Source organism: Caretta caretta, chromosome 1 (assembly GCF_965140235.1).
Source record: "Caretta caretta isolate rCarCar2 chromosome 1, rCarCar1.hap1, whole genome shotgun sequence".
NCBI classification, from domain to species: Eukaryota; Metazoa; Chordata; order Testudines; family Cheloniidae; genus Caretta; species Caretta caretta.
The window spans coordinates 286,999,393-287,287,750 of NC_134206.1; the positions used below are offsets into that span (position 1 = coordinate 286,999,393).

The window sequence follows — 288,358 nt, forward strand, 5'->3', positions numbered from 1 at the left end:
TTTCATTTTTCAGTTCGGCCAAAACTTGAAGTTTTGGGTTGACTGAAACTGAAGTTTTGGGCAGCTAAATTATTTGCCAATAATAATAATAATAATTGATAATCACCCAGAACTGTTCCTAATCACTAGTGTGTGTCCCAGTGCTGGCACGTCTTCTGGGGTCCTCCTCAATCAGCCTGACAATGAATTCAGACTTGCTCTCTATACTGGGCTATGATTCCCTGCCACTGTCTCCCTCTTATTCAGTCATCCGGGCTTTAACCAGCAGTGTAACCTGGGCTGCTCAAACCTATGTTTTGTTATTGAAATGTGGGGGTGGGGGGGGTGGGGTGTGTGTGGGGGGGGTACAGAATAGCTTTGAGCTGTCCCATGCAAAATAGAGAAGAGAATGTAGATACAAGATAGTCAGGGTAAAAGATTCCTGGCTTCAGACTGATAGATAAGGGAAAATATTAGGTAAAGAGGCTTGGTCTGTGTTGAAATAAAATACTATTCTAGATTTGTGGTGCTCTCCTGGACCCCTAACAGGATAGAAATCACCTATAATGTAAGCTCTGGTTAGAACCTCAGGGTATGTCTACGCTGCAGTTTTATAGCCCGAGCCCCACAAGCCTGAGACAGTTGACATAGGCCAGCTACGGGAGTTTTATTGCAGTGTAGACATACCTCAGAGATCTTATTCTGGTGAACTAGACCCTGATGAAATGCCTTTTTCTGTTTAGTCACAAATTTTATTACAAATTACATATATTGGAACAACCGATAGAAAAGAAAGTACATAATCTATTTACAATCGCTACACATTTACATATAATATATACAGATGGTGAATTTAGTAAAATATATGAGCAGACAATAGAAAATATAGCAAATATCAGTATGAAACTGTACATGGCTTTTTCTCATGCCCTTTAGTGTGGTTGTATTTTATTGTAGCAATAAATACAGTTCTATATTTACAATTTAAAAAAAACAAACAAACGAATTTTAACAATTTCAAGTTAAAATATCTGATCAAAATATTTTAAAAATCACTTATAAAAATAAAAGACCCATAGTAGCCTTTTGTTTTGGACTTTCTGCAAGCTATGAAAGTTCTGATAAAAGTAACTTTCTTTAACTATTCTTTAAACTTATAACATTATTTTGCTTCTCAAATCATTTTACCAACTTTTTAAACATTGCAAACCAAGGAGAAATTTCACCGACATTAAACAGTGCAGCACAGATGGACCCCAGTTAAAATAAAGCTAAATAAACATGATAATAAGTATTGTGCAGTGGTTGACTGATACTCCGTTTAATCCAAAGTGGTTTCGGGAATCATCCTCCAGCTGTATACTGTGCTGCTTTGAAAGCCCCAAGAGATAGAGGGTTAAGATAACCATGCAGCCAGCTTTACCAGACATAATTTCTGCATTTGTTCATTTTTTCCCAGGATGCACATGTCCGCCAAAGTCAGCTGATGCCATCTGTAGCTTCAAAACTAAACAATATTTTTTCTTCATTCACATTGGCATTTCTCGGTGTGTCCACAGCTTGCAACAGATTTTCATCATGAAAATCTATCCTTCGGGTGCCAGGAAGTTACATATGTAACATATGAAAATCAGAGACCATCTGTAATAGATCATCTTAATTATTTGGACTCAGCTAAGCTAGGTATTGTTGTCCAAATGCAGTTTTATCCACCTGGAGAGTGGAGTGGCCTTTAATCTAAGAAGCAGGTACTGGACCATTAAACGTTGTTGCTCAGGGAACATTTTTTAAAAAATAAAACAAAATCTGAATCCATGCATAGGACATTGCTATTTGATCAGCTCATGAAAGGAAAGGTGACATCTATGAGAAAATGAGATTGAAAGAACTCCCAAATATAGTTTAGTCAAGGTAAGTGCTAGTGTCAGAAGGAAACAATGGGAGCCATTGCCTGGAACTCTTTAAAATAGAAAGGGCAAAGTACCAGGGGGCTTTCCTCTCTAATTGTGATGGTTCTGAGATACACAACTTCATAGGCCTTGATTCAGCAAGGGATTCATAGATTCATAGAACTTAAGATCAGAAGGGACCATTGTGATCATCTTGTCTGACCTCCTCTGTAGCACAGGCCACAAAACCTCCTGAATTAATTCCTCCTTCAAGTCCAATAATTGTAATTGAACTCAACCATCTCTTGTAGAAAATCATCCAATCTTAATTTAATGATTTCCATTGATGGAGAATCCACCACAACCCTTGGTAAATTTTCAACACCCTTTTTGAACTGGACACAGTATTCCAGTATTGGTCACATCAGTGCCAAATACAGAGGTAAGATAACCTCTCTACTCCTACTTGATACTCTCTTACTTATACATCCAAGGATTGCATTACCCTTTTGGCCATAGATATTTTTTAAGGTTCTAGTTTCATAATCAAAATGTTGTGTAGTACCAAGTCAAATGCCTTACAAGAGTAAGTATATTACATCAACACTATTATCTTTATCAACCAAACTTGCAAACTCATCAAAAATGATATCAAGTTACTTTGACAAGATCTATTTTCCATAAACTTTGTTGGACTTCAATGGGATTGCTCATGTGCTTGAAGTCAGGCACATGCTTAAATACCTTGCTGAATCAAAGCCATAGACAGGTATTTTTAAAAAACAATCATATCATTAAAAAAGCACTGAGGGAACTTGACCTACCCCATCTGGGGAGCAATCTGTTCCTAACATTTTAAATTCTGTACCTCAACACGCTCAGTTAATTAAAACAATGGCAATGCCTCCAAGAAAATTCACCTCTTCAATATATTATTTTTGCTCTTGACTGTCAGATGCCTTTTCTGACTGGCATCTCTCTAAGAGAAAAACCGAACCAACTGTATACATGCTAGCAGCTTTCAGGCTTCCTCTTCATCCCAAACAAGATTGGTTTTGAGATTTCCTAAGCAGGCTGACAAGATTCATGTGTTAGGATTTCAGCCTGCTGCTTGTTTTCTTTGTTATTAACTGGTTTGTTTAGTTGCATGCAACTGTAATCAAGAGCACCTTTGACACCACCCTTCAGCACGTGTACACACACCCACTCTTACATTTGGGCTTGAAAAATGTGTAAACACACATACTTTTGTTTTTGCCCCTGAAACTAGTGACATGGAACGAATGCTACTGATGAAAGATTACAGCTTTCTGTCGTTTGATAAGATGATGGCATTAGTGAGTTGCTGGTAGGCACGTCATATGATATGCTGGCACTTGCAAAGGTTACCAGGGCTTGTGTTGAGTCACAGGACTGTTTCTCTACATCTTCTGAATTAACAGAGATCAGACTTGTATGTTTTGATCTGCTCCATAACAAAGTTTGCTTTCTGAGACTTCCCAGATCTTCCTTAAAATGTGGATTGAAAAGGATATAAAGAAGTGGGTTTAGACATGCGGGCAGTGGGACAATCACTAGAAGTATTGATTTAATCACTTCTGGGCTAATAAAAGTGAGGTTTAGTAAAGAGGAAAAAGATAAAAAGGCCACAGGGCAATAAAGAATGCAATTAGTAAAAAGTAATAATGCTATGTGCTTGATCATAGAACAGTCCCAAATATTGTCTAGTTCTCCCTTCTCCAAACTACAGTACAGTTTTGTATAGGCAACAGTCATTACCAGAAAGCACAGAGAGTTTAACAAGACCAGTGCTACCATGAAGCCCATCGAGCTGGGTTCCCCAAATGGCAAAGGTAAACAGAGCGGAGACACCCCATATTGACTCTCACTGAGAAGTGGTACCACTGCAATTATCAGTGCCAACATAAAGCAAAAGAAAATGGCTATTTTCACACTAGCAAGAGAGGATTTTGTTTCAAACTTTGTAGCATACTTTATGGAGAACCCACGTTCGAGTGCTGCCAGGGTAAGGAGGAAAATGGAAGTCTCTGAAGCAAAAATGGACAGAAGGCCAGTGACTTGGCAACCAACTCCACTTTCCCACCAAGCACCATATTGAGCAAAGCTGCCAAAGGTTAATGCATCCATGCTGGCCAATACACCACTGGACAGACCCATTAGTATGTTTACAATGGCTATCAGTCCAATTAAAAGTTTTATAGAGGAAATATACAATGGAGATTTGAAGACTGTTGCAGTTAACAGTGCATTGCAAATAAATGCCAAACCTACTATGGTCCACACTCCAATTCTGATTAGCCAACTACCAAACAGATGGTCACATGGTTTGAAGGGGCCTGCAAGGACAAGAAAGAGAAATGGGAAGAGGAAATATGTGAGAGTGAAGGATTAATTTGCAACATTTGAAACCCTGCCTAATTTTCATGTCTCTTCTAACCACAGGGAGAAGAAATATGCACTTTCTCCAGCACCCACTGCTATGCAGTGGCTTCCAACCTTCTTTTGTTGGTGCTTCCCAGAAAGACTGGAGGATGGGCATTTCCTGTCTCCTCAGTCCGTCATGACCCAGAACAGGTACCTCTCCGTCCCTTTTTACTATCCATTCTCTCTCTCTCTTCCCTGAGCTGGGTGTTCTGAGAGTAGCTAGGCTCTGAGAGAAGATAAGCCTGGGGTGGTACATGGGCCTTTCATGTACAGGGAAGCTATGTCCATGGCCAGATACATTGGGGGGCTGGCACTGGAGCAGGGAGAGACTTTCCAGGAGACACCTGCTGCTTTCCTTGTAGCAAAGGAAGCATTTAGGGGAAGTGGCATCATACAATTTTTTTCTGTTTCCACTTCTCCCATCTACAACACCTCAGGTTGGGAAACACTGTTCTAGAGAGGCAATGCTAATATTGAGGAATCATTTGGTAGAGAATGTCTGTTCAGGGCAATATAAGTGATATTTGCCTCTGACCCAGACATTAGACCAAACTGCACTATTACAGTAGTGTAAAACTGGAGTCACTCAACTGGCTTCAACGGAATTATTCCAGATTTACACTAGAGTGCCTAAGCACAGAATCTGGTCTATCATCATCTTTTTCTTGATGGACAGAGAAACTAATGACTTGAGATCACAGATCTGTTATGCCAAAGGGAGGGATAAGACCTATCTAAGGATACAGAGAGAAATTCTTGGTTTAGCAGTCACAGAAGCCAATGTATAGTAGAGATACACTGTTATTGTAGTTAAAAAGTTTCATGGGCTTCAATCTTATATTGTGGGCTAATACAATTCGGTCCCACCAAAATTACTGCAAAATATGGTGCAATTTCATTGAAATGGATCAGAAGTTACTTCTAGGGACAGCTTAGCAGTTCTTTGTTTCAGACATCAAGGGAAACTTTGTCAGGTCTCTTATTTGCCTGGCAGTTCCATACCTGGAGAAGGTGAGCATTGCACCAAATGATGGACTTTCAAATCTTCTTCAAAGTCAAGCAGAAAATCCTCAAAGTCACGTTCATCTGCGGGAGAAAATCCCTGACGCTTTAGATTGAGACTAAGTTCCTTAGTGTGAATATAGGGAAATGGCTGTGATAAGTTACTTTAAGGCCTGGTCTTGCTCTCTCTTTGCCTGCAAATTTCCAAGCAATAGTAGACACTGGTCCCATTTGATTTTATATTACTTGGGGTGGATAGATCAAATCACCACTTCTTTGAAAATAATTACAGTTAAAAAGGCATCCCCCTAATTACCTAATTTGCACTATGAGGATTGCCTGGAAGAGTGTTAAATATCAGCTCCAGAGTTGTGCCAATTCACCGACAAATAACCCTGGATGTTGTGATCACCCGAACATGTGTCCACACTGTGCCAGCTTCTGGCTCCATTCTTGTCAGTTTCAGTTCCTGCTGGCCCTAATCCCTGGGCCTTTGATGAAAAAAGATCTTGTTAGATTTGAGCCTTTTGCTGGCTCACAAGAATAGAGATGGGATGGACATCAGCAGGAGGGTGTAATGTGCACATGTGTCTCTGCAGTAACAAACCCAGTGCTGCAGGAGAAGAGGGTACTGTGAGTCTCTAACCCCTCCAGCCACTGGAGGTCAGAATCTCTCCCTGGCACCTAGGGAGAGCTAGGAGAAGCCACAGGCTTTCATGCCATGTAGCTCACCACATTTTACAATCCCAATGGGCTATGTGTCTTCTATCCCACTCTAGGGTTGCCAGGTGTCCAGTTTTCGACCGGAATGCCCGGTCGCAAAGGAGCCCTGGTGGCTCTGGTCAGCAGTGCTGACCGGGCCATTAAAAGTCTGACAGGCTCTCTACCTGGCTCCGCACGGCATCCAGAAGCGGCTGGCATGTGTTGTCGTCCCCCTCCCCAGCTCTTAGGTGCAGGGGCGGCCAGGGGGGCTCTGCGTGCTGCCCCTGCCCCAAGTGCCCCCTCCCGCACTCTTGAACCCTTCATTTCTGGCCCCACCCAGGAGTCCGCACCCCCAGGTGGAGCCCTCAGCTCCTCCCACACCCCAAACCCTTGCCTCAGCCCAGTGAAAATGAGGGAGTGAGGGTGGGGGAGAGCGAGTGACAGAGGGAGGGGAGATCGAGTGAATGGGGGCAGGGCCTCAGAAGGGGCAGGGCAGAGGTGGGGCGGGGCAGGAAGCGGGGCAAGGGCTTTTGGTTTTGTGAAATTAGAAAGTTGGCAATGGCAACCCTATCCCACTCCCAAGCTTGTACCGCTGCTATGAGCAGCGCTTGCTAGCCCAGAACACATGGTGCTACTGTTAAGATCAGCAGCAACTTGTGACAGTCCAGCTCTGAACTATCTTTCTTTGCAAATGCAGGTTATCTATTGTGTAGGATGACAGACCAGCACCATGTCACCCACTCTGAATTAAGAGGATGATTTTTGCCTCCAGTGTGAGGATCCATCTTGAAAAAGTCCCTTTAAAAGGATATTATAAATAAACTCTTGTTTAGACTTTGAAAGCTACATCTCACTACCATAAAACTCAATAGAGCAAACAATTCCTATACAACCTCTAAATAGCAATCTGGGGAGGTGGCCATTTACAAAGCAATCAGCCCAAATCATAGGGCCTAATGCCAATCAGAGCTAAACTTGCACTCTAGCCAAAGGCTTGGTGAAAAGGGGGGACAAAATTCTCATCGATATAAGGAGGGTGTCCTGGGCCATAAAGTAGGTTCCAAAGCCAAAGAGTGACATTAAGCTACTTACCTTGAATGTGTAACATTCCAGAATCTTTCTTATGAAAATCATCAGCACTGCTGTTCTCATCTTTGTTCCACTGGCTGGAGATTTTGTAGTGGCTTTCACAAGTTCCAAATGCACAGCACTGGTAAGCATAAGGCATTTCTATGATCCTGCACATTAACAAACAAAATATGCAGTTACACTTGTTACAGTACTTAATGTATTATACCTCATCACTATGTTAATATAGAGAAAAATGAACTCCAATTAAATAACTAACTGAAAGTGAAAATAGCCACACATTTTTGAAAAAAACCTTGTTAATGCAGAGTTTGGGATGCACAGTTAAATTTACAAAAAGTTAGAAAATGCAAATGGTTCCAAGACCAAATTTAATTCAGACACATTGCACACATTCTATATATTTTGTTATGGAGATTTTATAACATATTTAGTAATATATTAAGCTGTAGATTTAATAAAGCAGGAACAGACGTTCAATGCAGTTGAGTGAATGTTGCTGTCAGAACCATATTTTAATTTTCTGACTTTCAGTAATTTTAACTGTTTTAACTCACTGAGTTTTCTCCATGTAATTTTCTTAGTTTTTTCTTTTAGAAAGAGATCCAAATATCCTAGCTGAATCCTACCTGCATAACAGGTAAAACTCATATCTCAGTGCACAACCCCCACAAATTTGCGGGAAGTTAAGAGACTGAATTTTGGATCCAGATTCAAACTTCTCCCATCTCCACTGTAAAATGAAGGGGGTTCATCTCTGAGCGGAGAACAGGAATGGAGAATTCTAAACTGAATGGTTAATGATTTGGAAAGTTAAGAACATGTGAAAATAGGTCGTTACAATGGAAACTGTTTTGCTACCTTAATTATCATGTGTACATCTGTCAAGGGGCACTGGCATCCTTAACACCTTTCAGAGCACTGGTATTCCTGACGCTTAACCAGGTTTTAGTCAATGGGTTTTTCATTCTTTTTACTGTTATACAAATTCCAGGTCTCTTGTACATTTTGAATTCTATTTTGTTTGGACATAGGGCAAATTCTGAAAGGGGTTGAGAAAAACTGTAGGTACTTATACTGTATGGCCCACAAGTAGATGGATTATCTCTGCTAATTACACTGTTACCTCTGATAAATAAATATTTGATCCAACACAGTTTTCCAGTTGTAACTGTTAATTAGTGCCTAACAGTAACTAAAAACAATAAAAAACGCATTGCTAAAATTACTCTAATTAAACATAACACAAATGGAAATAAAATGGGTTCATATCAAATTATCAGGTAAATCTTCTTATCAGATTAATCAAACTCAATAGAGCAAACAATTCCTATACAACCTCTAAATAGCAATCTGGGGAGGTGGCCATTTACAAAGCAATCAGCCCAAATCATAGGGCCTAATGCCAATCAGAGCTAAACTTGCACTCTAGCCAAAGGCTTGGCAAACGGGGAGGGACAAACCAAACCCCAAGCTAAAGCTAATGTTTAAATTACAATTTAAATGCCAACTAATGAGCTACTTGTTCAGATTTCCATGGTGAGGTGGAAGCAATAGCAATCCTTAAGCCTGTCCCCAATATAAACATTTGCATAAGATATTTTAAAACATTCCAATAAAGTTCAGGATAATAAAGTTTTAATTGAGAACTTTATGTGAAGATAATGATTTCCTACGACTTAAACATAAAATCCCAACCCCATGAAATTTCCAAGTATGTGATCTTTTAAAAAAGTGAGATTATCCAGTTAAGGCTGTCATTAAATGTTTCAGAAATGACTTCCTTAGGTGCTGTCCTCAACTAAACTCTGTGGGTTTTAACCAGAGATACTTCTGCGTGGGCTCATGCCTGGGTGCATGCATGCACACATGCTCTTTCACTCACAATCAGTCACCTACAGGGTTAAAAAAAATGCAAGTCTATTGAGTCAGCCCAGAAGTGTCCCTCTGCTGACAAAAAATAGATACATAAAATAAAAAGTCCATCCTTTTGCAAGATGGCTGTTGGGATTCTTGTGGCTTTGTGCAGCTTTGGAAGAGGTTGAGCCTGTTACCAAAGGATCAGCAGGTGGGTTTCTCAGCTCCGCTGATTAATCGTAATGGACTCAATAGCTGACTAGGACACTTCCTTTATATGCTTGGTGGTGACAAGTCTTCAGATGTTGCCGGATTCCTGCCCCTCTGATGGCCAGTCATGGGAGAAGACATGTGGGCCTCAAGCACTGCAATGGTTCATGGCTTCTAGATAATGTGGCCAGGTGCCCAAGCCTTCTCAGTTACCACTCTTTAAAGGGCATGGCTTCTGTTTCTCATGCCCTTTGTAGGTCCTCCCAGAATCCCTTTGACAAACCTAAACAAGGCCCTATTTTCCAGAGTTACAATGGGTTTAAATTAAATAATCTCAAAAAATGAAGATCTTCCTCTTGCAATAAATGTTAGTCTGGAAAATCCTGTCCATTAAGCAATTTAGAAAGTATATGGCCAGACGGTCAATTAGTAGATCCAAAAATAGTTTGTAACACAGCCAGGATCAATTTCTCCTGAGCTGATAGACATCAGCTTCTTCTGGTCACAAAGGAACCTCTTTCTTATCACCTTCTAATGAACCTTCTTGCAAAAACTGTCTAAAAAAATTCAAAGATAACTAAAAAATGCAAAACTAACATAAAAATTGGAACTGACCCACATCACATCACACCAGAGATTCAACTTTATGCTTCAAAACAAACACCTGGACCCATTCCTTTTACTTTAAAGGCAGAATGACTGACTGCTACTTGCTGGAGAACATAAATCTCTTTTACATCTTTGGGGTTTAGCTGCTGCTGGCAGTTTAACTTTAAACAGATAAAAAGCTGGGTGAAGAGTAGATTTTAACTGTCAAAATAAAATATTTGACTCTTAAAAATTCACAATTTTAGGTAGAATTCATATACTGGGCCTCTTCTGCTTACTGGGTTCATGCCCATGGTAAGCCTCCTTTCTTCTATGTGAATGATTTAAGGAGCAGAGAGTCCTTGCAGGGAGAATTCTAGCTTTTCACACTATAAGGTGGGAGATGGTCAGTGAATGGGAATGGTAATTTGTGAGTAGTCCAGGGGAGATGGCCAGTGAGTTGTGAGTAATGCCAAACCACTGAACCAAACCCCACAGCGACAGAGGGAAGGAGAAGTGGCCAACGTTTGTTCTTTCTCCATGCTATAGTGAACTTGGCTAGGTGATAATTGTTGTGCCATTACTGGAAGTGGAGCTAAGGATTCCACCTCTCAGCCCCAAGATGTTTCTCTGTATTCGTGAGCAAATGGGCCATTTAGCTGAGTTGGGAGCTCTTTCCACGAATTTGGTCCTTAGCTTTGCAAATGATGTCTAACACCGCCATTCAGGAAACTTTGTGCTCGTTCTCTGTTCATGTTCAGTGCTTTGAATAGTCACTTTAAAGTTCTCCGGTGAAATCCTGGCCCCACTGAAGTCAATGGCAAAACTCCAATGGATTTGAATGGAGCCAGCATTTCACCTCTGTTCTTTACTGGCTGCATGCACCCAACTCTTGTTAGATATGTTCCTTGAAGGAAGAATAGACCCTTTTGGCACTGTTTTTGCAAAAAATGTAAGGATTACTTGGCACTTCCTTGTCAATTTATTTAATTTTCATAGATAATTTAGTTGTATTTTCAGCAAAGTACTTGATTTTCATTTAGGAGGAGTGCATCGTTTCTAAAACCATATTTAAAATAGAATTAAGTACAATTATGATTTCATCAGTCCAGCAATCAGCTACACTAGAAACATTCCATGTCCTCTTTCTTATACTGGCATGTCATGGCATATGCTGCATTTTCATAATAATCACAGGGTAATTTTGAATTAATACTTTTATTATATTTAAAATATTTTTCAGAAGTTGGTCCGATCATTTTAGAGGGCTTACCGGTCCCTACATGGAGAAAGACAGAGAGAGAATAAACACAAGGAGAGACGTGCATACACAGCACCAACAGGAGTCAGACTGTGGGCCTGCCCCTGCAAGATGCTGAGCACCTCTGTTGAGTTGAGAATAGTCCTGCAAGATGCAGACCCCCTCTAGTGGGTGTTGAGAGCACTCAGCATCTTTTTAGACCTCCACAGATTTTACAGCCACAAGGGACGATTAGATCATCTAGTCTGACCACGGCATAGAATTTCACCCAGTTATCCCTGCATTGAGCCTAATAACTTGTCTTTGACTAAATCATCTCTTCCACAAAGACATCCAGTCTTGATTTGAAGACTTCAGGAGATGGGGAATCCATCATTTCTCTTGGTAGTTTATTCCAATAGTTAAACAGGCCTCATTGATAAAATTGAGCCTAATTTGAAATTTGAATTTCTCTGTTTTCAGCTTCCAGCCATTGGTTCTTGGTATGCCTTTCTCCCTTAGATTAAAAAGCCTTTTAGTACTCCATATTTTCTTCACTTACATATTGTAATCGAGTCACATTTCCATTTTCTTTTTGATAAAATGAAGAGATTTAGTTCTTTAAGTCTTCCTCTGTAAGGCATTTTCTCTACCCCTTGGATCATTTTTGTGTTTCTCTTCTGCTTCCTCTTCAATTTTTAAACAATTTTTAAAATAAGGACACCAGAACTGTACACAGAATTCCAGTATCAGTCTCACCAATGCTGTATACAGAGGTAAAATCACCTCCTTACTCCTACTCTCTTGTTTATATATTTCTAAGGATTACATTAGCCCTTTTTGCTACAGCATCATGCTGGAAGCCCATTTTGATCTGCTCATCCACCATGACCCCTAAATCCTTTCCAGAGTCCCTGCTTTCCAGGATATAGTCCCCCTCCTGTAGGATGAATATTTTTGGAGGATGAATATAGTGATGACCTAACAACATACATGCTATTCAATCATTCATAAAAGAAGAAATGGGACTCTGTATTGCAAATATTTACAGGTGTATAAAATAATAATAATAATAAATTTATACTTAGCACCTTTTTGCTGAGGATGTCAAAAAACTTGAACATGAAGCAATTAGGCCTCACTGCTGCCAATACTTACACACATGATTACATTTATTAAGTTAAGTTTATTAAGTTAATTGAATAGTCCCAAATATGAGTACCCATGGTAGTAAAGTTAAGCATGTGTGTAAGTTTTCACAGGATTGGGCCATTGGCTTACAACATCCCTGTCTATACAATAATTACTACAGATGGGTAAACTGAGGCACAGAATGAGTTAGGGCCCAATCCTAATCAAAATGAAGTCAGTGGCAAAACTCCCAATAACTTCAAAGGTTGTATGTGACTTACCCATGGTCATCCAGAGCTGTGAATAATCACTAAAAACCACTTCCTTCCTATATCACACAATGTCCAGTCGAAAACATTCTACAGAATTAAGGGGCTGAGTAATAACAACAACAAACTACTTATTTGAACTTTAAGATTTAACCAAATGATCTGAGAGAAAACTGTTTATTGCTGCTTTAAATGAGTATTGTCAAGTATTTTGGTACATTAAAAAGCATATTTTCTCCTCAGTATCTACTTAGTTCCCATTAAATTTAATGGGAGTTATGTAACTGCAGTCAGTGGAAGACGAGCATTAAACTGCTAGCAATATAATTTTAACAGCTTTTGAAATGTATCGCCAGGAAGCAGATGTGGATCATACTAAGCAGCTACTGGGGTTAATATTTCAAAGCCCATTGTAGTTTCTTCAGTTAAAAGTGAGTATAATAAAAGTAGTCTATCATATTTTTATCATATTTGTTTTAGTTTTAATACTGCAGATCAAAGCCTTCCAGTATGAAGCAATGTACATTACACAGTGACACACCTTATATTGCACATGAACACAAATGTGGTTTATTAGTCTTAATGACATACTCACTTGAGTTCTGGAAAATTTTCAGATGATATCAAACTTTGTAGGTCATGATTTCCTGTTAATTTTAAATGAGTTAAACCATGTAGCCCAGTCACAGGAAAAGAGGACAAAAGGTTGGATGACAGATCCCTGCATAATAGCAAATAAAAATCAGCTTACATGGGTTTTTTTCAGCACTAAAAATGTTTTTCTAAATAAATTAATTTAACCTCACCAAATATTATTAAACTAACTAAGGCCCCCAGTCAGCAGAGAAGATCTGCAGCATTCTTCACAAATATACACCCATTTTCCCAGCAGAATATGGGGCTAGACCACGGTAGCATTTTGCTCAGTAGTACCTGCTGTGGGTTAATTATTACCAAGACCTGACTCTGTGCACTCATGGCACCAGTTTTAGAGAACAGGTAATCAATTAAAAATGAATTGACTTTTCTCTGAAACTGTACATTGCCAAGTGAGAGCTCGTTCCCAACTAGAACCAAAGGGAACATTTTTTTAACCCCTTTGAGAAGGACTGGCTGGTTACTAGGGATTATGAGAACACATGTACTTTTTCTTTAAAACCAAGCCAAGCCATAGGAGATTCTAGGCAGACTCTCCACATGAAGCAGAGAGTGAGTATGAGCTTTAGCAAGAACACTATTTTCTTTCTTCTAATAAAGTACCTTATTCTGTGTTAGAAAGTGGACCTGTGATTATTTACCATTGTCACATGAAAGAAGCTGTCTGGCAGCGATGCTATAGACACGGGGCAGTACAGCCATGTGATAGTGCTACGCAAGGTGCAGTACCGGCTGGTGCCACGGGGGAGCTCTTGGTGTGGCTGGAGGACTCAGTGGTTGTAGTACACCTGCTGGCCTGGGGAGGTGGCTGTCAGCAAGGCTTCAGGCTGCAGAAAGGAGCCCATCAGTGTAGGGATTTCAACAGCTAATTCAGGTTATCCCCACAGAGGCAAGTTCTGTGGCTTTCAGCACCTATACCAGCCACAGTCTGTCCCTTCTGCCTCTGCCCCTGCTTCTCCAGATCTAGCAATACATAGGGATGGGTTTTGAGCGACACTAAGTGGGATGGGTTAGGTTCTGAGACAAGTGAGATGGAGAGTGGTCTCTGTGGAGCTGGGGTGTATATGTCTGTTGAGTCTGAGGCAAGTCAGGTGGGTGGGGGACGGGTTTAGAGCTACAGTGGGGAGTTCTGAGAGAGTGGTGCGCGAGGGGGAGGGGGATGAGACCTGCTGGAGGTCTGAGTTGTGGGAAAGTTGGGTAGAACAGTATGTGAATGTGGGGGATTCTCAGCCGAGTGGGGTTAGGTGAGAGGATGGTGGAAGGGGGCTTCCGGGATGAGTGGGCGGGGTTAGAGGAAGAAACTGTGGGGCCTTGAAGAGAGGGGGTCTGAACTGAAGGGGGATGATTGGGGTTGGTAGAGTTGACTGTGGGTGAGTGAAGTAATGGGGGTGTGAGTGAATGAGGGTGAGTGGCCTGGGTAAGAAAATAGGGAGAGATAAGAGCTGAAGTCAAAGAAGAGGCTGTGACTGCCATTTACGGTACTGTATCACAGATCTTCCTTTTTCTTCCCATTTCTCCACCATCCTCATTCCTTCCCCCACAAATGTCCCTGGTTTTTTATTTGATCAACAGGCAGGAAGGAGAGTGGTGGGTCAGAAGCTCATGTAACTGCCGCTGCTTTCAAGGATACACAGAATTGGTACTATCCAGGTGGCTGCTTACTGGAATGTTAGTGGAAATGAGTGGCTCATATGGAAGTACTAGGTACAGGTTTAGCAATATGGGAGATGCCAGCAGCAGCATAATTAAATACCGGGGAGTGAAATCCTGGTCTTAGTCAAGTGAATGGCAAAACTTTCATTGACTTCAGTAGGGTCAGGAATTCACTCCTAGTCTTCTGCTACTATTGGACCTCCATCTGACTGTGTTAAAAGACATTTTTCTGTAAGCCTCTCTGATTGTTTGGCAATGTACTGGCTAAAATTACTCAGTGGGATCCCTGATCCATTTCTCAGGCCTCGCTCACTCTCTCCTGATTGGGAAACCCTTAATTGCCGGTGAAAGAGATATATGTGGGATTCTCCTTCCAGAGATTTGCCTCTCAGTCATTCCATTGGGAAAGGAAGCTTTTCCCACTCACAGAGAAAGATGGCGGGGATTGCCTGTAAAAGCAGTGGATCCTGGGAAAAACACATGAGGCAGCCTTACGGAGGTGCAAGCACTTTGTCCCCAGTGCCCCTCATTATCCGGGCTCCTGGACAGTGTGGCTCCAATGTGGCCATACTACTAGCACTTCCCCAGCGACCCATTGCCCTAGGGAGTCTCCTTAAAGAGGTATTCCAGGTGCAGTGGAAGGCAGGAGAAAGTTAATGAAGACCTGGAACTAATTGTGAGTGAGGACTGCAAAACTGGGCATCTGATGCTTACACCACTATGCTATTAGTGGTGACAGTTACTAATAAAGCATACTTTTGCATCACATTAATATTGCTGAAACAAAGTTAGAACAATTAATAAGACAGTGCCCTGTTTAACTGTGATTCAAATTCCTTATTCCTGATGCTGCAAATATTCTAAAAATAACTGGAAACACTGCTGGTCTCAGCTACAAGGGATAAAACCGCTAGCACACTAAAAAAAAGAAAAGTGGGGCACACTGACACGCTCCAAACACCCAGCATCATTAGGGTTACATAGTTTTCATATACAGTCATGAGTGGAAATTATTTCCTGTAAGATTGTGTGAATGGGGGAGATGTGAAAAAGCAAAAATCCAGAGAGTGTTCAATAGCCCAGAAGGATTAGGCATAGAGTCACAATCTGCAGAACCAGAATTTCTGCTGACCAGGCCCCCAAATTATAAATAGTGCATGCCTTAGCAACAAAAAGTATGAAAAAAATGACTTAAATAAGTAAATACTCACAGTTTGATCAGGGATGGTAAAGAGGAGAATGCGTTGGGGTGAATAACTGCAATTTTGTTCCAAGCTAAATCCCTATAAGAAAAGTGAGTAGAGAATTACATACCCGCTGAATGTATTTGGAAGACTTTGGGCGCTTGATTAGGATGCCTAAATATCCAAAAGGTATGTGTTACATCCAAATACTTTCAATAGGCTATATTTATTGGAATCACGTATATCTTATAATGAAATATCTTTCATCCTGTTTTAAATGTGTTAGAGTCAATTAATTATGAAAATGACATCAGTTTCAAAATGGGCTCCTTGCAATCTGTGTTATAAAACAATCTATGGGCTTGGTCCTGCAAACATTTACATGAGTGATCTGTGCTCAGAACACCACTCCTAGATCTGGTCTACACTGGGGAGGGGAGGGGTAGAATCAACTCCGCCTGCGCCTCTCGCTCCAGTGGAGTACTGAAGTTGATGGGAGAGCGCTTGGCGGTCAACTTATCGCATCTAGACTAGACGCGATAAATTGACCCCCGCTGGATCGATCGCTGCCTGTCGACCCAGCGGGTAATGTGGACAAGCCCCTAATGACTTCAGTGGGAGTGCCCATGTGAGGAAGGACTACTTATGTGAGTGAGAATTTGCAGGATTGGGCTCCATTTTTTAATACTGTCTTCCAAAGGAAAAAAACCACACAGCTTTCTACAGTTGACTATCATGTATACATGCAAATAGGTACTAGGGCTGACTCAGTACTTTCCCACATCTTCAGAAATGTTTAAGAGCAGCAGCTATTACAGCTATACAGTTACAGCTGTGAATTCATTGCTGGAAATGCTCAACTTCAAAATGTTTATTTTGCTTTGGCAAATATAACTTAGTGAGCTGAATGATCAAAGTGGAACAATGGAAACAAATGTTTAGGGGCAGGTACTGTGAAAGTGCAAGCTCCCATGTTTCTGAGAACGAAGGTAAATAGCTATTATGGCTATACTCACAGAGAACGCAGGGCAACCAGCTGCTGAAATGTGTCGGCCTTGATTTCATAGATTTCATTATGATGTAAGTCACTACAATGGAAATAAGACTCTCATTGGCTTCAAAGAGCATAACATTTGGAGAATTTTAGACAGTGTTTATGTGTGTTATGGATCCAGATTTTAAATCAGAAGACACACATGTTGAGGCTACGTCAGACATCACCAAATGTGTCAGCAGTAACCGAATTAATGACCTCCAAGCTACTTTGTGTATTTAGATTTACCTTTATAGGCACTTTATGGTTGTTCACATACTTACATTTTCTGAAGTTTTTTGCAAGCAGTAAAACAGGGTAAATCTTCTAGCAGATTGTAAGACAGATCCCTGCAATAGAGAGGGTATTAAAGAGGTAAAGTTTTATGGTGTTGTGATAAAAAATTAGCATTTTTGTTTCCTGTTTGCTGTATTTGAGGATTCCCTGGCCCAAACGTAGACTTCTGACTCTGTCAGAGTAGAGATATTGGAAGTACATTTATCTGTGTTACTGGATTTAGATCACAGACATAAATGTTCACCAAAATTTAACTGTTATACTTATTTTAATTACTTAAAATAATCTACTAAATGAGACTATTTAGACTTTGACAGAGAAGACCCTAACCTTTCTAGTTATAATCATACTGAAATTTAATCAGCTTTCCAGACTACATTTTAAATTAAATAATCTTGCCCGTGACCCTTAGAGTTGCTATATCTTTAGCTGAGGGAAGTGGTTTAAAAAAAAAAAAAAAAAAAAAAAAAGAACTAACTTTGAAATCAATCACTACAAAGGAAAAAAAAAGCTGAAAAAACTTGAGCCAAAACTCAACAAATTACAGAATAACTGAAACATCTGGACTGATTTATAGTATAGTATAACTAATCAAAAACAAGCCAGGGTAATTTGCAGAAATTGTAAAAAGAAGAAAGAAACAGAGTAATAGAGCCCCATCCTGTATTCCTTTGCTCAGGGAAAAACACATCAACCTCAGTAGCCGTTCTGCCTGTGTAAAGAGAATGGGACTGGACCTATAGGTAGATACACTGTCTCTGTTTTCTAACCCTAACAATTAATGGAGTAATACATTTTCATGTCTGAGTCTAATTTTTAAAAATTGGCCCATCTCTATGCAATTGCAAATCTGTTTTGCTCTCTTAAAAGACATTTTAATTCTGTTTGCATTTGTTTTGAAGATGGCATTTCAACTATTCATTCTATGCTTGCTTTGTAAAAACAAGTTAAGTATATGACAGCATACTTTTGGTTTAGTATCCTACTCTTTTACTTTGTGCAGAGGCTACCATAAATGTATGCATTCTGTTCTCCCAGGGAAGACAGCCTGAACATGTCCTGTTAACAGATCCTTTATTGTGCTAGTCACATATGCCAGAGGATGATTCAGGTGGGTTGAAGGCTTCTAAACTAATGTGAAGAACAAATGTTGGTATGGAAAAATATTCTGTGCTTATATATGTAAACATTATGCCTATGCTACCATATATTAACTTCAGTTTTCTCCTCTTAAAAGGACACTCGTCAACTTGAATTTTTTTTAAAAATGAAAATATTCTAGTTTTGGATGGAGCACGTTTCTTAAAAGTCTTTTAAAATATTTATAAGGGTTTTTCTGTTCCTTTGCTGATATTTATAAGGACCTTTTCAGCAAGGGAGAAACTGATTAAGGTCATGATCCTGCACAGGCTTAGGTATATGTTTAATTTTCTGCACTGTGATTAGTCCTGTTGAGGCCAATCGTCTCAGTGTGGTAAGTTAAAGACATGCATATGTCTTTGCAGGATCAGGGCCTGATTATACAGCAAAAACAATGAAACTGACTACACACAAATTGCTGTTGAATGCAAAGTAAACAAAGGAAAAGGGAGTTCCCTCTTACCCCCCCAACACCTTTCAGTTATAGTAATCTAAGGCAGTGGTTCTCAAACTAGGGCCACCGCTTGTTCAGGGAAAGCCCCTGGCGGGCGTGGCCGGTTTGTTTGCCTGCTGCGTCTGCAGGTTTGGGCGATTGTGGCTCCCACTGGCTGCGGTTCGCTGCTCCAGGCCAATGGGGGCTGCGGGAAGTGGCGCGAGCCGAGGGATGTGCTGGCCGCCCTTCTGCAGCCCCCACTGGCCTGGAGCGGTGAACCGCGGCCAGTTGGAGCCGCGATCGGCCGAACCTGCAGACGCGGCAGGTAAACAAACTGGCCCGGCCCGCCAGGGGCTTTCCCTGAACAAGTGGCGCCTCTAGTTTGAGAACCACTGATCTAAGGTAATACTTCTAACTATAAAAGCCATACAATTTTCAGACAGAAATTTTTAAGCATTTTTTCAATGTTTATCTATTTAAATATCACAGTTGCATGAAATTTTGGGTTTTAAGTTTTTTTTTTTAATGTTTATCTATTTAAATTTTCATAGTTTCAGGAAATTATGGGAATCTTAGACAATAATTATTTAATGACAGCCTCTAATAAGTTCGCAAGCAACATTTTTCTTACTTTGCCTTTCTGTAAATTTTGATTATCAATGGAAATATTTTTTTTCAGTTGCATGGCGAAATTGATTTTTCCTGACACTTACTGATAAAAATTGAATCCTTCCAAGCTTATTTATAGGTTAGTATGAGCCATACATTGACCACAATCAATATGCAAAATTCTCATTGTCATCAGTGCAAGCTCTGTAATTGGGCCTTAATGTTCTAGAAATGAATTTTATAGTCCATTAGCTGAATGTAATTTTTCTGGTGCTCAAATAATGTGTTATAATTAGTGCTATTTCACTGTTGGCCAAAAGAACTAATACCAAATACATTCATAGTGATGTAATACTTAAAGTGCTGTTTTCCAATTCACAAAGAAGTAGACAGATTGATTACTTTTGTTAGAGATTAAGCTTACTCTGTGGTATACTTGCATGATAAAATAACATATTGGTTTATTAGTATAAAAATTACACCCCCACATAGCCTAGGAACAGACTGCTTCAAATTTCAGTCAAATACATATGCCTGGTAGAGAACTAAACTAAAGAGATGTACATAATAAAGACGCATATCTGCAGTCCTTACTCATGTATATCTCCCTTTCACTTCAGTGGGATATCTGCTTGAGTAATGAATCCAAGATTGGACCATTCTAAAGGAAACTACCATAGAAGAGATAATAAATGCAAATCAAGTCTCAAATCTGTCCTGGATGTCCCTTCTTTTGATGTTTTTAAGGAGTATCATGAGTTGTTTTATGCTTTCCTAAAAATGTATGATATAAAATATGTTTGTCTCCTTCCTTCATGTAAGGGAAATCCTGATTGACATGTAGATTGCGGGTTCTCTGGGGAAGAGACTGTCATCTTTTTACATGTCTGTAGATTAGCTAGCACAATGCTACCAGTGGTACTATACAACTGCTAGTTAATCATAAGTGGATTGTTCCAATATCACAAATCACTTAGTTCAGCCCTTACACTCCTGCATTAACATGGTGTTATCACCGTTACTGAAACATACAGCACTTGAAGATTAGGTAGCTGATCACAAGCTACTGTGGGAAGAGAGGTGACCTGTGCTCCTGTAAGTGTCCTGTAAAAGTAAACAATACAAAGATTATTTTATTTTATTTAAATCTTACAAAATAAATGCTTAGCATAAGGATAGATCCTTAAAACAAGTCAAGATCTAAAAAATATTATTGGGTTGAGTGGGGTATTTGTCTAACACTTACAAACTTTCCAGACTTGTAGTTCCAGTCAAATCAGGAAACTCAGTTATTTGTGAAGCACCATTTAAAGTCCTAAAGTTAAAGACACAGTATCATTATTGAAAGGAAAGTACAGGACAATCTTAGAAGTGCAATGGTTATTCAGAGACAAAGAGGTTTTAAAGAAGTAAAACATACAGGGTTCTGAGTTCTGGTAAGTGTTGAAAAGCTGACTGTCCCACAAGCTGGATAGGGTTGTCATAGAAATGACTGCAAAAAGAGGAAAAACAGGCATTTTAATATGCAAGATAATACTCTGACTAATTATAAATAGGCAAAGCACACTACACATGTGGTGGTGAGATCCATGTGATAAATTGTATATTTCCTTTAGCTTTGAACATCTCATTTTCATTCTGCCCATTCTTGATGTCCGTTTTCATCAAGACTATGCTCCAACTACCTTCTAGCAGCCACCATTGTCTTAGTTTTAAAACAAAAGTGTGTCCTTCTTTATCCCAAATGTAGCATTTGCCTCACAAATTTACACTGGCATGAGGTTATGGACCATTGATAGATTCCTAGAAAAGGGAATTTCATAGAATCATAGAAATGCAGGGCTGGAAGGGACCTCAAGATGCCATCTAGTCCTTCTCCCATGCTGAGGTAGGACCAAGTATATCGAGACCAGGGGTGGGCAAACTTTTTGGCCCAAGGGCCACATCTGGGTATGGAAATTATATGGCGGGCCATGAATGCTCATAAAATTGGGGGTTGGGGTGTGGCAGGGGGTGAGTGCTCTGGCTGGGGGCGTGGGCTCTGGGATGGGGTTGGGGATGAGGGATTGGGGGTGCAGGAGGGTGTTCCAGGCTGGGACCGATGGGTTAGGAGAGCAGGAGGGGGATCAGGGCTGGGGCAGGGGGCTGGGATGCAGAGGTGCAGGCTCCCGGCGGCGCTTATCCCAGAACCAGCCACATGTCCCCCCTTCGGCTCCTAAACGGAGGCGTGGCCAGGCAATGCGTGCAGCCCCATCACTTGAGGTGGAGGCAGTGTGCGGAGCCCCCTGGCTGCCCCTACGCATAGGAGCCGGAGCGGGGACAGGCCGCTGCTTCCAGGAGTTGGCAAGCCCCCGACCCTGCTCCCCGGCGGGAGCTCAAGGGCCAGTTTAAAATAGCTGGGGGGCCAGATGCAGCCCCCAGGCCGTAGTTTGCCCATCCCTGATCTAGACCATTCCCGACAGGCGTATGTCTAACCTGTTCTTAAAAACATGCAATGATAAGATCTATAGGTGCTGGAACTAGGGGTGCTGCTGCACCCCCTGGTTTGAAGTTGTTTCCATCATATACAAAGTTTACAGTTTGGTTCAATGACTCTCAGCATCCCACTGTACAAATTGTTCCAGCACTCCTAACAGGGACTCAGCAATCTCCCTTGGTAACCTGTTACAGGACTTAAGTATCCTTACAGTTAGACAGTTTTTCCCAATATCTAACCTAAATCTCCTTTGCTGCATATTAAGCCCATTACTTCTTGTCCTACCTTCAGTGGACTTGGAGAACAATTGATCATCGTCCTCTGTAAAACAACCCTTAACACATTTGAAGACTGTTGTCAGGTTCCCCCTCTCTCTTCTTTTCTCAAGACTAAACATGCCCAGTTTTTTTAACCTGTCCTCATAGGTCAGGGTTTCCAAACTTTTTATCATGTTTGTTACTCCCGTCTGGACTCTCTCCAATTTGTCTACATCTTTCTTAAGGTGCTAAGCCCAAAACTGGATACAGTACTCCAACTGAGGCCTCACCAATACCGACTACAGCAGAACAATTACCCACCGTCTTATGTACAAAACTCCTGGTACTACACCCCAGAATGATAGCAGCCTTTTTTGCAGCTGCATCACACTGGGGCTTATATTAAATATGTGATCCACTATAACCTCCAGATCCTCTTCAGCAGTACTACCTCCTAGCCAGTTCCCCATTTTATTCCCCATTTTGTAGTTGTGCACTTGATTTTTCCTTCCTAACTGTACTACTTTGCACTTGCCTTTGCTGAATTTCATCTTGTTGATTTCAGACCAATTCTCCAGTTTATCAAGGTCTTTTTGAATTCTGATCCTGTGCCCCCAGGTGCTTGCACTCCCCCCCAGCTTGGTGTCATCCACACATTTTGTAAATTGGAGAATTGGTAACTATACGGATAGGTAAGCTCTGGAAAAGGCTTCCAAGGAAGGCTGTGGAATCCCTTTCATTGGGGGTTTTTCAGAACAGGTTGTACAAACACTTGTCAGGCTTGCTCTATGGTCCTGCCTCAGGGGAAGGGACTAGAGTTGATGACTTCAAGGTCCCTTCCAGCCCTACATTTCTATGATTCTATGACATTAGAGGTTTTACAAATATACAGATGATAGTTTTACTTTCTTTTGTGATCTGTGCCGTTGGACTCCTGATGCTAAGGGAGCCTGACTCTGCAAGTGGAGATATGATAGACCAATAGCCGGTCTTCTCTGGTAGGGCAATGAATAGGTTTCCATATCTTTCAATTTCAGAAGTTATGAACTGAAAGAATAACATTCACCCTCTTCTTGTGTTTGATCTGTGATGGATGGCTCATAGCTTATACATCTGAACACAGCTAATATGACCTTCAACTATTCCAGATATATTTCATTTTTTAAAAATGTACAAATGATCTCAAAAGCTCTGTCCAATAACTTACAAACAAAAGGCATCTCTTAACAATGAGGAAGAAGGAAGTGTTTCTAGTAACAGTGACTTAAATGAGCTTCGGGGCAAATGCAGATAGGTTTTTTTTCTAGCTTGGTTTTGGAAATGATGTAGGACAAGCACAGGGTGAGACTTCCTATAAATAAGGAAGTGTTTTTGTAAACAAATACAGAGATCCGGGACTTAAAAAGACAGACTACAGGGCTTTGTGACACTTTTCTGGTACTCTGAGCTGTCAGACTGAGAGGATTCTTTCTGCAATACTATAATCAGTATTCTTCTGGTCCTGATAGCAGAGCTTTCCTTAGTATCCATCAAGGTGAGTAGCTATTTTACTTTTTATTTCACAATTTCTTCTCACTCTTTCTACAGTTGCTAATAAAATCAGTTTTTATTTATTTATCTTGGGTCTCCAGTAACTCCACAGAAGCTTGTCCTATAGTCCGTCACAGTTCATTAACAAAATATAGTGCAAATAATCCCTAACCAAAGTCCCCACACATAGTCCATATCAACCCCTTGTTCTCACCATACCCCTGTGTCTTCCATTACAGCTAAGCGCCTTATCTGTCTTCTTCCATCCCTCTGCCAGGAACAGCCATCCCAGCCCTTCTTTCAGGGCAGCAGCACTGCTCATCCCACCAAGAATTTGCATGGCCTCTCTGCTGTGAATATCCTGGCCAGGGGACTACCCCTCACTCCCCTGGGCTCTCTCATTCCCCCCCGCCCTTTCCTTCAGGTTCAGTGCTCCAGCGATGAGACATCAGCGGGTAAGCCCCTCTGCTGCTCCCATTTCCTTCAGCATCCCCTGGCCCTTGGCTCCAGCTTAGAGCCAGCAGACATCCTCCTCTTCTGCCCCTCCTGCCTTCAGTCCTCCAGCCCCTCAGCGATGCTAGCCAACAAATCCCTCTTGCTGCTGCTTCAGCTTTCTCCCAGGAAACATCTTCTGTCTCTGGCAGTTCTCATCTCCTGCCGTTCCCGACTGACTGACACACAAGGTCTCTTCTAACCAGGCCTCTTATAGTGCCCAGATGCTGCCCGACCCTCCTAACTGGCCAGCTGGAAACACCTGTACTGGAACAGGAGACCTGATCCCAGTTTCTGTTATAAGAAATAGCAGCCTGAGTAAAAGGTCAAGAACTATGGAAAATTATGATCTCTCTCTCCAAGTAATGTGTGAGTATTAAGAGAACTGAATGACCTGAAAGGTGACCTAGTCCACTCACATTATGCTCCTATACATTATACATGTAAAATAAGAATGACAGAAGAGTTAGAAAACCACACAGAAATATTATATTTAATTCCACATTTGATATAAAAATACCAAAGTAAACTGCTGCCACTTACATTGTTATAAGTGACGGATTGCCCACAAATGCGTGCTCAGGTATTGATTTGATGTTATTACTATGAAATCCCCTGGAAAAAAACAATATTTTATACAGTAACAAAAAGTGTGAATGTAAGACCTGTGATACATTACGTAGAACTATTACAATTAATCAAAAACCTCTGTAGCTGCAAGCAACGGTGTCTTCAGCTTTCTAGTCAATGTGGACATCACAATTAGTTGGATTAAGACTGAAAATGGAAAACATTTTTTTCCAATACTTGTCCCGTACCATCCCTGTTTCTGGGATGATTTAGATTTATGTGAATTTAAAGTATATATGAATTTACAAGTTGTGTCATGACATACCATGCATTGAACCTCCCACACTCCTTTCTTTATTTAAGTATTTTAAGTATTAGAAGAATAAACTGTACAATGTACTTACTGCCTTCTAGGAAGGAGACAAATTCTTTGTCTCATAATTAATTACTACATTGTTCTCATGTGAGTAACTCTGCCATTGTTAAAAGCAAAGGAAACTAAGGTTTCAAAATGAACAATGATGATTTGTGCGAGAAACTTTTGTTAGTTCAATCATGAACTATGAAAAAGGTTTCTCAGATTAAATTAAAACATTTAGAAAGCCTTGAATTGTTCACGGATGCAAGCACCGTCAATCATTACTTGTACCAATACCAGATGATCAGTTTCACTGAACTAATGGTCTTGCCTGTGTAACTGGGCTAGAAAATCAAGGCTCTGAATTTATACTCCTTTCTATATACTACGTACAATCAAAAATATGTGCCTATACACAGTTGGGCTCTAAACAACAAAACAAAAGACTATTTAATTCAAAACCAATATACAGATTGGCTGAGTGGCCTAGACTCTACCAAGCAGGATTCCCCAGATCAATCCTTTGCTCCCTGCATAGCAGAAGTAGCTGAGGAAATGGCATTACTAGCTCCCAGGGAAAATACTAGTCCCTCATCAATATACAGGTATACTTGTGTCATTACCTTAACTCGCAGAGAGAACTACAAGGCAACTTTTGAAGCCCCAGTCCTGCAAACACTTAGGTAAGGGCTTAACTTTTCTCCTGTGAGTGGTCCCTTTGATGTCAATGGGGCTACTCATGTGCTTAAGGTTAAGCATGTGCATAAGTGTTTGCAGGATTGAGGCCTCATTGTTTGATCCTGTGAGGTGCTGAGCACCTTCTATGAGGTACTGAGTACCCTCAGCTCCCATTTCAATCAATGGGAGTTGAGGGTACTCAATAACCCCTCGGGGATGCTCTATCCTATACACTGCTGAGCTCTTGGGTCCCAATCCAGCAAAGCACTCAAACACATGCTTAAAGTGTATCAGAGCCTTGGTGCTGTACAATTTCATGCTCCAAACAGGCAGAGACTGAATTTAGGGGACTAAAAGGGGGAGACATTGGCTGAAGCCACACAGTCTGATATTAGGAGATCTGATGCTAAAGAGGCCAAAAATCTGAAGCAAAAAGATGCTACACAACACACATACAGTAGAACCTGCCAAGAGCAACCACTCATGGGAGTTAGCAAAAGTGGTCTCTTAGCAGAGGTGGTCTCTATTTAAAGGTTTGCACACCAGATAGTGGCGGTGTTCCGTGGCCTCTGTAAGTAGGCACTTGTGACAGGTGGACTCAGAGGTGGTCATTAAGGCAGATTTTACTGAAGTTTGTTTCAAATACTTTCTAAGAAATTTACCATTTCAACTTTTCGATGTACATTTTTATGCCCAGAGAATAATATATTAAAGGGACACCTTGATCATAAAAACTGTTCCCCAGACTCACAGGGCCAGCCAGGATTTGTTCAATGCACATCTGGGTATCACCGTTGTGGCTACCCCATCGTAAGGTCAGCAGATGCCACCTCCTCAGAGCTATTGTATTTTATGTCAAGGGGCCATTATGGCAGCTGGGAATAAGGTAGATTAGTAGCTCATGGCCACAATGCCTTCTCTCTGGCCATGCTCCCTATGCCAGAACTGGAATGTTGACATAGGAGCTCCAGTGCTGACCCTACATTGCCTGGGGATTCTGAAGGATTTTCCAAGCGCAGACTGCGTAGACTGTCGGTCCTTCATCAGTTGAGACTGAGCCGGTCACAACACGTCTTCCAATCTTCTCTCGCTCTGGCCATCCTTCGCCATGCTTGTCCATATCTCTTTGTTAGGAAATCATCCCACCTCTTTGGAGGCCGACCGCGTGGCCATTTCTGTTCTTGCGGATACCACTCGGATATAGCTGCGATCCATCTGTTGTCGCTGAGTCAGGCCACATGTCCTGCCCACCGCATTTTGCTGACCCTGCTTTCAACAACATCTCGCACTCCAGGCTGCTGCCTAATTATTTTGTTGGGGATGTGATCGCGGAGCGAAATGCCCAAAAATGTTCGTTCCACCGCCCTCTGTTTGACAGACAGTTGATGTTCTTCAATCTTTGTCAGCGACCATGTTTCGTTGCCATATAACATCGCTGGAAGCACGGTTGAGTTACAAACATTCGCACGAGTTGTTTTGCTGATCTTTCCTTGGAGGATGTCCTTGATGTTATTGAATGCGCACCATCCAGCTTTTTTTCTGCGCGACAGTTTGCCTTTCTGATCGTGGCGCATATTGACTTCCTGGCCCAAATAAACATATTTATCAACCTCTTGGATCTGCTCTCCTCCAAGAGTTATTTGGGTTCTTGGCAGAACATCTGATCTCATGTATTTCCTTTTCAACTGGTTCATTTTTAATCCAACTTGACTACTTTTCGCGTTCAGTTCTTTAAGCATTCTCTCAAGCTGGGCTGTATTTTCGGCTATCAGCACTATATCATCTGCAAACCTGAGATAGTTTAGCCACTCGCCATTGATATTAACCCCACCTTTCAAGTCTGCTCATCAGAAAACCAATTCAAGACAGGCTGTGAATTATTTTGGTGAAGCTGTATCTCATTGTTTCACACCTTTCTCAATGGGGATTTGGAGGGGAGTATTGAACAGCGATATGTCTGTGCTGCAGCCAGAGTTTGCTTCCTTTAGTAATGTGATATATTTTGCGCTGATGCCTTGTTCTGAAAGAGCTTTAAGAACGGTGTTAGTCTCTACACTGTCAAACACCTTCTCGTAGTCCACGAAGGCAATGCACAAAGGGAACTTATATTCCCTTGAACGCTCTAGTAGTTGGTTTAGAATGAAGATGTGGTCTATCGTGCTGTAATTCCTTCGAAAGCTGGCCTGCTCTCTAGGTTGCTGTTCATCCAGGTTTCGTGAAGTCGATTTGTTATTATTTTAGTGAACAATTTATAGTTATGCGAAAGCAAGCAGATCGGATGATAGTTCTTTAGATTTTCTTGGTCGCCTTTCTCATGCAGCAACGTGGTATTGGACTCTTTCCAACTGGACGGTATCTTCTGGATTTCCAGGTTGCAGCTGAACCTTTGGGCAAGAGCTTTCCAAAGTTCCTGACCTCCCGCCTTAAGCACTTCTGCTGTCAAACTGTCCTTGCCTGGAGCCTTCCTGTCTTTCATTTGATGGACTGCGTGACGGACTTTGCTGATGAGAACTGAGCGTATGTGTTCATCGGTTTGTTGAAGTAATGGCATTGGGATGTCTATACGGGATACAAACAGCTGGGTATAGATATCCCTGCAGATTGCCTCCATCTCTGTTCGATCAGTTATTGATTCTCCATACCTGTTCTTCAAAGCCGATAATGATGACCTGTACAACGCCAATTCTCGTTTGCATTTTTTGAGACTTTTACGATCTTCAGCAGCCTTTAGGAGCTTTTCGGTTTGAAATTTCTCAAAGTCTTCCTTCAACGTCATTCGTATGAGCTTGCAGAGAATGGAGTATTCAAGCCTGTCACTGCCATTCTTTTCATTTTCCTCCTCTTCTCCAATAAAGTCTTTGTATTCTCCGAGATTCTTCTGCAAGCATCTTGTTAAATTGACTTTATATCTGCTTTGTATGGCAACAGCAGCACGAAGCACTCTAAGGGTATGTCTACACTGCAATTAGACACCTGTGGCTGGCCTGTGCCAGCTGACTTGGGCGAAGTGATTGGGCACAGGGGCTGTTCCATTGTGGTGTACATGTTAGGGCTCAGGCTGGAGTCTGGGCTCTAGGACCCTGCGAGGTGGAAGGGTCCTAGAATACAGGCTCCAGCCGGAGCCAGAATGTCTACACCGCAGTTAAACAGCCCCTTAGCCCATGCCCTGTGAGCCTCAATCAGCTGGCACATGCAAGCTGAGGGTTTTTAATTGCAGTGTAGACATACCCTTAATGGTCCAGTGGATCTGTGATCATCTATGTTTTAAAAAATGCCTGCTGGTGCTATCTTTAACACCATAGATTATTCAAACAAAGAATTTAAGAAATCTAACTGACTGGTAACTTTCTAGCTGTTTGCTTATTTTGCAATTCAGCTAGCTTGCACAATTAATCTAGGCTGGTCAGTTTCACCTTTGATTTTAGTCTGCTTTACAAACCATGTCTATGCTTCCAGAAATTTTCTGGTTTACAGCACTGCACGTGAATACTTACACTGAAAAAACCCTGTTTAAAATAAGGTTAAAAATGACCCCCCTATTTCCCCAAAATGCCTATGAGTGAACAGGAATTCTTGCTTCTTTTTCCTAGCCCAGGCATTGTGCCTTTTCAAAAAAGTTTCACATTTGAAGCTGAAACAAAACTGATAATGTCCTTTTATTATTACGATATACTGCATTTCAAGGATAAAGTTCCAGAAAAGAATACTCTCTCAAAAATTCTTTTCAGTACAAAAGAGCATTTGTAACAAGTAAAAGTTATCAAAGTTAAATGTTCTAAATGAAATGCTGAAAATTTCCTTTTATATATGTTGGCATGTTTGCTAACTTTTCCAGGATATAGAAAGTTTTAAAGAGCACTGATAGAAATCATCACCTTTTCCCAAATAAATAAAAACATTGTCCAAGGCATCCTCTCTATATGGTAGAATTCAATACTTACAGTTCTTTTAAGTTTGTGAGTGTCCTGATAGCAGTGGGGAACTCATCCAGACTGTTGTAATTTAAATCTCTGCATAAAATAGATCACATAATTTAGGTTATACACTGTTTAAGGGATGATATAGAATTTGTTGGGATTTGTAAGGAAGTATCATCTTTCATGCATTAAATAAAGAAATAGGTCCAAAGGCTAGGGAATCCTCAAAACGTGACGTTTTCTAATAAACGCCACCCAATGCAGATCATCAGTTTTATTTTTGATCACAGTGCTATTTTTAATTAAGTATTACCAATTTGGAAATGAGAAAATATGGACATTTACAAATGCTAATAAGCCACCTGCTATTTTGTGATCTCCCCTCCCCACCACTCATTTGTAAGCATGAAAGGAAAATCTATCCTTACCTATGGACAATTTTGCAACTTTTACATAGAAATATTTTGGGAATTTTTCATCTTAAAACTGATTTTTTAAATAAATGCCTGTGCTTTGTACAGTGAATTGAATCTTACATGGTTCATATGTCACATTATTGAGGTTCAGTTTGCCTCTTTTCTATAAACGCCCATGTTTATCATGTTTTAATTTTCTTTTCTGACCTGTTTCTTGGCACAGTATGTGAGAATAAGAAAGATAAATATTCAGGAATAGCAAAGGAGAAATATCAATGGAAAAACAGTTATTGGGTGAAATCCCAGCCCCAATGAAGTTAATGGGAAAACTTCTATTGATTTCAATGGGCCGAGGATTTCACCTATTCTGAGGTTTTAAGATTGCAGTAAGGTTGACAATATCAATACGGAGTAAAGGAGAAAGAACAACTCCTCACCACACACAAGTCGTAAAAATAACATTTTATTTAGGTTAGCGACCTGGTATTCCATTTTAAGAACGGCTAGTTAGTGAGACATTTCCTCATTCCAGCACGTTCACTAGCCACCTGCTAATTCCTGGCCTGAGAAACCCATATACATAATCTGAGAGAAGAATTTGGCCTAAGTGTGCAGTTGAAACTAAATAGAAGAAAGGTCTGTTTTGTTAAACTTTGCAGCTTCATGGAGCACCTTAGAAGCTTCTGCTTCATAGAGAATATATTTTTCACAATTTAAATAAGAGATAATTTGACTAAATTAAATAGAAACAATGATTCACATTGGACTTCAACAAAATATCATCATCCTTCATAACACAGGCAGGAAACTGCTGTCAGTAGTCAACAGGGCTTTTTTTCCTGTTTGTAAATCTCTTCAGGTCCTATGCTTTGATTACACAGATAATGAGAATTTGTAATTTGGTTTGGCCCTCTAGCTGAGCTGGACTTGCCTAGACTGAGAAGAGAAGGATAACCCTGTGACTAGGGTGACCAGATAGCAAAAATTGGGACGGGGGTGGGGGGGTAATAGGAGCCCATATAACCCCCCACCCCCCAAATATCGGGACTGTCCCTATAAAATCAGGACATCTGGTCACCCTACCTGTGACACCCAATGCAGCCAGGTGATTGGCTATCTTGATGCTAGATTCCAAAACAGCCTCCCCACTGATGGTAATGCCAACCAGTGCAATAATAAACATGACTGTGGCAGGTACCATATTCTCCAAGTTCTCCTCCCTCCTTTCCAGGGTCAAGGTTGTCATCTATATCTTCTTCCCTTTCACACCAGCTATCCAGGGCTGGGAGAATAACTACAATAACTGCTCCCCACCCCCATTTCAGGACAGTTGCCTACTGTTGTGTATGTCTCATTAAAGAACAATCACATTTTCCCTCTTCTGCTCTGTTTTTTTATTGAGGGACTTTCTCTCTATGCACAGGGTAAAAGTGAAAGCTGTAACATTGCAGGGTGCTCTTGACAACGGAAGACTCAAGTTCTAGTAGAGAGGATTAGTTTAGGTATTCAAAATTAAAACCCCGGATCCTAGGGCAACTGGAAAGTGAGCGCTGCATAGTTTTGTGGATTAGAAAGCAAACCAACCACTAGGTTCTGATGATGTTTGTATGACATTTGGTTTATTCACTCTCTGCCTGTGGCACATAAAAGTTTAATCTCCTATAGGCTGGAATGCTTTGGTCCAATTTCAGTTGTTGGGTTTAGTGTACTGGTGCTATGCGCTGGTGGTGGCTTGTGATATACACCAGGTCAGATTAGATGATCTATTGGTTCCTTCTGACCTGAAACTCTATGACTTGTGCATCAGCACCAAAGCCGTTGGGCCTCTTTAAGTGCCTTGGTTGGGTAAAGTTGGTTATGATCTGTGGAGAGGATTCACTTGGTTGTGCTATAGGACAGGGAGGGGAATAGATATGCAAGGATTATTGTCCCTCAGGCACTAGTGGGTCAGGGCTCCAATACCAAACAGAGGTGGTGATATCTTTCTTTGTGTATGTATGGAGCAAATTACTTTCCTTTAAACTTTGGAGTTGTTTTCCTGTTTAGTCTTCTTTTCTCAGAATTCTTTTTTTTTATGCTATTCAGTGAAGCCTTACTTTTACTGTGTTCACCTCCTGCACTTGACTGAACTATTGCAGGTGCTAAGGTGACTTTATCCCTTTGCCACAGAAACTTTTCAAGCAAATCCTTTAAAGATTAACAATTGGAGCAATTTTTTACAAAGAAGAACATGTTTGTAATTGATGCTACCTGGAGCTTTTCCTTTGTTCAATAGGTCAAAGTATCTGACTGATTCTGCAACCACACTATGTGGCAAGATGCAATCTGCGAATTTAAAAGCTATTTGGTTACAATGAATTTTTCCTTAACCTCTACGTCAATTAGCTTTGCTGACTAAAGATAAACAGACAAATAAATAGCACTATCAAAGCAAGAATAACTATCCCTGAATAGTCATTTGTCATTTTGTGCTTGGTACAGTTTTAAAATGTCATTAAATAATTTATTAATATATGCTGCCTACAAAAAAAGCAGTGTAGTTTTATAGTTGAGAAATAGGATCATTCTACACAATCACTGTGTATTGCAGTCATTGTAAACAATCATCCACAGTCTGTAGCAATTAAGCAAGCCAAAAAGCATGTTTGGCTTTTAGCAATTAAGCAAGCCAAAAAAGCATGTTTGGTATTTTTATTCTTTCAGAATATTAATGAAAACACTGAAAAAAAAAGGGGGGGAAACAAATAAGAGGTCAACTCACAAAGTCTCTAGGCTGTGGAGCCCATCAAAGCATTTCTTTCCCAGGGAGTAGATTCTATTGTTATGGAGATGTCTGCAGGGGAACATTAAGAGCACAGTCAGGAAAGCACATTGCACACAGTGGAGTTAAGCAAAACATGTTGATGGTTAAACCAAAAGAAATTCATTTCCAGGCATGTACTGATTATATGCAAGTCATGCTTTTTGCAAGAGCATGTATAGGAGGGCATTTCCCCCACCTCTACCTCCCACCTCTCATCCACCCACCCAGGCTTTGATTTGGTTCCACAGAAAGGTTTTGTTTTTAAACTGCAGAGATTGTGATTCTTTCATTTAATGTATTGTTTTCTTTCTTTATATTTATTTTTAAAGTGTCTATCCTGACATTCTAATTTTAGACATGAGGGGATTTCCTATTAAGTGTTCTGAAACTTTAAAAATAGGGTCACTGGTGATTTAAAAATATATATTTAAATTAGATAGAAGGACTTAAAAAGTGTTGTGTTGGGGTTTTTTTGTTGTGTATGGGGAGTGGGCAGGATAGGAAGCAGGGAAGTGACAAAATGTACATGAGGCCTGAGGAAGTGTAGCAAGAAACTTGATCAAAAATCAGAATTTCAGTGTGAGTTAGTAAATATAACTGACCTCACTGATGCTATAACTTGACTTCCTCCCTGTTAAACTAGAATAATCAACAATTAATTTCCAATGGTATGTTATGTAATTTATAGGATTTTCAGTTTGACATTTTAGTAGTGATTGGCTGGAAACAAACGTGCAGATCTGAAAGTTTGGGAGATTCAAAATTTGGCTTAGAATTTTGCTGCTTATGCCTATTTCTAAATTTTTAGATCTTAATAGAGAAATTGCTCTGTGTAGCTTATTAACATGGATGTTAACTTGGTGTAATTTCAATGCCTTTTTTTTTTTAAGAGAACGCTTTTCCAGCTGACTTCTCTCTCATATTTTACCTTTCTCACTCCTCCCTCATGGTATGAGAGAAACTGAGGGAGTTGCACATAAAAGAAGAGAAGGTCTGTGAATGTGAGAGTCAGATACTATTCTCATCCATGTCTTTGCTTTACACAAAAGTATTTTAGTTATCAGAAGCTCTCGATAAATTTTTCAGAACCTACAAAAACTGTATTCAGCTATTTATTAACTGACTCTAAAAGATAGAGATTCTGATGTTGTACCAAAAAATGTCCCATCCCCCCCCCCCAACCGCCCAGGAACAAACCTCAATCATTTTGATCCCAAATACTATATTGACCTTTTAGGCTATAGCAGTATGAAGAATTTGCCCCAAAACTCAAATTAGTTTTGCATCTTTAATGACCACAGGTCCAATCCTGCTCCCATTGAAGCCAATGTGAGTTCTCCCACTGACTTAAGATTTGCAGAACTGGAGATAGGGTAGCAAAACATGTGGACAGAACCACACTAAGTGATTTGGAGAGACTGGAACAATGGGTGCTGCAGATAGTTAGGGATGATTAAAATATGAATAACTCTATAAAGTCTTATACCCAGAAACAGGAGATAAACAGCAGATGCAAAATGAGGGGACCTAGCCAAGCAGCAGCACCTACTGCATCAAGTGAAGCTTATTTTCATCTTGTCTTCTTAATTGTCCTAATGTTACTGAAGTTTCAGCAGGGAAGGTGGGGAGACGAGACTGGGAGAAGAGCTGGGGCATGAAAGGATCTCTACCTTAACAAGTGGTTGACAACATGATGAAAAATAATTGAGGGATCTGGAAGCTCAGCCAAAGGATACATACCCATTCTTCTAAAGGTTAAAATCTCATACTGAAACTCAATCTGTACCTACACAGGCAGAGAGCAAAGACTGTCCACAAGGTGGTAGATGGAATTCCTTCTGCTTAACCTATATGGCTTGTACCTTATACAACTGTATTGCTCACATTCTGCACTTGCTAGAGGTGATGGATCAGCTTTTATGGTTGTGACACTCTGCACTCCATATTTATCATAGTGGTAAGATGATATGATATGATTATGACATAATAATGATGCACCTTGTTCAAAATGTGTCATGTGAGGTGTCAATGGAAAATTATAGTTTACTGAATATGATTACCTTATTTGTATGAATGTATCATTTTTGTATTTGGAGTTATGAATATTGACTGTATCTGTATTTCAAATCTGCTTGCACCTGGGTAACACCCACAAAACTTTACATACAATCTAGCAAGCACTTTATGAATGGCCTATTCAAGTTGAATAGCCCATCGAAAAAGACAATGGGACATGGAAAAGGCTTATCCTCATCTGGGGATGCTTCTGTCAGCCTATGGATAATGGCTGCCATGACTCATTGGCGCATGCAAGAACTTGTGACTAGATCACAAGATACTGAACTCCATTTTGGTATCTGTATTTTTCCACAAACTGGGCTGGGAACTTGGCTTGGAACAAAATGGTTCCCGCCATATAGAATAAGCTATAAAAGGGGAAAATGACATCAGCAGGGAGCTTCACTCCTCACACAGCTGAACACCTGGAAACACAGACTGAACTGGGGGAAGTGTTGTTCCCAGGCGGGAAAGAAGGAATCCTGTCTTTGCATGGAAGCTTGATGAACTGTTTGTACTATCTAACAGGGTGAGACATTGCTTGATTCAAATCCTAACTAGTGTATAACACTTAGCTTGCATTTTTGTTTAATTTCTTAGGTAATCTACTTTGATCTTATGCTCAATACTTATAATCGGTTAAAAACTACCTTTCTGTATTTAATAAATCTGTTTTATATTTTTACCTAAAACAGTGTGGTTTCCTTGAAGTGTGTGGGGAATCCACTCAGGAACAGAGGCTGGGACATTGTCTTCTCCACATTGATGGGGGGCGGACTGGATAATAAATTTATACTGGTCAGACTTTTGACCAGGGAAAGATGGTACAGCTCTGGGGTCCTAATCTGTGGAGCTGGAGGGTGAGGGAGTTCACTGGAGTTGTTCCATTGTCATTTTATGAGTGGGCTGAGGAGAAACCTTCATGTAACTGCAAAAAGAAAAGGAGGACTTGTGGCACCTTAGAGACTAACAAATTTATTTGAGCATAAACTTTTGTGAGCTACAGCTCACTTCATCGGATGCATCCGATGAAGTGAGCTGTAGATCACGAAAGCTCATGCTCAAATAAATTTGTTAGTCTCTAAGGTGCCACAAGTCCTCCTTTTCTTCATGTAACTGCAGCTGGGTGTGTCAGTGTGAGTACAAGTCCTGGAGAGGACTGTAGCTTGTCACAGCATCATGGGGTGAGAGGGAACCCAGGCTGGTGGGACAGAGGGCTCAGTGATACCCCAGTTCCAGGTTGCACCCTGCCGGGGGGGGGGGGGAGACAAGGGGAGGTTGGGAAGAAACCCATCACAATGGTAGCCTATAATACAGTGCACTGAAATAATTCAGTCATACTGTCCTAAAGGCTTGCACCATGGCTATCAGATCAGCATGTTAGAGTATGTTAAAATATATTTAACATCTTACGTGCAATGGTTTTGTGCTGCCTACAAACCACAAATGTCTTTAATAATGACCATGTTTCAGTATATCCTGAAATAATTCCTGCATAATTTTTCTAATAATAGAGCAGAAGTTTTTTCAGTTTGGGATAGTTCCAGAAGATCTGAAGATGATTCCTCAGAAACTGGAATTCCTTCCAGGAGTTTCTGTGAATTTTGCATCTGTTTTGTTTAGTAATACTGATAGGTGAACATATCTACTGTTATGTAGATATCTACACACACTGTCTGTGAAGGGAACTTTCTCAGCTCGTATTTGTTAGCATTCTATCCTTCTAATCCTTTATGAGATTTTAGTTAATTTCCTTTTCCTACCCTAGCCTCATGTTGTCAATATTGCCCTATAGTCTTAAGTAAAAATATGTACATATTTAAACAGCCTTCCAGTACTATGATTTTATAAATAATATCTAAGATACAAAAGTCCATTTTTTTCAACTTATCTCTTCACTGACATTCTGAAGAGAAGTTTATTTGCCATTAATTCTCTGCATCATTATAAATAAACATATCTGCAAGTCAAATCTTTACATTATGTGGAGTAGAAAGGTCACTTAATAAGGTTGCAAAAGTTATAGCTTTAAACACAGTGCAAGAATAAAGGGCAAACTTGGTTTATGGCCCAAAAAGATCAATTTAATGCTAAAATTATAACATAAAACAGTAGCCCATATTAACCAACCGCAAGGTTTACAGATCATTTCACATTTTTGGGTAGTCTACTTTTAAACTATCTCTTACAAAGCTTAATTTAGACATTGCATCTTGAAATAATTTATTACAAAGAGGCCAAGGTCTAGCAAAAATTGTTTTTAAAAAAAAAACTATAAAACTTACAGAACTACCAAACTGGAGAGGTTTCCAAAAGCATAGTCTGGTATGTGATATATTTTGTTCAATGCTAGTGTCATTGCCTGAAGTGCTGGTAAACTCCTAAAAGCATGCACAGGAATTTCTGTCAAAGAGTTGTCATCCAGCCACAAGTGTCTAAGAGAGATCAAGCCACTGAAGCAGTTGGGTGGCACATAGTTGATGTGGTTGGCATCCAGACGTCTAAAAAAACAGAAATTTAGAACATTGACTTTGAGAAAAATGTAATGAATCAACACAACAGACCTAAAAGGATATTGTCAAGTACAGTGTGCTCCAAAGGGGAGGGTTGGGGGAAGGGTCATCAAGCACCCTGTTGGTGCTCTGGAGATACCCACATTTTCTTCTACTTTACATTCTGATCCTTGAGGCCCCACACCATGGTCAACATTCTTCTAGTCAGTATCTAAACCAGACTCACTTTGGAGCCATCAGTGTGACTGTTTTACGGACTGAGGGGGTAACTTTTGAATGGCGCAGGGCACTCCTCCATGGGCTGAGCAATGAGTTTATTTCCCCTTCTGAGCTCTCAGTCACCTTAAGGGATTAAAAACTTGGTAAGAAATTCACTCAGAGACTCTCTCATTATTTTTATGTCTCTGGGTCATGGGATTGCTTCTGTGTAACTGAAAGAAGCGTTTGGCTCTCCATAGTTTTCAGCACCATCTTAGAAGCCTGAAAAGAAAATTTATTTCTGACTAATTGTATCTATTACATTTTGTGAAATATTGGTTGTTCCTGTGTTTCTAATGAAGGCTGCAGTTAATGTATCATTTGCGGGGCAGCGACGATTTCTTTTTATTTTGCATCAGCATTACCAATGAGCTGGTTTCATCTGTAGGAAAAACTAAAGCCGTTTGGTTGCTGCAGAACCAACACAGTGAGAACAACTGCACAATAGACTATTTGTTTTTCTCTAGATTCTACGGGCCACATTGTGATCTCACACTGGTGTAAATCAGAAATAATCAATGCAGTTTCAAGGGCATAACCAGCTCTGAGATAAGAATCAGGCTCTATATGATCAATGGTTTAAAATTATTTTTATTTTGTGCCCCTGGTAGAGTACAATTGAAAGAACACATCAATTTTCTGAAATGTCGGGGAACATATATATGACCTATATGCTTATCATAACTCGTCTATGCTTCTACTTATTTCTAATCTGCTTTAATGACTTTGCACACTTGTTTGCACTACAAAAGTAAGTAATTAGCACTTTTGTTCAGGCTGCCAGTTTACAGGATGTTATTAAAAGGAAGCAGTAGTGAATTTTCAAAAGCATGTTTGAAAACATTACAGAACAAACAGATGCACCCGGAGCGTAAGGAGGTAATCCTTCGCAACCTGAACTGGGTCCATTTGAGAGAGGGGGAATGAATACTCTATGTGGCAGGCATACTAATCTCTTTATTTAAAGCTGCTTCCTCATTTACAGTCATGTAAAATGTCGGGTCCATTCTGTCTCCTAGTCCACACCACTTCTACCTACTGCATGAGAAACAATAATGAATTCTAAGGCTCCGTGCCAGACTGGCAAATAACTGAGACAAGGTCAGTTGGAACAAATTTATAAAGTTCAGTGTCAAAGCCCTTGTACAATTAAATTTTCACTACAATAACTGACACGGCAAGCAGCAGAGACCGAGCTTCCAAAATAACTCAAGGGTCTGTCAACAATGGGTGAGGCTGGAAATGTTTAGAAATACCCATGCTGTACCTCCCCCACTTCCCAGGCAACAACATACTTTGCCTGTGTTTTCAAATAAGGTATAATTTGAGTGAATAGATGGCATTTCTTTGTGTTTGGTTAGAAGTAAATTTCTTGTCTGTGTGATGTCTGTATGTAAACTAAGGAGTTATAGTTGCACTAGTTTGACAGTTACACTGATTAAAGAATGGAGGCTTTATTCAATTTAAATGTGTTACTGTATTACAATTAACATCTTGTCTCATGTGGGGTCTCAGCCTGTAGCCCCTATTCACGCCCCTATTGACTCCAAAGAGGCTACACACAGAAGGGTTGCAGGATAGGGCAAATTGTTTCAGATACAGAAGTTGTTAGGTATAGTCAGTTGTTTTAGACGATACAGAAACTATGGCTGAAATCCTGGCACTGAAGTTAATGGCAATATGATCAGGATTTCATCCGCCACATATCTAACAGAAAATTTAGAAATTGAGTGAGCTGAAAGTGTAAATTCCCAAATTTAAATGGTATTGTCCCCTGTATGTGTGTGTATGCAGTCTTATTTAATTGTGATTCAAAGCTAGGTGAATTATTGTTTCAATATAATTTTATGGCAAAGCAAGAAGCTAGTATGGCTTATACTATAGAGTATGTAATGTAGTTGCAGGACTTACAAGTGCTCTTAAAATGTATGACCAACAAATGTTTCTTTGTTATCTAATCTTTTTTCAAAAAAAAATTCCTGAGTACCATTTTGCGACTTGCAGATAATAAAACATTTCATTAGTGGTTATGTTTCCTGGCATAATACAAATAATCTATACTGATGTATAAAACATTGAGCAAAATCATAGTTTTCAGCCAATTTTTTTTACTCATGTTGATCAAAGTTTTGGCACTTTCAAAACTAAACCATTAACTCATAAACATGACCTTACTTATAATTTAAAATATATAGTTAACATGTGGGCAGTTTAAAAGTTCTATTATATTCCAAAGAAAGCCAATTTAGAGAATCAAAAATATTTGATCTCCTCTATTAGGCAGCTATAAAATGACATCCAGCATGATATTTGTCATGAGCCCACTTAAAATGTCCAAAGTGAATGCTTAAATTATGCAGAATGTAGTCCACTGTAATTGTTTGACCATGTATACTCTGATCATATGTTTTGTAGCTCATGTAAAGATATTACTCATGCAGAATTCTAAAAGTGGATAAAGTAAAAGGGCTGACTCTCATATTTAAGAATAAAACACTAATTCCTTCCATAACTGCTACTAGTATTCTGGACTATAGTCAGCGTATACAGGATCTGGGCTTAGGCATAGTTTGACTGCTGTATTTTGGAGGGGAAGCTCCAGTCAGGCCAATGGGGTCATGCATGGAGAGGGGGGGAATTCCGTACCTGCCCAAGGACTGCTGTTGGGGCAGGGAGGCAATGCCTCCCTGGTCCCCTCAAACTATGCCCAAGGATATGGGACAAGTTTATAGTGGTGCTGGACCACCACTATAGTTAAGGTTGTGTCACAACTTCTGTTTAAAGGTTCACCTTTCTAAGTCCTCTAAAATAAACATGCTTAGTTGGATTCCTTTGAAATTTGGTATGCCTCAGAAGAATGCAATTGAGGGGTAATGACCCAAATTTGGAGTCATTTCAGCAAGGGGTTGTGGAGATACAAGCCCCCCACAAAGTAGCCATTTTTCAAAAAGTTTCTGGGTGGTTTTTATTTTGTTTTGTTTTTGAACAGAGCTAGAGCTCACACTATTGACGTGATGTGGATCAAAATGGTCTAATTCTGTCAAATTTTACCCAAGATAATGCATGGGACCCATAAATATTTGGGGGACTGAAATTGAGAACAGCATTTAAGAAAATGTACAGTTTTTACAATGCACATGTGCCAATATAGACAAATGGCTAGAGCAGTGTTTCTCAAACTTGGGTCCGCGGATCCCTGGGGGTCCACAAGTCCCACTGATTAACTCATTGAAAATGGTATCTAAGAACACATTCACTTCTTCACTTGCATAGATGTAGGGTCTGGAAGGATCACCATCCACCCGAGGAGGTTGCTCTGCAGTGAGAGAGAGAGAGAGAGAGAGAGAGAGAGAGAGAGAGAGAGAGAGAGAGAGAGAGTGTGTGTGAAAGAGAGAGAGAGAGAGAGAAATCTGTATTTTATTAGCCTGTGGGGGAAGTAAGTGGCTACTTCTGGATCTCAGGGAAGATTAATAGTGGTATTTCCAAAGACATACAGCATGGAGGTTTGGAATTGACAGTACACATGCCTTGATCACGGAGGGAAAATAAATATTTGTGATGTCAGGATTGCCAATGTGTGGACTGTGGGTGATTCTTGGATCACGAGGTTGCAGAAGTTTGTGGGAGAACAAGGGGCAAACCATGACATGGGGATTGCTGACTACAGACTGATTTGGGTGGAGATAGGTGGCCTGTGTTGGCATCTGGTTTTGTCCACTCTGCTACATCTAACCAGGGACTTAAGAGGCTGTGATCTGCCAGTCATTATCGAGATTCACTTGGACGGAACTGATCTGGGCCTTAGGCCTTGTCATAAATATAAAGGGAAGGGTAAACCCCTTTGAAATCCCTCCTGGCCAGGGGAAAGCTCCTCTCACCTGTAAAGGGTTAAGAAGCTAAAGGTAACCTCGCTGGCACCTGACCAAAATGACCAATGAGGAGACAAGATACTTTCAAAAGCTGGGAGGAGGGAGAGAAACAAAGGGTCTGTGTGTCTGTCTATATGCTGGTCTTTACCGGGGATAGACCAGGAATGGAGTCTTAGAACTTTTAGTAAGTAATCTAGCTAGGTATGTGTTAGGTTATGATTTCTTTAAATGGCTGAGAAAAGAATTGTGCTGAATAGAATAACTATTTCTGTCTGTGTATCTTTTTTGTAACTTAAGGTTTTGCCTAGAGGGGTTCTCTATGTTTTTGAATCTAATTACCCTGCAAGATATCTACCATCCTGATTTTACAGGGGGGATTTCTTTATTTCTATTTACTTCTATTTTTATTAAAAGTCTTCTTGTAAGAAAACTGAATGCTTTTTCATTGTTCTCAGATCCAAGGATTTGGGTCTGTGGTCACCTATGCAAATTGGTGAGGCTTTGTATCCAACATTTCCCAGGAAAGGGGGGGTGCAAGTGTTGGGAGGATTGTTCATTGTTCTTAAGATCCAAGGGTCTGGGTCTGTAGTCACCTAGGCAAATTGGTGAGGCTTTTTACCAAACCTTGTCCAGGAAGTGGGGTGCAAGGTTTTGGGAAGTATTTTGGGGGGAAAGACGCGTCCAAACAGCTCTTCCCCAGTAACCAGTATTAGTTTGGTGGTGGTAGCGGCCAGTCCAAGGACAACGGGTGGAATATTTTGTACCTTGGGGAAGTTTTGACCTAAGCTGGTAAAGATAAGCTTAGGAGGTTTTTCATGCAGGTCCCCACATCTGTACCCTAGAGTTCAGAGTGGGGGAGGAACCTTGACAGGCCTAGAGCGCGGCTTATACAATGTACGAGAGCAGATCTGGACCACGTCAAAAGATTTGTGTCTAGGAGCTGTGATAGTTTTCTCTTCTTTGGCTGAGTGTCCAAAGAATTGCTATAGTGACAATATGAAAATGATTAATAAGTTTTGGAAGAACATAAATTGGGAAATTGGAAGGTTCATGGCTGATCAGAAAATGTGTACTGTATGGCATAGAAACATGACAGGCTGTTCTCAGGGGTACAGCTATTGGACCAGGGTCAGAGGATCTTTCTCTTAAACATAAAACTGTCATTATTGTGGAACAAAAACCCTGTCTGTGATTTTTCTTACTGGCTGTACCACAAACTCCACCCTCCATGTACCCACTAAAGGGACCAACAAAATCAGTTGCTTAATGGAGATGGTTTTCCACAAAGGTGAAGCAGAACTACATTCAATGTGCCTGGATCTCTGATGCAATGCCATGCAGACTGTTTGCACCGCATTGCTAGCCTAATCTGGTCCTACAGATGGCTGAACCTGCCAGGGAGCATCTTCCAGAGTAGCAGTGATCTTCCTGTGGCATGAGCCAGCCTAAGGGTGCTCACATCAGTCTCCCTCCCTTCTGCTAGTGTATCAAAGAAAGGAGGGCTGGTTGGGATGGCCCTGTGCTAAGCGGATCCTTGTTTGATTCCAACCTCTTGTGACTGTGTCCACAGTCCAGTGTAAGACAGAGTGATCCTTAGGCTGCTCTAACATTGCACGGGGGACCAACCCAGCACAGACATGTGACAGAATGAGGGGAATGCAAAAGTGAACTTTAATGTACACAGCTTTGCATGTACACAGATAACCTTCACCTGCACTCTGTTCAATTCAGCTGCATCCCAGGATCAGGCTCAATGTGAATGTAGACAACTTTTCAGACTGCATGTTTCCTAGGAAGGATGATTACTTTACAGGTTTCACTGATTATTATATAATGATAATGTGTCATGGTATGATGAGGAATAAAGTTTTAATCATCATGAGATTGGGATCCCTCCTGAGTGGCAACAACATGGGTAAAGCTTTTTGCATGAAAATTTTTCTTGTAGGAAAATGTGGTTTCATACAGCTTCACAAGAAAATGTTGATTTTTTACTAAATTTTTCGTTTTTCCATTTGAAGGAATAAAAAATTGAGTTGACATTTCTAAACAAAATTTCATTTTTTCCCATTTCAAAATGCCAATTCAAACCTCTTTCAATTTTTTCCTTCTTTAAAATATTTCATTTTTTTGTTCCAGTTCAGAATGGAAACTAATTCTGAAATGTCAAATTTCTTGGAGGATGAAAATTCCATTTCCCATCCAATGCTAGCCACAAATGAATTATAGAGAAAATCCCAGATAATTTCCACTTAAACCTTTATGTGACATCAAACCTGATAATCATGTACCCTGTATATACTGTGACGGGGCAAGGCCAGATGGCTATAGAAAAGTAGTGGGAGATAGATATATTAGCTCCAGGCTAAACAAATCCCTGGTACCAGGATAAGTGAAATGGCAGTTGCTCCAGGTCAATTAAGACACCTGGGGCCAATTAAGAACTTTCCAGAAGGCAGGGAGAATGTTAGGTTGATTGGGACACCTGAAGCCAATCAGGGGCTGGCTGAAACTAGTTAAAAGCCTCCCAGTTCGTCAGGTGGGTGTGCATGTCAGGAGCTGTGGGAGGAAGTTGTGCTGTTGGAGAGGCTGAGTAGTACACACCATATCCAGCACAAGGAAGGAGGCCCTGAGGTAAGGGTGAAGTGGAGCTTGAGGAAGTGAGGGCTGCTGTGGGGGAAGTAGCCCAGGGAATTGTACATGTCATGTTTCTAAAAGGTCAGCTACCATAGCTGATACTATTAGGGTCCCTGGGCTGGAGCCTGGAGTAGAGGGTGGGCTTGGGCTCTTTCCCCCCCCACACCTTTGCCCCCTGATTAATCACTGAGACTGGGAGACAACAGAGACTGTGCAAGGAAGGATAACTTCTCCTCACCTCCCTCACTGGCTTATGATGAAAATGGCTCAGTAGACTGTGACCCTTGTCTCTAGAAAGAGAAGGGTTATGTGAAGGGTCACAGTGAGCCTCTGAAGCTAGCAAAAAGAAAAGGAGTGAAACGCGGGACCCACGGAGGAAAGGACAGAGCTTTGTCACAATACCAAATAAATAAAAGACAAATAAAAACTATTTAAGAAATGCTTTGGGCAACTTAAAAACATCTTACTGAAACCTTACTGGTACTATTTTCATATCCTGCCTCCTGTAAAATCAGGATGACTTACAACAATAAATTCAGGAGAGAAGTTTGTCCTGTTTAGTATAGGAATTATCTTTTTATCTTGATCCTCCTCCCACTGAAGACCATAGAAAAACTCCCATTGAATTTTAGGGGAGCAGGAGAAAATTATCCATATTACTGGGAATGTGTTTCTTTGCTTGTTAATGTCCTTTATGAATAGTGAGTTATGGGCAAGAAAGCACTGCCTAGTATGTCATTGATTTTTGGCTATTTCCATGTTGGCTGAGCAACCGTAAAGTTACTCATTAACAATGGTATATAAACATGAGAATAAACAGAGTAAAGTTTCATCAAAGTTTCAGAACTTTGTATACAATGCTAAAATAATCAAAATTTAAGAATGGCGAAAAGGTTCTTCATTATGAATGTAAGATTTTCTTTCCTTTTAATTAATAACATTCATATAAGGAGGTCTGCAAATTCTTTAGTTGTATGGTAAACGTGTATATTATTTCTTGCATTAACATTTGCAGAAGCAAATTTTTTCTATTAAAATTTTCCACATCTAAAAACCTCTGGGGCATTAGAACATATATGCTCATTCAACCCTGTTGAATACCTTCTTGACATCAAGGCAGAGGGCAAGAATGGGGATGCCAGAGTTCTGAGCAGTATGCAAACAACTAAGAGCACCAGCTGATGCTCTGTTCTAAAGAAACTTCAGGGTGAATAAGATAAGTGACACTAGCAAACACTATGGACAAATATCTTAGTCCTGGCAAATCAGTGATAATGGTAGTTACATTTAGCTATGATACTTAAAAACAGATTTTCCTTTCTTGGGTGTAACAGGTATGAATGGCAATCTTATTGTTGGGATTAGTATTTCACATTATTTCCCTTCACTTCGTACTTCAGAGGAAAATTACAGTATGCTATAAGGCATGATTCTGTAGAACTCCGATGTGAATCCATTATGATTTAGGCACTTCCAAAATGAAAGCACTCTGATTAGTTCCTTCAAACCCTCATGTGATACAGGAATACTGAGTTTCACGTAATCATTTGGCTTTTACCTAGGTAGTCGATGCCTTTAAGAATTGTTGAACTAGTACATCCTCATTGTTGACAGGGGAGCTAGAGACCCTTGTAAAATTGAAGAGGATTTTAATATCCTGAGTTTTAAGGATTGTTTCATTTTTAGCTTTAATTAAAAAAATAAGGTATGCATTCTCCATTTGCTTCAAATGACGGGTTAACAGTCTCACATTTTTCTCCCCAGATTAAGGTGAAATAATGCATACCCTACTTTTCCAGTATGTACAAACGCTTTTGTGCGCTGCTATGTCAAAACCTTATTTTCTAGGATTTTGTATTTTGTAAATATCTTGATGATGCCTGCAACAGCTGTTTTTTTTTAAGTATAGCATAGCATTTGGAAAAGGTGAACCTTAACGAAGTATGTGAATATTTGTAACTCAAATTTCAAAAGAACTAAGGCTTCTTCCAGTAAGAGTGAGGCCAAGTAAGAGAGCAGAGCTATGACTCAGAACTGAATTGAAACCTCAGTGAAATTACAGGAAAACCTTAGTACTGGTTTGGGATATTCACAGTTTAGATGCTCTGCAGGGACAGCCTTCTGTGCTTCAACGGAACCTCACTGATTCTAGTGAGGCAGCCCATGAGCACAGGACTCTGCCTCACGGAGCAGAACTTTTTCCAGCAAAGTAAGTCATAATTAGGTAAAGAATGAATTCATACAGTATGCAAGTAATGTGCACTGTACATTTTTAATCACCTCACTAAATAAAAATCTATGGTAACGGAAAGATAAAGTGCCACCACCAGCAGGAAAGAAGCTCTGCAGAAGGCAACCGAGGCAATTCAGAGTTTAAACAGCAACAAACCGCCAGTACCATCAGAAGTTGGATGAAAGCGTGGAAGAAATTGTTGCTTGATTCTCCAATATTGTCATTCAATTTTGGGGATTAAAACATATCCATACACCAGAGGATGGAGGAAAAGCCTGTCCTATAATGTATATTTTTATGCATAAATAAAACAATTGCTATTAAACTAGTGCTATGAGTGAGTAGGGAAAAGTTGTAGCTTTTTGTATTAATAAAATGAATGTAGCATTGTCACATGATCAGCTATGCATCCTTTAAGGCAGCAATAGAATTAGCTTGGCTACCCACCCTAAACATGATAATATTTTTAGGGTTAAAAAAAAAAAAAGGATGAGAGAGTTAGCACCAACATTCAGCAGTTCACAACTACTCTAGCCTGAGGACTGGGTTAATGAGGCTCACACAAATCATGCCAGACTATAAAGTTAAACATAAATAAATACTAAACCTGGCTATCCTAAAGAAAACTTTGCTTTGGTAAAAAGTTTCTAAGAGCTTTTAACCTTTTAATTACTCTTTTGATGGAACTTCTGTTATTTCAAGGGTTTCAGAAAGTAATTCCTATTGTAAATCAGAAACCAAAGTAAGAGTCACCTTCTGAACAGGAAATTACCACACTGTATGAAACAAGAAACTGAATCTCTTCACACCTTTATCTGACAGGCACAACCCAGTTGGAACAAACAAAAGAATCATGGTTTTCTTTTCCTCAAAGAGTTCACTTTTGCCAATGATCTTCTTTCAGCTGATAGTAGCTTTTCTGTACAAGCCCTTATCACTCCATCTTCTGTCTGCTACACAGCTGTTTAAAGTTCCTACTGGCCTCTGTCATTCTTTTTTTATTTTAATTCTGTCACCAGATACCAGTCTTTTATACAGACCACATAACCCTATGGTTTTCTTCTTCAGCTTCTTCTTCCCCACCTCAGGGAAAGAGATTCTCAACAAAGAATGAGAGATACTGTCGTTTTATTTAGAAACCGTGCTGAAAATTTCAGTTTCTCTCAAAGCAACAAAAAACCCCTTGTTTGCCTGCCTTGTCACATTTTAGCCCAGAATACCTATAGAATAATGAGATTTAGCAAGATACTTTTTATGTTTAGAAGGGGGAAAAATTTAATGTAGTCATTAGACCAGAGTTTTCTCATGACTTTTACGAAGATCAAAAGAAAGAAGAATAACCTTAAAAGCATATGTTTGAGATATTTTACGCTGTCTCTGGTCAATAAAGAAAAAGGTCACTGAAGGAGGTAACAATTATTAAATAACCAATTCTTAAGATTGCTTTACACTAGCATCTGTAATAAACTTTTTGAAAACACAGAATCCAAATGTTGTCCAAGACAGACATAAAAATGCATGGGCAATAATATTGCCCAGCATTATGTATATATAATTGAAACTCAGAGAGATGTCATTTTATGTTGGAAATCATTAAAAAAAAATCAGTTTTTTAAATTTTTTGTCGGAATTTAGTGTATGCAAAAGATATTGAGTTAACTACACTGGAGGCTTCTTTTTATACACAGAACAGGGCTATAGCATAACCTGAGACAGTTGAAGTTTTTCCACAATACCCCCTCTCAATATATCTCAACTCTGACCTAAGCCAGTCTATAGCACAGTCTATATGTCCTCTGAGTCCTCATCCTCTCTGCAGACTCCCAATGAGGTTGCTAATTAGTGCAAACTGTGGTAATGGTTTTTGTGATACTAAATATTTGAATTTTTCTAGTGCCTTCCACACAAAGGACTTCAAAAATGTACAAAGATTAATTATGCTTCCAACACCTTGGTGAAGAGGATGGGCTTTACACCAATTTTTCAGATGGGAAAAACTGAAGCACCGAGAAGTTGCAGTCTGAGTTTTCACATGTCCCCAGACGTAAGGCACCTAAGATGTTGAGTGCCCAGCCCCGGCTATCTTGATGTCTTAAGTTCAGCGCCCAAAATTAGTCAATGCTTTTGAAACTTTAGACTTCAGTTTCTTGTCCAGGTCACAATGGATGTTTGTTTCTAATCTGGAAATAGAATCTTTATCTACTGACCCCCACTCCTGTGTTACCACCAAGACTATCCTTTCTTACTTGTCTACTGGGAACTACCGTAAGACGACTCATAGCACTTCACACAAGTCACTAAACAGCCAGCTAATGGTAACTTTTGGTCTTTGGACCTGGGCATTAGTTCTGATAAAATGGAGGCTCAGAGACAAGGCTAATATGGTACAGCCAAGTCATATAAGTGTGGGGACCTGTTTGCCTCGTGTGATTCAAGTACATTACACAAAAGGGAATTAAAGATGAATTAATAGTGTTTTCAGTGTTGTAAACAAAAATTAATTATAATGTCACTTAGAGATTTAAAAAATATATTAAAGGTGTTCTTCAGGAAACCTTAATGATGAGAAATATCAGCAGTGTTCAAGAAAGCAATTTCTATTTCCAATTTTCCTTGACCGAACAGTAAGTATCACAGTGCAGTGAATCTTTGCTCAGACTTTGAACCAGCTTAAAGTACTGTAAAGCAATTGTCACATGAAGTCACTTCTGATGTTTAATTGAAGACTATAGTATTGTAGTTAAATGAATTCAGAGGGAGTTGGGAAGAAAAAGTTGACCAAATATACTATTTGATAACAACATTATCTTATAAATTAGTTACATTAAAAACATAATATAGTGTAGTATATCAAGTATACTTACAGAGACTGAAGACTGCGCAAGTTCTGGAGTGCTTCAGTGGGAACCTGCTCTAACTGATTATTCTGCAGCATTCTACATTAAAATCCAGAAACAATGTAAGAAAAGGAAATGTTTTTACTTTACAGACTTTAGGCCAAAATTTTGCTCTCTGACATTCATGAAACTCCAGGAATGGGACTGTATGGGTATTATGGGGAGCAGATTCTGACTTTAACAAATTAAGATATAATTTACAGAGATATCTAAAAATTACTAAACCACATTTAAAACCCACATTTTGCATTCTTTCATTAGTCGATTTGTCTTCTCAAGGTGAGCAAATACCTGCAGCATGAACTAGCTGTATTAATAGTAGCATGCTAGCTAAGGGATGGATTTTCAAAAGCATCTGAGGCAGTTCAGAGAACAAAGTCCCCCTGGCTTTCAATGCGACTTGTGCTCCTAACTCTTTTCAGGTGCTTATAAACCTGGCTCCCCCTCAGAAACTCCCTTCTCGTTTCTTACTCCAGCACAATTTCAAAGGCAATGGACCACCTCCTGAGAGTCGTACTCAAGAAAATGGCTATTACAGCTAATTGGAATTTTTCTCAGTAAAGACTTTAAAATTTGACCCATGTAGAGTTTTGCCTGAGTAAAGATTATAGAATTTGGTTTGGTGAGATTAGTTTTTTTTCAAGTCTACAGAGGAAGTTGCTCCTTGTCGCACAAAAAAAGGCAATGACCCGAAAAACAATCCCTTCTATATCTGTCACGCTCTTGTGCTGCCTTCTTTTCAGGGGCTGAGATGCGCTTTTCATTTCTTTTGAATTTGATGAAACATTTGGGTGGAGGGCAGGAACAGATGACTTCCAGAAAAACCCAAGAAGTGCCAAAGCCAGAGGTCCAGGCCTGGGTAAACCCCCACTGTGCAAAAGGGCTTTGCCTGAGTAAAAATGGAGGACTCTATTGTGCTGTTCAGGCCTAGCCAACCAATAAGGGAAAGTACGGAGGGAAGTGTGACCAGCTCTCCTCTATGTCCAGCCAGAAGACGAGCTGGTCATTGGGTAGTATTTGGCCCTGCTCCTTCTCGGTCCCCATTAGAGGAGGTATTTCTGACAGTAGCAATATCCCTTGGTAGCCCCAGAGCTCCCTGAGCCAAAGACTGCCATTGTGTCAACTCCTGAGTGGACAGGGGCGAGAGCCCTTGTTACCTTCTCCCCACTTACCCGTCTTCCAGTGGCTGGGCATAATCTTGAAGTGAATAGGATCTCTGGATTGGGCTGATACTGAATAGGTGTTTGGCATTTCATTGAAAAAGGGGAAAATTTTGACATCCTTACCGAGGCAAAACTTCCCCTGAAGTTGAGTTAAGTAAATAGAGTGGGATTTGGCCCATAATCCTATTTTTTACAACTTTTATTATGTGCAGTATTATACTTCTCAAATGCACAAGTTTTTAATCAAAAATAAACACAAAAAAGGCAGAGAATATCCTTTAACTGTTTTTTTTATAACCCGAGCTTATCCTGAACTGATTACACCCATGAGGATACAAGATTTAGATATGAACGTAGAGCTGTATTTAAATTATGCCTCGTTTACAGTAATTAATCTATCCAGTCTGCCCCTCAAAAAGCTAAAAGAAAAATTATCCTCAGTTTTATCCAACCATTAAAAACGCCTCTGAAGCTTTTAGACTTGAATTCAGAACTTTTGTGGACAGTTAAAGAAACTATTAACAGGAACAATTTTTGTCTTTTATATTGCACGGTGTCATTTAGTCGATGAGCAAGCTGTTTTAGAACCATTTGTGTTTAGGACATTTTCCATATGATAAAGCAAAGATATACAAATGGTAATATGTATCTTCATTCCATCTGAATCGCTCACAATGAACTGATCAAAATATACAATTTACTTGATCAAATCTTTACGTTAATTAGTTCCCTGGAGCATTTAGGAAATCAGAAATATATCAAACAACACACAGTTTACTTACAGCACTTTAAGACTGAAAAGGCCGGCAAATGCTCCCCTGGGAATGTATGTCAAGCCATTTCCTGCAAGACGTCTGCAGGGTTTAAAAAAAAAAAAAAAAAAAGGTAAATACATTTCTCTTCATGTGGAATTAATTTGCTCGTTAAAAAGCAACATGAGTATGTTTGAACCACTGATGCCAAAGGCAGTTGTTTAGGAGCCTTGTTTTGTCATCATTAATATACTGTTAAAAAAAATTCTGTAACTGTGTAGTCAACTTACTGGCAGCTGTGCTGCAGAGACAAATGCACTTTCACTATAAATCAAGTTTATGGTTTACAATGCACATCTAATTGTTCATACTGTTCTTTTTAAAGAGTAAACAATGTCTAATACTAAAATATAATAGACTGTCTACCAGTGGTATTATGGAACATTCTGGCTCATATTTTTAGAACTGTGCATGCATAATGTGTGCTCATTTTAATGCAATTGTGCACACAATCACAGTACATGCACAGATTAATGACCATAGCTCATTTACCATGACTGCACATGAAGTAATGGGACATGCATCTTTTCCCCAGGCACACATTTATAAAAATCATTTCTATAGCACCTTCCCTTTTCGAGGGGACTGGGGGGGCTGATGTCTTACAAACTTAAATAAATAAACATCACAAATGCATTTGTGAGGTCTTCTATTTTTCCAAAAGGAAATACATTCTTCAGAAAGTGTGTAGAATAAAGAAATCCCATATTTGATGTGAAATAATGGATCTATCGTTCATATATGCCCCCCTGCAATATGGTATCTGAGTATCTCATAATTTTTGAAGTATTTATCCCCACAACATCCCTGAGAGGTAAAAAGTACAGATGGGCAACTGAGCCTTAAGACAGGCTAAGTATCTTGTCCAGTATCACACACTTGAATTTGTGGGGGTGCAGGCATTTGAACACAGCTCTTCAAAGACTCAAGCTAGAGCCCTAACCCACTGGACCACCCTTCCCTCAACAGAGCAGGTAAAAGAGAACACTGTAACAAGGACTTAACCAATGTTGCAATATGAGTCAGTACCAAAGACTCCCATCCAAATAGGCTCTCCTGAGGTTCATACTTTCTGCGTGAAGTGAAATATTCCCTGTGGTAAAGCTTTAAGTGGAAAACCACACCTGTTTAACAGCTCCTGAATAAAGAGATTCCAGCTGTTCAGAGGAGGGAGGGGACTGTGAAAGATGGACCATGCCTATTTCATTGGAACACTATGCACCTTTACAGTTGCGTTTCAGTAGGTAGTACTTATTTTTCCAGTTTCAGACCCTCATTAGACCTTTTGGTGCCGAATTGTACATTTAGTATCTTGTACTATTTTGAAGTGCAGTAGCTTAAAACAATTTTTTGAAACAAACAAATGAAAAAGTTTAGGAGGATAACTCTATTAATATACATTCTGTGCCTATTTGGAGGAAATTAAGGGTGAGTTTAGTTGCTTTTTGGAACATATTTGAGTTGATTATAATTGGCCCAAGATTTTCTCGGTCAAAGTTTTTTTTTGCAGAATTCTCTCTAGGAGAAAATGTACCAGAGTAATTTGTCATTTTTCATACAAAGATTTCATGGCCAGCAGGGTGAATATTTTAGTCTAATCTGACTTCTTAGGCCAAAGAACTTCACCTTCTGCATCAGGACCATGACTTTTAGAAAAACATCTAGCCCTGACTTAAAAACAGCAAGGGAGAAAGAATCTACCATATCCCTAGGTAATTTTTTTCAATGATTAATTATCCGCACTATTAAAAATGTGTACCTGTTTCTAGTCTGAATTTGTCTAACTTCAGCTGCCAACCACTACATCACATTATACTTTTGTTCTTCTAGATCTGTGGTAGGCAACCTGTAGCCCGCACACAGCACGCGAGGGTAATCTACTGGCGGGCCGCGAGACAGTTTGTTTACATTGACTGTCCGCAGGCACGGCTGCCTGCAGCTCCCACTGGCCGCGATTCGCTGTTCGCCACCCCTGCGCCACTTCCCGCAGCTCCCATTGGCGGGAACACGGCCACTGGGAGCTGCGTGCGGCCGTGCCTGCGGACAGTCAATGTAAACAAACTGTCTCATGGCCCACCAGCGGATTACCCTGACAAGCCGGGTGCAGCCCGTGGGGCACAGGTTGCCCACCCCTGTTCTAGATTAAAGAGCCCTCACGATCAGAAATATCTTCCTCATAAAGGTCCTTGTAAAACCTGATCAAGTCACCTCTTAACCTTCTCTTGATAAATTAAATAGATTGGGCTTCTTTAGGCTCTCACTGTACAGCAGAAAGAAAAGGAGTACTTGTGGCACCTTAGAGACTAACCAATTTATTTGAGCATGAGCTTTCGTGAGCTACAGCTCACTTCATCGGCTGTTACTCTGAAAACTGTACAGCAGGTTTTCCAAACCTCAAATAATTTTTGTAGCCTCTTCTGAACCATTTCCAGTTTGTCAACTTCCTTTCTGAAGTGTGGACACCAGAAGTGGACTCAGGATTGTATTAATGATCTCACTAATGCTGTATACAGATATAATACCACTTCCCTATTCCACCCCTGCTTCTGCAGCCAAGGATCACATTCATCCTATTCGCTACCACATCAGACAGGGAGCTCATGTTCAACTGGTTATCTACTATGACCCCTAAATATTTTTCAAAGTCACTGCTTTCCAGAGGAGGTACAGTCCTTCCTCTTATAATTGTGGTCTACATTCTATGTTCCTAAATGTATATCCTTGCATTTGGCGGTGTTAAAATACATGTTTGTTCAAATGAGTACACCTTTCCAAGCAATCCAGGTCAGTTTGCATAATTGTCCCCATCATTATTTACCATTCCACTAATTTTTGTGTCTTTTGCAAACTTTACCAGCAATTATTTTATATTTTCTTCCAGATTATTGTTACAGACATAGAAAACATTGGGCTAAGAACAGATCCCTCCAGGATCCCACTAGAAAGATCCCCCATTGCATGAGGATTCCCCATTTAGAATCACTTTTTGAGATCTATCAGTTAACCAGTTTTAATCCATTTGATATGGGATACATTGATTAAGTATAGTGCTAATTTTTAATCAGAATGTCACGTGGGACCAATAGAAGTGTTAAGTATATTATGTCAACACGGTTACTTTATCAAGCAAACCTGTGATCACAGCAGAAATACAATATCAAGGTTGTTGGACAATACTTATTTTTCATAAAAAGATGTTGAGTAGAATTAATTATATTACCATCTTCTAATTTTTTACTGATTGTGTCTATACCAGCCTTTCCATGATTTTGCCAGGGATTGATGTCAGGCTAACCGACCTACAGTTTCCCAGGTCATCCCATTTATCCTTTTTAAATACTGGCAAAACATTAGCTTTTTTCCAGTCCTCTGGAACTTTCCCAAAGTTCCAAGATTTGTTTAAAATCAACAATACTGGTTTAGCGAGATCCTTGGCCAATTCTTTTAACACTCTTGGGTGAAAATTATCTGGTCAGTTCTGTAGGACATGCTGCAAATTTGGTTGCTCTATTCTTGACAGGTTTTTTAATGCTTTTCCACTTGCTATTTCTATCCTACCCCAATCTGGGCACTAAAGGGAAATCAATTCTTTTGTTGATATCACTGGTAGCTAATCTGTAGGATATTGGGTTTATTCTTCTCTCAGATGTCGTTCATGTGGTCTATGTTTAAATTTGTACGGTTGTATGGTTTTTGAAAGATGCATGCATATTTTGCAATTTTAAATAACATATGACTGCATTTGCACACTTATGGTATGTTTTCTCAGAGAGTCCACAATGAATTTCCATGTGTAGTTAGAATTTTTGTATGTTTCAGCACTGAAGCCAGTGAGTGTATTGTTTCTGGGTTTTGTTTCCCATTACATTAAGTCATTCAAGGGAAGCTTTACATCAGTTGGACTTTGGATGGACTTTGATTAATGATCTGAAACTGAATGGGTAAATCATAGAATCATAGACTTTAAGGTCAGAAAGGACCATTATGATTGTCTAGCCCGACCTCCTGCACAACGCAGACCACAGAATCTCACCCCCACACTCCTGTAACAAACCCCTAACCTATGTCTGAGCTATTGAAGTTCTCAAATCGTGGTTTAAAGACTTTAAATACCTCCCTCCCCTACAGAGCTGAGGATGGATTGATTGTCTGCCTCCATGGTGGTGCATTTAGTTAATGATTTCTGAAAGGGGGAATGAGTTTGTTCATAGTCCTTACATAACCAAAGATCTGGCCTCCGTTGTTTGTATGTTTTAAATTTAAATTTCAGAAAAATTGAATTTTGTTTTAGTTCCCACAGTTCCATGATTTATTGTTTCAGAAATATTACACTAAACAAAAAGACTGAAATATATGACTTCTCCATAATAAAAAGGCAATTAAAAGGAAAGAAGTTACTGCATTTATTTATTTTTGGAGGCTATTGGTTTAGAATCCCATTTCAGAATCTTACAAATAAAGAACCAGTACTACAATAACTTACACCTCTGTGGCATAATTTTACTCACATGACTAGTCTCACACATCTCAATGGGGCTACTCACACAAGTAACCTTCTGCACATGTGTACCTGTAACCTTCTGCTTAAGTAACCTTCTGCTTAAATTTTTGTAGAAGTATGGGTTGAGCTTGTACACTCTGTATATGTCTACAGTGCAACCCCAGGTAGAAATGCCCACACTAGCATGGCAAAATATAGCAGTGTAGATGTGGTGGCAGAGGCTTCATTGCAGGTTGTACAAGCACACTGGGGATCTACTCGTATTGCTGGAACTTGTGTGTTGACTGTGCACTGCTATTTTTAGTCATGCTAGTGCAGGTATGTCTATCCAAGCTGCAGTCACACCTCAGATTGCAGTGTATATATACCCTAAAATGCTGATTTAAAAAAAAAAATCCGTAGAAAACACTAACCTGATTGAAATGTACATTCCTGCAATTCTGTACTGTTTCAATACAGTTCTGCAAAACTAGCAATCTCCGCTCAGGAAAGGAGTTACAGTGGAATAGGTGAGATAACAGCAGGTGAGGTTTAAGGTCTATTGTCAGAGCTAGATAAAAAGATTTGATTGGTATCTGCTTGGACTATTCCTTGTACATTTATCCTTTTGTACACTTTACTCTTTCTGCAGGGACACAGCCATGGGAGATGGTGGTTACTGATGCTGGAGTGAGAACATTCCAGGTTCTGAAAAGTGGGTCTTTTGCTTTTGTTTAATTGGTAAAACATCTTTGGAAACTTCAGTAAACAAATAGAAACTTCTGCAGTTTTATTCCTGTCTGTCACAGATGATTAATGCTACCACTTTATTAAAAGCAAACAAAATTCAGTGTAATTACGCTACTATTGCCAATATTTTGGCATAAAGTGGGGCCCTTTTATAGTTGAAGAATTTTGGTCTCCCAGCACAAAAACTTGCAGCATTCTGAGCAACCTTATGTTCACTCCTAGCAGATTGCAGCTTCTAGTAAAAACAGCTCCTCTTCACTCTCCACTGTGAGCGCTGCAGCAGGACCATCCCAGGTCCTCATAACTTCCTGCTGGGAGTAGTAGAATCGAGGTCAAAAGACAGCAAGCCATCCCTTTATGGGGATTGTGGCAGATTTCCTTCTCTTCTCAGGTAAGGCCCAGCCCTGCAAAATTTTGAGCCCTTTTGAGAAGTGCTGAGGATCCTCAACTCCCTTTAGAAACAATGGAAGTTGAGGATGCTCATCACTTCTTGGAAGAGCTCAGCACCATGCAGGACCAAGCCTTTGGAGCAGAAGTAGAAGGGAAGACTTCGTAAAGGAGCATTTACCCAACACTAATCTGATAGATGATAACTGTGTATTTTGATAGGATTAGCATAGTGGAATCTTCTTGTATTGGAATGAACAAAGAGGTTCTGAAGGTGCTGAAATCACTAGGAGTTAAGGGCACTTAGCATTTTGCTGGAGGAGCTCAACACACTGCAGGATCAAGCATTGTAGAAATTGTCACTATTAAAGGAGTGAAAGTCCACTGAAATGCACGGAAGTAATTCTGGACTTTCAACTTGCCTCAGTGGAAGTGGAGGTCATTATAATCCTGTTGTATTATTAGTTGGCTGTTAAAATATAAGAGCAACAGACAGACTGGATGTGTCTGTTCACAGAAATGCCAGTGCATGTTCTTTTGTACAGACCAGGTTCCAGCTATTTTCATGAAAGATTTCCAATAGCTTTCTTTGTACTGTATTTATTCACTCCAGATTGTATTTGCATACACCATATTGCAACATACTGCAGTATGCAAGCATGTTTGCAACTTGCAATCCTTCTTTGGCTGTCCAAATATAGTAGGGGATGGCTATAAATGTGTTCCTTGAACTACTAGCACTGCCTTTAGCTCTTTCCGTCCCTGAATTTTAAATTCCATCTGCTAACTGATTTACTGACATCATCCAGGGGATAAGAGAGTAGGGAAGAACATGTGCAAGGCTACTGCGATCATGGAATAGGCCATATTTTTCTTTAAAAAAAGGAAGAAGATGAACAGGTTACCAGAATTAATGTCTTAGCTGAATCAGTTTTGAAAGCTATCCATTTTCTCTTGAGAAGGGTGGTCTGACTCCTTTAATGCTAAATTACATACTGTAACTAATGGAATCTCCCAGATTGGTAACTGAGAGGAAATAGTAGAGAAGAACCTTAGGCTATGGCAAAAAGATTTTTGGTTCTGTAAACAAAAAAGTATTAAGGGCCCTGATTCGGCAAGGTATTTAAAACATGAACCTAACTTTAAGCATTGGAGCTGTCTCATGGATATCAGGTACTGGCATTCCTAAGTATCTTGCTGAATAGGGCGTAAAACATTAACAGTTATTCTAATTAATGGTAATTCCTTGCTGTACACAAATATAAAATCTACAAAACTTTACTAAAGCATTGATAATCAGCATATTGGTCTGTGTCTCTGGTGTTTGGGACCGGAGGTAATGGAGAGTGTCTAGGTAATTCAGTTTTGTTGTTTTATTTGCAAGCTTCTGATCCCCCTGTCCATCTATCAAAATTGTTTAGACTACTTAATAAAGGTTCAGAGTGAAATTCTGGCCCCACTGAATTCAGTGAAAAAACTCCAATTGACTTCAATAGGGCAGGATTTTATTTTCCTTATTTAAATCAATCAATTAATTCTCTCTTCTATTGATACCAACACTGAAACATTTATATTCTCTTGTAGTACAAAACAGATGTTACAGTGGGTCTGGCGGAAAAAAGTGTAAATATTAGGTATTACAGCAAACTTGAGATTTCTAATTTGTTTTCTAAAATGACTGATTCTAGATGTAAAAAAAAATTGTTCATACTTCAGGCAGAATTTGCTGATCTTGTTTTTTCTGCTTCTGTCTTGTTTCCTGCAAACTTTAGGGTAATTAATCACCAAAGGCATTATATTTCATTATATTTTAACTATTGATGATGCAAAACCTTTTCTTGCTTCTCAAAGTAAGAAAGATAGCTTTGTCAATATGGATAACCAGTCTGATATTAATCCGACAGACTATTAGATTGAGACAGCTGCCTGTAATTTAATATCTATTTAATGATTATTCCTAGGCCAATATCAGTAACAATATTTAATGTGTGAGATTAAAACCATATGGCTGATATTTTCTCTAAATTTGCTTTCCTTCAAGATGTTTTTGAAGATTTATCTTTCTAGACAAAAGTTATGAACTGTTGATAATGATTATCATCATCTCTCTTTTTATTTCATTTTGTCTCATTATGAATTAATCACATAATTATTATGAAGTGATAGATAACATAAGAAAGGACAGTAACGTGGCCTGAAATTCTATGTCATCAAGAAGCTGATTTACACTGAGCTCCTGGAACCTAATGTTTAAAACATGCTCCTTCCTTGCAAAAAAAAAAAAAAAAAGAAAAAGAAAAAAAAGAAAAAGGGGGGGTGGGGCAAGAGTTAGTTGTGTTGCACACATATTCATAGCTACTGTGTTCTTTACTCCACTTACATTTGAGTTGAAAATTCAAATACAGCATGTTTCACTGGGGCTTAAGGCCCCAAAATGGCTTTTAAAATACACGTGCCAAATTCAAAGCTGGTGTAATTGGAGAAGGTCCATTGACTTCGAGCTGTAGGGATGGGAGGAATATATGATCAGAACACTACACCATGTTTGATCTTGATCTGGCCTTGATCATTGATGTCTGCCGGTTAAGGAACTGGCTCAAAATGTACTATTACTCCCTCCTTCTACAGAGGGGAGGGAATTTCTCTGCACCTGCATTGATAAGACCACTGAAGATAATGGTCTCATGTTTTCCTAAGCTGACCAAGGCCAGTACTGAGGACAAACTCTGTTTTGCTTTTAACACTATAGAGCCCTGTTCTTTTCAGATGGTTCTAACTCTGGAACTCTGCTAGAACAGAAGCCATGTAGCTTCCTCCAAAGCAGACAGCAACACCAATTGTGAGGAGTACCTGAGTACTCTCAAGTAAACATAATTTTTTCTACCCCAAGCTCTAAACTCATCTTCTACTCATCTCGCACAGACCTAGGAAACAAGAGATTCAAGTTTACTTTTATATTTGGACAGTATTATTACTAACCCCCCAGGCCAGCCAATAATCTCAGAATTGCTGGAACTTCTTATTCTAAGTTTAACATTTCAATGAAACTGGAACAATAAATGCTAAATCAGATTGATCCAAATCCTGAGTTTTGGTTCTAATTTGTTGGGCTAGCCCTACAAAGGTGTACTTCAGATTTCTGAGCACCTATGGTTTTCATCCCTTGTGGCAGTATCACCAGTAAGGGAATAATGTATAATGTTAACAGTAGCATAAGTACATTGAAATGTGGTGTACTGTTATGAAGATAATTGGACAGAAAAGCGTGGCAATTGTTTTTGACATTTCTGTGCTATGCGCTAAACGTGGAGACTGTGTAGGGCCAAGATTGTAGTTGTTATTGCACACTGATGAGTGGCAAAATGAAGCCACAGTGAGGGCATATAAGAGATCTTACCACTGGCACTGCCTCCAGCAGGAATGGTGTGTATGCACTTGTGTTCTGAAGTTCAAAAAAACCCCAAGCTTGTGAAATGACGCTTTTTGGATGCCTTTTGCCAAATTTCCAGGCTTGTGAATGTGTGAGATGTAAACATGACTTTGGCTGAATTAACAGATAATTGTTTGACAACTACAAGAACGTGGAAAACTGCACTATTTAAGTATAAAAAATATTCACCTGCCACTGTGCATCCTAATCAGACAACAATCCTGCCGTCCACATACTATATACACTCCCACTGACATAGAAGGAAGTTAGATCTGTGAACACACTGCAGTACTGGGTCCAGGGCTGGCCCACAACATTTTGGCACCTGACGTGGGGAGCTCAAATGACGCCCCCATTCCTCTCGCTTGGGCCAAAACTTTGAAAGGTCTCAGTTCTGCCTTCTTCCTGTTCTACCCTCTCATGGTACTGCTCGGCTACCTACCCCAATAATGGAGAACTAATAACTTAAAATGCCTTGTTCAAAAATTTTAAGTAACACTTAACTTTCAAATGTCTGAACAGCACATGTAACTTTTCTTGTCTGCATAGGAAACACTGGCATTTTTATCTGTTTGAATAATCAAAGTGGTGCTTTCCGTGCCTTCTTGGTTGCAAAGGTTTGAACTGCTTCCTGAAGGTCCACAGTCTGGGCCAGCTCATGCTCTATTGAGATGGTTGCAATACAATACATTTCATCTGATCTCCGTATCCCTTCCTTACAGGGTACCTACACTAGAAACCCAACTCATGATCACATAATGAGGTGCAACCTCATAGCCTAACTCTGCTTTCATATTTGTGTTAACTAAGCCACAACCTGCTGTGGGGAAGGCAACTCCCACCCCCCCCTTTTGGCCATTCTGGTGGTGGGGGGAAAAATTGCTTTCTAGCCCCCTGAGAAAGTAGAAATTAGCATAATGCCGACAGCAGAGCATGTCATAACTTGGTATTTAACTATGTCCATGGGGGGCAGGGTGGGTGTTCTTTTACCTGGACCAGGTAGAACAATGCTTTTCCTGCACCTGCATGGGCCTAAATAGTCTCCCTTCTCTTCTGGTCACTTGGGGCGGGGGGGGGGGGGGGGGCAGAGTACAGCGATGGGTCAGTGTTTCTCTCTGGGTGTCTAGGCCTTAAAGGGGCCACACCCCTTTTTCTAAAAGCCAGACAATGCATCTCACCTCTTAAAGTACAGTGAGGTCATGATCTCTGTTGGTTGCAACAACTAAAAAGCCTTCCTTGTGGCTAATTATAGCCTCTATCTCTTAGTTGCTATTGCAATCCACTTCTTTGAGACAATTTCTAGGTAACTGAAGCTGTCAAAGAAATCACATGTTCTAGATATTAGTACTAACCGGATACCCAAAGTCTGACCAATAGTAAAAGCTTCTACAGCCATATAAATAAGAAAACAAAGAAAGAAGAAGTGGGACTGCTGAACACTGAGGATGGAGTGGAGGTCAAGGATAATCTAGGCATGGCCCAATTTCTAAACAAATACTTTGCCTCAGTCTTGAATAAGCTAAAGAGGATCTTAGAAATAATGGTAGCAAGACAAATGGGAATGAGGATATGGAGGTAGATATTACCATATCTGAGGTAGAAGCGAAACTCAAACAGCTTAATGGGACTAAATCGGGGGGTCTAGATAATCTTCATCCAAGAATATTAAAGGAATTGGCACATCAAATTGCAAGCCCATTAGCAAGAATTTTTAATGAATCTGTAAACTCAGGGGTTGTACTGTATGATTAGAGAATTGCTAACACAGTTCCTATTTTTAAGAAAGGAAAAAAAAGTGATCCATGCAACTACAGGCCTGTTAGTTTGATATCTGTAGCATGCAAGGTCTTGGAAAAAATTTTGAAGGAGAAAGTAGTTAAGGACATTGAGGTCAATGGTAAATGGGACAAAATACAACATGGTTTTACAAAAGGTAGATAGTGCGAAATCAACTTGAGTTCCTTCTTTGAGAAAGTAACAGATTTTTTAGACAAAGGAAACGCAGTGGATCTAATTTACCTAGATTTCAGTAAGGCATTTGATACCGTGCCACATGGGGAATTGTTAGTTAAATTGGAAAAGATGGGGATCAATATGAAAATTGAAAGATGGATAAGGAATTGGTTAACAGGGAGACTACAGCGGGTCCTACTGAAAGGTAAACTGTCAGGCTGGAGGGAGGTTACCAGTGGAGTTCCTCAGGGATCAGTTTTGGGACCAATCTTATTTAATCTTTTTATTACTGACCTCGGCACAAAAAGTGGGAGTGTGCTAATAAAGTTTGCGGATGATACAAAGCTGGGAGGTATTGCCAATTTAGAGAAGGATCGGGAAATCATACAGGAAGATTTGGATGACCTTGTAAACTGGAGTAATAGTAATAGGATGAAATTTAATAGTGAGAAGTGTAAGGTCATGCATTTAGGGATTAATAACAAGAATTTTAGTTATAAGCTGGGGACGCATCAATTAGAAGTAACGGAGGAGGAGAAGGACCTTGGAGTATTGGTTGATCATAGGATGACTATGAGCCGACAATGTGATATCGCCGTGAAAAAAGCTAATGCGGTCTTGGGATGCATCAGGCGAGCTATGTCCAGTAGAGATAAGGAGGTTTTAGTACCGTTATACAAGGCACTGGTGAGACCTCACCTGGAATACAGTGTGCAGTTCTGGTCTCCCATGTTTAAGAAGGATGAATTCAAACTGGAACAGGTACAGAGAAGGGCTACTAGGATGATCCGAGGAATGGAAAACTTGTCTTATGAAAGGAGACTCAAGGAGCTTGGCTTGTTTAGCCTAACCAAAAGAAGGTTGAGGGGAGATATGTTTGCTCTCTATAAATACATCAGAGGGATAAATACCGGGGAGGGAGAGGAATTATTTAAGCTCAATACCAATGTGGACACAAGAACAAATGGATATAAACTGGTCATTGGGAAGTTTAGACTTGAAATTAGACAAAGGAAGCAGTGGGGGCAAAAGACCTATCTGGCTTTAAGATTAAACTCGATACGTTTATGGAGGAGATGGTATGATGGGATAACATGATTTTGGCAATTAAGTGATCTTTAAATATTTATGGTAAATAGGCCCAATGGCCTGTGATGGGACGTTAGATGGGGTGGGATCTGAGTTACTACAGAGAATTCTTTCCTGGGTATCTGGCTGGTGAATCTTGCCCATATGCTCAGGGTTTAGCTGATCACCATATTTGGGGTCGGGAAGGAATTTTCCTCCAGGGCAGATTGGAAGAGGCCCTGGAGGTTTTTCACCTTCCTCTGTAGCATGGGGCACGGGTCACGTGCTGGAGGATTCTCTGCTCCTTGAAGTCTTTAAACCACAATTTGAGGACTTCAGTAGCTCAGACATAGGTGAGAGCTTTTTCGCAGGAGTGGGTGGGTGATTCTGTGGCCTGCGTTGTGCAGGAGGTCGGACTAGATGATCATAATGGTCCCTTGTGACCTTGGTATCTATGAATCTGTGACCCCTGCCAGAAAATCAAGGTGGGCCATTTCCAGCACAAATCCAGGTTTTCTAACCCCCACCCCCCCCAAAACACACTCACTCTGCTGCTGGTAATAGCTTATCCAAAGTGACCACTCTCCCTACAATGTGCATGATAATCAAGGTGGATTTGTGCTGGAAATGGCCCACCTTGATTTTCATACATATTGTAAGGAGAGTGGTCACTTTGGATAAGCTATTACCAGCAGGAGAGTGAGTTTGTGTGTGTGGGGGCGGAGGGTGAGAAAACCTGGATTTGTGCTGAAATGGCCCAACTTGATTATCATACACATTGTAAGGAGAGTGATCACTTTAGATAAGCTTTTACCAGCAGGAGAGTGGGGTGGGAGGAGGTATTGTTTCATGGTCTCTGTGTATATAATGTCTTCTGCAGTTTCCACAGTATGCATCCGATGAAGTGAGCTGTAGCTCACGAAAGCTCATGCTCAAATAAATTGGTTAGTCTCTAAGGTGCCACAAGTACTCCTTTTCTTTTTGCGAATACAGACTAACACGGCTGTTACTCTGAAACCATTCCAACAACAGTGGCTTGTCAGTGTAGACTACTCCTGGAACAGTATGAGCCATTCTATTTTAGTCAGGCACTCGCTCCATTGTTTCTCTTTTTGTTCCCCGCCTAGTCGTTGTCAATAGAATAGCCAAAGGGGCAGTTCTGGAGGGTGCCAATCTGGCATGTCTATATGGAAGAATTTCTTTTTTATTGTTAAATTTTCGTGGTGTCATAGTGACACAAATATTTATTTAGTGTGTGCATCTTCAGTGGCATGATGCAGTTCTTCTAGGCCACCGTTGAACCTAGTCAGCCGGCATTTCTCGACAATATGCGTCATCGTCTGTGTTGCGCCACAGCTGCACAAAGGGAGTCATGAAGGCCCCAGCGATACTGGTTTGCTGTGCAGAGACCTTGCCCGGTCTGGAACCTGTTCAACAGGGACCACTGGTGACAGGCCAGGTCAAAACCGGGAAGGCAGATTGTGGGGTCGGTGACGAGGGACTGGTTGGGGATCACAGCAGACATCCATTCCTCTCAAAATGTTTCGGCCCTAACATCCTGGCGTGGCAGATGAGACCATAATGGGCGATGTGATGGCAAAAGTGCAGCTGGTGGTTTAAAAAGGTCATTGTGCAGTGGCAGGCTTGGGTTGGCACGTACTTTCTCCAATAACTTGTCAGTGGCAACCTCTCGTCTGATATGAGGAGGAGCAATATTGCTTAGAACTGGAAGCCATGGGAGAGGAGTTGGACATAGGGTGCAGGAGAGGATACGGATGGTGGCATGTAACTGCATATCCATCTTACATCAGCTAATTTTGCCATGTCCCAGTTTAAAGTGGCATCAAGCTCGTGAAATGTCCATGACAGTGGAAAATTACAACAATAGTAGGTTAGTTCTAGAATCATTAGGCCAGCTGGATAGATGATTTGAATTGGAGTTAATATTTGCTTTTGTAACTTTCATAATTATACTTCGATTGCTTGATGTGAATCTTCATCTTATAGTTCATTATGAATAATGACTAGCACATTCATTTCTAGTGAGTCAGATTCAATGTATGCATAAAAACTACAAAAAAAGAAAATCTACCTCAATTTCTGCCAAATAGTCCACATTATTATTTGAGCCAATACCTCTCTACTACTTTTATTGAAGTATGGTTAATTTAAAAATGACTGTTGTGCTCTCCTGGGCAAGGACTTTTAGTGCCTCTTTGTCTGTATTAAAACAAGGTTGTGGAGACATTGCCCTACGTTGTCAACAAAGTCTGTCTTATGGAGTTTACGATGTGTCATTGGCTGTTTGCCTGCCTGGTGGCAGATATGTCTCATCAATAAACATTACAAATTAAACACAACAGTATATTCTAAACTGTTCACATCTTTCTATGTAGGGTTATTAAAAGTGAAATCAAATTCCCAGACTACAAGGAGTAGAACATGTGATCATACATGCAGTGTTACAACTGTATATGAGAGACAATAAGTTATTTGCAATGAAAATTACTGAGAAACATACAGGCTGATAGAAATTACTTATGCTGCTGTAAAGCAGGAGTAAGTCCATTGAAATCAGTGTTGTAAAAGCTGTAAAACTGACACATATGGTAGATCAGAACCAGAACTATATGGTTAGAGACCTGTAGACTGTATTTGTTCATTTTTTCCTCTTTTTGCTTGGCATATTGATTGCAGTTTTCTTTGTTTGTTTGTTTTTTTAAAAACACACATGCCTTAAGTGTTTCTAAGTCTTCACATTTTCATATTGTGGGAAAGGTCTTTGGCATTTAGGGGCTTGTCCAAAGCTCACTGAAGTAAATGAAAAATAAACAGGGGTTACCTGTACTGTACTTTTATCTGCCGGGTAGTCCCAGACATCTAATAATAAAGTCCTTCTTTTGGTATAGCTGGACAATGACTGCCCTGCATTGAAAGCAGAGGAGCTGTTGTCCAGGCTTGCCGGAGGAAGGCAGTAGTGCTTTATGCCAGGGGGGAGGAGGACAAGGTCAGAAACTGCTGCAAAAAGATGGTGTTGGTCAGCTTTGCAGCACTGACTCAGCCTCTTGGAATTAAGGACAGAAGGCTTAAAGGTGAAAGCTCTGGCTTTGGAAACCCCATTCTCCACGCAGCAGGCAAGGTGGCATCCACTCTCTCTCCCCTTGAGGTGTGATTAGCAGGTGGGGTTTGAACCTGCTGTGGGCATTGTGCTAGTCACTCCATTTTAGAGTGGCTAGGAAGGAATTTTTTCCCTCACCACCATATTGGCTTCAGTGGAGTGTTTTTTCCCTCCACCTTCCCCACAGTGGGTGTTAGGGAACACCTATTACAGTGAGCACAAAAGGTGTGGTAGGTTATATGTCACAACTTATTTGGGAAGTGTGGGGCAGATGCCTCCATAGGGAAGGCATCTAGTGACCAGATAAGTGGTCTGGTAAAGGACTTAAAAAGGAGGTGCTGATTAAAGGAATGGAATGGTGTGGGGTTTGGGGCTCCTATGGTTGGAACAGCAGGGAGCCAACCCCCCTTTCTTATAGCCCACTTTACCCCTCCTACAACGGACGGTGGATGCTAAGGTCCTGGCAATGGATTTGCTGCAGGAACCTGGATGGAAAAAGCGGGGGAGCGGATAAAAGCCTCCTGGGTAATTACAGAATAAACATGGGGTTACCTGCACTGTACACTTTTATCTGCCGGGTAGTCCCAGACATCTAATAATAAAGTTGTGCCCTGATTAAATCCACATCAAGTGTCTCCTGTCCTTCTTTCAGTATAGCGGGACAATCATGCTTTCCATGCAATCAGTTACTTAAATACAAGTAATTCTCAGTAGTGCCCACAATGGGCTTGGTGCTCTAACAGCAAGGGAGGGAAGCAGCATGGTGTGGTACAGCAGGCCCTACGCTGGTAGTTAGGAGACCTGGGTTCTGTTCCTGGATCTGCCAGTAAGTTTTTTTTCTTCTGAGAAGGATGTTAATAAATTGGAGAGAGTTCTCTGGAGAGCCATAAGAATGATTAAAGAGTTAGGAAACTTGCCTCATAATGATAGATTCAAGGAACTCAGTCTATTTAGTTTAACAAAGAGAAGGTTAAGGGGTGACTTGATTGCAGTCTATAAGTGCCTACATGGAGAACAAATATTTAATAATGGGCTTTTCAATCTACCAGAGAAGGTTATAACACAATCCAATGGCTGAAAGTTGAAGCTATACAAATTCAGACTGGAAATAAGGCGTACATTTTTAATGGTGAGTAATTAAACACTGGAACAATTTACTAAGGGTCATGGTGGGTTCTCCATCACTGACAATTTTAAAGTCAAGATTGGATATTTTTCTAAAAGATCCGCTCTTGGAATTATCTTGGGGAAGTTCTATGGCCTGTGCTATGCAGGAGGTCAGACTAGACGATCACAGTAGTCTCTTCTCGTCATGGAATCTATGAATTTATGAAAATTAAGCATGTCTGTCCCTGCCCCAAAGAGTTTCTAATCCAGATTTTCAAAGGTATAAGTGTCAGTTAGGTGCACAACTCCCACTCAAAGTCAATGGGAATTGGGCATCTAACTCCCATTTACACCTTTGAAGATCTCTCCCCCAAAAGACAAAACAAATAGAATGAGAGAAGAGAGGAAAGGGGAACAATAAACAAGATGAACAAGTGGTGATTGGTCATGTCCTGATAATTTAGGGTGTAATTTTCTTTAACACAAAGGTCCCTTTGTACTACTCCAGCAGTGTGAAGGGGCCTTAAAGTAAATGAGAATCAGGGTCCACATACGTTCCTGATTTTGTTTTGAATTTGTGTAATTTTGTATTTCATTACAATAATAAAATATATTTTTAAAGGCATTTGTGCCTGAAATCTTATGCTTTTCATTGTACATTTTGAATATCATGAAGACAAAATGTCTCAAAGCACACAGAAGTCACACACTAAATTCTTCAATAACTGTGATAATACAGTGGGCAGCCTGAAAAACTTCTGAGATGATGGTAAGCCTCTTCAAGTTTTTTTTTTAAAGTAATACAGGCTTCAATAAATTGCTTTGCACCTGCATGCAGGTTAGAATTAAATTTAAGGTACCTTTGTATTGTTATTTTGCAAATGGATGTCATTTGAAACTGTCTTACTCTGAAATCATTTTGGAAAAAAAAAAAGTAATAGAACATCCCTTGGGGTTTGTATCCCCCACCCCTCAGCCTGTTTTGCTAAAAGCACCTGCCTTAAGTTGCTGAATAATAGCAGTGTACTAAAAATCACTTGGACCTTTGCCTGTCTGCAGCCTACTTTGTTTAGGAAGAACAATTTTTTCAGTATATGAAAGGAAACTAGATATGTCTCATTCAACAGTGTTCTAACTAGTTCTGGCATCACTACAGGCTTTCTTCCTTAGTCTTTATAGAGACATTCATTCAGTAAATAAAACAGTTTCAGGCAGTATTTTGAAGTTTTGCTCACAATGTCCATATTTACATACAGTTGTCCATCTTATCCTTTTAAGACACCAGCCTAGGTAATGATGCACCAAAAAATTTCATTTTTAGCCTAGCAACAGATATAACATTCAGACCTTTCTTACATCTTAAGGTAATGTATTGCTACATTAATACTAAGAGACATTCTGGAACAATTTTACCTCAGTTTACATCCTGCGCAACCCCACTGAGATCAGTAAGTGGGCCTCAGGCTACGTCTATGCTACAGGTTTGAGGTGTGATTCCCAGTTTGCATACACATACTTGTGGTAACTTGATAAGAGTGTGTGCAAATATAAACAGTAGCATAGTACCAGTAGCACGAGCAGCAATGGTACAGCTTAGCTGTGCCGAGTACATACCCAGGTAATTTGGGTGGGTTTGTGCTTGGTATGGCTAAGCTGTGCGGCTGCTGCCTGTGCTACTGTGGCTACGCTACTATTTGTACTCACACTAGTTCTCATTGATTCGAGTTACCATGAGTCTCGTCTACACAAGCAGGGAATCACCCTCCCCCAGGCCATAGTGTAGATGTAGCCTCAGTTCTATAGGTGTAAAGCCACAGTGTTATTCTGAATTTACACTGGTGTATTGGACATCAGAATCTTGCACATACTTAGGTTGCAAATGGTGTAAATCAGTGGAGAATAGCCCTCTGATAATAAGGCAGCTGACGAAACCAATGGGGCAAACTTACTTTAGTGACAGCTCCCCCTCAGACATTTAAGCAAAAAATTAGGCCCAAAACAATTAGAGAAAAACAATGCTTACAAACATTTTGGGGCACATTTCCCCTCCAGAACACAGATTAATCTCAAATTTTCATGCTTTAGTTAATCAAAACTTTAGGTTAATAAAAGAACCAATTATGTCCCTCATGGCTACACTGAGAGAAGATCTGCTCCTGCGGAGTTTCTAAGGGCTTGTCTACACTTACTGGGGGATCGATGAGCGGCGATCAATGCACCGGCGGTCTATTTAGCCAGTCTAGTGAAGACTTGCTAAATCAATGGCAGAACACTCTCCTGGTGACTCCTGTACTCCTCTGGCGCAAGAAGAGTAGGGGGAGTTGATGGCAGAGCGTCTCCTGTTGGCATCACGTAGTGTGGACCCTGCGGGAAGTAGATCTAAACCATGTTGATTTGAGTTGTGCTATTCACGTAACTCAAATTGCGTAACTTAGATCAAATTTCCTCTGTAGTGTAGACAGGGCCTAAGCTCTGCTTTAGTGGAGAGTCAGGATCCAGCCCTGAGGCACAAGATGAATAACTAATAATAGAATGTACATTCAATCATAGGTCTTTGTTTTGGTTCTAATACAGTTGGTTTAATTTCCTTATTGAACAAAATCTCAACATATTTTGGGTGGTGATGTGTGACGCAGGATTTCTCAGAACAAGAAACATTGCAGAGTGATATGTTGGGTACGCGACACATACACCCTCCCTGCCACAACCTTAGCATGTTGCATCTCCTTTCCCTCCTCTTATCCAACAGCACACAGCAGGCTCCTCCTCTGCTGCATCCCCTGTCAAACACACAGGTGCGTGCGCACACCCCCACCCCTCTGACACCTACAAAATGCTACTGATACTTTCCCTACATTCTCATCTCTTTTTCTGCTTCCTGCCAATACACGACAGGCTCCATATTTTTTCTCCTTCTGTGTCCCTTCTCTTATGCAGATTACTGCAATCCCAACACACTGTAACTTTCCTACCCAGCCAATGTCCCTTGCAGAGATCCATACTGACACTTAAATAAAAGATCTCATTTGCTATCCCAAGCTGCAGATAAGAACTGCTTCTTTTTAATGCTATAAGGTCTACAGTAGCAGATACCTCTACTTTCTGCATCACTTCCTATGTGATGGGCAGCAGGGCTCTGTGAACATTCTTAGCTCTGTTTACAGGTTTGTCTAAAAGGACTCTTGTACTTAATTTACTGAACAGTTGAAAGTGTTGAAAAGAACACTTTTTAAGCATAGTGACTTCCTCTACATAGTGTCTAATCCAAAGCCTGCTGAAGCCAATGGAAAGACACCTACTGACTTCAATGAGCTTTGAATCAGGCTCATAATGAGGTATCCAGTATGAACGTTTTCAGTGCCAAACAAATAATAAGTAAATACATTTGATGACCTCAGTGCCACAATTGTAGGGTTTCAAAGAGAGTGTGGGGCCGTTATTGGGATATATTTGAATATAAATATTTAACTTTTTATAGCTTGGCTAAGAGAATCAGAAAATGATAATAGTATAAATAGCTGAACAGTGTTAGCAGTGAGGAGGCAGTAGAATTATTTAGTTTGGGACAAAGGGTAATGGTAAGAAAGAAATTAAGAAGGAAAATGTTGGAAAAGTCTTCTGTCAGTGAGTGAAATGCACTAATATTGCAGAATAATCTCCCAAAGAGTAATGGAAGCCCCAGTGTTCAGAGCATTGAAATTCAGACTGGAGTGGGAATAATCCTGTATTAGTAAGGATCTAAACTAGATGAGCTAATATGCCATTTACATGTCTAACTTCTTTGATACAATAATCCTTCATGCTGAATTGTCTTCTTAACCAGATATATTACAAGATGTTATTTATTTTTATAACATGTTACTGTAAGACTCATGCAGGAGACTAGTTTTGCAAAGGATCCTTGAGAATTTTGATGTCCCAATGCTAATGAAAACTAGGGATATCTCAGAGGCAGCATGCTTGGCCTCAGAGAAAAGGGTAACAACCAGGCCTCATATGTCCCTCCTACCTAACACTGGGATAGGTAGCAATTACAACAGCAATTGGTAGAAAGAGAGAATGTATCAACATGGGAAAAAGAAAGGGTCCCAAAGGAAAAAAATAATAATAAAGAGAATGGGAACTTTTCCACTGGAGCCATATTCCTTGGTCTGTGATGGTATAAGCCAGTGAACACCCTAACCTACTACATCGAGAGAATCAGCTTCTGTGTTTACAGGGAAAAATAAAACATTTATTTCTGAGGTGTCTGGAAAAAAGGAAAGAGTTTGGGGCTTGGAAAGGGGGAGGGATAACTCAGTGGTTTGAGCATTGGCCTGCTAAACCCAGGGTTGTGAGTTCAATCCTTGAGGGGGCCATTTGGGGCAAAAATTGGGGATTGGTCCTGCTTTGAGAAGGGGGTTGGAGTAGATGACCTTCTGAGGTCCCTTCCAACCCTGATATTCTATGATTCTATGAAACCATTAGGAGGGTTATGACCGTTTAGAGGAAGTTGGAAGTTTAGAAGTAACTAAAACACAAAATCTAGAAACAGAGCTTTGGTGGCACAACCCACTTTATATGTATTTGATATCATAATACTTTGTAGTGGCCACATTATAGTATCACAGTTGGGCAATAAGTAGAAGGAGCAGACGAAGCTTAAAAGATATACTTTGTTTCCATGCAAATGTTCGTAGTAATAAAACAAGAAAGACAGAGGAGGAAAAAAAGAAAACTGTTTGTAAATGGAATAGTTTTCAAAGTGATTTACGAGGCGTCAGCTGCTCTTCTGAGCTTTCAGAGGGCAATTCCATTGACTATTAACATGCACATTGTTTTGCTTTTTGAAATGCCAGTCTGAAGGATGAGGTGGCAACATATAACTGGCCATTAGTGAGGACACTAAAGTTCTGAAGTAATAGTCTAGCTTAATGGAGTCTGAAAACAGGGTTACTACTGTACATTTCCTTTACCTTTAAAATGAATTTTTTGTGTGGAGGTACCATCATAACTTCCCATGTGGATTTTGTGGTGTACTAGCAGTTAAAAATCAGAAAAAGATGGAGCCCTGGCTTTAGGGGCTAATAAAGGAAGACGTCAGGGTAGTTAAGCACTGGAACAAATTACCTAGACAAGTTGTGGAATCTCCATCATTGGAGGTTTTTAAGACGTAATATGCTTAGTCTTGCCTCAGTGCAGGGGATTGGACTAGATGGCCTATCAAAGTCCCTTCAACGCCTACATTTCTATGATTCATCAGGGGCCGATGCCTAAATAGTTCTTTTAATCAACTTTTTAGAGAGTTTCCGTAACTGCAAGTGTCAGCCTCTTCCTACGAGGTATATGGGTCATTAGCCATTGATTCTCCATCACACTATGGAGTGAGAGCTTGAAGATGACTTTTAAGCCTAGATCATAATAACTAAGGACACTGCCACATCCAGGTCTCCTGCACACAGAGTGCCTTTCACTTATGGTTAGTCACCATCACTTCCAATCCCAGTCCTCTTTTGAAGCTGTGTTTCATTAGCTAGTTTTTGCATTGTACATTGTTTTTTCTTTTGCAGTACTGGATGGCATAGCTCTAAGATCTTTGTAGGATTTGGTGTTTTACAGTCAGCCTTGAGGGATGCTAAATTTAAGAGTAAGGAAACAGTAATTAAAAGTGATTAGGACAAGAAGCCTTGATGCTATGAAATGTGGACTCAATTGTCCTTGACATAGGCAGAACCAGGCAGCAGGTTTTGATTATAGCTTTACTTGCTATTTTAATAAACATGAGCCAGTATTCAAACTTTTAATATCCTGCTGCTTAACTATTTCCAAAAAGCTATCCAGCTCTTTTACACAGCCCTTGTTTAAAATTTTTAATTTGTTTGGCTCTGTCTCTGCCTAGAGAAGTTGTAGCCTCATGGTAACTCTTTTACAAGTGCATTTCCAGAATCACAAGCAATTGGTTTTTTCAACTAAGTGTTTCCGCATGTGCCCAAAGTGTCAGAGCTGACAGCTTTCCTGCACTGTTTTATCTGGTTCCCACAGTACGTATGAGAGACAAACACAGGAATGTGTCTGGTGCTGACTATGCCCCTCAAGGATACAATGATACTTACAGCTCTTCCAGGAAGCGGAGATTGTGCAGGGGGTTCGAGGGCAGCTTAGTGATGTTGTTCATACTGAGATCACTGTAGGGGAAAACAGACAGAGCCTTAGTATGGCATGCCACAAGTGTGGTATCCAGCTGCTCATTCCACACATTTTTAAGTAGTACATTAACAAAAATTAGTTCCTCTGCCATGACTGATGAATCATTATCTAGTTAGCATTTTAAACATTTTTCTTTCTTAAGAAGACAGCTTTGTCAAACAAAATATATGCTGTAGCACATCCACTTTCCAAAGATTCAGGAGTGTTTTATCATGCTCTATAAATATGCTGGTGTGCTAAACAATCTTTTTAGTTGAAGTTACTTTAATAAACCACTATACCATATTACCATTTATTTGGAGAAATAAAAGGAAAGGAAATACGTTTGTTGTTTTAAGACTGTAGCATATTCTTGGGTTACTAAAAGTAGAAAAACTAAGCTGTACAAAAATAAGAAATTTGCATTTTTATTGACATTTCATGAATATGGAATATACTGCTTTTATAGTATAACCTGATGTACAATGCTATTGATTTTGTCCTAAGTTACTTTAGGTATCTTGTAAAAATAAATATTTTGATTAAAAGAAATGGAGTAAAAATACATTCCTCTTTTTAACATGCTCCTTTTACAGGTTCTCAGATTGCATTAAATAAGTGAAATGAACCATAAAACAAGGGTGTAATGTGATCCTGCTATGTAGCACACTTCCTGGTGGGGTTCCACAGTAGTTCCTGGCACAGGAAACCACTAGCCTTCTAAGCTCTGGTCAGAACTCAATCAATTTCTGTTTTAGGCTAAGTTCCATGTAATTAAATTTTATTCTGTTTTTCTTTGTATAGTTTTTATCAGTCTTTCCCATACTTCTACAGTATCATCAGAGTTGGCTTACCACAAAAGTAAATGTAGAAAAAGAGATTGCATAATAAAATAATGTAGACAAGATATGATGACATCCTAAAATAGGAACAGCATGGTTAAAATCAAAACATATTTCAGACCTGTATATTAGATGTAAGTATTTATGCTACCTATTAACCTCACATTTTTAATAAGTTATTTAAAAGTGCCCCTAATAGTATCAAGTTATTTTATATTATTTTTCAATGACTGACTTTACTTTTCCATCATCTGGGAGATCATGAGATAAGCAAATGATCTGAATTTATGTATGTGAACATTTAAAATTCACATTAATCACACCCTGTTTCACAGTATAGAATAAATGTTTTCAGCCATCAATCTTTTAAATTCAGTATATTTGATCTTCTACTGTATTGATGTTTCCCTGAAAATGTACGATTGAAAAAAACAGTTGGAGTACAGAATCTAAAATAACAGGGAACCATGTTAATATTTCACAACCATTATCAAATCACTCATAGAAGTAGGCCTCTGTACCTTCACTTTAAAATCAAAGTGATCAATCAGGGAGCAGTGTAGTTATTAATTCACATTTTTACTGTAATATTTCATCAACTAATTCTTTCATGCCATTGGTAGGGGACTACCCTTTCATTTTGGCAAAGGAATAAAAGATTTATTTTGGCAAAGGAACAAAAATATAGATGCTGAAATCCCATCAGTCAAGTGAATTATAGATTAACAAATAAGAAGGTACAAAGCATTATGTTAAGCAAAATCAGTTGGTGCATGCATTTTCTACATAGGTCTTAATGGGATTTTGTAAATAAATATTGTGATAAAGTTCCTCCTCTGCCTTGGTGGGTCCTGCGATTTTTTGGAGCATTTGCTCACTCAGAGGTTCACAGCAGCCCTCAGTTTGGCCGCTTCTGCTAGAGGCTCAAACCTGCCGTTCACTCAGCTAACCTCATCACCGGCCAGCATGGGGGAAATGGAGAACGATCTCTACAGTCTCTGTTGTCCCTCCAAGTGGGTCGGGGACAGGCCAGATCCCTTTCCAAATTAAACCTTCCCTTCTGGTGTTCCTCACAGACCAGGTCAACTCCTCCTGTGTCCAACCAGGAGTTGAGGGAATGAGGGGGAACCCGGGCACGCCCTCTACACCGGGTTCCAGCCCAGGGCCCTGTAGATAGCAGCTGTCTACATCTTCTGTATCAGCTGCATGACAGCTACAACTCCAACTCCCTGGGCTACTTCCCCCTGGCCTCCCCCCAGCACCTTCTTTATCCTCACTGCAGGATCTTCCTTCTGAGGCCTGATCACGCTTGTACTCCTCAGTTCTCCAGCAGCACGCCTTCTCACTCCCTGCTCCTTGCACACCCTCCACTAACTGATGGGAGGTCCTTTTTAAACCAGGCGTCCTGATTAGTCTGCCTGCCATAACTGATTCTAGTAAGTTCTTAATTGGCTCCAGGTGTCTTAATTAGCTTGTCTGTCTCAATTGGTTCTAGCAGGTTCCTGATTGCTTTAGCGCAGCCCCTGCTCTGGTCACTTAGGGAACAGAAAACTTCATCCAGTATATTTGCCTTCTACCAGATTCATGTACCCCACTGGTCTGGGTCTGTCACAATATACTTGCTCATATTTTATATTTTAAAGGCCAAATGCTAAGGACACCTGAAAACAGGAGTAATGCATCCGGAAACAGGTGCGTATATTGGGTATACTCCAAAAACAGCTTTAATGTGAGCTCTGGCCAACACAGACCAAACCTAGCTCTCTTGACTAACTGATTCCTCTTAATAGCAGGATTAATCTGCACAGCAGGGATGATACACGTATAACCCCGATGACCTCACCTATCTTAACTCCTAGGGCGCAGCTGATACCTGTCACAAGCACCCTACAGACTGGCTTGTCTGCATCGTCTTAGAGATGGTCAGAATATGGGCAAACAGCTTTCATTCCTTGCTCCTGCTGTGGACATGCATCAGAACAGTACCAGTCACTCCCAATATACACAAACTTTTAGAAATTTCTTTAAAACTACTAGTTAAATAAACATTTTCTCTGTGTGTGTGTGTGTGTATGTATATACACACCACACTGCCTCTTCTGCCTTTTCTTGGCTTCTTTGTTTTTACAACAGAACACAAAACAAGAAGATATTTATCTGCAACAGGACCACAAAATATTATCAATGAAATATGTTTACCCATAGTTAACAGAACAACAGAAATGCATACCTCATGGAAGCACATTACTTACATACTTGCCCAATAAAGCCTTACGTGATCCATTTTTCAATAGAATGGAAGCCCTGGTGCACACCTAAGTTTGGGCCTCTACTGCCATATGCAATTACCCATTTGCACAGGCAGTTGTATTTAGAAGCAGGTTACTCCTTTGGGCCACTTATATCACTTGTCCAGCCATGCTGGAAGTCAGACAGAAAGAGTGGCAATGGATATGGTTTAATTAGGCCACAACTTTATTCACTTAAAATATCTGGGAGCATCTGGTAACAAATTGTACCATGCAGGTCATCATCATTTCCTTAATCATTTCCATACTATCTCCAGTCTGGTCCCTGCCAACCCATTCCTGCAATCCCTACTGTCCTGCCCTTGTATGAGGCGAAAGGGGGCTCCTCTCCCCACTGCTCCAGATGTAGGAGTCCCAAGACCCCCTTTCTTAGCTCCTTTTAAAAGGCTTAAAAAAATTAAAAAATAAAATAAAAATAAAAAACCCTCCTCTTATTCAACTTCCTTACAGGATGCTTTTCTTCAAACCCTTTTCTAATTCATTTTATCGGATAACCATATCCCTTCCATACCGAGTACCCACACTGGACATCCACCACAAGTTTCACATACTAAGTTGAGATATTATAACCTAACCCCCCTGCCCACCCCACTGGGTCCCAGACCTACTGTGAAAAAAATCCACCCTGCCCAACCCAGCTATTATGGAAAAATTCCTTCCCAGTCTCCAGGAAAAAAGGGCAACTACCATAATGCCCACAGTTGGTCATGAGGTAACCTAGTCCTTTTGCAAAAAGAAAAGGAGTACTTGTGGCACCTTAGAGACTAACCAATTTATTTGACCATAAGCTTTCGTGAGCTACAGCTCACTTCATCGGATGCATACTGTGGACAGTATGCATCCGATGAAGTGAGCTGTAGCTCACGAAAGCTTATGCTCAAATAAATTGGTTAGTCTCTAAGGTGCATCCGATGAAGTGAGCTGTAGCTCACGAAAGTTTATGCTCAAATAAATTGGTTAGTCTCTAAGGTGCCACAAGTACTCCTTTTCTTTTTGCGAATACAGACTAACATGGCTGCTACTCTGAAACTAGTCCTTTTGCAAATTCATGGGTGGGTGGGTGTTGCCAACCCAATCCTGGTAAAAAGAGGGATTCTCTCGGGTTGCATGGGGTATAAATGCTCCCTCACTCTTCTAGTCAGCAGGAAGGGCAGTGATCCTCCCCTAAATTTGGGCCCAGCTGTTTCCTGCCTGTCCTATCCATCCCTTTACACTTCCCCCTCATCCCCCTGTTGTAAGGGGTGGTCCTTAAAGGAAAAAACAACCCTTTTCCTCCAGCTAGCCAGACAAGCACCTCCATACATGGAGGCTGTGGGGAGCACATTTTGTGCATGCACCAGAGCCTCTACACACTAAAAATGTCCTCTATAAAGTCCAATTAGCCTGTCTGCCATTTGGGCTAATTCCTGCCACTGTGTGTAGTGATTCGGCAAGACTGCACAACCCTTACTCTTACTGGTGAGCACCTATGCATGAGAGAAATCCCAGTGAAGTCGACGGGACTACTTATGTGAGTATCAGTTCCACAATTGGGCCTGTCGAGTTAACGTAGGCAGCCACAGAAGGTCATACCAGCAATTCAGGAAACTCGTAGAGTTTGGGCAGCCAAACACAAATTCTTGATAGTGCCCAAAGGGACCAATAAAGGAGGCTCCCAGTTAACCTGCCAGGGTTCGGATCATGTTCCCAGAGGGCATAGATTTCAGGACAAGGAACATGTCTATCGGTTGAGATAGGGAGCATGAATGCCGTTATCAGCACTAAGAGCTAGCTGGTGAACAGTGGTCCTATGCATTGCTCCTATTGAGAAAAGTAGTAAAGAGTGCTTTGGATTGTCTTATGGAACTCTGGTCTGTACCAGCAGGGTTCTTTTTTCAAAGTATGCATTTTCTGGGTCCCCTGGGCCCCCCCCTCCCCGCTCGATCGCCATGCTAGCTTGTCAGCAACAGGGCAGGTCTGGCTCTTGCTTGAAGAGAAGAGAGAATGGTGGGTGCTTGTAAAATAGTATTTTCAATGTCATGATGAAACAGAACTTCAAATTAAAGGACCAAATCCTCAACTGACTTCAACAAAGCTATGGATCTGGCCCAAAATCTATACATTTTCAAATTCATACACTTGAAACAAAATAACTAAAGCCACAAGCATTTATGTTCAAATTTGACAGGCTCTTGCTTGCTACAACGATAAAGAAAACATACAAAATATAGTTAAACTTACAATTATTAGAATCCCACAATCCTTTTAACATATTTTTTACAATAGGGAAACATAATGCCCTGTATTACCATTAAAATACATGTGCAACTCCCTCTGACATCCATGGGAATTCTGCCATGAGAATAAATGCTGAAGGCAGTATTTGGCCCATAATGTGAAGAACATCGGACAGAAACATTTTTAAATTAATGCACCACTAAATTAGGCTAGAGTACCTCAAATGGCAAGAGCTAATTTGAGAGAGAGTGAGGAACAAAAACAGCAGCAGCCCATCAGTCTGAATTCTCAAACCAGTTATCCAGGAGTTGTCTAGGAATAGTGACATGTCAGGGAACAAACCATGTCTTTGCAGAAAATACAAAGATTTGCATGAATAATTGCAGAGGCAACAGTACTCGTTGCAGTGATATCTTTCTTAATCATACCCTGTGCCAGTCTGCCACCAGTGTAGTAATTAAATTACTTCCAAACACATCTGAATTGCTAGGAGTCCCTATAGGCATTGAGTAACATTTTCTGTAGGAAATCCTTCTGAATATCAAGGGCTAAATTTTCAGAAGGATAGCACTAGAAACCAAAATTGGGGTGCAAGTTTGGGTATTTGAGCCTATAACTACCTGACTTACACACGCAACCTGGTAGCTGAAAGGCACATGTGCTCAGATATGAACTCATTTTGCACCTGCAAAGAGGGAGACTGAGCCTTAGCTCAGCTCAAAATAGACTGTGGAGGATCCCCAGGAATGGTAGTCACATCTCAATCTAATTAATCTAAATTCAAGGGTTTCTTTCCCAGCAGGTGCACCTAAGGTATGAATAGATTTTCCTCTTTGCTGATTTACAATGTCAAGGGCTAAATTTTTGAAGACTGTCAACATTCAAAATGAGCACCAAATTTTCACATGCAATTCCTGTCATTGAACACTATCAAACTAGGTAACTGCATGCTCAGTCAGGATTATTTTGCATGCATTTTGTAATTCAACTGCACAAATAAACCCTTTAAAAGTTTAGTCACAAGTCTGTGATCGCCTTCAATGGCCAACTCCTTCACTGTCACTTCTTTCCAAATTTATGAATTTCCCCTCACTTTTAAAACCTTTTCAGCATTCTCCATATAGCCATCCAAGTGTTTGAGACAAAGGGAAATCCAGGTCCTTCCTTCTAATGGTCAGGATATATCTATACTTTTGAGCTGGGGGTGTAATCCCTAGCTCAAGGAAATATACTTGTGCTAGCTCTCATTGAGCTAGTGAACTAGAGCATAGCTACAGCAATGCAAGTGATGGGAGGGACTAGGTGCCCCAAGTGCATGCCTGTCCAAGACTCTAGGCATGTACTTGGGGCAGCTAGCTCATCCCACCACGTGTGCTGCCGCAGCGAGAGTCTTTTTTAGCATGCCAGCTTGATGAGAGCTAGTATGAGTACATCTACTCAAGCTGGAAATTACACCTTCCATCTTGAAGTGTAGGCATATCCTCTGTGTGTGAGTGTGCATCCACACACACGTAATATAGACCAGTGGTTCCCAAACTTGTTCCGCTGCTTGTGCAGGGAAAGCCCCTGGCAGGCTGCACCGGTTTGTTTACCTGCCGTGTCCGCAGGTTCGGACAATCGCGGCTCCCAGTGGCCGCGGTTCGCTGCTCCAGGCCAATGGGAGCTGCTGGAAGCGGCGCGGGACAAGGGACGTACTGGCTGCCGCTTCCAGCAGCTCCCATTGGCACTGGAGCACCGAACTGCGGCGCGGCCACTGGGAGCCGCCGTCGGCCGAACCTGCAGACGCGGCAGGTAAACAAACTGGTGCGGCCTGCCAGGGGCTTTCCCTGCACAAGTGGTGGAACAAGTCTGGGAACCACTGATCTAGACTATACAATGCACGATGTGGTAAAAAGGTTTCATTAGCATAAGTTTGGGATGGGCACACTACTCACAAGTAGTGAAGCCGTAAGTGAGTTATGAAAGTCACTCAAAATGAATGTGGTTAGAATGTTCTAGTCTACCACACCATCACATTATTGTACATAGGCCACATACTTTACAGGAAAGTTATTCAAGGACTATTTCTTGTGTCCTTCTAAATCCAAGTGTCTTAGCCATTATTACTAGGTATTTGTAATTACAGTAGAGTCTAGAGGGCCCAGTCAAAAACAGAGTACCGTTGTGCTAGGCACTGTAGAAACACAGACACATTCCTTGAGTTCAGCTGAATGGTTCAGAAGCTGAGGAAAATCTACTATACATTTAAAACATCTCAAACCACCATTTTTCTAGATATAAAAATGTCTCCAATTTATTGCCACTTTCAAAGATAGAAGCAAGTGCCATGTATCTCACAAGGAAGTTGAGAACCCCCATATTCTATTGCTATAAATTTCCCATTTCTAGCAGTGAAAGGCCCAGAGTTGTCATATGTTAGGCCGGTCACTGCTCCAGCACTGAATACATAGGTGCTGGAACTAGCGGTGTGGGAAGTGCTGCAGCATCTCCTGGCTTGAAGTGGTTTCCATTATACACAGGGTTTACATTTTGGTTCAATGGCTCTCAGCACCCACACTATACAAATTGTTCCAGTGCCCCTGACTGAATATTACCTATTCTGCATTTCTGGCTAGTAATTAGGGCTGCAGGGAGAGGAATTCCCTTTGTGGAAAGCAGGAGACATTTTTGTGGAAAGTTGTTTTTGAAAAACGATAGGTATTTCAAACTGCACCATAGAAATGGTCAACTTGTCTGTTTAAAGATTCCAGCAGATCTTGAGTGTTCACCAAATGGTGCCAAACCTGCAAACATTGCAAGAAGAGGTATGGTCCAGGAGCATGAATAAAAATAAAAGATATTTTTTCCAGATTTCTTTATTTATTGTCTTCCTTTAGGCATAATGAAGAATCTTCAGTTACCAATTACCATACTTAAAACAAGCTGTACAAGATAATTTAACTTGTTTTGCTGGAGTCTGGGAGTTTAACTAGCTTTCAACATATGCTAGAGAAGGCTTTAGTTGGAGGCCAAGCTACTAGTCTATTATTAGCTGATATTACTGGAGACAATTCATCTCTGAAGATTGATTTTCTAAAATGCATTTACGTCTATTAAACGAGGGCAAAAATCTATCCTGGGATACATGCATGGCTTCCAATGACTTTTGGAAAACTGTTCATCTGCCATTAGAATATATTTTTAAAAACAGAACATTACAAACTCTTTTTATCCATCACCAGACTAGTCTAGCGAAACTCAGTATTACAGAGAAAATGCATTTTGCAACTTACCAATTTTTTACATTTATATCCTCACAAACTTTTAACAAGTTAAGCTGAAGCATAATTTGTATAAATAGTCAAGAGGAAATACTGTTATTGCTGTTAATTTTTTCGCCTTGGGCTTTCATTAGCCTAATATAATGTACTAATGATTATTTTTATGGAAGTCTTTGAAAAATAAAACAGCCTCAGGTCAAAACACTGACAAGATGATACAACCCATTCTCAGTGACTAGGAACAGCTACCCAAGCAATCCACTCTCAATTAAATTGGATATTGCCTTATACATGGTAATGATGTTTCCAAGATATTCCCACCTTTTGAACACAGTATTGCTGTACTTTTACTATGGGCAGACTACTTTAACAGCTACCTAATACTATGATGGAGTACTTTAACTTCTCAAAATATGCCGGTCTTTAATGCAAATCCATCATCACAGATATTAAAAGTAAGATTAAACATTATTGTTGTCCAAAGTATTTATATTTGGTTTGCCAACACTATGGCAATAATACTTAGCTCTTACACAGCACTGGGGAAACTGAGGCACACTGGCAACATGACTTGCCCAAGATCATTTGGCAGGTTAAAGGCAGGGTAAGAACAAAATACAAGTCTTTGTCACTGAATCCACTGGAGCACATTGCCTACTCTATAATACTATTGCCAACAGGCATCTAGAATACAACCTCCCATCATAGATGATGATAGATAATTCATTAGAGTCTATCGACATAAAGCTAGCATAACTTTTATTTTAATTACCTCTTTACAGTGTCTTCCAAAATGAATATGCAAATAAGCAGTGATATTACATTGCCAAATATCTAAGTTCATAACCCCACAGAAGCAAGTCTGATCATATAAATAAGTGCTGTAAGAACTTCCTGACAATTAAATTATAGTATTTATTCTCAGAGCTGACTTCACACTACATCTGCAATTTTTACTGGGATTCCATTGAAAATCTATGGTAAAAATGTGTTTTTCCACCAAAGGATTCAACCTTAGTATTTGGGAAAATCTTGTTCTAGAATTTAGCAGTTTTGCAGGGAGAAATATTTAAGATAGAGATGCAGTACACATCTTGAATACACTGTCTACAGAGATTTTTAGAATAACTAAAAAATGGAAATAGCATGACTACTTCTGCCTTTCTGTACACTGGTAACAGAAACAATCTAAACAAAAAGCTAAATATTTAAAAATTCAGCCACACTTGCAGTAACATTTTAGAATAACCAAAGATCGATAACTGAGCCCATTATGTAAGTTTTTTTAATCAACAGCAGGAAGGATAGGTAGCATAAGAAGTTGATTTTTTACAGAAGGCTGTCGTTATTCAAGTATTTAAAATGTAGAGTTTGCACAAAGAGAGTTTGCATTAAAATGTATGCTAAAAAGGTAAATGAGACTCGGTTGTTGCATTAGGAGAGCTCTCATAATGAGGGATATGTGTGTGCTCCTGACTAACAGGTGAGGGGGAAATCTCAGCTTTTCATAGATTTATAGATTCCAAGGCCAGAAGGGGACTATTGTGATCAAACATTCTGACCTCCTGTATAACATAGGCCATAGAACGTCCCCAAAATAATTCCTAGAGCATCTCTTTTAGAAAAACACCGAATGTTGATTTAAAAATTGCCACTGACCACAACTCTTGGTAAATTGTTCCAATGGTTAATACCCCACTGTTAAAAAATGATGCCTTATTTCTGGTCTGAATTTACCTAGCTTCAACTTCCAGCTTTTGGATCATTTTATACTTTTCTCTGCTAGATTGAAGAGCCTATTATCAATTTTTTGTTTCCCAGGTAGGTACTTATAAACTGTGATCAAGTCACTCCTCGTTTTCCAATCCTTTAATCATTATCATGACTTTTCTCTGGACGCTCTCCAGTTAATCAACATCCTTCTTGAACTGTGGACACCAGAACTGGACACAGTATTCCAACAGCAGTTGCACCAGTGCCAAATACAGAGGTAAAATAACTTCTCTGCTCCTACTCGAGATCAGCCTGTTTATGCATCCAAGGATCACACTAGCTCTTCTTACAACACTGTTGCACACGGGGAGCTCATGTTTAGCTGATTATCTGCCATGACCTCTAAATATTTTTCAGAATTGCTGCTTACCATTCTGTCAGTACAGCCCACAATCTTTGTTCCTAGATGTATACATATACATTTATCCATATTAAAATGAACAGTGTTTGCTTGTTCCCCGCTTACTAGATGATCCAGATCACTAAGTATCAGAGCCTTGTCCTCTTCATTATGTACCACTCCCCTAATTTTTGTGTCATCTGCAAACTTAATTAGTGGTGATTTTATGTTTGCTTCCAGACCATTAGAAATATGTTAAATACCATAGGGCCAAGAACTGACCCCTGAGGGGACCCCATTGGAAACATATCTGCTCAATGATGATTCTCCATTTACAATTCTATTTGAGACCTATCGGTTTGCCAGCTTTTAATCCATTTAATGAGTGTCAGGTTAATTTTATATTGTTCTAATTTTTTAAGCAAAACGTTGTGTGGTATCAAATGAAATGCCCTACAGAAGTCTAAATATATTACATCAACATTATTACTTTTATCAACAATTTTTTTAATCTTATCAGGACAAGAGATCAAGTTAGTTTGACAGGATCTATTTTCCATAACCTCACTGATTTGCATGAATTATATTACCTTCCTTTCAACCTTCATTAATAGAGGCCTGTATCAGTCATTCCATTATTATTCCTGGGATCAGTGTCAGACTGACAAGCCTGTAATTACCTGGATTTTCCATTTATAGTGTTCCAAAACTTATTGAAAATCAGCATTAATGATCCTGCGAGCTCCTCAGCCAGCTCTTTTAATAACTCTTGGGTGCAGGTTATTTGGACTTGCTGATTTATAAATGTCTAACTTTAGTAGCTGCTGATTAACACCATCCTTGGAAAGCAGCATGTATTTCCCCCCTACCTGTCCCTGTTCCCTCCAGAGATGCTAGTTCCAGCAACATCACTTTCCTGGAGGAGGCCATGGGCCACATCCTCAGGTGGTGTAAATCATTGTAGCTCCACTGAAGCCAATGAGGAGGATCTGGCCCATTGTGGAGATTCCTGGAGAGAGGGGAAGCTACATGAGAAATGCTCTTTACACCCTTTCCCTTGCTTTGTGCCCTCACAAAGGGCTAGACATAGTTGAACCCATCATGTGAATACCACATAACTGACCCAGATAAACCATTCCTATCAAATCAGGACTGAATTTAACACAAACGAAAACAGAGATAACAACAAGGAGTTCTTGTGGCACCTTAGAGATGAACAAATGTATTTGGGCATAAGCTTTCCTGGGCTAAAACCCACTTCATCAGATGCACGGCGTGAAAAATACAGTCAGCAGTATATATATTACAGCACATGAAAAGATGGGAGTTGCCTTACCAAGTGAGGGGTCAGTGCTAATGAGGCCAATTCAATCAAGGTGGAAGCGGCCTATTGAATTGAATTGGCCTCGTTAGCACTGACCCCCCACTTGGTAAGGCAACTCCCATCTCCCATCTTTTCATGTGCTGTAATATATATACTGCTGACTGTATTTTTCATGCCATGCATCTGATGAAGTGGGTTTTAGCCCATGAAAGCTTATGCCCAAATACATTTGTTAGTCTCTAAGGTGCCATGAAGACTCCTCGTTGTTTTTGCTGATACAGACTAACATGGCTACCACTCTAAAAACAGAGATATTATAAAACACTTTGATTCAAATTCTGCTTTTCATTACACCTGTCAATAGAGTTGCTCAGGTACATCCAAGAGCAAACTCTTATTGCAGAAGCTTTGCAATATAGTCATTTTAAACAGCACATATTCTTGTACATTGTAGGCCCTTTTCTGATATAAATGGGTATCAAAGGCTTACTTAAATCTGGACTGTGGAACATTTGTAAAGCAAACACTTCATGCATGATTAATCTTTTCAGGAAACAATTTTGCCATTCAGTTTAGCCAAGACTCCAGCAGAGGGAGCAGAGCAGAACAAATAATTAGCGTAAAAAAGAAAGTAAAGATCAAAGATCAGATAAAACACACAGAGTTCTGAATTAATCTGACAGGTACCTGACATTTTATTTTAGGTGCCAAGATTTTAGCACTCTGCTTTTTCTAAGTATCAAATGCATGATGCTTACTGTCATAAAATCATCCATTTCCGTTCAGATCTGCTACATGGCTGTTCACTTGAAGTTGATAACTCAACATGGTAGGCAATAATTATCAGGGTATGTTACAAAAATACCCTGGGGTGTCAATCATTTATTGTACTTAGCTAATATATTACAAGGCTTAAATAGTGGAATATTGTAACACACAGTAGCAGGCAGAGCCGATTAAGTGAGAAAAGAATGAGATTTGTTCCTCAAGTAGTATTTAGTATTATTTTTTAAAATAGTATTTATATAATTTGTATTTCTGCCTTTCTAAATAAAATATACTTCTCAAGCAGCACAGAATCCCTATTTCTCCTGTTCAAATGTATAGAGTGACCTCTAAGAGCATAAGAGCAGCCATACTGGATCAGACCAAAGGTCCATCTAGCCCAGTGTCCTGTCTTCCGACAGTGGCCAATGCCCGGTGCCCCAGAGGGAATAAACAGAACAGGTAATCTTCAAGTGATCCATTCCTGTCGCCCATTCCCAGCTTCTGGCAAACAGAGGTTAGGGACACCATCCCTGCCCATCCTGGCTAATAGCCATTGATGGACCTATACTCCATGAATTTATCTAGTTCTTTTTAAACCCTGTTATAGACTTGACCTTCACAACATCCTCTGGCAAGGAGTTCCACAGGTTGACTGTGCACTGTGTGAAAAAATACTTCCTTCTGTTTGTTTTAAACCTGCTGCCTATTAATTTCATTTGGTGGACCCTAGTTCTTGTGTTATGTGAAGGAGCAAACAACACTACCTTATTTACTTTCTCCACACCAGTCATGATTTTATAGACCTCTAACATATTCCCCCTTAGCCGTCTCTTTTCCAAGATGAAAAGTCTCAGTCTTATTAATCTCTCCTCATATGGAAGCTGTTCCATACTCCTAATAAATTTTGAGATGGGGCAACCATATCTGCATGCAGTATTCAAGATGTGGGCGTACCGTGGATTTTTATAGAGGCAGTATGATATTTTCTGTCTTATTATCTATACCTTTCTTAATGATTCCCAACATTCTGTTTGCTCTTTTGACTGCTGCTGTACATTGAGTGGATGTTTCCAGAGAACTATCCACAATGACTCCAAGATCTCTTTCTTGAGTGGTAACAGCTAATTTGGACCCCATCATTTTATATGTATAGTTGGGATTATGTTTTCCAATGTGCATTACTTTGCATTTATCGAGATAGAGTTTCATCTGACATTTTGTTGCCCAGTCACTCTGTTTTGAGAGATCCTTTTGTAGCTCTTTGCAGTCTGCCTGGGTCTTAACTATCTTAAGTAGTTTTCAGAGTAATAGCCGTGTTAGTCTGTCTTTGCAAAAAGAAAAGGAGTACTTGTGGCACCTTAGAGACTAACCAATTTATTTGAGCATGAGCTTTTGTGAGCTACAGCATCCGATGAAGTGAGCTGTAGCTCACAAAAGCTCATGCTCAAATAAATTGGTTAGTCTCTAAGGTGCCACAAGTACTCCTTTTCTTTAAGTAGTTTTGTATCATCTGCTACTTTTGCCACCTCACTGTTTACCCCTTTTTTCAGATCATTTATGAATATGGTGAATAGGACTGGGCACAGTACAGACCTCTGGGGGACACCACTATTTACCTCTCTCCATTCTGAAAACTGACCATTTATTCCTACCCTTTGTTTCCTATCTTTTAGCCAGTTACCAATCCATGAGAGAACCTTCCCTCTTATCCCATGACTGCTTACTTTGCTTGAGAGCCTTTGGTGAGGGACCTTGTCAAAGGCTTTCTGAAAATCTAAGTATACTATATCCACTGGATCCCCCTTGTCCCCATGCTTGTTGACCCTCTCAAAGAATTCTAGTAGATTGGTGAGGCATAATTTCCCTTTACTATAGCCATGTTGACTCTTCCCCCAACAAATTATGTTCATCTACGTGTCTGATAATTTTGTTCTTATAGTTTCAACCAGTTTGCCCAGTACTGAAGTCAGACTTACCGGCCTGTAATTGCTGGGGTCACCTATGGAGTCCTTTTTAAAAATTGGCGTCACATTAGCTATCCTCCAGCCGTTTGATACAGAAGCTGATTTAAATGATAGGTTACAGACGACAGTTAGTAGTTCTGCAATTTCACTTTTGAGTTCCTTCAGAACTCTTGGGTGAATACATCTGGTCCTGGTGACTTATTACTGTTTGGTTTATCAATTTGTTCCAAAACCACCTCTAATGACACCTCAATCTGGGACAGTTCCTCAGATTTGTCACCTAAAAAGAATGGCTCAGGTTTGGGAATCTTCCTCACATCCTCAACTATGAAGACCGATGCAAAGAATTCATTTAGTTTCTCCACAATGGCCTTATCATCCTTAAGTGCGTCTTTAGCATCTCGATTGTCCAGCAGCCCCACTGGCTGTTTAGCAGGCTTTCTGCTTCTGATGAATGTAAAAAAATTTTTGCTATTAGTTTCTGGCTAGCTGTTCTTCAAATTCTTTTTTGGCCTTCCTAATTATATTTTTACACTTCATTTGCCAGAGTTTATGCTCCTATCTATTTTCCTCATTAGAATGTAACCTCCCTTTTGAAAGGATGCCTTTTTGCCTCTCACTGCTTCTTTTACTTTATTGTTTAGCCAGGGTAGCTCTTTTTTTGGTTCTCTTACTATATTTTTTAATTTGGTGTATACATTTAAGTTGAGCCTCTATTATGGTGTCTTTAAAAAGTTTCCATGTGGCTTGCAGGGTTTTTACTTTTGGTGCTGTACCTTTTAATTTCGGTTTAGCTAACCTCTTAATTTTTGTGTAGTTTCCCTTTCTGAAATTAAATGCTAGTGTTGGTCCGGTATAGTGTCTTCCCCGCCACAGGAAGATTAAATTTAATTATGTTATGGTGACTATTAGCAAGCAGGAAAACAAGTACCCTTTATTATGAGGTATACAGAAGGCTTGAATATTTTTGTTTGTTTGTGTTTTGTGGCTGTTTTTGACATTAAAATATCAGGTCTTGTATAGTCTGTTTTTGCCAGAGGTCTGGAGAAACAGTAGGCATTCATAAGTGATGAGACAGAGTAAAAATTTATAGATTCTAAAGCCACAAGGATTACGGTGATGATCTAGTCTGACCTCCTGCATGATACAGGACATAGAATTTTCACAAAATAATTCCTGTTTGAACTGAAGCATAGGTTTTAGAGAAACATCAAATCTTGATTTACAAATTGCCAGTGATGGAGAATCCAGCCACAGCCCTCTGTAAATTGTCTGAAGGTTAATTACCCTCACTATTAAAAAAAGTATGCATTATTTCCATTCTGAATTTGTCCAGCTTAAACTTCCAGCCATTGTATTGTCTTATACCTTTGTCTGCTAGACTGAAGAGCCCATTATTAAATATTTGTTCATCATGTATGCACTTATAAACAGTGACCAAGGCACCTCTTAACCTTCTCTTTATTAAGCTAAATAAACAGTCTCTCACTGTAAGACATGTTTTCCATTCCTTTCACCATTCTCATAGCTCTTCTCTGAATCCTCTCCAAGTTGTCAATATCTTCTTGAATTGTGAGCACCAGAACTGGACACACTCTTTCTGAAGCAGTTGCACCAGTGCCAAACACAGAGATAATATTCCCTCCCTACTCCTACTTGAGTCAGCTAAAATTCCTTCTGCTCACAATTTCTCAGGTTTCAGAAAGTATAAAACTCTTCGTGTTTTGGTTGTTTTTGTTAACATCCATTTCACTCAAGCTCCTGGCAAAGATTTAGGGGAAAAAATTATTGTGAAAGAACCAACACCTTTGTCCACTTTAGAATTTTTGGGCCCAACTCTTGTCTCACACCAAGTTTACAGCAGGTTGAGTCCAGTGAATTAATTGAAGCTACTCTTAGTTTCTGTTGCTTTAAATGAGGAGAGAATCCAGTAAGGGAAGAATATCTCAGAGAATACAAACACTATGAGCTACCCAGAAGAGAATCCAAGATTTGTCTGCAAATACTGGAAGGATTAAAACAAAGATCTAAAAGTTGTAAATAGCTTGTTTCCTAAATTGCACATTATAGGCCAAATTAACTCTGTCTTCAGTTACACTGGTGACTGGGCTAATTATGCACAACACAACTGCATAGTATGAGCCAGATTTTGGCTTCAGTTACACCCATACATGCCCAATAACTTCATTGTGGTTGCATGGGTGTAACTGAGTGTGGAATTTGTTCAAATTCAAAATTAAATTAAACCTGTGCACCTTATTCTACCTATCTGGCTTTCATGTTGCTATTGCAGCACAATTTGGAAAGCTAAAAAGGGAAATAATTTGGATGGCATTCACTATAGACAAACTCAAAAAAGTGACATTATCAGGTTACAACCTTTCCCCACTTTAGATCAGGAATTCTAAGTTGGGTGAAATCCTGGTCCTTTTGAAGGCAATGGAAAAACTCTCATTGACTTCAATAGGATCAAGATTTCACACCTTACATCAGAGGTGGGCAAACTATGGCCCACGGGCCACATCTGCCCGGCCCCTGAGCTCCTGGCCTGGGAGGCTAGTCCCTGGCCCCTCCCCCGCAGTCTCAGCTCACTACGCTGCTGGCGCAATGCTCTGGGCGGCGAGCTCTTGACAGGCAGCGCAGCTCTTGACAGGCGGCGAGCTCTTGACAGACAGCGCAGCCAGGCGGCGCGGCTGTCTGTCCTGGTGCAGCTGCGCCTCCAGCCACCGGTGCTCCAGAAAGCGCGGTAAGGGGGCAGGGAGGGTTGGATAGGGGTTGGGGTGGTCAGAGGGTGGGGAACAGGGGGGTTGAATGGGGGCAGGGGTCCCTGGGGGGCAGTCAGGAAGGGGGGGGTTGGATGAGGGAGCGGGGGGTCCAAGGATGGTCAGGGAGGGATGGATGGATGGATGGAGCAGGGGTTCCAGGGGGGCTGTGAGGGGGAAAGAAGCAGGGGGGGCACATCTGGCTGTTTGGGGAGGCACAGCCTCCCCTAACCAGCCCTCCATACAATTTCAGAAACCCGATGTGGCTCTCAGGCCAAAAAAAGTTTGCCCGCCCCTGCCTTACATACATAATTCCTATTTTTCTATTTCAAAGGTGCTTTCAATATGATCTTGACTAGTCTCATTTATATCCTTCCATTTACCATACTTTCCTTTTTCTCTTATATTGAAACTTCTTGATGGGTTTTATTTAATTTTTAAGAGCAGTTTCTTACTATGATTTTATTGTATTTTATCGTATTTTATTATATTGTACAGTATCCTGTGAGTTTCGGCAGGGGGTCGGATGCTTTATATTGCAAACATTATCCTTATAGTCAGGGTTATTCAGTTGGCCATCTTTGCATAATGGCTTTGCTGGACTAATTCTTTACACATTCTTCTCTTTATTTTGTGGTCAACTGAACATTTGAAACTTGTCTTCAGACTTATGGAGGCCCAATCTTGCCATCACGCTGCCTGAACAATTTCCACTGATGTCAGCGGATGCTTGTTCTGCTCAAAATATGGTAGGCTGTAAAGATCTTCTAGTCTCATGCTGTCCAACAGCCTATTCAAGCACTTTATATACAGGTCTTAATATACACCAGAACCACATTCTTAATCTTACACTGAAAACATTTTAGGCATTTTCTGCACAGTTTTTGTACCAGTATAACTATATCAGTTAGGGAGATGAATTTTTTTTTTAACCAATATAGTGGTACCAGATACTAGTATGGATGTAGTCATTCCAGTATAGAAACCTTGATATCGACAAAGCTTATTCCCCTCCTCGTATGGCAATAAGCTATACAGGTATAGTTGAAATGATAAAACTTTTGAGCGCAACAAAATACTCCTTAAGTATTCCTATTGAGATCAACAGCCTTGTGAAGTAAGCTACTCTTCAGTGTGAGTGACGGTGGCAGAATCGGACTCTCAGGGTATATGTACATAGCAAAGAAAAACCAGCGGCTGGCCTGTGCCAGCCAACTTGGGCTCGCGGGGCTCAGGCTGCAGGGCTGTTACACGGCTGGGTAGACTTCTGGGCTCAGGGTGAAGCCTGGGCTCTAGGACCCTGCTGGGTCGGAGGGTCCCTGAGCTTGGGTTCCAGCCCAAGCCCGAAAGTCTGCAGGGCAGTGAAACAGGCCCGCAAGCCTGAGTCAGCAGGCACCAGGCAGCTGCTGGTTTTTTCTTTGCTGTGTAGACATACCGCCTATGTCAATAGTCTGTGTTTGTCTTCTCTTATGCACAAAGTTTATTTAACCCACTTTTTATCAACCTCATTCCTGTGGATGGTAAGCCACCGCTTTTTCTGTGGTTCTTTAAATGATCAAAAGGAAAATCTTTCCAGACAGGTAATTAAATTCAGCTGTTCAGTCAAATCCAAGACTATGTCTTCGCTTCAGGTCTTAAATATCAGTGTTGTGTCTTGCTGGAGATAATGTACTGTAATATTACAAGACACTAATAGTTTGGTATTTAAGACAAACAAAAATATTTTGCACATTAAAGCTGTCACTGCCAAATTGCCTTTATACATTTACTACATCACCTCTATGCATAAACTTCTCTTCCCTACTGCACCTGTCTGTTCCATTTTCTTGAACAAATAGTAAAATGAAATTTCCAAGGCTCCTCTTCTTCACTTTAGCTGTTCAAAGTGCTTTAAAAATGCAGGTCAATATCAAAAGCCCCATTCTTTTGATGAGGAAACTAATGCACAGAAACTTGCAACTTGTCACACAAGTAGTCACTGTCAGAGCTAGGAATAGAATGGAGGATGAAATCCTGGCTCCTTTGAAGTCAATGGTAGAACTCCCATTGACTGCATTCGGGCCAAGATTTCACCTCAGGCGTCTTGACTCTCCATGCCATGCTCTATCTGCTGGTCTATATTTCTTCATGCTAGAATAGCAGTTTATAATCTGAGAATTTGTGTCCTCATACTTAAAAAGAACGGGAGTACTTGTGGCACCTTAGAGACTAACAAATTTATTACAGCATAAGCTTTCACTACTATATGTTCCATTCTATGCATTCGATGAAGTGGGCTGTAGCCCACGAAAGCTTATGCTCTAATAAATTTGTTAGTCTCTAAGGTGCCACAAGTACTCCTGTTCTTTTTGCAGATACAGACTAACACGGCTGCTACTCTAAAACCTGTCCTATTACTTGTGTGCATCTGCAAATAACACTGTGTGACCTACTTAATGTAGCCTTGTAGAAGTTTGTGGAGCCATTTTTTGGCACATAATGGCAGCCCTTGTTGTTGTTTTAAATCACTGAGTTAAAGAAGGAATTCAGTTTCATTTTGGTCAGCTGGGGAATGGAAGTTAGGTGGAGCTGAAAACATCAACTATATGAAACTGAAGGCTAAATTCTGGCATGATTTGTGCCACACTGGTAACTAATAAAAGGCTTACCTAGCCTGCGGAAGGGCAGGTAGCACAAATGTGTGCACTAACACCTGACACAAATGCTGCTGACCTCAAAATTACCCAAGTTAAACTTCTTTAACCAAAAGACAAAGTGATATTTAGTCCAGAAAATCTTTGTCTGAAACTTTTTCTAATTTAATCTGATAACAGCCATTTTTGAAAGAAGGTTCTGGGGTTCGATGGTGAAATTCAATAAATCAGAGAAAGAGTCAGGGCATAAAAAAGTGTTTTAAAATGGGATGTGGAAAGAAGGAGACAGAATTATTTTTAATTAAAAAAAATCAATTTTCAGGTGTTTCTTTTTCACACAACATAACATACCAGATAAGCAACCTTTTCACAGAAGCCAAAGTAAAAGAAGATGGATGCTGGCAGTACAAGCAAATGGTAAACAAGTTAAGGAATATTTTCTGGTCAATTTTCCAAATTCAATAAAATCTTCAACAAACTTTTATTTTGCCATTTCCAGCTCCCATATTAAAAATCTATTAGGAGAAAGTCTACTGAAAGGCTGACCATGAGCAAAAAAGCTTTTTCTGGAAACAGTTCTGTTCAGTTCTCATGGCTGAACAAAAGCAGATTGGCACATTCAGTTTCATACAAAATGTCTTTTAAAGGGGCCTTACCCTACCCTTTTCCATAGCCACGCGTTTCAGGGTCCTATGGGCTGAAGAGAGCCAGTGAAAGATTTGAAGGGGGTAAAAAAAAAAAAAACAACACAACACAACAAAAAAAAAAAACCCACCACCACCACAACAGAGGCTACCATGGAGATCCTTCAAAGAGTTCTTCTATAGTGGGAGGATTTCCCTTTAAATCCTTTTCAATAGCATATTGATGGTTTGAAAGCTTAAATGGCATTTGTCAACCAACAGTAAATCTTTAAAACTGTTTCTGCAAATAGCCCAACTCTGAGTCTCAGCTTTTCCCATTAATCTGTACGTAAGGCCACTGAAGACTTTTTCAGAGCTTAGATAATGCCTGGATTAAAAGGTCCATTCAGAAGGGAAAGCTTTAGCATTCACCTTGTGTACATAGCCATTTCACCAGTAGTATTCATGGGTTGTTATTTCAACTCTGCATTTGTCCTGCAAACAAGACATTTTGCCACAAAGGCTTGGTAGAGACATTCTTTAGTGAATTACTGAAACCTAGCTCCTCTATTTGTCATGGCTTGTTATTTTTATCAAGTGCAATCAGTTCAAATAGGAACCCTAGATTGACAACTTTACAATTATGTTATTAGAAAAGAGAAAAGTACGTTTCTTTTACTTCAACAATGATGCTGATTAAAGTACAACTTGATTGTTTTACATAATGAAACACTATCTTACATTCCCCTTAATCAGATGCCAGTGAACTGTTCTGTTAGTTTTATATTGAATGTAATTTAAAAACTTTTACAATAATCATCATTTATCCACATTTTCTCTTCTTGGCTTCTTATTAAAAGGTGAAAGTCCATAGTATAGTTTAGACATTTACCAGACTTAATATTTTATAACAGGTTGCATCATTTTTATATTTTCCAATTTTTACACATCAGAGAAATATATTTTTCTTAAATTCCCCCAATCCAAATAAACAGACAAGCAACCCCTCCTCCCCCTCCACACACACATTTGCACCTATTAGGGTTGTTCTTACATCTCTTTAATGTTTGTGTTCTCTCCCTTCTCCCTTTCAGGAATTCAGGCTTGGATTCTCCTTCACCATATCTGAGTTGTACCAAAATATTGTCCAGCCAAAGTCCAAAGGATAGTCCTTCTGTTTATTCTGGGGATCTCCATTCTTCTCCTACTCTGTGAACCCGTTCTCATCTACAGGCAGCCTTGGTCACAGCACTCTGCCTTCACTGCAAGGGAGGGTGCACAAGTCCACTCCCCTTGCCCACAGAGGACACTGGATTTTCAGGCAGGAGGCAATCATATGAAAAAAGTAGCTCTGAAGTCAGAGATCTGAGCTATCCCACTGGGAACCTAACATTTTATTAAGTTATTATTATTAATTATTAGATACAATATTGTATTAGAAATTTTCTCATATGAATAAATGAGAGAAAAGAGGATGAGAAAAGGAGGAAAAGAAAATCTGATAGAGAAAACTTTATACAAATTTACAATGGCTTTCTGTGGAGAACAGTACTAAAATATTTTGCATATTAAGAGCAATTGCACTACCTGTAAAAATAAAAAAATATAACATTCAAACCAAAATCCAAATATCTTCAGGTCTTATTGTTCATTGAGTCTCCCCTAGTAGACTATTTTCTCCACGCTCCTCAGTTCATGAAGATTGACATAAAAACACCACAGGAAACAGACTGGTGAGATTTTCAGCGCATCCTTCTTTCATGCTATACAGAACCTCTCCTTCCCCATAATACAGCCAAAAAGAGACAAGTCTTGTAGTGGATTTATATTTACACCTGGAATCATGTAAATTCTAGTCCACAATCCTTTCCTGCTCCCTACTCAACAGAAAAAAACCCCTCCTATTGACTTCAACAGTAGAGGATCACACCCAGATAGGACATAATTGCATCTGCTCTTTTTGCCTCTATGTTATTGTCAACATGTACCCAATTTGCGCTCTGCTGTTACTGCAAGGCCTTATTATGCTTTAAAAAGTGTTAGTTTCATACTAGAAAACTCTCCATGATTTGGATCCAGATTCTTTCAGAGACCTCCCTCCTCCTCATACTTTTGACAATTGATCCTCAGGGGCGCTGCAGCTGACTGCATTGCCAATGGCATTACATGGCACGTTTGCTAGACTGGGCTCTATATTAGTAAGGCTTGGGGTGGGAAAGGAGGCAGATGGTTTCAATGGAGACCAATGGAGGAAGAAACTTCTTCCTTCCTTCCCCTCATCACTCTAGTCTGAGTAATGGCATTTAGAGCACATTGCAAAGCCTAGTTATTTATTCAGGCCTTTCCTTGGGTGAGGGAAGTTATCTTCCTTTCTGTGGGACAGTGGGAAGGTCTCTTCATGTCAACAAGTCAGTTCACTTTATTTGTGGTTTGTATTAAGGTTTATTTGATGTAAGTTATCTTAGAGACACAGAATAGGCAGTAAGGGCAACATTTTCAAAGGTTCTTAAAATCCCATTGAAAATTAATGGGACGTACGCATCTAAATCATTTAGACACTTTTTGAAAAATTTTCCCTCTGTACACTGGAAAAATATAAGAGTCTCCTTTGCTGCAGATTATTTTCTAACATGCAACTGTCATTGTCATTAATCCCATTTTGTTGTCAGAAACATGACTGAATGGTTAGTGGAAGTCCTGAGTCTTAGATTCTATTCCCAACTCAGACACACACACACATCCTGGGTTTGCCTACTCGGCAAGCAGAAACCTGCAGCCAAGTGTGTCAAAGCGTGGACCCACAGACTCAGGAACATGGGGCTCATGGTATGGTGATAAAAATAGCTGTGTAAATGTTTGGGCTTGGACTGGAGCTTGGGCTTTGGACCGGAGCTCTAGCTGCCATGTAGATGTACCCATGGTGTCTTTCTTTACCCATCAAATCAATAACACTGGTCTAGTAATATGTATTTCTCAGTGGTGTTGGGAGACTTAATTACTCAGATGTGTGTCAAACACTCTGAGATCCACAATGGAATAGCACAATAGAAGTACAAAGTGCCATTACTAAGGCTGCATTATTGCACAGCTATTACAGGACATGGATTGCTGGATTGACATGAGAGTGTTTTCCTTTCTTTTATATATCCATGGACATTTAACATTTTGGGATTTTTCTTTGTGGGTAGGTGATAGCAGCAGCTGAACCAGTTTTGCTGAGAAACTTGAGAGCTGCTTGGTTAAAACTTGGGGCTGGATGGAAGGAGGCTAAGCGTAAATAGGAACTCTCATAATTAGGGTGAGTGTTTTGTTGTTGGGATAGTTACAAATCCTGTAATTTCTCTGTTTTCTAGAAGAAAAATCCTGGGTATAGAAAGCTGGTTTAAAAGGGGTCCATACCAAGCTGAAGGAGAGACAACTGAAGCGCTCTCCCTTCCCTCTTGGATTTGAGTATCCACAGTTGTGGAGAGCCAGGCCAGATCCTTGTCCTATCTTCCAGTGCTATGGTGAACAGGGTGAAAAGTTAATTTAGCTCAAAGCTGCAGCATAGATCAGCTGTATCTTCCACAAGGAATATCGGGGGACAATCCTGCACGCCCACAATGGAACAATTTGGCAGGAAACTCTGTTAGGGGAAACTTGTGGAACCTTCCTCCCTTCCCATAGCTGGAGCTTTTGATCTGGCACAAAGTAATTATGCTCAAATCAACTCTTCTTTAATAATAATCAAAATCATATTTTGCTCTTATATAGTGCTTTTTGTCCATAGATCTCAAAACACTTTTCAAAAGGAGGTAAGTATCATTATATAGATGGCAAAACAGAGGCAAAGTGACTTGCCCAAGGACACCTAGCAGAGCAGTGGCAGAGCTGGGAACACAATCCAGGTCTCCTGAGTCCCAGTCCAATGTGCTACCCACTAGGTTATGCTTATTTATGATTAATGCAAATGATAAGTAAACCCAGGTTTAAACACAGATCACTGTGGCATCCTAGTGGAGACTTTACCTTTCTTTTATAGCTTTTCAGTCAGCTTCCACCACCTGTGACCATACTCTCACATTGAAGCTAATGTAGTTTTGGCAGCTAATATAATGTGTGTATATATTAGGGCTGTCAATTAATCACAATTAACTCACGCAATTAACTCAAAAAATTAATCGTGATTAAAAAAATTAATCGCAGTTTTAATCGCACTGTTAAGTGATAGAATATCAAGTGAAATGTATTCGATATTTTTGGATGTTTTTCTACATTTTCAAATATATTGATTTCAATGACAACATAGAATACAAAGTATACAGTGCTCACTTAATTATTACAATTTTTGATTATCATTTTTAGAGTGCAAATATTAGTAAACAAAAGAAATAGTATTTTTCAATTTACCTCATACAAGTACTGTAGTGCAATCTCTTTATCGTGAAAAGTGCAATTAAAATGTGATTTTTTTTGCTACATAACTGCACTCAAAAACAAAACAATGTAAAACTTTAGAACCTACAAGTCCACTCAGTGCTACTTCTTGTTCAGCCAATCGTGAAGACAAACAAGTTTGTTTACATTTATGGGACATAATGCTGCCTGCTTATTATTTACAATGTAACCTGAAAGTGAGAACAGGCTTTCACATGGCACTTTTGTAGCTGGCATTAACAGGCCAGATATGCTAAACTTTCGTATGCCCCTTCATGCTTCGGCCATCATTCCAGAGGACACGCTTCCATCCAACGCTCATTAAAAAAATAATGCGTTAATTAGATTAGTGACTGAACTCTTTGGGGGAGAACTGTACGTCTCCTTCTCTGTTTTACCCACATTCTGCCATATATTTCACGTTATAGCAGTCTCGGATGATGACCAGCACATGTTGTCTGTTTTAAGAACACTTTCACTGCAGATTTGATAAAACTCAAAGAATGTACCAATGTGAGATTTCTAAAGATAGCTATGGCACTCTACCCAAGGTTTAAGAATCTGAAGTGCCTTTCAAAATCTGAGAAGGATGAGGCGTGCAGCATGCTTTCAGAAGTCCTAAAAGAGCAACACTCCATTTTGCGGAAACTACAGAACTCGAACCACCATAAAAGAAAATCAACCTTTTGCTGGTGGCATCTATCTCAGATGATGAAAATGAACATGTGTCGGTTCGCATTGCTTTGGACCGTTATTGAGCAGAACCTGTCATCAGCATGGATGCATATCCTTTGGAATGGTGGTTGAAGCATGAAGGGACATAAGAATCTTTAGGGCATTTGGCATGTAAATATTTTGTGACGCTGCTACAACAGTGCCACAGGAATGCCTATTCTCACTTTCAGGTGACATTGTAAACAAGAAGCAGGCAGCATTATCTCCTGCAAATGTAAAAAACTTGTTTGTCTGAGCGATTGTAATAAAAATAAATATATATTGCACACTGTACACTTTGTGTTCTGTGTTGTAATTGAAATCAATATATTTGAAAATGTAGAAAACATCAAAAATATTTAAATAAATGTTTATTCTATTCTTATTTAACAGCGCAATTAATCGTGATTTTTAATTGCTTGACAAACTCTGTGTGTGTGTGTGTGTGTGTATAAACAAACAAATGTTAAAATCTCAAATTTCCATATTTTAGGAGGTAGAAACAAGGCTGGAGAACCTGTTATCTCATAGTCTCAGAGATTTCAAAAAGTCAGACCATCATGATCATCTAGTCTGACCTCCTGCACCTTACAGGCCACAGAACCTCTCACAACCATTCCTGTAAAAGACCCCTAACTGACCTCTGGCTGAGTTACTGAAGTCCTCCAGTTTAAGGAGGATATCGTACTGGAACATATTTCTCCACTAAAAATACTGTCCAATATGTCTTGCTAGCAGGGGAAATTTATTCTGCAAACTCTGTCAGTGCTTGGAAGTTTTTATTTTTGAAGAGCAATGTTTGTGATATAGAGCATATGCCCCTTTCTATGCATCCACACCATAAAATATTTTCCCACCTATCTATAATGACTGCTTTTTTTCCCCAGAGGGGGCTTCTCTGTCTAGTCTCTCTCTGGATTTTAACAGTTCTTACCACAAGGTAACCCCAATCCTGATTAGAGCTCCCCGCTACAATATAACCACAATACAAATAATGAATACAGCCCTTAGTTATCTGATTTTTAAATATGATCTTTTCATTACAAAACTTGCCTAACATCTATCCGCTTTTTAGGACAATTCAGGAAGTCAAGAAAAATACCATATCCAGCCACAGAGCATTTTTAGTAGGTAGAATAGAATTAGCCAAACTGAAATGCTCTGCAGGACACAGGCTTAACATCCCTATTCTTTTCATAAAGGTCATGAGAACTTTGAACAAAAGTTACATCCCCTCTGAATCCCAGGTGAATTCCAAAATAACCTCAGGTAGGAAATGGTGACAGAAAATCTTCTCTGGGGCAGTAAAGTGCTATTGGAGGAACTGTTGGTTTAGTGTCTCTGAGATTTCATTCATTTTATTTATTAGTAAATCAGTTTTTAAAGTGCTTTGGGATTCTTCTGGATGAGAGGTACTATCTAAAGCATAGTTTAAACTGGACATTGATCCCTGATTCAAATGTATACATTAATTTACTAAGTATAGTGAGAATAAAGGTTTGTGGAGTAGGGAAGTTACCCTTGTTAAACATTTACCATTCAATTTCAAGTCTTGATTGCATATTAGTAGTAGTATCACATGAATACCTAAAAGTCCCCACTGATATCAGTACTGGATTACTATACTCTATTATCAGTACTAATTATTGTACAAAACAGTAAAAGACAGACCCTGCTCCAAAGAGCTTACTAGCTAAGTAGACACACAAAGAGAAGGGAAGTCATTCAGCAAATCAATGGCATGGCTGAGATTCGAACCAAGGTCTCCTGAGTCCCAATCTAGTGCACCATCAACTAAAGGACAGTACCTCACCTTTGAGATACCCTCTCTACTATGGGCCTTCATAAATCATGTTGAAGGAAATGATGGTTAAAAGCTATACCAACCAATACAGGAATTTCCACTAAAAGTACAATTCAGAGACTGCTTGTCTTTGATAATAGCTGTACAATCAGTGACAAAGCAAATGTTCAACATATCATTGACAGAGTACTAGTCAACTGTGACCAAACATCAAAAATGACATGACTAAATATCTATTAAAGGCAAAATGTAAAAGCTATTTAATTTTAAACTATTTAAGATGGCAAATAAATAATTGCAAATTCATTTAAAACATAAATGTAAGACTTAAAAAAAAATAGGGCCTGATCCTGCATCCTTTACTCATGCTAGTTATGGGATTTATGTGGGAATTATTTGCATACTTACGGGTTGCAGAATTGTGTCCTAGCAGTTTATCATATATCAACAATTTAATGAGTTTATAGTGAAATAAAATCTTGTACTTTAAAACTTCTCACCCAAAGCTCATGGCTAAAGAGGGAGTTGGAGGGGTCAAGGAGAAAAGAAATTACTGCTCCCAAAGGGCATACTTAAGGCTTCATCCTATAGTGCAAACATTAGAGTGTTTAAAGTCAGATGTCTACTCAGATAGTTCATTATACAGCTTTTACACTATAGAGCAACAAATTAATAGCATCCAACAATGATGGCCATATACACTTACAACCTATGTATGTATGACTTACTGGCAGATTCCAATTAACAAACTAATTATCCAAAAGAAACTTATGATGAACAACATTAAACTACCATTAGGAAAATTAAACATAAAAAATACCTCTCCATGTTATGTTATGTAAAGCTAAAGTATGGTATCTCCATAAACAAGAACAGAACCTGAATACACTAAAACAGATGATAAATTACTCTTCAGAAACTTTGTTTTATTTGCACAGTATTATAGATCAAGCTTTACAATAGCAGCCCAACACATGGAACTACCTTTAGTCAGGGCCTCTCTTCTATGCCACCATCCTATTTTCAACTAACAAGCACGCAGATGAGCCAAAAACATGTACTTTGCTCCCACCATTACAATTCCTGCTCTCCTTTTCTTTACCCTTTTCAAAAACATAAAAGCATTGGATTGCTAATTACTTTTATCCAGCCCATAGGAAAATTAGTTTATCTTCCTGATCAAAGCAAATTAGGCAGATCATGGCTGATGAGAATGCAACAGTAAAATCTCCACACTTTCTATTCCACCCCCTTTTCTCTCAGAAATAGGGCCTGTGTCAAATATGTAGGTATTTCCCACGGCCAGTCTGGACTCTGTTTCCAACAGGCACTGGGGCTGGGACAATGGTTCCTACACAGACACTAAAGTTCTTTAGTTCAGTCATTGTGCAAGAAAAGAACTGGTAACCCCTTAGCTAGCATTTGATGAAACATCTAGATTTACATATTTTCCTAATTGCATTTTTTGAACGTGAGTGAGATTTATCTCACCAGAGTTAAATGCCTCCTTTATTCCACTATCCAAGGCAAAATACAAGTCCACGCTCTGGGGGGAAAAAAATGCATGCAGAATTTTATTCAGCCTGATCTCAGCATTACAGTTTTGGTTTTCAATAATGTGGGGGAGTAGAGAAGTTAGAGTAGTGAAAGGTGGGAATATATACCTTCACTTCTCAAAGCATAAACATTGTTTTCTAAAGAATGACTTGCTTAGCTGATTTTAAAGCTGAAAACTGCTCCTTGTCATTAAGTCTATAATCAACATTTTCTATTACCAAAGTGCTGCAAAATTAGTTCCTTGTCCCTCATAATTCATTTCCCCTAAAATTTGTGTCCTATGGCTATAACAGATTAAAGCTAGGCCGTCCTACTACTTTATTTATAATCAATTACTATAAATTAACAGTAAATCTTACATTTAGCTCCATTTAAACATCAGTATGCAGCTGCCCATTTGAAAATAAAATGGTTGCCTTCTTTCACTTCAGTGGGCACAATACAAAACATCCATTGAGCTTTTCCTTTATTGCAGCTGCCAGTGCCCAGCCAGCTTTTAACAAACCAACCAAGCGGAATAACAATGCAGCTGCAACATTTTATGGCATTTCTGTTAGTTCTCTTTTGAGACTGAAGGTGTTAATTAGGAATCAAAGAATACAACCCTGCCAGCTTTCTTTCACAAACTATACACTGGCCACTGCAGTTTTCAGAAAAAAAAAATCTAATAAAGGGACAAAAATGTTGTTTGTCACACCAGTAACATGTACTTAAGATCCTTTGATCATGAGCTTTTTATGTAGTCTTGTCAGACAGGCTGAAAATATTTTTTCCTCCCATTTCTCCTTTCTGAATACTGATTCTAAGGCTGTCTGAAAAGGTGAAAAACCCAATAGCAAGTGAAATACTTTACAGGTGAAAAATAGCCTTCCTCAGCAACCCAGTTGTGTTAAAATCATATCAATAGTCTACATTTTCCATTAAAACATAAGATACTCTGAAATACTTTGCATGTGTCTTTACTATATGATTTAATATTCCAAATACTTAAAACATTTGCAGGTATTTCAATATAAAGTATTATTTAAACTACAAAGCTGCTCATTATTGTGTGGAATCATATTTTGCATGAATGTAAAAATAATAATCCAGAATGATGTTGGAGTTTACTTTACGTTGTATAATATTAATTACATATTCATAGTTACATGTATACTATCCAAAGTATATTTGCTATTTTTATATATATTTATTAAGCATGACCGTATTAGAGTGCCATATATTCAAGGGTAACAGCATGAAGTCATTACCTTTAATCTTCAGTCAAAGTTAAAAGCTTAAAATAAGTTTATGAAGTTAGCACTGCTGGGAATTAGTCAAGCTTGCTAGCTTTCCCAGCAAGAGCTTTTACTGCTAGATGCACAAATCATGCCAAAATCCATTAATCCTGCCATAGAAAGGCAGAAAGAAGCTCTGGTTGTTGATTTAATGTTAATGAATTGAATGGCCTTCTAAGGCTACCTGCAGAGTTTTCTAAACTGTAAAACAAATAAAGTCATTTTAAGTAACAGTACAGAAACATAAATAACTCTATTCATCTTTAAAAGAGTATACGAACTATGAAGTTATGAGATATACTGGTAACCACTCCACTTACCTTATAATACTTTATAAGTAAAACCTAATTATATAATATAAAAAAATTATGAAAATAATGGTACTTATAGTGGGGTTCAGTTATTCGGGAGCCCAGGTGCAGTAGACTTGATATTCAAGAGAATGTTAAAACACAGATCTTTGTGATAAGACTAGATTTTAATCAGCATTGACATTACGCACAGCACTCTGTCTCATGAACAGTGAAATCTATCATTGGCTTTTATAGCATATATAAGCACAACAAAATGGTTCACAGGAAAGGGTTCTATTTATACTTCTAACAACACCATGAATTTTCCCCCTGAATGCCTTAGGTCTATTAGTAGCATAAATTCATACACTACTAAAAATGATGGAGAAATGCTTAAACTTAAAAATCACATCAAACTTTTATGCACAGCGTTAAATTCTCAAAGTATTTTCTGGAGCCCTGGGGGAGGTGGGGAGAGGGGAAGGGCAGGACTTCTGCCCCACAGGTTTGAAAATATTCACCAGAACTCTGCTCCAGACAGCTCTGGATGAATTTAAGTCCTGTTTATGGATACTTGTTATTTTTAGTGAAATTTAAATGTTTTATTATTATAAAGCTACTAAAGTATATTTTGGCCGGTTTCCCTTTTTTTGGTTATCTTCTATAAGAAATCTTAGGACAAAACTCTGCCTTTTTATACATTTGCATGGTTCTCTGTGACTTCACTGTGAGCTGGGCATGCATGTCAAAGATCAGAATTTGGTTTGATAAAAAAAAAAAAGAAACAATTTTACAGGGATGTTATCTCTGTAGATTAAGCCTTTTTTATACATGGAATAAGGTTAAAACAGCAAATACACTTTAAATTGGCTGCTGTAGTTACTTGCCATAACTTTTATTGTTATAACATCATTTTGGTGTTACAATGTCAAAAATAAATGAAAATATACCTATGAAGAAGGCAAATGTATAAAGAATTAATTACTGTATTAACACATTCATAAAGTACATTTAATTCAAGTCTTGGAGATGAAAATTTGTTGTCCTTTTATTTAGGAGTATATATATATGCAGTCATGTTAGTAATTCCATAACTAGCTGAATGATCTTTTCCATTATAAGCGCAAATTTGATGGAGCTCTCTTAAAAATGCTCTTGTGGATAGGCAGAGGATAAATTAAATTTTGTGGAAGTTCGGCATTAAATGGACAAAGTATTTTTTACATGTGATGCATTAAGGGGAGGGAGAGGTGTTTTTCCTTTTTTTGGAAAATACTTTTTAATCATAGTTCAAAAATGGCTTGATGTATAAAGTCAACGTTTCTTTGATTCACAAGTCTAAGAAGAACTAATTAGTGGGAGCTAGACAGATTCATTGGGAGCTAGACAGATTCATGGAAGATAGCCATTGAGGGATCTATTAGCCAGGATGGGCAGGAATGGTGTCCCTAGCCTGTTTGCCAGAAGCTGGGATTGGGTGACAGGGCATGGATCACTTGATGATAACCTGTCTGTTCATTCCCTTTGGGGCACCTGCCATTGGCCACTGTCAGAGGACAGGATACTGGACTTGATGGACCTTTGGTCTGACCCACAATGGCCATTTTTACGTTCTTATGATTATTTTTATAGCCATGGGTGGAAATCTTGCATTTACTGGTTATGAAACCTTGAACTCCCAAAAGTTGGTAGAATTTCTAAACTCCACGGTCACAGACTGTGAAATTTATATGTAAGCACCTATGATGGGATTTTTAAAAATGGTCAGTGGTGACCTAACTCTGCTCCCAAAGAATCAATGGGAGTTTTACCATTGCCTTCAACAGAAGCGGAGTTAAGCCAAAGTAGAGTGCTTTTGAAAATCCCACCTCCTCAACTTAAGGATCTCCAAAATTATGTCTACGCTGAAATCAAACACACACGGCGTGCCCGTGTAATCTGACTTGGGCTCATGAGGCTTGGGCTACAAGGCTGTTAAACTGCAGTGTTGATATTTGGGCTTGGCCTAGAGCACAAGCTGTGGGACCCCACAAGTAAGCGTGACCTCTACACCACAATTTTATGCATTCTGAGCCCAAGTCAGCTGACACGGGCCAGTCGCAGGTGTTTAATTGCAGTGTGGACATATCCCAAAGTTCCACCTAAACTCCTGAGTGAATCTAAATGTTCTGAGAGCCAGGTAGTTCCAGTTCAGCGGAATTAGAAGCTCTGCTGGCAAAGAGAACCCAAATAGCTCCTGCTCACAGAATTTAGCTACATGAAACACTATCACTCTCCCTGTGTTGCGCCTTGGCAGTTGAAATCAGTGGATGCGCTTGAGCCAAAACATATGGTGGAGTCTATCGTGGTACTTTCAATGGAGAGCCATTGCTTCTAAATTCTTTCTCCCCTTTGGTGTAGCAGGTTCCATATCTGTTTACTTTCAGTACAGGGTTTAAATGCCATTTGGTTTTGCAGGTTTTTGTCTGAGAACACAAAGTCAGATACTATGTTGATGGGGACAATACAAGAACCTGTACAGATAGAACAGTGTTAGTGCAAAAGCTGTCTCCAATTTTGGGGACTGTATTTATTTTTATTTAATGTTGAGTAAACAATTTTGTAGAGTTTTTTTTAAATGTATGTGCTTCAGAGACAATAATGATGGGCACAGTTTTACAAGTCAGAACTAAATATACAGATCAGACTTGTCTCTCCCTTGACTAATTTTCTCACTAGGTTAACAGCTCACAATATTTCATGTCTTATCCTCCACATATAATCCACAAACACCCCGAAAACCAGAGCCCAATATGAGCCAGCCACCCTCATTCTGCTGCTCTTTCAATCACATACATCATTATAAAGTTTCTGCAGACCAAATTAGGCTATCAGTAACACCTGTGCCACCCCACTGTGTTAAGCTTATGCCCTCAGTGATGCCCATGCAACTCCATTGACTTGAAGGATGTGCTCAGGTGCAATTGTACTTTAAGAAACAATTCCACTGATGGAATGGTATCTGTCTCTCATTCAAGTTTCCCTGTATTGTCTCTGTGAAAGTAACAGAAGAAAAAAAAACAGTAAAAAAACCAACAACAACATTTTTTGTCACTGTCATCAGCATATATAAATGAATGCACACAGGCAACAGGTTTGGGACTAAAATATGACACTGTGTCAGCATGGCACATACAGCACATCATACTATTTTTGTAGCTGCTGAGCAATAATTATATCTACTTTCATTCTTTACAGAATCCTTTCAGATAACTATTATTGCTGCAAAGTTATAGGAAGTATTGTACACAAGTCTTTATAAACCAAGAGTTAATATGTTGCATCTCCATTCTTAGCAAGAGAATCAGATATATTTGAAGCAGTGAGGAGACAGATTCTACAACAAACAAAGAAAAACCCCTTACCGTTAAACTTATCGAACTTCTTTTGCAGAACTAGTTTCCATATGAAGCTACACTACAAGCTGTTTTTTATCTCTCTCTCTTCCTTCTCAAAGAGCAATCAACATCTTACCCATGCACTTATTTACAGAAGACTAATGGGGCTATCATCTTAATGGGAAAGTATGCATGTATAGTTCCAAAATATATTGTTCTTTTCAACAAAATGTTAAAGATGAACATTTCACCTAAAACAGGTGAGCATATTTAAAATCTATATAGTCTCTTGAACAATGATCTTATTACAGTGAAATTATTATTAGAAACAAAGCAGGTAAGATATTTCTCATTTTGACTATATACATGAAACCCATCTCATATATATTACAGGTAATTAGTTCAATAAAAATGTACAACTATTCATTGAGACTTTTGGGAGGATCGCTAATAACTGCTACGCTCTTTAGATCTGATGACACTTAGAAGATCTGGTAATTTAAGAATAGCAACAGGAATACAACCATTTTCAGGAATACCTGTATCCATTAAATTCTGCTCTCAGTTACCCTGGTAGTAAATCTATTGCTCTGAATTTATACCTCTGTAAAGGAGAACAGAATTTGGCCCTGTAATGTTGTTTCAGGAAATTTAGTTTCCAGTTACATGGATGCTTTAACATCTTAGAATCATAGAATCATAGAATATCAGGGTTGGAAGGGACCTCAGGAGGTCATCTAGTCCAACCCCCTGCTCAAAGCAGGACCAATCCCCAATTAAATCATCCCAGCCAGGGCTTTGTCAAGCCTGACCTTAAAAACTTCTAAGGAAGGAGATTCTACCACCTCCCTAGGTAACGCATTCCAGTGTTTCACCACCCTCCTAGTGAAAAAGTTTTTCTAATATCCAACCTAAACCTTCCCCACTGCAACTTGAGACCATTACTCCTTGTCCTGTCATCTTCTACCATTGAGAATAGTCTAGAACCATCCTCTTTGGAACCACCTCTCAGGTAGTTGAAAAGCAGCTATCAAATCCCCCTTCATTCTTCTCTTCTGCAGACTAAACAATCCCAGTTCCCTCAGCCTCTCCTCATAAGTCATGTGTTCCAGACCCCTAATCAGTTTTGTTGCCCTTCGCTGGACTCTCTCCAATTTTTCCACATCCTTCTTGTAGTGTGGGGCCCAACCACTGGACACAGTACTCCAGATGAGGCCTCACCAATGTCGACTAGAGGGGAACGATCACGTCCCTCGATCTGCTGGCTATGCCCCTACATATACAGCCCAAAATGCCATTGGCCTTCTTGGCAACAAGGGCACACTGTTGACTCATATCCAGCCTCTCGTCCACTATAACCCCTAGGTCCTTTTCCGCAGAACTGCTGCCTAGCCATTCGGTCCCTAGTATGTAGCGGTGCATTGGATTCTTCCGTCCTAAGTGCAGGACCCTGCACTTATCCTTGTTGAACCTCATCAGATTTCTTTTGGCCCAATCCTCCAATTTGTCTAGGTCCCTCTGTATCCTATCCCTACCTGCCACCGTATCTACCACTCCTCCTAGTTTAGTATCATCCGCAAATTTGCTGAGAGTGCAATCCACAGCATCCTCCAGATCGTTTATGAAGATATTGAACAAAACCGGCCCCAGGACCGACCCTTGGGGCACTCCACTTGATACCGGCTGCCATCTAGACATGGAGCCATTGATCACTACCCGTTGAGCCCGACAATCTAGCCAACTTTCTACCCACCTTATAGTGCATTCATCCAGCCCATACTTCTTTAACCTGCTGACAAGAATACTGTGGGAGACCGCGTCAAAAGCTTTGCTAAAGTCAAGAAACAATACATCCACTGCTTTCCCTTCATCCACAGAACCGGTAATCTCATCATAGAAGGCGATTAGATTAGTCAGGCATGACCTTCCCTTGGTGAATCCATGCTGACTGTTCCTGATCACTTTTCTCTCGTGTAAGTGCTTCAGGATTGATTCCTTGAGGACCTGCTCTATGATTTTTCCGGGGACTGAGGTGAGGCTGACTGGCCTGTAGTTCCCAGGATCCTCCTTCTTCCCTTTTTTAAAGATGGGCACTACATTAGCCTTTTTCCAGTCATCCGGGACTTCCCCCAATCACCATGAGTTTTCAAAGATAATGGCCAATGGCTCTGCAATCACAGCCGCCAACTCCTTTAGCACTCTCGGATGCAACGCATCTGGCCGAATGGACTTGTGCATGTCCAGCTTTTCTAAATAATCCCTAACCACTTCTTTCTCCACAGAGGGCTGGCCACCTACTCCCCATGCTGTGTTGCCCAGCGCAGCAGTCTGGGAGCTGACCTTGTTCGTGAAGACAGAGGCGGAAAAACAATGAGTACATTAGCTTTTTCCACATCTTCTGTCACTAGGTTGCCTCCCTCATTCAGTAAGGGACCCACTTTCCTTGGCTTTCTTCTTGTTGCCAACATACCTGAAGAAACCCTTCTTGTTACTCTTAACATCTCTTGCTAGCTGCAGCTCCAGGTGCGATTTGGCCCTCCTGATTTCATTCCTACATGCCCGAGCAACATTTTTATACTCTTCCCTGGTAATTTGTCCAATCTTCCACTTCTTGTAAGCTTCTTTTTTTATGTTTAAGATCTGCAAGGATTTCACTGTTAAGCCAAGCTGGTCGCCTGCCATGTTTACTATTCTTTCGACACATCGAGATGGTTTGTCCCTGTAACCTCAATAGGGATTCTTTGAAATACAGCCAGCTCTCCTGGATTCCTTTCCCCCTCATGTTATTCCCCCAGGGGATCCTACCCATCAGTTCCCTGAGGGAGTCAAAGTCTGCTTTCCTGAAGTCCAGGGTCCGTATTCTGCTGCTAACCTTTCTTCCCTGTGTCAGGATCCTGAACTTGACCAACTCATGGTCACTGCCTCCCAGATTCCCATCCACTTTTGCTTCCCCTAATAATTCTTCCCGGTTTGTGAGTTTGTTGAATTAGGAACACTATTGTAGAACCAGTCAGTGTTTTGAAGTAGATGTTAAGAAATGTAGTCAGTCAGCTGGTATCACCAGATATTACCATGTCTTTGCACCATCTGGGAACTTGCAGTCCTAACCCCAGTCTTTCAATCTTTGCAGTTATGTAGGTTTTCTGATTTCAAAAGTGACTGTCAATCACAATTTTATTTGATGTGCTTAAAAACAAAAAAGAAAAAAGAAAAAGAAAAATTGTTCATAGGGTCAGGCAACTTCAGAATCTTTTCCCCATCTTGCAATTATATTTTCTGTATCTCACAGATTGTGACTTGCATAGGAAATGATCTTCTGATCTCCATTCTTCATCTCATCTCTTAAAATGGTACCGAAGCTAACCAGACTACATAATGATTTTGGAGTAGGGCATTAGAGCATAATATGAGATAGTGGAAGAGTCTTCTAATTCAGATTTGAGGTCTTGAAAAAGTCTTCTGAAAGACACATATCCAAATACATTTAGCACCTTGTCTTGTCAATGCCTGTAAAGATTTACTTAAACTTGAAAACTCCTTTTTAAGTCTGGAATGATAACTTGCCATGCCTAGAAAACTATTCAGTTTCCCAACATAACTTTTCTATTTGCTACTTTAACTGCTTGGACAGAATAAGTATGATGAGCCATATTTGTATAGGTATTTAGGTGCCCAAAGATGCAGATAGGTGCTTTTGAAAATCCCACTAGGCACCTAGATGTCCAACTCCCTTTGAATGCAGGCATCTAAATAGATTTAAAAATCTGGGTTGAACAGTTTCTGAAGAAAAAAATATATCCATAAACATACTTATAAGATTTACTTTTATAAAGTCATATTGAAAAATTCAGACACTAAAAAATAATAATAAAAAATCCTTCATTACTTTTGCTCTTTTCAAATTTCATAATTTTAATAATTATAACTACAATATAAATAATATATATGACCATCACTACAGTTTAAATAATTGGCTCTTATCAGTTCTTACATTGAAAGACCTCAGCTGTTGAGCTTCCAAGAGTCTTTTATGTCTTCAACTGTCATGTGGAGGCGGTCTCTCCATGCATCTGGAAGCTTCATCTAGTTCAAGTTGATGGTCCCTTTGTTTAAATCCTACTTTGAAACTGCCATTTAAGAAGGAGCAGGGTCAGTGTACTTGTGCCACATCAGCTGTCCCTCATGAGCTTTAAAAGACGGTACCTTGGCCTAGAGAAGGAGACACCCGGAGTCCCCTCAAAGGGGAGTCAGTGACAGCCTGAGAAGTGAGGGTATAAAATTCCCTGGGGATTATAGTTTAGGGTGAGCTGAAGAAATGTTGTTTGTTTTACCTCTGCTGAAAAATAAAAGTGCCTAAAAGAATTTGTTGGCATGACAGAGGGGCTTCTGTAGGCTGGGGAGAAGCCCTGCCATGTTACATTGTGTTTATCAGATGTATCATGCCATCTATGGTCAAGGCCGCTTTGGTGCTGCAACAGACTAGAAATTCTGCAGCAGCTTCAGGTATATTCAAGAACTGAGGTTTTTACTGAATATGAAAATAAATATTGTCATATTAAATTAATTTTACTCTGCCCCTGAATTTTTGTACTACTCAGGCCAGCATGGTGTGACACTCTGTCTCCATCTGGCGGTGGCTACGCCACATAGAGGTTTATGAGCCTGCTACAGCCTTGGGTGAAAGAGGTAGGTCTTTTTGCTCAGGAAGTAGAGGTTCGTGCATTAAAATCCATTGGTCCCTATATATCACATTTTTGGATTGACAATATAAAATTGCATCAGGAAAGTTAACAGGGGAAGCTGGAGTTTTGGCAGCTGGGCAGAAAACATTTGGGACTTTCATCACTTGGAAAGACTTTGGACACATTTTGGGATTGTGGGATAAACATATTAACTGGATGGTTCTGTTCAAAAGATAAATGTACACTGCCAGGCCTGTAGTAGTAGTAGGAGTACCGGCTGCACCTGGTTAACAGATACAGTATTTAGATATTATGGGGATGGGTGTGACAGTAACCCAAAGATAAATAACAGTGTATGGAGACCCCATCTTAACAAGCTTTCCTCGGAGTTTGTCGTGGCATTATGTCTTGCAAAAGCCTCCAATGAATGAGCGGTTCTCCACCGCCCTTTGAACAGTGTACCCTCTCCTCCCCAGGGCTGCTCAGCCTACACAAGGGCACAGCTGACACTGTGGCCCAGATTCTGGGTCCTATATGCCACTCTTGTGGTTTCAAGGGGTCATAAAGAGGTTGGAATGACATTCCCTCCCTCCTGAATGGCTAGAGTGTGCTCTGCTCGATGGTTCTGAGCAGTGGAACAGCCCACAGGAAACCATGGGGAGGCCCAGTGGCTGCTTTGACTTTCTCAGGTCCTGTTCTGGCTTGTGAAGCAGCCCAGAATCTGGTAGTTTCAAAGACACCTTTGCCCTCCTGATGCCCTAACTTGCACGTTAGGCACTGCACAGAATTTGGCCCCATGTTCCTTTGGGAATTGTTGCTTTTGATTGTGTATCTTTTAACTTAGTTACACATATGGTTTTTTTCATACCAATTTCCTTTCCTCCAAAGTGTTCTTTGGATATTTCACAATCTCATACCAATTTCAGAATATCAAGCAGTTTCATCTAAGACCTCGCAGATAGTCATCTCAAAATTTGTGCATACAGTAGATGAATTTTGTTTCATCATCATTCTTGTGAAAATTGCAGGTCCATGTCACTCAGCCTTTTCAGATATTATGCTGTACTCTCACGGATGTTTTTTTTGTCTATCCTGAATTTAATTCTATTATTTTTTGGTTTCAAACTAAAATATTATGTCACTGCAGCTTGGTGCATCCCTGGTCCTTACAGTTTTGGACAACGTAATTCAGTACTATCAGATCCATATTCCATTTACCTGGTTTGATAATTAGATGCTACGGTTTTCAGATCTTGCAAGAACAAAGTTATGCACCATTATTAGATTTAGTGCAGTCTGAAACAGGTGCAGACTGCAACCTATATAGTTTATTAGTTATCAGAAATAAAAACCCTGATTTTATTTGTGTTGTTGCATTAACTAATCGGATGCATTTTATGTTGTACACCAAGGCAAGACTGGAAAAAGTACTTAGTGAATGTTGTATTTTTTCCTCCAATGTTCGCATCTCCATGCTGAGATCAATCTTGGAATATAATCAAAAAATTAATTGGTGCCTTCCTTAGTATCTGAATGGCTATGCTATAAAATGTTGTAAATTTCAGGTTTTTTTAAACTAAAAGAGAAAAGCACGTTTATTATATTACACAGTTAAAACATTTATTCAAGAATATCATGGTCTGATCAACACTGCAAAACCATTTTAGCAGTGTGAAATGCCAAAGTCTCTCTCTGTAACTCTCTTGAGAAACTCCACCTCACATTCATCTTCATCAGTAACGATGCCATGGAGCATAAGAGAGAATTTCCTGGACCCTTTGTTCCATGTCATCCTCCACACCTGGTGCTGCCTTGAGCTGTTTCTTTCAGGTCAGCTTACATGATCTTGAGCCATGTATTCCTGGGGTGCACTCCAGGTAATTTCCAGCCCATGGACAGTAGCAATGTGTCTGCTCTAATTGCATGTGAATGGATGGATTCAGGAGTTTGGCTGTCATACTGTTTGAAGAACTTAGTTTGACTAATAGGCTGGCAGCTGCTCACTGAGTTAGACAGTATACAAGTATAGGGAGTTACTTTGTCAGACCATTCTGTTCTAAGGATTCATATTAAACAGCATTGGTTGAAGGCATGTAGGCATCTATTGTTATCATTCCCTGTGATAGTCTTGCTGACATAGAGGAGCACTAAGGTCAGCAGTTCGGTCTGGAAACAAATGTTAATTTGACAAATGCAGCTAGTGGAATCCCACACAATACCACATTATGCTATCCTCAAAGGAGGGGTAGATGGATGAGGCATATTCTGTACATAATTGTAACTTGGTTTCACTCTGTTATAGCTAAAAGATATATTCCATGTAACTGATGTAAAGAGTGCTCTTATAAGATGAAGGAATGGAGACATGATGCTTTGCTGGGAAAGAGGTTTTTTCCTCTATGAGCCCTTGTTATTATTCTCTTGTGTTTTCCACATATAACAGATACCTCATTTATCAAAATCCTATTGTCACCTGACAATACACAGAATGTTTACTTTAACTGGTTTAATCTATATTAACTTATGTTTTGTACACACACACCTCTTAATGCCGTCGTTTAAAACTCTGAACACTTTTAATGCAGGAGCTGTATATTCTGAAATAGTCAAAACTGCTAATGAATATTATTTATAATTACTGTCATCATGTACTTAAGCAATTACTCATTTACCAGGTCTGTTTGTGTACGCAGCAGATGGTGTTGTTTGGATAAAGAATGAATCATTTCCCCTAGAATAGGCACACAATGGCCCAACAACAACCTTTGCAATAAAACTAATTGTGATGTATCAAGAGTCTGACCCTCCATGAATAAAGTCAATGGAGTTTTGCTCTTCATTTCACTGGAAGCTAAACTGGCTCTTAATCAGTTATCATAGTTTAATCTGTTCTGATAAAAGCAACAGCATGTTAAGAGCATGAAGTGTTGTACTATCTGTTTTGTTTCTCATGTAGAGATACGACATTGTGCATAATACCAACCAGTGAATCTCAATATTACAAAATCCTTGTGAAATTTGATGCTCTTGTAGCAGTACCCTATGGCCAGACATGCAGAGACACAGAAAAACATGACCATAAGATGCTATATTGTCGATCAACAATAAATGGAGAAAACAGACTACATATAACTCCAAGCTTACATGATTTGACACAGATTTTCTATAGACTGCCATGCAAGGCAAGACAGGTGAGCCACTAATGTGTGAAGAAATGTGATTCTGATAATTCTATTGGGCTCAATACATCAGTTTATGATACTATCACAAGGGCATTTAAGTGTCATCCATAAAAACCTGCTGAATTTTTTGTTAACGCCACCAAGAAAAAGTCACTATCAAATACAAAACCAAGTCCCATCTGCCTTCAGTTACCTAATTATCTGCATAGATGTCCACAAACATTTGTGGTGATACAGCACAACTGTTTTTAGGCAGAAGTCTGCATCCTGACACAAACAGCCTAAGGACAGAAGACTGATACTTGGCTGTATGTTTAAGATCTTCTCAAGAATGAATCTGACTTTTGTCTTGCCTCAGAAAACCATATACTCTGCACAGGAACAACAGATAAGTAACTTATTCCCTCTTTAATGGCACATTTTACTCTATAAAGTAGCAAAAGTACTAACTTAATTTTTTATATTGTGTTTTAAAGTTTTTCTGTCATTCAATATTCCAGGGCTGTACATAGACTGTACTTATTGTTGTGAGCTTTTTTGTCTTTATTTTTTAGCAATACCAATTTTGCACACAAAGTTAGTTCCTTTAGTAGAAGCATAGAACAAAGGAAAAAAGTCTGACCTGGTATAACTCCACTGAATTCCATGGAATTACACACAGGAATGAATCTGGCTCTAGGAAAGATAGGAATAATAGTAAGAGGCAAATATGGCTCCACTGGGAGCTCTTTAATAACCTGAAAATCAAAAAGGAATCCTACAAAAAATGGAAGTATGGAGCACAAAAGAATAGCATAAGCATGTAGGAACAAAATCAGACAGACTAAGGTGCAAAATCAGTTACACCTAGTGAGGAAAATAAAAGGCAATAAGAAGAGGTTCTTAAATGCATTAGGAACAAAAGAAAGATGAAGAAAAGTGTAGGTCCCCTACTTAGCAGGGGACAAAAGCTAATAACTGATGACATCAAGAAAGCTGAGGTGTTTAATGCCTATTTTGCTTCACTTTTTACTAAAAAGGTTAATGCTAGCCAGATACTCAGCATAGTCAATATTAACAAGAAGGGGGAAGGAATGCAAACCAAAATAGGGAAAGTACAAATTAAAGAATATTTAGACAAGTTAGATGTATTCAAGTTGGCAGGGCCTGATGAAATTCATCCTAGGGTACTTAAGGAACAAGCTGAAGCAATCTTGGAACTGTTAGCAATTATCTTTAAGAACTCTTGGAGGATGGGTGAGGTTCCAGACGACAAGAGAAGGGCAAACATGCCATTTATCTTTAAAAAGGGGAACAAATAAGATGTAGGGAATTATAGACCAGTCAGCTTAACTTTGATTCCTGGAAAGATAAGGAACATAATCAATATGTAAGCACTCAGTGGATAATGGGGTTATAAGGAAGAGTCAGCATGGATTTGTCAAAAGGCTAACCTCATTCTGGGGTGTAGTGACAGGAGTGTTGTATGTAAGACATGGGGTGGGGGTAATTGTCCCATTCTACTCGGCACGGGTGAGGCATCAGATGGAGTTCCGTATCCAGTTCTGGGCACCACATTTTAGGAAAGATGTGGACGAACTGGATACTGTCCAGAGGAAAGCAAAAAAATTATAAAAGGTTTAGAAAATATGACTTATAAGGAAAGGTTAAAAACTCTGGGCATGTTTAGTCTTGAGAAAATAAGATTGAGGGGGGACCTGATAGGTCTTCAGATATGTTAAGGGGCTGTTAAAAAGAGGATGGTGATCAATTGTTCTCCATGTCCATTGAAGGTAGGACAAGAAGTAATGGGCTTAATCTGCAGCAAGGGAGATTTAGGTTAGATATGAGGTAAAACTTTCTAACTATAATGGTAGTTAAGCTCTGGAACTGGCGTCCAAGGGAGATTATGGTATCCCCATCACTGGAGGTTTTTAAGGACAGCCTAGACAAACACCTATCAGGGATCACCTAGGTTTATTTTGTCCTGCCACAGTGCAGAGGGCTGGACTTGATGACTTCTCGAGGTCCCTTTCAGCTTTACATTTCTAAGATATGATGTCTTTTTTATCCACTCCCTCTAAAGATTTACTTTAAATATTTCATCCAAACAAACTGTCATAAATATAAAGGGAAGGGTAACCACCTTTCTGTATACAGTGCTACAAAATCCCTCCTTCCCAGAGGCAACATCCTATTACCTGTAAAGGGTTAAGAAGCTCAGCTAACCTGGCTGGCACCTGACCCAAAGGACCAATAAGGGAACAAGATACTTTCAAATGGGGGGGAGGGGCTTTTGTTTGTGCTCTTTGTTTACGTGTTTGATCTCTCTTGGGACTGAGAGAGGCCAGACAGAAATCCGTCCTCTCCAACCCATCCTAATCCAAGTCTCCAATATTGCAACTAGTACAGGTAAGCCAGGCAAGGCGGCTTAGTTTATCTTTTGTTTTATGTGAATTTTCCCTGTGTTAAGAGGGAGTTTTATTCCTGTTTTCTGTAACTTTAAGGTTTTGCCCCCAGATCCTCTGTGTTTTGAATCTGAATACCCTGTAAAGTATTTTCCATCCTGATTTTACAGAGGTGATTCTTTTACCTTTTCTTTAATTAAAATTATTCTTTTAAGAACCTGATTGATTTTTCATTGTTCTTAAGAGCCAAGGGTTTGGGTCTGTACAAATTGGTGAGGATTGGATTATCAAGCCTTCCCCAGGAAAGGGGGTGTAGGGTTTGAGGGGATATTTTGGGGAAAGACATCTCCAAGTGGGCTCTTTCCCTGTTCTATGTTTAAAACGCTTGGTGGTGGCAGCATACTTTTCAAGGACAAGGCAAAGTTTGTACCTTGGGGAAGTTTTTAACCTAAGCTGGTAAGAATAAACATAGGGGGTCTTTCATGCGGGTCCCACATCTGTACCCTAGAGTTCAGAGTGGGGAAGGAACCCTGACATAAACCATGAAATTTTTCCAGTTACAAAATTTTAAACACACACTTAGTCCTCATATTAGCGTTCTCTAGCCAATTAAAAATTCTTTACTCAACTTTTGAATTCAAACAAGTTTTAATCTTGTTCTAAAAATGACTATGCCTGCCCCTGTTCTTCTTTACGAGAAATGTTTTATGTTTCTTCAAGAATTTATTCAGTTAGGGTCCAGTTTTTCCTCTGGCTTGTGCCCAGGATGGAGGGTGCAAGTATATCCCATGCACTGGCCAGAGACAACAGAAATCCTTGCATTCAGGGATGCATATTACTCCAAAAAGGGCACAGATGAGGTAAGGCCATGCACCCTGAGGTGCTCACAATCCCTTCACATACTACTCTTGGGGTGATGTAGTTTTGCATTAGCCTCTATTCAGGGCTGGGCCTAAAATGATACAATTTGAGCCCTGTGTATTGATCAAAATTTCCCTTTTCATAGTCCTTCCTGCCTCATTCATAAACAACCAACAGCAATACTGCAAATGTCCACTCTTCCCTCTTCCACAAAATGCAGGCCTTGTCTACACTGGGGCCTACCAGCCAGCAAGGGAGCCATACTGATGTTACTGTTGAGGCTACACCAACATCACTGTATGCCAACACCATGCACTGTAGACACACAGAACTAATGGCATAAAAAACTATGATTTGCATCACTGCTTACCCTAAGAATTTGAAGCCAGGGTAAGCTACACCACTGCAAGCCAGTTTACTCCAGTGCAGCACCATATAGTCCTCCTTCCAAGACACATGTCTTTTCTCTCCCCATAACACACTTTTGATTTCTCTGTTGACCTTTGTGTAACCACATATGCTTATTCTAGGTGAAATTCAGAGTAATTGGGCGGCATGTGGGGAACTCTCCAGGTGTCGGAATTCACAAGTTTCTTGGTTTAATGCTGGAACTGAGGCCACATCCCTCAGTACCCCCTACAAAGGCATTCCCAGCCACTGGATCTGCACCCCTCCATTGGTCTGCTCCCAAATCCTCCTGCTGCTGCAACTGTTTCAGAGCCAGTGCAACAGGTGCCTCCACGATGCACAAGGGGTGTGGTGTCACAACCAGGACGAAGTTGGTCAGACCTAGCGGCTGGAGCAGGAGTTGGGAGTCAGCCGAGTCTAAGGCAGGTCAGAGGGTGAACCAAGAGTCAGGTGTCAATCAGGTTACTAGGAGATGAGGGTTGTGCACCAGGTTACAGAGAGCAATTGAATAGCAAAGTCAAGGATAAACCAGGGTCAGAAGCCAGAGTCTAGGCTCTCTCACAAGTAGGATCTGAAGCAGAGGAAGGCAGGCCAGGTTATTGCTCAGACAGCTCTCCTTCATGGCTTCCTAGTTTAAGTACTGGTATTGCCCAATCATCAGGTTGTCAGGTTCTGCCACTCAGGTCCTGCTGGGTGGTACTTCTGGCCTATCTCCATGCCCCTCCCACTTCCGAAATGCTCCCTGCGCCAGGGACTGCAGGGAGAGAGGTGTAAGAGCTAGTTATGCTGATTCTAAATCCACTGGCTACTTGAGGGTGGTTTCAAACTCCTTTGCAGTGTCTGAACAGCACAAAGGGAGCAGAGACAGGTGGTGCCGCAGTCTGCTCCAATACTCATTAAGGGATTAAATAGTAGGGGCCAAAGTTTAGACCCTGATTCCTCCATAATGCGGAACCATCAGGAGTTTCATGGCCCACTTGCTTGCAGAAGTTATACAAATGTTATACAGAAGTTATACAACTTTCTCATGATGTAGAAGGTTCCCTTCTGAGGTGGCTTTATAATGGATGTAAGTGGAAGCCAGGCCCTAGGGGTGACATTCAGAGAGGTGCTACAAATGCTCAGTGTTCCCTTACTGCTTTCTCCTCCAGTCCAGTGCTAGTGTTCCTCTCTGACAATTATCCAAGGGGGATTTCAGAGAGGTCATGCAGGCCAAGAAAGGATCTCTTGGTTAACAGCAGAACTAAGAGTGGTCCTCCCAGGCAAACATGGCAGGAGGGTGAGAGAGAGAGCAGGGTGGTGGGGGAAAGCAATTGGGAGATTTGGAGGCAATTATACCCACCCTCTGATAGAGGGTTTGCCAGCCATTTGTTACTCAGAGTTGCAATTTAAGAGCAGTGAGACTACTTAGTTTTCAGTATGACCCTTTCATTTCTAAGTGGTGTGTAGCCAGGAGATTGAAAATTTTCTTTACAATATGGAACACAGTGCTCTGATATTTGCCTTTGTCATCTCACAATTAGATTACCATAACATACTATATCTGGGGCTTCTTCTTAAATTAATTTGGAAGCTGATGCAGAAGGTGCCAAATCACTTCTTAAATGAGTATCTAACTGTGTGCATATTATACCAATACTCTGTGATCTGTATTGGCTGCCTGTTCATCTCTGGGTGGAGTTCCAGGTGACAGTTTTGACCTACAAAGCTCTAACTGGCCTAGGACCTGACTGCTTGAGAGATTGCCCCTCTCTCTGTGCCAGACGGTCACTGCTGCAACCAGTGGATGTGCTCAAGCTGAAGCTTTCTTAATATAAAAGGAAAGGGGATTGTGGCAGGGCATTTTCCATGAGAGCCCCATTGCTTTGGAAATCGTTCCTTGCTCTCTGGTCCAAAATAGTCCAGGTTTGTTGCCCTTCTTTTTATTGGGCTTTTGGGAAGGGAGATGTTGCTTGAGAGTGGTATTTAAGGAAGGTGGGGTATTTTTCTTTATTTTTTTCCTTTGCTGGGAGCTCTAATTAGCTACTGTCACATATGTGGAAGTTGCTGCTGGTTTTGTCTTTCTTTGGTTGAGTTTAAAAATAATTGTCAAGGAAAAACAGAGACTAGGATAGGTGTCTTTTGTCTGTGGTTATCATCCTGATTCATAAATAATGTTAGGCCCCTTTGACAAAGGGTGCATTTATTTCTGTTCTAAACCCTACGGGCCTTATCCTCCTACTGCCTGCCTAGTGGAACTGCACAGAGGTTACTCCTGCCTTGTACGTAAACTGTACAGAACATTTAATGTTAATCCTCTAAGAGGGGATAAGAATGTTTTGAAGATGTCCCTTCATTTGGAAGGAGCTAGAGTATTTCTTCTATAGTTGAAGGCTATGATTAATCAATTTGATATGCCTAAAACATTGCACCAAATTCTGCTCTCAGTTACATTAGTCTGAGCCAAAGGAGCAACTCCATATTTGCAGTAATGTAACTGAGAAGAATCTGACCCACTGGAAGGAAACAAACAACCTTAAGTTGTATGTAAATGATCTGTAAAGAATTCAGAAAGCAGTGCATGTGAATGAAGAATTCTTTTTGGAGAATAGACAAGTAAAAAAGAAAGCATTTTGGCTGCAAAATTGGGTAGTGGTTTTAAGCATTTGAAAGACAAATGACATTAGAGAAAAGACTGGGTTAACAAGGGAACACTTGAAGAAAGTCTAATCTTATCTGGCATGCTGACTAGGAAGGTCAGCCCAGTGCACGCGTTCTCAGCTGGAGTCGGGCTCCCTCTGCCAGGCCAATTGTCCTCTGCACTTCAGATACCAAACCAAACTGAAGGTGCCTTCACCCTGCCAGCTCCTTATATTCCAGCATCTTAAAGAGAGTTTCCTTTTTCCTGTCAACTTATGTATAATTTCCTTATGCTACAAAGAAGGGAGGTTGTGTGTGTGAGTGCCTTTTTTTTCCTCTCAGAGTAGCACAAGGCTCTTTAGAAAGCAGTGTAAAGACTCATTCTTTAGTACTGTGTTCCCAGCCAGTAAGAGTGAGTCACTTTTTAAAAGAAGCTTTAATTTGTATTTTATTGATTTTCATACTCATCCTTCTGTAAACATGAAGAATGCAATTATGATCTACCTGTTTATATTTTAATACTAAAAAAATTCCTATTAAGAAATATAAAACATTTGTGATTTAAAATACACTGTGAAAAATTCCAGTTTGTACACACTTCTAGTTTATATATATGTACATATAAATGTCATGAGCAAAATTTACATAGGGGAAAAGAATCTGAACAATTTTCTTTTCAGAGTAGGTATTTAGGGCTAGATTCTAATCCTGATTTCACTGCTGTAAATCCAGAGTAACTCTAGAATCTGGTCCTCAGTCTATTGAAACAGTGAAATTATATTAGCCACCTTTCTGGGCCAACTTTCCAATTGTCAGTTTAAATCATATAGTAGCCATTTATTTTATTTCAGTTCGAGGACAGCAAGAATTGTTTAGCATGTTTGAAATCTGTAAACAAGTATTTCCTGAAGATAAGCAGGTATTTTACTAGCCGCACCACACCTGCACATTGTCAACTGATCTGGAGGTTGCAAGAAGACTTATAAAGGCTTGCTCTTGCCTGAGACGCTAGTCTGCTATTTGATCTCCTTGATATCCTGGAAGTGATTTCAATTTATCTCAGACCATGAGGCACACAGGACTGAGTTTGTATCATAGGGTGGGGAAAAAAGATAAACAGAAAAATGTGTAAGCTTATTCAAGGATCATAGTGGGAGGAAGGGGTTTTAGGTTTTGTGTATTCTTTTAATAAATATTACCATAGCCCTTTTTTGTAAATGTCTCAGCAGTTCAGTTTGTTTCTGGGAACATAATTCTACTACTTTTTAAAGATTTCAGTATTTTTAAACTTCAAAATATTCCAAATTCAGTCCTTGGAAATTTTCCATGTCCTTAATAGCACATATTGAATATATTGTTGTGGGAAATGAAAGAAGGATATCAGAATTTGTTTAAATGAGAATGTTGTAACCACTGAAAAGATTTTTTGATCTGTTTTTCATCTATTTTACCAGCACAAATAATTTTTTTCTTAATTTCAAAACTAGTTTGCCTTAATGTCAGACGGCACTTCTGTGAAACACTAGGCAAATCAAACTTCTAATTGACATATGCCTAGACAAATTTATAATGTACGCAGAGTTAAATCTTAATTTGATGCAAATAAAACTTAATAAATGAATTTATGAAGCAAATCATAAAGGAACAAAAGCAAATTATCATACTATCTATATCTAAAATACAAGATTATGAAAACAGTAAAAGGCCTGTGCCTGCATTTCTCTTGCACTCACACCTCTCCACTGAATTGACTGACAGTTTAGGTGTGCAAGAAATGCAGGATTTGTGCTCCTTGGGTAGAATTGCCATTTGTAATAATTTTACCTTTCCCGCTGTGGAGATAGATTACCAAGAACATATAAACTTCTTATAGTTATAACTTAAAATTGTATCACATAAGTTTAAAAAGCAGTTCTTCAGTTAGCGTGTTAATAAACCAATTCTTAAACTTTGAAGTTGGCCAGATTTTATTTTTTAGATTATCAGTTATTTTGGAGATGATGGGTGGTTGCATGATTAAAACATAGAATTGGGAATCGGGAGTTCTGGCTTCAGTTCTTGGCTCTTTCACAAACTTTCATCGTGACGTTGGGCAAACCACTTTCTGCCTTGGCTTTCCTTTTCATTGCAAAAATTCGGGATAATACTTCACTAGCTCACAGTAATGGTATGAGGCTTAATGGGAGTTCCACGTGTGAAGGACTTACAGATCCTGGCTCTTAGTGTTCGCTGTAGTACAGTATACTACAGTGTTCGCTGTAGTGTGTTTGCTTTAGTGTTCACTGTAGTACATTGATAAGAAAGTGACATATTCTTAACTTGCAACTGAAGTCCCTATGCTGCCCTCTATCAACACATGGAATTCACATTAACATCAATAGGAATTGTGTACATGCATTTAGCAGATTATGTAGGTTTAAGTATGAAAAATATAAGTTGAACTTAAAAAAATCAAATAGCATGTGATATAAAATATACAACTTTGAACAACATCAAAAAGATTATTTTTATAAGGGAGGGGAGAATTGCTATGTAAGTGGGAAATGTTGAATTCTGTAGCTGGGTCCTTCTGTAGACTTCATTAGCTATACAGCAATAGCACCATAGCACAGTGTGCACGGCTTTCAGTCACGACAACAAACTCATCTCCTGTATCTCAAAATACAAAGTTCAGGATACCTGAACAACCTCTTTCTGTCCATTTTTAATTTCCATTTTCCAATTTCTGATTCTCATCAGGAAGTCACTATCTCTTTTTCTTCATCTGGTAAACTATTCAGATAAGATAAGGGGGTGGAAATATGACAAAATAAAAACTTACAGTGGATAGTACTCCTGATTATGTCTATTACCAGGTCAAATATGTATAGGAAAGGATCTAATAATAACACAGGTTTCATAGGAGGGGAGTTAGTGTAAGGGTTTGGACTCAAGCAATCAGCATGTTTTGGGGGAAGAATTATTGTAATTAGTGAGAGTAAACATCTCTGTTTTTCAGCAAAAGAACTATGAAACATAAAATCTGGCTGGCAACTATCAAATGAAAAACACTTTTGTAGCAAATATGCATGTTTTAAAATTTGTCATTGCTTATCCACATAAAGAAAATGAGACATGACAGTTCTTTGTTTACACAGGGCCGGAGGTACTCCACTGCATAATTAGGCAATGTTTTATCAATCAAATGATGACAGTCCTGAACAAATGGTAAGGACTAGTGTCACACTTTTTAAACAGTCTCATTAATGACTTTCTACAGGACTACTGGAATAATGCATATAGATTGTCTTGGTCCTTTAAAATTCCTCCTTTCCTGCACGGTATTTTCTACCCTTCAGGACGTATTCCATTAAATAACAGTGAATTAATGAAAAAACCCTAGGAGACCCTTCCTGCAAGACACGAGGAATTTTAGAGGGGTAGCACCATTCTTCGAGAAACAGATCAGTAGAAGGTTTCAGAGTAACAGCCGTGTTAGTCTGTATTCGCAAAAAGAAAAGGAGTACTTGTGGCACCTTAGAGACTAACCAATTTATTTGAGCATAAGCTTTCGTGAGCTACAGCTCACTTCATTGGATGCATACTGTGGAAAGTGTAGAAGATCTTTTTATACACACAAAGCATGAGAAGGATTTTTTTTTTTTTAAAACAGCAGCAGTCCACAGTACCAGCATTAACATCATCATGCTCAGCTATGCTTTCCTTTTTCACAAATTAGTTAAGAAACAGGCCCTCAAGAAATGGGACACTTTTCCCAGTTTTAGCATTTATCCCATCAAGCTAAGTATTTTATTTCTGTCTTTACTACATTCAGAATAGTTACTCCAATTATGACTCTTCAAAGCACACAGTAAGCATCAAAAGCTGTTTCTCTCTTATACTTCGAGCCCCAGCCTGCTCCTTTTGAAGTCAATGGCAAAATTCCATTTGGCTTCAAGACTATACCCTTATTCAATATTGTATTGTGTATATGAAAAGTTCTGTTTTATTATAGAGTATAAACTGTCATTCATTAACAATTATCCTTGCTTCTTAAAATATGGCAATTCACTCTGAAAAGTCTAAATTTACTCTAAATAGTACAATAAACTAAAATGAAATGGTCATAATAAGTAATGATCTTAATAAATAAGAATCTTAATATGAGGCAACTTAACTGATGTAGTGAACAACACTCTAGTAGGCTAACAAGCCTCAGCTGGTAGAAAATAGTAATGTTCACATTTTTAAATTATTTCAATGTCAGAGCAATTTTAAAAACTTGTGTATTCCTGTCAAGTTAAATTTCGGAAACACAATAATTGAACAAAATCTGTTTTACCATTACTTGAGACTACATCACCAAATTTAAACTATAGCCAGAGCTCTGCACAACATACATTTAATATGCATATGCATATTCTTCTTTTCAAACAAACCATTTTGTTTCTTTTATCAAAGCTTTATTTTCACTCAATTTAGCTCCCTCTCAATATATGTTTATTATTCACACAGCATCTCTTACCTTGTTTGTGTTACCAAGTTTCACCGCCCATAGGTGAAGGGGAAAATTAATTCAGAATGGTTCCTCCCCCCCCCCCCCACCACTTGAAGTTTGGATTGGTAATCCCATCAAAGCATCTTTATGGTAAGGAGTATGTCAACAGGAATAAAAAAAGTATGGATAAACACATTCAGCATCAGATATACTGTATCCAGATGCAGAGAACTTGGACTCCTCTGTAAAAGTACATACTCAGAAATGAAGACAATTTATAGTCAGTAAAATTAGTGCCTTGTACTAATCGATTCAAAACACAAAAATCAAGACAAGCAAATCGTTCAAAAATTTCCCCTTGTACCAACTCCTATCCTCAAGCCCAACACAACTCAACACATACAATAGCAAGTGTACAGTCTTTGATTTATCTGCAAGCAGGTAAATAGAGACTCAGTTGAAATGTTCAAATCAGGCGAGTATCTCTTGTCATAAAGACCAGGGCAGGGCTAGAGGATCTGACATAAAGTAATAAGTATCTGACATATGAACAGCTCTTGTACTTCCAACCACCTGTTTCAGCACAGGGCTAGTTGGATCAGGAACACGTTTAAACTACTGTTTCCTCCGCATGTTCTGGGTGACGGATTTATTTGTTCTGAATGACAGAAAACAGCAGCGCTGTATTTGAATGTTAGCGCTGCATTTTACCCGCTCTCGCTGCTTTATTTTATTACCTTTCAAAACCCTCGACAGATCAGTTAAAGATTAAATCGGCAGCACTTCAAAGCCTTGTCCCGGGAAGGCAAAGGTAAAGTTAACGTCCGTGTAGCTCTAATCCAGGTTTTGCTGTTGCCTCACTTTTAATTACCCAATAAATGGCACATCATATAGCAATCCTGTAAGTAAATCAGCCCGTCTGGTTTGGGTAACGCTAGGGCAGACCGACGTCTCTAAACGCTTTATAACCAATTTCTTGATTAAAAGGCGATTAGGAACGAACTGAAGTGGTGGCTGTGGAAATGGATTCCAACTGGTCAGCCCTGGAGCAAGACAGTGATCGGGAGCATCGCCTCTGGAGGCGGCTGTCAGCAGGCTCGGGTCAGCGCAGAGAGGGCAGGCACAGCTGGGCTTTCACAGCGCTCTCCTGAGGGAGCCGCTGGAGCGGAGCCGCTCTCCGCCGCCTCCCCAGGTGCGCCATCGGCCTCCGCTAGGCTGAGCGCCCACCTCGCAGGCAGCTCCCCGGCGGTGCCTCGCTCCCCACCCTTGCAGCCAGGGGCCGAGCGCCAGCTGCCGGTCCCCACCCCCCGCGGTCCCCACAGCGGGGGCGGCCACTTACAGGTAGGAGGTGAAGAGGCTGAGGTTGGTGGGCACCGCTGTGAGCCCCCGGTCGGAGCAGTCCGCCCTGAGGAGCATCCCGTCCTGCTCACACTGGCACAGAGCCGGGCAGCCCCTCTGCCGCCTCCCGGCGGGGCTCGCCAACCCCCCGCTGCTAGCCCCAGGCAGCCCGAGCAAGCAGAGCAGGAGCAGCGCGCTGGGCGGGCAGGAGGTGTCCATGGTGCCAGCGGGCGGTGGCGCTGGTAGCCGCTGGGCTCTGCACCGCTGTCCTGTAGGGCGCTGTTTTCACCCCGCGGCTCAACCGGAGCCTGGGAAAGAAGCTGCCGCAGCCCCAGCTGCCGCTGCCGCTGCAAGGAAGGCGCCTGCCCTGGCGCGGGGAGCTGCTGCTGCTGCTGCTCTTGCAGCCGGAGCCTGGCCTGGAGCGCGAGCTGCTGGAGCCCGAGCTGCCGCCGGCGCGCTGCGCTCTGGAGCAGCATCTCAGTTTACACGCTGTTTTAAAGAGCCGCAGCCTGCCCCGCGCGCCCACTGACGCCGCCCAAGCTTTGCCCGCGGCCGCGCTCCTGGGTCCTGCCAGCGCCTCTGGGAGTTCAGGAGGGGGAGGGGGGCGTTCTTGGCCTCTACCTGCCGCGCGTGCTGCCTGCGGAGCGCGGCAGGCGGTGCACAGAGCAGGGCCAGTCCTGGGGAGCGGCGGTGGCGGGCTGGGCCTTGGAGCGCCAAGGCGTGCGGGGCAGCCCCTGCCGGCGCAGCCCCAAGGCGAGAAAAAGGAGAAGGGCAGGGAGCTGCTTGCAAACCAGGCAGTGCCGCCAGGTTCCTCCTGGCTGCCACGTGCCGCCTGTGCGGCGAGCTCCCCCAGCCTTAGCTGGGAGGCACTGGCTGAGAGCAAAGGGGTAGTATTGGGAGACCATGTTCCCGAAGTGACTAAGCCTTTTTGGCTCCTTTGAGTTTTTACCCTTAGGTCTTATCCAGTATTTAGAGGAGATCACACAAGGGAGGCTTCTTGGGAAGTTTAATTTCACATGTAGTTGGCCTTGCAGTAAAAAGCACATTCTGAGGACAAAAAGAAAAGGAGTACTTGTAGCACCTTAGGGTAGACTGAATGCATCCGATGAAGTGAGCTGTAGCTCACGAAAGCTCATGCTCAAATAAATTGGTTAGTCTCTAAGGTGCCACAAGTACTCCTTTTCTTTATGCGAATACAGACTAACACGGCTGCTACTCTGAAACCTGTCGTTTTGAGGACAGTTTGACTGGCCTCTGAAATGATTTCAAGTCAAATGCCACCACATGGCTCCAGCTTCTGACAGCGCATGGGACCCTCCTCCTCCGAAGTCAGACAATCCCACAAAATTGGGGACAAGCAGCCTGTATGTGTTGTTATTATTATTTATTGACTGATACTTCGGCTTCATGGGTTAGCACTGCAGAGATAAGTAATTTTCAAAGGTAAAAATGATATAGGGTCTGGGCTGTGTAGAAATGTGGCACATATTGGGCTTGAAATGAAAGACATTCCTCATTCTGGGGGACAGTTTAGTGGCATGTCTGACCTGATCAGACCAGCTGAAGTAACACTATACTTACAGACAGAGCAGGCAGTTGTCTAGGGCACTTTAGTATCTGATTAATTTGAGTGGCTACAGGCTTTGAGGGGTGTCCATTTACCAGTTGTCATAGGACAGGAAAGCTTGTTGCACCAGTCTGTAAACTAGCATCACCTTTACTCCAGTAAAATGCAACACCAAAGCTCATTCTTTGCAAGAGTAGAAAATTCCTGTAACATTTGCTGATTTCACATTTTGAAAAACAAGCTCTAACATGATATGCATAGTGATTTTGTACTATCACACAGCTATACAGTATTTATTTTATTTATTTAGGGTTAGAGCAATATAAAAAGTGATCATCCTTTTAAAATACATTTCAAAAGCTGAAAGCTAAATTAGGGGCAAACTTCTATTGTCTTTCTATGAGAACTGGTTGCGTAACTCCCATGTGCGCCTTTAGAGATCTCTCCCTAAGTTAATAAGGTTTGGATTTGCAGCGGTGTAAATTGGTGTAGTTCCATTGACTTCAGTGAGGTGGTGCCAATTTATACCAGCTGTGAATCTGTTCCTAAATTTCTATTCATCTTAATAGCTCTGTAGGGGTGAGACTTTTATTTCTCAAACTCAATTAGACATGAGTTTAGGTAGTAAATGTGTCCTTATGGTACATTAAGCCATATCTATTGGCATAAAGCAAGTCAAAATTACATTTTCAGTTTTATGGGGCCAATCCTAAATTTTGATTGATGGTCAGGGAGTCTTGTCATGAACAAGGAGAACCTTGCCCATGGTAGCAATCCCCAGCCTTTTTCTGCACCTTAGATGGAACAAAAGATGGATTTTGGCTGTGGGAGGCATACAGGCAACCTTGTAAGACAGAAGATGCATCAGATCCCACATGTATCAAAATACATTTTGCACCAGTCACGAGCCCCAGATTTGTGTCTGGTTACCAGTTTACTAATCCAAGCCCCACTCCTGTCCCCACTGAAGTCAGTAGCAAAACTGCATTTACTACAATGGGAGTAGGATTGTGCTATTTGTGACTAACTGGTAGATCAGACTACCTGGGTATTGGAGAGCATTCATGAAAGGATTATGGCCCTGATGAATCCAGAGGATAGTCCAAAATAATGGCCTAATGAGAAGTCCAGGAAGATAGCATATAAATGGATATATCTAGTTTGTAATTCTTGTTCCCCACTGCACCATCATTTGATGTAATATGAGATGCATTGGTAGCCTTACGCTGGAGCAGAAATGCTTTATTTAAAATAAATAAAAATAGCTTCTATTCTTCTGTCATGTAAATCCATGTCCACCAGAGCACTGAGAGACTCTCCTTTGCAAACACCCTTTCATGTGCTCATGATAACAATGTCTGGAAGTACAAGGGACATGTAAGGCATGAATGGATGGGGAGAAAAACTGTGCAGGATACAGTGTTTACTCTGTGCAACCACTGAGACACCTTGGCACCTGCCTCAGAGAGCAGTTTCCCTATTTGACCGCTTTGAGTGCTGCTTGCCGCTCTGCAGGATAAATACCTTTGTTTTTGAATTACATGATTTCAGAGTAATCCCTCACTGAATACCATTGAATAGGTTCATGCTTGTGGGCTTGTTAAATGACAGATATCTGAATACTTTACTTTCATCTATGTCAAAATGGCAATTTCAAAAACATGCATTGCATGCCACTAGAATGTTTAATATACTTTGCCAAAAGATGCCAGAATAACTTTAGTTAATAAGTAAATATTTTTTCATAAGTACAGTGAAATCATATTTACACAACTTGGTGGGCTATTATAGACATATATAATTTGTTCTAAAAGGTAGAGTCCATTGTTTACCCTGCTCATTTCATGTTGAGGATATAATCAGTAGTATGCTGGATATCTACTTCCTTCAGATAAACATAGTTTAATTAATTAGGAGGGGCAGAGAAAGGTTTAACTATATATTTAATTTAGGTATTATTTATTTTGCATGAATACTTTTGTTCAGCTAATATATGACTTTGAAATATTAAAAAATAAAACATACCTTTATTTAATTATACCTAATATAAGCATTAACTTTTAAAAGAAGACTGTTTTAAAAAACTCATTAAAAGCAGGATGTGGTGGGACGGGGCACTCTGTATGACTAAATTTAAGTCAGACCATTACAGTTATTTTGTTTTAGTATTTCTTATATGTAAAGTCCCTTGTTTCCCCATAAGGAAGAAAGAAAAACAAAATTTGTCATTTGAGATAATGCATGAGTAGGGCTCTACCAAATTCATGGCCATGAAAAACACATCACAGACCATGAAATCTGGTCTTTTTTTGTGCTTGTCCCCCCATACTATACAGATTTCACAGAGGAGACTAGCATTTCTTAAATTGGGGGTCTTGATCCAAAAGAGAGTTGCAGGGGAGTTGCAAGGTTACTTCTGCGTTGCCTTTAGAGCTGGGCGGCTGAAGAGTGGTGGCTGTTGGCTGGGTGCTCAGCTCTGAAGGCAGTGCCCTGCCAGAAGCAGCACAGATGTAAGGGTGGCAATACCATACCATACCACTCTTACGTCTGCGCTGCTGCCTTCAGAGCTGGGCAGCTGGAAACTGGCAGCTGCTGACTGAGGGTCCAGCTTTGCAGGCAGCAGCTCTGCCTTCAGAGCTGGGCTCCCAGCCAGCAGCTGCTGCTCTCCAGCTGCCCAACTCTGAAGGCAGCGTTGCTGCCAGCAGCAGCATAGAAATAACCATGAGACCCCCTCCACCCCAGCTCCTTTTTGTGTCAGGACTCCTACAATTACAACACTGTGAAATTTCAGATTTAAGTAGCTGAAATCATTAAATTTATGATTTTTAAAACTCCATGACCATGAAATTGACCAAAATTAATTTGGTAGGGCCCTATGCATTAGTTGCTGTTATTGGTCCAAAAGGATATAAGTGGTACGCTCACAGTTCCTCAGAGGAGCTTACAGTTTCTTTGGGAATGATCCTTCAGAGCAAATATGTTTCTAACATCTAAGCATATTCTACTGTCACTACAATCCTGGCCCCATTGTTATCAATGGCAAAGTTCCTATTGACTCCAGTGGAGCCAGAAATGGACCCTTGTTTCATAGCTGATAAACACAGCTGATAATTGTCTAAGCTGCATTATCTGTAAGGTATTTTACTACACTGGGGAGTCTTTAATGTGATCTGCAAGTATAAAAGACTTTCAGCTCATTTAAAAATGATACATAAAATAATGTACCTGTATTTATGGTTTATTGGTACAGTACACCATGTTGATGGAATTTTGTGTATTTACAGTATTAAATGCAATATTATATACATGTTGTAAGTGCACACACAAAAATGTAACAATTCTTAATTTAAGAATATAATAATATTCTATATTCTATATATTCTATATATATAATATAAATTTAAGTAATTTATTAAATCTGGATATTTCAGACATATCATGGATTAACAGCCTGCAAAATTAGAGGCTTACACAGAAGCTGCTTTTTAAAATACAGGAGTATAAAAGAACATTGGGAAGCACCAAACTTCTAATATTATTTCTCTTCTACAGCTTAGAATGATTGAAAAGATTTTTAAAACTGTGGCTAAAAACATCTCCCAGGATGAGAATATAAATTTCAGCCGTATAAAATTCTAACACCACCATCTCGTAACAGTTGCCACAGCCAAAATAGGGTTTAAAACAGAAGTGTCAACAGAGTACAGCAGCCACTGCTTAAATATTAAAGAATTTTCAATTCAGTGACAAACTAAAAAAATATGATAGCAAAGGAGGAGGTAGAATTTCAGATGCTGGGTGTGCAGTAGCTTTGCCAACCCTCCAGGATTGTCCTGGAGTCTCCAGGAATTAAAGATTAATCTTTAATTAAAGAATATGTCATGTGATGAAACCTCCAGGAATTCATCCATCAGAACTGGCGACCCTAGTATACAGTTTAACTGTATTAAGAGAAAACTTCACTTCTTCCCTCCTCGTCCAGACATGTTGAGCACCCTGAATACAACAAAACTGGGTGGTTAAACTGCAGGGGGCCTGCATCCTTTGCCCACTGTGGAGCTGAGCTCTGCATGATTCTTCCAAGTCATCGCATGGTTTAATCAGAGAGAGGATTCAGTGAGGCTGTGCAGTTCCATTAATACTTGGACTGCCTAGCGGCTGCAGAGCAATACTGCTACAATCCTGTGACCCGAGGAGGAAGATTTCTTTCCCTCTGATCCCTGCAGAACATCTCTAACCTGCCAGAGTTCTCTGAGATGGCCTCAGCAACACTATTTGCCTTTTATTTTTATCTTGATTTAGGATTTTTGTCTATACCTGAGAAAGTCAAATATGTATTACACAAATCTCTCTCTCTCCACTCACTGGCTGTATATAGTATCTTTCATTCCAGGATCTCAAACCACTGTACAAACATCAATTTATTTAGCTACACAACACACCTATGACCTAGGTAAGTAACCGATTACATGTAAACCCTGGTGCCCGAAGTCTGAGAGAGAAGAGAGCTCAGTGCTGTCTCCTGTTGGTGAAATGAGAGAGGAGCAGCCCAGAGCTGCTTAAGAACTGCACATGAGTGGAGTTCCACTAGCGAGGAAGCTCTCTACTGGCATCTGTTGGGGAGCAAGGAGAGTTAACCAAATGGGCCAGGACGTATTTACATTTTAGTTACATGATGGCTTGGGGCATTTGGGTTAAAGTACAATTATATGTTGAGTTTGGGGTCCATAAAGTGCAATTGACCTTGCTGAAGGATACAAGGACAAGACATCAACATTGAATGTGTTTGGGGTCCCCTTGACTGAGACTGCTATCAGTTGGGTAAAGGAGCTTGGATCAAGCTAGAAAAGGGAAAGAGATGAGGGAAAAAACTCTTCTGTTTATTGCAGACAATGTGTTTTTCTGGTGTCTCTGTGTGTGTGTATGTGTGTGAGGAATATCAAGGGTTCTAGATACTACTGATCTCTTTCCAAAACTGAGCTGAGATTGCTGAACAGGGGGCAGTACAGAGTGATGGCAGATGGTACAGAAAAGCAGCAGCTCCAAGGTGATGGATGGCACAGAGTGGGGGCTGTAACAGCTGCAGCTTCTATACAGTTACGGATAGGGTGACCAGATGTCCTGATTTTATAGGGACAGTCCTGATTTTTGGGTCTTTTTCTTATATAGGCTCCTATTACCCCCCCCCCCACACACACACACACTCCCTGTCCCGATTTTTCACATTTGTTGTCTGGTCACCCTAATTATGGATGGCACAGTGGTGGTGGCACCTTGAAGATGATGGACTGCACAGAGTGGTAGCAGATCAAGGCAGCTTGAGCTGAAGCCATGGAGAGAGTGGCAGCCTAACCCAGGCATTCTGGTACAGGCCTGCTTACCCAGCAATTAAAGCTGAAATCACTCTAGCTAGGTTAGGTAGAAGTACATAGTAGAAGTGGATGAGATATTTGGTGGAAAAAATCAGGTTTACACGTGCCTGTTCTAATAGTTAGTCATGAGGGAGGGGAGAACAGGAGGAAGGGAGGGAGAGCCAGGAAAATTCAAAATGTATCAAATACGGTTTTATTGCACATTATTTATTTGTGAGAGAGGTAGGTCCTGTGAGAGAATGTGTGTGGAGAAGCTAATCTCCAGAACAGTTGGTCTGTTTCTAATAGAGACCCTGTATTAGAATGAATACAGTCTATTTGAGCATGAAGATGTAGAAACAAGCTATTCAGGAAGAACTTCCTAATACAGTAAAAGCTTTATTGTCCGGCATGTTATCCAGCATTGCCTCAAGGTCATCATTATTAAAATCAATTATCATTGTAGACATAGAAGGTGTAGGAGATTGGGCTGAATCTGTAATGACCCTATGATACACCCTGGAAGCTGCTTTTCTGAATAAATCCCTGATGTCAGCTTGCTTACTTGTCTTCTGCCTCTTTTGCATAAAAGTAGAGTGCAGAATGTGCAATTGCATAACCTCCTAGGCAATATACTAGTCCCAGTTACTAGACTGAAGATTTGTATTGGGAGAAATCAGAAATGCTGGTTAATAGAGCTTTCCAGGTGATAAAGTTCCGGATAACACACCTTTTACTGTAGTAAATTGTGGTGAAAGTGACATCATTTAGGATATTTAAAATGAGACTAGACAAAGCTCTAGTAAATGTACAATATGCCTTGGACTAGCATAGAGATTAACTATGCGTTTTAATTAGTCTTTTCTATCTTTAGGTCTTACTATTATCTGATCCATCTTAGATCTAAACACCCATCATCGTGTGCTCTAATGCACAAAGGACCAGGGGCAAGAACAAGAATGTGGATAGGGAAGAGGTGGCAAAGGTGTACAAAGGACAATGAGGTAGATCAAAATGCTTTCCTGTCACACTATCTGAAAGTCTTTGTCTAGGTATTTATGTTGTGTTTTTCACTGCATTTTAGGGATAATGGTAGCATGACAAATGGCAATGAGGATATGGAGGTAGATATTACCATATCTGAGGTAGAAGCGAAACTCAGACAGCTTAATGGGACTAAATCGGGGGGCCTGGATAATCTTCATCCAAGAATATTAAAGGAATTGGCACATGAAATTGCAAACCCATTAGCAAGAATTTTTAATGAATCTGTAAACTCAGGGATTGTACCATATGCCTGGAGAATTGCTAACATAGTTCCTATTTTTAAGAAAGGAAAAAAAAGTGATCCACGCAACTACAGGCCTGTTAGTTTAACATCTGTAGTATGCAAGGTCTTGGAAAAAATTTTGAAGGAGAAAGTAGTTAAGAAAATTGAGGCCAATGGTAAATGGGACAAAATATAACATGGTTTTACGAAAGGTAGATCGTGCCAAACCAAACTGATCTCCTTCTTGAAGAAAGTAACAGATTTTTTAGACAAAGGAAACACAGTGGATCTAATTTACCTAGATTTCAGTGAGGTGTTTGATATGTTGCCACATGGGGAATTATTAGTTAAATTGGAAAAGATGGGGATCAATATGAAAAGTGAAAGGTGGATAAGGAATTGGTTAAAGAGGAGACTACAGTGGGTCCTACTGAAAGGTGAACTGTCAGGCTGGAGGGAGGTTACCAGTGGAGTTCCTCAGGGATCGGTTTTGGGACCAATCTTATTTAATCTTTTTATTACTGACTTTGGAGCAAAAAGTGGGAGTGTGCTAATAAAGTTTGCGGATGATACAAAGCTGGGAGGTATTGCCAACTTAGAGAAAGACCGGGATATCCTACAGGAGGATCTGGATGACCTTGTAAATTGGAGTAATAGTAATAGGATGAAATTTAATAGTGAGAAGTGTAAGGTCATGCATTTAGGGATTAATAACAAGAATTTTAGTTATAAGCTGGGGACTCATCAATTAGAAGTAACAGAGGAGAAGAAGAACCTTGGAGCATTGGTTGACCACAGGATGACTATGAGCTGCCAATGTGATGTGGCCATGAGAAAAGCTAATGCGGTCTTGGGATGCATCAGGCGAGGTATTTCCAGTAGAGATAAGGAGGTGTTAGTACCATTATACAAGGCACTGGTGAGACCTCATCTGGAATACTGTGTGCAGTTCTGGTCTCCCATGTTTAAGAAGGATGAATTCAAACTGGAACAGGTACAGAGAAGGTCTACTAGGATGATCCGAGGAATGGAAAACTTGTCTTATGAAAGGAGACTCAAGTAGCTTGGCTTGTTTAGCCTAACCAAAAGAAGGTTGAGGGGAGATATGTTTGCTCTCTATAAATATATCAGAGGGATAAATACTGGGGAGGGAGAGGAATTATTTAAGCTCAGTAGCAATGTGGACACAAGAACAGATGGATATAAACTGGCCATTGGGAAGTTTAGAATTGAAATTAGATGAAGGTTTCTAACCATCAGAGGAGTGAAGTTCTGGAACAGCCTTCCAAGGGAAGCAGTGGGGGCAAAAGACCTATCTGGCTTCAGGATTAAACTCGATAAGTTTATGGAGGAGATGGTATGATGGGATAACATGATTTTGGCAATTAATTGATCTTTAACTATTCATGGTAAATAGGCCCAATGGCCTGTGATGGGACGTTAGATGGGGTGGGATCTGAGTTACTACATAGAATTCTTTTCTGGGTATCTTGCCCACATGCTCAGGGTTCAGCTGATCGCCATATTTGGGGTTGGGAAGGAATTTTCCTCCAGGGCAGATTGGAAGAGGCCCTGGAGGTTTTTTGCCTTCCTCTGTAGCTTGGGGCCTGGGTCTCTGCACCTTGATATCTTTAAACCATGATTTGAGGACTTCAATAGCTCAGACATAGGTGAGAGATTTACTGCAGGAGTGGGTGGGTGAGATTCTGTGGCCTGCATTGTGCAGGAGGTCAGACTAGATGATCATAATGATCCTTTATGACCTTATTATCTATGAATCTATGAAACGCAGAATGACGGTGACAAAATTAGGGCTGGGTGAGTTAATTTTGCTAGTTTGGAAATATACATAAACATCCTGGATTCATAGATTTCAAGGCCAGAAAGAATCATCATGCTCATCTAGAGTGACCTTCTGTAATTCAGGCCTTCATTAGCTCTTTTGGCCATAGCATTGACTGGGAGCTCATGTGCAGACAATTATCCATCATGACCCCCAAATCTTTGGTTTGATAGTTTTCTTGAACTCAGTAGTTACTTGGTTCAAATTCTGCTTAGAGGTGACTAAAAAAATGGATCTAAGAAGGGTCTGAATTTTGGAGGTCTGTACAAAAGTGAAGCACTTGGGCCATTTCAGGACTTGCCGTATGGAACTGGGGCACAGGTAGTCTGGCCTAGCCATCACAGCTAGGCTGAGGTTGCCCACCAGGGACAGTAGTTGCTGGGCAGGACTTGGAGGAATTGCAAAGCCAGGTTCTGTAAGCAAGAGTCAAGGTCAGAGTCAGCCTGGAGTCGAAGATCAAGTAAAGTCTGGCATTGCAGCAGGTCAAAGTCTGTTGTGATTGCCCAGACACCTTCCTCTGGCAAATCTTAGGGTTATATAGGGTGCTTGGCCAATCAGAGGGCTCCAGGGTACCATCACTCTGGACTTCTTAGTCGATAGGTCCTCTGGCATCTTCTCTTCACAGTGCACCCTGGCTGTGTGCCTGTGTGGCCTCCCAGTGGGAATACCAGCAGTCTAAGGCTCAGCAGACCTGTGTTCTAGTCCCCAGCTCTTTACACCTATACAGTCTGTGTATTGTTCTTCCTTACAGGTATTAATGGGCAATAGTTCTGTGTAGTTGCAGATGAATGAGCCTTGCTCTTAAAATTGCATGTTGGAGCCTCCATGATGCTGAGCTCTGTGGTGTATAGGGGGCATGACCCCTACAGAGGCTTTCAAAACATTATTCACCTCATGCTGCAGCAGTGCTAACAGGTCCACTAAAAGCAGAGCCCTCCACTTCTGTGACGGAAATTGCTCCAGAGTCCCCACAAGTCTCTTATATTGCATAGCCCCTTTTAAGCCTTCATAATTAAGGGCTTGAGAAGAATAGAGGGGTCTCGTGTGGACCCTCTGTGCTACGATGAATTTCACCCTTTCTGAGATGGGGAGAGGATTTGGGACATAGGACAGGTATGAATAAAAAAACTATTACTTTTAGCAGCCTGTTAGGAATTCTATCCTATTACTTCCTTCCTTCCTTCTCATCCTTTTTCCCTGTGACAAACACATTGGGCTTACCGCAGTTTGTGGTGTGTGTGCATGGCTTTTTATAGGTTTCAGAGTAACAGCCGTGTTAGTCTGTATTCGCAAAAAGAAAAGGAGTACTTGTGGCACCTTAGAGACTAACCAATTTATTTGAGCATAAGCTTTCGTGAGCTACAGCTCACTTCATCGGATGCATACTGTGGAAAGTTTAGAAGATCTTATTATATACACACAAAGCATGAAAAAACTGAGGCGGTTCTGAGGGGGCTTAGTAGTGGCTATTTTTTTAGTGCAGATGTAATAGGAGAAGATCTTGTTTTAGCAATTTTGGAATCAGTTAGTGTATGAGAGGAAGAGGTGTATGATAAGCTAGCAGAAGAAAAGAAAAGAATTGTGACAGGCATCATAATTTAAATAATGTAACATCAGTTTTCCTTTAAACCCCGTTATATATAACAAAATTTCTGTTGTTCTAGCATCAAAAAAAAAAAAAGATTTCTGTTGTCTTGAAAGTATGGAAGTCAAGAGCCTTTCTTGGTTGAATTAGGCCCTAAAAAGTTGCTAACATCTCTACATAGTAGGGATATTTTTCTTCTATTATGAGTGCTTTTGCTCTTCTTGACCAGGATATTAGAACAATCAAAGAAGAGAATGCCTTATGGTGACAGAGTAGGTTTTACACTGAACCTAGTGTGTATGGTGAAGGACTTTGGAAGTTTATTTGGGGGTTTTGGGATAGCCATACGGGGTAAGTGTGATCAATTTAGCTCATAGTTAGCTACCTAACTATTGTCTCTCAGAATTTGGTGCAGTGTCTTCTGTCCCTGTGGCTCATCTACTAGGACTGGTGACCCATACGTTGTCCTCAGCGTGTGCTGTTGCACTGTGCTTTCAGTAAACACCCTTTACTGTTGCTGCTGCTCATCTAAATGCCTGTAGAATCAAGTCCATGTCTACTTCTGCAAGACACCCCAAGTGGATGGGGAGGAAAAGGCATGACCGTGGATTTCAACACACACACACACATGCATACTGGTCATTGGAGCTGACCTGGGACACAGTAGGAATGCACAGAAACTTCTGAATGGATGCACACATGTATTTCTCTTGCATGCTGGAGAATTCCAGGAGGAAATTCTCTTCTGATGCTTCCTTGGAACAATGGAGGTCCACATTACCCCTAGTGTGGGACTATGCTTTAATGATGCCATTGAGCTGTACTGGATTTGCATGCTTTCAAAGGGCATGATACCCTTCTCCCCCTCTTATATATCCTTTTCATGTGGTGTTTACTATTGTGCACTTTTTTGTGCAACTGGGGATAATGCGGCCCTTTGGCTTTAACTTTCTACCCTTTCAGTTCACCTACAAGCATATTTTCAAAATCCAGCAACGTACTGCACTGTGCAGTATTAACAGTATTCTGCTCAGACAACTTGTTATGTAAGATAACTGAATTTGTACTTAACAATCAAGTACACCCTGGGTGAAATCCTGGCCCTATTGAAGTCAATGAGAAGTTTCCAATTGACTTCACTGGGGCTTGGATTTCACCCCATCGCTTTAAAACTGCCATCTGATATTGTACGTGCTCCACCATGCACAAATACTGCTCCCTTAGGGCTTGATATTGATATGAAATAAACTGATATGTAAGAATCAACATTTGTATGAAATGCTTTTGAAAGATACAAAATAGCACACACCTTCAGATCTGATATATGAAGCAGGCTCTTAAAAAAGTGCCTAGATTAATTAGGTTATGCTAACTCCATGAAACATTTCTGTGGCATCACATATCTCATTCCCCTCCAGTTTTAGAGAGGTGGCAGAACTATTCTAGGGAGTATCTGCCTCAAATGCCAGCAATTCATTAAAAAGTTTTGTAATGATAAACCACAGTCGAGTGCTTTTTTGAACATATAATAATATTTTTATAACTCATAATGTTTGCTTGCTTGAGAGAAGACCAGTCATTAGCACTAATGTATTTCCAAAGATGTAGCTGTCATAGAACCTGTTTTTAAAAACAAAATCAAAGAGATATGAAGGTTTATAGTTTATAGGCCAGATTCTAATTTTAGTTAAACAGCTGTAAATCCAGATTAGGTTAATATATATTTACATTTAACAGATCAGAAGGCCTGATTCTCAATTGGTGTACATCAGAATAGTTCCATGGAAGCCAATGGAGCTACACTAATTTATACCACTTAAGAATTTGGTCCTCTGAGAAGTTGGCTACATTTCTTTAATAAATAATATGTATCTACTATAGCTACATGAATTAGCTCACCGCATAAAATAACTATTGGATATAAAGTATAATACTTTGCACTACTGTTTGAGTAGAGCTACTCTTTGAGAGCTAGAAGGCAAACAAGGACTAATCTGAAAACCGTAGGTTTATGTCTGTGTTTACATATGGGGTCTGCATGTGGCTCATCTTGCTTAAAGATGAGTTTATATGAGCTCTTGAGCTACATGAAAAAGAGGAAATCACCAGGAAATCATCACTGGTTTAGTGCCACTTGGAATCTGTCAGAAGAAGCAGCCATAATATTGGAATAAGCACTTGGTTAGGCTGAATTTTTCTGTGAAATATTTATGTGATTTAGGCTAATAACAGCTGAGTGTTAGAATATGTTGAAAAGAGAAAGGTGGCAAAAGAAGAAAGTGATGTTTTTATTTATTAGGAAAATAGCTAAAGTCATGGTAGTTTCAGATACTTGGGTGGGGCGCTAAACAGAGAACTTGCCCCTGAGTGAACAGCAGGCTCTTCCTGTTTATTTTCAGCTTACTATAGATTGTAAACTCTTCTTTGCAAGGAATCCATCACTATCTGTATAGTAAAGTGCCATGTGTATTTAAGGTACTATAATACATAATAATCATATACATTTTCATAATTCAAGTTATTGTGGAAAGAGATTAGAAGTTTTGAGTTTCTCAGATCATGAGAATATTGGAATATTAATCATAAAAGTGTATCTCATTTGGATAGGTAATTCAGCACAGCTAAGATTGATTTTAGCTATAGAAGAGTATTTTTTTTGGCTGTTGTCACTGAACATGTGGCTTGCAATATGGAATTCAGATGTTCAAGGGGCTTCATGTTTTGGCTCCTCATTGAGCTCCACTTCAACTCACTTTTGTGACTCAGAGTGTAATCTGCCCCTCTCCGGGTAATGTTGTCTTAGACATTTATACTGGATGTTAAGGTGGTGAACTATACTCACCCTTTCACTTAATGAGAATCTCACCCAGGGCTGAATTTAATTCAGTATATTAAAGCAAAGTTTCCTCTGTATTAAAGTTAATTTTACCCAGAAAGCCTCAAAACTAGATATTTGCACTAATTTGCAGCCAAATTTTCAAAATAGCCATTGATCCTAGACACCCTAGTTTTTGAGATCCCAATTTGAGACATGTTAAGATATTTCAAGATGCGCACCCAAAATAAGTAACGACGTTTGAAAACCTTGGCCATAATACTGTATTATCATGGTGATTGGATGCTTCATAAAAAGGAGTAAGATATACCTAATCTAATCTTTAATGCTTGGGTTTCACTTCAGTTTTGCAGCTCCCCAGCAGTATGTTGCAGAGAGCAGAGGTTCACTTTTTTTCCAATGAGTTTCTTCAGAAAGACTCCTATTGAAGTAGGAATTCTCTATGGTTATTTCCTGAGTATGCATCTGGTAGGCAGAATCAAGTGTGTTCAGTTTCCACTACATTCTTTTTAGATCCAGAAGTTTGGTGTGATTTTTATCTTAGAGAGCTACTCAACCTGACTGTTTTTTCCAAGTTCTTCCAGCTCTAATATTGCTATCTGACAACTTATAGCAGAAGATTTGTTACTCAAGGAGTAGGGACTGTTGTCTTGGTTTCATTACATTTGATATATTAGACCATTTAATGAATATTTGTTTCTGGTGTCTGGCAGGACTAGTAACTAGCAAGTTTGGAATTGTAAACATCCAGAGAAAATTCTGTAAATACCGTATCAAAACCACTTTTTTAAATATCAAGTACTTAGTACATTTCACTATTTGTGCCCAATGAATAGTTACTGGTTTTAATTATTTCAGAACCATTAAATATCATTTGCAATAGATATTAAAAAGATACAAATTATACAGTCAATACTTCTGAAATTGATCACCTCCTGCTTTTCTAATGAATGGTACAATCTGTATATTTCTCTTTATATTTGTGATGAAGTGGGGATTTTCCCTTGTTATTTAAAGCGTTCTGGTTATATTTAGAAGATAGTCTCCATCAGAGAAGTTAGACTAATTCCCAAATCACTTTCACTGGTTATCAGTGGTGGGTATGCATTTCGCTTATTGTATTGCCAAAAGCTCCTGAGAGAGATGTAAGGTGTTAAATATATGTTGGGAATTTTTACTTACATATGTAAATACAGAAGCTGATTGGGGGTTTTTTTAGCACTAATTTTTTACCTTGCCTTTTCCATCTTTATCTTACTGATCTGAATAAGGAAGAAAAGGAGGTAAAGCTAAAAGCATGGGCTCCCTCTGCTGGCTGCTAGTGTTGCTTTGAGTCCCTCTGTCAATTGAATTAGCAGGTACTCCAAACAATATTAAGATTGAGAAGACAGGGCGGGCAGCCTGCTTTTAACGGTAATATCATGGGACAAAATGTAATGTGGGTGTTGAAAATAGGTTTAATCTTACTTTTAAAATATTCTTGCTATGTATCGATTTGCTCTTGAAATAGTGGAGATGACGAGGTAGTACCATCTTACATGAGGGTTGTTGCAGCAGAATAATCATACAAGGAAGGAAGATGCTAGGCAGGACCAAGTTTCCCCCAGTGTTCACCACCCTCTGCAATTTAAGGAAAGTGATACCATCACTTGATCCTAATGCACGATGCATTCAAATTCAAAATGATCTGGACAAACTGGAGAAATGGTCTGAAGTAAATAGGATGAAATTCAGTAAGGACAAACGCAAAGTACTCCATTTAGGAAGGAACAATCTGTTGCACACATACAAAATGGGAAATGACTGCCTAGGAAGGAGTAATGTGGAAAGGGATCTGGGGGTCATAGTGGATCACAAGCTAAATATGAGTCAACAGTGTAACGCTGTTGCAAAAAAAGCAAACATCCTTCTTGGATGTATTAGCAAGAGTGTTGTAAGTAGTACTGTACATGAGAAGTAATTCTTCCACTCTACTCCGCACTGATTACGCCTCAACTGGAGTATTGTGTCCAGTTCTGGGTGCTACATTTCAGGAAGGATGTGGACAAATTGGAGAGAGTCCAGAAAAGAGTGACAAAAACATGACCTATGAAGGAAGATTGAAAAAATTGGGTTTGCTTAGTCTGGAAAAGAGAAGACTGAGGAGGGACATGACAACAGTTTTCAAGTATGTAAAAGGTTGTTACAAGGAGGAGGAAGAAAAAGTGTTTTTCTTAACCTCTGAGGATGGGACAAGAAGCAATGGTCTTAAATTGCAGCAAGTGAGGTTTAGATTGGACATTAGGAAAAACTTCCTGTCAGGGTGGTTAAGCACTGGAATAAATTGCCTAGGGAGGTTGTGGAATCTCCATCATAGGAGATTTTTAAGAGCAGGTTAGACAAACACCTGTCAGGAATGGTCTAGATATTACCTAGTCCTGCCATGAGTGCAGGGGACTGGACTAGATGACCTCTCAAGGTCCCTTCCAGGTCTATGATTCTTGCTTAAATCTCAAAAGAAAAGTGAATCCCCCATTCTGGCCACCTCCAAGATCTCTGGGGAAAATGCTCTAGGAAAAATTTTCCTTCAAGACCCCAATGTGGTAGTTAGTTTCAACTTGTGCATACAAATAAGAATTCACTCTAATTCAGCATCTAGTCCCATTTATACCCTGAGATACTGTTGGTGTCCAAGGGTAAAATGGTGGGTGCGTGGATCCGTTTCTTCCTTCTTCACACCCAGCAAACCTTTGCATGGAGAAAAGCATAGGACAGACTAAAGTGTGAGGCTGTGGGCTAACTAGCTTCATGGCCCCAGGGGAAACAGCCAAAGGCCTAGTCTACTGCACCTGCTAATGTCTGGCAGCAGATGCTTGAGGAAACCACACACAGTTCATTTCAAAAGCAAGAATAAAGAGTGCTATGTCCCCCTCAGCACTCAGGAATCAACTGGCAATGCCTTACATGCCTACACAATGAAGAAAAGTGTGTGCGTGTGTGTGTGTGTGTAAAGCACCATACTTGGTTACCAGAGGCCACTACTCTCCCTCCCATGCAGGTGAGAGGGGAATGTTGGGCAGAGGCAGGGTGTGAGTGGAGACGTGACTCCATCCCCAGGCCTCCACAGACATTTTCGAGCACAGCTAAATAGGCACGAAAGGGGAAGTAAGCTATAGCAGGCTAAAGGTTGATATGGCTTTTTCCCTCACCCTCATCCCCTCCCTACACCCCCCTCGAGAAGGGGGAACTAGGAATGAAGTGTGACTCTCTGTTCCTGAACAGATTCTAGATGACACTGAAACTCAATTCACATCTGAAGAGTTTCAGTGATTAGTGAAAAGAAATGGTATAAAACATATCACATCAGCTCCTCACTATGATGTCCTGGGTCTTGAACCCAGGGCTGGGAGTCCCCAGAGAGTTGCTGTACCATGGCCTCCATCCAACATCTACCAAAACCTGTGGGGCTGAGAAGCTACTAGGACTATAGCCTCAGCCAAGCCACAACGCACAGGAGCCCTGATTGAAGGTTCACCTGGCTCCACTGATTAGTCCAGCTATGCTATTTAAGCCAGAAGGAGGCACAGGAAGTTTGTCTGAACAAGAAGGTGATTTCCTGTTGTGGTTGTATTGAATGGTGCTTGTGCCTGCACGCAACACTGTTCCTGATTCTGGCTCTGCTCCTGCCTCACCTCTGCCTTTGCTCCTGTTCCCACTGTGCTCTTCCTCCAGGCTTACTCCTTGCTTTTCCTCCAGTCCCTGCCCTTATGCCTTGCCTCTGATCCTCAGTTACCAGTCCTGGCTCTGACCCCAACTTCTGACTCTGGCTTGACCCTTGGCTCTGGCATTTGGTATCTGACTCTGACCTCGACTCTGAATCTCAGCTTCAGTTCCTGGCTCTGGCTTGACTCATGGCTCTGGTAGCTGGCAGTTGACTCTGGTGCTGACCCTTGGATTTGTTCCCTAAGCTGGATGCCTGCTCCACCCACTAGACCTGACTCCTGCTCTGACTGCTAGACCAGACTGCCTGCATCCTGGTCCACAACACTCATCATCTCGCCACAAATGGATTAATGGAAAGGCTTATCCAGACATTCAAGCAAGTGATTTGCATTATAGTAGCTCACAGCACAAGGTAGCAATTTTTCTTTTGGCTGTACATGTTACTACAAATCAGACATAAGTGATGTTGTTTATGGGATGTAATTTAACATCAAATCTGGCCTTGTTAAAGCTCAATCTACAGAGGGACTTTGTCAGGGTTTCCTCCCCACTCTGAACTCTGGGGTTACAGATGTGGGGACCCACATGCAAGACCCCCTAAGCGTATTTTTACCAGCTTAGGTTAAAAACTTTCCCAAGGCACAAATTCCACCTTGTCCTTGAACAGTATGCTGCCACCACCAAGTGATTTAGACAAAGAATCAGGGAAAAGGACCACTTGGAGTTCCTCTTCCCCCCAAAATCCCCCCAAGTCCTTCCATGCCCTTTCCTGGGGAGGCTTGAGAATAATATCCTAACCAATTGGTTACAAAATGATCAAAGACCCAAACCCCTGGGTCTTGGAACAATGGAAAAATCAGTCAGGTTCTTAAAAGAAGGATTTTATTTAAAAAAAAAGGTAAAAATCATCTCTGTAAAATCAGGATGGAAAATACTTTACAAGGTACTCAGATTTAACAACACAGGGGATTTCCCTCTGGGCGAAACTTTAAAGTTACAAAAAAGCAAACCAGGAATACACCTTCCTCTCAGCACGGAGAAAAACACAAGCCAAAACAAAGATAATCTAACGCATTTCCTTGCTTGTACTTACTAATTCTAATGGAGTTGGATTGCTTGCTTTCTTGATCTTTCTCCGGCAAGCACACAGAACAGACAGACAAAAGCCTCTCCCTCCACCCCAGATTTGAAAGTATCTTGTCCCCTTATTGGTCCTTTTGGTCAGGTGCCATCCAGGTTACCTGAGCTTCTTAATCTTTATAGGTAAAAGGATATTGTGCCTCTGGCCAGGAGGGATTTTATAGTACTGTATACAGGAAGGTTGTTACCCTTCCCTTTATATTTATGACAGACTTTTTAAGAAACAGTGCAATCAAATGACCACAAATAGTCGCTCATTCTTTACTGCACAGTTTTCAAGGGAGGAAAAGTCTTAGTAAGAGACTAGTGCCCCACACTGTCTTCTGTATTTCAAAAGCCACTGGAACCCTGCCAGAGCAGCCATGTTCATAGGTAGCTAGATGTTTCATGTGATACATGTTAATAAACATTGTTATTTGGCCACTTTTGTGTCCAGGGGTTCCTTCATATTACACATGTTATATAAAAAGCAAAAGACACAACCTCTTTTATAAAGTGAATTATCATATACTTCTGCTCAACTCACCTGTACACTTCCCTCTAAAACAATAGTGCCCAAACTCTTCCCGTCGCACACCTTCTTATGTAATGGATTCTGTCTGTGTCCCCCTCCATTACTGCACAGCCTAAGTTTCCTCAGCAGAGGAGCTTGGACTGAAGGTGGAGCAGAGCTGGATGGTACTCCCTGCCCACCTCCCCTCCCCCAATGGGGACTGGCCTGGGTCCCACTATGCGCTGTCCCTCCCCCCCCGCTGGAACGTTCCTCCATGCCCCACAGTTTGACGACTAGTGCTCTAAAGGCATTGCCACCTGGATGGCTTTTAACTCTGAGCAGCTTCAAATCTAAAGTGCAAACAGCTCACCAGACAAATGTTTGTATCCCATGCTCAAATTTGGAATTTTCTTCTCCCTCAGCCCTTTATACAGCTTTGAGGGGCAGGATGGATAATACTCAAATTTAAGGTGTAATGTCTCATGACCCTGCAGGGCTAGAAATAGGGAGCCAGTTTCTCTGCTGCTCTAAAACTCCACTAACTTGAATTGAGTTCAGATGGATTTCCATGAGGGCACAGGATCTGCCTGGGTGGAACTCACTGTAGGATGAGGCACTTTTTACTATGTATGACAGAAAGACTTAACACCACTACTATAATGCTTGATCTTCTAGTTCTTACTCTGACCTTATTCATTCAACATTTGAAATCACTGGGAGTTTTGATTGACTAAGGATTGAAGCCCCAATCTGGCAAAGCACTTAAGCATGTGCTTAAATGCTTTGCTGAATATGGATGGTTTGCTAGATTAGGACCTGAGTAAGGAACAGAGGACTGGGTTCTTTATCTGTACATGTTTTATTTCTTTGCACAGCTACAATCTGCTGCAGAGCAGAATATTCTGCTAATCTGAGTGTCTGAATTTTTAAAAAGTGAGTATAAAAATATGTAGAGGATTTCCAATGCTGTCTGAGTATTAGCCCATTCAATCCTATCATGCTGTAAATAACATTAAAGTGTTTTCCTTTTTAATCTTCTATGTACTTCCTGAGAAAATCTTTTGGGAGTCATATATTTATTAAACATCTTTGTGTATTTTCTGAAAGTTAAAATTTGTAATTTTTTTTCAGTGTCCCTCTGTTTTATACAAATTCTAATATTTTTGGAAACAGGTTTGTCATATTAAATATTGTGGGAGAATGTCTGTGTAAAGATATTGCACCTGAAGTCTTGTGACTTGTGCCCTTATGCTCATTGTGTAGATCAGTGATACTCAGACTGAGTCTTGAGAGCCGCAAGTGGCTCTTTAACGTGTCTCCTGCAGCTCTTTGCAGCACATGATTTTAAAACATGGTTTGATTTAGTTATTAACAATTCTAAGTTATTAACCAATCAGGATACTTTAACTATGTTGTTAACCAATTATAGTTGATAAAATAATAATACTTAGTTAGTCATTTTGCTGTGAGAATAATTATATAGTAAATGAAACAATGAATTCACATTCCTGTGGCTCTTTTGGGTAATGTTGATTGCTAATTTGGCTCCTGAACCAGTAAGGTCTGAGTATGCTGATAAAGATATTCCAATTTGTCAATCTGGAATCCAGCAGGTGGACCAGCATCTCTGGCTTTCTTAGGTAACTTCTAAGAGATCTTTTGAAGAAAAAAAAAAAGACTGAAGGATTAGTTTTGGAGCTTGAAAGGGTACATTTTATAAGTTAGCCGAGACCAAGGACAGGCAACCAATATCTGAGATCTCTTGGTCAAATTATTTAAATAGGAAGAAAAAGAAAATCTTCTTACACCTTAGCAGTGTGGATAAAGTTACTTATTGGTAGTGACTGAATCATTCTTTCCCTATGTAAGTTATGAAACACAAATGGCAGCTAGCATTTGGGGCCATTAATGAGGAGATAATTCAGGGCTTATTGAGGCTCTTAGTTCTCACTCAGATGAGAAAGAAAGATTGAGACGGTGCAGATGGAGTTGGAGTCAGAGTCTATAACAGATGGGTATAGTGCCAAGACAAGAAGCATGAGTAGGATGATTGACAAAAGTGCTAACTGAAAGTAATAGCATTTGGACTTGGATAGTATGATTAAAAAAGGATCTTTCCTGGAAAAAAAACTCAACTATGCCAAATGGAGCAGTTATTTTATGCGCTTCATAAAATATGGACATAATCTTGGTCCCATTAAAGTAAATAGCAAACTCCCATTGACTTCAGTTGGAGCAGATTCAGGCCATGTAGTCCCAATTAGAGATAAGGATGAAATTACCAAAATAACTTCACTTTCGATCTACAACTGCCTTGTAGTGAGGTCTCTTGATGCACTGGATGAGGTACACCACATGTTCCAATAGGCATGTGTGATAGATCGATCCTGAAAGGTCTGTTGTGGGCGGTACTTATCATTGTAGCAGTGGAGATATGTCTACAGATTTTGCAGATCTGGAGCCACTTTGAATTGCGGGCTCCGGTCTGTGAGGAGCTTGCTTCTGATGATGAACTTTGTGAGGTTGTGAGGTTGTTTGAAGGCCAGAAAAGGGGGTTCAGGAAAGATTTGTTTAAGGACATGGTCCCCATCAAGTATGGGTTGTAATTGTTTGATACCCCATATAGATGCCGGCAGGTGCAGTTGATGTGTGCTTTGTTTTTTCTTTTTCATACTGAAACAGGTTCTTGGTCCATTCCATGATGCAAACTACTTCCCTAATGGAGTGTCTTTGTTTGGTGAAGATGGTTTTAAGTGTGTTAAGGTGTGTGTCCCAGACTTTCCCCTCAAAGCATATTCTGTGATATTTGAGTGCCTGGCTGTGGATAACTGGTTTCTTGGGGTATATGGGGTGGTTACTGGATTTGTGGAGGTAAATGTGCTGGTCCTGGGGTTTCTTGTTTGTAGGTGTCTGTAAAGTTTCATTGCTGAAGCTGATTGGCGTGTCCATTGTTGATGCTGGTGTGGGAGTGTTCTAGAGAGAGTTTGATGGAAGGGTGGTGGTTACTGAAGTTGTGGTTGAAATCTGAGGGAATTTAGGTCACCTGTCTAGAGTATGAAAATATTATCAACGTATATTGCTGGTTTCATGGTGAATTTTTCCAGAAACTTTTCCTTGAGGTGGCCCCTGAAGAGGTCAGTAGATGGGAGAGCCAACCTAATACCTATGGCTGTTAAATGTAAAGTGATGTGTGAGGATGAAATGGATGAGTTTGATATGTTTGGGATGGATATCTGAGGTGTTGTCCATTGTTTAGATATTTGAGGCAGACAGTAATACTGTCATGAATGGTGAGGCAAGGCATGTTGGTGTACAGGGAGATGTAGTGGCAGAAATGGTGTTCTGATGGAGGTTGTTAACGTTGTGGAGTTTCTGGAGGAAGTTAGCTGTGTCCTGAAAGAAATTGTCCCTTTGTACAGTGAGTAGTTTGAGGATGGTTTTGATGAGTCCTGATATTACTTCAGTAAGAGTTCCATGGCTTGGGTCTGCCTGGGTTCCCTTGTTTGTGTATCTTGGGAAGCGTGTAGAAGGTCCCTGGGTGGGTTCATCGGGAGTGCAGTTAGTTTCTCTTGGACTTGTTTGGGGAAGAATTTGATGATATCCTTAAATTCCTGTGTGAATTTGTGGTGTGGGGTGTCTTTTTGAGTTCTTTATAGTAGGTGGTGTGACAAGATAAAACCCTATCACCCATGGGCAAACAATTTTTTCCAAGCCGATCATTCCATATTTGACCTCTTAGTTTTCATCCTCAAAAAAATCCCTGCACAATATCTTCAAAAGAGAAATCTGGGAAATTAAATTCATAATTCTATTAGATGCTAAAAAAATCACTCAGCAGAGATACTGGTTTTGAGGCTCATAACGATTGGTAACCTTCCTTTGTCCTACGGCTGCAGAGGTGTTAATTGCCTGTTTCATTTTAAGTGGTTTCCTGCAATATATGCCAACCCCTTATTTTAATAATCTGCCCCACCCTGAATTTAGCTGTGACACTAATTCTTTTTTTCTAGACTTGAAGAAGAGCTCTGTTAAGCTTGAAAGCTTGTTTCTTCCACCAACAGAAGTTGGTACACCTTTTCTCTCACAATTTTATGGAGTTGTCTTTTGAATATAACTGCCCTACAAGGTACGTCCTACTCCATGTGTTCCCTCAGGACACCATCTGCGTGTATCTTGCTAAGCCTCTTTCTCACTAGGGAACATTCCAGGACTGATTCTTCGGTCAAGCTGCACTTAAATCTCCCATTAAGGTCAAAGGAGTTCCACATATGGAACTGATGAACTCAAATGATAAGACCGTCATTAAAAGATCTCTACTAAAGTTATCCAGCTCTTAAACTTAGTCCCTTGTTTTTGCACGTAAATTTCTATGAAGGCAGATTTTGTCTGTAAATGGATGCAGTCAAATGGGTACGTGACACATATACTTTACTTAACCAAAGTACAAGTTTCACAAGCAGAATTTATTTTGGCTTATCTTTATCCTGACGGTAATACTGTCCTAAAAATATTTAAGCAAAAAGCACAATCTGCAGATCACATGAAAACATCAGGAACTTTACTAGTACATCACAGAAGTGGGGAATAAAACAATTAATTCATATTATTTCAACAGCTATAATAACAGCTAAATTAATAAAACAAGCCACTTTACAGCCTCCTTATTATAGCCTAAATATGGGACCAGATTTTCATAAAATGAGGTCAAAGATCCAGACACGCTTGTCTTTGTACTGTTGCAAGTTTGTTTTCTGCAACTGCATACAGAAATTGCTCATCATTTTTTTTATGTAAACAGAAATTTATAAAGTCCATTGAAGCCAAGAGAGAGGCTCCCATTGACACCCGCTTTTGTAAGCCCATCATCATATAAATACCCATCTTCTATGTTGTACGTGTTTTAAGAAACACCTAATTTGATGGTGTACCTGCTCGTGTAAAAGTTAGGCTTGTAAAACGTGTGTGGATATCAGTGTTCACCTTTTGTAAATATGGCGAACAATGCAGAGAAAGAGAGGGGCAATGAAAGGCATTTTTTATTTTTGTGATTGAAAGATGACTCTGCAATTCATTTGTGACTTTACTGCATTATGCACTTTTGAGCATACAGTTATACAAAAGTCATGATTAAAACGTGGATTGCAGTGCTCATAATTCTTTTTTATCCATCTTGAAAATGAATCCCAATAGACTCTCTGGTCAACCTATAACATAAATATGTAGACTTTGGCTCTCCATTGAACATCTTCAGATGGCAAGTCTAATGATCATACCACTTCTGTAAACTGAATTAAATCCTTATGTATGAACTGTGTTTTATTTTGCTCACATAAACATTGTTTAAGCCAGATTCTTGGCTGGTATAAATAAGTGTAGCTTCATTGAAGTCAGTGGGTAAAGTCCTAGCTCCTCTGAACTCAGTGGGAAAGCTCCCCACTCCAGTGAGCCCTGGATTTCACCTACTATATTTATGCCAATTAATATTAGCTGCAGAACTGACCCTGAGTCTTTATTTTTCCACATGGAATAATTTTTTTTCACTGACAAAAGTAGACTAACATCAATTGCATATAATTTGATGAATCTTTCATAAAGCATTCAGAAATGAATTGCTGCCTTAAAGCAGAGATGTTTGGTAAAAGAAATAAGATGACTAGTCCAAACATACTGAATATTTTAAAATATCTAGATAAATCAAATACTACTCAGATTTCAAGGAATGAGTCTGTTACAAGGACACTGTCTTTTTATGTAGACAAGGCTCCCTTCCAGAGAGACAATTTGTTTAAATTGAATTCATAGCTAGAGCTGGGCAGGAAACAGTTTTTCCATTCCAGAAAAAAATTTGAGATTTCAGAAATTTTCCCCATTCCAAATCAGAATGAAAAGTGAAAATCTCAATTTTATGAACCAACAATCTGGAAAAAAAAATTGGGCCAATCAAAATATTTTGTTTCAGTAAGTTTGGAACATTTAGTTTTGATTTTGACCCTTTCAATTTTATAAAAAAATTAGGGCAGTATTTAAAAAAAAATTGTTCTGAGCCAAAACACTAGAATTTTTTGGCTTGAAAATGTTGAATGTTATCAAATCATTTCTTAAGTTATTCAAATATCTTTTTGTATAATAGCTGCAGTATCACTGTCACATAGGTTTGAACAGCTGGCTCTCTTTATTAGACAGTGATACACAGCAGCTAATTCAGATATCTATCAAATGTAACCATCACACATTTGGGCCTGAGTCTCCTCTTACTTCTGTTAGTGTAATAAACTCTAATTATTAGAATGGAGTTAACCAGTGTATACCCAGTGTAAATGAGATCAGAAGTGGGTTTCTTCTTATTTACTTCAGAGGAAATTGGATATAATGCACATAAAGCAGGCTCCAAAGTCTAGAAGAATATTGGGAGGTAGAGGCTTACATGTGATTAGTAGGCAATGTGAACTGCACAAAGAAGAAAAAGTGTGTACATCAAAATGGAATATCTTTTATTTTACATTTTCTGAATGAATTCTCTAGAAAACAAAATGTATAACTGAATCAGAAATTATTTATTGCTCATAACCATCTATCTTGCTCAAGATGTTGAATATTGTACTACTTGGAGAAATATTACTCCTCACATTTTCCACACAAAGTCCCATTAAGTAAAACTTTTCTGAAGCTGGGGACATTTGTCTTCATTCCTGAACACAGAATAATGGAACTGTGGTATTATATCATTTTGCTATGCTTGGTCCACATCCATCAGATTTTTTTTCTAATAGTTTGGGAACATGCAGACAGGCAAACCAATGTCTGCCTGGCCCAGCAGGAGATAGTAAAATACTTCTCAAACACCAGATGGGATTTTACAATATTTGTAAAATATAAAATGCTTGAAGTGTTCTCTGCAAACCTCAAACTGAACATGTTTCATTTCCTTATGTCTTTTTAATTCTCTTGGTGAACTTTTATAAATTAAAGGATTGTCAAAAGCCAGAGGTCAGATGCATTTAAAATCTCCCTAAAATTAAACTCTGAAGACTGATATCTATATGATACATGTGTGATATTAATATAATCATATATTATTATATTCCTATAAAAACTAGATATCAGGAAATACTAGAATTCTACAGCTTATTTTCAATCTCATTTTAAAGAACTAAAACCTTTTTTTTCACATTTCAACATCCTATGACTTTTTAGCACTACATTAGAAGTGATACTCAAATAAAGGAGAACATTTATCCAATATCGATTTGAAAGTAATTGCAATGAATCCCTCAAGGTGTGTGAATAGAGCTGATGTGGAATTTTTTGAATTACGTATTTTACTGGAAAATGCTGATTTGTAGAAACCAATACTTCACAGGAAAGGTTCTTGGTTTTTAAAAAAATTCACATTTTGAAAAAGTTTTGAAATGGTGTTGTATTAAGCACCTTGGAAAGCCTTTCCTAAGTCCACTGATGATTCAAAGAAAATGTGAGTACGTTGCCAAATCAGATAAAATAACGAACAAAAATATAAGTGTAAATCTTTACTGATCATTTTCCAAGGTCCAATGGCCCTACCACTTTTGTACTAGATGGACTAATGCTCTCCTTTTCCATAGACACTTGTGTCTATTAGCTGGTAAATGGATGGGAGGCCTCAAGTATTAAATCACTGAACCTCATGCTTCATGCTTTTGGCTATGTTTGTGCTTTTATTTTCTCAGAGGACAGATTTCTAATGGAAGAGCAAATCTTGTTGCTTTCTCTCTTCCTGTATGTTTTGAATCCTCCATTCTAGCATGATTTGAACATTAAGGGCCAAATTTCCACCAACTGGAAGCTCAGAAGTAGGTAGGTGCATGCATGCCCATTGTTCCACACATTCTCCTGGTTTCCATAGACAAATTGGTTAATAGGAACTTGTGCATACTTACATGCAAAATTAGCTTTTGTGAAGCACATCCTCTAATTTTTGAAAATTTTTACCCTTGCCATCCCAAACCAGGCTCTAGATGGCTTTTATTGTTGTCATATATTTGTTTACAACTCCAAAGAAGTAAGGGTATGAAGTCACCAGATCATCTAATTTATGCCAATGAGATTTGTCTTATAAAAAGAGAGTGAAAAACCACATCATGTCCATCTTTTCACTACTTAAAATAGTATTTTAACTTGTATATACAGGTAAACCCCAATTATTCAGATGCCACAAAGTCATCTGAAACCTTGTGATAGAGTTTTGGATAAATGAAATTTGTTTCTGTACATATTTCAATTTGGGGTACAGCTCAAAAATTCAGATTACTTGAATGTGATAACTGGAGTTTACATGTAGCAGCAAATGCAGGGGAAACCGATTGGCCTCCCCTGCACCCAGGGATTTCTTCTCTTCTCCGCTAAGCAGCTCTCATAGAAGGATTTATTTGACTTTTAGTTTCACTTACAAATAGTAAAATAGGAGCATTTAATAGGTTCCGATTTCACTTTTCTAAAAGAAGCTACAAGTTAAAAACAGCTATACTGGCAGGAAAGACAATTACAAGCACAGGTATATACAAGCCAGGGAGGGAGCAATAGTGTGGGAGAAACGTCACCTGGGAATGTGACCAACGAGCCCATTCATTGGTTTTGCCTTTGATTTTGCTTCAGGTCTGTGCTCAGGAGCACTTTTAGTGACTCTAATACTGATGTTTGTGTTGGAAAATCTATAGGGAGAACCGTCAGCTGTCAATCAGGTCCTATACAGTGATTATCCTTAGTAGTAGGCAGTTGTAGAAGTAGAGCTATTCTTAATTAATAGGCAGAGAGTTTTGAAAGTAACTCCTCTAGAGAAGAATTTTAGTCTAAACTCTGACCTCCCTTGACTCCTATTGCTTCAAAACTATTTTGTTGAATGATGTATTTCTGGGGAGAGTGTATGCATTGTCCATTCCATTTCTGTTACCTTCCTCCACAAACAACATATGGTAATACTCACCCTACATCATGTATTTCCATTAGCTCTTTTAGATGCTGTATTTATTTTCATGTTAATCACTGAAGCCAAATTATATTGTTCAATTTGATTTGCGTTCCAAGGTAGATTAAAGCCATTTCAAGATGGAAGAACACTTAAACTAATGGAGACTGAATGACTGGCCTCAGTGAGATGTATTTATTATTTAATATGTTTGGCTTGACATTTGCTTGGAAATTGATTTCACTGTCTCCAAACCGATCATAAGGGCTGTGTGAGCCAGAATGCTATTTCATGTAGACCTCAATCCCTGTAGCCATTTCTCTGAATACAATTCTTTTGCACAGTTACTTGTACAATCTATCTAGGAATTTATATGGCCCCTATCACTAAAATATCTGAGAGCTTCCCAAGTAGCTTCCCAGAAATAGCAATAACAATATATCTTTCTCTTGCTTTCTTCCCAGAATGTAGGAGAAGTAGTTTAATTTATTTATTGTGTGTGTGTGTGTGTGTGGTGTTATGTGCCTGCGAAAAGAGCATAAGAGGGAAAGCTAGGTCAAAAGGAAATGAGTTTTGGATTTAGTTCTGAAAGTGGTGATGCTGTGATCATTCTTATCTCTTGCAGGAGTGAGCCCCTTGGTTTAGGTCCAGCTATTTCAGGTTAATTAGTTCATGTTGCATTACTTGGATAGAAGGCATGACATAAGTACAACATATTATTTGAGCTCCAATTACTAATAAAGATTCTTCTTTTACTCCAGTTGGCAAAGGGCTGGGTTTATAGACCTGATGGACATGGGTACCATACCTGCTTTACTACCAGGCAGCTGTTTTGTGGGTAGTAGCTAGTGACTGAAGTCTCTGTAGCCACTGATCATTACATCTTCCTACGATACCATTTCCCAAACTTTTGAAATCTGAGTCCCCTTCAGGAAAATGAAACCAATAAATACCACCCCTTTTTTCCACCTGTCAGCCCTGGTATGTGTTGTTTAAATTTTATATTTATACAGTACAACTTCTCCACCTTCCTCCCGCTAGTCCGTCACACTGCCCCCTCACCCTACGCTTCAGGAAATGCTGGTATAAATCTTACTGCTCCTTTCTTACATGTTTTGAGCAGTGAAGTAGTTAAGCTTGCACCTTAGAGCTATAGTTTCCGGTTTTTTGCAAACTCAGACATCTCTCCCTCAGCTGGGCTTAGTCTACAGTACAAAGTTTTGCCAGCTATGTTGGCTAGGAGTGTAAAAAATCAACCCCTCTAGCAAACGTAGGTATGCTGGCAAAAGTTCCAGTGTAGACACAAACTATGGCTACAGCAAAGTGTTTCTGTTGGCTGACCTAATGTTCAGGTAGGTGGTAAAGCTATGCCAGCAAAATAACTCCTGTTGGGTTACACTGCTGGGGGACTTTGCAGACATCACAATACCAGCAATGGCTCTGTAGTATAGACAATCCCTTATGCCCACTTCATGCTCTGAAGGCTTTCTTCAGAGCCATAACCTCTAGGACTTTCTTAGCTTTCATTGTTTAAAAAAAAAAGTTTGTATTGAGAGATCCATCCTTCATGCCTCCCTGCCCCACAGGGGATGTCCCACACATTTGGAAACACAATCTTACAGTAACAGTGATGCAGGGGAAACAGTGGAAAGCTCTTTTCCTGCAAAGGCTAACTGTTTTGATGCCGGTCCTTTTTATGTTGACATAAATACTTCAGATTGTGCAGTTGGAGTGCAGACCAGTGCTGAAATTAGGCAATAGTAGGTGCCTAATAATTCAAGATAGAGCCCCAGACCCGAGTAAACCTAAAGATCCTTTCCAGTGTGAAAGCCTTTGTGAACTGAATAATTCTACTGTAGCACAAGTTGTCCTGTATACATTATTGATTCTACTAAACATGAACATTTTTTCACTAAATGCTTTAGATATTCTGCATTTTTAATCTATTTTTCATTATGTTTTTAAGTTATGACAAAGTGGGATGTTGGTATCTCATTACAGGGGGATGAAAGGTCCCTTCTGGTTATATTTCCATGATTCATTGCAGGTGGCAATCAGCACACCAGAAGACTCTTCTTTCCACAGTTAAATAAGGCTGGCAATTGTAGGGTGAGTGGAAGTCTTCCTGTTTGATAGATTTCATTTAATTAGACTTGTAGTTCCAAAGACAGTGTGGTTTGTTTTTTTTTTTTTGGTTATGGGGAGATTAGCTAACTAAACAGATGTCCTTAATGACTTTGGTTTGCAAACAGGCTCCAGTTTTATAATTTTGTATTTATTTAGAAATATTTCTATACTAAGGCAATTGTATTTGAGCGCCTTGCCGACATTAATGAACACAACACCTTCGTCGGGTAGGTATGTATTACTATCCCCATTTTACAGATGGGGAAACTGTGGCACAGAGAGACTCATCTGTGACTTGCTCAGGGTCACACAGTAGTTCTTCTATGGTAGAACTCTGGAACAGACTGTGTCCTGGACATCTAGCCTTGCTGCTGTGAATTTCATCCTGACTGAATGCAAATTATGGCAGCACAATGTATTCAGTATCTTTCCACTGCTTTACACACTCTTACAGAATTCCACTTGTTTGATCAGCTAATTATGGGGTAGATCTTGAATCCTGCATGCATCTTGAGTAAATGAGCTGTGTTTAGGAGTTATGGAAGGACACTTCCTCTCCCAGACCCATCTCAATGGCCCTTACTTCCTCTCAGTGGGGTAGTTTTCCCCCCGATCAGTGCAGATCAGTTCATGGGTGGGCTGGTTCGTTAACTTTGTGCCCAGAGGGGCTTGGATCTATGCCACACCACTGCCCCATCCTCCAAAGTTCTTATGGCAAATTGAGCCAGCATGCTGAGGATGTATATTCCCTATGGTACCTCTGGAGGCTCCTATGTCTGCAGAGAGAAGGCAGGGTTTCCCCCAATGTCAGTAACTAGAGTACAGATCAGATTTAATTTAACCAATACTTAGTTTTCAGGCAGTTGGCTCAATGATGTGTTAGACAATGTGAATGGTGAACATTTTAAAATTGTTTTCACAGAAGTGGTTAACAAGTTGTACCACTAATTATGTGGTTACAGGGGAGCTATTTTTCAATTTTCTTTTATTGGGACTATTTATTTTGGACTTACGCTAGGAGCTGTGCTACAGTCTGAAACCGAGCCCCTCACAGAAGGAAACTGTTAGTAGTGGCTGGTTTATAGAGTTTTGTGCCCAACAAAAATACCTCAGAATCATTGAGGGCCAAACGAGAGGTTTTATAAAAGGTCTCCTAACTCCACACACAACATAAATAAACATTTTTTACCCCAGAGATTCATGAGATTTTTCATCCTTAAATATTTGTCTTTCTTAAATTTTTGGACTTCATCTAATTAATGCTCTGATGGCATGAGCAAGAAGTGTGAGGAGCCATTATGCTCTCATTTCAACATATCTCTGTCAATGCATCTCACTCCTAACATGCAACAAGCCTGCTGTTTGCTTTCTGGATTGCTACTGAGCAATGATTATCAATTTTGCTGAAATACTCCAGAACGTGCTGGTTTTTGTGATATAGACAGATGTTCACTGGAACAGAGCAATACACCAAATCAGCAATATTTCATAGCTCTAAAGCAGAGGTCCCCAAACTGTGGAGCGTGCCCCACTAGGAGAGGTATGGGGGAAAAACTGGGGGGAGGGTGCAGCAGGCCTGAGCCAGCCCCCATGGGGGAGGGAGCACCACCCAGCTCCACCCTGCCCACAGTTCTGTTCCTGCCCCACCCCCAGCCATGGCCCTGGCCCTCGGCCCTGCGCCTGGGTCAGTCCGCAGCCTTGGCGTGGCTCCGAACCTGGCCAGGGGTTTGGCTGCCAGCCCCCACCATGGCCCGACTGCAGCTCCACTCTCTGCCCCTTCCCTGCTCCCAGCCTCGGCCCCTAGCCATAACTCTGTTCCCTGTCTAGGGCCAAGGCTGGGGCTGGGGACAGGGATGGGGCTGGGAGTGGAGCAGCACCTGGCCGCTGGGCCCAGCTTTTGGCCCTGGCCGCTAGCCCCCACCACAGCCCAGCTGCAGCTCTGCCCCTGGCCGCAGCTCCTGGCCCCATACGCACCCCCAGCTATGGCCCTCTTACCGCATCCGTGTCCCCCCCACCCCAGGCTGCATCCCTGCTCCGAGCCCTGGTTCTGGGCAGTGTGCGAACAGGCGTAAGGGGGGCGTGACCTTCAAAAGTTTGGGGACCACTATCTAAAGCATGGTTCTACATAAGGACTTTATACGGCTCTAGATATGCTGGTAGAACATTATTGGTGCCATAGTAGGGTGACCAGATGTCCTGATTTTATAGGGACAGTCCCGATTTTTGGGTCTTTTTCTTATATAGACTCCTATTATCCCTCCACCCCCATCCCAATTTTTCACATTTGCTGTCTAGTCACCCTATGCCATAGGACATTCTGCATAATAGATGAAATACAGTTATGTCTACCCCAAGCCTGAGTTGTCAATGGGAAGGGACTATTCCCTTGGGTAAGCACTGCTTGTGTACATAAGAATTTAGAGCACTGTGTGGGAGTATGCAAAGAACTCTCCCTCCCTCATTATGCACCCCATGCACAGGCATGCCACAATCACATTCTTTGCATCTGGGGCAATTAAGGGACAGCTCCTTCTGTGCACTCCTGAGAGCACACCTCTTCCCAAAGAAGGCAGAGAGGAGGTAGGAGTGTAGCTGCCCCGAAAATCACACTGGTTTGTGAAGAGTGCTGAGTGCATCAAGAGGGAGCAGGCTGCTAAAAGATGGTACGCCTTTCAACTGTTCTAGGAACAGGAAGCTTCCGCTAGGAAGCTTGGGGAGGAATTGTGCCTCTTGAGATACAATCCCAATCTGAGTTCCTTCTAGGGCAGTGCAAATCCATCTCACCCCAAAGGCAGGGCTGTGCACAAAGTGATGTGTGGTGATTACTGGCCTGATATTTTGGGGTGGGTGGGTGGATGATAAGCACCTCTAAAAATGAAGCCATGTATCTGGAAAGAAGTGGAGGTTCTGAGGTTTGAAGAAGGGCACTTGACACAGAGGGAATGGAAGGCTGTTCATGAAAAAGGACGAGCAAATGAATGTACTTTCAGTGCATTATGTTTAGTTTCCTTAAATTTATAATCCAAATTCAGTTTATGAAGTTGGATAAATTGTTTCTTCTAGGATGCATTTGCAACTACAATATAGCTTCTCACCATTTTTAACAAGACAGCAACCCATTATAATATACATTTATTAAAATGCTATATTATCACTCTTTTCCTTCATTATTTACTGCTAGTCCGATAGCACTGAGTTCATATTGGGCAAAAGATTTGGTTTCCATTTATACAAGGGTGGGCGAGAGGTGGGGCTGGGTGCTAGCTTCCTCGTACGGACTATTCACGCACCACCCATGCTCTTTTGCCTTCTCCAAAGTTAGTTTTTTGGAGAGCCCATACAAAACTGAATAAGTTTTAGAGGTGTGTTTTTAAGTGTTGTCCTTATAATCCTTGTAAGCCAAAGCTAGTAAATCAATTTTAATATATATTACTTTAGGTTTCTGCAACTTAATTGCCTATTATAATCTAAAATCAGTATATCCAAATCCCTGACTTGTTTTTGGCATATATATGTGGGCACTAAGTTAACTGAATAGGAAGAGTCACGCTAAGGAACTTTTAGTATGCAATAGTAGGGTCAGTGTGGCCAGTTAGTGTGCGTCAGGCTAGTGCACTGTAGATTTACACCATAAGTCTCCATATAGACAAGCCCTTAGAGACTGATTCCTTTAGAAGTGTTGTTTTCCTACCCTGTAGAAGTGCATTGCAGCTCAGTGCTGTGTGGGGTGAGTGTGACACTCTGTGGTAAAAGGGAGAGTTTCAACTTCTTAACCCTATAATTTCACTTTTTTTTCCTTCCCCCTAATCATTCTGGAATGTCAGAAAGGAAAACTAAAGGCCGTGAATCAGTTCAGGACTTGCTTCTCCTCAACCATTCCAGACCCTATAACAGGGGTTCTCAAACTTCATTGCATCGCGACTCCCTTCTGAAAACAAAAATTGCTACACAACCCCAGGAAGGGGCACCAAAGCCTAAGCCCACCCAAGCCCTGCCGCTCCGGGTGGGGGGCGAAAGCCAAAGCCTGAGCTCCAGTGCCCTGGGTATAGAGTTGGGGGTAGGGGGTAAAGCTGAAGCCTCAGGGCTTCAGCCCCAGGCAGGGGGCCTGTAACCTGGACCCCGCTTCCCAGGGCTTCAGCCCCAGATGGTGGGGCTCAGGCTTCAGCTTCAGCCCCTGGCTCCAGCAAATCTAAGCCAGCCCTGGCGATCCCATTAAAACAGGGTTGTGACCCACTTTGGGGTCCGGACCCACAGTTTGAGAACCTGCCTGTTTTTCTAGTTAATACTATTAATTAGGGTGTCAACCGATTAAAAAAATTAATTGCAATTAATCGTACTGTTAAACAATAATAGAATACCATTTATTTAAATATTTTTGGATATTTTCTACATTTTCAAATATATTGATTTCAATTATAACCCAGAAAACAAAGTGTACAGTGCTCACTCTATATTTTTTATTACAAATATTTGCACTGTAAAAAACAAAAGAAATATTTTTCAATTCACCTAATACAAGTACTGTAGTGCAATCTCTTTGTCATGAAAATTGAACTTACAAACGTAGAATTATGTACGAAAAATAACTGCATTCAAACATAAAACAATGTAAAACTTTAGAGCCTTCAAGTCCACACAGTCCTACTTCTTGTTCAGCCAATCGCTCAGACAAACAAGTTTGTTTACATTTGCAGGAGATAATGCTGCCCGCTTCTTGTTTACAATGTCACCTGAAAGTGAGAACGGGTGTTTTCATGGTACTATTGTAGCCGGTATAGCAAGATATTTTTTTAAAATGTGATTAAAACTATGATTAATCAGCAGCCCTACTATTAACGGTAACAGAAAATTGTGGTTTTAGGCAAATGCCCACTCACCAACGAAGTCTTACTAAACTTCACCGACACAAATCTAATTCCTTTGTCGGGAGCAGCTATCGCTGCTGTTTCAGCCCAAGAGTCAATCCGGAACAGTAGTTTCAGAGCATCTGTGTTACATCGATGCTGTTCGAAAGTAAATTCTGTCTCCCACTATGGCATCTTTACTCTGAGGGATAGGGGAATCTTCTGGGAGGAAACTGCTATAATGTAAGTCTCTTTGTCTTTCTATATCTTTCTACATGAAAATAACCATTCCTAAGTTTTTCTAAACTTTTAATTAGTCCCCATTGCCTTATTTATGGACAATTTTAGTTTCTCTCAAATACTGGAAGAAATATGTCTCTTGATATAAATTGAATGATGTATCAATTTAAAAAACAAAAGATATTCTATTGTTTAGTAGTAATTAGAATAGTAGTAAAGTAGTAAACTAGTTAAATAACAGGTATTACAGTAATATTTTAATCTTGCTAGAACTGCAGTTTTAACTGAAATATTAAGTTCCTGAGAACCGTTTTTCCTGGGAAAAAAAGGAATGATGCAACTGGGTTTTCATAGGGTAGAAAACTAAATGAATATTCAGAACTGTTTGGGTTCTTAGACTCTAAAGCCACAATTAGATGACTATTGTAAATCAGACTTTGATTTTGAAGCAAACCCAAGACAATTTGCAGTATTTTTGAATCTTCTCTTTTTTGTTCCCCTTCTGTGTAAATAATCAGACTGGAAAAATATACTTGCAAATATCTGCACCTCTTGGTTCTTGGAAGATGTGCCTGATGTGTATCTGGGACGGGCTGGGTTGCAAAGCTGGATCTGAACCTTCTCAAAATTTGGAAGTGTTGGAAGTGTTGGATCTGGGTATTTGGTTTGAATCAGTCTCTAGTTCTTTGAGATCCTTACTTGAAAGATGTGGTATAAATGTAAAGGGCTAAATCCTACTTTCAGTTACACCAGGTCAGTCACTGATACCAATGTGGTTGCATGCTGTAACTGAGTGGAAAATTTGGCCTAGAATGTTTATTACAAGTATCGTTTTAAAAAGGGAAAACCTGCTGAAGTGGAGAAATGCAAAATTGTAAATAGTCAGGCAGCTGCCCTCCTACCAGCTTTACTTGCCAGACTAATGATTTACTCCTGCATTATCATCTTATATAGTTAAGCCAAATTCACTATAAAAATATTTTATTGCCACAACCCTACTTCCCCGCCCCTTCACTTTTTTCCAGGAGATTGTAGGGAACACATAAACTGCTAAATGAACTGAAATAATTTATCTATCTTTGTTCAATATCCCTCTGGGCTTTTTTACTGCACAAAGAGCAAAGAAAAACAGCCAAATGTTTTAAGAGGATGGAGAAGTTTTATTCATGAGTTATCAAGGGGCTTTTTTGTAGATTTGTAGAACCATGCTTCACATTTCTAACAGCAAATAATATAAGTGAAAAAGGGAAGGGTTTGATACTTTAGTGAGGGGCTGGCAAAAAACAGATGTGTTGTGCTTGTACTTTGGCTGGTATGGTATGTAAATCAGGCATACCATACCAGCCAAAGTACAAAAAAGTGGAAAGTCAAATAGTCATGTCAAATTAAACCCCTTTTTGTTTAGGTTTTCAAAGTGATTAATTTAGCTGGTTGGCCTCGATTCAACTGATAGCTAACAATAGGTCATTTATTTAATGTAGCTTTTAATAGCCCATAGCCACTCTACTGTATCGCTGCTTATCTTCTGTTCTTCTCTTTGAGCTGTGACGGTAGGGCAGGAAACAATAGTAGGTCAGGTGTAAAAGAGGCTGCAGCATGCACAGTGTGAGTGCTTGTGCTTTATAAACAATGGAGTTGGGAAGGGTTTACCCTTTTCAAGAACGTTTAGAGTGTAGCTCATCTGAAAAATGACTAAAAATGCCAAAATGAGGTTTCACATTTGCTGTGTCTCAGCAATTCCAGAATAAAAAGCACAATTTATAAGAGGGAAAAAATGTGTCCTGAGTGCCAGCCCAGCAAAACTCTCTCTGAGAATGAAACGGAGTTCTTTCCTTATATTTTATCACAGGTATAAAGAAACTGCAGTGCAAGTTAGGCCTTTAGTGTGCCTGTGCAACTCTGTATTTTCTTCAATGGGTTTGCAAAGATTAGCGGAGTAAAGCTTAGTAAACAATTCTATCGACTGTGCTCAAGAAGGAATAGAATCCAGCTCACAAGCACTTGATTCTATTGCATCTAACAGAAGTAAGATGCAGTAAAAACTTATTTTTGTCAATAAAATCAGCAGATATGGTTCTGAATATACAGAGGAAGAAGATATTTACTATATGTGTGTGCGGTGATATTCAAGCTATGTTCTAATGAAACACTATTGCGTGAGTGTTTCATGCTGTTTGGTTAAGGAGGTCTGGTATAAGACAGTCACTCAGTGAAAACAAGTATGGTTTATATTTCTCTGGTGTTCTGTAATCACAAATCATGCAGTAAAACTATGCACAAAAACATTACAGTTAGGAAAAGATCTGAGCTGCCCATTCATGGAAATTATAGACTTAAATACAGTAGCATATTTTTTTAACGGCTGGATAATTATTTGTAGTTATAATATTAACATTGTATTTTTTAAACTTGCTCCTTTCAGTATCCCATCCGTTTGATTTTACTGCATAGCATCTTACATTAATTCAGATACAATAAAAGCACAAGTAAGCTCCTTTTAAAATTAATCTAGATTAAACCAAATAAGGAGCCAGTACAAAAAAACATTGACAGAGCTGGGAAAACAGGTTTCATATGCTAGTGCTCTCCACAGCAAAAGTATGGTCATACCAACAGCTGAGAAACAATGGTGGGCTCTTCAGACAGACCACCGGTACCAGAGCAGAAATAACCCGCAGGAGGTATCAAATATAATGATGGCCCACACTAGATAGAGGGCTTTAAAAACCAGCAAGGAAAACTTGAACTTGTCCAGAATTTTATAGAGAGGTAATGTAAAGAACACAGGACAGGCATAATATTAGTGTTTTTTCTTAATGTGTTTATATTGTATCAGCAATGTTGTCCGTGCTTTACAGATAGGAATTTTGTTTATATACCTCTGCCAGAAGTTTACAATATAAATACATATTTAGAAAAAGAAAAACCACACAGGAAGGGAGGTAACATGGTTGTTCGAGCCAGTGCAAAAATGACCTGCTGCATGCTGTGCTGGTAATGCTGACATGGGGCTTCCAGAACATAGTATACTGTTGAAATGTATGCTTTGAAAATATAATCCATGGAATAAAATCTAGCAGTGAAATCCTGGCCCCATTGAAGTCGGTGGTAGTTTTGTCATTTACTTCAAAGGGGCCAGGATTTCACCCAGGCAGATAATTCTGAGAAACTACCAAGGATATATGCCTGGGTAGACTTTCGATTAAGACCCAAAAGACTAGTAATAAAATGTTCACTATGAATTTTCTTGATGACCTGTTTAGCTGGAGATGGGAAATATTTATAGTTTTGGAAGAGGCAGGATCTATTGAATAGATTTCATTTAAGAACATTTGCCTTACTGTCTGCTGTTAGAAGAAGGCAGTGAAAGTGTTGTCAGCTGCGAGACTGAAAGAACTTGTGGGTTTTTTTTTTTAAATGAGGTGTGTGACTGAGGGGTGGAGGGGAGGTCATCATTGCAGGCCAGAGTTTTGGTCCAAAGAATGAGATCACTTCTGAGTAAGAGCTTTAAAGGGTCAAGCCCTTATTGGTTTTTTTCCTCTGTACAAATTGGTGCCTTCAGAGAGGGGCCACCTGCTTTTTTTGTTTGCTGGGATTTGGGCCTCCTCTACCCTTGGTCTTTCCTCACCTGTGGGCTCCTTCCTGAGGTTTATGCCCCAAACCCTGGGTTTCAAACCCTGCCAAGTCCTTCCCCCTCAGTGAGGTCATTCCAGCTGCTTCAAAGAGTCCCACCTTCTGTCGAAGTGCAGGGTCTGTTCTGGCTTTAAGAACAGATCCAGGAAGCTGAGGGAGAACAAGCTGAAGCTGCACCTTATGGAGAGATCCCTGAGACCTGCAGGATCAGACTCTCTTCCCCCTGTTCATTGGCCTCAGCCTCTCAAAACTCTCCAACTCCTTCAGCTTCAGTTCCATTGAGTAAATACTGAATGCATTGAGGCCTCTACCCATTAAAGATGAAAACCTTAATCCCCTGGCCAAGAGTCTAAACATAAGGAAAAGTTGTTCTAAAGCCCAGGGACTAAGGAGACATCCCACTGCTGAGGCTCCTCCTGTACCAAGGGCCCAGTACCACCAAAAAAGACTTCCAAGCCACCCTGTTTGGGACCATCATAAGTATCTTCTCAGCCCTCCAGGCATAGGGACTTCTCAAGGAAATCGCCATTGGTCCCAACTCTGGCACTCTCAGAGGGCCACAGATATAAGAAGCACGTGGACTGTTGTATTTATTTAGATGAAACAAATGGGCTAAAGGTATTAACGTAGCTCAGTGACTGTTGAATATTAAACAGTGTTAAAGTCTGGGGCTTGGTATACAGAGAGCTCAGCTTGCTTAGCATTATGGCAAAGATGTCATTAAACATCTTTTACCCTTTTATTAAAGATGCAGAAAAGAAGGAAAAACAGTTAAAGGATTTGAAATGTAAAGCATTAAATAAGGCTGTCATTTTAATCACATCCCTTGTTCCTTTTCTCTTTAGCTGTAGACAATTTCTAGAAGGAAAATCCCACTGCTGTTTGACAGTCTCTTAGATGGTATCAAAGATGGTAATAACTGTCATCCCAGGTGGCATCTGGGATTCAGCTGGAGCTGGTGGGGGTGGCCATGCCATCTGAATCCCTCTCTCTAGCCCACTCTAGTCAGGATCTGGATGATTAAGGCCCAGGATCCCAGGAAATGGTTGGGGGGAGGGAGTGTGTGGCAACCATGACAGTGAAGCTTGCTCCACTAGCCTCTGTCTGTTCTTTCTGTCTGTTCTTTGTGTTCTTTACCCATCGACATTTAGAATCATAGAATCATAGAATCATAGAATATCAGGGTTGGAAGGGACCTCAGGAGGTCATCTAGTCCAACCCCCTGCTCAAAAGCAGGACCCATCCCCAATTAAATCATCCCAGCCAGGGCTTTGTCAAGTTTGTTAAAAACTTCTAAGGAAGGAGATTCCACCACCTCCCTAGGCAACGCATTCCAGTGTTTCACTACCCTCCTAGTGAAAAAGTTTTTCCTAATATCCAACCTAAACCTTCCCCACTGCAACTTGAGACCATTACTCCTTGACCTGCCCTCTTCTACCACTGAGAATAGTCTAGAACCATCCTCTCTGGAACCACCTCTCAGGTAGTTGAAAGCAGCTATCAAATCCCCCCTCATTCTTCTCTTCTGCAGACTAAACAATTCCAGTTCCCTCAGCCTCTCCTCATAAGTCATGTGTTCCAGACCCCTAATCATTTTTGTTGCCCTTCGCTGGACTCTTTCCAATTTATCCACATCCTTCTTGTAGTGTGGGGCCCAAAACTGGACACAGTACTCCAGATGAGGCCTCACCAATGTCGAATAGAGGGGGACGATCACGTCCCTCGATCTGCTTGCTATGCCCCTACTTATACATCCCAAAATGCCATTGGCCTTCTTGGCAACAAGGGCACACTGCTGACTCATATCCAGCTTCTCGTCCACTGTCACCCCTAGGTCCTTTTCCGCAGAACTGCTGCCTAGCCATTCGGTCCCTAGTCTGTAGCTGTGCATTGGGTTCTTCCGTCCTAAGTGCAGGACCCTGCACTTATCCTTATTGAACCTCATCAGATTTCTTTTGGCCCAATCCTCCAATTTGTCTAGGTCCCTCTGTATCCTATCCCTGCCCTCCAGCGTATCTACCACTCCTTCCAGTTTAGTACCATCCGCAAATTTGCTGAGAGTGCAATCCACACCATCCTCCAGATCATTTATGAAGATATTGAACAAAACCGGCCCCAGGACCGACCCCTGGGGCACTCCACTTAACACAGGCTGCCAACTAGACATGGAGCCATTGATCACTACCCGTTGAGCCCGACAATCTAGCCAACTTTCTACCCACCTTATAGTGCATTCATCCAGCCCGTACTTCTTTAACTTGCTGACAAGAATACTGTGGGAGACAGTGTCAAAAGCTTTGCTAAAGTCAAGAAACAATACATCCACTGCTTTCCCTTCATCCACAGAACCAGTAATCTTATCATAGAAGGCGATTAGATTAGTCAGGCATGATTTGTTATAGGTTGTTGTAAAGTCTTATGAACTTTAATGATTTGTTATAGGTTGTTGTAAAGTCTTATGAACGTTTACATACTTTTTACAGTTGAGCTCACAATTTGGGTAAATCTGTAGGACCAATTGTAACAACAAGACCACACATCTGTACTGTCTCCTGGTACTGCGTGATTCACCCCAACTTGAGTACTGCTCTGGATCACCAGAACAGACCACATTCCTCTCTCATGAGGCTCTCCGAGTGATAGCGCCTGAATCCCCTGTATTGAGACATACAGAGAGTGTTCCTGCTGGTACCCACCTGCGCCAACTTACCAACCATTGCTGCTGCACCCTCCCACAAAAACCTGGTTGCCTGTTCTGATGTGGATGTCGGTGTTCACTTAACTGCTGGTAGCAACTCAGCTATTGTTACTGACACCCTAGCTGTCAACTCAGGAGATGATACATGCTTGGAATCAGATTCATCCTCCATCTAAGATTCAACCACCTTCTCATTAGAGTTTCCTTCCCCAGTAGTGTATCCTGAGGATAAGACCCCAGGAACTAGTTAACACATAACCCACCAACCCTGGCAGGATGCCCTAGGGATCCATCTTCTTTTCTGTACACCCCACCACACTGGGATTTCTAGAACCCTTGAGCCCTCATGAAAAAGGACCCATCAAAAGGAGCAGCCACCATTACGGAAGGAGCCTCTTCTCTGGGAAGCCCCTCTTCCCCAGGAAGATCTTGTGAAGGATCAAGGCCTAATACCTGAGGAGGTGGAACCTCCTTCCAATAAATCGTCTCCCTTCCCGGATGAGGAAGTTACACCCCCTCTGTCATCCTATGTGGATTATTTCAAGGTTTTCCAAGAAATGGAAGGATGGTCAAGACTTTACAAATTCCCCTAGATGAGATACAGGAACCACAGTGCTCTTTGGTTAATATTCTGCATGCTATGTCTCCAGGCAAGCTAGCCTTGCCTATTAATGATGCCTTCTTGACACCTGCTTTTACCATATGGCAGACATGTACTACCATCTCACCTATGTCCAATAGGGCCGACAAAGTATTAGTTGCAGGCCAAGGGTTTAGAATACCTTTATCATCTGACCCCGAACTTCCTGGTGGTCAACACAGTTAATGAAAGAAACAGACAACACTGAGATCTACTCCTCATGATAAAAGCATTTAAGTGGTTGGACCTTCTTGGCCACAAGAGCTACTCTTTGCATGTACTACTATTCGGGGTCACCATCTGTCTAGGTGTGTGAAGAATCCTTACCTTTATCTCAACAGGATTAAACCTTTCAGAACCTCCCCAACACTCTGTCTCTATTGCAGAGAGAAGGAAGGGAGCTCCCCTTTCCATCTAAATGGGTTTCAGGAGACATCTTAGCATGTTGTGAAGCTTCTGAGGTGCACCCTCCACCTAGGGTGGTGGCCCATCCACCAGGGCTCAATCCACCTCTATAGTCTTACTTAAGAACATACCAATTGGAGGCATTTGCAAAGCCGCAACATGATCATCTATGCACCCCTTTTCCAGGCACTGTGCTGTTCTTCATGCTTCCAAACCTGATGCAGCCTTTGGCAAGGCTCTTCTTCAAACTGTTCTGAACCTCTCTCCTCCTCAGCACCCTCCTCCATACTACTCAAGAGTCCCCTAAAGTGGAGCACCCATATACATGATAACTTGGAGAGGTTACTTTTCTGTACAGTAATTGGAGTTCTTTGAGCTGTTTTGTCCCTATGGGTACTCCACTGCCTGCCTTTCTTTCCTCTCTCTTTCGGAGTCCTTGTCTTTCAACATCGTGGTTGAAATGGAACTGAAGTAGCAATGGGTCTACCCTCTCCCCATATATCCTCAATCCAGAGCACGAGGCGGGGTGATGTGCAGGCACCTACTGATACTTCTGACAAAGTCTCCAATCAAAGGTGTATGGGCTCACACAGCTAAAGTGGAGCCCCCAGAGGGACAAAACATCTTGAAGAATTCCAGCTACTGCATAGGTAAGTAACCTCTCAGTTTTGAATAGTGATAATTTAAAAAAATATTTTTAACTTTATGCATTAGTCACCTGTATAAAAATCAATCATGTGTAAGAGTTTGCTGGATCAGGGCCATAGCCACTGAACATTGAAGACCTTCATTCTCAGACATTTACACTGACTTTAAGGCCCATTTACACTGGCAGAGTGGTATAAAGGTATGTACATCAGAATCAAGTCCTGTTTATTCGTACCTTCCCAGTACTGTGTCTGTTAAATCTCAAAAAAAAGTTTGATATTCAATAGGAACTTAAAAAAAATAATTACAGCAACTAGAAAGATTTTAAAAGGATCAATTATATGTGAATTAAGTACCAGCAGTATCATGTGTATTGTAGGCTTAATAGCTACGTACCACTTTACTAGTATACTCTCTCATTGCCATCAAATAAAGCATGTTCACTGCCAAGTAACAAGGTCAGACAAGTGTGGTGATATTGGGCAGGACAATGTGGAGATACAATACCTAAAATGATCTAGACACTTCACTTTTAGCAATGTAATGAACTCTCTTTTTTTCTCTCCAAGAAACAGTTTCCTCCTTTTTTTAAATGAAAACCAGACCCAATAAAGATTTGACTTCAGAATAATAGGTTCACTGGCATCAGGTACTGTAGGGATTATACATTAGGCAGACAACTCAAAAATTGACTGTGTTAATCAGGTGGTGTCCAAAAATACTCTAGTAGTTTTTTATTTAACATGGACTATACTTTCCAAACAATTTTACTGTCAAATCATTTAGCATAGACATCCTTGATTTAAATAAAATTCTCTTCAGGGACATATCTGTGGCAAAAATACATGTGAGCCATGCATTTTTGAGCATCCCAGTAAAATCAGTGCTACAGGAACACAATATGGAACTTTCTGCTGATCTTTGCTTTCCCACCACCTCACTGATCTTTATATGTTGTTATGGCTAATGGTTCTTAGGTAGTGGAACTGGATATAAGATTATGGCTCTAATTAGATTATATTGATTGATCACTAGAAATTCCCTTGCTTTTTCTTGCATTGCTTTATTCATCTTCCATTGTCTGAGTTTGCCCTCGGTTTCTGACAGTCCCTATTTCCCATCCTTCCATATACTTGGAAATTCAGGTTAGGGGTGGAAATTATTTACTATGGGTTTGACAAAATGATCATGGATAATTAATCCTATTTTTCATTCAAAAATATCCTCTTTAACAAAACAGAAGCAACCTGAGATTGTTTATAGTGGGACAGATTCTGCCAGCCTAACTCATGAGTACTAGTAATGCAAGTAATGGTCACTGAATCTGACCTATTGTAAACTCCTTGGGCCAGGAACTATGTCTTCCTTTATTTCCCATGAACCATCCTATAATAATGAGTAGCTAGTAATGGTAAATAAAAAGTATTTTGGGTGGGTTGCAGCTGTGTTACCTAACCTTTCCTAAATTAAACCATTTTGTGGTTTAAAAGAATTTCACTCTGGCCTCCAAATTTATGCCTGCAGTTTTGCACATGCAGTTCTTATGTACCAAGTCTTGAGATCTTTACTTAATTTTTTCCCTCTCTTTTCAGGCAATCTTTGTTCAGGCAAAACCTGATTGAGGATTTCATAGTGTGGCTCTGTTTTTAAACTCCCTGCATATACATATGGATAAATTGTACTCTGTAAACAATGGAACAGTTAGACATGACACCATAAACTTCTCATGCACAAATGAAGGTCAGAATGAGACCCATTTGAAAATGTACCGGTAAGCATATTTTATATGACCAATTTTTTCAAAATAGGAACCCATGCTTACTCAGTGTCTGTGTGGGCATGAACCCAAATGACCAGATTCTGGAGTATGGCAGATGAATACTAAGAGCTTCTGAGGAAAGGTGACTGTGCAAAGCCACTGTCTTTAAGTCACCTTTGTGCCCAGTCTTTGGGCCTCTCTGGACCGAGAGAGTCTCTTGGCACAAGTAGTCTCCTCTGGCATTGTTTAACATTATGAACTATCAAACAAAAAATTTAACACAACTTATTTGGTGAGACATAATAAATTACGTAGGCTTAGTCTATAGATCATAACTGTTAGGACGAAGCTTATCAGGACCTATTTTATAACATAATTCAAATGCTAGTATAATTCAACTGTGGATGTCTACATATTTTTTTACTCCTTCATATGTGGCATCTCCAGCACTGGAGGTTCGCAACCATAATAGCCCATTCTATACAATCTTCTGCTAATCTTTTGGTAGATAAATAGTTCTTTTGATCCACCCAGAATACCACTTCGTCCATCCAAGATCATCATCTTTTTCTGCCTTGTGTTCTTCTGCCATCAACTTTCTCTTCCAGGGCCTGTGAACTTGCTGAATTTCTTAAATGTGCCCTGAAAATCAAATCTTTCTTTTCATAAGATCTCTGACTAGCACTTGCTGAGTTCCAGTTATCTCCAAAGCTTTTTAATGGGTGCATGATATATCTGATATTTTCAGAATTCTATTACACCATAACTAGAGTTTCTTTATGGATTGAAATGTCTGTGTTTCACAGCTGTAATTTAACACCTACCAAATGTAAATATTTAAGAGTTGGAATTTAGTCTTCAGATTTATATCTCTTCTCATCAGATGTTTATTTTTTACTATTTTTTTAGATAATATCTTCCAACTTATTCACTATATCAAGAAATATTTTGTTCTGGAACTAGCAAGAAGTGTAAAAAATTTTCTGTAAATATTTCATTTGCAACTTTAAGCCAGTTGACTTTAGCTGTGTTTGCTTTCTGCAAACATTTATGCAAGTGAGTTTAACCTAGGTTAATGTTCACAAAACAAATTTTAAAATCAGTGAAGGATAGCAAGTTTTATAAGTTTTTTCTGTGAGTATTTATACTAGAAACCTGATGAGTTACTCATGAAATCCGGGAACAAAAATAATACCATGGGACTAACGTATCCAATCACAGCTAAGCAACAGAACAGAATTTCAGTTTTTGAATTTCAGATATCAGACCACAGACTGAATGAAACTTGAAGCAAAACGGCCAACTAATGAAAACATTAGCAAAAACTGATCTATCTAGACAGTCTGTGAACAGAAAGAGGCAAAAATCCTCCAATAAATGATATTCTGAATTATTTGCTCAGTTGTAATTATTTCCAGAGGGTTTTAGTATTAATTTGTGTGTCTCTTATTCCTTACTATCAACATTAAAAACCATAGTCCCTGCTAGTCGTCTTCCATAATTCTACTTGTAGGCACTCTTCAATTGCTAATAATAGCCCCAGCAATCCTAAACAATATATCAAGTTTTCTTTCTGCAGAAATAGAGCCTAGAAAATACACATCTTTCCCTGAAGCAAATTCAACCCTAACCACATGTGCTAAACCATTTATCCTCAACTCTCAACAGCCTCTTCAGCTGAAACAACTGAACTAACCTTTTATTTATCCAGAACTAACCACCAGAGCCCCAATTCACCAAAGCACTTAAGCACACACTGAACTTTAAGCACATGAATAATCCTGCTCATGTTCAACAAAGCACATAAGCCTCAGTTCAACACAGCACTGAAGCACATGCTTAAGTACTGTGATAAATAGAGATAATTTTGACAAATGGTTAAAATTAAGCACATACTTAAGTACTTTGCTATATTAGGACCTTTATCATGTGTTTAAATCCCATTTAAGTCAATTGGGACTTAAGTATCTGCTTAAGTGCTCTGATGAACCAGGGCTTTATACATAGGGCTTTAGCCAGTAGCCTTTGTACAGGCATATCTCACATTGTAGGTACAGTAATATCAGGATCTCATAGTATCGAATGTATGCTGAGGTAATATAGTTAGTTTAATGGGAAAATAAATGAAGAATTTAATTTGCTGTTTAACTCGCAGCCTTGCTTTCTAGTTTCCTGGGCCTGCAGAGACTAGGAAGAATAAGCAAGCTGTTTTCTTGCTCCTAGAGGTAGCAAGAACTAGTGTCTCACATTGTTCTTTAGCAATCCCTTCTGACTTGTTTAGGGAGCATTTATGGGCCTTGAAACAGGGTGCTGGAACAATTTGTATAGTGGGGAGGCTGAGAGACATTGAACCAAACTGTAAACCCTGGATATGATTGAAACCACATCAAGCGAGGGGATGCGGCAGCACTCCTAGTTCCAGCACCTATGAATGACAGAAATGTATCTATCTCATCAAGTCCTTCTGAACCAGAAGATAGTTTCTGCCATGAGGCAGAACACTCCAGACAGTGAGGTAGAGTGAGAGAATGTCTGTTTTTCTCTAGCTATTGAATAATTTTCTAAACTAACATTGTATGTGTTATTTAAGCTTGTCCTCTTATCTAATAAAAGGTCATGCACAAACACTTGCAGGGAACAAAGCACCTAATACATGTTCTAAAATCTTTTCTTGTCTTTCTCTGCTTCTTAACATAGTGCAAGTCCCTAAAGTGGAATGAGGAAAATATATATTTAAAATTCTCCATCACATAGCTATACTAGTGGTGTTAACATCAGAAAAAACAACTTCATCTCATGATAATGAAATTCTGGGCCGTGCATTGCAATTCAGTCTGTGTGAACATAAATGTAGGTGGAACATTATATACATAGGGAAGTGGTGAATGTCCTACCACAGGGCACCATCTCAAATATTGTTCATACGTAATCAGTGTGATGGATTCCCCACAGAGTGCCACCTGGAACTGGGGTACCACTGAGCGTGCTGACCCACCAGCCTGGGCTCCCTTTCACACTGTGCTGCTGTGCCAAGCTACAGACCTGCTCCTGGTCCTACACTTCCTCCACCATTCACCCAGCTGCAGTTACATGCAGGCTCTCTGACCAGCCACTGCATGAAACAACAATAGAGAGGCTACATCCAAAATAACCACCAGCTTCCCAGCCTAGGATTCCCCACTGCTGGAGTATAAACCCAGAGTTATACCGTGTTGCACTGCACAGAGATTTGTACAGTGTAAGCTCATAGAGTTTGCCCCCCCCCCATAATGTGGAGAGGAATATGCAAGAGCCTTTGCCCCTTGAGCTACGATTTCCCATTCATTCCACTCAAACTCACTGGTTTAGATAAAACAAAAACAAGTTTATTATCTACAAAAGATGGATTTTAAGTGATTATAAGTGATAGCAAACAGATCAAATCAGATTACTTAGTTAATAAACAAAAATGCAAACTAAGCCTAAAATACTAGGAAGATAGGATATGAATTAGCAAATTCTCACCCTGCCTGATGATACAAGCAGGCTACAGATTCTTAAGGCACAGGCTATGCTTGCTTTGCAGCTTGGAATCCCCAGGTTTTTCATACACAGGCTAGAAATCTCTTTAGCCTGGATCCAGCACTTCCCCAGTTCAGTCTTTGTTCTTCAGGTGTTTTCAGGAGTCCTCTTGTGTGGGGAGTGAAGAACCACCAATGATGTCACTCCCTGCCTTATATAGCTTTAGCATAGGGAACCCTTTGTCCCAAACTCAGTTTGTGGGAAAAACACTGACATCCTAAGATGGAGTCCAAAGTCATGTGGCCTGGTTTCATGCCCTTGCATACCTTGCTGAGTCATAGCAGCCATTACTTAGACCATTTGCAACATTCTCTGGAAGGTTAAGTTCTTCCAAGGTCCATTGTCTTTGCTGATGGGCCATCAGCACTTTCTGGCTTCTTCATTTTTGTACCAGAAAGGCTAGTTGTGGGTGTCACCCAGAGTAAGCACGATTTAAATACAGATACTCAGTCAATATTCCTAACTTTAGATACAAAAATGATACATGCATACAAATAGGATAATCATATTCAGCAAATCATAACTTTTCCATTGACACCTCACATGAGCTGTCTTGTATAAAATGCATCATAAATATGCCATAATCATAACATCATGATATCACCGTGAAGAATATGGGGTGCAGTGTCACAGTCAGATCTCATTAGATTAGGTAACCTCAGTTTGTATTTAAATTACAACTATAATAAAAATGTATAGAGGCAAAATATTGGGAGCAGAGGGTGGGCAGGAGAGGAAAGTCTTTCACAATTCTGTTTTGCAAATCATAAAACAGAGCAATATTTGTTGTATGCAAAGCACATATAAACCCTCTGGTTTGTTTCCTGTGCTTGGAGACAAAAACCATGGTGAATAGACATGAGTAGGAAGAATTTTAAAAGATTCATATTAACCACTCAAAGTTAAATTCATATTAGGAGATGGCTGACTGGTTCAATCCCTTAGAAACCTAGCTATCAAAATAAACTGAGCACTGGGTCTGACTACATCCTGACAGAGTGGTCATGGTTACTATTTAATGTCAATGTGATCAGCACTGTGCAGTGCATAAAAATAAGTACTATCCCCAAAAGCTTACAATTTAAAATAAAAACACAGGGAAGGCGGGTCTTACTGGTAAAGACAGGGCTGAGGAGAACTTGTGTTTTTTTCCCTCCTTTCTTTTCTTTACACAGATAACTTCTTAATGATGTAGGGTTTTAAAGGGAATTTGAATGGCAAGAAGGTAGAGGTGTGGTAAATTGGGATGGGCAGGAAATTGGAATGGAAGTTTAATTAGGAATTAAACTTAAAGACACATCTTTGTTCAAATGCATCTTGCTCAGTTGGTGTAACTAACTTTATTTGCATATCTATATATATACTATAATTTTAAATAATTGACCACTCAGGGCCAAATCCTATTTATCTTATTCTCCCACTGACTTCAGCAGATGCTTTCAATTGTTGGTAGAAGAATTCAGATTTGTTCTGTATAAATAATACCAATATAGTTCTGAAATTTGCACACTCTGGCCCAAATTCTGCTTGTTTTTCTCATGCTAATAAAGACACGAAAGTCAGTTCATTTACACTGGGGGTGACTTTGGTCCATTCTGTTTTTACAAGAATGCCAAAAGAGTGCAAGATAGCCATATGCAATGCAAATACCAATCACATTTTGTAAAGGCTTATCGTGTTCCTTATTCATTCATAACACAATATGTCTCATTCCACAAAGGGGCTTGGAATTCACCCACTGTATATACTGACCCCAATTATGCCCTGATTGACACTTCATTCAATCCTGGGGCAGTCAGTGGAGTGGAGAGGGCAGGTAGATTAGAACAGAATTTGGTCCATATTTTAAAAGTTTGCTAAACGTAGTGATTCATGAGCCATTTATCACTACTGGGTAGATGACCAGTCCAAAATTATTCAGCTCTGAGAGGTGATCAGCACCTGAAGCTCCCATCAGGTACACTGTGAAATGTGTATCTGCATCTTTAACTATAAAGTCTTCAAATAGGCTTGTTATATAGCTCTTTTCTCATGTTAAAAGATCTCAGCAGCTAGGCATATCTTCCTACATTGCTTCAATGACACTTGCATTCAGAATCTAGTCCTGTCTGATTGCAAGTCCCCTTCAAAAGGCCCTCTGGGGTTTCTAGAAAAGTCTTGTTTGACATGGTCGTTAAGGATTACATTCTTGTTCTCCATTCTATCGCACCAGTTTTATTCTGGTGTAACTCCCTTAGAATCAGGCATAAAATGACATAATGGAGCAGAGAGTCAGGCCCATATCTAAAATGTGAACGGTAGTGGCTGTGTGGATAGTTGCTTCAGCCAAATTTCACTTTTTTAAATTAGTATTTTCTCTGTTTCATAAAAATGGAAACAAATCCATTAATAAAGCTCATGAGTGCCAGTCCATGGAAGGTATAGGTCATTTCCATTATGTTTCCCATTCAAAGACCTGATCTTGCAATAGCTGTGGCATTGGGAGTTTTATTGAGTTTGCAATAGTTGCAGGACTGACCCCATGTCTGCCTGTCTCACTGTTGTAGCAGGAGAGTGGAAAAAATAAATTCTAGATTGAGTTGTTGCCATTTTGGTAATGAATCCATTATGTACATTCCTTCAAATGTAGCTTGAGTTATACTGCACAACTGTTTCTTCTTACTTGCAGATTGTCACAATTTAGAGCAGCCAGTGTCCAGGAAAATACACTCACTGGAAAGTAGCCATCACAGCCTGTACCCTTCACCATCAGCTGTAGTTTATTTCACACATCCCGGAAAACTAGCAGTTGAAAATGGAAACTACATGGGTGGCTTATTTGTTACTCAACATTAGGCTCAAAGTGCATCATAAGAACCCTCACTGATTCAATCGTGCTAGCAAAAGATGCTAATAATTTCCCTTCTCCATAGTTTCCTAAGTAAAAGTTCACTAAATGTCAGAAAATATGAATAAATTTTAGCCTCTGCATAATCCCACACCCTATATAGAACTTTAGTCCTCTTTCCTCACTGTCTTGCACTTCATTTACCCCTTTGCAAAGTAAGATCAAAGTGTGTATAAAATGCTAACAAATCAGAATGGTAGGGCCTGATTCTTATTTTCACTGTCTTCATTACACCACTCTGTCCATTTAAAGAGCCCGTAAAATGGGATAAAATTATATTTAATCTGCTTTAAGGTCCCTTTACTTGACCAGAGTGGTGTACAGTGGCCTTAGGGTAAATAAGCATCAGACTCATAGTATTTTACACCTACTTTGCATTCACTGTGCAGAGATATAAATAATGAGACAAGCTGCATTTCAGTTTTCCAAGCAGAAATCCTATTTTTTGTTTTTTAATTCATAGATTCATAGATACTAAGGTCAGAAGGGACCATTATGATCATCTAGTCCAACCTCCTGCACAACGCAGGCCACAGAATCTCACCCACCCACTCCTGCGAAAAACCTCTCACCTATGTCTGAGCTATTGAAGTCCTCAAATCGTGGTTTAAAGACTTTAAAGGTACCAGCTTGATGGAATTGGAGAATAAAGTCCTCTGTCAACCCAACAGCCACAAACAGTGTTAGCTTCCCCACACTGTCTTGCCAATGTAGCTCAGTATGCTTCAACTCTTACTAGGAGGGATCCTCTCCCAGGGGTGAGAGGATAGTTCAGTCTTTAGACCTATTCAGACCTTGATCACTGTGAAAACTGACATCAAGAGTTTACGGAAACTGCTTAGTCATTGGGAACAAAACCCAGACCACCAAAATCATTTTTACAGTGGCAACTAAACAGCTGTTAGCTACTACTGACGTGGGCTGAATTTGAACAGGTGAAGTACCGGTGAAAGCTATGACAGCTCTACTTGAGCACCCCCTGTCAGACACTCATTAGACTTCTGTGAGGAGATCTGTCTGCTGAATCCTCATGTATTGTAAGCATTCAGAGTCTGAATAGAGTCTAGCCACTGCCCCTGGCTTTGGGGATTCCAGGCAGTCATCGGGGCACAGAGCCTCTGTCTAGTACTCCCTTCTGAGAGCTGAGATTTCATGGTCCAGCTACCTGTGTGCCTAGAAATTTTATCTCTACATCCTTTCCTGAGGTGACATTTACCCAGTAAATAAGAGGATAGTTGAAATCCCCCATTATTGTTGCATATACTGCCTTTGTAGTCTCCTAAATCTCCCTGAACATTGCACAATCACTGTCACCATCCTGATCAGGTGGTCGATACTATATTCTAAATATTCAAGCATGGGATTTCTATCCATAGAGATTCTATGGTACAGTTTGAGTTCTTGCAGTGAGTTACTAGTACAGTTTGACTTCTTGCAGTGGTGGATGTGTCTACAGAATGTTTGCCAGAGTGCATGTCATTCACCAACCAAGTCAATTGTTACCAATACCTCCCTGATGGGTTGGGGCGGGGTACACCTGAGGTCGCTGAAGATACAAGGACTGTGGTCGGAGCAGGAGGCTTCAATCCATATCAATGTGCTGAAGCTTCGGGCCATCTATAACACATGTTGCACCTTAAAGGTCCATATCAGAGACTCAGTGGTTCACATACTTACTGATAAATACCACAACAAGGTACTATGTGAACAAACAAGAGGGAGCACACTCCAGATTGCTCTGCCTAGAGGCGATCAGGCTGTGGCAGCTCTGCATCAATGAGAACATTACTTCAATAGCTGTTCACTTGCCCAGAGTTCAGAATCATCTCGTGGATCATCTCAGCAGGTATTTTTTCCTGAGTCATGAGTGGTCCCTGAAGACAAGTGCCCTCCGGATCATCTTCACAGCATTGGACATTCTCATGATCAACCTGTTTGTTACAAGGGAGAATGTTGCCTGTTCTGCTCTCGAGGTGGCCTCAGTCTGGCTCCCTCTCCAATTTGTTGACAGTTGACTCTCTGTGATGCTCTGTATCTCGGGGGAACACCCTACACACCCATCTCTGTCTTTATAAAATGATTGTGTGGTATCCAATGCAAAGTTTATCATGTTGGAAGGTTCATGATGCACTTAGCATGGTTGTTATAATGATGTTATGGTAATTGTTACAGTAATGTTATAGTAAGGTTATAGGTTATAATTTTATGTATATAGTTATAAGGCTGAAACTGTATCCTCATGGCTTAAAGCAAACCCAGGCAAAAACTCTCTAAGAACAGAGATGAAGTTCACACCTCATCAGGGCACGTATGGGACAAACCCAGCCGAGCCTCACAGGAACAAAGGACGCTGGCCGAGGCAACAACAAAAGGATCTGTTAGACTTTCAAGTGAGTCACCCCCTTCCTTTGGTCAGTTTGGAACTGTAATGAGGTAATGCTCACCTGACTCTGAAGGATGGGGCGGCAAAACCAAGAGGGAAGAAAGGACATGATAAAAGGGAAGAGACATTTGCCATGCTCTTCCTCTCTCTTCCACCTACATCTACAGACACCAAGCAACAGAAGTGCTGATCAAAGGGGAGAGCCTGGCTGAAGAGCAACCAGCCAGCCTGTGGTGAGAAACTTGTAAGTTTGTAAGGGCATTGTAAGTGTTAAGATCAGCTTAGAATGCGTTTTGCTTTTATTTCGTTTGACCAAATCTGACTTGTTTGCTTTGACTTATGATCACTTAAAATCTATCTTCATAGTTAATACATTTGTTTGTTCTACCCGAAGCAGTATGTTTGGTTTAAAGCATATCAGAGACTCCCCTTGGGATAACAAGCCTGGTACATGTCAATTTCTTTGTTAAATTGATGAACTCATATAAGCTTGCAGCGTCCAGTGGGCCTAACTGGTCACTGCAAGATGGAGGTTCCTAGGGTTGTGTCAGGGACCGGAGATATTGGCTAGGATCATTAACTTGCAAGTAGCTGGGAGCAGCTGACATGCCAGAGGCTGTGCGTGAACAGCTCAGGAGTGAGGGTTCTCACAGCAGAGCAGGGTAAGACTGGCTCCAGAGTCAAGGATTGGAGTGACCTAGCAGATCACCAGTCCAAATAACGCTAGAGGGGAATGTCACACTCTCCTCTATGCCTTTCTTCCTGTCCCAATCATCCCACAGGTCATCCTCAAGCTCAACGTGGATTGTGGCAAGCTCATTCTCATTTTCCCCAGATTGCCCTGATATGACCAAAACATTGCTGGTTCTCCAAACTTCTCATGCTGTCAAATTAGCGTCCCATATTGCTTCCTCTCAATTCCAGCCTGCTCCCTCAAAATCATGGCTGCATCTTGCATCTCATGGTGTGGCTGCTGCATGGCTGAATAAAAAGGAAGAACAGTGTTTGGTGGGTGTCCAACAAGTCCTGCTCAGCAGTAGAAAATCCTCTACCAGAATGGCCTATATGGCGAAATGGAAGAGGTTTTCAGTGTGGTCATTGGCTTGTGGGATCCAAGTGACACAGACATCTTGGAGCACCTGTTATACCTTCAGATATTTAGGCTTGTGCTTAGTTCATTGAGAGGGCATCTGGCAGCAATATTGGCATTTCAGCCCCCTGGTCAGGCAAAATCATCTTCTCTAATGCCATGGTGATGAGATTCCCAAAAGGGCTTCTCTGGCTACATCCTCTGGTTCCCATGTGGGACCTAAACATGCTCCTGGTGGCTCTAATGGGTCCTCCCATTCGAGCCCTTAGCATCTTGTCCATTGCCCCTCTTGTGTCAGAAAACCGCTTTCCTGGTAGCTATTATGCCCACAAAGATGGTGTGTGAGTTACAGGCTCTGATGGCTACTCCTGGGGAAATTCTGTGCCAAAATATTAAAAATTCTGGGGACAATATTTTTTCAAATTCTGCATATATTGTTTGTCAAAATAACACAATATAATCATGCCAGTTTCAATTATTTTGGTAATTTATTTCAAAATACCTGTCAACAAGTATGTCTGTAACAATACAGACAACAAAAACATTCAGGAAATTTTTTTGACAAATAGATTCCTTACTAGGCATAGTAATACAGAACGTTGAGTAATGATTCATTTAAGCTACAATACAGAAAAGTATTTCCTACACCCCTTAGAAGAAGTGCAAAGGCTTGTGGGAGTCAGGGGTAAGGGAGGAGCTAAGGAAGAAGGAAGTAATTGCTGGGAAGGCGCCTGGGTGTGAACTTAGGGTTGTGGGTGGGAGAAGTATGGGACAGGTTAAGTATGGGACAGGTTATTGTCAGGGAGTTGGGGAGCCTTCCCCTTGCAAACCCTGGCTGAGCCCTAGCCTTTCCCATTGTCAGGCACAGCTGCCCCATCCCCATGTGTCCCTGAACCCCCATTCAGCTACCCCTCCTCCCCAGGTGTCCCTGCAGCCACACTCAGCCACCCTCCCACCCTCATGCACCCCCATCCTAATGTGTTCTTGCATGCCCACTCAGTAAAGCTCCCACGCACACCTTGTCCCCATGAAGCCCTGGACCCCCACTCCCATTCAGCCCCTGCCCAGTCTTCCCTCCCACTAGCCCTTCTGAACCCCAGGCTATGTGACCCCCCCCAGCAGACCTGTGTGCCCCACTCTGTCTGTCCCTCCCCATATCCTGTGTCTCCTCACCTGACCCTGAGGGCAGGGTACTGTGAGGAATGCAGCCTCCTCCTTCTTCCTTCATCTGTAGCTCACTGCTATGGCCAGTGACTGTCTACACTCTGTTCTGGTGACACAGCAGCTGCTGGTGGGCAAAGGGCATAACCGCAGCACCTCTCCGGCAGAATGTATTTTCTGCAGAAAAAAAAAGCAATCTTCAGGGGACATTAATTCTGTGCATGTGCAGTGGTGCAGAATTCCCTCAGACATAGGTGGCTGAGCCTCCTTATATGAAATTATCCAAAGACGAGATAACTTTTCAACCGCTCCCAAAATTTTTGTCTAAAGCGATCTCTCAATTTCGTTTGAACCAGGAAGTATATTTGCCTGTGGCTTCCCCCACAAGCCGCATTCATCTCCCGAGAAGCAGCATCTCCATACGTTGTATGTCAGGTGTTGTCTAGCCTTCTATCTGGATAGGACTAAATCACTTTGTGTTTGGCCTCGCCTCTTTGTGTCCTATTCAGACTACATGAAAGGTCAAACGGTCTCTTTGCAGACCATCTCTAACTGGATAACATCCTGTAGGAAGACTGCACGGGAGATAGCTTCGGCTACACCCACTCAGTGCGTATGGGCTCACTCGACGAGCAGCCAAGCACTGTCAATAGCGTTTCTCAGAGACATTTCCATACTGGATATTTGCAAGGCTGCTAGATGATCATCCCTGTGTACATTTACGAACAATTATGTCATTTCCGCATCTTCCAGAGCAGATGCAAACTTCAGAAGGGCAGTCCCGAGATGCTTTATTTAGATAGATTCTGAGCCCCACCTCCCGGAAGGGTACTGCTTGTGAGACACCTAGGTGGAATACACAGCTGCAGCTACTCAAAGAAGAAGAAATGGTTACTTACTGTAACTGTGGTTCTTTAAGATGTGGGATTCAGACATGTATTCCATGATCCACCCTCCATGCCCTCTGGACTGGAGTCTTCTCTCATGGGTGTTTGGTGTGAAGAAACAAAGAGGATTAGGGGTCAGGGTAGGGCTGCCTCATATAGCCAGGGGAGGGACCACAGCCATGAGGCTTGAACACTGCCCTTCTATGGATACTGCTAGGCCTTTTTTCTCCGGCTCTGACGCACTGGATGCACACAAAGCTAAGTGGAATACACGTCTGCATCACATCTCAAAGAACCACAGTTACCATAAGTATTCATTTCTTTAGGCACCAGCCTGTCTTCTCCAAAGTGCTGGGCACCCAGCAGTTCCCAGCTGATGTCAGTGGAGCTGTAGGATACTCACTCAGCATTTTGCCTAAGCATAGACTAAGGGTATGTTCACACTGCGGTTTTAAAACACGTGGCAGTATGCCTGAAAGCCCAGGGCTTGCACTACAGTGCTAAAAACAGCTGTGTAGATGCTTGGGCTGGAGCTCAGGCTCTGAAACCTGGAGTAGGGGGTGCGTTTCTATGCCTGTGCTCCAGCCCAAGGAGCTGTGTCTACACTGCTGTTTTTAGCACTGTAGCATGATGCTTCTGTAGCCCCAGGCTCTGAGACTAGCTGCCATGGGTTTTAAAATGCAGTGTAGTGGTACCCTTACAAGCCTATCTTTAAATTCTTTTTGAAACTCTTGGTCTCTTATTTATTTAACAGTTTATTTACTTTGATTTTATAATTCTGTTGGATAATATCTTGTATGCTCACTGAATATACTCCGTGTATGCTCACTGTGCTGTATAAATGGGTGTGTGTGTGTGGGGGGATACTCCTCCTGCTCCTACTTGCAGTCCTTATCTCTGAGATGAGGACTGCTAGTCAATGAGTGAGAACTCTGGAATTCAGGTCCCAATGTTGTAATATTTTTATATAATAATTAATAAAAATATGTAGTTTTTTTCATCAGGAGATCTTAAAGTGCTTTTACAAAGGAGGTCAGTATCATTTATTCCCTTATCATTTATCATTTTACAGATGGGGTAACTGAGGCACAGGTAACTTGAAGTAACTTGCCCCAAAGTCACCCAACAGGCAAATGGCAGAGCCAGGAGCACAGCCTAGATCTGCTGGGTCCCAGGCCAATACTCTACTTGACTTCTGCTGAGGGGCAATATTTAAAAAAATCAGCACTTCCCATGCTACACTGCTTGGCTAGACCCTCAGCTGTAAATGTCATAAATCCACTGAATTCAGTGGAGCTACACCAGTTCACGTCAGGTGTGAATCTGCCCCCTTAACAGAACTTGCAGTATTCCTGTACTTAAAATGGCTAGTAATGTGGTCCACTTAAATCTGGTTTAAACTTAAATCCTGATCAATGCTGTTTGTTTGTTTTTTAAATGACACCTGCTCTAATACAAAGAATATAGTGGTATTATGTTTTAGAGTTTACATTGTAAATCTCTGTGTAATGAAGATACCTCAACAAAAGTGGATTTATGATCATACAGTACTTGAACTTTATATTATTACACAGGGCAGATCCTCTGCTGATGTAAATCACTCTCGCTCTTTGGAAGTCAGTGGGGTTATGCTAATTAACTCCTGTTGAAAATCTGGCTCTGAATCTTCCAATAATTTGTAATCTGGGATTTTTCATCTTTGTTTTCAAACTAACCCTGCAGCCCTAACTCAGGCAAAGCTCCTACTGAAGTTAACAAGAATTATGTCTGAGTAAAGACTGCAATATTTGGCCCACATTGTATATTGACTAAGTTTCATTTTTAAATAAGAGCCGTTTTTGAAGAACTGGACCACATATGAGCACAAACAAGCGTCTCACACTGGCAAGCCTCCATTTTTTATTCTATTATTTTATCACATCCAAATGGATTTTCATGGCAGTTGGTAAAAACAGAATATACTCCTAAACTACAACTATAGAAGCCAGTGTTCAGACTTGAGTGAATTTTTCTGGCTGAAAAAATTTTTCTGAAAAACAAAAATTTATAACTGAAGCCATTGACAAAGACTTTAACTACAGAATCATGATAAATGTTAGGAGAGAGGTAATAGCACTCGCATCAGAAAACTTAATAAAGTTGTTGCTACTATCCAAGAAAAAGGTCTTAAAGAAGAAACACCCACAGAAAAAAATCCACGGATCACACCAATATGTGTCCTGTGAATGCAGACTTTCAAGCATGAAAACACTGAAATACAGGTGGGGGGCCAAATTTTCAGGCATAGGCATACACACTTGTACACAAACAATTGGACATGCCTAAGGTATGCGCACAGATACCTTGGGCCAGATTTTTCAATCTGCTAAATCCATTAAGCAGCACCAAGTGGACTTAGACTGTTGAGAGATGGTCAGCAGAGGGTTTCCCTTGTGTAGGGAGCTCTCTGCTGGCAGAAAGAGGGCAGAGGCAGTAGAACTAGCTCTTGGACCATCCACCTCTCCGTCTTTGATGTAATTGATGGGGCATACTAGGAGTGGGCTGGGGTGGGGAGGGGTTTGGGGAAGCAGACCTACATCTGATCCTCCCCACTGGTCAGATCATTGAGGGTCCTTATGCCAGTGCTGCTCCTCAGGCTGGGACCAGCTGCCATGGGGTTTTGGAGCTGCAATCAGCTCTGTGCATCCCCCGCTTCCATTGCATCCAACTGAATCTTAGGTGGGATAGAAAATCCAGCTCCGATTGTAAACGTATTCAATGCACAAACTGGTAGTTGCACTTATAATGGTAGGTTAAGCATGTCACATGGTGCCTTGGGCTATTTAGGGGCACATGGTCAGTTGAATATCTATTTGTGTGCAGGAATTTGTGCAGGGTCATGCACCTAGGTTTTAAAATCTTGACCACTTCATATAAATACACACAGACATCCACACAACAGCCATACTGTACATACAACAACACTGAAATCAGGGAGTGGACCAACTGCAGCTAAAAAAGGAAGCCTGATACTGTATAAATTGATCAGGATTCTAAACAATGCCACAAACTGTAAATTAACAAATGGAAATTGTATATTAGAGAATCTCAAATGTATCTGTATTAACCACAAGAAAATTTAGCAGAGTATAGAAAAATCCCTTTTCAATGTCTAGCTTTGTCCCTTTTTTAAACAAGCTATTTCTCTAATAATTGTTCCTTCTGAATATGTAGGACTACATACTACTTCTTTCCCACTGTGCTAATGGCAGAAAAAAAACATAAATTCAGATGGCTGAACGGTTTTGTTATTATATCATAATTAAAATTACTACCTGAACAATCTTACCCTTTGCTTGGCACCCACGCCGGGTTCTTTATTAACAAAACAAACAAAGCCAGGATAATAACATGCGGCTGCAAGATGAAAATAAAAATAAACTAAAGATTTGTTTGTTAATCTGTGGTTATGTTTTCCATCAGTGTTTGCTACATCATTGCTATGACACAATTACATCAGAGCAGATTTAGGGACAGATCCTATAGTCATTTTCTTCTTTCGTCTCGCCGCTTTCGTTCTTATAAAATCTACTGCCTCTTTAATCCACTCCACCTGAACTCTTCCCCCCACACCCAGATTGTAACAAATGTGCCTACATCATTTATAGAATAAAAAATCAGTGGCACAAAGGAGCAGGATCATACCAGAGAATCTGGTCCTCGATTTTCTATATGAATTTCTATATTGATCTTTGGGAAAAATCAACAAAATAATGTTTTTTAAAACTGTAGTTTCACTATCTACCTGCTGTAAAGGAAACAGTGATCAGAGTCAACACCTCTGTGACACAGCTGGAGTAAAATGGCAAGGCAGAATGAGAGCAGGAAGGGTAAATGTCTTCAGAATAAGTGGCCTGATTCTGCAGCAGCAAGAAAGCAACGGGGGAGTTTGGTAAGGAGGTAAGGTGAGGGCATGGAAAAGTTTGGTGAGGATCAGAATAGATATTAAGATCCAGAAGGTCCAGTAGCAAACCCTTTCTTTTGTTGGAATAGTTACTGTCTGGAGGTCCTAATCTCTCCCCAAATCCAAAATATTTTGGCTGTACCAAATCTTCCTGAAAATACTGCAAGCACTATCAGAGATGTCCTCAGGGCTTAGCCACACCTCTTCTGCCTTTGCCCCAGAATCTCTCTTTCCAGTGATGCAGACAGTCCAGTGATTCATCACTCCCTCTTTATCTAATGCAGTTCCAGCTTTTAAAGCTTATGTTGGGGGAACCAGTAAGCAAAATCTTTCCCTTCTCTCTCCCTCCACTCCCTTAGGGATTGAAATCTCTGGATATCTTTGGATCAGGGGTTTCTGATACTCCATAGTACCTGGCATTGAAACAGCAATTTGATGATAGTATTTAGGGGTGCTTTCATTTAAAAAAATAGTTTGAAGCTTTCGGGGCTACCCACACCCTGTTGACCAAGTTAGCCAAAAGTAGCGGGGGGTGCCAATGCTTGTTTTAGTCAGTTCCAGTTGGGGCTCCTACACAAAACAAAAGGGTGGAGACTTCTAGATTTACTGTGATTCAGGACGGCCAAGAGCTCTCTAAGTTTCCATGGAACATATTTGTTTTTCATCATTATAAGCCAATCCATAAGAAATAGTCCATCCCTTTTGCCATAAACTCAGAGGAGAGAGAGAGAGAGAGATGGCTCAAGAGCTAGTAGGGAAATTCTGTGCCGGCATTACACTTGATGCACATACTGGGGACAGTGTCCTGACATCAGTGTTTAAGCAGAACTCCATGCTGATGTCAGTAGGGAGTTTTGCTTAAAACGAATGGCATTATGCAATGCAGGGTGTTTTGTCTGGTTATTCTCCTAGTTGTGTGTTAAAATGTAGTAGTAGTATGCAGATTTGTAAGCCTATTGGACTCTTTTACTGTAGCAGAATTGAAAAATGAACCTGAACGTAGATGGCAGGTGTACAGAACACAGTAAATGCCATCTCTTTGCTGAAATTGTGTCCCTCTATAACGACAGTGAAACATCAAATTAAAGTGCCTCTTTGCACATTTGTTGACATATGTATGCACAAGAAAGAGCTGCTCACAGATGTTGTGTAAAAAGGCAAACATTGTGAGTCACATTCCCATCTTGCCTGCACAACAGGGCTAGGCAAAATGCTTTCATGTGCCTGAAACCCTGGTGAGTCTGAGAGTCAAACACATACCTATGTTCCATGTCAACTCATGGTTGTGTGTATTTGGCAGATATGATCTAAGGCAGTTTATACACCTGTGTTCATACCCTGCCACAGCTGGCTTTTCCCATCCACCTGCAAAAACTCCCTGAGAAAGCCCCAGGACCAGTTCATCTTATCATAGATGTCTTTGTGGGACGTAGCTCAGGACCTCCAGGTTTTTCCTGGGTGCATAGAATAAGAGTCTAGTGGAGGAGTCATTGTGGATAACACAATCCACTCAATGTGCAGCGGCAGTCAAAAAGGCGAACAGAATGTTGGGAATCATTAAGAAAGGGATAGATACGCAGACAGAAAATATCATACTGCCCCTGTATAAATCCATGGTATGCCTACATCTTGAATACTGCGTGTAGATGTGTTGCCCCATCTCAAAAAAGATATATTGGAATTGGAAAAGGTTCAGAAAAGGACAACAAAAATGATTAGGGGTATGGAACGGCTGCCTATGAGGAGAGATGGACTGGGACTTTTCAGCTTGGAAAAGAGACGACTGAGGGGGGATATGATAAAGGTCTATAAAATCAGGACTGGTGTGGTTAAAGTAAAGAAAATGTTATTTACTCCTTCCCATAACACACAAACTAGGGGTCACCAAATGAAATTAATAGGAAGCAGGTTTAAAACAAACAATAGGAAGTGGTTTTTCACACAACTCACAGTCAACCTGTGGAACTCTTTGCCGGACGATGTTTGAAGGTCAAGACTATATCAGGGTTCATGAAAGAACTAGATAAATTCATGAAGGATAGGTCTATCAATGGCTATTATCCAGGATGGGCAAGGATGGTGTCCCTAGTCTCTGTTTGCCAGAAGCTGGGAATGAACAACAGGGAGTGGATCAGTCAGTGATTACCTGTTCTGTTCATTTCCTCTGGGGCACCTGACATTGGCCACTGTCAAAAGACAGAATACTGGGCTAGATGGACCTTTGGTGTGACCCAGTAGGGCCGTTCTTATGTTCTTATGAGGTAGCAGATAGGGCCCATTGGGGTTTGAGTTAATCAGACTCAAACTTCCATGTGAGTCCTCTACCTCTTTTCTGAACACTGGTAACTATATTGCAGGGTACAGATTGTGCATACCTTCATGAACTGATCCCTGCAGTGATTATATAGACCTGTTGCTGGTCTACTGTGTTCCTAACCAGTTTTGTTAGGACAATAGTTGAGAAAAGATTAGGCAAAAGGAGACCTCTATTTTTATTTTCCATAAATCACTTAGCTTATTAGAGATCAGCTAGGGCTGTACATTGGAAAGTGAAACAGCTATTTCAGAATTCACTTTAACTTTTAATTGAGGATTATGGTGGGATTATTCATTTAAGGATGTCAGTGGAAGATCATTGTATTACCATAAATAACAGAATTAGGATCTAGGGTGTGATTCTCTAGCCTGCAAAGAGGGAAAGGGAAAGAAAGATCTTTAATTTTATCTTACAAAACATTAGTTTAAGTACTTTGTGATTCTGTTGCTTGGAAAGAAAGAAATTCAAAGGGAGAACACTATTTTTTAGGTCTGTTGCTTCAAATTCTGCCCCTTCCAATCAGTGTTGTAATACACCATGCACAGTATAAATATGGATTCTTTCAGCAGTGCGATGACATTTTGTTGGAATACACAGACATGCTTTTTGCAGATTTGTGATCTGCAAGAATTCCATCTGTGCCAGTGCATTGGAGATTGTGCCATGGGTCATAGTTCAAACTTGCCAGTACACTCTATTTATTTACCTGGTTTAATAGAAACGAAAGAATCCAAAACGGCAATTGAAATGAAGTTGGAAAAGGATTTATGAAGCCTTGTCAATTGTGTTATTCAACACAATACCATTTGTGGGGAAATCAGATTGTTCACTTAGAATGTGCTGAAACCATAAATGAAATCACCTTCAAAATATTTTCCTCCTTGAACGGATAACATCTGACAGACAAGAAAACAATATCTCATCGGCTATTAACCATTAGCAGGCAAACTGCACAGTTAATTAGCGTGGCATTACCCGTAATACTGGGGAAACTATTACTTTCTGGCTCTCACCCAAAGTTAGTTCAGTGTAAGATCATTTACTTAGCTTGCTCAGCCTTTTCCCCAAAAGAGGAGCTAGAATGTGAAAGAATCCCAGTGAGAGTGACACAAGTGTTGCCGCTTTAGGCTTGGGAGACCAATTATGATCCCTTTAGCTGGCAGCTATTGTCATGTCTAGTTAACTGTCACGGTGCTCTGCATCAGTTTTCAAAACATAATTTTATATGTTAAAAACAACAAAAAATCATGATCACTTTTTTGGCAGCCACCTAAACTTAATTAGAAACTAACCCAGACCTGTGCATTTTTTGAGAACACATCACTGGACTTTCATCATCTTGCCAGAGTTACGAAATTGTATAAGGTTGACTGAGGGATCTTTCCTTCTGGGAGTGTGCATTTGAATGTGCATGAATGTATATTCTTATTGGTAAGCCGATGAAGGACTGTCTTTTAATTATTTTTTATTATATATCTATAGCTTTCCACAATAAGGCCCTGATCCCTGACTGCAGGTACCATCACAGTAGAACTGGGATAACAATAATTGTATAGAATTGCTCTCCTTTAGACTATTTTTTAGTGTGTAGCTTTTTTCTATCTTATGCTCTCTTCAAAGTCCTCATTTTTACCTTTTCCTTGCCTCCCCTACTCCTGTTTCCTTTTCTCCTGACACATGGCTTTTTATCTTGTTAAGAATCCTCTAAAAGGATTTTCCAGTAGTAGTGTTCTGCATTGTTAGGCAGGAGATCTTGGTTTGAACTCTGGACCCTAACCAAATATGCTTCTTGAGATGGAAGAAGCTGGAATTTCTGTGGTAGCAGCACACTCTGCTCCTCAAAAGAGGATGTGCCTTAATCAACAGTGACCTAATGTGATAAATAAGAAGGTGAGTTGGGGCCTTCAGGCATCATTGCTCCCCTGTGGGTAGCTAGTGGGTACATTGCAAAGCACTGAGGTGAGCTCTGGGGTGGACATATCTCAAGTACAGCAGATGTTCTCAGATCCTTTAATTCACACAATTTGAGAATTGCCCAATATGTGGAGTAGCACCAGAGAAGTCTAAACTGTAAAGGAAAAGGAGAAAAAGGATCTAGGGGATTCTCTTCTTTTTAGCTATGTAGTTGGATCATTTTTGATTGATACCAGGCACTTCCTTGTGTTAATCATTGATTCTTTTCCCGCAGTGACAACGCAGGAAAAAACCCAGCAATGCAGGAGGAAAACTGGCTAGGACCATTAAAAACTGGACAGGTAGCAATCCTAAGCCCAAATCTGGCTGCAGAGCCGGATTTAGGGGCAAGTGACCCAGACAACAGCTTGGGGTGCCAGGCTTAGGGGAGCGCCAGGCTTGCGGGGGGGGGGGAGGCGCCAGGCTCAGGGTGCTGTTTTTGTTATTAGCGACAAAAGGGAAAATAGAATGTTTGAAATAACATGTTTCAGGTATTCCATATGTGGATTCATTTATTGCTAACCTCCTTGAATGTTCTGGACCATTGTAGAATCCCGTGGAACCTTCCAGACTTTCTGAGAACTACATTTTCCTCAAACCCTCTGTATGTTGTCAGCCATGCCCTCACAGGTATATACGGGGCAGGGTGTCGCCAGTCAGTCAGTGAGATAAAAGAACAAACTGAAGTGAAGTGACAGCCCAGCCATGATATTATGAACCTTGTTATATTGTGTTACTGTGAAGGTGTTCTTGTGTTTTAAGACTTGAAAAGTGTAAGTAGCAACTAATAAAGGACATATTTAATGAGATGCCAGAGATATCTATCAAACCCCTGTCTACGGTTCTATATAAAAGAAATACTGTTACTTCTTTTGCCATGCTTAACACGTAATGTTTGATGACTTTCTAAGATGGCAGAACATAGATTTTTGCTCTCCTTAATACTGTCTGTTTCCCCACAGAGAAAATAAAAGATGCCCCCGAAGAAGCCTTCAGGAGCTCAGTATAGGAAGCGAAAAGCTCAATTGCGATCTAGTTTGCAAGAAGGTGAATATTTGATGGGAAAATATCTGAAACAGAACAACATATACTGGACTTTAGGCAATAGCAATCGTCCCAGAACAGAAGAAATTGAGGAGTGAATCGTAAAGATGGAAGTCCTATTACTAAGGAACTAGCAGATTTACCTGAAGATAAGAAATGGAAATGTAAGGAAAGTGATGGAGAATTGTCTAGTTTTTCTGACAGTGTAAAGGAGAGTGATTATAAAGAAGAATGTGGCTCACATGGAAAGGAGAGTAATGACAAAGGAAAATATGGTTTACATGAAAAGAAGAGAAATGATAAAGAAGAACCAGACTCACATGATGACAGAAACAGCAGTGAGAAAAATTGCACACCACAAATAGATACATCAGATCCTGGTTTATGGCCAGCTATCCTAAACTCTGCCAATATTGATCGTACCATTTTGAACAGCCAACGCAAAATCGAGGATATGATGTTTCCAGTAAATGAGCAGATGTGACACCTCTCAGAGTCACACAGCAAAAGAGGGCTCAAGAATGGCAAGAAACTGAATCAGTGTTGGCTAGTTTACTTGAAATCAACTGAAAAAATGTTCTGTTTTTGTTGCAAAATATTTGACAAGAATGCCAAATAGTTGCTTGTGCTTTCTGGGTACAGTTACTGGCATAACTTAGCTGATGCTCTGAAGCAACATGAAAATTCACCTGACCATTTTACGGCCTACTCCAAATGGATGGAGATCAAGTCCAGGCTCAAGCTGAATAAATGTATAGACACAGAAAACCAGTGCATTATTAATGTGGAAACTGGAGGAACATGCTTAAGCATCTAATCTCAATTACCCCCTTCCTTGCAAAGAATCATTTGACTTTCCGGGGCTCATCAGATAAGTTGTCACTGAACATAATGGCAATTTTCTAGGTTTGGTAGAGCTCCTTGGGAAATACGACAATGTCATGTGTAAGCACCTAAGTCGAGTAGTTCATACAGAATGTATGGACCATTACTACAGCAAAACAATTAAAAAAAATAATTGACCTTATGTCAAGGAAGGTGCTTGATAACGTATTGAGGCAGCTTGGCAAAGCAAAGTACAAACCCGTAATAATGGACTGCACTCCTGACTTAGTCATAGTGAAATGATGTCATTTACAGTAAGATTTGTTAACTACAAGGATGGCTGTATCCAAGTAAAGGAACACTTTATCTGTTTCTGGTCTGTGGACGACTCTCCTGGAAAAGGCCTAACAGAACTGTTTATGAAAATTTTGAATGAGAATAAAATAAAGCTTCAGGACTGCTGCGGCCAAGGCTATGACAATGGTGTGAACATGAAGGGAAGAAACAGTGGTGTCCAGGCCAGGATTCTTGCTCTGAATCCAAGAGCTTTCTTCATGCCTTGTGGCTGCCATTCCCTCAATCTGGTTGTGTCAGATGCAGCATCATCTTCTGTATCTCTCTTTGGAGTACTGCAAAGGACATACATCCTGTTTTCAGCATCAACTATCAGGTTGAAGATCCTCATAGACAATGTTACAAATCTGACCATGAAGCTGCTAAGTGACACTAACTGGGAGAGCCGCATTGACAGTGTGACCAAGTGACTGAGGTACCAAGTGACTGAGGTTTACGATGCCTTGATGGAATTGACACAGTCGAGTGAAGCCGAGGCTGGAATTTGACACAAGGCGCAAAGCCTGGCAAACCAGATCACTGACTTCAGATTTCTGGTCTCAATTGCAGTTTGGAATGATATCCTGTTCCATGTAAACATTGTAAGCAAGGCATTACAAACTCAGTTGATGGACAGTGCAATCACTATTTCTTTGATGAGAAGCTGCCTTGATTTTGTTGTGACGTACAGAGACAACAGATTTGAAGATGCCATCACTGCTGCCAAAGAAATGACAGAAACCTTAGGAGTTGAGCCTATCTTCAAGGAAACTCATGTTCATTGGAAGAAGAGACAGTTTGGTTATGAGGGCAGAGATGAGGTAATTGGAAGCTTGGAAGAAAAATTCAAGAGAGAGTTTTTTGGCTTGCTCATTGACACTGTTTGAATGTCCATAGAAGAAAGGTTTGGACAAAAGAAACACCACGAAAAGAGCAGTGGGGTTTTGTATGACCGTAGTAAGCTGCTGGCAGACAGGAAAACATTCTTGAACAATAGTACAGACCTTCACCAGATGCTGACACATGGGGAATGTTCAGATGTCAATGATAAAGACCTCTATGTCGAATTGGACAACATCCGTTACATTTTGCCATTTTACATTTTTACATGGGAAACACTCTCCACTCCAAGTTCTCCAATTCATTCATGATGCAGAGCTGAAGGACTCTTTTCCAAATGTGTGGATAGCTTTGAGGATTCTGCTCACGTTGCCAGTCACAATTGTGAGTGGTGAGCGCAGCTTTTCGAAGCTCAGGTTCATTAAAACATATCTTTGATTAATGATGGCCAATGAGAGACTGACATTGCTTGCTATTTTATCACTTGAAAATGCCATTGGCCAATCTTTGGATGTCTCTGATGCTGTGCTTCAATTTGCAAAGGCAAAGGTGAGAAAAGTGACCTTTTGAATTAAAGGACTAAGGTTAACATTCTAAGGCTGTCACCTACTGTAACACTATTTAATACTGGTCCATCCAGTGTTGGTGCACAGTTCAATTTCTTGATGTTAGTACATTTCAGTTATTCTTAAAATTAAAAAGTTTCTATAAGCTTAGAGGAAACTAATTTCTTTATTTGCTTATGTATGGCATGAATAAATACAGATTTATGGATCCTAGTTGCAAAGTTATTGTCTCATATGACAGGAATAAATCACGCATGCAAATAATGCATCAAAGTCATGAAATGGGCTACAATTACAATAAAAATAAGGTATTCAAAAGTTTAACAAATGAAGTTAAAATGGGGTGGTGCTGAAGATGCTCCTCATCTGGCATGCCATTTAGTCTAGGACTGGCCCTGCCTGACTGGGTTCCTCTCTGAGATCAGGAGTTCTCTGCAAGTGCACAGAGTGTACATTGGTTAATATGGGCCTGAAGATTAGGCTGTAAATTCAAACAACTGGGAGTAGAAAGAAGCCCATCCCATCCCTACAGTCATACATGTATCTATTGTGACAGGGTCAGACCAGATGACTACGGGAGAGTGATAGAAGATAGATATATTAGCCCCAGATTAAGCAGATCCCTTTTCCCTGAGTAAGATAACGGGCTGTTCCAGAACAATCAGGAAGTTGCTAGAACCAATTAAGACAGGCTAATTAGGACACCTGGAACCAATTAAGAAGCTACCAGAATCAATTAGGACAGGCAGGCTAATCAGGGCACCTGGTTTTAAAAAGGACCTCACTTCAGTTAGTGAGGTGCGTGCGAGGAGCTGGGAGCAAGAGGCACGCAAGAAGCAGAGAGTGAGTAGGAGTACTGCTGGAGGACTGAGAAGTACAAGAGTTATCAGATATCAGGAGGAAGGTCCTGTGGTGAGGACAAAGGTGTTGGGAGGAGGCCATGGGGAAGTAGCCCAGGGAGTTGTAGCTGTAGCGCAGCTGTTACAGGAGACACTATAGACAGCTGCAATCCACAGGGCCCTAGGCTGGAACCTGGAGTAGAGGGCGAGACCGGGTTCCCCCGATCCTCTCAACTTCCTATTTGATATAAGAGGAATTGATCTGGACTGTGGGTCCCACCAGAGGGGAAGGTCTCTGGCCTGTCCCCCGACCCATTAGGTAGGCCAGCAGAGACTGTGGGGATTGTTCTCCTTTTCCCCATGCTGGCCAGTGATGAGGTTAGCCAAGTGAATGGCAGATTTGTGCCGCTAACAAAAGGAGCCAAACTGAGGACTGCTGTGAACCTCTGAGGAGAGCAAATCCACCAGAAAGCGCAGAACCCACCAAGGCAGAGGAGGAACTTTATCACAACTGGTGTCAGCAGTGGGATCTAGGTGCACAGCGTGGTGGAAGAAGGGTGTTAAAAAAAGGAGAGGTTTTTTTTCCCCCCACCACCACAATGGATGACATAGTGCAGGCACTGATACAAGCCACGGCTGCCCAGCAGGAGGCTACTCATGTCCAGGCAGCCACCCAACAGGAGGCAGTGTGGCTGCAGCAAGAGACTAATGGCCTGCTGATGGACTAGGCTGCTGAAGACCGTGCTATGTTGTGGGAACTGGTAAACTAGGTAAAGGCCCTTACAGAGCTGAACCGCGGCCATGATGGGACGTGGATCATACGGGCCAGCAATTGGCTGCAGAAAATGATATGGGAGGTAGAGGCATACCTCCTGGCATTTGAGAGGACAGCCTTGCGGGAGGCCTGGCCCTGAGAACAGTGGTCTGGCATCCTCGCCCCATTCTTGTGTGGGGAGGCCCAGAAGGCCTACTATAATTTGCCTGAAGAGGCTGAGGCAGACTACCCCCAGCTGAAAGCAGAGATCCTGGCCAGATCTGGGGTAATGACTGCAGTGCGGGCCCAGCAATATCATGAGTGGAGGTACCAGGAAAACAAAATCCCGCTGTCCCAATTATATGACCTCATCCATCTTGCACGAAAGTGGTTATGAATGGAGTCCCAGAGTCCAGAGGAGATATTAGAGGTTCTGATCATCGACCAGTATATGAGAGGACTACCGTCAGACCTTTGTGCCTGGGTAAGCCAGAACGAACCCTCCACCTATGATGAGGTTGTCACACTGGTAGAGAGGAGAAGGATGGCAAGGGAGCTCACCCAACCAGTTAAGGAAGAGGCACCCTGGGTTAAACTAGCATCCCCAAGCCCCAGAGCTCAGGCAACTGGGCCACCAGGAGAGCCCAGGTGGAAAAAGAGAGGGGCTGAAGGCCCATCGGAGGCCACAAAGAGTCAGAGTACTGAGGGGGAAGAGGATAGTGTCATTAGACTGCCCAAACCAAGAGACCGGGGAATGCCTAGGGCCCCAAACAGATGTTACGCCTGTGGGGAGTGGGGACACATAGCTGCACAGTGTCCCAATGCTGAGGAGCCTATGCACTGTAACCTGGGGAACTGGGCAGACCCATGCTCCCTAATCCACCTGTTGGGGGTCGCACTAACCCCGCATATGTACACCAGACCAGTAAAACTAAATTAGGCAGAGACCACGGCATTGGTTGATTCAGGGAGTGCGATCACGCTTATTTCAAGGAAGCTTGTGAAGCATAGTCAGCTGCTGCAGGCAAAGCACACGGGGTGACATACGTCCATGGGACAGTTAGTTACTACCCCACCATCCCAGTAAAAATTGAAATCCAGGGGAATACCACTGAGGTAGCAGCAGATATAGTCCCTAAACTCCCATACCTGGTGATCATAGGGAGGGACTTCCCAAGATTCAGAGACTTACTCCCAGTATGGGGATTGGAGAAAGGGGGAAACCCTGAAGTTAGGGAGACATCCACAGTAGACTGTCAACCCCCAATCTTCTCTGAAATATCCCCAGATGTGTTCTCTACTCCCAGGCAGGGCAGAAAGATGAAAAGGGAAAGAAGGGCAGCTAAGGCCTGGGGGACCTAGATCCTGGCCCAGGGACAGAGGGTCGCCCTTGTGGGCAGGCGGACCAGGGTAGCTGGAAAGGAGGCTTCCCCCGAGGAGGAAGCGCCCGAGTCTGACCCCCACCCTAATGTCTCTGAACCAGGAGAGGCAACAGAGACTGGCCCCCTAGAGCTTGGGCAGATTAGCCCTGGGAGAGATAATTCTGGACGGGACCAAGCTGAAGACCCAAGGTATGACAACATTAGGAAGGAGGTGACAGAAATAGATGGGGTCCCTGTGGAAGGGAAAACCCAGGGACCAGGACCCTACTTCATAATGAAAAAGAATCTCTTGTACCGGATTGCACCAGTACAGGGGCAGAAGGCACAGCAGCTTCTAGTACCTCAAAAACACCAAAATGCTGTATTAAGCCTTGCCCATAGTCATCTTTTTTGGGGGCAATGGGGGTAGAAAAGACCCTGGCACAGCTCCTACGACGGTTCTTCTGGCCCGGAGTACATGAAGAAGTGTGGGGATACTGTGCCTCCTTCCCAGAGTGTCAGCTGCACAGTCCCCATCCTCACTTGAGGGCACCTTTAGTTGCTTTTCCCATCATAGAGGTCCCCTTCAAGCGAATAGCCATGGACCTAGTGGGACCCCTGGATAAGAGGGCCTGGGGCCACCAATATATACTTGTCGTTCTGGATTATGCTACTTGCTACCTGTGACAAAGTGGGAATGTTCTTAATGTTTTCTCTGAATACTGTGTGGGTGCCTCAGTTTCCCCTATGCAGTTCTTAAGTATCTAGGTGGTGGGATAAGGGTGTGTTATTGTTGCAGAGCCCGAGAGGGCCAGTGTGATGGTGTCTGCACAGAGAATGGCTGACACCTTGTCTCCTGGCAACTGATGGCCTGGGCCCCTCCTCTGCAAAGGTGCCAACTGAAGGTGTTGGAGAACAAAGAGATCAGGTGGCCTCCTGGCCTGGGAAAGAGACAAAGGCCAGAGGAGGGGAGGGAGAGTGGCTGGGGAAATGGAGGGAGGCCTAGATGTGGCTCTGGCCTCCCTGCCCCTCAAGACGGACCTGACTGAGGGGTCCTGTTCTTTGTACCTACAAGCTCTGTTTTAGACATGTTCCTGTCATCTAATAAACCTTCTGTTTTACTGGCTGGCTGAGAGTCACATCCCACTGCGGAATTGGGGTGCAGGGCCCTCTGGCTTCCCCAGGAGCCCTGCCTGTGTGGACTTGCTGTGGGAAGCGCACGGTGTGAGAAGGGGATGCTGATTGGTCCGAGGTCAGCCCCAGGAAGATGGAAGCTGTGTAAGCTTCTTGCCCTGGCGACAGTCTGCTCAGAAAAAGGAGGCTCCCCCAGAGTCCTGACTGGCTTCATATGGAGTAGTTCCAGAGCATCGCCCGGTGACTCCATGACACTACCCAGAAGCCATCCCCCTGCCTCTAAAATGATAGCCAAAGAGCTGGTGGGGATCTTTGCCCGAGTGGGGCTACCAAAGGAGATATTAAAAGACCAAGGAACCACATTTATGTCAAAGCTAATGAAGGACTTGCTCCATATACATACCCTGAGAACTTCAGTATATCATCCACAGACCAATGGGCTGGTAGAAAGGTTTAACTGAACCCTCAAGGCTATGATAAGGAAGGTAGTAAGTCAGGACAGGAAGGATTGGGACACCCTACTACCTTACCTTATGTTCGCCATCCGGGAGGTACCTCAGGCCTCAACTGGGTTTTCCCCTTTGAATTATTATATGGGTGCCACCCCTGTGGCATATTAGATATCGCCAAAGAGATCTGAGAAGAGGAACCCAATGAGGGGAGAAGTATAATTGAACATTATTGCAGATTGCCCGGGTCACCCTATCGTATGGAACATTTGGAAAAGGCGCAGAAGGCCCAGCGAACCCATTATAATCGCCAGGCAAAAGTCTGACAATTCCAACCAGGGGATCGGGTGATGGTGTTGGTACCCACGGCAGAAAGCAAGCTTTTGGCCCAATGGCAGGGGCCCTTTGAGGTGGTTGAACCCGTCAGGGAAGTAACCTACAAGGTGTAGCAGCCAGGATGCTGGAACCAAGAACAGATTTATCACATTAACCTCTTAAAGCCTTGGCACCAGCGAGAGGCATGTGTAGTGGCCCAAGAGACCCGATCAGGATATCCACTGATCTGACACTGAACCAGAAGAAGGAGGTAACTGAGATGATCAACCGGTACCAGGATGTGTTTTCAACCAAACCAGGCCGGACCACCGAAGCATATCACCACATGATCACAGACCCCGGGGCAAAGGTAACTTTAAGGCCCTACTGGGTCCCAGCAGCAAAAAGGGAGAAGATCAAGACAGAGATAAAAAGGATGTTGGAGCTGGGGGTCATCGAAGAGTTCCACAGTCAATGGTCGAGCCCGATTGTGTTGGTGCCCAAACCCGATGGCACCACTAGGTTTTGTAATGACTTTCGCTGGCTGAACAAGATATCCAAATTCGATGCATGCCCCATACCCCGTATCGATGAGTTAGTTGACCGCCTGCGCGATGCCCGATTTTTGACCACCCTTGATTTAACAAAGGGATACTGGCAGATTCCCCTTGCCAAAAGATGAGACAGAAAAGACAGCATTCTCTACCCCAGAGGATCTGTTTCAACATACTGTTCTTCCTTTTGGACTGCATGGGGCATCTGCCACCTTCCAGCGTCTTATGGACAAGCTTCTGAGGCCCCATACCAGTTATGCAGCTGCGTATCTGGATGACATGACTATCCATATGCCCGGCTGGGAGACCCACTTGGAAAAGGTGGAAGCAGTTCTGGACATGCTAAGATGGGGTTTTTCTCCTCCTTTTCCCCATGCTGGCCAGGGATGAGGTTAGCCAAGTGAATGGCAGGTTTGTGCCACTAACAGAAGGAGCCAAACTGAGGACTGCCATGAATCTCTGAGGCAAGCAAATCCGCCAGAAAGCGCAGAATACACCAAGGTAGAGAAGGAACTTTATCACACTACATATATATATATATATATATATATATATATATATATATATATATACACACACACACAAACCCAACTAATCTGCGCATTGCTTTCACAGTTAGTGAGAACTAGAGAAGAGAAGAGTTGTCTTAATGCTGGTGTTGGGTTATAAGCTAATTAAAGGGCTAAAGCTGCTATTTGCTCATGGGATGTTATGTTGTTAGTAAATGTAGTTTGCTTATTAATTTTGTTTTACTGAATATGAACAACACCTGAGATTTGTATAGAGTGCTAGGTCTCTGGTGTGTGAAACGGGTGTTCTGGAACCATTGTTCTCATCATGCAGGTGGCAATGTCATGAACCTGTGGTGATGGCTCTGGCCAACTTTTTCTTGTCAGTACTTCCTATTTTCATGAGGTTGTAGTCTTAAGATTCTGAGTTTTCTGCCAGATTCTCTCACACATTTTTCCTTCCTGTTCTTTCTAGGACTCGCCTCAGGCAGCATAGAGCTCAGAATATCTGTTAGGAAACATAACAGTTAAAAGTGATGCTTCCCATCTTTTTTAGACTCAAACAAGTTAATTTCTCCTATTTCCTAACCAGTGAGAACACAGAACTAGAGAAAAGAACAAATCAACTTTCAAGGAAAATAAACAAAAAATAGTGTTTCCTGGGTGCTTCTCGGGTGGAGGTGGAGGTGTGGGGAGGGCGAATGAAATTTCCTAGTGGCTTCAAAATTAGTATATTTTAAGTTACCGGTAAGTCATGACTTTTGGCATGTTTCTCTTCTCCTTGTTCTTTATTCTTTAATCTCCCAGACATGTCCTATTAGGAATACAATAATTTATTTGATGAAGGTTAAAATTTTCAGCTCCTTTACATTGCACACATTGATCCTGGTTCTTTACTGCCCTGGATTCTGCACAGTGATTTAAACTTCTGCAAATTGAATATAAAATGCTCCAGATCAGAAAGGTAGTTTTTTACACCCTCTTTTGCACTCACTTTCCACAGGTATAAGTGACTATGGCCCTGATCCATAAAAAGTACTTAGGCACATACTTAACTTTAAGCATCAGGAAGTTTAAATCAAAAGAGGAGGTTCATTGTATTGTGTGGTATATAAATATAAAATAAAATGCCAACCCTGCTGTGACGCTGGCAGCCAACTAAAGCCACAAGGCAATTTACTTGTGGGGAATGTTAAAAGGCCATTGTGTGTTCAAGCCAATTCATTTGTTAGTATAGATCAAAAGAAAATGTTGAAGATATTGTATTCATTTATCTGTAACTTGTTAATTTATATTATGTATATCCTGATATTTAGTTAGCCTTAGATCAAAAGGGATGTTAGTCTTAGGATGAGAATTTACTTAATGTGTAAAACTGCATGAAAACTAATGAAGAATTGTTTCTGGCTATCACATTGTTCATGAAAACTAATGAAAGGTTGTCTGGATGGCTGTAATTAAATGCATTATGTGTGTGTCTGTAATTACATTTCCCATCAAACAGGATTGAAGCCTTAGAACTGTAAATGAAGAAGCATGCTAACTTCATAGTATGGGTCATTGTGTTCAACAATGGGAAATCTACAGACCTATATTGTGATGGGAACACTGGCCAGACTGCTTTCTGGGGAAAACAGCTGTAAGAATGAACCCTGGGAGTGATGCTGTGTCTCTGGACTGACGGATTCTGATCGGGGGCGGACAGACAAATTCTGAACAAGTGGACAGAGATCTCCAAATTTATTTTGGGTAACCCTGAAAGACTTATGGAAATATAGGAGATCACTACATCTCTGCTATGGACTTATAGACTTTCACTCACCTATTAATGTATTTTGCCTGCTTTAACCTCTCAACAACTCATTCTTTTTTTTAGCTAATAAACCTTTTGTTAGTTTACTAGAGAAATTGGCTCCCAGCATTGTCTTTGGTGTGAGATCCAGAGTATCCATTGACCTGAGGTAAGTGACCGGCCCCTTGGGGTTTGGAGTAACCTAATGTGAGGTGATTTTTTGGTTTTAATAACCTTTCGTCAGGTATGCTGGAACAATTTGTACAGTGAGGGTGCTGAGAGCCATTGAACCAAACTGCAAACCCTGTATATGATGGAAACCACTTCAAGCCAGGGGGTGCGACAACACCCCTTGCTCCAGTACCTATGTCTTTCATCACAAAGTCCAGTTTGTCTGGGTGGTAAAGAGGGGCTGCAGAGCCTAAGGGGACTGTCTGTGGCTCCATGGCAAGACTAATAAGTAATACAAGAGTGCACATTTGTTACTGGCTTGGTGAAATCTAATTATAGAATATACCACCGGTGCGGAGTGTCTGCCCTGTTTTCTGACAATCTGACCTGAGATTGGCACTCTCAGTTGTAAGCCATACCAGACAGTGTGACACCTGCACCTAATATCTTAAAATAAAAATAAATGTAATATAGAGGTTCTCATGAAATGTTACATGAAATTAATTCATATTGTCTGGGATAGGAACACTCATATATTTAAAACGAGCTAAAAGACTATAAATAGCAAGTGTATAGTGATGTATTGTGGTGGGGTAAGTGTCTCGTGAGGATTGATGTAAGGGTTGATTTTATTTAACATCTTCATTAATGCTCTGGGAGAGTGAGTAAATAGTATTCTGGCAGAGCCTTTGAAACACTATAGTTAAGCTTGAAGCCTATTTTGCACTTAAAGTGGAAATTTGATCTTTTGCTTTCAGTATGAAAAACAGTGTCTCTGTTCTAAATTCTCTGCACATTATCTCAGAGTAAAGCATGAATTTTCTAAGGAGTTTCAAGAAGTTCTAATCAGTTAAAAGTTGGCCAAAAAAAAAAAAAGTTCACATTCTGAATCTTGTGATTTTGGGATTTTTTGGCCCCCATTGGCTTAAAAAACTACAGGCTGGCCAGAATTAATCTGATTTTTCAGAATGGGGAGAAGTCTGGGGGAAGTCTAATATGTTTGTGGTGATGGGGAGCTTGAGTGGGAGGGATGCTGGAAGCCTACAGGGCAGAGTTAAGATTGTGAAGTGGAGTCTGTGGTGTATGCTGGCGGTCTCTGGATGAAGGAAATTTGCAAATGATACTTAATTGGGATCTGTTGTGAACATCAACTAGGAAAATAAATGTAATCTACTTGGATTTGATAGAGGAACTCATGAAACTTTACATAGAGTTAATTGAAATTAGCTGGGATAGGAACACTCACACATTTAAAGACTAGAAGAAACAACAAAAGGGACTGAAAAAATAGAAATGCACAGGAAATAACAAAAAAGGTTCAGTTTATAAAAATACAAGTTAATATATTTAATGTGTGGGAGTGGGTGTGTACAAATAACCCAAAACCATGACATACTCAATGGGAGAGAGGAGCCTAGGGAGCAGATATACTGAACATGAACCATGATAGGATCCTTAGGGCTTGTCTACATTACCCTCTGGATTGATAGGCAGTGATAGATCCAGCGGGGGTTGATTTATCGCCTCTAGTCTATACGCGATAAATCAACCACTGAGAACTCTTGTGTCGACTCCGGTACGCCACCAGGGCGAGAGAAGCAGGCGGAGTCAACGGGAGAGCATCAGCCATCGACTTACCGCAGTGAAGACACCACAGTAAGTAAATCGAAGTACATTGACTTCAGCTATGTTATTCACAGAGCTGAAGTTGCATAACTTAGACTGATCCCCCCCACAAGTGTAGACCAGGCCTTAGGCTATGTCTACAGCAACTAGACACTCACAGCTGGCCCATGCCAGCCGACTTGGGCTCCCGGGGGTTGGGCTGCAGGGCTGTTTCATTGCTGTGTAGACTTCCAAGCATGGGCTGGAGTCCAAACTCTGGGACCTTCCCACCTTACAGGGTCCTAGAGCCCGGGCTGGGGAGCCTGAACCTGGAAGTCTACACAGCGATGAAACAGCCCCACAGCCTGACCCTGAGTCAGCTGGCATGGGCCAGCTGCAGGTGTCTAGTTGCTGTGTAGACATAGCGTTAGAGCACAAGAAGCTAGACATGCATTTGCAATGCAGTATGGAAATAATAAAAGCCAGTGAAATTTTGGACTGCATACACAAAGGAGCATTACATCACAGAGTAGTGAGATGATCATTCCAATCAGGTTCTAATGGGAATACCCCTGGAATATTTGTTCAGTTTGGGGTACTACATTATATCATAGGTATTGACAACCTGGAGGCAATTCAGAGAAGAGTAACAAATTCCACAATTGGAGGAATCAATTTGTGAAGAAATATTAAAAGAGCTACATATGTGTCGCTTGGCTATAAGATGACAAAGCATGGACAGGTCCACAGTTTGCAAATATTTGAAAGATGTAACTGTCAGGGATGGAGAGGAAAGTGCTAGGTGCTCTACAGACATGGCACAAAAAGGTAATCCTTGCCCCAAAGAGCTCACTGTCCAGGTTATGACAAGATGCCGTAGGTGAATGGGACAACCAGCAGGTGGCGGGGGCGGGGGAGGGGAGAGGAGATGGATAGTGGACAAAGTAACGGTAAAGGGTCCATTTCAATCCCATTAGTCAATAGAAAAACTCCCATTGACTGCAATGGGAGCTGTATCAAGTCCAACATGCACAAGCTATCATGTGGTATGCAAAAGTCTCAGCTGATCACTTGCCTCGCCATTGTAGTTAGCATAACACATGGGGGTAAAACTAAAATCAATTAGCTTAAAAAATGAAAAAATGGTTTGAGGAGTAGGAAACATTTCCTGCCAATGGGATTCATTAGGCTGTGGAACAGTCTTCCAAGGGAAGAGTAGAAGCTTTGTGACTTAAGATCTTTAAAATAAGATGAGACAAAAGACTAGAAAATATACTGTAAGACAGTGGTGCCCAATCTTATTTCACAGGAAGGCCATATAAATCTAAGAATAAGCTTGTCCGGCCAAACAGATTTTACATATTTTAATAAGATATAAAGTCACTTCTATTGATTTATATTTTAAGTTCAGCTTGTTAGATTTAGATAGGTTGTTTCTATGTACAGTATTGTCTCTTTAAAAAAAATAAAGAAATCAGTGCATAAAACGTGTCAGAATTATAGCAAACAAGAAAAAGTTGGCCGTTAGTATATTGTGTTGAAGCAGGCCGTGGGCCTTATGAAATGCTCTGGTTGGCCGTATATGACCCGCGGGCTGTAGGTTGGGCACCCATGCTGTAGGGAATAATGCTGTCCTGGTGGAGAGATGGATTGAAGCCCTAATAGTGTAGGTCTTTTCCATTGCTAACTTCTGTCATGCTATATAGCTTTGATGAACCTGTTGAGAATTTCCTTACTTTGACTATAAGAACCCCAGTGCTGTTTTTCTTCTGAGACCAGTGTCACGGTTGTAATCTCTGCCAATGTTATCAGAATGTGTAAAGTAAGTTTTAAATTCAGCTTCCTGGACCAGAGATATTATTCTTATCTTGGCTTCCTTCGTTAGTTCAGATGGGGAAATATAACTGAGTTTTGGAGACCCTTTTCATGAGATCCAGCTGTGTTCTGTACACAAAGTGCCCTTCAAAGATAGCATTTGGGGCCAAGTGCTTCATTTTGTAATCAGGCACAACTCCCATTGACGTCAATGGGAATTTTGCTTTCGTAAAGCATTGGGACTCAGGATTTGGCCCAGAGGTCTTCATATGTCGGCTCTTCCTAAAACAGTGCCAATATTCTGAAGATCAGTAAGGGACCAGCAGAACTCTGGAGTTGCGAAGTGATCAACATGTCCTTGTCACGGTGCAAAAGGAAAAGGTGGGAGACTTAACTCACTAGTTCTTTCCTGTATTACAGCGGCGCACACTCCAGAGGTAGGTATCTCCACAGAGTGAACATTTTGAATCTCATTTTTTAGAAATGGACTGTAAATCAGACGTCTGGTAACAGCTTGTAAACAATAGAAATGCTCATAAAAGCATGATATTCAAGTGTATCCACAACGTGAAAAACTTCCTCCAACTCAAGCCTAGAGAAAGTAAATGTATCCATTTTCACATAACATTTTTTTAGCCAAAATCTTTTAAACATTTAACTTTACAACTTTCATTTAAAAAGGGCATAAAGATGAAAAATGTGTTTTGCAATGAATCTGCCACTGATATGAGTGTTCAATTAAATGGACTGTTCAAGAAAGAAGGAAAGATTTGCTACTGGGATGTTGCCAGTGATATCCTTTGACACTTCTATAGTCTCATGTGTTCTTGATCAAGCAGCAGAGAGCTCTGGAAAATCCCAAAACTATAAGTCTGAAACCAGAGCAGTCTGCACACACTTGATACGCAGTCACAAGAGGTTGATTTGACTGGCACTATATTAAGGTGTTATAATAATGCACCCTAAAATAAACCACTTCTGTCCTTTTGCTGAAATAGAACTTCACTAGCTGTATTTATACACTGGCTGGTTGAGTGTTTTTGCTATAGGTAATGGAATCAAACTGGACATTCATAGGGGCAGCCATTTAGAATTCATTCTTACCACTGAGATTCATAGACTTCAAGGTCAGAAGGGACCACAGTGATCATCCTGACCTCCTGCACCTTGCAGGCCACAGAACCTCACCCACTTCTGAAATAGAACCCTAACCTCTGGCTGAGTTAAAGATTTCAAGTGACAGAGAGGTCACCATTTACACTAGTTTAAACCTGCAAGTGAGCCATGCCCCACGCTGCAGAGGAAGGCAATTCCCCCCATACCCCAGGGTCTCTACCAATGTGACCCAGGGGAAAATTCCTTGCCCACATACTTAGTTAGACCCTGAGCATGTGAGCAAGACCCACCAGGCAGATACCTGGGAAAGAATTCTCTGTAGTAACTCAGAGTTCTCCCCATCTAGTGTCCTGTCTCCAGCAGTTGTGGATTTTTGCTACTGGTAGTCATCAGTGGGCCACATGCCATAGTAGGCAGTCCCATCAGACCATCCCCTCCACAAACTTTTCAAGCTCAGTCTTGAAGCTAATTAGGTTTTTTTGCCCCCCACTGCGCCCCTTGGAGGGCTGTTCCAGAACTTCACTCCTCTGATCAGGGCCGGCTCCAGCTTTTTTGCCGCCCCAAATGGTGAAGGAAAATAAAAAATCAAGCCTGGTTGAGCTGCCGCCAAAGTGCCGCTGAAGAGGATGAGAGAGACTGCAGGCCCGCTGCCGAATTGCCGCCAAAGACCCGGACGTGTAGCCCTGATGACGGACGGAGTGCCGCCCCTTTCTATTGGCCGCCCCAGGCACCTGCTTTCTTCGCTGGTGCCTGGAGCCAGCCCTGCCTCTGATGGTTAGAAATCTTGGGCTAAGTTCGAGCCGAAACTTGTTGATTGCCAGTTTATGGCCACTTGTTCTTGTGTCCATATTGACACTTAACTTAAATAACTCCTCTTCCTCCCTGGTATTTATCCCTCTGCTGTATTTATAGAGAGCAATTATATCTCCCCACAGCCTTCTTTTGGTTAGGCTAAACAAGCCATGCTCTTTGAGTCTCCACTCATAAGGTGGGTTTTCCATTCCTCAGATCATCCTAGTAGCCCATCTCTGCACCTGTTCCAGTTTGAATTCACATGGTATTCCATTTCATTTTTTTAAAGCTTCTCTTTTGGGTACATTCAATATTCAGACTTCTGTGAAATCTAAATACAAAATTTGGTAATTTACCATTGACTTAAAGACTCCAGAGAAATATGTTGCTGGTTGTCCAGTTTCTAATTGCCATGTGTTTTGTCCATATCACAAAAGCTTCTTTACTCTTGACACTACTTAGCATTGTTGCTTTCAGTTTAAGGGCCGAATTCACTGGGTGATACAGAGCAGCTGTAGAGACAAGAGTACCAGCTCTGTCATTTGGGCCCCTTTACCTGATGCCTTTCCTCTGTTGGGAAGGAGCTATGTAGCGGTATTGTGGGCCAGAGGGTGTGGGATCAAGTCTGGAAGGATGTCCACTCCTCATTGCTCTGCTCTGCTCCGCCAACAAAGTTGTGGAGTGTTCAGTAGATAAATGAATACTGACACTCTCTGCATTATCTTAGAGTTTGTCTACAGGGTGCAGGAATGCAACCAGTGGGGTGCGAAGTCTAATGCACACCAATGTGCTGTGCACTAACTGGCCCAAGTAGACTCTGTTGGTGTGCACTAAAATTTCCTTAGTGCTCTTAACTGTTTGAAATAGTATTATGTTAACACACACTGTGGAATTTTAGTGCACACCAGTAGAGTCTACACAAACTAGTCAGGGTGCACCACATTGGTGTGCTTTAGAAGTCAAACCCCACTGGTGAGCATTACTGCACCATGTAGAGAAACCCTTTGTCACTTTCCTCCTCCATGGTGTGGCAGCCCATGAGAAGGGTTCAGGGAGTGGCCCAGGGATGTCCCCTTGCAAACACAGTGCCTACAGCAGCTAAGGAGCCTGAGGCCTGGTCTACACCATGAGTTTATATCAGATTTAGCAGCATTAAATCCGAATTAACCCTGCACCCATCCACACAACAAAGCCATTTTTTCGACGTAAAGGCTCTTAAAACCGATTATTCCTCCCCAACGAGGGGATTAGCGCTGAAATCGACATTGCTGTTTCAAATTAGGATTAGTGTGGATGCAATTCGAAGGTATTGGCCTCCTGGAGCTATCCCACAGTGCACCATTGTGACTGCTCTGGACAGCACTCTGAACTCAGATGCACTGGCCAGATGTACAGGAAAAGCTCCAGGAACTTTTGAATCTCATCTCCTGTTTGGCCAGGCGAGCTCATCAACACAGGTGACTATGCAGAGCTCATCAGCACAGGTGACCATGCAGTCCCAGAATTGAAAAAGAGCTCCAGCATGGACCAAACAGGAGGTACTGGATCTGGTCGCTGTATGGGGAGAGGAATCCATGCTATGAGAACTACGTTCCAAAAGACGAAATGCCAAAACATTTCGAAAAATCTCAGAGGCCATGAGGGACAGAGGCTACATCAGGGATGCAACACAGTGCCACGTGAAACTTAAGGAGCTCAGACAAGCATACCAGAAAACCAAAGAATCAAACGCATGCTCCGGAACAGAGCCCCAGACATGCCGCTTCTACGCTGAGCTGCATGCAATTCTAGGGGGGGCTGCCACCACTACCCCACCCCTGTCCGTGGACTCGGAGGATGGGATACTCTCCGCCATGGCTGAGGATTTTGCAGATAGAGAAGATGAGGAGGAGGACGAGCTTGGGGAGAGCACACAGCACACCATTTTCCCCAACAGCCAGGATCTTTTTATCAGCCTGACTGAAATACCCTCCCAACCCAATGAAGCCGGAGAAGGGACCTCTGGTGAGTGTACTTTTTTAAATATAATACATGTTATAAAAGCAAGTGTTTTTTAATGATTAAGTAGCCCTGAGGACTTGGCATGCATTCGTGGCCAGTACTGCTACTGGAAAAGTCTGTTAACGTGTCTGGGGATGGAGCGGAAATCTTCCAGGGACATCTCCATGAAGCTCTCCTGGGAGTACTCTAAAAGCCTTTGCAGAAGGTTTCTGGGGAGAGCAGCCTTATTCCGTCCTCCATGGTAGGACACTTTACCACGCCATGCTAGTAGCAAGTAATCTGGTATCATTGCATGACAAAGCCTGGCAGTGTATGGTCCTGGTGTTTGCTAGCATTCAAGCAACATCCGCTCTTTATCTCTCTGTGTTATCCTCAGGAGAGTGATATCGTTCATGGTAACCTGGTTGAAATAGGGGAATTTGATTAAGGGGACATTCAGAGGTGCCCGTTCCTACTGGGATGTTTGCCTGTGGCTGAAAAGAAATCCTCCCCGCAGTTAGCCACGCGGTGGAAGGGAGTCCATTGGCGCTGAGCTGTTCGCATTTGGCTAGCAGGGATCTTCCCTGATACCAGCCATGAGGTGGGGAGAGGGGAAAAGCGATCATCCTAGAGAATTGGATGGGGGGAGGGGGTTAGTTTGGTTTCTGCTGCTGCACGTTAACAGGAAAACTGCAGCAGTAAATGGCCAGCTCAACGGGCTTTGCTTGATATGGGAAAGGAGGGGGCTGATGTTATGAAGGTTGCAGAAGCCGAAAGACTATGGCTTACCATTGTTGCCTGCAAGCCGAATTCTGTTGCCCGGCCCTGCATGTGTGATCTCTAACACCAAAGCCGCAGGCACTCAATATAAGATGCAAAATGCGACCTTGTACCAAAATCTCATGTGCTATGTAATGTGAATAGTGTTGTTCACCGTGAAAGAGTATAGCCATTGTTCTGTAAAATGTATCTTTTAAAATACTTCACTCCCTTTTTTTCCTCCAGCAGCTGCAAATGTTTCAAGCCTCCCTCCTCCATCCCAGAGGCTATCTCAGATAAGGCGGCGAAAAAAACGCATGCGAGAAGACATGTTCTCTGAGCTCATGCAGTCGTCCGGCATTGACAGAGCTCAGCAGAATGTGTGGAGGGACACAATAGCAGAGTACAGGAAAGCGGCCAATGAACGTGAGGAGAGGTGGCAGCAGGAAGATCAGAGGAGACATGAGGAAACACTGGGGATACTGCGGGATCAAACGGACATGCTCTGGTGTCTGGTGGAGGTTCATGAATGGCAGCAGGATCACAGACTGCCGCTGCAGCCCCTGCTTAACCACCCTCCCTCCTCACCAAGTTCCATAGCCTCCGCACCCAGATGCCCAAGAATGTGAGGTGGGAGGCTCCAGGCACCCAACCAGTCCACCCCAGTGGACAGCCCAGCAACAGAAGGCTGGCATTCAACAAGTTTTGAAGTGGCCTTTTCCTTCCCTCCTAGCCTCCTCCCACACACACCCCCAGGCTACCTTGTGAGTTATCTCCCTATTTTTATAATCAATTAATAAAGAATACATGTTTTTTAAATGATAGTGACTTTATTTCCTATGCAAGCAAGCTGTGATCGAAGGTGGGAGGGCAGGTGGCTTACAGAGAATTAGAGTCAACCAAGGGGGCGGGTTTTCATCAAGGAGAAACAAACAGAAGTGTCACACAGTACCCTGGCCAGTCATGAAACTGGTTTTCAAAGCTTCTCTGATGCGCACCGCTTCCTGCTGTGCTCTTCTAACCGCCCTGGTGTCTGGCTGTGCGTATTCAGCGACCAGGCAATTTGCATCAACCTCCCACCCTGTCATAAATGTCTCCCCCTTACTCTCACAAAGATTGTGGAGCACACAACAAGCAGCAATAACAATGGGAATATTGGTTTTGCTGAGGTCTGAGCGAGTCAGTAAACTGCACCAGCCACCCTTTAAACATTCAAATGCACACTCTACCACCATTCTGCACTTGCTCAGCCCATAGTTGAACAGCTCCTGACTACTGTCCAGGGTGCCTGTGTACGGCTTCATGAGCCATGGCATTAAGGGTAGTCTGGGTCCCCAAGGATAACTATTGGCATTTCAACATCCCCAACAGTTATTTTCTGCTCTGGGAAGTAAATCCCTTCCTGCAGCCGTTTAAACAGACCAGAGTTCCTGAAGACGCGAGCGTCATGAACCTTTCCTGGCCATCCCATGTTGATGTTGGTGAAACGTCCCTTGTGATCCACCAGTGCTTGCAAAGTACCCCTTGCGGTTTATGTACTGGCTGCCCTGGTGGTCCGGTCCCAAGATAGGGATATGCATTCCGTCTATAGCCTCACCACAGTTAGGGAATCCCATTGCAGCAAAGCCATCAAGTACGACCTGCACATTTCCCAGAGTCACTACCTTTGATAGCAGCTCAGTGATTGCGTTGGCTACTTGCATCACAGCAACCCCCACAGTAGATTTGCCCACTCCAAATTGATTCCTGACTGACCGGTAGCTGTCTGGCATTGCAAGCTTCCACAGGGCTATTGCCACTCACTTGTGAACCGTGAGGGCTGCTCTCATCTTGGTATTCTTGCGCTTCAGGGCAGGGGAAAGCAAGTCACAAAGGTCCATGAAAGTGCCCTTATGCATGCGAAAGTTTCGGAGCCACTAGGAATCATCCCAGAACTGCAACACTATGCTGTCCCACCACTCCGTGCTTGTTTCCTGGCATTCCATGGCATGAGCCTGTCCCATTAACACCATGATCTCCAAATTGCGGGGGAATGCGGCTTTAGAGAAAAGTGTGTTCAGGACCTCATCACTGCGCTGCCGTCACCTCCTTGCCTGGTCTTTCAGGTGCTGGTTCTGCATACACTGCACAATAATGCGCGAGGTGTTTACAGTGGTCATAACTGCTCGGGTGAGCTGAACGGGCTCCATGCTTGCTGTACCATGGCGTCTGCTCCTGCTTGGGCAATCCAGGGAAAAGGGCGTGAAACGATTGTTTGCCGTTGCTCTGGCGGAGGGAGGGGTGACTGAAACATGGCTTACAGGGTTGGCTTACAGGGAATTAAAATCAACAAAGGGGGTGGCTTTGCGAGAAACAAAATGGCCCCCTCAAGGATAGAACTCAAAACCTCAAGGATAGAACTCAAAAGTGGGTTTAGCAGACTGTTGATTTCACGGAGGGAGGGAGGGAGGAGAAAATGAATACAAAACAAATCTGGTCTATTTCTTGTTTTGATCCACTTCATCTATCTTTATACATCTTGCTGGCAGCAGACTGTGCAGTATGACCACTAGCCATTGTCATCAAGTGGGTGCTCGGCAGAAGACGGTGCAGTAGGACTGCTGGCTATCGTCTTCTGCTGGCTGCAGATTAAAAGACCGTGCACTGCCGGTAGAAATGAATCACCATGAGACGAAACTTAAAAGGGAAATGACCTGGCTGAATCACTCCCATGTTTGCCCAAGCACCCCTGACCTCATGGAGGTCGGTTAAAAGAGCACCCTGGACTACGTCGACGACGGCTACCAGTCATACTGCACTGTCTGCTGCCAAAAGGCAATAAACTGTTGCTGTGTAGCAATGCAGTACCGCGTCTGCCAGCATCCAGGAGACATACGGTGACAGTGAGCTGAGCGGGCTCCATGCTTGCCGTGGTATGGCGTCTGCACAGGTAACTCAAGAAAAAAGGTGCAAAACGATTGTCTGCCTTTGCTTTCACAGAGGGAGGGAGGGAAGGGGGGCCTGACGAACCACCCGCGACAATGTTTTAGCCCCATCAGGCACTGGGATTTCTATCCAGAATTCAAATGGGCGGCAGAGACTGCAGGAACTGTGGGATAGCTACACACAGTGCAACGCTCCAGAAGTTGACGGTTGCCTCGGTACTGTGGACACACTCCACCAACTACATGCACTTAGAGCATTTGTGTAGGGACACACACAATCGACTGTATAAAAACGCTTTCTACAAAACCGACTTCTATAAATTCGACCTAATTTCGTAGTGTAGACAAGGCCTAAGAGAAAGAGGGAGCTAGTATGGAGTCGACCTGTCTGCAGATAGCTCATGCCACCCCTGAAAACTTGAGCCTGAGGGATCCACTGGGTTGGGAAAATCAACCCCTCGCTGATACTTCTCATTGGGACAAATCACACCCTTACCCTGACTGAAGAAGGAAGAGAAAACTCCATGAATAGGAACTTATGAAGTGTTAACCCCCTATTCATGGGATTAGCCCATGTAAGGTAAAACAGAACTTTCTGCAAAGAGGCAGTGAAAGAAAAGGGGCACAGAGACCAAGCCCTCTTGTTTGTCTTAGAGGTGGCCCCTTTGGGTAAGTTTTGAAATACAGCATGAGGATATTTGCACCGCTGCCCCCCAGGCTGTACCTTCTATAAAAATGATGGCTTTGCTGGAAATCTGGCACCCTCGACAAGCATTACATTCACTGTGGCCAGGGAGTATGTGAGCTACTAGAAGAAGGATTTGTGACAAGTTAATACAAATTAACACAGAGAACATGCCAATCTTCAGGACAAAGAAATCAAGGAAAAATTAGCTGTGTACTATGTATCTGAGCCATCTGCATTTCTGGTACACCCAGTGTGCCGCTAGGTAGGCACCAACTACACAAGTAAGAATCATACTTATTTTTTGTGTGCAAAGGGTCCTACTCTTCACCACTTCAAGATTCATTTGCTGTTACTTCATAGAGTGATTCTTAATTTTCTTTTCAGTGAGGCAAGAAGTGTCATTTTTAAAATGAAGGACGGTTTGTACAAAGAGATGGGGCTGGCACTGCATCCCCAATGAATATGGCTGTCTCAATGGGTGGTGGATGGAGGGGTGGACTCTAAAATAGCTAAGCCGTAACCCAAATAGGTGTTAAAGATTAGGACTGGCCTTAAGTTGGTCTGGAATTGGGTAGGAGTGAGTGGTACTCACATATTTCAGTGTGAAATGCTCTCATTGGTCTTTCTGGCTTAAATGGTAACCTTCTGAGTATTGTTCCATGCTTGAAATGAGGAAAGTGACATATCAATATCCCTATATATAGGTTAACTGAGGATAGAGAAAGATCTGCTAAGCACAGTTTAGTACACCATTTAGCAAATAAACCTGGTTCCTTAAAAATGTGAAGAAATATATCTCTAATTTTTAAGGTAAAATCTCCCTACTTTCCTTCCATAACTCTGATCTCTTATCTAAACATGAATAATTTACTACAGCTTCCACAAAATGACCTTAATTGAAATGGAACTGGGACTAATTCCAGTGGAAAACTTGCCTTCTGCTAGCCAATGACTTCAATACAATGATTCATCTTAATTGCATCAGAAGTATCCATAAAATTTTCTGTTTTATTGATCTGTTGCAAAAGTGAGGGGATTTTATGGGTTAAATTCTCTTTGTTTCCTTTCTTGTTAGAATGTGTATATGTTTGTCAGTATGGAATTTTCAAAATCCCTGGGTAGGACAATGCATTTAACATTGATATTCAGAACAAAGCATGGAGACTGACAATCACATAGTTCCAAAATAGTGCATCACAATACACAGAAATGACATTAAGATCAGAAAGGAAAACTATTTGTATTTTCAAAAAGAAAAGGAGTACTTGTGGCACCTTAGAGACTAACCAATTTATTTGAGCATGAGCTTTCGTGAGCTACAGCTCACTTCATCAGATGTTGAAGTGAGCTGTAGCTCACGAAAGCTCATGCTCAAATAAATTGGTTAGTCTCTAAGGTGCCACAAGTACTCCTTTTCTTTTTGCGAATACAGACTAACACGGCTGTTCCTCTGAAACCTGTATTTGTATTTTGCATGTCATTATATAAAACACTCATAGAACCTATAACTTACAAATCCCTGTTCAGGTTGAGTGATGTTAATAAAAAAAGAAAGAAAAGGAAAAAGAGAGAAATTAAAAAGAAGGTCTATTAAACAACTATCCATATATGAGACTATTATTTTTTAAATTATTGCTGATTTCTCATCCATTATCTCACAAATTTCATTAGAGAACACAAATACATAATTGTGTCATATAATTTATGTAATGTCATGGTTCTAGTTCCCCATGAAATGTATTGTGAAATGTATGAAATGTATGAAAAATGTATTGTGAAATGTATGAAAAATTATTTGGGATCGTGGTTGCAGCACTTTTTTTGGCAAAGATTTAATTGTAGAATAGTTTCTTCAACAATTGACTTACCAGTACAGTGAAAACATGGAGAAGCAGGAGGAAGAATTCTCCACTTTTCTCATGATGGAGCATTACCACAAATCATGAAAACGGAATTGCATATACAGCAATCCTGCTCAATACAAAACTCAATAATTAAAAAGTTGTATTTGCATTTTAATAAGTATATTTTCTACATCCGCTGTGGTTTGTTTTTATGTGGATTTGTCTTGACATTTTCCAATTTTGTTAAAGAACATTTTTGGATAAATAATTTAAAACTTTGCAAATACTGGGATTTAAGAAGTAAGGCTCCAGATCTCCAGGAGAACCCCCAGGGGGGACTCCACTCTGCTTGAGAGTCTCTCTGCCAGAGCAGGGCCAAAGTGTAACCTGAAATCATGCTCAGAGAAGAATAGTCTTTTTAGGGAATCACTCTGATGGTTTTGGTTTTGGGGACAAATAATTGATGGTGAAATTCACCCATGTGCAGTAAGCTTGCGCAATGCTTGCCTATCACTTAAGCCCCACTTTAGCCCTATTTGACTTAATTGATGCATGGGTCTTATTCAGACCCTCTGCACAGGGGTCAGTTTCCTCTTAAAAATGGAGCCACTGTACAGAGTTTTGTTTACTTTTCAGTAGAGTTATTGAGAAAACTGCCACTGAATAACCAGAATTGAAGGGTGGAAATCCCCATATACTATAGCCACACTTTGAGACTCAAAGACTGTGGGCTAGATCTAAAGCCCATTGAAGTTAATTGGAGCCTTTCAGTGAACTTCAATGGACTTTGGATCAGACTCCGAGAGAAGTGAGGTGCAATGCAGATACATACTTGTGCTTTTTAAATTGGTTTGAATTCAATAAGAACAGACTTGAACTCTCACCCAGAAACTGAACTGAAACAAACTTTTTTCTGAGGGCTGGAAAAGTTTTGATTAATTGTATAATTTTCACATTCCCCATCATTTCCATTTTCAGCCAGGAGCAAAAGTGTACAAGAGACTATTCTTGTGGTATTTTTACTGGCCTCACTGTAACCAAGAGGTATGAGAGGTAATATCTTCAAGGAAGTTTGATCTTGCAAGGTTTCCAACTGATTTCCAGAGCCAAGAGAGGCAGATATGTTCAGAAAAATTTTGGATAAAGCAACAGAGTTTCTGCAATGCTAATTCTTTACTAAAAATAAGTAATTGCAAAAAATAACCTCAAAATACAACAGAAAGTACATTCTGAAAATAGTTTGGCTTCACACAAGCTTCAGCCTCATTAGGAAGTAAGAATGAGATGGCACAGAAAATAATTAACTTGTCAGAATAGCAATATGTTTCAAAAAAGCACAATGGGAGCACAAGATGTTGCACCATACACTCAGATAAATCAGAAAGCTGTGAATTGTTTTAAAGATTTATTGATTTAATTACCACATCTAACACAATGTGTCTGTGCTAAAACAATCCTGTAAAAAGGCTAAGCAAAATGTATTTATGTGGCTCCTGGATAGAAAAGCAGGTTCTTTGAAACTGGTTACTTATATACGCATCCATCTGCTATACAAAGCTTCTATAAAGTTTCTAGAAAGAGTGGCAGCATTGACAGAGAATGTAAAAAGTGATTCTACAGGAATATTATAGAAATCCCAATAAAGTTATTTTTGATCTCAGATTATATGAATGTTTCCCTCTGTTTTTACTATTTTTCTCTCTATAAAAATGCTATTATTGAAATCTGTTTAAGCAGCAAAGTAGCATGCTGACCAGGAAAATGATGTGAGATTTATTGTGGAAAAATCTTTGAAACGTTCAGGCTTATGCATGGCAGCATTTAAAAAACAACAACCCTGCAAACCATGTATAAATAGAGAGAGAGGGAAAGAATATAAAGAAAAATATTTGATGAGACTATATAAGTATTTGCTAGTGTTTGGATAGAGTAAATCAGTTAAGCAAATGTTGAGCACTTGCTACATCATAGCCTGTGTCTATGCAGCATCTAGCACACTATGCAAATAGACACGAAGAAGTGGAAAAGAAAGAATGAATGTATTGTTATGCCACTTGTCTCTCCTTCAGCATCTGTGCAAGTGTGGGTTACACAATGGTGGCGGTCACATACTTTTGATGTCCCAACATTTGATTGAACTCAGTGAATGTGGTGAAGCACCTGGCACGTTGAGCAGAATTGGAGGACTCTTTGCCCTGCACCCAAGTTATGCTAGTCATCATGCATAGTATTCCATAGATCTTAACATGTTTTGTAATGGAAAGTGCCTCCATTTTACAGACAGAGAAGCTCAGAGGTGAAGTGACTTGCCCAAGGTCACCTTATGACAAAATCAGAAGAGAATCCAGGTCTCTTGGCTCCTAGTCCTGTGCCAGGCTGTTCACTGGCAAATTAACCCCAAAACAGGGCCTTGAATTTAGTTCTGCCTGATTTTTATTGGTCCTGTCGTGATGTGGCTAACATCATCTAAACCAGTTTAATCCACATCTCCCTCAGAGCAGGAATAAACAGAAATTTTAACAATCTATGAAAATTTTATGAGTGACTGAGCTTTCGTCAGCCGTGTTTGATCAGGATTCTTAAAAACATCAAAAGAACACGAATCAAAACATAACACCATTCCACTTCAGTGGCTTGGAGTTAATAAAGTTAAAAACATCTCCCATACTCCCCTGTAGTTAAAATGGGACTCCTGCCAAGAATACACACCAGTGACAGAGACACAGTCATGTATGAACAATGGCTGAAAAGATCATAATTTCATGGAGCCAAATAGCTCAGATAGCAGCTGTTAAAACTGGGAGGTCATTGCAGCCCATGACTACAACAGGCCTCCCCGTATTCTGCAAATGTATAACAATGAGAGTGGCCATTAATAACCATTAGCTGTCTCAAAGCCCTATGCAATTTAGTATTGCAACCTATATCAAGGCATACCAGGCCAACATTGATTCCTAAGACTTAAGTAGGCATGCAGTAATATTAATAACTCAGCATCTGGGAGGAATACCTTTTCTCAGAAAAAACAGTCAGTCCGGTGCTCGGGTCTCTGACCAGACCATTAGCTCAAAGATGGAATGTGAGCATGACTCATGAGCCATGGTAGTGGCAAAGTTCATACAATAAAGGGGCATGAATTGATCCCTTTTCATATCTTATAATTGGACTAAGTGAGATGGGGCCTACCAGATGACAAACCATTTGGATCCATGGCATCTGCCAACCGCTTGCTTGTGTGCCCAATGAATTATACCATGGCCATCAACACTGCTATTGTTTGGAGACAACAGAAAGGCATTCAGTGTTCTACAGAAGAAAACGAGAGGAGAAAGTAGATACCTGAACCGAAGGTAGAGAACACTGGAAAAGACAGGAGAAATCGCAAGCTAATCTGTCCAGAATTTGGTGAGGACAGCAACTCTAATTCAGGCTGTTCCCTGAGACTCAACCTCAGTTGGCTGTAGCTATGTATGATTGGTGCCTAAAGATAGATACCTAAGTCCATATTGAGGCACTTATTAAAAATGACTTGATTTGCATGAGTGCTGAGTGCCTGCAGCCCCCACTGAAACCAATAACAGGTGTGAGTGCTCAGTACCTCTGAAAATCAGATGGTGATAATGATTAGGATAAGTAGTAGCCCCTAGGCATCCCAGTCAAAGATCAGCATCCCAATGTGCTAGGCACTGTGCATTGTACAGGCAAATAACAAAGAAGACAATTCCTGCCCTCTGATGTAGTGGAAACTTGTTAAAATGACAGGCTATCCCTGTAAGGGTGAGGAGTTTCCTGGTGCTACCTGCAGGCAAGGAGGCTCTGGAGGGAAGCATGCAATCTGGGTCTTTTGCAGTCAGTCTGCAGAGAGCCAGCCTAAAGTAAAGGGTAAATTGTGCCTTTCTGCCTTAGGAAGCAGCCTGCTTTCTCTGTGTATTTTGGTCCTGTGTGTTAAGGTTCTGGATTTTAAGAAATTGAAGTTGCAACCTTTCAGAAGGAGTATTCTATGTTTTTCTCTAACTTCTCTGTTTGCATGTGATGAACGTAACATGCCCAGAGAGATCACAATCTACATGTCAGTAGGGACATAATAGGTGGATGAAATGGACAAACAGGGCAGAAGGTAAGTTGGGAGGACAAGGCAAGAATAAAGCAAACATAACTTAACGGACGAACAGAAGTCCCAGCTTGCCAATTGCCAATGCAAGATGGGAGTCAATAGATAAGGCAGGGTTAAATGGTTAAGGCCCTAAAGGCAAAGACAGGCTGCTTGTGTTTGATGAGGTGGAGTCTGTGGAAGGATGCAAAGAGCAAGGTGATATGGTCATAGTGATAAGCCAGGAAGATGCTCCTAGCAGCAGTGTTTTGATTGGACTTAAAGGGAGCAATGTGGCTGGCATCAAGGCTAGAGAACAGGTTATAATAAACAAGGTACAAGATGTTGAGGACCTGAATAAGAGTGTTGGCAGGCTGGAGAGACAGAAGGGGCTGAATCTGTGAAATATTATGGAGGACAAATCCTAGATGTTTAGTCAAAGATGACCCCTGCAGATTGTGGGAGGGTGGTGGTGTTGTCCACAGTGATGGAAAAATTGTGTCAGGAGAGGAGATCAAAAGCTCAGTTTTAGCCATCTTGAGTTTACGCTGCCAGTTGTACATCCATGAAGAGATAGCACAGAGACAGACTGAGATACCGAGATTGGATAGAGGGAGACACGTCTTTAGTGGAAAGATAGATTTGTAAGTCATTGCAGAAAGATGGTGTTTGAACTGATGCTTTCAGATAAGCAGACCTCAAGATAAGTGGTAGAGAAAGAAGAGCAGGGGATCAAGGCTGAGTCTTGGGGCATGCCCACTGAAAGAGGATGTGAGGAAGAGGAGGAGCTACCAAAGGAGCAATCAGAGTGATAACCAGGAGAGGAGGATGTGATGCTGGCAGACCAGGGACCAGTTCATGCCAAAGCCCAGGGCCTCACTGAACACTGACAAATGCATAGCTGGAAGCCAGTCTGTCTTACCTGTGGATTAGCGTAATTAAAATAGATATTCAGATCATAAGAATGTGTTCAGTGTTTAGACTTTATGGAATGCTTGTAGGATGCTGCATGCATTAATCCTACTTATATCTGTATCCCAGGGGATAAACTTACATTGAGTGTTTACACTGTAAACCTTTGTAATTGTGTAACTCACCAAACAGGAAAGGAAGCATTAATTAAGGTGAAGTGCTCATCCTGCACGCAAGATGGCCCATTGAAGGCAAATGAGGCATTGTGTAGCATCAAAGGACAGAGACCTTGTTGATTGCATTCCTCACTCCCTCCAGGAAGGGCCAGCCTGTGCATGAACTCATCCCACCAGCTTGGATTCTGAGTTGAAGGGGATAAAAATCCCTGACAAGGAGAAACTGGGATCTTTATGCTGTCTGGAGTCTGAGCGGCAAAGTTTCCTAAACATAAGCTAGAGATCGCCATGCTGCTTGGCATGGGATAGCCCTAAAGGACATATAGAGCTATTTATATAGACACTTATATTACCTTTTTATATCTAAGACTGTAATTCTTGTGTGTGTGTGTTTCCTGTTTTAACCTTGTAAATAACTCTCATTTCTTTTCTTAGTTAAAAAATCTTTAGTTAGTTTATTACAGGATTGGCTACCGGCATTGCCTTTGATTTGAGATCTGAGTACAATTGACCTGGGGTAAGTGACTGGTCCTTTGGGACTGGGAGTAACCTGAATATTGTTGTGATTTTGTTGTAAACTGACCATCTATCACATATTCCAGCTTGCCTGGGTGGCAAGATAGACTGCAATACCCAAGGGGACTGTCTGTGACTCCATGATAAGACTGTTACAGTGCTTTGGGAGTTCATACTTGTTACTGGGTTTCTAAAAAAGAACAGGAGTACTTGTGGCACCTTAGAGACTAACCAATTTATTTGAGCATAAGCTTTCGTGAGCTACAGCTCACTTCATCGGATTTCATAGCTCTCGAAAGCTTATGCTCAAATAAATTGGTTTGTCTCTAAGGTACCACAAGTACTCCTTTTCTTTTTGTGAATACAGACTAACATGGCTGCTACTCTGAAACCTGTTTCTGGGTTTGTGAAATCTAATTGTAGAACATACCACCAGTTTGGGGTTTCTGCCCTGCTTTTTGAGAGTCTGCCCTGAGCTAGGCACGCAGAGTCATGAGCCACTCCAGACAACATGTCAGAGGGCACCTCAAAAGCCAGTGGAGGACAGGATTTCAAGAAACAGTGAGTGGGCGAGGGCATCAAAAGCCACTAAAAGGTCAAAGAGGATCAGGAGAGTTGGTAGGCTCTGGAATTTGGAGAGAGCAGTTTCAGTGGAGGGTAGAGGGCATAAAACAGATTGGAGATAGAATTAGAGGAAAAGAACTCAAGGCAGTGATTGTAGATGGCCCTTTCAGTAAGTTTGGAGGTGAACAGGAGAAGGGATATGGGACAATAGTTGGAGAGGCAATTGGGTTAAGGATGGGACGTTTCATGATGAGAGAGTCTAAAGCATACTTGTATTGCATGGGGAAGGCACATCAACAGAGTGTGAACCTGAGAAGAACAAGGGAGGAGTGGTTGATGAGGGAGGAAGGGAGGTTACATCAGATTTTGTCAATTTTCTTTTTGAAAAAGACAGCGAGATCCTGAATGGATGGACTTAGGGGAAATAGGGAGGGCTAAATGGGGGAATCAAATACAAATACATGCTGGGGTGGTGAGATTGGCATTCAATCATTCTTGTTTAGGTGCATCAATATGGAGTCAGGGGCCTAACTTTAGGCACCCATCTTTGAACATTTTGGCCAGAATGTTTAATATTCTGTTACAATGAGTTACAGTGATTGTTTTGATTAAATGCATACTGCGCTTAGACCTCCTGGTAATAGGCACCTTAGAAGTACCTAAGATAGACACGTAAAACTGCAGCAACAGTAAATAGGGCTGGCTGGAAAACAGAATTCCATGTCACAAAAAGTTTTGCTTTTCACAAATCAGCATAAAACTTTGAATCTGTCAAAAAATTCCAGACCATGAAGGCAGAGCTGGCAGACACTATGTCCACGCCCGTCCTATCTAAGCCATCTGCTCACCAGCCGAGTTGGAATCCATCGATACGGGACCCTAGGCAAACCATGTCACAGCGACATCCTGTAGGCCCGCTCCCACATCCTACCCCTATGCCATGATTCTGCTCTTCAGGGAGTGACGGTGGCAGGGGCTTCCTGGGAAGCAAGGACAGCAGCATGAGACCCTCTTGTGCTCCCAAGCAGTGGCAACAGGCTCTCCCCACTTACCTTAGGAGAGCAGAAGCAAAAAGCTTATTCCCTCTATAAAGGCAGGAGTGGTAGCAGGGGGAGTCTCCACAGTACTTACCCCAGCAGTCAGTATCTACTTGAATGGTTCAGCTGGGCGTGCTGCACTCTTCTCCTCCTGCCATACACACAACTATCTGCTGGTGTGGTGGTGTGGGTGGAGAGGTGCTCACTACAACACAGGTCTTGGAGTTAACACTTCATTGGGATATATGCAGCAGTTTACCTCTCTCTGAGCCCTTGTTTCATGCTGTCTGCAGACTCAGGCAGACATCTCTGCATTGTTTACATTGGGTCATGTTCTGGAGATTTTCTTTGCAACCATAAGTGCTGGGAAATTACTGGGATTTTAAAATTAAATTCTGAGATTCTGATGTGACCACATAACTCAAGGATCTGAGGCCCCTAGACATGGGCCTATAATGCCTGTGCCTTAATCCTGCTCTGCTTCCCAGAAGTCAAGGCAGTGCTCAGTCTCAGGGTTCCATCATTGCTTCTGGATACCCAGATAAGAAGAGTTGCTGAAATCCTTTGCTGGGTTGTTGGTTGTTCATTTTACATACCAGGGTTTCAGGGTAAGAGGCAAGTGACTGTGCTTTATTCTTTCATTCCCTTCACAATGGACTTCTGTGGTATTTTTCTACCTGAGACTAAATGCTAAGGGAGCACAGGAACTGCTGCTGGCCCAGCATGCAGTGGCTAGCCTATTTATGGAACAGACTCCAAAATGCACAGTGTAGTGGTGCTGTGCAGCCTGCAATAGCTTTCTGTTTTACTGCAGATCTAGTTCAGCCTCTCTAAAGTTTCCAAGGAAACTTATCCAGAGTACCTCTCCCACCTTGGCCTGCCACAGCAGCTGCTAGAGACAGGGCCCTTTAACTAGCAGGGTGAAACTTGCACAAGTAGGGCCAGAGCATTCTTGGTAGAAAGTCATAGGCTGTGACGTTCACTGCCACTGGAGGTCAGGGTGAGCCCACATTTTGCTAGGTTCAGAACATGCTGCAAGACCCATGCCCTTACACAGATTTTACTTCAGTAAAGGAGTGGCAGGAATGTCCCAGCAACATTCTCCTGAGTAACAGAAGCCAACAAACAAGGAAAGGGCGATGATTTGGACAGATACCTGTGATTCTGTCTTCCTACTAATCCTTGTAACTGGTGCCGAGATAGGACAACAATGGGTGCATTAGAAGTGCCGATGGTAGGTAATAAATGGAATGTCTTACAGCTCGTGTTGGTATAAGAGAAAAAGAAAAGCAGCAAGTATTTGTATTCTTGAAATTATTAACAGTGTTCATTACAAAGAGACCAAACTTGTTCAGCTTGTTTTACGGTAAACATTTCTGGGGGTCGGGTGGGAGGGGGGAAATCACACATACCCTTTTTGCAATCTGGTTGGATAGCTGGCTAGAGCATGTGTGAATGAATCAAAACCACACATGTGCACCTAAAAGGACATCATCAAGGTGTTTCAGTGCTTTTTATTGTTCTTTAATCTGCATAATTTTAATACCCTCTTTAGAAGCTTAAAACTACTGTTTATTTTCCTATTGATTTCCTTCTTCTCTTCCCACTTGCCAGATGTTTTTGTTTTGCTTTGTTTTGAATGCAGGTGAAATTAACACAGTTGTTCTTATTTAAAAACACAAACAACTTCAATTTGTACAGCATGTTCGCAAGCCAAATCTAGGGAGAAGCAGGGACAGAGATGAATGGTAAATAAAGTGGTCAAGTTTTCTTTTCCAGATTTGTAAGTTCAGGACAGTAGTGGCATCTGTGAGGCTGTTTTCTGGCATTTCGCCATTGCATTTCACTATTCCCTTTTATGGCCACCTATGCATGCATGGGAAGACAGACACGCATGTAGAGGGTCAGCCAATGTGAACATTTTGTATACTCATTTGTTGCCTATTCCTGGGTGAGGCATGAGAGAAATGATGATTTTTTTAAAAAATGGACCTTATTCTCATTTACACTCAGTCCCCTTTATACCACTGTGACAGAGTAAAGGAGTCTGACTGTAAATGAGAATCAGGCCCAATATTTGTAGTCCTTCTTACTGTGCTGCCCAGTGGATATTAATCTGACTTCCTGACACAGCTCATCACAAAGATCCCTCTGTGCCACATGCAATGCTGTCTTCTCAGTTGGTGAGGGGATGTGGTACATAGGTGTTGCAATGAGCAGGCTCAGCACTGCACTCCAGGTGGATGGACAGGTAGGAGCTGCACAGTGGGAGAAATTAAAAACTTCTTAAAACAACAGATGTCTTGCCTTTCTTTCATTTTCTAGACTATACCTGGGGAAGGAGAGGTGCAGAGCAGAGTCAGCCAGGAGGAAAGAAGGAGCCAGCATTGGGGTTAAGGATCAGCTAGCTCAGTTCTGTAGTTTCTGAATAGAGCATGAGAGGGAGAAGAGAGTATCTGGGGTCACTATGGGAAATGGGAGAGCAGAAATTCAGCAGTTTGTTTATTTGTATTACAGTTTTGCTCAGGGGGCTACAGATAGTGTTAGGAGATATACCTAGATACCCTTCTCATTTTTGTGATTGTCCTGAAGAGAGAGAGAGAGAATTTATACATACTCCTATTCCAGCACAATTCAGTTCTGAGGTTCAAGGATCAGGTGGCTCAGTTCATCCTCGCATGCTTAGTCCCCACACAGAAATTCCTCTTTGCAGTTCCACATGTGATTTCACCCACATTTTCAGGAAAAGCGTTGTTGACTTTGATAACTTTTGTTAAAATATGACTAAAACGAATGGGTTCACACGTTTCTTGGTGTTTTCATCCTTTCTTTTGGCAAACTCCACCATGTAGCAGGCAGTGTCCCCAGCATGCAAACTGATTATTGTAAAAACAGAAGGAAGAGAAACTCTTTTAATGAAAAAAGATTTGGAGGACTATGGAATAATCTGCTCAGACGAGAAATTTGGGATTTCACTCACATTTCTGAGAATGTAGAAGATCAATGTCCCTTGGGACGGTGAATATTAAGAGGTTAACAAAAGTGTAGCATCCAAAACTAACAATACCCCATGACTATGAAAAACGGTAAAATAAGAAGGTGAAAGGACCCATTCACAGCAGCCTGGTGGTAGATAAAGTTTAATGGTCTAGGGCAGAGTTCAACGTAAACTCCAGAAATATTGATATCCCAGACACACGAGTACAGTTTAAAACAACTAGATGAAAAGATAAAATCACAGATAGGTCAGAATTAGCTCCTTCTTCCTTTCAGCCCAGTGCATCTCAGCAACAGCTGAACACCTGTTCTGTTTGGTAATATTATTTCAGTGTTTTCTTCTGCCATCTGTTGCATCATTGCAGTACTGCGGGTCAATTTAACAGATGAACTATTCTATTGTACACCCGTTTCTTTGCCACTCACTGGTGCCTGGGCTCCCACCCAAAGGCAGAAGGTTTGGTTATAGTCACCCCCTGGGATGTAACTGAAAATCCAACATGTGTCTAATAGTATTTGATATCTATTTAAATTACATTCTAAAATGCTCTATAAATAGCCTAGTTTGCAATCTACCTGGACACATCAAGATCAAGGAGTGGTGACGAAAACACACCACTATTTTCCATGGTAATTTTCACTCTCTGATATTTTCTTCTTTGTATTTATGTAACACCGCCCCCCATCCGAGGCTCTCAATGTGCATTGTCAAGAAGAGCAATTGTAGCCTCTCAGCCACCCTCCGAGGAGGTACACTGAAGAAGGTTACCTCCTCTGAGACACCCAAGATGGCAGACAAACAAGGAGGTGGAATCCTAATGCAGCAGTACATACTCCCCTGTGATTGGATTAGGGGGCTCCCTCCCACTAGGGCTGCATTTTCTTCTTCCCCCTGAAGAAGCTGGTGGCGTGTACACCCCTCCCGCCCCCATCAAAGCTGCCTCTCTCTGGCAGGGCTATCCTTCTGGCAGGGCTGGCCTTCTGGTAGCTCTGACTGCCAACATACTGAAAGCGTCTCCTTACTATTCACTGATTTTATACAGGGCGTGTCATCCCTGGCTACTGTAGAAGAGGACAAGTCAATGAATTAATTGCTAGACTTCCGTGGGTGTCCAGTGGAGTTAAAAAAGGGACACGAGGCACTCTCCCTTTTTGCACCTGAGCAAAGGGTAACTACAGTCTGTGCCCTGGCACCCTCAGGCTGAAAGCTGACTGGATTCTAGTGATAGATACCTCCCCAAAGAGCTGGGGTGATGCCATAGTCAACAGGGTCAGCACTGTGGGAGTAACCCTGCCCTCCTCCAAAGGCTGTCAAACTGTGTTGAAGTGCCTGTTCCAGCGTACACTCCCCCTGTGCTCCTGAGGGCTTCTGTCCCCGTCAGCCAGAAAGTCCTTTGGTGGTTGTCCCTGGCTCAGAGCACCCCTGTCACTGCTGGCTCTGGTGTAAATATTTGGAAAGATTTTGACGATGCAAAATGCTACATCTTTTGCGTCCATCTAGCAAACTGTCAGCTGTTCTGCACTGTACCGTACTTTGCATTGGCATTCTGGTCAATTTTATTTTCCTATCAGCTGAGTGAAAACTTTTTCAATTCTTGCGAATGACTCAGCTACAAACTGTATATATGGAAGAGGCGCTCGTCGTTGGCACTAGAAGAAACAATAACAGGCAGGCTACCATTTTTTGTTCCTATTCTTTGGCTTCAGCCAGTGGTTTTCAACCAGGAGTCCGGGGCCCCCTGCGGGGGCATGAACAGGTTTAAGGGGTCCAAGCAGGGCCAGTGTTATACTTGCTGAGGCCCATTGCAGAAAGCCGAAGCCCCACTGCATGGGGCTGAAGCCCAGGGCCCTGAGCCCCACCACCCGGGGCTGAAGCTGAAGCCTGAGCAATTTAGCTTTGCAGGGGCCCCTGTGACATAGGGCCACAGGCAATCGCCCTGCTTGCTACCCTTTCACGCTGGTGCTGGCTTTTGTATGCAGAAAACCAGTTATGGTGGCACAGGTGGGCCCTGGAGTTTTTATAGCATGTTGGGGGGCGGGGGGGTTAAGAAAGGAAAAGGTTGAGAACCCCTGGTTTAAGCTATTGTTCTACATGAGCAGGTGGAAGGAGCTCTAGTATTATGTGAGTTTCATAATAAGCTGGTTTATCATTTCCCAAACAGCTTTCTTCATCTCCTTTTGGCCCTTTGAGTCGCCTGCCTCTGTTTAGAAATATTGCATTAGAAACGTGAAAACAAAAGAGTACATACCTTGGTTACTTCTTGAACTGCTGTGTCTTATCCCATACAATTCTGTTTTGCTTTGATGGGGATTGCTGCTCGTCCCCCCCCACCCCCGCCCCCTTTGTACATGTTTGTTTCTGCTCCATCACACAACGAGTAGTAACTCATGTTTTCTGGACTCCTACTTTCTCTTACCTGCCTCTTGTCCTTATTTCCTTTTGGGGGGTGGGGAATGAATCCCTTTCTGTTAGGCCTCTCCAATTAGTTTGTCTTTTACATTTTCTAAACAATTACAACTTTCACTGAGTGCTGCATATTTGTGTGTGGTTTTGCAGTACAAAGGTTTCCCATAAAATTCCTTGAGATTTTACTCTCACCACAAAAATTTAGTTAAGCACAAAACAACATTTTTTCTAGCGTGTCTAAGGATTATTTTTATGTGTTGTGCATATCTAATCAACATTTTTATTTTGGCAGAACTATTTTTGTCAGAAAATTGGAGACAATAAAAGCTGAATAATCTTTGTCTAGTATCTCAAAATACAGAGGATGTCTTCCTAAGAGGTTGTTTATTTTGAATGGGAAAGGATTTTCCCCACTAATACTTTTCAGACATTCTCAACCAGTGAGGTTTGTTTTCTTGCTCAAGAGCACAAAATTTCTCCACACCAATTGTTAACTGCTATTTCCATGGGCTAGATTGTCTCTTTAGGCACAGCCCTGAGCCAGGGGTAGTATATAAGATGCACCACCCCAGAAGCAGCCAAAAGCAGCAGTGGGCCTCCGAGAAACTCCTCTGCACCACTATTCCTTCCCTGCTTCCGCCTTGTTCTGGTGGGAGGAGGCAGAGGTATTAATTCTGACCTCTTTAGGGCCAGGATTTCACCCATGATTCTGAACTTTAGACAGGCACAGGTGCTCCAAGACTGTTTGTGCCTCTTTATAACCGTTTCCCCCCCACACTCTTTATCCGTCTTGTCTGTTTAGACTGTAGGCTTTTTGGGGCAAGGACTGTCTCTTACTGTGTGTTTGTATAGCCTCAAGCACAATGGGTCTCTGATCTCAGCTGTGGCCTCTAAGTGCTGCTGTAATATAAATAAATAAATTAATATTAGAGCTGTTTGGAAAATAGCTGTTTTTCCTTAGAAAATTTTGACAAAAAAAAAAAAGTTTTTCAGCAAAATCTCTTCTCTTTTCAACAAAAAATCAAAACCCACAATAGTTTGCCCAAAACCTGAAATATTTCCGTTCAGAAATGCTGCCACAATCTCTCCTACGAGTTATAGTTAGGGTAATTTGGGTGATTCTTGCTCCCATTTTCCTCTAAAAGTCAGGCTGCTTGGTCAGAATAAATCTCCCATGATGCAGCAGGGTCTCCTCTCTCAGTGGCTGAAGGCATTGCATCATGGGATACCTATGGCTGTAGTGCACCACTGATGATGAAGTCTGGCTGGGAAGCCCAGCCCACAGAAGAGAATGGGGATGTGAGAAAACCATACTACAACTCCCACGTGCCACTATGATGGCATTTCCAAACTGAAATATTTTGCTTTTAGCTTTAAACTGAAAACGTTTACATTTTTGTGCATTCATTTTTTAAAAGGAAAATCAAAATTTTCCATGGAAAACAAACTTTACAACTTTTTTTGTTTAATTAAAAACCCAATTTTCTGCTGAAAAATAGAGGGCAAATTTTTGACTAGCCCTAAATAAGTCTGTATCATATATAACATAACGCTATGTAAGTTGTACCTTTGGCTGGCTGACAATATTCCTCCATGAACATTTCTGTAGCATGTATCTGCCAGGGTGTTCCTTTTTCCTCCTTGTTCCTTCTTCAAATATAACCAGATTTTTCCTTATCAATAACGTACCAACTACTGAAGTACACAGAGTCACCATACCCACACATTCGTATCAGCTCTCAAGGTGTGTTTGTAGAAAATATGTAATGTGAATGTAGGGGAACTCTCCATCAAAACAAGAATCATACATAGCAATGAATTGTTATCTGAGCAAATTATTTATTAACACAGCAAGGTGTGGGGAAGACTGAACATAGTTTCAAACTGGGACTTCCATTTTTGAACCTTCAGAATGCATTGTCACATACTGAGAGATATGTGAATGAGGCCAGGCCTTAGCACATTCCTGTTTTAATTAATTGTTCTATTACTAAGTCTGATTTGAGCATTTTCAGCACAGGATACTGTATATTTCTGTTTGGGCTGATGTACATAATGGAAAGTGATGGGTATGTGGAGACTTCCGTGGGGCATGCTATTTACAGCATAAAATATGTTTTATATGTTCTATTGTTGGGGATAGTACGACAGCCTAGGGGACTCTGGGATGTGCTGCTGGATTAGTGTACACTAAGGGCCACAAGGAAACCAGAACAACTTTTGAAAGCTTTGGCCATTCTAATGATGACCCACAGGTGAAATGGATTTGTGGAAAGGTGTGCCAAATTTGTGTGTGCCTGTATTCTCCAAAGCATGTGGAGGAGAGCATGAATACTACTACCTTAAGACTTGATTGAAGTGGAGGATGAAGGAATGATGCACAATAAGGAAGGAGCATCAAGGAGTGTGCAACTAGCTTTCCCCTCAAGGCCTAGATGCTTATGGGCCAACCAACCATAGTTACTAAGGAGGCACACCTAGGCAAGGATCATTTGATCCCCCTATAAAGAATGGCAGGAAGAAGTCAGGCTGCTGACCCTGCAGAGAGAGACAGTTCTCAGGAAAAACAGAGTGGGAATACAGAGGCTTCTGGGAGCTCCAGGATAGAAACCTGAAAGGCCAGGGAGTGACCCAATGAGGAGGCAAATGAATGGACTTGAGACCTTAATTTTGAATGTTTTGTTAATTTAATAAACCAGAACCTGAGAAGAGCTGTGACTGGACAAAAGGATTTATGAATGATTGAAGAAGCCCCTTGACTGGGGAAACAAAGGCAAGGGCTGCTTGCAGAGTGCTCTGAGGCCATGAGGGCATGTGTGGGAAGCAGCTATGCATTGATGGAATGGAAATATGAATGTGTTATTCAGGAATTTTGTAGTTAGGCATATGTGACTTTTTTAACTTCCATACACAAGTAACTTTAAGATATAATGGTTGAGAGTCTCGATTCCAGACAAGCTTTGCCCAGTGCAGGTCCTGAGGGGACAAAGTTGGTTGTATGTCCCCAGTAACCTTGGGGCTGGGCATTCAATGTAAAGCAATGTCAAGGCTGCTGTAATTTGTGCCTCATTGCACAACTCCACAGTTGGGGATTGCTGGAGCCCAGAAGCATTCCAGCCATGGTCCATTTCCATTTCCCTTGGCCATGCTCTGACACACCTCCTGTGCCAGAAACTATGATGAAGGTGATGTAGAGGTGACTATGTCAACTCTACATAACTGGAGGGTTTCTCTATGCAAAGGAGATCTTCAGGTGGCCACTTAAACAAAGTTTAAGTTTTCTCAAATGGGCTAGAATGGCACAAAAGAGATTTAGTGTGGTCAAGTAACTGGTCCAATGATCTCACATCTCCACAGCATCAGAAGACTCATAAGCACATCATTAAGCTATGTGCTATGTTGTCATAATCTGGGAGGTGCATCACTTCATATTTGCATATGAATGGCTAGTTTGATGGTGCAAGAGCTCAACCAGATTTATGCACCAGTAATCCAAATAACATTGTTGCAACAGCAATTAGTGGAAAGTTGTCTTCATGTAGCAGTTGGGTTTTCAGTTAGAGGCATGTCTGGGGAAATGTGTATGGGCACACAAATGCCTGTATTAAATGGTACTTTTCCAAGGCATGGGTCTTGTTACAATGGAGGATGCTATTTAGATACATCTTGATTTCCAAAAAAAGTTCTTATCTCTGATGTGTATTTGACATTTTGCAAATGGATGTGAAATGTTAGTTATGAAAAATTGGACCAATTATCAGTAACACAGCTTTTGTTTCTTGTACAAATGTAGTACAGATTGGGGTTTGAGTAAAGGCTTGTGACCTTGATAATCCTCATTTGTTGCCTTTGTTGACATGCTTTGTGAGGAAATAGTTCACATAGAGTCTCTAGAGAGGTTTTGGAGTAAGCATCCTACATATATCCATATCCGATGTTTTTCCCCTTGAGCCATTTTAGGATTGGCTTACGGATCATGGTGTTTTTATACTGCAATATTTAGGCCAGATGCTCCTTTAGGGTAAATCATCATAGCTATACTGAAGTCAATAAAGCAGTGCAAATTTACACCCAATGAGAATTTGGCCCTTTATTGTCTATGATTGGCATTCCCGGACTTAGTGAGATGGGCAAATATTTAGCATGGAATACAAAAGGTAGGAAAGCAAGCATTGGACCTACAACTTGGGAAAGTTAAAGGACTCTAATTTTCTTAGTGAATAATGTATATAACACATCCATTTTTTCCTTTCAATAAGTGCTCTGGAGCACAGATTTTCTCTTACTACTCTTGCTATACACATAAAGTATCTAGTAAAATGCCCCCCCATCTTGACTGGGACATCTGTGTGTCATCATAATATAAATACTAAATAATAATACACTATGGATCATAAACTTTATTTTGGTTCTGTACACTGATGGTAGCAGGGATGGATCTAAACAGCAAAGTTCAGAGCTTATTAGAGATCTGAACTTCCCCAATAGCATGAGTGGTGGTCAGATCCAGGATTTTAGTTTGCCTCATTATAGAGACAGGTTCCAGCCATAAAGGTCACATCTTTGTGTCTGATTATCAATATAGATGGAGTATGTTTGGATCCATAGCTTTTGTTCAGGCTCATCTTTGGATATAGTATATATATATATGGAAACCCTGACTACAGATATAGATGATCTTGGCAAAGTTTTGGGAAGCTGGAATTGCATGTTTGCGTGGATGTTCCACACTATGTGACACAGTTTCAAGATAAATATTGTTCTTTGTTTGTCGTGAGGAGGTAGTGCCAAAAAAATTCATTCACTTTGATGGGATGGCAACCAATGATTAAGCATAGAGGAGGCATAAAGGTCAACTGCATGCCGATGTGGAGCCTACAGTCTCAATGGGAAAAGCATCCTTTGTTATCCTAACTGTTGAAAATCAAAGCAATTATGCTTAAAGGAGGCATGAAATGGAAACATTCAGGTTTCATTTGTTCCCATGATGATTTCACTCTGTTGTTCCTTTCAGCATTATTGCCTTCTTTTTGAAATATTCTTTGTCAAAAAGAATTATTTCCTTTTAGATTTAAGCTGTAAGTTGATCATCTGCGTCAGGGGTGGCCAACCTGAGCCTGAGAAGGAGCCAGAATTTACCAATGTACATTGCCAAAGAGCTATAGTAATACGTCAGCAGCCCACCATCAGTTCCCCTAACCCGCTCCCAGTGCCTCCCACCCACTGGCAGCCCCGCCGATCATGCCTCCCGCTCCCTCCCTGCATCTCCTGATCAGGTGTTTTGTGGCATGCAGGAGGCTGGGGGTGTGTGTGGAGCAAGGGCAATGAATGCTCAGGGAAGGGGGTGGGAAGGGGTGGAGTGGGGGCAGGGCCTGTGGCAGAGCCTGGGGTTGAGCAGTGAGCACCCCCTGGCACATTGGAAAGTTGGCACCTGTAGCTCCAGCCCCTGAGTCGGTGCCTATCCAAGGAGCCGTATATTAACTGCTCCAGAGTTGAATGTGGCTCTGGAGCCACAGGTTGGCCACGCCTGATCTACGTGCTTTACAGTTCCTCCTCCCTGTATGTATTCACTGCATGCACCAGAAGCAGTTTAGATGATTCCTGAAATGTTAGCTTTGGTGTTGACAAATGCTTTAGCATGGGGACAGATTTGTAATAGCAGCTATGGTGACAAAAATATGAATGTATCCTTATTTTGGCCTGGCTCATCCCCATGCCCACAGTAAAGGGCAGAGTACTACCTCATGGGACCGTTCCTGCTCCCTGTCCTAGGGCCAACAGAAACTCCTCTAGAACTCTGGATATTTGCAGGAGCTGGGGGGCGGAGAATAGTGTAGACAGCTGGAGGGACAGGTGCACTACACATATTGTCCCATATCAGTTCTTTAGGGAAGGTTTCTAGAAGTGAATGTAGCCTGAAGTTATGTTAACTTTCCAGCAGAGCGGTGAACTGCCCACTTTAGTGAAGGTTTCATGGATGGTGGCAGTCAGGGAGTCCCTGTTAGTTGATCTCGAATGGAATTGCACTGCCCGATCCAGATTGGACCAGGATGCCCCAGAACAGCGGAAGAAGGCCTGGATCTCTGAATGGATGACTTGGTCTCCAGGCAGATCTGTGGATTCTGAACCCCCTGTTTCTTCCAGAGGGGAAATCTCCTTCTACCATCTCAATCGAACAATCTATTGGAAACTCTTGCAGGTGGAATGAAGAGAACCACCAGGGTTTTTCTGCCCCTTATCTGTCAGTCTAAGGCACCTTCCACTGTGCTACCTAGTCCCCTGGTCCTACCCAGAGGTTTGTCTGTGCAGGTGGTAGTGATCCCAGAATATTTGTGGTAGGCTGAGACAGTGATGCTATTTTTATAGTGGAAGTCAAAATATTGGGGCCAATCCTGCCTGGTGCTGAAATCCTTCTGAAAGCTGTTGAGCACCCTCTACTCCCATTTAAGTGAGTGGAGGCTGAGGAGGCTTAGCAGCAAGCATGAGCTGCTCAGCATCTCACAGGCTCAGGCTCTTTACAGAGTCTTTCTTCTATGATTTCAGTAGGAAACATGCTCTCAATACTGATGTGAATTACACATGTGCAGTTTAGGCCTGGTCTACACTACAGACTTAGTTTGATGAAAGCCAACTTACATCAACCTAATAATGTCTGAATCTATATTACCAGATCCCTTCTGCTGACCTAACTCGCCTGTTATGTTGACTTAATTACTACACCTCCATGAGAGGTGTAGCACTTAATTTGATGTTGATGCAGCAACAGAAAGGCAGTGTAGACACAGCGTTGTGTAAGTCGACTGAACTGTCCTTCATGAGATGTCCCACAATGCTCTGCTGTGACTGCTTTGGTGATCATTTTCAACTCCACTGCACAGCAGCCAGCTACAGAGGAAACAGTCCCTCCCCTTTTAAGGCCCCGGGAACTTTTGAATTCCCATTTCCTGTTTGATCAGTGTGAAGAGCTCGACAGCCCAGCTGATCATGGCAACTCTACAACCCAAACATGCTCCATCCTGGAGTACACTGGAGGTCAAGTGTTGGTCTGTGGGGAGAAGAGTCTCTGCAGGGTATGCACTGACAATTGTTGCCTTGTGGTTTGCATGCATTGCAATGGAAAGCTTGGCCTTCAGCACAGCCTCAACACCTGCGGAGAGGCTCTAGGAAATTAGAAGACGGAAAGAGAGAACACATGATGACATGTTCAGTGAGATAATGAACGCCTCTGGGACAGCAGACACAGAGCTCAGAGCCTGGAGGATTTCATTGTCTGAAAAACTGGACATGGACATGGAGAGCAGGAGAGCAGCCCACGAGAATGAGCATAACATCAGGATGAGCTGCTGCAGATTGTGAGGTACCAATCAGACATGTTGAGGCACCTGGTTAAGCTTCAAAAAAAAAGCTTAAGTCTTGACTCCCACTGCAGCGCCTGAAGAACGGCCTGCAACCATCACTGTACTCCCAATCCCCCTGCCCTAAACATTCCAGGAGGATGTGGGGAGGGAGGGGAAGGTGCAGCATCCCTTCCTCTCGACACCGGGGGAGGGTACAAAGAACAAAAGGCAGCCATTCCAAGGCCTTTGATGGGCAAGACTTCTGTGCTTACAGACAATCTGACTTGGTTTCTCCCTCCCCAATTATCCCACCGTTTGCCCAGATGGGACCTAGTATGTTGGCCCCTTACCAAAACTTAGTGTTTTTTTGGTTGGCCCTCTCCCAATACCAGGAGAAAGTGGAAAGGCTGAAGAGGAGTCAGGATCCTGGGTCTGACAGGAGCTCAGAGCTGAGCTGGGGAAAAGTGCAGCACCCCAGAGCCAGAGCAGCAGCCCAAGACTGGGGAGTTGGAGCAGCACAGACCAGCTGAGCCGACAGTGAGCCAGAACTGTCAGTTACAGTGGAGAGCTATGAGACCAGAACTGGGATAGCGAAATGTCCACCATGTGGCAAGTAAACTGGAGCCAAGTGCAGTGAGTGGCTAAGGAGAAGGAGGTGGGGATCTGGGACAGAGAGGACCCAACAGAGGGAGATGTCACCAGACAAAAAGGTGTTGAAGGCTGACTCAGAGGTGGGGTGGTATGAACTTGACGGGAGGGCCAATACTGGGGAGATGGGTCCCTGCCACTGAGAACCTGAGGGTGTGTAGCCACCACCAGAGCAGATGTTTTAACCACAGTATCACCACAGCACATCCAGGTCCTGGAAGGAGGCCTGGGATGTGTAAGGAATAGATTGTGGATTTTCTTGTGTTCCAGAGGCTGTTGTTTATGGTGTTCCCCATGGCCATAGTGCAGGGTTCCTTGATACTTTAACCTTCTCAGTTTTTTCCTTATTTGTTTACAGTTGCTGTTTAATAATCATATGTGTTTAAAACTCTGTGTAGTGATGAGTGGGTCAGGAAAGTGGCGGGTGAGGAGAGAGTACTTTGGAGCGGAGACATATGGTCCCTGGCCTGAGCGACCCATGACAAGACTGGGGGTTAAGCCTCCCAGGGATCCTGGCCCACTCGTATTGGGGTTACAAGGACTCTGCCATACAGGAGAGAGAAAGAGGGGCCCTTGAGGCCAGACAGGCATGTGGATAAAAGGGAGCTAGGGCGAGGACTCAGATCCTTTCACCAGGCAGTAGAGAAGCCAGCAAAATTCCACATGAAAGCAGGACCATTCCCACACTTACAAATGGTTTATTTATTTATTTTGCCAAACACAGGTAAGCCTAAATGAAACCTGATATGATCTATCAGCTGCAATGGATGTCGCAATTAGACAAAAGAAATAATCATAGAATCATAGAATCATAGAATATAAGGGTTGGAAGGGACCCCAGAAGGTCATCTAGTCCAACTCCCTGCTCGAAGCAGGACCAAATCCCAGTTAAATCATCCCAGCCAGGGCTTTGTCAAGCCTGACCTTAAAAACCTCTAAGGAAGGAGATTCTACCACCTCCCTAGGTGGTAGAATCAAACCTGCATTTGCTGTGAAAATATGTTCTATTGTGGCAGATGTTGTGGGGTCATATTTTATTAATTGTAAACATAAAAAGAAATATCTTAAGCAGTGACTCTTCCCCCACCCCCCCCGTCCAAATTGCGTAGGACATGTTTCATAAGGTATATTATAAGAATAAAGACCATAATGAAACCTTAAAATCTATTTAAAATAGTTGATACCTAATAACTTTATAGTTTCAAGCTCTGCTATCTTGTGGTGTATTATTTCCGTGTCTTATAACACCGGAAAAAGGAGCTGCCTAGATTTCTAAGGCTATAAAGATCCTATTTCTGGATCACGAGATTAACAATTCACCTGTCACCGGACCACCAGCCCAGAACTGGAGGGCAGTGGGATTTTCAAGGAGAAAAGGACATGTTTCTCTGGCAGATTGGTTCTCCCTTTCTGAATTCACTCATTGTCTTCTCTTTACAGAGCACTGCTCTCTAAACTTTAGCACCAGATTATGCCACCCTTACAACAAATAGTAGCTTACTCTGCAAGTAGCCCCAATGATTCTAATAGGACTACTCACAGAGTAAGATACTTTGCAGGCTCTGTGGGGCAAGGACTGTCTTTTTGTTGTGTTTGTACAGCACACTGGGGTCCTGGCCTATGTTTGGGGTCCCTAGGAGCTAATACAAATAAATGATAATACTCGATATGAGTAAGAGTGGCAGAATCTGTCCCTTAATAAGAGTATTTTGACGGCAGTGATATTTTGAAGTTCTAGAAAATGGTTTGCATAATTAAGGGCCAGATGTGGATACCCTTCCTCACACTGAGTAGTAACTTACTCCATCAGTAGATCCTCTGAAAGCAATGAAATGTTTTAAATCCAAGATCATTTAGCCTAAATGAATCCTGGCCAGGTCCTGGAAACCACGAAGTCCCCAACTGAGCCTTATATAAAAGAACAGCTTTGTTAATGAAATAGGTAAAAAGGATGTAAAACAGCCAAGGAAGTTAACAGTAAATGAAAAGCCTTGCTGGAGGGTTAAAATAGAAATGTGCAGACTATACTTGGGACTTAAGTCATAGAGGCTAAGGCCAGAAGGGAGCACCAGGTCATCTTGTCTGACTTCCTGTATATCACAGGCCACCAGCACCTACACGCTAAACCCAACAGCCAAAATCAGACCAAAGTATTACAGCCCACAGGAGACTAGAATATTACATTTCATAGGCAGAGAACAGAAAGGAGTGAGGTACACCAATACCCCAGGCCCCTCAGTGGCACAGAAATGATTAAGTGAGATATACCCAAATATTTCTGGCAAGTGACCCATATCCACATGCTGCAGAGGAAAATGAAACCCCCAATCTGACCTGGGGAACAATTATTCCCAACCCCACATACGGCCATCCGTTAGATCCTGAGCACGTGAACAAGAACCAGCCAGCCAAGCACCTGAGAGAAACAGAATGCTCAGTGCCACCTCAGAGTCCTGTCCTTCTTCCTCCAATGTCCTATCTCCAACTGTAGCCATCCCTCATCCTGTAAAGGAAGGAGATCAAGTCTTTTTACATTAGTATGGAGCAAAATATCAGCAGGTGTTTCAAAATAATATTTTTCATTAGAGTTTTCAGCTAAAAGAACTGGGTAGACTTGGAAAAAAAATCACCAATCTGTTGAAAGAGGAGAAGTTTCCTGGGGGAGGAAAGTAAGAGTGGATCATAGATGGACACGCTGTGTAAAGTTTGTTTCCTTGCAGAAGAGTTGTTGCTTAGGCAACAGGAGAGAGAGTGCGAGCACACATTGCTGTTAGACCTCGCAAAGGCAAGGGTGGGAGAGCCGTGGCGGTGTCAGCCAGACACCTCAGAATGCCTGGATTTGGGTGCTGAGTTCAGAGCGGACTTCTGGATTTTTGCACAGGGAACACTGGGCTCCAAGGTCTTGCTACTCGCAGAGTGGTGCAGCAGACCCTGAATTTTGAGTAAATTGACTTCTACTCAGATCCCCTGTCAAAGAACAGGCACAGGGAACTGAGCACTGGCAAGTTATTCAGATGATTAATTACCATTACTGTTAAAATTTGCTTCTTATTTCTAGTCTGAATTTGTCTAGCTTCAACATCCAGCCATTGGATTTTGTTATATCTTTGGCCGCTGAAGAGCCTTCTACTATCAAATTTCTGTTCCCTGTGTAGTCCCTGTGTAGTCTGTGATCAAGTCACCCCTTAACATTCTCTTTAAGATGAATAGATGGAGCTCCTTGAATCTTTTGGTATAAGAAATGTTTTCTAATCCTTTACTAATTCTCATGGCTTTTCTCTGAACCCTCTCCAATTTTCCAACATCCTTCTTTATTTGTGGCGATCAGAACTGGACACAGTATTCCAGAAGTGGTTACCTCAGTGCCAAATACAGAAGTAATATAACTTCTCTAGTCCAACTCTACATTACCCTGTTTATACATCCAAGGATGGCATTAGCCCTTTTGGCTACAGTGTTGCATTCGGAACTTGCATGATTATTCACCATGACCCTTTTCAGGGTCATTACTTTCCAGGATAGAATACCCCACCCTGTAAGTACGGCCTACATTCTGTGTTTCCGGATGTATGACTTTACCTTCAACCACATTGAAATACACAGTGTTTGATTGTGCCCAGTTTATGAATTGACCTATCAGTGACCTGCCTTCATTATTTACTGCACCCAAATCTTTGTGACATCTGCAAACTTTATCAGTAATGATTTAATGTTTTCTTCCAGGTCATTTGATAAAAAAGTGAAGTAGCATAGGGCTAAGAACTAATACCTGTGAGACCCCATTAGAAACACACCTGCTCAGTGAGGATTTCTCATTTACAATTACATTTTCATACCTATCAGTTAGCCAGTTTTTAATCTATTTAATGTGTGCCATGTTAATTTTCTATTGTTCTAGTTTCTTAAAATGTTGTGCAGTACCATGTCAAATGCCTTCCAGAGTCAACAAATATTCCATCAACACTATTACTGTTATCATCCAAATTTATAATCTCATTAAAAAAAGATAGAACTATTTTCCATAAGCCCATATTGACTGGCATTATAGTACCCTCATTTAATTTTTTATTACACAAGTCCTATATCAGCCATTCCATTATTTTGCATAGGGACAGTATCAGGCTGATAAGCTGATAATGACCCTTTTACTCTTTTTAAGTATTGGCACAACATTAACTTTCTTCCTTTGGAATTTCCCCAGTGATCCAAGAGTTATTGAAAATCAACATTAATCATTTAGGGAGCTCCTCCATAAATTCTTGGATGCAAGTTATCTGGACCTGCTGATTCAAAAATGTCCAACTTCAGTAGCTGCATTCAACATCCTCCTGAGTTACTGTTTGAATGGAAAGTATTTCATCATCATCAGCATCTGATATGAATTCAACAGGCTTTTGCCCAAATCCAGACTAAGAAATATTTTTTGTACATTTCTGCCTTATTGAAAATTCTACCATTCCGATTTCCATCTAGTAATGGACCGATACTATTGTTAGGATTCCTGTTGTTCATAATATACTTTAAAACACCTCTTCTTATTCTTATTAACTCTTACAGATATAGATAGCTCTTTGTCTTCATTTGTGTCCTGTATCAATTGTCTACAATTTCTAGCTCTTAGCTGATAGTCATTCATTTATAAACCTATCCCTTTTTCTATAAGTTATATTGTTTTTTTATTTTTATAGATGATTTTAATTCCCTTCTAAGTGAGGTTGGTTTTTAACCAGTATAACCTTCTTTCTTGATTGTGTGATTGTGGTTCTGGGGAATCTGAGAAAATATTCTTGAATAGTTTCCAATTTCATTCACATTTTTTCTGTTTAAATTCTTTCTCCCAACTGACTTGGCTCATAGCTGTTTCCAAGTTTGTGAAACTGGCCCTTTTAAACTTCCAATTATGAATATTACAGGTTTGGATTTTATTCTGTTTGCACAACACATGTGATCAAGTCATGATCACTTGCAGCAAAGCAACCACTAATTTTTAGTGCTGTGATCAGTTCCTCTTTATTTGTGAAGGTGAGGTCTGATATAGAATTCTCCCATGTTGGATGCAATGTGTTCTCATCTGTACTATTTAGAAATTCTGAGGCTGTTGAGGCCTCCAGCATATGTCACTCAGATTGAAGTCCCTGATAATAATGCAGCTTTCCCCCCTACACATTATAGATAGGTGCTTACGGAGCTGGTATTCTGTTTCACAGTGAGATTTGGTGGTCTGTAGCAGACAACAACTAGTACCCCATTGTGGGCTTTATCTGTTACTACATTGTTCCAAAAGCATTAAAGATCATTTTCTTCTGAGTTGTCAGTGACTTTAAAACATGTAGTGCCACTCCTGTTTTGCCTATTCATTCGGTCCTTCCTAAATAGATTATAACCTTTACTTTAACATTCCAATCATGCAAATCTTCCCACCAGGTTTCAGTAATACCAACTAGGTCAAATTTATGCTCATAAATGAGCAATTCCAATTTCTCTTGAAAGAGAGAGAAAATATATTAGCAGTATTGCCAACACTAAGCCCTCAAAACTCATGAGTCAGATCAGAAAAATCACAAGATTTTTAAAAATGCCAATATATTTTTGATTCTTTTTATTTGCCTCCTGGCTTTTGAGCCTTTAGGGAGCATTCGTGTCATGTTTTCTAGCTCCCCACGGCAATCTTGGGGGTGGGGGGGATAGAAACATAGTTTATTTTAAAATGAAAGCTGAGATTCTCATATAATCACTCAATCCTAGTAGTTGAGGATAAACTTGTGAGATCTGGAAACACCATATGTGTTCGAACACAATGTAATTTTCCAGTGAATAAAGACTATAAAGGGACTGTGGTGTCTCAAGTTACAGAGAACTGTTCTTCTAGCCATTTTTCTAGTGGCTTCTCCCCTTCCCAACCGTGATACATCGTGGTGAGCAGAAACAACCAGCTTGTTCCTCCTCACCACATATCTGCAGCCACATAGTCTAGTGACGCACATTGTCTTGCATGCATCTTTTGCATAGCTGTGCTTTCAAAGGAATGAGTGAGTCACAGCAGACAGGAAATCCCAGTACAGTTCTCAGATTTTGAACATAATCAGTAATCAAATAGACAGGAATATCTCTGTAATATCCAGCCTATATTATGCAGTTTTAACCATATTGGGCAAAAAGTTCATACGGTATTTCATCCTTTTCACCTTGCCATTGACTTAAAACTGTAGTCCAGTGAGCCTGCATTTGAAATAGCATCTTAACTGCTTCTTGGCTAAAATGGCAGTGACTGATTTCCAGTTTAAGTATTATTATTACTACTACTAATAACCTAATAATATCTTATATTTGTTATAGATGTACCCAATCCAAAATCCCAGAGCCAAAATCCATAAAATATTGTAGGTTGTTGAAATCTGAACACAGATCTAAATGTTGCAAATTACTCCATCTTTATAATCAAAATTGTGGATCCAAATCCCACACACTTTGGGGAGTTTGCAATTCAGATCTGATTTGAAACCCATTTTTAATCTATCTTTTATCTTTCTTGATGGACCTCAAAGTGCATTCAATACTGACTATATGTAGAAATCACTTCACCCATACTGATGTGCAGCACACCCTTGGAAAGTATATGGCAGCTCTTTAGTTGTGTACACAATATTAGGGACAGGAAATGAAGAAGATTGTATCCAACTGAAACCCCAGAACAGGGTAAATGCAATGTAATTAACGAAAGCAGAAATAGATGAGAGGGGGTGACTCACACCTTCTGTTGCAAAACAGTGCCCTGGGATCTTTAATCAGGCCTGGTCATCACAATCTCAGGTTAATCATTCAGTCGAGAGACTCAGCTGCAGAATACCAGAATTTCACCTTTACTTGTATTTAGCTTTTGCCCTACATTAGCATGCTAGCCTCACCCATTCCCTGCACCCAAATGAGTAACTGGTAACTTCATATGCTAACCTGTTAGGTTTTTCCTTATTTGCAATTTGTATTTTCAAGTCTTTTAACTGGAAAAGGATTGCAGGTGATTTGTGGCAGAGCATTTATTTTTGTACACATATATAAGGGCCTAAATGTTGAATAAGAGTCTCTGGGATTGTGGGAGCAATTTGGCATGCACAATTAAATATGGGCACAAAACTGAAGGCAGAATTACTTGTGCTGAGAGTTGTACCCATTTAGAACTGCTACGGGCAATTCTGGTTGCACCTACAAATCAGGTCATTTCAGCTCTAACTGCAACTGCAGATAGATGTACAGTGATCAAGGATACTCCAAATCTGCAACTGCAAAGAAGAAAGGTTAATATACAATAGAGCTACCGTCTTCTGCAGACAACTGTCACTAAAAACTTCTCAATAATGGAAGGCACTCACATACTTTTAATCATATACTTCACATTTTTACTTTAAGTACCTTGGTACATAGATATGAAACATCACTGTTATGACAAGTTCATGTAATACATGAAGATTACGTTATAATTAGAATATAATTCACACTGGGAATGTGTTTAACTTTGCCCAATTCCCCTTTTATCAAGTCTCAAATGAGGAATAGCAATCAAGTCATATTAAAGTTCACTTTTGTTTTTTCAGAGAGACCAGGGAAAAAAAAAGTCCTGATGGTTTTTACTCCTGGGTAAATGGTCAACAAAAGAGATGCCCCCAGTTCTAGGGAGAACTGGAATCCTCCTGGGACTTGCTTGTCAAATAACTGGTAAGTGGTTCTTTTCTGACAAGAGAAATAAAATCCCAGAGGTTCTGATAAATTACTTCAGCAACTGCAACCTCCAATTGTACCTGCAATGCTGAAAAAATAGGCTGACTAAAATCTAGATCTTAAACTTTTTAAGTCTTCTAACCTCACTGCAACTGTATACACAATAGCGCCAGATCTGCAATTATACTGGTCTTGTGCCCTGCACAACTGAAAACATAACAGAGCGGGAAACTGGCTCTATTTCTGACACACTTTGGAGCAGCCTCCGGCTTGAACTTCATAGAGTGGGGTGAATAACTGATTATATTTTTATTGGTTTGCTGGCAGTTCAAAAATATTGTTTGGGATCAAACAAAACATTGTGTTCAACCTGAAACATATAGATTTCATTTCACTTCTGGCAACTTTAACCTTTAAGTAAAAGCAAAGGGCTAGAGTCACAGAATCGCTGGAGAAGGAAATGATGCCACCATTCCTCTTAACCTAATAGCCCAGTGTTTGAGAAACTCACATGGGATATGAGAGATTCAGACTTAAGTCCCTGCTCCAGGGCAGGGATTATGAACCTGGGTCTCTTCCTTCTCAGAAGCACGTTCTAACCACTGTGATATTGGCTATTCTAGGCTAGGTCTTTCTCAAGTTCTCCTGTTAATGCTGTTCCACTTTGTAAAAAAAAACAGAAAGAAAGACTCCATAGTCTGGTGGTTAGAGCGCTCTTTTGGGAATGCAAGATCTGGATTCAAGTCCTTATGCCAATGAATAAACTATTTGTCAAAAAAAATTTGCCCAGCTTTAGCTCTAAGTTCTTCCCAACTTCAACAGCTCCTAAAGGGGCCATTCCAGTAGCTGGGGATCTCTGGAGTTAGGTAGCCAGTACACCAGTTTTGTATCTGCTTTGTGCTCCAGAGTGGTGGAAAGAAGATGGGAAGGTGGGGTGGGAGCTAGGATTTGGTCCTATAGACTCCCTTTATAACTTGCGAAATGTTTGCATACTAACTTCCTAGAGAGGGGCCATTCTGTACGTGTTTATCCTTGGTTTCTATATCAAAATGCCTTGCAGTTTATCACATTTCCCCCCAGTGATTTCCTTTCTTTTTGAATGTCTGGTCCAAACATTTCAGATAAAACTATTTTAAAACTTATCAATCGTTAATGGATATCTACTATACAAGACAGTTCATGACTGTGTAATCTCTGGTACAATATGACACTTTTCTTCAGAGCTAGTCTGATAATAAACCTGCTCTAAATGCAATTCCATGCTTTAACTTTAGACTTTATCTCTTCAAAGCAGATGTCAGCTGTAATTCTTTCATTGCCCTTTATAGAAAATCTGTCATATAATTTTATATGGTACTTGAACTATTCTCATGATTCATTTGTGGCTATGTAATTTTTCCATGAAGATATATAAATTTATTTACTTGTTTATTTATCTGGGTCTTTAGATCTAAAACATACTACTCTGTTGTTTCTCCAAGTTTCTGAGAAATATGCATTTCATAAGCACAATTATTCATAGGAACATTCTCCGATTTAGTTTGGACATTGTGAAATAAATTAGTCAGAAAGCCAAGCCCTTAGAATCAGAAAAATTGTTACCTCCAAAAAATATGCCATACCTCTGAAATTTGAATATCTGTGAGTCAGGTTAATCACCAGTCATCAGAATTCAGAGCAGGTGGGTCTTCTTAAATTTAGTTAAATAAAAATTATGGGCTATATTTAGCCAGTGTAACCTAGATCATGTCCCCTTTGTAAAGAGCAACAAGAAGAACCCATGCCCAACAAAATGTATTGGTCCAACAAAACCCAGGACAAGGTTATGTATCCATGTGTGCCATCTTCAGACACCTTGCCTATTAACCATTTACATATACATGTAACGCTGCCTCACACAAGGGTGTGGTGTTGGCAGTGGGCATCAAATCTTGGACCTCTTGAGCTAAATGCATGAGCCAAAAGACGCATATCTCTTAGCCAAGACTGTAGCAATCTCTAGCTGGGTTAGCCACCACTAGAGGGGGACAGAGTGCCACTCCGAGGGAGCAAGGGTTACATATGCAAATATAGAACATTCCCCAAACCACCTTACTATGCACTCAGAATGGAGATCTGGAGGATAACAGTAAACACAGCTGACTAAAGAGGGAGGTTGGTCAAGGTGAATGGGACTCAAACTGGTTCAATGTAGCCCATCCCCAGCCTCTACAGGCAAAAGTTCTGTGGGACCATCTGCAAATTAAATCTTTCTTTCCATGGAGAACCCAGCATAACCCCTGCCTGACTTTCATCCCCCTGGGATTGTTTTGTTGGGTTTCCTCTAGAAAACATAGCGATAGAGGAGGCCGAACAATCTGATATCTATAGTTGTTTAATAATATCTTTTTGAGGGCAAACAACGAAACCAAAGTAAAGTCATTACAGTTGTCATTGTCATTTACTCTGGGACAAAATCCTGGCCCCTGCTCTCCGGGTGTAGGGAGTCTCAGAGTGGAACCATGTGACCGCTGTGCTGGGGCAGAAAAAAAATCTGGCAATCTGCACAGGGCCTGTATGCTCTGCACTACAGATCCAAGCTCTATGGGATGCTGTCATGGAGGGAGAGCCAAGAGCAGTCTGGAGAGGGCATTGAGATTGAAGTAATGGTGGCAGATTCCTCTCTCCCATTCCTGTGCAGAGAAAGCCAGCATCCATCCCATTACTTAGGCTGGATGTTTGGAACAGGGCTGAGGGGAGGTCTATGAATTCTGGCAGTGTGTAAATAAAGTGATGAAACAGAGCAAATCTAGTAATTGTTAGAAGCATTAGAAGTGCAAGCGTTTAGCATTTAATGTTGGATTCTCTTGAGACTGACCCCATAAACATTTTACATTTTCATTTCCTCTCCTCTACTTTTGATATTATGCCTTATCCTATAGTATCTGTTTACTTTTGGGGTATGGAAAATAAGAATGCAAACATAAAAACGTCCAATCCTGTAGCCAGAACAAGAGAACATGCCTATGCACATATTCAGAGATAACACTTGATGGTGCTTTTGGGTGCTTGGTTAATATTTACCCAGGGCATATGTATTAAGTAAATAATTGTAATTGCTTTCCTCCAAGACTTTTGGTATCAAAGCACAGAACACAGCCTCAGAGCTTTTCGAAGAGTTAAAAAAGAGAGAGAGAGAGAGAGAGAGAGAGAGGAAGAGCTCCTGTAAAAACTCTTTCTTAAACTTTGGTTCCACTAGCTTTTGAAAATGGCAGGGGTGAGCAGCTGCATGAAATATTCCATGTTCATCTTCAACTTTTTGTTCTGGGTAAGTTGATTTTTAAGTTACTAATAGTGGCATGGGAACCAGAGCCCACCGTATTCAGGGAATATAGCAGCAGCAGTTATAAAGAAAATTAGATATAAATAAAAAACTAGAGTATGATTGGAAATAGGTAGAGCAGTGGGGAGAGAGAATCCATTCAATTTCACTTTATCAGCAACATTAGCTTAGTCTCTGTTTTTCTTTCATTTTCAATGCTTAGTAAATGCCTGCATTTTTTGTAAATTCGAAATTAGAGATCTAGTTCTTGTGACGACATATCACAAGTGCCTTCATTTTGAGGGACATCACTCATTATAGTCCAAAAGTTGCCTATGTTACACATGAACTATCTTGCTTTTACTTTGTAAATTATTTACATCGGGGTTTAGAATAATTTTATAGAAGCATTTTCAAATCTTTTGCAGGAATAATTTGTGTGTGTCGTATTTTGGCGCTGTCTTGCACTGAGTCTCTTGCTTTGGCAAGCTGACAGGTTGCAATGGTGTGTATTAGGGATAATTATATGGAAGTGGATGGAGTATGTGAGAGAGTAGAATCCAGGCCTGATGTAAAAGAAGAGCAGCGTGAAGCCTTCTGAGTTTGGTTTGAAACAGATCTCCATACTTGTTGTGTCTACTTGTTTGCAGACCTAGAATTTTTTGAAAGGTTTGAGTCCAAATAAAATCAGCCTTTTCATGGCTGAATCTTGTCAACCCTTAGGCAAGAGATGTAACAGGTTGACAATGGGGACACTGAAACCAGAAGTGGAATTAGTAGCTACACCATGGGACTTGCCTCAGGGAATCTTTCCCAGTGAACAGAAGACAAAACTCAAAAGGAACCACAAACAGTAGCTTCTGAAAGTTTGTGGCTAGACAAATAGAATTTGCAAAAACCTTTCATGCCTTGAGGACACAATAAATAAACTTCTAATGAGCCAGTGCTGGTTTGTGAACTTAGACCTAGCCCAGGCTGATTTTGAGTGTGTTTAAATTTTAAGGTGAACTTTTTACATAACAGTACTTAAAGGGACATTAATCATAGATGTGACCTCAACAGTCATGTAGTCCGGTCCACTGCACTCAAGGCAGGACTATGTAATAACTAGACCAACCCTGACAGGTGTTTGTCTAATCTGTTTACATTAATCTGTTTACCTATTTACATTAATTCTTATGGGGAAATTGGATTCATGTAACATTGTTTTGCTTAAAGTAGCATTTTTCAGGAACATAACTGCAAAGTTAAGCAAGGAGTTACTACATGCAGTTGGTTGTTCTTTCCTAAGTGGAGTACTTTGCATTTGTCCTCGTTGAATTTCATCCTATTTACTTCAGACCATTTCTGCAGTTTGTCCCAATCATTTTGAATTTTAATCCTATCCTCCAGAGCACTTGCAACCTCTCCCAGCTTAGTATTGTCTGCAAACTTTATAAGTATACTCTCCATGCCATTATCTAAATTATTCATGAAGCTATTGAACAGAACCGGACCCAAGACCCGTCCCTGCGGAACCCCATTCAATATGCCCTTCCAGCTTTACTTTGAACCCCTGATTACTCTGGGAATGGTTTTCCAGCCAGTTATACACGCACCTTATAGTAGCTCCATCTAGGCTATATTTCCTAGTTTGTTTATGAGAAGGTCAGGCTAGACAGTATCAAAAGCCTTACTAAAGTCAAGATATACCACATCTACTGCTTCCCTCCATATGCAAGGTTTGTTACCCTGTCAAAGAGAGCTATTAGGTTGGTTTGACCTGATTTGTTCTTGACAAATCCATATTGACTGTTATTTATCACCTTATTTTCTTTTAGGCATTTGCAAATTGATTGCTTGATTATTTGCTCCATTATCTTTCTGGGTACTGAAGTTAAGATGACTGGTCTGTAATTCCCCGGGTTGTCCTTATTCCCCTTTTTTATAGATTGGCACTATATTTGCCCTTTTCCAGTCCTCTGGAATCTCTCCCGTCTTCCATGAGTTTTCCAAGATAATTGCTAATGTCTCAGATTTCTCCTCAGTTAGCTCCTTGAGTATTCTAGAATGTATTTCATCAGGCCCTGCCAACTTGAAGACATCTAACATGTCCAAGTAATTTTTAATTTCTGCTTTCCCTATTTCAGCCTCATTTTCACTGGTGATTACTATGTTAGATGTCCAATTGCTACTAACCCTTTTGGTGAAAACAGAAACAGAGAGAGAACAGTGGGTATTACTACAGCTTTTAGCCAGTGTTCCCCAGGCACACTCATCCTGGCACTCTCCAGAAGTGTGCAGAGCACTGCTCCCCAGTGTGGGGTAGAAAAATCGAGCTTATAATAGGAAGCTAAGGTAACATCAACCTCAGAACAGCTTCTGCCACTTGAGTACTTTTTAGTATATTGAATTTCAACAAAATCAAGGCAGTGCTTTATTCAGGGCTCTTGTAAGGACATAGGACTGGAAGGGATCTCCTTGGTCATCAAGTCCAATCCCCTGCTATCACAGGCAATCCCATTCAAAAACTTATCAAGCTTCATCTTAAAACTAGTTAGGTTGTTTGCCCCCACAACTCCTATTGGCTGTTCCAGAACCTCACTCCTCTGAGGGTTAGAAACTTTCTGATTTCCAACGTATGCATCCGTGCAAGGGTATAAGGGTGTGTAAGTCTCCTCTTTGCTTCTTTACCCAGGCTGCATACAATGCGAGTAGTAGTGCAGGGAGGAGTGCAATCTCCATGTGATTGCTACTCCCCCACCTACCCATGTGGGTAGGGAGTGGGTGGAGCCCTAGTATTCTAGTTAGACATCACAGTCAGTACATCTGCAGTAATCTCCATCAAGTGTAGGGCTGGCACAGATTACTGCACTTGACTTTGAAGGAAGGGGGTGGGGAACCAGGCACCAGACTGTGACTCTGTGAGACACAGTCTGGGCCCTGGTCTGCTCCTGAGGCAGTTCAACTACACGGGTGGCCCTTGGTCAGGGCTTGTGGCAAAGCCACAATATAGCCCTCAGTTATTTGCTATTACCCATAGCACTGGTTGGAAATTTTCTGATGGCACATTTTTCCATCCAAAAATGCTGATTTGTCAAAAATGAAACATTTTGTCAACATGTATTGATTTTGACAAAATTTCATTTGGAAAAAAAAAATCCAGAATGGAGCATTCTGGTAAGCTTGAGGCATTGTGTTTTGGCCCTCTCAGAATGTAATGCTTCAATTTTTTCATTTTGAAACTACTTTTTGCTTCAGACTTTTTAAAAAATTGGGTTTTATAGAAGAAAATCTAAATTGGAAAAAAAATGCATTGACTTTATCAAAGCAAAACATTTTGATTGACCTGAAACTATTTCTGTGGGTGGTGGGGCTAAATTTCATAATTTTGCCGGAAACTGCAACAATATTTGGTTCTCTTTTATTTTGGAAAGGAAACATTTTGAAATTGGAGTTTCCCACTAAATGGAAAATCTAGTTTGGGCCCATTATTCATTTTATTATTACTGATATATTTCTGTGGCAGTAATTAAGTCATTAATATTGTGGCTCAAATTTTGTTCATGAGTTTAGGCCAAATGTACTTTCTCACAGGAGAAGTGCCACTGAAGTGAACGTGACTAAAGCCCATAATGTCTGGTTCATAACCAAATATTTTACACAGTGACATAGACCAAGGCCTGAACATGGGGTCATATGATACCATCAGTTTTTACGCCAAAGTCCCCATTCCTTTCAATGGAAGTTCTAGTTAAAATTTGATAAGGTGAGATAGCTGTAGCAAATAATATCCTCTCTTTTTATTGTTTCCTCTTGTTCAGATATAAAAGCCTATAAACAGACTAAATACTAATGTACTTACAGGACTTTTACTTGGAAGCAGAAAAAAATGTAGTGTTCAGGTTTGAGTATTGGCCATGTTCCACGTTAAATAATCTGCTAAAGTCATTATGGGATTTGAGATTGAGTATTATACCGGCCCTTTGAGTGGGTGAGGATTTTTTTTAAGGAAAATTGTCTAAAAATTATAAAAATAACAATGTTACTTTAGAATGTCCAGGAATGGTCACAATCTTACTGAGACGCCAATATCATCATCTCTCTCCAAATTTAAAGGTCATCTTCTACTGCCCTTAAATTGACCCCTGACAGGATACAGCAAGGTAGTACTGAACTTGTGTAAGCATGGCAGTCTATCCTTAAATGATTATTCTGTCTCCTCTCCCCACATCCCCTCCATTCTTCCAAGCCAGTACATTCTTTGGATGTGGTTCTCCTCTTACACTGGTATAACTATCTTTATTTCAGTAGTTCTAACCTGAGTTTCATCAGAGTTAGTGAGAGGAGAGTCGGGCCCTTTGCCTGCCTACTTATCCTTCATCCAGTCATTAAGGTCTTCTCTGGTCTGAGGAGGATATCTGAAAGGCCACAGGATGTATGCTTTCAAGTAGCTGGGCATGTCTCCAGTTGGGTACAGTACACCTCTGCTTGATATGCAATGCTGATATTATTCTTGGAAACCAGGATCTGCACATGGTTGTTTGTAGTCAAACATTGCAGCTAATAAAAAACCTGGGGTGGGCGGGTCACTCAGGGCCAAATCCTGAAATCCTTCTCAGATTTTACTCAGTCACCAATCAGACTCCCAGGGACATAATTAGAAAAACCATGAAATCAGTGCAAGTTTACCTGAATAAGAAGTGAGGGAGGACTTCAATATTTGATACTTGATCATTAATATTAGGCCACAGTGGGCCCACGGGAATGTATCTGTCCTGCACCCAGAACCATTTCTCACTTCCTACCAGTCTGTGGAGAGCTGCCTGCAGGGTTGGAACCCATTGGTTGGGTCAAGTATTGGCTAAGCTAAGTGGAAAGAGTGGGTGGGCTAAGGAGAGTGGGGGAATGCACACCATCCCTTCTCTGGTCCTGCAGTACTTACCTGGAAAAGGTAACACAGCTTGGGAAGGCTGTTGGCAGAGGGAGTCCTTGGTAGTGCAGTTTCATTAGAGAAACAGTGCCATAGAACAAAAGGGGAAGAGGGAAGCTGGGGGAAGAGGGCCTCCATGTGGATGGTCCTGATATGAGAAATGATCTTTTTTTACAACTCTGATATACCCTGTGTTCTCTAACTATTATAACATTGTACATTTATATACACCCTCATCCCACCGGATCACAAAGTGCCTCCCAAACCACGTACATAAATCATCACTGAACTGTAGGCACTTCAGGGACTGGAACATCAGGCAGCTGGTGCACAGCAAACTGCACCGCTGGGCTGAGTGAGGGAAATTCAGCTGCCATTTATGAAGTTTTCTGGCTGTGAAGCTGTAGGCCGTTGATCTTTCTTTCACTTTGCTGTACAGATAATTTCAGTATTTCTGCAGGCATCTGGTGCAGTTGGGGATGGTAAGTGTGTGTACAGGAAGGCAGTGTAACCTAATGGGCAGAGACTCAGCTCTGCTATTGAACTGCTGGGCAAACATGGCCAAATCACTTCCCTTCTGTCTGCCTCAGTTTCCCCATCTGTAAAATGGGGATAATGATACTGATCTCCTTTGTAAAGCACTTTGAGTGCTAGTGATGGAAAGTGCTATACATGAGAGCTAGATATTATTATTACTGATGTTTTTTCCCTGCAGATATGTGGCTGCATTATTCTGGGGGTCTCTATCTGGTTGCGTGTAAGCAAATCTGCTCAAGAGGTAAATGTATTCTGTCCTACAAAAAACATTTTTTCACCCTAAAATGCTAAAGCACTGTGTCAGCTAATAAACACAGTCATTTTCCACAGTAATTTTCCTGAGCCTGCTAGCCTTTCAGTGAGGTGACTGTTGTGTGTATATAATAACCAAATTATGATCTCTAACATTAAATAAGAGGGATCAGTCAGGTGGTCAGATGTAATGAATGGTACAATTGCAGAGGTATGTGTGCCGTGAGCTTTTCTTTATGGTACTACTACTATATATGTTTACAGTGTTGGTGGCAAAGCTGCTTAGATTTCTGTTGTGTGACATAGTCCTGTTCTTGCTCGCATTGAAGTCACAGGGAACTAGGCCATTGATTTCAATGTGGGAGAAAGGTCAGTACCCACATAACAAATAGTCTCCTCAAAAGTCAGTCCAAATTTTTTTAGAAAAAGTAGTACACTCAGGAACCCTTTTGAATTTTCCAGTGAATTTTCTGCTTTCTAACCCTTCCTCAAAAGTGGGATGTCTATTACCTGAGCAATTTTAGCCTTTACATATAAGCAAATATTTTCCCTATGTTTCCAATGGAACTGTAAAAATGTGAGCCCTGACCCTGTAACCCTTTTTACTGCATGAATAAGGATTTGCAGTAAAGGGCCCTAAGGTAGCCAAATCAGGAAGTCCTTATGAAGGGTTAAATTGTCCTTTCCTGCAGAAATCCTGCTGGAGATGAGAGGAGAGGAAAACTGCTCGAGGTCCCCTTCATGGAGTTTATCTGGATCAGTCCACTGGATTTTCACCTACCACCTTCCCTCCTTACAAAATAAGCAGGAAGTCCACCCTCCATGGTCTAAGGTTCCTGAGGAATCTACCAGAGACAAAGGCCTTCTGTGTGGAGGCCCTTTGCTTCTTCAGTGGTTCTGGGGCCCCCTGCAACTTACTGTCAATGGTCCCTGACAGCAGAGTTCCATTGGAGTCACACTCTGACAGCGACTCTTCCATCTGCCACTGGTCAGGAATCTCCCTTAGTGGGAGGCTGGTTCGATAGCACGGTGGGGGTTAGTGGAATAGTAGGCGCTCTGAGCTTTTAAGAGTTACTATATTGATTGGGGGGTGGTGGTGAAACATCCAGCTCCAAACTGTTGAGAAACATAACTCTTTTCCTCAGTGCATGAATCTGGGCCAGAGGGAGATAAATGGGTTTGAGACTTTGTGAGTAATTTTGTTCTCAAAATGCTTCTTGACTGATTCCAGAAGTGAAAAAAAATGGCTATCCATTTTGGAAACAATTTTTGCGATTTCCAGGTTAATTTTATAGGGCTGATTAAAGTGCCAAGATATTTGATTGCCAGTCTGTTGCCATACCATGAGTCAGGGCACTTTTCCCATCAATCAAGAACAATATGTCTTTGATCAACATTTTCACATTTACAATTAAAAAAAAACAAAACAAAAAAACAAACAAATCCCAGATGTTGGCGTCCTACCTCTGGTGGCTGGCTGTGTTGCAGCCAGTCAATCTCAGAGTGAACTCCCACCTTTGCCAGAGTGTGGACATGTTATAGAGTCCCCTGGTACAATGAAATATGGCCATATTTTATATAAAGTCATGGGTGGGGGGGAAGTGGAGAGCTTTGAGCTTCTTTATTACATAAGAGGATAGAAGACAAGTTCTAGTTTCGAATCTCCCAGTCTTCCACAGAGGTTCAAGTTGCCACACGTCTTATTGACTTTATACAGTACATTTCCCCAAATGGCCTTGTATACCTGGAACACCTTAATCACAGCTGTGCTCTACAAGGCCACGAGTCAGGAAAGCATTTCTATTCAGGACAGTATTTAAGTGTGTACCTAAGTGCTTTCCTGAATTGGATCCCTAGTTCTAAATAGCTGAACCCCTTCAGTTGCTGCAGAATTAAGAGTTAGAGACCAAATCTTGAAGTCCTTACACACTATTTTCAGTCTTCACTCAGGCAAAGTTCCCATTCAAAGTCAATATGCATTTTGTCTATTTTACTGAGTAACCATTTCAGGATTTGGCTGTAGATGAATACAGCTCTCTGACAGTAAATAGGAGGTTTATTTCACTTGGAAAAGTAAAGCACCCTGCATTCCTAAAATTATACTAGTCTATATGCACCTTCACTGTTTCCATCAGAAGATAAATGTGACAACTTCCAGACATTGTTACTAATCTTGGCAACAGTGAGGAAAATATTCTTTGAAGGTTTCTCCCAATGTTGGCCTACGGCCCTGCTCATGCCCAATGGGAACTGAATAAATTGATATTTAATTATATTGAATTATAGGAATTGTTTGCTTAAATATGACACACATCAAAATACAGACACCATCCCTTAGAGTAATACTGCAGAACCAGTTTAAAACAAAGAGAAGCCTTGGAAAAATGTATCTGACCTTGCCCTCTCGTGTATCCAGTACTATTCTGAATAGTGCTCTCATGGGAAGTGCAATGGAGTAAGTGAGTAAATTTCTGGGATTGTCATGAAGAACTCTTTTTTCCCCCCAACACTAGATTAATAACAAAGAACTTTTCCAGGTAATAATTTTTTTCTACATAAAGTAGAAACAAATATTTATTGGCTGAAAACAGAACAAAACATATTTAAGACAAAAGACCTTTGTTTATTCACTAAGGGTGAAATTCACTGCTGTGCAGAGAGCCAGCACAAAGACAATGGACTGCCAATTCCTACTTAAACTCTCAAAATAGGGCTGAAATGAGTGCATAGGCCTTAGGTGTGTCCTCTGCTCAGGAGAGAACATCACCCTGATTGATTAATCCATACATAACAGTTCTCTATCCTCAACTACAAAGTCACCCTCTTTTTTGGGGGGTGGGGTGGGTAAGAAGAGGTAGATCAGGTTATCTAACAAATTACCCTTCTTCTAGAAAGGGTTTTCTTACAACTGACTTTTTGTTTCTCTCTCTACAGGATATCCATTTAGATAGTAGCCTGTTTTCAGCTGTTGACCTGATGATAGCAGTGGGATCCATCATTATGGTCCTTGGTTTCCTGGGTTGCTGTGGTGCAATGAAGGAAAGTCAATGCATGCTGATCTTGGTAGGGTCATGAAAAGAAAAACCTTTGTCTAAACTTTTCAAGCTGAAGTTAGGGCTGGTGGAAAAGTTCCTTGCAAATGAGACTAATTGTAATCTGGCGCAATTCTGTTTGATCAAATGATTACTTGTATTAACTGTTTGGACCCATTCCACGCAGTGCATGGTGGGATGCCTCTCACTGTCTGACAAAGGCAACTTCCATAAGCAGGGTTGGGAGGGTTTCAAAAAACATTAGGCCATATTGTGACTGCTTAGTGGCCTTCCATGATAGCAATCCCTTCACTCTTGGAACTGCTAACTTCTTCAACCCCAGGAAGAAGTTATCCCAAAGGACAGTTTACACAGAGCAGGGCTGGTGTACGGGTATAGCTGCCAAGTGTCATGCATCTGGTGTGACACTCACATCCTTGCAGCCCTACTGAGATGTTATTGGTTCTGACAGCTGTGGGAATGGGCCTGAGGCTGGTACTGCCTGCCAGGGGCACCGTGGGCACTCTGCCTCCCATCGCCCTTTTCCCTCTTCTGGATCCCAGAGGGGAAGGAGCAGTTAGTGGGAACAGAAGGTGAGGGGGACCCAGTACTGGGTCCAGAAAGCCCCTAGCCCGCTCCCAGCTTTCTCCCCAACCAACTCCCACTCAGCTTCCCCCTGCCAATCTTCTCCCAGCTTCCCACCACTGTCACCTTCCACCCAGTCGCCTCAGACAGCCCCCAGGTCACACCTGACTGCCCCCAACCTGCAGCTTGCCTTACCCAGCACCAAGCCATCTACCCAGCATCCTTAACCACAGCTGCTAAGTACTATGCAGCTCTACACTTTACCCCACACTGCTTGGAGTGCAAGTATAGTCCCCACAAATTGAAGATTATGGGATTGGTTTGTCCAAATATGCAAATTAGTTCATTACATCATTTGCATAAAATGTCACACATGGAGCTGCACAAAACATTTGTACTGGGGAGGGCAGCAATCTGTACCATGCCAACGGATAGAGCACAATATGCAGCCCCTGTGTGAACTTAGCAGTCTTCAGATAGACTGTGCCTGCCTGAGACATAATAGCTCCCGATGCTCCTCCTGGAAGAGTGAAATACCACATCACCCCTTATGCTGGCCCAGGGCATTTGTGTACAGAAAAAGGCCAAATTTTGTCTCAAACTGAGTTAGGATGAATACTCTGATTAGCTCTAAGCACGATGTAAATTTACTCTGCCAAAGTTTCCATTCATGTAAATAATAATTTGCCACCAAGCTGGAAGAAATGATCTTTTGCTGGTCAAAAGTATTAACTTTTCCCTTCTTTGTTTTCTTGCTAGTTTTTTATTGGACTCCTTTTGATCCTGATCCTTCAGATCGTAGCAGGTATTTTGGGAGCAGTGTATAAGTCTCAGGTACTGTATGGTTCAATCACATTTGCTGAGTTCTTTGCAATATTTTACATAGAATATGAACTATTACAATATAATATCACTTGGATTTCCAGATAGAAACAACACTTAACAAGACTCTCTTCGAGGAGGCAAAGCAGTTGCAAGGCGTCACTTCGGATTCTCAAGTATTTCAAGAGAAGTTTCAGAAGTTTGAGAAAATGGTAACTGAAGACAGGTGTTATCTTTTTAGTCTGTTGCATCTGATGCAGAGTTAATCCTTGTTTTATCACTACACTGCCACAAAGTTGAATATCACCCTTCTGAAAAAGCATAAACTGCCCTAAATGCAGCTGGAAAACTGTACAGGGGGATTCTATTCTCCATGTGTGGCTTGGAGTTCTTCCCTGTGGCGATTTCCCTGCAGCGACATTCATGTAAGAATTGGGGGTAGCAGTTTAGCACAGAGATGACCCGTACCCGATCTCCCGCCGATAGAGGGTGGCGGAGTTGGGGGGAGGCAGAGTGAGGGCAGAGGCTTCAGCAGATGCTACTGAGCATGTGAAGTCCATGTGAGCATGCTTAGTACAAGCCAAGCAGCAAATCTGGGGAGACACATGACCAGTGGTGAGCTGGAGCCAGTTCACACCGGTTCGCTAGAACTGGTTGTTAAATTTAGAAGCCCTTTTAGAACCGGTTGTTCCGTGAGGGACAACTGGTTCTAAAAGGGCTTCTAAATTTAACCGGCCAAAAGTGACGCGTTAGGTGCTGACTCCATGGGTGCTCCAGCCCTGGAGCACCCAAGGGAAAAATTTGGTGGGTGCAGAGCACCTACTGGCAGCTCCCCACCCCACCCCCGGCCCTAGCTCACCTCTGCTCCGCCTCCACCTCCTCCCCTAAACGCACCGCCCCGCTCTGCTTCTCCACCCCTCCAGGCTTCCCGCGAATCAGCTGTTCATGCGGTAAGCCGGGGCGGGCGGAGAAGCAGGCCGCAGCTTCCCACTGAGGCCCAGGGAGGCGGAGATGAGCTCGGGGGGGGCAGGGCGCGAGGAGGGCCGCCCGCGCCGCAACAAGTAACCCAGGGTGGGGGGGCGTGCAGGGGAACGCTCCCTGCCCCAGCTCACCTCCGCCACCCTTGCCCTGAGCGGGAAGCTGCGGCCTGCTTCTCAGCCCTCCCCGGCTTCCCGCCGAACAGCTGATTCACGGGAAGCCAGCGGTGATGGGGGGGTGCGGAGCAGCAGAGCGGGGCGGTGGGTTCAGGGGAGAAGGTGGAGCGGAGGTGAGCTGGGGCCAGGCGCGGGGCGAGGAGGTGCCAGTGGGGTTTCTGCACCCACCAAATTTTCCCCGTGGGAGCTCCAGCCCCGGAGCACCCAGGGAGTTGGTGCCTAAGGCGCCATTTTTGATGTGATCAGTGGGGGGAGCAGCCGCTCCCCCTGCTCCCCCCTAGCTACGCTCCCCCGCCCCTAGAAGCCAGAGGGACCTGCCGGATGGTTCCTTGGAGCTGCCCCAGGTAAGCACTACTGGGACTCCCCACGTCACACCCCGGCAGGTGCCTCTGACTCTTAGGGTGGGATGGGCACCCACTACGGTAGCCCACAAGACCCTTCTGCCCGGTTCTGGGGGCAGTCAGGGGACAGGGAAGGGGGTGGATGGGGCAGGGGTCTTGGGGGTGGGGCGTCCAAGGAACACGGGGGGGTTGGATGGGGCAGGAGTCCTGGGGGGCAGGGGTGGGCAACAACCCCCTCGTGGGGTGAGGGGGGAACCCGTTGTTAAGATTTTGGCAGCTCATCACTGCACATGACCCTACTTGCCCTGCCCCACACGTCGTCTCTTGTTTAGAATATTCACTGGATCCACCACTATGCAATTTCCCCATGCCCAGCGCGCGCCCCCCCCCCCCACCACCCTGCACATAGGGTCCAAGCCACTGACTAGGGGCTTACATATGAGTCATCCTTTAACTTTCTGAAAGTCTCTTTCTAGAGGAACATTTTGAGGAGGTTTGATATCTCTGTCTTTATCCCACTCTCTTTATTGTATTATCTAAGTACCTGCATGTTGTCAGAGCACAAAGCATTTTTGATATATGAGCATTTGAAGAAAAGAGAGGGTTTGGTAGTTATCTCATTTCTTTTTTTAGGAATATCATATTTGCTTGTATAGAAATTCCAACTTTGTTCTATTCATTTGTTTTCTCTCAGAACTACTGAGCTATATTTTAGAAGGTTTTATGGTTGACTCATTTACTACAACTATTTGAACTTCAAAGTTCCATGTAAAGTTTGTAAATCACTAAAGGACCATGTGAGTATAAAGTCTGGATATTATGTATCTAAGATCCATAAATTAAATTGCCTGTTTCAAAAAACCTAAGTTGGAACAAAATAAACCAAATAACTTTGGTTCAAAGATTACAAACTCTGCCCTGTGCCTACAGATACTGTAAATTTCTTCATCCAAACACCCTGACTCAAGAAAATTTGAAGCACCCAGCAGTTCTTGTAAGTAACATAGAAAGCCATGAATAAAAAGCTTTCAAGGTCTTCACATGCTGCCAAGAGAATTTACAAGGTCTGTAGACTCACCTGTTCCTTGAAAGGTCTCCAGCCCCTTCCTGAGGCCCATGTAAGCTCTGCACTTGTTGTACCACTATTGAGCTTACAAGAGTGCAGATTTTATCTATTGAGTTTAGAAGGCCCAGAGGTATTGTCTTTCTTTTGCAGGGTCTGCATACTCATTCCGTTGATTTTGTAAGCTTTATTCTTACTGCTATGGAAAGTACAGGGTCTGCAGCCTATAACCAAATACAGACAATTATAGAGATACCTGAACCAAGCCTCTGAATTTGAGCATATCCAATCTTTGATTCATAGATTCCAAAACCAGAAGGGACCATTGTGATTATCTGATCTCCTGTGTAATACAGGCCATATAACTTCCCCAAAATAATTCCTAAAGCAATCTTGACTTAAAATTGTCAGTGATGAAGAATCCACCACGACCCTTTGTAAATTGTTCCAATGGTTAATTACCTTCACTGTCAAAAATTTATATTTATTTCCAGTCTTAATTTGTCTAGATTCCAGCCACTGGATCATGGTATACCTTTTTCTAGATTGAGGAGCCCATTAGTAAATATTTGTTTCCCATATAGCTACTTACAAGAGTTGTTATAATCCTGGGATGCACAAACTAGGGAATCTCAAGTAGAAAGACAGAGGTTATTTTTGTATTTGTATTCTGTATTTGGAACTGGTGTGACTACTGCTAGAATACTGTGCCCAGTTCTTGTGCCCACAATTAAAGAAGAGTATTGATAAAGTGGAGATGGTTCAGAGAAGAGCCACAAGAATGATTAATGCTTTAGAAAATATGCCTTATAGTGACAGACTCAAAGAGCTCAATCTATTTAGTTTAACAAAAAGAAGGTTAAGGGGTGACTTGATTACAGTCTAATAGTATCTTGAATTTGGATCCAGATCTAAAATTTGTCACTCTGAATAAAGTGAAAGACTAAATCCCTAGATTCAAACACTACTCAAAGTCAGGGAAAGTCAGATAAAGAACCAAACTTTGCATCTTGGAGCTGTCTCTATTGACCATTCTGAATACCTCATATAATGCCAGGTTTGTTGACTGCGGTGCCAGTGGACCTTATCTGCTCTGGAGAAAACAGACCTGATTCACATCTATGATTCTTGATTCACAGCAATGGGGACACGAGGGGTGCAATTTGAAACCCCCCGTGCTCAAATGAGGATTCACCCTAGGCTAGATTGTGATTCTGTCACCACCCTCTAGCTTTAAACTCTATCTATGACTCCATAGAACTTTGATTGGAATTTACCTGTGTAAGGACTCAATAACTAATAAAAGACCTTAGAATCTGGCCAGTGCTGGGAATAAAATATAAATAACATTTTCATTTTCTTCTTAAAAATACTAAAGAAATTCCCAATATAAAAAGTGCCTCACCTTCGCTCAAACGCTGTGGTTATTCTCTGTAGGTGAAGCACTTATCTGTAGCATTTGCATTGCTTTAGACTGGAAATCATTGTTCAGTTTCTCATTTAAGTGATGCCTGAAATGTCTCAATATTTTTCTATGCCCTTCAGAAAAACTTTCTTTCCAACACAAACATGATACAGGAGGATGGAAGTTAAAGTACTTTGTTTTAGCTCAAATGTTTTTATTTCTTCTAAATACTAGACAAAAGAAGGAGCTTGTAAAGGGGCCCTCAGTGGGCCAAGGAGCCTAGCGGTTAGCACTTATTCGGTCATGGGGCAGTGGTAGGAGAGTCTGGGCTCACCCACTCCACTGGGCTCTGATCCAGGGCCCTAGGAGCAGTGATGCTGGAACTGGGGGAGAGGCAAGGGGACCATGGCCTCCCAATTTATAACATGGGTGTAGTTTGGGGGCCTCATTGACCCTCCCCCCAACTGCAAGTCTTGGCAAGCACCGAGCGGTGGCAGCAGGGGCTATGCTTTATGGTGGGGGGAACTGATAAGGCGATCATCTCCCCTGCTGTCAAGCATAGCCCCTGCCAGTGGTATCAGCCTCTTCCCAGAGGGGATGAGGCTGAGGTGGGCCTCAGCGCCCCCTTGCCTAGAGGCCCAACCCACTGCTCCTCCTCTTCCCTCTGAGGTCCTGTCCCCTGGCCAGGCCGGAAGCAGAGCCGGGCCATGGTAAGAGCTGCCCAGGGAGCCCGGGCTGCTGTGGGGAGCCCCAAACCTTTCAGTAGAGTGCCCAAGGGGTCAGGGACATAGGCTAGGGGCTGTTTTCAGGCACCCTGACCCCCACCCAGGGCAGGTGGAGGGTCTGGGGCTCCCCACAGCACCCCGGGCTCCCTGGGCAGCTCTTACCACAGCCCAGCTCTGGATTCTGGCCTGGCCAGGGAGTTGGATCTCAGAGGGAAAGAGGAGGAGCAGGGTCAGGGCCACATGGGAAGAGGAGGGGGGGCCCTTGTGGCCTTCCCACTTATACTGAGGTTCTGGCACTCTTGCCTAGGAGGGTCACCAGACTTTCCCTGGGTCTCTTTCTAACACAGTTTCCTTCCCTTAGCTTCTGATCCCAGATAAGAGGAAAAGAAAAAGGAAACCAAAACTGCCAGCCCCAGCTGGGCTGTGCCTACAGCACTGTGCCTTCAGGGAGGCTTCTCCAGCCCCTTTTGGGAGGAGCCTTCAGGGCAGGTCTGCATTCTTCCTCAGCCTCCCCTTTCTGAGCTGGGTTGCTCCCTTTTCAACCCTGTCTGCAGCTGGAGCATGCTCTGCAGGATTGGAGGGGAAGGCCTACCTGGGCCCAATCTAGTCGTTTAACCTCTTCTGTCCCAGTGTGGGATTTGTATACTCTATCACAGAGCTATGTATCACACACCGTTTAGCAATGTTAATTGAAATTTGACATCTTATTTAAAATAAATGATGATGGATCCAAGCACAGCTGGAATGATGACATAATGGGTTTATGGGAGAAAGCAAACATTGTATAAAGACTTTATTAAGGAGGATTCAAAACAAAGAATGATAACATTATAACAAGCTTTGCTAGTCCTAACCCTCCCTTCCTTCTCCAGTCTGGGATCTTCACTTTACAGGTCTCTAATGAGGCAATAACTCAGAGCTGGCAGACTCCTGCGCCAGGGGAGAGACCGCGCCCAGCATTAAAAGCCTCCCTATCTAAGGGAAGTTCTCTCCGTATCTGGCTGCACTCCCTATTCAAACAAGCTATGGCAGCAACCTAGATATGCAATCTGTATAATCTTTTCAGCACTCAAAGAATGACAGATACTATTTTGTCATGACAAATGTCACCCAGTGACAGCACCACCAGTGAGATAAGACGCTTTGCTTCCAAGCCATTGGTTCCAAACTGAAGAGGTTTTGAAGGAAAGTTGCTACTCCAACCTTTACTATTTTAAAATCATCCACCGGTCTGTAGTGGCAAATTTACTCCTGGGATAAGGGAACCAGTCAGGGACTATGTCAGTCATAAAGAAAAATGACCATATCTTATGGAACATTCACCATGTGTTGCTTATTTGAAATATTTTCTTCCTTACTACAAAGTCATGTAATGCTATATTTTATTGTAAAAGAGAGGGAAATAAAATGAGATAAAAGAGAGGTTCTTCTGCGGGTTTATGTCTAGGCTCATATCCATGCATGCCTAACACCAAAAGGTGGAACATTCAAGATGGGTCTGATCCTGAAAGATGCCTCCTGAGAAGTGCAGAATATTTTCAACTCCCATTTACACCAGGGGACAGGCCGCTCACCACAGAGCAGCTGGTGCTCAGAACCATTCATTCTTGTTATGCCTGGGTGTGCATTGCTTGGTCCATAGGAGCACATGACTTTAGGGGATGAGCTTGAGGGCTCTTCTTCTGAACACTGCCAGGGATGCTAGTGGAATGGTAGCCAGAAACAGTGTTTAGACAGCTTTTGCTGCCCCCTCCCATTGCTGACCCAGCTCGCTGCTTATGATATCATAGACAGCCCCCAGGAGGGGTGAGGAGTCTCTCTGGAAAAAGTAGAGGTAGAGCCATAGTGGCTCTGGTTTTTAGTAGATCACGATTGTTTTATTATGTCCCATGGCCTTTGCATCTCTACAAGATGAGTGGTTCCAGCTGCCCTTTAAAACAGAGAAGAGCTAAAGCCAGAACTTTATGTTGCCCTGCTTCCACCCCTGCACTTTGATGGTTTGGATAAAATAGAACCTGAATCAAAACCACACCTGGTTTAGGTTTTTAAACCCAAACCAAATCCATAGCCTCTCTGGCCCATGGCTAGGTTCACAGGCTACCCATCCATTGAGGGGGTTATTTGTCTAGCTGTCTCATTTTTATATGCCTGTATTATCTTTTTCCAGGTTGGCTTTTTTTCACATGTGAAATACTTTGGCTATGTCTAACATACATATATAAAATGCAGGGAAAAAAACATAATTCTGAAAACATCCAACATTATTACAGGCTATGTTGTGGCACATGCAGTCATTAATCCAAAGCCATGTTACTGATTCTTTCTTATTGTATATTGGAAATCTGTTCCTTCTTCATCCTCTTTATTTATTGACTACAATTCACCTGCCATTCTGATTATTGATAGAAGACATGGATACATGTACGCAAAGGGCCTCTTAGATGTGCAATGGCTTGGTAAGGTTTGCAAGTGTGAAACAGATTTGTGTGACAAAAAAACAAACGGGATGTTAGGAATTGTTAAAAAAGGGATAGAGAATAAGATGGAGAAGATCTTATTGCCTTTATATAAATCCATCGTACGCCCACATCTTGAATACTGCGTACAGATGTGGTCTCCTCATCTCAAAAAAGATATACCGGCATTATAAAAGGTTCAGAAAAGGTCAACTAAAATGATTAGGGGTTTGGAATGATGCCCATATGAGGAGAGATTAGATAGTCTCCTCTTTTCCAAGCTGAAAAGTCCTAGCCTAAGGGGGGATATGATAGAGGTATATAAAATCATGAGTGGGGTGGAGAAAGTGAATAAGAAAAAGTTATTTACTTGTTCCCATAATACAAGAACTAGGGGCCACCAAATGAAATTAATGGGCATCAGGTTTAAAACAAATAAAAGGAAGTTCTTCTTCACACAGCACACAGTCAACCTGTGGAACTCCTTGCCTGAGGAGGTTGTGAAGGCTAGGAGTATAACAGGGTTTAAAAGAGAACTAGATAAATTAATAGACATTAAGTTCATTAATGGCTATTAGCCAGGATAGGTAAGGAATGGTGTCCCTAGCCTCTGTTTGTCAGAGGGTGGAGATGGATGGCAGGAGAGAGATCACTAAATCATTACCTGTTAGGTTCGCTCCCTCTGGGGCACCTGGCATTGGCCACTGTTGGTAGACAGGATACTGGGCTGGATGAACCTTTGGTCTGACTCAGTATAGCCATTCTTATGACTTATTTTCAGTCACCATTCTTCCCTTTCACCCCTCCTTTTCTCCTCTTTTACAGAATCAGTGCTGTGGTTTGGTGAAGGGATATGAAGACTGGGGGAGCAATTTTAATTCTCCTTATGGTAATTTTAAGATCTGTGAATGTGCACAGAAAGACCAAAATACAGATCTCTGCACCGTTTATTCTAACAGAAACATTTATAAAAGGGTAAGTACGATTTTTACATATTTCACTTTCCAAAAAGAGGTTTAGAGCGAGGTTCTGTCTGCTTTGCCTGGTCATTAAAGAGCCCCTGATACTTTTGAAAAGGAAAAGGGTTTGTTCTGTTTTCCTTAGTTAAATTTTCCTCTCCTCCAGTGGTTGTGAAGTACAGCATGCTTTTTGGCTGCTGCCTGCTCCCCCTGCCATATCCGCATTTCCACAGTGTGGTGCAGTGCCCTAAGGACCTCTGCAGCCTGTCTGGGTTCCCAGTTTGTGGTCACCAGTGAGGATTCTGAGTGACAGGAGGCCTTAGCAACATCTCCATATTGCTATAGGGATTACTCACCTCCTCTCTCACCCCAGGCTCAAGATTCCACACAATAAAATAACTACATTGTCAGACATGTTTGCCCAGGATTTGACCCATAGCTTTTAAAGTACTTAAGAATATTTCAGGATGAAAGGCTTCAATGTAAGATACTTTTATTGTTAATCTCTTTTAAAAAGGTTCACACTCAGTTATAGAATCCGCTGGAAGGAAATGCTGCATGTTTTCTGACAGCACACTTGAGGGGCCATTTCCCCCCAGCTGTACCCCTTGGAAAAGCTTTCAGCATTAAATTAGAACAGTAAGACAGGGTGCATGATGACAGGCAGCAAAGAGAGATTCAGACACAAATTGGAGAATGGGCAGCAGGGAACTCAATTAACCTATTTCAAGATTTCATTGCATGGAAATTAGAACTCTGCAAATCCAGAGAAAAATAGTGAAAACAGGCATAAAATGTCTGAATTTTTAGAAAGTTAGTGCTACGACATGTCTGGTTTTGCCATTATCTACATCCACTGTACAGCCAATTTCCATAAATATCAAATTTTGGGGCTAGATTTTTATAAATATTGAAGTTCATGGCCAGATTCTGCCACCCTTATTTATGCTGAGTACTAATTCATTCCTGCAGTAGTGTCACTGAAGGAAATCTGTTTGTGAATAAGGGTATATTCAGCAGGTGTGTAGGGTGGCAGAGTCAAGACCTAACATTCAAAAATACGAAATGGTATGTGCCCCTTTGGCCAAAGTTTAGTCAGGGCCTAAATGGAACCCACAGAATACAAGCATGAAAATATAGATAAATTATTGTGGGTGCAAGACAAATTCCCTGTGCAAACCACCAAATTTTATGGGCAGGGGTGGATATTGGCAGGATCCTTGTGAAGGAAACTCACCATTTTGAGACTTGCTGCAATAGTGAGTCAGAGCTAAATTTAAAGCCTTTTTGAGAGAAAGATAAACATGTTTATCATTGGGGAGGAAATAGGGTGAAAGTCCATCCACATGTTGGGCAGGGGATAGTGGTGGCGGTGGTGCTCACTCCATCCCACATCCAGCCTGAGCCCGTCGAACATGTGAGAAAGTTTGGATTTAAATGTGACTCCATATCCAATTATCCTGCTCTGAGCCTGTAATAAACCTGACCTGGAATAGCAAATGCAAATATCAGTATAATGGGAAATTGACTCACTTCCAGTCCCGAACTTCACAGCTTTGGCCCCTCTCTAATGAAAAGGGATAAGACAGAGAAAATAAGGGTAAATGATATTTTTATTTCATTTTTCATGTGGCAGTATCATAAACCCTAGATACTGAAGCAGTGTCTTTTATTCTGAAACTTTACCCTACGTGTATATTTGGATACTAGATTCATATTTTGGAACACAAAGAGCAGATATTCCTCCCAGAGCACAGGATGGTTGCAGATGTACTCTTTGTCTTTGTAACAAACCCGAGCAAATTAGAACAGCTTCTCTTGCACATGGTGGATTACCTTTTTGGCCAGTGCTATTCCATGCAGCCAATGATTTTAGAGGCTATACTCCTAATGAGCTTGTATTACTCATAATTAATCTTTTCTTTTCTTTCAGCCATGTGGCGTTGTGATAATTGATTTCTTCAAACACCATATGGTCATACTTATGGGGATCGCATTTGGACTGGCATTTATTGAGGTATCAGTATAAACCATTAAAATATTTACTAGATGACAAGCAAAGTGTTGTATTTGAAATGTGCTGGGACTGGGATTAAAATACCTGGATTGCTCAACTATTAAGCAACAATGAATTGGCTTTAACCTCATCCCTAATTGTACTATCATTTAGTATTTAGGTATATTGCAGTAAGGCTCAAGACCTCAGGATCAGGACCCTTCTGTGGTGGGTGCTGTACAAACAGGTTGCATGTCCCACTTCCTGCAAAGAATTTACAGCCTAAAGGCTTAATCTTAATTTTACAATTGGCCCTGAGTGAGATCTGGTACGTAGCAGCAGCATATTGGGGAGAGTCACAGTCCTCTCCCTATTCCCCCCCACTTTCTGGGAGGACAGTAGTTTACTTACTGTGCGTCTGGCCAGTTACTGGTTTCTGACTACGACAGGAGTGAGGTTCTGGAACAGCCTCCCAATAGGGGTAATGGGGCAAACAACATAGCTTTAAAATGGAGTCTGAACAGGATTACATGACAGGTTCTTGTCAGCAGCAGAAATAGAGGGGCCAAAAATACAGAAAGAGATGCTATTCTTGTTCTATTTCTGGCCCAACTGGATAAAGGGAATGGTAGAAATTTCACAAGAGAACCCATCCTTGTGGGATTTCCAGATGAGCTGGAAGTTGGTCTGAACTTTGGGATGCTCATGTGAACCGGATGGTCACCTTGAACCTTCTCAGTTTCAGTCATTACTACTCGCTGGAACCTGAAATTCAACCTTTTTTCTTTTTTTTAAAATTGCTTTAATGGGCCCTGATTTGAAGTCCGCTGAAGTCAACAGACCTTCCAATGGGCTTTGGATCAGGTCCAAAAAAAATGTTATCGACCTTGTCTTTCTAAATACATTGATTTAAGAAAGCTTTGTATTGTCAAGAGTTCAGGTCAGCTACATTATCTCAATTGTAACTAAATTGCAGCCCTCATATAATAGAGAGATTATGATGTGGAATTATTGTTCTGAGGACACAGTTCCCCCATAGAGGAGATTTAAGCAGGTAAAGAGCAGAATATACAATTGGAATGTTCGGGCTGTTTATGTCAATTGTTTCTTCATTTACTGAACAATGACACAACACATTTTCTCTAAAGGAATGAGGGGGAGAAAGTGATGTTATCTAGTTAACCACCTGACTAATGTTAGGTTCTGTCTATGACTAAGAAACATGGGATTTAATTGCTTTGCCTCATTCCATTATTTCACATTTTTTGTATTACTTCTTTGTAGTTTCCCCCCCTGAAATTAGAGGCTTGAGGTAAACACAGAATGACAAAGTGAATTTTGCAGTACTGAATCCATAATTCAGACTGAAAAGGTATTTAAATTGTAGCACTGCTTTGGCAGAGAATTATTCTCCCTGCCCTAAAAGTGGGCAGGAGCTCCAGCCTAAAAAATCCATGTCCAGGAAAGTAATAGTAAGCAGGAAAGACTCAGTACAGCTGAAGTGCTTGATATGACTTGCAACTAACCTCTTACTTAGCATTTTTTATAAGACTGTGTGCTCACCACGCATAGCACACCTTTGTGTCAGGGTGCGATGCTGCACAGGGTACTCGTTTCCAGCACTGCCTACTGACTGTCTGCCTCCCACTGTCTCTTCCAGGCCTCAGCCCTCCAGCCAAGTCACATAAAGTACAAATCCCCTTCAGGGTAACCAAAAGGTCCAAATGAAAATCCAAACATCTGAATAATTCTTCTGCCTCTTGGGCAACTGAAGTCTTCTGTGCCACGTAGAAACCCTACCTCAGAGCTACGCAACCACAGGAGCCTACTCTGTGGGTTTGTCTCCATAGGAAAGTCTTCTCTTCTCTATGGTCTTTCCCTGGATCTTGCCCCCTTTCCAGGGCCTGCCCCCCACAGGGATCAATTCTATCACTGTCGCTTTCCTCAGTCTAACTGCCCGAACCCCTTCCCATAGAGATTCGGAACTCCATACCTCCTCTCTCCTAGGCCTTCTCCACTCAGCTGTGTTTAAGTAATCCTCTGCAGCTGGGGTCAGTCACTCTCACTCCATTACATCCAGCTGGTATCACTAATTGCCCCTATATGGTTAGATCAGGGGCAAGGTTGAGGGTAACTGCTAGGTCAGAAGCCAGGCTGAACTCAGCTTGCCTATGACAGCTGGGTATTATTTCAAGAAGCTACTTATGGTGGATCACTTAGATGACAGTTGCTTCTAGCAGCTCCCATTGGCCTGGAGCGGCGAACTGCAGCCAGTGGGAGCCACAATCAGCCGAACCTGTGGCCACGGCAGGTAAACAAACTGGCCCTGCCCTCCGGGGTTTTCCCTGCACAAGTGGCGGAACAAGTTTGGGAACCACTGGTATATTCTATATGTTCTCCATTGTAAATTTCTTGAAAAAGTTAAACACTATTGTTTAGTTGCTTCATAAATGACTATTTGGATCTTTCCTGTTTTTACTTAACACTTCAAATACTGATAAATTAAGGCCAAAAGGGATCATTATGATCATCTAATTGGTTCTCAACCTATTTACCATTGCGGGCCACATATGTGGCCCGCAATGTGTTATGTGGGCTGCATCAAATGTACCTCCATGGCCCTGAGGATGTCACATGGGCCACAGCTCTGTGCTGATTGGGCTGCAAGTGACCCATGGGCCGCAGGTTAAGAACCACTGAATAATCTGACCTCCTGTATAACCCCAGCCACAGAATTTCACCCAGTAATTCTTGCATCAAAACTTGGCCTTAGTCAGATTTTATTTCAGTCAGCTAGTTCTTTAAGTGATGCAACACTTCTGGCCTGATCAGATTACTGGTAAATTTAAAATATTTGTAATGTGACTATTTAGCACCCAAAATGATAGGGGTGTCTGAGTACATATGCATATAATGTGTGTGTATAGATGTAATATAAAAGCTAGTGAAACACAAGAAAGGTAAAAATAGAAAAGATTAAAGATGTCAAAGAAACTAAAATCTTGGCATACAACAGAGTCTGAGAAGTTATTCCAGTGACTTAGAAAATAAAAATGAATAGCTGCATTTAAAAATCCCACATCTGAAGAAGGGTCTCCCATCAACATGGGTCATCTTTTTTAAACAAAGTTTAAGTTTTCCATTTTCTCTGCAATCTTACCTGTGGTACATACTGATTTCATTAAAATCTCAATACTCTAGAGTCATGCTTCTAATGAAAGGCATTGGAAAAAATCTACTCCTCCACAGATTTATGTAAATCCAAGACATTTGCAAACAAAATGTTTTCACTGTGTATCAATTCTATGCAGGGATTTCCAGGACTGCCAAGTAATACCATAAATATCTTTATTTTCTAGATTGTTGGTTTGGGGTTTTCGATGAGCCTGTACTGTCAGATCCAGAGAAAATGAAACAATGGAAGTGTCAGAACTAGGTCATCAGCCAAATCAAAACTTTTATAGTTAAATTTTGGTTTGCCACATTTAAACAAATACATGTATGTCACAAGCAGCTGTTTTGATAAAAGCAGCAGCCCTGATGAATACAGATTCTTCATGTGAAACAATCTCCTTAAAATTAATGATGTGAATGTGGATTTTTATTTGCAATAAATGTCTGTTTACAACTTTGATGAGCTCATTTTGTGTGTAGATTACTTTGAGTGATGTTGAAATTTTTCATTTACCAGACAATGTGTCTGCACAGTGTTGTGCTAATCACGACAGAGTCCTCGGAAAAATCTGCAAATGACATTGTAATGGTTGGCTGATGCTGTGAATCACATGATTCCAGGAAGTATTTCTTGTGGGGCAGTGTTTCTTTTATAACTAGTATCACAGATCAATTTCGCCCCACGTAAGGTATTATGGAGAAGGTTTGTTATTTTGGGGATTCAATTTTTTCTCAAACAGGAAATATATTATCTCCTTAGGGATGTTTAAATTAGCACCTTGCCAGGTAACATGGACACTGAGAGGTCTCAGTGCTACTTTCCCAAATGAGAAGTCGGATTTAGGGACACGTATTTTACAAGTCTGCATAAAGGGTGATATTCTGGTGCCTATTGAAATCAATGGCAAAACTTGCATTGACTTCAGGGGGCCAGGATTTCATCTAAAGTATCTAAGCAAGGCAGCTGGTTCTGCAGAAGCAGGTAGCCAAGAGAAAAATGGGAAAAGATCAATCTGAATGAATGTACATGAATATACTTGGCATTAAGTAACAGTTTTATAAGGTTATTTAGGTACCTAGAGATGCTGATAAGCACCTGGTGAGATTCTAAAAAGCACCTTGAAATGAATGGGACTGCTAGAGATTGGGCCATAGGCAGTCTGGCCTGCTGGTTAAAGCGAGAGTTTGGCCTACTGGTTAGAGCTGGGTTCTGGGTGAGCAGAGTCCAGGAACAAGCCAAGGGTCAGGGCCAGAGGGACAGAAGCCAAATGCCAGAGCTGGAGGGCAATCAGAGTTGTGGGTCATAGGCTCTGCAGAGGCAGGAACTGAAGGGGAACCAGAGCAGGTTAGGAGCAGGGTCTGGAAGCCTGCGGATACAGGGACTGGAATGGCAGGATACACACTGAGCAGCCAGGAAGCTGCAGCTGCTGCTGTGCTTAAAGCCAGCCAGCTGCCCTTCCTGACCAAACAGGTGATGCAATCAACCAGGTAATGTAGTGCAGGCTAGCTATGCTTGTTGGATTGCCAGGAGACTGACTCTGCTGCAGCCCTAATCCCTGACAGTATCTCCCTCACTACCCTCCTCAAAGGCCATGAGGCCTGGTTTCTCTCAGTAGATGCAGTGAAAAGCGAGCAGGAGGTCTAAGTTATGGACATGTTCTGCAGGTTCCCACAAGCATTCATCAGGGCCATATCCCTTTTAGTCAATTAAGTATTGGAGCCTTCCCTGTAGTCAGCGAGAGTCCAGAATTTGCCAAACCATATATTCTTCCTGACCCTGAATGGTTATTGGTAAGGGCAGGGGAGTGATGCAATATGGGAAGGTATTTTTGGTACGTGGCTTTAACTGGGAGATCTGGAAGATGGGATGGACTTTAAGAGATTCTGGTAACTGTAGCTTGAAGGTTACTATAATAATCCATTTTGTAATCTGAAAGGCCCCCATGTACTGGTGGTCCAGCTTTGCAGATGGGTGAGTAGATCTAAGGTGGCCAGCCAGACCTAATCCCCTACTGAGAAGCTAGGGGCTGGCCAACAGTGCTGATCAGCATATCATTTGTATGCTGCTTTAGCTTCTTCTAACCAGAGTTTAAACTCTTGGTGTATCTGAAGGATGCGAGTGATGAGGTCAGCAATGGTGGTCACTGGAGACTTGGTGGGGAATTTGGGGTGAACGCAAAGATGGAATCCGTAATTAGCGAAAAAATAAGATGTCGGTTGGATGGAGATGTATGTGGCATTATTGTAGGCAAATTCTGTGGGAGGTAAGCAATCATCCTGATGGTAATTAAGAAAGCCACACAGGTCCTGCTCCAGGACCTGACTGACTTGTTTTGTCTGACTGTTGGTGTTTGGGTAGTAAGTGGTCAAGGAACAGGTGTTGATTCCCAGAGGGCACAGGAAATTACCACCAGAAACAGGAAATGAACTGGGATCTCCAGTCAGACACTATGCTCGTTGGTAACCTGTGGAGGCAAAAGATGTTTTCTTCAAAAGGGCAGGCTTGTCTCTTGGGTGATGGGGAGGCCTCCACATGGTATAAATGCACCATTTTAGTAAGAAGGTACACTGTGACTAGAATCATGGTGTGTCCTTGGGAGGGCGGCAGTTCCATGATTAAGTCCATGGCTGAGATGGGGTGGGCAAGGGCTGAAGGAGATCCAGGGGTATCATATGGGTCAGGGGGTTCTTCGTCCAGGAATAGAGATTGCGGGATCTCACATAAGCTGCTATGGAAGTGCACAGGGCTGGCCACCAGAAGCGCCTAGACATCAGGTCGTAGGTCTTGAATCGTGCAAAGTGGCCTGCCAGAGGAGGGTCATGGCAAATAGTCATAGGATTTGGAGCCTGGTTGTGCCCTCAGGCATGGAGATGCTTCCCTTGCAGTAGAAGATTCCATCATGGAGTGTGAACACCAGGCTGGACTGAATATTGGTATCTTCTAGGGCCCAATGCATTTTAATCATGAATGGATCATTGGGCAGCAGAGATCAGATGGAGGTATTGGTTAGGGACTGTGGTATCAGCAATAAAATTCAAAGGTTTCAGGATCATGCACAGGGTTTCCATGCCAGGCTCACAATACTTGTCCTTTTGGGATAATGCATTCACCTTCCCATTCCTTATTCTCGAGTGGTAGTGATCACAAAATTGAAGTGTGTAAAGGAGACCAGTGGGCATGCCACTGGTTCAAATGCTGGGCTGTCTTCAGGAGTTCCAGGTTCTTGTGATTAGTAAGAACTTGGACCGGGAATTTAGTGCCTTCCAGGAGATGCTGCCACTCCTCGAAAGTCACTCTAATGGCCAATAACTCTTTGTCTAAAGTGTCATAATTTTGTTCCAGTGGGATAAGTTTGCACAAATGGAAGGCAAAAGGGTGAAGCTGACCATTGGAGTCAGCCAAATGGGAGAGGATTGCTCCCCACACAAAGTTTGAAGTATTTTCCCCCACTGTAAATGGTTTGGCTGGATCTGAGTGGATCAATATGGTGGATGATATGAATGTGATCAAATGAAGTCTGTGCTTCTGGAGACCAGACAAACAAGGCTGTCTTCTGTAGGAGAGTAGTATTAGGGGCAACCACACTGGAGAGCCCCTTGATAAATCACCTATAGAAAATGGCAAAGCCCAGAAAGCATTGTATTCCATGGATGTCTTTTGGCGCTGCCCAATCTGCGATGGCTGCCACTTTATTTGGGTCCATAGCCAGTCCCTTAGGCGAGATGACATAGCCAAGAAATTCCACTCTGTCCTGGCTGAACTGGCATTTTTCTGGCTTGGCATAGAAGTAGTTCATGTGAAGTCTTTCTAAGATGCTTCATATATGCAGGTCATGATGTACCTGATTCTCCAAAAATAATAAAGATATCATTAAGGAAATAATGATGAATTGATCCAGCATGTCCTGGAAGATGTCATTAATAAAATGATGGAAGGTTGATGGGCCATTGCACAGGCTGACGGACATGAAGAGGTATTTGAAGTGGCCAAACTGAGTGTGGAAGGTGGTCTTTCATTTGTCTCCCTCTCACAGATGCACCAGGTTATAGATCCCATGCAGATCTAGCTTTGTAAAAATTTGGTGGAGTACAGGTGGTCTAGGAGCTCATGAATGAGAGGGAGTAGATAACAGTTTCAAACAGTCACCTTGCTCGATACTCAGTGATCAGTGCTCGATACTCAGTGATCAAGGACCCATCCTTCTTCTTAACAAAGAAAATTGGCGCTCCTGCCAGAGATGTGGCTGGACAGATGAACCAGTTCTGCAGGTTGTCTTGCAGATATGTGAGAAGAGTTTGAAGCTCTGGTTCAGAGAAGGCATATATAAGCCAAAGGGAATCTCAGCTGTGGTGTGGAGGTCGATAGAACAGTCACACCTTTGTCCATTTTCCCTTTGTCAAAAGCATCAGTGAGATCGTGATATTTTAGTGATATCTTGACAGCAGCAGATGGGACAGTGGCAGGCATGTTTAACTGCTGTGAGATCACTTTCTTTGCGTAGGGATTCCTTGGGTTGTGGCATGAGGTGCAGAGAGTACCAATCCTCTTGCTGACTTTTGGGAGACAGGCTTGACTACAAGTGTCATGTGCACAAAGCCAGGGCAGACTGAGCATAACCGCAGAGTGGTGGTGGTGGTGGTAGGGGGCAAAATTAACCCAAACTTGAGAGCTTCCTGATGTCCCTCTAGATAAACAACTCCTAGGAGAATGGTCTGGTGAGCTACTGGGCCTAAGAATAGGACCAACAATCAATGGTTTCCACTAGATCTGGAGAGTTTTTGCACAGGGTAGGAATCCTTTAGGCCTTAGCAAAGTCCCAGCTCACAAAATTGTCCAAGGCCCCCAGTCAACTAGAGCTTCCAGGTGAATCTGAGGCCTCATAGAAAACCAGATCTGCAGTGACAATCAGAGGTGTGTCGGATGCTGATTTGCAGTTGCTGTTGTCCTGACACTGGCATGTGGGAGACAAGAAGTTATAAAGGAGGGAACAGACTGGTCCAGCGCAGGTTCCTTTATCGAGGCTGTGGCCTGATGGCTTCCTTACCCAAAGACCAACCCAGCCTTTGTCAGACATAATGCTGTGAAGTGTCTAGGTCCCGGACAATATAAGCACAGCACCGATGCTTAGTGTCTGTGGTTTTCTGCTTCTGGTACATGCCAGCTGACCTGGTCATATTGCCTGGGTTCCAGGTCCTGAAGTGAACTGCGCAGGTGAAGAGTCACAGTCCAGGGTGTTGGCAGTTTTTGGGGTGCTGAGCAATGCTCATGGCACTGCTCAGTCAGGGGGATGTCAAGTCGAATGAACAAATCAATTAGGTCATCCAGACTGGATGGAGGTTCAGCCCGCACCAACTCCTCTTTAGTGTCTTCATTCTAGCTGGATAAGGTGACACTGTGCTGCCTTGTTCCATTCAGTGTCCACAGACAGAAGGCAGCACTTGGCTGCGTATTTGGCCAGAGGTCGACACCCCTGTCATAGAGCCTGAAGTGTGGTCTTGACAGTTCAGGTGCAGTGAGGGTCAGCAAAGATCAGACATTGCTCGAATAGACTCCTCCAACTGGCCTAGGAGGGGGCTGGACTGTTCCAAGAGGGGAGATGCCCAAGCCAAGGCTTCCCCAGTCAATAAACTAACAATAAGCCCAACCCAGGCCTGGTCAGTAGGGAACAAGTGGGGACATAACAAGAACAGGAGCTGGCACTGGTTCAGGAAACCTCTGACTGTTTTATTTTGGGCTGGGAAAGCAGCGCTCCAGCCCACAACACAATTAGAGATAATTCATTCTTTTATAGTCCTTGCCACATATTGTATCCTATACAGATAAAATAGAGTTTGCTGATATAAGAAAATAACTATAAGCCATGTGCAAAATAACATAGGTATCAATCTCAGCAGGAGGACAGTGTTATGGATACATTCTTAAGTCTTTGAAACGATTAGTTGATGCATGTCAGTAGTTAATGATAAATCATACACACCTGACAGATTTTGTATAGAAACTTGCTGGCCAGCTCAAGCTGAGGCCCTGGGCATAAGTGAAGTTAGGACCAAGTACATGTTCACTTCTTCCACACTAGCCTGCTCTTGATCATACTTATCGGCTGTATCATAGCACTGTCTTCTGCAGTTTGAAAAACAACTTTCAAGTGCATAGACATTTGATATTCCCAGGGAACCATTCTTGCATCAAAATAAGAATACACCCTTTAGACTCTTTGGATGAAATTCTTGCCCAATTGAAGTCAACAGCAAATCTCCTCTTGATTTAATGGGGCCAGGATTTCACCCTTGGAGACGACAGTAATGATAACACTGTGTTCAGGGCTAAGGTGAACATCTTCTGTTATTGATTCATGGGAGCTCGCCAAAATTCCTTTCAGGCTATGATGAATATTTACTCATATAATTCATCCGTTGTGATTATACGTTGCTATGATTCTTAATTGGGATGAATCCCCAGATAGCTTTCAATGGATTATCCATCTGTAGCCAAAATGTTATTGTGGTCATCTTTAAAGGCTTGCCAGTTGCCTTTGGCCTAAATACTACTACTTCAGTATTTGTAAGTGCTCCTTATAGCAAATATGGGGACGGCTGCAGATACTGCTAGGCAGTCTCATCGATTTATCTAAGGCAAAACTAGCCAGACATTAAGTGTGACCACTGTAACATGTAAGAAACAAACAGATTCATGTCAAGGTTCCTCCTCCACTCTGAACGCTAGGGTACAGATGTGGGGACCTGCATGAAAACCTCCTAAGCTTATCTTTACCAGCTTAGGTCAAAAAGTTCCCCAAGGTACAAAATATTCCACCCTTTGTCCTTGGATTGGCTGCTACCACCACCAAACAAATACTGGTTATGGGGAAGAGCTGTTTGGAAACGTCTTTCCCCCCAAATACTTCCCAAAACCTTGCACCCCACTTCCTGGACAAGGTTTGGTAAAAAGCCTCACCAATTTGCCTAGGTGACTACAGACCCAGACCCTTGGATCTTAAGAACAATGAACAATCCTCCCAACACTTGCACCCCCCCCTTTCCTGGGAAATGTTAGATAAAAAGCCTCGCCAATTTGCATAGGTGACCACAGACCCAAACCCTTGGATCTGAGAACAATGAAAAAGCATTCAGTTTTCTTACAAGAAGACTTTTAATAGAAATAGGAGTAAATAGAAGTAAAGAAATCCCCTCTGTAAAATCAGGTTAGTAGATACCTTACAGGGTAATTAGATTCAAAACATAGAGAATCCCTTTAGGCAAAACCTTAAGTTACAAAAAAGATAGACAGAAATAGTTATTCTATTCAGCACAATTCTTTTCTCAGCCATTTAAAGAAATCATAATCTAACACGTACCTAGCTAGATTATTTACTAAAAGTTCTAAGACTCCATTTCTGGTCTATCCCCGGCAAAGGCAGCATAAAGACAGACTGAGACCCTTTGTTTCTCTCCCTCCTCCCAGCTTTTGAAAGTATCTTGTCTCCTCATTGGTCATTTTGGCCAGGTGCCAGCGAGGTTACCTTTAGCTTCTTAACCCTTTACAGGTGAGAGGAGCTTTCCCCTGGCCAGGAGGGATTTCAAAGGGGTTTACCCTTCCCTTTATATTTATGACAAGTGCCTTCAGTCAATAGTATTAGAAAGGTAAGTGAGTAGCTGGACAGGACCATTTCTCAGAAAGACAAGGTGGGTGAGGTAAAATCTTTTATATTATGTCACCCACAATGTCTCTCTGATATCCTGGGACCAACACAGCTACAACACTACAAAAGACGCTGTATGTAATACCCCACTTGGGGACTCACTAATCCCAGAGTTTGAGGCAAATGCCCCTTTTGCCCAGTATTAATTCAGCCCATTAATATAGATGCTCCTCTGACTAGACAGGCTGCTTTGATTACATTGTCCATACTGCAATGTCCCTGGCAGAGCCACTATGTTGCACCAGAGATTTCAGCATCAGCAAAGCAACTCATTTAAATTTCTGCATTAGCAATTAACTCAACTTTTAAAGCAACCAGAGACCAATTGCTGAGACCACATCCACTGCTTAATCTTAATGTCTGGAATATCTGAAATTGGAATTTGACAGTAAACCCTCAATGGAACAATAAATCAATGTGTTTTTTTGAACAGCAATTATATTCAAGGTCATGGTGAACTCTTATGTTGCCCCATAGAGTCAACTAGACAGAGGAAAGGTACAGGGCCAAGAACTGAGCCCTTTGGAATAGCAGAAAACATACCTGCAAATCATTATAATTTTTCAGTTTTTAAGGAAAGGAATGGTAAGAGGAAAGACAACAAATCCCTGTCTTTGCCAGAGGAAGTAAGTCACAACTAACAGCCATATCTGTTTAATATAAACTGGTCATTTATCATGTCAAAGCCAAAAGAAATATCTAATTGCCACATCCATGATGTTGAGTATGGGTCAGACTATGTCCAAAGCATAATTTGTTACACTAGTTAAAGGGATTCTAGCAGAATGTACTGTTCTCATAAGGAATTAACATTTGTGGGGGAGAGGAGGAGCAATACCAAACAAGAAAAAGAAAAGGTTTATAGTTCATGGTAAAATCTGACACAGAAAAGCCTTGTCGGGAATGTTATGAACAAACAAGGGATCATTAATATGTCCACGACTGGAAAGCCAATCATCTGGCAAAAAAGAATGTAACAACAACGCGACATAAATGCTGACTGTGGAAATGAAAGGAAAGAAAAATTGAGCAACCGAAAAAGGTCAAGTCCTTTAAAAAAAAAAGAGTCAAGATATGGGGACCACATCCTCAGCCTTGCCAACGCTCATCTCAGTGTGCAGAAAAGTGGGCTTTAAGACACCTTTCTGGTTCTGTGGTCCCTAGAGATGTTTGGAGTCAGTTCAACCCACAGCTTAAGTTAGTGCAACCTGAGGGCTGTCCCACATTCCACTGGCAGCTGGGGATCACAGCAACACTCCAGTCTTATCCCAACATCACCCTTTCACCAGGGGTTGAGAGGGAGGGGGTTATAGAGTCAGCTGTGCCAACTGTACGCCATGTCCAGAGATACCAGGGGAATCCCCAGGTAGCTGGAATCACTGGGTTTCCAGCTGGAATGGGGACTAAGGATCTGGAACCACTATTTAAAAATGGGATTGAATGAGGCAGCAGACTTTATTTTTAAATTAATGTGGAGGATTAGCAGCTCCTGAAATAGGATTGAAACCACAAAATTAAAAGCCAGATCCCTGGCTCTGCTTAGGTCCCTTCATGCCACTAAACCTATCCTAAATGTGCAGCCAAGGATTTTCTGGCATGGAGGAATACTCAGCTGATATAAAGCTAGTGTAGGCTGGATTTCAAACATCCCCAATGGTTTGGGGCTGTTTAAATTTGTGTTTTTGGTTCAACCAGCTCTAGAGAAAGTTCCTTATCCAGTTGGGGATTCTAATTTGAAATCTTCCCCTGCAAAAGTTCAGATTCAGAAATCCACCTTGGATCAATTTCTACCAGGAAGTGACAGAGATATGTGGAACTGGGGAAGTGTTCAATCTGGATTCAGTTCAAGATCTGACTGAAGGTTTGGATACCTTCTGATTTTATCCAAGGCAGTTTGATTATAAACCAATGGACTGGGAGGTTTTTCCACCAATATCAGTATCCTGAATTCCAATGCTCTTTCACTGAAGAGCTCTGGTTTTTGTGCAGTGTTTTTTGATTTACCAGCTGTTTGTTCTTTATTGAGATCTCTTTGCAGCTGAGAGATGACAATAGGTTTGATTTTTGCAAGTGCCCTTTCCTCCCTTTGATTTCTTTGGGACTTGGAGGCACTCAGTGATTTGCAGGATTGAATCTTCTTTCTATTTGCTCTTGGAAATTGTATACAAAGGGGAAAATCATGCCCCCAGATCCCGGTGCAGACCACTTCCTCTTGCACAGGGTGGAGACTCAGCCTCCTCCACAAAAGTAGCCTTCTCCCATTTTCCCTGGAGTCTGTGAAGGCCTCTCAAAAATCTTGAAACTGGAAATTGTCCAAAATCTACGCAAGGAGGAGAGCAGGAATTGAGCAGGGTGGAATAGGAGGAAAGAGGTGACACCGGGTCGAGGGAAGGGATACATATTTTCCCAACCACAGCTGCCTGGAGGTCACCTGGAGAAGGTAATAACAACCTGTAAAGCATATTTCACCTCAGGTGCTCCAGGTTCTTCACCCATGCTAATAAATGAAACCTTCCCACACCTACGTGAGGTAGGGAAGGATTGTTAGATCCTTTTTTCAGATATGGAAACTGAAGTTGAAAGAGGGAATTAACTTACCCATGGTTTCTCAGGAAATCAGCAGCAAAGCCAGGAATAGAACCCGGGAGGTCGAATCCTGGCCCCAGTCACTTCAACGGAGCCAGGATTTAACCCCATAGTTCTGCTGCTCAGGACCCTGCTCAATTAATTAAGTAAATTAATAAACTAACTCTTTCTCTCCCTCCTCCCCCATCCACCCCCTTTAATATATTTCCACACTTCCTTTCAGGAAATAAATCTCAAACTTAAATCTCATGATTTCATGATGTATAATAAGGGTAATTATCAAAGTGATTTCCAATGAATGCCTTTAAAGGATTGCATCTAAATCATCACTGATTGTTGTTAATATATATAATAGTTTAACAGGTTTTCTATTTAATAATTCAAATAGTTTCCATTGTCCATAGGCTTGTTCACTCTGTGGTTGTCTAGTGCCTGGTACCTGCATGGTTTGTCAGATAAGAGAGATCCAGGCTGAATCTGTAAATATGGACTTTGTTGTTTCAATGTATTTTCTTGGCAAAGGTTTTCCATGCATCATACTCCTTTCCTGTAAGACAGGTGTTTCTAACAGTCCCTGTTTCATTATAATCATGAATTGCAGCATGGGTAAATTCTGAAACATCAAAGCCATCAACATTCGACTTATTGGTATGAATTTCTCTGTTCCTAAAGCTAAAATAAGACTAGGAAAAAAAATCTTCTGTAGACTTAATTCAACAGTTGAATAAACAATGTATTGAATGAACATCACCTTTTGTCCTATTTGCGAATTGTCTGCAAGCAGTTTGCAGTTTGTTATTTTAAAATATTTGTCAAATTATTTCTTTAGCTAATTCTTGGTCTGAAGATTGTTTGCTAGTGGTTTGTTATGTGTAGTGAAGATCTGAAATTCCAGCTGTATTGATGAGTTTTGACTGTTCACATGCATCACATTGTTTATTTCTGCTCCCTGACTGGATTAGGTTTCCCATGCACATGCCTCTGTTTACAAGGTCAACATTCATTTTCTATCAATATTCTGTAGTGTTTGCTTAAATTTCACTGTTTCTATAAATATATCTGCCAGGAGACTGGTTCACTAGAATAGTCACAGAAAGTGGTTATAAAAGCAGAGCACATATCAGTGAAGCACAACTTACACTCTCCTATCAAATAGGAAATGAATTGCAACCACTTTCCTCACCACTGAAATTAGGAGCTGATTAGATACCATGTTGATATGTGCCTTTGATATACCATAGACAGACAGACAAACAGATTGATGGATTAGACCACGTAACAACACTTCAGAATAGGAAGTGAATATGAATATTATATCTAATTGCAATTACAAGGGAAAGAATGTAAGTTACTTGAACTGGAATGTGTCCAGGCATCAAGATGGAGGATTCAAGACCCAATCTGGTGGGAAGTGCTATGGGACCTTGGAATGCCTTGCATGTTGCATAAGGATTTGAATGTTTGTTAGCTGAAATGAGAGACTGCAAATGGTTTCACACTGACAATTACAGTACAACAGGGTGCACTGTCTAGGAAATGAGAGCTGTACTATGGTGGTTACATTTTAATCGTTTTGAAAGATATCCCTCAGTCAAAGGGTATTTCCTATGTTAAAGACAGAAAATTATCTCTTGGATATAGACCTTTTTAAGTGTGACCCCTATACAGAGGATTATTTCTGACACGTTTAGTACGACGGCACAAATGATCACAGTGCCTCTCCTGCTCCTCATGAATTACTGCAGTGTTCGCCTCTCATTGTACACATGGAACTCCTGCTGATGCCTATGGGAGGTTAGCCACCGCTGTCCTTGTTTGCACTCTGTGCAATGTCTCAGCCAGTGAGGGAAATGAGACCTACCAATAGACACACTGAGGCTTACATTTGTTAAATTGCTTCAACATACGTTGTTAAATATATATTCGAAATACAATATATCAGAAAAACCTTTACCTATAACTTTAATATAGTGCATATGCTATGCAGATATGCAGAGGATTTACAAAATTGTGGACAAAAGATTTCACAAGCACTTTCTCAGAGTCAAAATTGGCTCTTTTTCAACTGCTCTTGAAAGGCCAGTTTTTGGATGGAAGTTGATTTTAATAATGATTGCTCTAGCTGTAATAACCACAACAATGTTATGGGAAGGAAACAATTGCCATGGATTTCATGCTCGTATGGAGAACTCTGTGATCAGGTGGAATGTATTTTATATTTTCCAGGAGGGACATTTGACTTGTTTTTGGTCATATGGCAGCCATTCATGGGTTTTAAGACAATAGGTGATATAAGCTTTTTATGATTATAAATCTGCTGTTTTCATTTATTTTTGTAGTCTGTGATGGATATTGCTGTAACTTACACTGGAAAATAATTGTACTCAAGAGCCAATGGCCATGTAGGCAGAAACCAAAAATATTTATAGAGCATTTTAACCAAAATAGAATTTTAAACGATTTCTCAAGATGTTCAAACTACCACGGTGAAAGTTTGTTAGATCTTTCTCTAGGGAAAGTGGTTCATGTGCTAAACTACATGATTATTGATGATTTCACAAATGTGTTAGTGCATCAAATATTATAGTACATGTTGCTGTATATTGTTAAATAGCTTCTTTGTTCCATTCTGGACTTCAGTTGAGCCACACCCATTTATACTAGATGAGAATCTGTCCTCTGATATCCAGAAGGGAATTTTTCTCCTTCTATCTATCAACTCTTCTTTTTCTAGCCTTTGACCCTTTATATGGGTCATCTTTTTGAGCCCTTCTTCTCCATTCTAGTCTGTCTTGAAGCAGTTCCTTGGAAACTCCGCAGCTAATCAGACCCTTTTGTATGACCTACAAACCATCCACCTAGTTATGAGTCTTCCAACACTTCTCTTACCCTTGACTTATATGTTTAGCTCTCCCTTTCCTATACATCCTTCCAATCTTCTTTTCATATGTCCACACAAGAGATCCACTTCCTGGACACTACAGTGCTAATAAACAATGGCCACATAAACACCACCCTATACCGGAAACCTACTGACCGCTATTCCTACCTGCATGCCTCCAGCTTTCACCCTGACCACACCACACGATCCATCGTCTACAGCCAAGCTCTGCGATACAACCGCATTTGCTCCAACCCCTCAGACAGAGACAAACACCTACAAGATCTCTGTCAAGCTTTCTTACAACTACAATACCCACCTGCAGAAGTAAAGAAACAGATTGATAGAGCCAGAAGAGTTCCCAGAAGTTACCTACTACAGGACAGGCCTAACAAAGAAAATAACAGAACGCCACTAGCGGTCACCTTCAGCCCCCAACTAAAACCCCTCCAACGCATTATTAAGGATCTACAACCTATCCTAAAGGATGACCCAACACTCTCACAAGTCTTGGGAGACAGGCCAGTCCTTGCCTACAGACAGCCCCGCAACCTGAAGCAAATACTCACCAACAACCACATACCACACAACAGAACCACTAACCCAGGAACTTATCCTTGCAACAAAGCCCGTTGCCAATTGTGCCCACATATCTATTCAGGGGACACCATCACAGGGCCTAATAACATCAGCCACACTATCAGAGGCTCGTTCACCTGCACATCCACCAATGTGATATATGCCATCATGTGCCAGCAATGCCCCTCTGCCATGTACATTGGTCAAACTGGACAGTCTCTACGTAAAAGAATAAATGGACACAAATCAGATGTCAAGAATTATAACATTCATAAACCAGTCGGAGAACACTTCAATCTCTCTGGTCACGCAATCACAGACATGAAGGTCGCTATCTTAAAACAAAAAAACTTCAAATCCAGACTCCAGCGAGAAACTGTGAATTGGAATTCATTTGCAAATTGGATACTATTAATTTAGGCTTAAATAGAGACTGGGAGTGGCTAAGTCATTATGCAAGGTAGCCTGTTTCCTCTTGTTTTTTCCTACCCCCCCCCCAGATGTTCTGGTTTAACTTGGATTTAAACTTGGAGAGTGGTCAGTTTAGATGAGCTATTACCAGCAGGAGAGTGAGGTTGT

The 288,358-nt window shown here is 41.2% G+C and overlaps 2 protein-coding genes across 3 annotated transcripts; one reads left to right on the forward strand and one right to left on the reverse strand.

Annotated features, from left to right (window-relative positions):
* Positions 1–718: 718 nt before the first annotated feature.
* LGR5 (leucine rich repeat containing G protein-coupled receptor 5) lies at positions 719–128,706 on the reverse strand. Of its 2 annotated transcripts, none has more exons than XM_048835781.2 (18): positions 128,011–128,706; positions 73,730–73,801; positions 51,315–51,386; positions 49,337–49,408; positions 37,248–37,463; positions 32,863–32,934; positions 29,710–29,778; positions 24,706–24,777; positions 20,828–20,899; positions 20,654–20,722; positions 20,440–20,511; positions 17,213–17,278; positions 16,912–16,983; positions 15,923–15,994; positions 12,997–13,122; positions 7,110–7,255; positions 5,316–5,399; positions 719–4,225 (listed from the first exon to the last, which is right to left on the reverse strand). In XM_048835781.2, exons 1-18 carry the CDS (start codon positions 128,226–128,228, stop codon positions 3,135–3,137), a joined length of 2,733 nt encoding a protein of 910 aa, XP_048691738.1. In that variant the 5' UTR covers positions 128,229–128,706; the 3' UTR covers positions 719–3,134. The 2 variants fall into 2 exon arrangements, with proteins under 2 accessions (XP_048691738.1, XP_048691739.1); XM_048835782.2 differs by lacking the exon at positions 128,011–128,706 and adding an exon at positions 95,672–95,773.
* Positions 128,707–250,487: 121,781 nt separating this feature from the next.
* Positions 250,488–274,451, forward strand: TSPAN8 (tetraspanin 8). The gene is made up of 8 exons (XM_048836832.2): positions 250,488–250,626; positions 256,248–256,310; positions 259,256–259,384; positions 260,698–260,772; positions 260,865–260,972; positions 268,730–268,879; positions 270,797–270,880; positions 274,219–274,451. Exons 1-8 carry the CDS (start codon positions 250,567–250,569, stop codon positions 274,270–274,272), a joined length of 723 nt encoding a protein of 240 aa, XP_048692789.1. The 5' UTR covers positions 250,488–250,566; the 3' UTR covers positions 274,273–274,451.
* The last annotated feature ends 13,907 nt before the right edge of the window (positions 274,452–288,358 follow it).

What these genes read in the sequence shown, in the direction of transcription:
- LGR5 (XM_048835781.2), bottom strand. Translation starts at nt 128,228, where the DNA reads ATGGACACCTCCTGCCCGCCCAGCGCGCTGCTCCTGCTCTGCTTGCTC. An exon ending in TTGCGCAGTCTTCAGTCTCT is followed by an intron (nt 37,464 to 49,336) that starts GTAAGTATACTT and finishes CTGTTTTTTTAG; the next exon opens with ACGTCTGGATGCCAACCACA. An exon ending in CTCACAAACTTAAAAGAACT is followed by an intron (nt 24,778 to 29,709) that starts GTAAGTATTGAA and finishes GTTTTTTTCCAG; the next exon opens with GGGATTTCATAGTAATAACA.
- TSPAN8 (XM_048836832.2), top strand. Translation starts at nt 250,567, where the DNA reads ATGGCAGGGGTGAGCAGCTGCATGAAATATTCCATGTTCATCTTCAAC. An exon ending in TAAGCAAATCTGCTCAAGAG is followed by an intron (nt 256,311 to 259,255) that starts GTAAATGTATTC and finishes CTCTCTCTACAG; the next exon opens with GATATCCATTTAGATAGTAG. An exon ending in GTCAATGCATGCTGATCTTG is followed by an intron (nt 259,385 to 260,697) that starts GTAGGGTCATGA and finishes TTTTCTTGCTAG; the next exon opens with TTTTTTATTGGACTCCTTTT.